The 242,084-nt window shown below is 51.5% G+C and overlaps 1 long non-coding RNA gene across 1 annotated transcript; it reads left to right on the top strand.

Annotated features, from left to right (window-relative positions):
- Window positions 1–11,877: 11,877 nt before the first annotated feature.
- Window positions 11,878–220,880, top strand: LOC140411789 (uncharacterized). Its single transcript, XR_011941004.1, has 3 exons — window positions 11,878–12,004; window positions 53,284–53,431; window positions 220,252–220,880. It is a non-coding gene; the product is annotated as an uncharacterized lncRNA (long non-coding RNA).
- The last annotated feature ends 21,204 nt before the right edge of the window (window positions 220,881–242,084 follow it).

The following is a 242,084-nucleotide window of genomic DNA, read 5'->3' as shown; positions in this document are numbered from 1 at the left end:
TGAACCCCTCGATTAGATTCCAGTCTGTAACTCACTCCCGGGTATCTGTTATTCTATATCTAAACCGCCCCGGACCCCTCGATTAGATTCCAGTGTGTAACTCACTCCCGGGTATCTGTTATTCTCTATATAAACCACCCTGAACCCCTCGATTAGATTCCAGTGTGTAACTCACTCCCGGGTATCTGTTATTCTCTATATAAACCACCCTGAACCCCTCGATTAGATTCCAGTCTGTAACTCACTCCCGGGTATCTGTTATTCTGTATATAAACCACCCTGAACCCCTCGATTAGATTCCAGCCTGTAACTCACTCCCGGGTATCTGTTATTCTCTATATAAACCACCCTGAACCCCTCGATTAGATTCCAGTGTGTAACTCACTCCCGGGTATCTGTTATTCTCTATATAAACCACCCTGAACCCCTCGATTAGATTCCAGACTGTAATTCACTCCCGGGTATCTGTTATTCTATATATAATCCACCCTGAACCGCTCGATTAGATTCCAGTCTGTAACTCACTGCCGGGTATCTGTTATTCTCTATATTAACCCCCCCGAACCCCTCAATTCGATTCCAGTGTGTAACTCACACCCGGGTATCTGTTATTCTCTATATAAACCACCCCAAACCCCTCGATTAGATTCCAGTCTGTAACTCACTCCCGGGTATCTGTTGTTCTATATATAAACCATCCTGAACCCCTCGATTAGATTCCAGTCTGTAACTCACTCCCGGGTATCTGTTATTCTATATATAAACCACCCGAACCCATCCATTAGATTCCAGTCTGTAACTCACTCCCGGGTATCTGTTCTTCTATATATAAACCATCCTGAACACCTCGATTAGATTCCAGTCTGTAACTCACTCCCGGGTAACTGTTATTCTATATATAAACCACCCCGAACCCCTCGATTAGATTCCAGTCTGTAACTCACTCCCGGGTATCTGTTATTCTATATATAAACCACCCCGAACCCCTCGAATAGATTCCAGTCTGTCACTCACTCCCGGGTATCTGTTATTCTATATATAAACCACCCTGAATCCCTCGATTAGATTCCAGTCTGTAACTCACTCCCGGGTATCTGTTATTCTAGATATAAACAACCCCGAACTCCTCGATTAGATTCCAGTCTGTAACTCACTCCCGGGTATCTGTTATTCTGTATATAAACCACCCCGACCCCTCGATTAGATTCCAGTCTGTAACTCACTCCCGGGTATCTGTTATTCTATATATAAACCACCCCGAACCCCTCGATTAGATTCCAGTCTGTAACTCACTCCCGGGAATCTGTTATTCTATATATAAACCACCCCGAACCCCTCGATTAGATTCCAGTCTGTAACTCACTCCCGGGTATCTGTTATTCTATATATAAACCACCCTGAACCCCTCGATTAGATTCCAGTCTGTAACTCACTCCCGGGTATCTGTTGTTCTATATATAAACCACCCCGAACCCCTCGATTAGATTCCAGTCTGTAACTCACTCCCGGGTATCTGTTGTTCTATATATAAACCACCCTGAACCCCTCGATTAGATTCCAGTCTGTAACTCACTCCCTGGTATCTGTTATTCTCTATATAAACCATCCTGAACCCCTCGATTAGATTCCAGTCTGTAACTCACTCCCGGGTATCTGTTATTCTATATATAAACCACCCGAACCCATCCATTTGATTCCAGTCTGTAACTCACTCACGGGTATCTGTTATTCTATATATAAACCACCCTTACCCCTCGATTAGATTCCAGTCTGTAACTCACCCCCGGGTATCTGTTATTCTATATACAAACCACCCCGAACCCCTCGATTAGATTCCAGTCTGTAACTCACTCCCGGGTATCTGTTGTTCTATATATAAACCACCCTGAACCCCTCGATTAGATTCCAGTCTGTAACTCACTCCCGGGTATCTGTTATTCTCTATATAAACCACCCTGAACCCCCTCGATTAGATTCCAGTCTGTAACTCACTCCCGGGTATCTGTTATTCTCTATATAAACCACCCTGAACCCCTCGATTAGATTCCAGTCTGTAACTCACTCCCGGGTATCTGTTATTCTGTATATAAATAACCCTAACCCCTCGATTAGATTCCAGTCTGTAACTCACACCCGGGTATCTGTTATTCTATATATAAACCACCCTGAACCCCTCGATTAGATTCCAGTCTGTAACTCACTCCCTGGTATCTGTTATTCTCTATATAAACCACCCCGAACCCTCGATTAGATTCCAGTGTGTAACTCACTGCCGGGTACCTGTTATTCTATATATAAACCACCCCGAACCCCTCGATTAGATTCCAGTCTGTAACTCACTCCCAGGTATCTGTTATTCTAGATATAAACCACCCCGAACCCCTCGATTAGATTCCAGTCTGTAACTCACTCCCGGGTATCTGTTATTCTATATATAAACCACCCTGAACCCCTCGATTAGATTCCAGTGTGTAACTCACTCCCGGGTATCTGTTATTCTATATATAAACCACCCCGACCCTCGATTAGATTCCAGTCTGTAACTCCCAGGTATCTGTTATTCTATATATAAACCACCCCGAACCCCTCAATTAGATTCCAGTCTGTAACTCACTCCCGGGTATCTGTTATTCTATATATAAACAACCCTGAACCCCTCGATTAGATTCCAGACTGTAACTCACTCCCGGGTATCTGTTATTCTATATATAAACCACCCCGAACCCCTAGATTAGATTCCAGTCTGTAACTCCCGGGTATCTGTTATTCTCTATATAAACCACCCCGAACCCCTCGATTAGATTCCAGTCTGTAACTCCCGGGTATCTGTTATTCTCTATATAAACCACCCTGAACCCCTCGATTAGATTCCAGTCTGTAACTCACTCCCGGGTATCTGTTATTCTATATATAAACCACCCTGAACCCCTCGATTAGATTCCAGTCTGTAACTCACTCCCGGGCATCTGTTATTCTATATATAAACCACCCTGAACCCCTCGATTAGATTCCAGTCTGTAACTCACTCCCGGGTATCTGTTATTCTATATATAAACCACCCTGAACACCTCGATTAGATTCCAGTCTGTAACTCACTCCCGGGTATCTGTTATTCTATATATAAACCACCCCGAACCCCTCGATTAGATTCCAGTCTGTAACTCATTCCCGGGTATCTGTTACTCTGTATATAAGCCACCCTGAACCCCTCGATTAGATTCCAGTCTGTAACTCACTCCCGGGTATCTGTTATTCTATATATAAACCACCTCGAACCCCTCGATTAGATTCCAGTCTGTAACTCACTCCCGGGTATCTGTTATTCTATATATAAACCACCCCGAACCCCTCGATTAGATTCCAGTGTGTAACTCACTCCCGGGTGTCTGTTATTCTGTATATAAACCACCCCGAACCCCTCGATTAGATTCCAGTCTGTAACTCACCCCCGGGTATCTGTTATTCTATATATAAACCACCCTGAACCCCTCGATTAGATTCCAGTCTGTAACTCACTCCCGGGTATCTGTTATTCTATATATAAACCACCCCGACCCCTCGATTAGATTCCAGTCTGTAACTCACTCCCGGGTATCTGTTATTCTATATATAAACCACCCTGACCCCTCGATTAGATTCCAGTCTGTAACTCACTCCCGGGTATCTGTTATTCTATATATAAACCACCCCGAACCTCTCGATTAGATTCCAGTCTGTAACTCACTCCCGGGTATCTGTTATTCTATATATAAACCACCCCGACCCCTCGATTAGATTCCAGTCTGTAACTCACTCCCGGGTATCTGTTAATCTATATATAAACCACCCCGAACCCCTTGATTTGTTTCCAGCCTGTAACTCACTCCCGGGTATCTGTTATTCTATATATAAACCACACAACCCCTCGATTAGATTCCAGGCTGTAACTCACTCCCGGGTATCTGTTATTCTATATATAAACCACCCTGAACGCCTCGATTAGATTCCAGTGTGTAACTCACTCCCGGGTATCTGTTATTCTATATATAAACCACCACGACCCTCGATTAGATTCCAGTCTGTAACTCCCGGGTATCTGTTATTCTATATATAAACCACCCCGAACCCCTCGATTAGATTCCAGTCTGTAACTCACTCCCTGGTATCTGTTATTCTCTATATAAACCACCCCGAACCCCTCGATTAGATTCCAGTCTGTAACTCACTCCCGGGTATCTGTTATTCTGTATATAAACCACCCCGAACCCTCGATTAGATTCCAGTCTGTAACTCCCGGGTATCTGTTATTCTATATATAAACCACCCCGAACCCCTCGATTAGATTCCAGTCTGTAACTCACTCCCGGGTATCTGTTATTCTATATATAAACCACCCCGACCCCTCGATTAGATTCCAGTCTGTAACTCACTCCCGGGTATCTGTTAATCTATATATAAACCACCCCGAACCCCTTGATTTGTTTCCAGCCTGTAACTCACTCCCGGGTATCTGTTATTCTATATATAAACCACACAACCCCTCGATTAGATTCCAGGCTGTAACTCACTCCCGGGTATCTGTTATTCTATATATAAACCACCCTGAACGCCTCGATTAGATTCCAGTGTGTAACTCACTCCCGGGTATCTGTTATTCTATATATAAACCACCACGACCCTCGATTAGATTCCAGTCTGTAACTCACTCCCGGGTATCTGTTATTCTCTATATAAACCACCCCGAACCCCTCGATTAGATTCCAGTCTGTAACTCCCGGGTATCTGTTATTCTCTATATAAACCACCCCGAACCCCTCGATTAGATTCCAGTCTGTAACTCACTCCCGGGTATCTGTTATTCTGTATATAAACCACCCCGAACCCTCGATTAGATTCCAGTCTGTAACTCACTCCCGGGCATCTGTTATTCTATATATAAACCACCCTGAACCCCTCGATTAGATTCCAGTCTGTAACTCACTCCCGGGTATCTGTTATTCTATATATAAACCACCCTGAACCCCTCGATTAGATTCCAGTCTGTAACTCACTCCCGGGTATCTGTTACTCTGTATATAAGCCACCCTGAACCCCTCGATTAGATTCCAGTCTGTAACTGACTCCCGGGTATCTGTTACTCCATATATAAACCACCCCGAACCCCTCGATTAGATTCCAGTCTGTAACTCACTCCCGGGTATCTGTTACTCCATATATAAACCACCCCGAACCCCTCGATTAGATTCCAGTCTGTAACTGACTCCCGGGTATCTGTTATTCTATATGTAAACCACCCCGAACCCTCGATTAGATTCCAGTCTGTAACTCACTCCCGGGTATCTGTTATTCGATATATAAACCATCCTGAACCCCTCGATTAGATTCCAGTCTGTAACTCACTCCCGGGTATCTGTTATTCTATATATAAACCACCCCGAACCCCTCGATTAGATTCCAGTCTGTAACTCCCGGGTATTTGTTATTCTATATATAAACCACCCCGAACCCCTCGATTAGATTCCAGTCTGTAACTCCCGGGTATCTGTTATTCTATATATAAACCTCCCCGAACCCCTCGATTAGATTCCAGTCTGTAACTCCCGGGTATCTGTTATTCTATATATAAACCACCCCGAACCCCTCGATTAGATTCCAGTCTGTAACTCCCGGGTATCTGTTATTCTATATATAAACCACCCCGAACCCTCGATTAGATTCCAGTCTGTAACTCACTCCCGGGTATCTGTTATTCTATTTATAAACCACGCCGAACCCCTCGATTAGATTCCAGTCTGTAACTCACTCCCGGGTATCTGTTATTCTATATATAAACCACCCCGAACCCCTCGATTAGATTCCAGTCTGTAACTCACTCCCGGGTATCTGTTATTCTATATATAAACCACGCCGAACCCCTCGATTAGATTCCAGTCTGTAACTCACTCCCGGGTATCTGTTATTCTATATATAAACCACCCTGAACCCCTTGATTACATTCCAGTCTGTAACTCCCGGGTATCTGTTATTCTATATATAAACCACCCCGAACCCCTCGATTAGATTCCAGTCTGTAACTCACTCCCGGGTATCTGTTATTCTATATACAATCCACCCTGAACCCCTGGATTAGATTCCAGTCTGTAACTCACTCCTGGGCGTCTGTTATTCTATATACAATCCACCCTGAACCCCTGGATTAGATTCCAGTCTGTAACTCCCGGGTATCTGTTATTCTATATATAAACCACCCCGAACCCCTCGATTAGGTTCCAGTCAGTAACTCACTCCCGGGTAACTGTTATTCTATATATAAACCACCCTGAACCCCTCGATTAGATTCCAGCCTGTAACTCACTCCCGGGTATCTGTTATTCTATATATAAACCACCCCGAACCCCTCGATTAGATTCCAGTCTGTTACTCACTCCCGGCTATCTGTTATTCTGTATATAAACCACCCTGAACCCCTCGATTAGATTCCAGTCTGTTATTCACTCCCGGGTATCTGTTATTCTGTATATAAACCACCCTGAACCCCTCGATTAGATTCCAGTCTGTTACTCACTCCCGGGTATCTGTTATTCTGTATATAAACCACCCTGAACCCCTCGATTAGATTCCAGTCTGTAACTCACTCCTGGGCGTCTGTTATTCTATATACAATCCACCCTGAACCCCTCGATTAGATTCCAGTCTGTAACTCACTCCCGGGTATCTGTTATTCTATATATAAACCACCCCGAACCCCTCGATTAGATTCCAGTCTGTTACTCACTCCCGGGTATCTATTATTCTATATATAAACCACCCCGAACCCCTCGGTTAGATTCCAGTCTGTAACTCACTCCCGGGTATCTGTTATTCTATATATAAACCACCCTGAACCCCTCGATTAGATTCCAGTCTGTAACTCACTCCCGGGTATCTGTTATTCTCTATATAAACCACCCCGAACCCCTCGATTAGATTCCAGTCTGTAACTCACTCCCGGGTATCTGTTATTCTATATATAAACCACCCTGAACCCCTCGATTAGATTCCAGTCTGTAACTCACTCCCGGGTATCTGTTATTCTATATATAAACCACCCCGAACCCCTCGATTAGATTCCAGTCTGTAACTCACTCCCGGGTATCTGTTATTCTATATATAAACCACCCGAATCCCTCGAATAGATTCCAGTCTGTAACTCACTCCCGGGTATCTGTTATTCTAGATATAAACCACCCTGAACCCCTCGATTAGATTCCAGACTGTAACTCGTCCCGGGTATCTGTTATTCTATATATAAACCACCCCGAACCCCTCGATTAGATTCCAGTCTGTAACTCACTCCCGGGTATCTGTTATTCTATATATAAACCACCCCGAACCCCTCGATTAGATTCCAGTCTGTTACTCACTCCCGGGTATCTATTATTCTATATATAAACCACCCCGAACCCCTCGGTTAGATTCCAGTCTGTAACTCACTCCCGGGTATCTGTTATTCTATATATAAACCACCCTGAACCCCTCGATTAGATTCCAGTCTGTAACTCACTCCCGGGTATCTGTTATTCTATATATAAACCCCCCCGAACCCCTCGATTAGATTCCAGTCTGTAACTCACTCCCGGGTATCTGTTATTCTATATATAAACCACCCTGAACCCCTCGATTAGATTCCAGTCTGTAACTCACTCCCGGGTATCTGTTATTCCATATATAAACCCCCCCGAACCCCTCGATTAGATTCCAGTCTGTAACTCACTCCCGGGTATCTGTTATTCTATATATAAACCACCCCGAACCCCTCGATTAGATTCCAGTCTGTAACTCACTCCCGTGTATCTGTTATTCTATATATAAACCACCCTGAACCCCTCGATTAGATTCCAGTCTGTAACTCACTCCCGGGTATCTGTTATTCTATATATAAACCCCCCCGAACCCCTCGATTAGATTCCAGTCTGTAACTCACTCCCGGGTATCTGTTATTCTATATATAAACCACCCTGAACCCCTCGATTAGATTCCAGTCTGTAACTCACTCCCGGGTATCTGTTATTCTATATATAAACCCCCCCGAACCCCTCGATTAGATTCCAGTCTGTAACTCACTCCCGGGTATCTGTTATTCTATATATAAACCACCCGAATCCCTCGATTAGATTCCAGTCTGTAACTCACTCCCGGGTATCTGTTACTCTGTATATAAACCACCCCGAACCCCTCGATTAGATTCCAGTCTGTAACTCACTCCCGGGTATCTGTTATTCTATATATAAACCACCCTGAACCCCTCAATTAGATTCCAGACTGTTACTCACTCCCAGGTATCTGTTACTCTGTATATAAACCACCCCGAACCCCTCCATTAGATTCCAGTCTGTAACTCAGTCCCGGGTGTCTGTTAATCTATATATAAACCACCCCGAACCCCTCGATTAGATTCCAGTCTGTAACTCACTCCCAGGTATCTGTTATTCTATATATAAACCATCCCGAACCCCTCTATTAGATTCCAGTCTGTAACTCACTCCCTGGTATCTGTTATTCTATATATAAACCACCCCGAACCCCTCGATTAGATTCCAGTCTGTAACTCACTCCCTGGTATCTGTTATTCTATATATAAACCACCCCGAACCCCTCGATTAGATTCCAGTCTGTAACTCACTCCCAGGTATCTGTTATTCTATATATAAACCACCCCGAACCCCTCTATTAGATTCCAGACTGTAACTCACTCCCTGGTATCTGTTATTCTATATATAAACCACCCCGAACCCCTCGATTAGATTCCAGTCTGTAACTCACTCCCGGGTATCTGTTATTCTATATATAAACCACCCTGAACCCCTCGATTAGATTCCAATCTGTAACTCACTCCCGGGTATCTGTTATTCTATATATAAACCACCCTGAACCCCTCGATTAGATTCCAGTCTGTAACTCACTCCCGGGTATCTGTTATTCTATATATAAACCACCCCGAACCCCTCGATTAGATTCCAGTCTGTAACTCACTCCCGGGTATCTGTTATTCTATATATAAACCACCCGAATCCCTCGAATAGATTCCAGTCTGTAACTCACTCCCGGGTATCTGTTATTCTAGATATAAACCACCCTGAACCCCTCGATTAGATTCCAGACTGTAACTCATCCCGGGTATCTGTTATTCTATATATAAACCACCCCGAACCCCTCGATTAGATTCCAGTCTGTAACTCACTCCCGGGTATCTGTTATTCTATATATAAACCACCCCGAACCCCTCGATTAGATTCCAGTCTGTTACTCACTCCCGGGTATCTATTATTCTATATATAAACCACCCCGAACCCCTCGGTTAGATTCCAGTCTGTAACTCACTCCCGGGTATCTGTTATTCTATATATAAACCACCCTGAACCCCTCGATTAGATTCCAGTCTGTAACTCACTCCCGGGTATCTGTTATTCTATATATAAACCCCCCCGAACCCCTCGATTAGATTCCAGTCTGTAACTCACTCCCGGGTATCTGTTATTCTATATATAAACCACCCTGAACCCCTCGATTAGATTCCAGTCTGTAACTCACTCCCGGGTATCTGTTATTCTATATATAAACCCCCCCGAACCCCTCGATTAGATTCCAGTCTGTAACTCACTCCCGGGTATCTGTTATTCTATATATAAACCACCCCGAACCCCTCGATTAGATTCCAGTCTGTAACTCACTCCCGTGTATCTGTTATTCTATATATAAACCACCCTGAACCCCTCGATTAGATTCCAGTCTGTAACTCACTCCCGGGTATCTGTTATTCTATATATAAACCCCCCCGAACCCCTCGATTAGATTCCAGTCTGTAACTCACTCCCGGGTATCTGTTATTCTATATATAAACCACCCTGAACCCCTCGATTAGATTCCAGTCTGTAACTCACTCCCGGGTATCTGTTATTCTATATATAAACCCCCCCGAACCCCTCGATTAGATTCCAGTCTGTAACTCACTCCCGGGTATCTGTTATTCTATATATAAACCACCCGAATCCCTCGATTAGATTCCAGTCTGTAACTCACTCCCGGGTATCTGTTATTCTATATATAAACCACCCCGAACCCCTCGATTAGATTCCAGTCTGTAACTCACTCCCAGGTATCTGTTATTCTAGATATAAACCACCCTGAACCCCTCGATTAGATTCCAGTCTGTAACTCACTCCCGGGTATCTGTTACTCTGTATATAAACCACCCCGAACCCCTCGATTAGATTCCAGTCTGTAACTCACTCCCGGGTATCTGTTATTCTATATATAAACCACCCTGAACCCCTCAAATAGATTCCAGACTGTTACTCACTCCCAGGTATCTGTTACTCTGTATATAAACCACCCCGAACCCCTCCATTAGATTCCAGTCTGTAACTCAGTCCCGGGTGTCTGTTAATCTATATATAAACCACCCCGAACCCCTCGATTAGATTCCAGTCTGTAACTCACTCCCAGGTATCTGTTATTCTATATATAAACCACCCCGAACCCCTCTATTAGATTCCAGTCTGTAACTCACTCCCTGGTATCTGTTATTCTATATATAAACCACCCCGAACCCCTCGATTAGATTCCAGTCTGTAACTCACTCCCTGGTATCTGTTATTCTATATATAAACCACCCCGAACCCCTCGATTAGATTCCAGTCTGTAACTCACTCCCAGGTATCTGTTATTCTATATATAAACCACCCCGAACCCCTCTATTAGATTCCAGACTGTAACTCACTCCCTGGTATCTGTTATTCTATATATAAACCACCCCGAACCCCTCGATTAGATTCCAGTCTGTAACTCACTCCCGGGTATCTGTTATTCTATATATAAACCACCCTGAACCCCTCGATTAGATTCCAATCTGTAACTCACTCCCGGGTATCTGTTATTCTATATATAAACCCCCTGAACCCCTCGATTAGATTCCAGTCTGTAACTCACTCCCGGGTATCTGTTATTCTCTATATAAACCACCCCGAACCCCTCGATTAGATTCCAGTCTGTAACTCACTCCCAGGTATCTGTTATTCTATATATAAACCACCCCGAACCCCTCTATTAGATTCCAGTCTGTAACTCACTCCCGGGTATCTGTTATTCTCTATATAAACCACCCCGAACCCCTCGATTAGATTCCAGTCTGTAACTCACTCCCAGTATCTTTTATTCTATATATAAACCAGCCCGACCCTCGATTAGATTCCAGTCTGTAACTCACTCCCGGGTATCTGTTATTCTATATATAAACCACCCCGAACCCCTCTATTAGATTCCAGTCTGTAACTCACTCCCTGGTATCTGTTATTCTATATATAAACCACCCCGAACCCCTCTATTAGATTCCAGTCTGTAACTCACTCCCGGGTATCTGTTATTCTATATATAAACCACCCTGAACCCCTCGATTAGATTCCAGTCTGTAACTCACTCCCGGGTATCTGTTATTCTATATATAAACCACCCCGAACCCCTCGATTAGATTCCAGTCTGTAACTCACTCCCGGGTATCTGTTATTCTATATATAAACCACCCCTGAACCCCTCGATTAGATTCCAGTCTATAACTCACTCCCGGGTATCTGTTATTCTATATATAAACCACCCTGAACCCCTCGATTAGATTCCAGTCTGTAACTCCCGGGTATCTGTTATTCCGTATTTAACCCCCCCCCGATCCGCTGGCAGTGTCTGGACTGCCCTTTCATGTGGGTCAGTTATGTTGCAGTTTGGTGAGTGAGAGGTTAAAAGCTGTGAGGCTGGGGGTCATGCCCGCTGTGTTTACCTGTTGTCACTGGGTGAGAGGCTGTGCCCGGGGCACGCAGTGGCAGTTGTCTTCCATTTGATTGGACTCTCCCTGCTGGATGTGCTGATGTCAGAGGAGGGAATGTGGTGTGTCAGCTTTGCGGGGCTTGATGAAGCTTCCAGTGAGCGAGCAGTATCCATCGCACTGTTTCCTATCTCGGGTGCTCCATGAGTGACAAATGTGCGGCCTGAATTGGTAAGGAAGCGCCCCCCCCCCGCTTGAGACGGGCACTTTGCTTTCCGTTTGCGTTTGGAATGGTCCGGGAAGCAGCAGCTTGGTGTTTGGAAATCCCCCACAACTAACTCCTGGTCCAATTCCCCCTCCCCTGAAAGCGGGGCGGTGGGAGAGGGAGGGGAGGGGGCACAGGGGGAGGGCAGTAAAAGGATGAGGGGTGAGCGTTGGAGAGGGGGAGCGGCAAGAGGATTGGGACGCGGAGCGAGGCCTCGGGGGGTAAAGGAGGAACTGAAAGGGAATGGAGAATGTGGAGTGGAGGGGCAAGAGATGGGGGTCGGCAAATGGAGGGCTGGTTAGGGGAGGGGAGAGGGGGGTGAGGGGAGGGGAGAGGGGGGTGAGGGGAGGGGATGGGGGGCTGGTTCTGGGAGGGGAGAGGGGGGTGAGGGGAGGGGATGGAGGGCTGGTTAGGGGAGGGGAGAGGGGGGGTGAGGTGAGGGGAGAGGGGGTGAGGGGATGGAGGGCTGGTTCGGGGAGGGGAGAGGGGGTGAGGTGAGGGGATGGAGGGCTGGTTCGGGGAGGGGAGAGGGGGGGTGAGGGGAGGGGAGAGGGGGGTGAGGGGAGGGGATGGAGGGCTGGTTAGGGGAGGGGAGAGGGGGGGTGAGGTGAGGGGAGAGGGGGTGAGGGGATGGAGGGCTGGTTCGGGGAGGGGAGAGGGGGTGAGGTGAGGGGATGGAGGGCTGGTTCGGGGAGGGGAGAGGGGGGTGAGGGGAGGGGAGAGGGGGGTGAGGGGAGGGGATGGAGGACTGGTGAGGGGAGGGGAGAGGGGCGTGAGGGGATAGGATGGAGGGCTGGTTCGGGGAGGGGAGAGAGGGTGAGGTGAGGGGATGGAGGGCTGGTTCTGGGAGGGGAGAGGGGGTGAGGTGAGGGGATGGAGGGCTGGTTCGGGGAGGGGAGAGGGGGGGTGAGGTGAGGGGATGGAGGGCTGGTTCGGGGAGGGGAGAGGGGATGAGGTGAGGGGAGGGAGGGCTGGTTCGGGGATGGGCGAGGGGGTGAGGTGAGGGGATGGAGGGCTGGTTCGGGGAGGGGAGAGGGGGTGAGGGGAGGGAGGGCTGGTTCGGGGAGGGGAGAGGGGGGTGAGGGGATGGAGGGCTGGTTCGGGGAGGGGAGAGGGGGGTGAGGGGATGGAGGGCTGGTTCGGGGAGGGGAGAGGGGGGGTGAGGGGAGGGGAGAGGGGGGTGAGGGGAGGGGAGAGGGGGGTAAGGGGATGGAGGGCTGGTTCGGGGAGGGGAGAGGGGGGTGAGGGGATGGAGGGCTGGTTCGGGGAGGGGAGAGGGGGGTGAGGGGATGGAGGGCTGGTTCGGGGAGGGGAGAGGGGGGTGAGGGGAGGGGATGGAGGGCTGGTTCGGGGAGGGGAGAGGGGGTTGAGGGGATGGAGGGCTGGTTCGGGGAGGGGAGAGGGGGGTGAGGGGATGGAGGGCTGGTTCGGGGAGGGGAGAGGGGGGTGAGGGGAGGGGATGGAGGGCTGGTTCGGGGAGGGGAGAGGGGGGTGAGGGGATGGAGGGCTGGTTCGGGGAGGGGAGAGGGGGGTGAGGGGAGGGGATGGAGGGCTGGTTCGGGGAGGGGAGAGGGGGGTCAGGGGATGGAGGGCTGGTTCGGGGAGGGGAGATGGGGGTGAGGGGATGGAGGGCTGGTTAGGGGAGGGGAGAGGGGGGTGAGGGGATGGAGGGCTAGTTCGGGGAGAGGAGGGTGAGGGGAGGGGATGGAGGTCTGGTTCGGGGAGGGGAGAGGGGGGTGAGGGGAGGGGTTGGAGGGCTGGTTCGGGGAGGGGAGAGGGGGGTGAGGGGATGGAGGGCTAGTTCGGGGAGAGGAGGGTGAGGGGAGGGGATGGAGGGCTGGTTCGGGGAGGGGAGAGGGGGGTGAGGGGAGGGGTTGGAGGGCTGGTTCGGGGAGGGGAGAGGGGGGTGAGGGGATGGAGGGCTAGTTCGGGGAGAGGAGGGTGAGGGGAGGGGATGGAGGGCTGGTTCGGGGAGGGGAGAGGGGGTGAGGGGATGGAGGGCTGTCTGGGGGAGGGGAGAGGGGGGTGGGGGGATGGAGGGCTGGTTCGGGGAGGGGAGAGGGGGGTGAGGGGATGGAGGGCTGGTTCGGGGAGGGGAGAGGAGGGTGAGGGGATGGAGGGCTGGTTCGGGGAGGGGAGAGGAGGGTGAGGGGATGGAGGGCTGGTTCGGGGAGGGGAGAGGAGGGTGAGGGGATGGAGGGCTGGTTCGGGGGGGGGAGAGGGGGGTGAGGGGATGGAGGGCTGGTTCGGGGAGGGGAGAGGGGGTGAGGGGATGGAGGGCTGGTTCGGGGAGGGGAGAGGGGGGTGAGGGGATGGAGGGCTGGTTCGGGGAGGGGAGAGGGGGGTGAGGGGAGGGGATGGAGGGCTGGTTCGGGGAGGGGAGTGGGGGGTGAGGGGAGGGGAGAGGGGGGTGAGGGGATGGAGGGCTAGTTCGGGGAGGGGAGAGGGGGGTGAGGGGATGGAGGGCTGGTTCGGGGAGGGGAGAGGGGGTGAGGGGATGGAGGGCTGGTTCGGGGAGGGGAGAGGGGGGTGAGGGGATGGAGGGCTGGTTCGGGGAGGGGAGAGGGGGGTGAGGGGAGGGGATGGAGGGCTGGTTCGGGGAGGGGAGTGGGGGGTGAGGGGATGGAGGGCTGGTTCGGGGAGGGGAGAGGAGGGTGAGGGGAGGGGATGGAGGGCTAGTTCGGGGAGGGGAGAGGGGGGTAAGGGGATGGAGGGCTGGTTCGGGGAGGGGAGGGGAGAGGGGGGTGAGGGGATGGAGGGCTGGTTCGGGGAGGGGAGGGGAGAGGGGGGTGAGGGGATGGAGGACTGGTTAGGGGAGGGGAGAGGGGGGTGAGGGGATGGAGGGCTGGTTCGGGGAGGGGAGTGGGGGGTGAGGGGATTGAGGGCTGGTTCGGGGAGGGGAGAGGGGGTGAGGGGATGGAGGGCTAGTTCGGGGAGGGGAGAGGGGTGTAAGGGGATGGAGGGCTGGTTCGGGGAGGGGAGAGGGGGGTGAGGGGATGGAGGGCTGGTTCGGGGAGGGGAGAGGGGGGTGAGGGGATGGAGGGCTGGTTCGGGGAGGGGAGAGGGGGGTGAGGGAATGGAGGGCTGGTTCGGGGAGGGGAGAGGGGGGTGAGGGGATGGAGGGCTGGTTCGGGGAGGGGAGAGGAGGGTGAGGGGATGGAGGGCTGGTTCGGGGAGGGGAGAGGGGGGTGAGGGGATGGAGGGCTGGTTCGGGGAGGGGAGAGGAGGGTGAGGGGATGGAGGGCTGGTTAGGGGAGGGGAGAGGGGGGTGAGGGAGGTGATGGAGGGCTGGGAAATGGAGAGGATGGAGGTTGGGAAGGAGAGGGTTTGAAGAGGAGGGTACAGGGAGAGAATGAGGGGCTGAGGGAGTGGTTGGGGGTTGGGAGGTTAAGGGGAGAGGTTGGGATGGAGGTTTTGGGGTGGGGATAGGAGAGGAGGGGACGGAGGTCTGAGAGGGGATGGAATGGGAAGAGAAGAGAGAGGGAGAGACAGAGAGAGAGGGGGACATATAGAGAGACAGAGAGAGAGAGGGATAGAGAGAGAGAGAGAGAGAGAGAGACAGAGAGAGAGAGACAGAGACAGAGAGAGAGGGACAGAGAGAGGGGGACAGAGAGAGGGACAGAGAGAGAGGGGGACATCGAGAGAGAGAGAGAGACAGAGAGAGAGAGAGTGAGAGAGACAGAGACAGAGAGACAGAGAGAGACACAGAGAGGGAGACAGAGAGAGAGAAGAGAGAGTGTGTGGGACAGAGAGAGAGAGACAGAGATAGAGAGACAGAGAGAGTCAGAGAGTGAGACAGAGAGAGAGCAAGTGAGAGAGAGAGAGAGAGACAGAGACAGAGAGACAGAGAGAGGGGACAATGAAGAGTGGAGGGTGGATTGAGAATGGAGGGGGGATTGAGAATGGAGGGGGATTGAGAATGGAGGGGGGATTGAGAATGGAGGGGGGATTGAGAATGGAGGTGATTGAGAATGGAGGGGGGATTGAGAATGGAGGGGGGATTGAGAATGGAGGGGGATTGATAATGGAGGGGGATTGAGAATGGAGGGGGGGATTGAGAATGGAGGGGGGATTGAGAATGGAGGGGGGATTGAGAATGGAGGGGGGATTGAGAATGGAGGGTGGATTGAGAATGGAGGGGGATTGAGAATGGAGGGTGGATTGAGAATGGAGGGGGGATTGAGAATGGAGGGGGGATTGAGAATGGAGGGGGGATTGAGAATGGAGGGGGGATTGAGAATGGAGGGGGGGATTGAGAATGGAGGGGGGATTGAGAATGGAGGGGGATTGAGAATGGAGGGGGATTGAGAATGGAGGGTGGATTGAGAATGGAGGGTGGATTGAGAATGGAGGGGGGGATTGAGAATGGAGGGGGGGATTGAGAATGGAGGGGGATTGAGAATGGAGGGGGGGATTGAGAATGGAGGGGGGATTGAGAATGGAGGGGGGATTGAGAATGGAGGGGGGATTGAGAATGGAGGGGGGATTGAGAATGGAGGGGGGATTGAGAATGGAGGGGGGGATTGAGAATGGAGGGGGGATTGAGAATGGAGGGGGATTGAGAATGGAGGGGGATTGAGAATGGAGGGTGGATTGAGAATGGAGGGTGGATTGAGAATGGAGGGGGGATTGAGAATGGAGGGGGGGATTGAGAATGGAGGGGGATTGAGAATGGAGGGGGATTGAGAATGGAGGGGGGATTGAGAATGGAGGGGGGATTGAGAATGGAGGGGGGGATTGAGAATTGAGGGGGGATTGAGAATGGAGGGGGGATTGAGAATGGAGGGGGATTGAGAATGGAGGGGGGATTGAGAATGGATGGGGGATTGAGAATGGAGGGGGATTGAGAATGGAGGGGGATTGAGAATGGAGGGGGGATTGAGAATGGAGGGGGATTGAGAATGGAGGGGGGATTGAGAATGGAGGGGGATTGAGAATGGAGGGGGATTGAGAATGGAGGGGGGATTGAGAATGGAGGGGGGATTGAGAATGGAGGGGGATTGAGAATGGAGGGGGATTGAGAATGGAGGGGGGATTGAGAATGGAGGGGGGATTGAGAATGGAGGGGGATTGAGAATGGAGGGGGGATTGAAAATGGAGGGGGATTGAGAATGGAGGGGGATTGAGAATGGAGGGGGATTGAGAATGGAGGGGGGATTGAGAATGGAGGGGGATTGAGAATGGAGGGGGGATTGAGAATGGAGGGGGATTGAGAATGGAGGGGGATTGAGAATGGAGGGGGGATTGAGAATGGAGGGGGGATTGAGAATGGAGGGGGGATTGAGAATGGAGGGGGGATTGAGAATGGAGGGGGGATTGAGAATGGAGGGGGGATTGAGAATGGAGGGGGGATTGAGAATGGAGGGGGGATTGAGAATGGAGGGGGGATTGAGAATGGAGGGGGGGATTGAGAATGGAGGGGGGATTGAGAATGGAGGGGGATTGAGAATGGAGGGGGGATTGAGAATGGAGGGGGGATTGAGAATGGAGGGGATTGAGAATGGAGGGGGGATTGAGAATGGAGGGGGATTGAGAATGGAGGGGGATTGAGAATGGAGGGGGATTGAGAATGGAGGGGGATTGAGAATGGAGGGGGGATTGAGAATGGAGGGGGGATTGAGAATGGAGGGGGGATTGAGAATGGAGGGGATTGAGAATGGAGGGTGGATTGAGAATGGAGGGTGGATTGAGAATGGAGGGGGGATTGAGAATGGAGGGGGGGATTGAGAATGGAGGGGGATTGAGAATGGAGGGGGATTGAGAATGGAGGGGGGATTGAGAATGGAGGGGGGATTGAGAATGGAGGGGGGGATTGAGAATGGAGGGGGGATTGAGAATGGAGGGGGGATTTTTAGTTTGGCCAACGCTTTATTTGCTCTTATTATGTCTTCCACTTTGGGATCATTCACTTTTGTACTCAACTCAAAGACATCAAAACTCACGTCCGGTCTAGTCTGTCTACCTAACCAGTTCAGTTGCTCAATTAAACTTCGCAGTTGCTCTTTTTCTACCTTTGAAACCATCGCGTCTTTTTGTGAAACTCAGCCACGACTAATTGCTATTGGGCTGAAGCTTTCCAAATAAGATTGCTGACGTAAAGTTGCCCCTAACTTAGTCTGTCCAATTTCCAATATATTTAAATGCACCGGAAGCCTGACTTCCAACCCTGAATTCTTTCCTCAAAACAGAGATTACAATAGCTTCAAAATCACTAGTCCCACCCCACAAAAAATCATCGACATGCATCATAAAAATGCCAGAAAGATTTCCTTTATCGTGCCAGTAGAACATTGCAGGATCTGCTTTCAACTGGCAACAGCCTAACTTTAACAAAACTGACCTTACTAGAACAAAGAGAACAAAGAAATGTACAGCACAGGAACAGGCCCTTCGGCCCTCCAAGCCCGTGCCGACCATGCTGCCCGACTAAACTACAATCTTCTACACTTACTGGGTCCGTATCCTTCTATTCCCATCCTATTCATATATTTGTCAAGATGCCCCTTAAATGTCACTATCGTCCCTGCTTCCACCACCTCCTCCGGTAGCGAGTTCCAGGCACCCACTACCCTCTGCGTAAAAAACTTGCCTCGTACATCTACGCTAAACCTTGCCCCTCTCACCTTAAACCTATGCCCCCTAGTAATTGACCCCTCTACCCTGGGGAAAAGCCTCTAACTATCCACTCTGTCTATGCCCCTCATAATTTTGTATACCTCTATCAGGTCTCCCCTCAACCTCCTTCGTTCCAGTGAGAACAAACCGAGTTTATTCAACCGCTCCTCATAGCTAATGCCCTCCATACCAGGCAACATTCTGGTAAATCTCTTCTGCACCCTCTCTAAAGCCTCCACATCCTTCTGGTAGTGTGGCGACCAGAATTGAACACTATACTCCAAGTGTGGCCTAACTAAGGTTCTATACAGCTGCAACATGACTTGCCAATTCTTATATTCAATGCCCCAGCCAATGAAGGCAAGCATGCCGTATGCCTTCTTGACTACCTTCTCCACCTGTGTTGCCCCTTTCAATGACCTGTGGACCTGTACTCCTAGATCTCTTTGACTTTCAATACTCTTGAGGGTTCTACCATTCACTGTATATTCCCTACCTGCATTAGACCTTCCAAAATGCATTACCTCACATTTGTCTGGATTAAACTCCATCTGCCATCTCTCCGCCCAAGTCTCCAGACAATCTAAATCCTGCTGTATCCTCCGACAGTCCTCATCGCTATCCGCAATTCCACCAACCTTTGTGTCGTCTGCAAACTTACTAATCAGACCAGTTACATTTTCCTCCAAATCATTTATATATACTACAAAGAGCAAAGGTCCCAGCACTGATCCCTGTGGAACACCACTGGTCACAGCCCTCCAATTAGAAAAGCATCCCTCCATTGCTACTCTCTGCCTTCTATGGCCTAGCCAGTTCTGTATCCACCTTGCCAGCTCACCCCTGATCCCGTGTGACTTCACCTTTTGTAATAGTCTACCATGAGGGACCTTGTCAAAGGCCTTACTGAAGTCCATATAGACAACATCTACTGCCCTACCTGCATCAATCATCTTAGTGACCTCCTCGAAAAACTCTATCAAGTTAGTGAGACACGACCTCCCCTTCACAAAACCGTGCTGCCTCTCACTAATACGTCCATTTGCTTCCAAATGGGAGTAGATCCTGTCTCGAAGAATTCTCTCCAGTAATTTCCCTACCACTGAAGTAAGGCTCACCGGCCTGTAGTTCCCGGGATTATCCTTGCTACCCTTCTTAAACAGAGGAACAACATTGGCTATTCTCCAGTCCTCCGGGACATCCCCTGAAGACAGCGAGGATCCAAAAATTTCTGTCAAGACCTCAGCAATTTCCTCTCCAGCCTCCTTCAGTATTCTGGGGTAGATCCCATCAGGCCCTGGGGACTTATCTACCTTAATATTTTTTAAGACACCCAACACCTCGTCTTTTTGGATCACAATGTGACCCAGGCTATCTACACCCCCTTCTCCAGACTCAACATCTACCAATTCCTTCTCTTTGGTGAATACTGATGCAAAGTATTCATTTAGTACCTCGCCCATTTCCTCTGGCTCCACACATAGATTCTCTTGCCTATCCTTCAGTGGGCCAACCCTTTCCCTGGCTACCCTCTTGCTTTTTATGTACGTGTAAAAAGCCTTGGGATTTTCCTTAACCCTATTTGCCAATGACTTTTCGTGACCCCTTCTAGCCCTCCTGACTCCTTGCTTAAGTTCCTTCCTACTTTCCTTATATTCCACGCAGGCTTCGTCTGTTCCCAGCCTTTTAGCCCTGACAAATGCCTCCTTTTTCTTTTTGACGAGGCCTACAATATCACTCGTCATCCAAGGTTCCCGAAAATTGCCGTATTTATCTTTCTTCCTCACAGGAACATGCCGGTCCTGTATTCCTTTCAACTGACACTTGAAAGCCTCCCACATGTCAGATGTTGATTTGCCCTCAAACATCCGCCCCCAATCTATGTTCTTCAGTTCCCGCCTAATATTGTTATAATTAGCCTTCCCCCAATTTAGCACATTCATCCTCGGACCACTCTTATCCTTGTCCACCAGTACTTTAAAACTTACTGAATTGTGGTCACTGTTACCGAAATGCTCCCCTACTGAAACATCTACCACCTGGCCGGGCTCATTCCCCAATACCAGGTCCAGTACCGCCCCTTCCCTAGTTGGACTGTCTACATATTGTTTTAAGAAGCCCTCCTGGATGCTCCTTACAAACTCCGCCCCGTCTAAGCCCCTGGCACTAAGTGAGTCCCAGTCAATATTGGGGAAGTTGAAGTCTCCCATCACCACAACCCTGTTGTTTTTACTCTTTTCCAAAATCTGTCTACCTATCTGCTCCTCTATCTCCCGCTGGCTGTTGGGAGGCCTGTAGTATACCCCCAACATTGTGACTGCACCCTTCTTATTCCTGATCTCTACCCATATAGCCTCACTGCCCTCTGAGGTGTCCTCTCGCAGTATAGCTGTGATATTCTCCCGAACAAGTAGCGCAACTCCACCTCCCCTTTTACATCCCCCTCTATCCCGCCTGAAACATCTAAATCCTGGAACGTTTAGCTGCCAATCCTGCCCTTCCCTCAACCAGGTCTCTGTAATGGCAACAACATCATAGTTCCAAGTACTAATCTAAGCTCTAAGTTCATCTGCCTTACCCGTAATGCTCCTTGCATTAAAACATATGCACTTCAGGCCACCAGACCCGCTGTGTTCAGCAACTTCTCCCTGTCTGCTCTGCCTCAGAGCCACACTGTCCCTATTCCCTAGTTCTCCCTCAATGCTCTCACCTTCTGACCTATTGCTCCCGTGCCCACCCCCCTGCCATACTAGTTTAAACCCTCCCTTGTGACACGAGCAAACCTCGCGGCCAGGATATTTATGCCTCTCCGGTTTAGATGCAACCCGTCCTTCTTATACAGGTCACACCTGCCCCGGAAGAGCTCCCAGTGGTCCAGATAATGTAAACCCTCCCTCCTACACCAGCTGTTTAGCCACGTGTTTGTCTGCTCTATCTTCCTATTTCTAGCCTCACTGGCACGTGGCACAGGGAGTAATCCCGAGATTACAACCCTCGAGGTCCTGTCTTTTAACTTTCTGCCTAGCTCCCTGAACTCCTGCTGCAGGACCTCATGCCCCTTCCTGCCTATGTCGTTAGTACCAATATGTACAACGACCTCTGCCTGTTTGCCCTCCCCCTTCAGGATGCCCTCTACCTGTTCGGAGACATCCTGGACCCTGGCACCAGGGAAGCAACATACAATCTTGGAGTCTCTTTCACGTCCACAGAAGCGCCTAGCTGTGCCCCTGACTATAGAGTCCCCTATTACTATTACTCTTCTGCGCTTTGACCCTCCCTTCTGAACATCAGAGCCAGCCGTGGTGCCACTGCTCTGGCTGCTGCTGTTTTCCCCTGATAGGCTATCCCCCCCCGACAGTATCCAAAGGGGTATATCTGTTCGAGAGGGGGACAACCACAGGGGATTCCTGCACTGACTGCCTGCCCTTTCTGGTGGTCACCCATTTCTCTGCCTGCACCTTGGGTGTGACCACATTTACATAACTGCAATCTATGACGCTTTCCACCACCTGCATGCTCCTAAGTGCATCCAATTGCTGCTCCAACCGAACCATGCGGTCTGTGAGGAGCTCCAGTTGGGTGCACTTTCTGCAGATGAAGCCATCCGGGACGCTGGAAGCCTCCCGGACCTGCCACATCTCACAGTCAGAGCACAGCACCCCTCTAACTGACATTGCGTCAATTAATTAAAATTAAAATTTGCCTTTTTTTAAAATATTTTTTTTTTAAATTTCAAAGTTACTGTCAACTATCTGTTTCCTAGCACTAGATTTCTAATAGAAATGCGATAGCTAACTATAATACTCTCCGACCTCTGGCTTAGATATCCCTCTAAATTATAATTAAGTAATTATGTTTAATTAGTTACCAAATACTAGCCACAGCTTTTCTGTGATGTCACTTCAGTTTCCCCCCGACACACACAATTTGAAAAAAGGTATAAAAGTAAAAATAAGTAAAAATCACTTACTTACCTTCTTACCTACTGAAAAATACCAGACTCTAGATGCATCATTTAAACCACATACACATTTGTACAACTTCCAGAGTACCCCTTCTGTGTTAGCTGCTTCTTTAGGAGGACGGAGAAAAATGTCTCTCTGGAGCTGATGCCCCTGCAAAAAGGCAGCTTTTATATCTATAGATTTGCATTCCCATGCCTTTGTGGCTAATAGAGCCAAGAAGATCTTTAAAATAACCTTTCCTGCTGTAGGTGAATCTACCCTTAAATCCTGATCTAAGTTTTCTTCAAATCCCCTTGCCACAAGCCTGGCCTTTGCCTTATAAGTTCCACCCGGAAGAACCTTTTCTGTGCAAATCCATCTGTGGGATAGAGCTCTTTGTCCCCTATCCGGTACTTCCGTGTATACCCCAAATTCACTCCCAACTATGCAATTCTTGCTGTTTAGCTTCTTTGATAACTTTTTCATCTAATTTATTTGAAGCCACCAAAATCTCACGTGCATGTGGGCTTCTACTCCTATTAGCATTTATAGTCTTACTCATGTTCCGAGACCTTGATAAACTACGTCCCCTCGCCCGCCTGGTATCTCGTTCTGTACTGCTACTGCTTGATCTTTCCCCTCTGCTGAGTGATGTCCTTTCAGTAGTTCTCGACCTTTTCCTGCGGACCTGTTCACTATCCGATGTACTATCTGAACTGGCCCTGCGTTTCTGTGCCCTCCATTTTTGAACTTTGTTTTCCCAATCCATTGTCTTGACTCCTTCCCCTGAATGCTGTACATTCAACCAATGTTTATACTTTCCAGTGGCCTTCCCTGTTCTACTAATAAAAGTTGCATCCTTCCATTGACTAGACCCTTCAGGCAAGTATGTCACTTTTGTACCAACTTTTGGCAGTTGCCCTTTCGGAAAAATGGCCTGTTCGAATTCATCAGAAGTGTTGTGTTCCTCCACAGAAACCCTGTCTATATCAGTTAACTGGTCCTCATAGTTCTGTAACACATGCATACCAGATGACTCTGGTTCCTCGTCATGTCTGTCTGCTCTGTCTAAATTTGAAAATTTGTAATCTGTACCCATTATCCTTGATGAATGTACCCTAACAGTTTGATTACCATGTTGCAAAATAATTGTTTTGCCATCTATGCCTATGATCTTCCCTGGGCCTTTCCATTCATTAGAATTGTCTCACTTATAGTATACCATGCCTCCTTGTTGAAAAACGGCATCTGATGGCCGTACGTTATGTCTTAAAGCTCTGCGAATTCTTTCAGAGACTTCTGCTTCCAAAAAAGCTTTTCTACTGCTATGTAATGCATTTAAATGTTCAGCAAAAGCAGAGCTAATTGTAGTCCCCTCCAAGCTGGAGGCCGGTCATCCAAAATGGACGGAATTTTAGGATTTCTACCAAACACTTATTGATAAAGTCTTTAGCCCCCAACCCTCTGCAATGAATTCTTTGCATGTACTGCCCATGCTAAAGCTGAATTTAGTCTGCAATTTGGTCGATCTGCCAACATTTTCCGAAGCATGTCATCGATGACAGCATGATTTCTTTCACAGACACCATTACTAAATGGGCTTTCTGCAGCCGTATTCATAACTCTGATATTCATGTTTTCACACATATCCCTAAACTCATCATTAGCAAATTCTCCCCCATTGTCCGTAAGGAATTTTTCCGGTGGACCCATTCCTGTCCCTATCCATTTTTCCACGATTTGATCCAGAATTACTCTCTTTTCTTTACTTCGTACAATCGTTGATTGACTAAATCTACAAAATGCAAAATAAATATATTATTTGCTTTATCCCAGATCTTAAGGTCCATGGCCACAATGTCGTTAAAATCCCTGGCCAAAGGTAGGGTTACTATCGGCCATGCTGGTGTCCTTCTGTACTTCCTACAAACTTCACAGCGGTCACTAACCTGTTCTATCAGTTTAGTATAGTCGTCATCCCTTACCCCTGCATCCTTTAATACATTTTTCAGCCTCCGAGGAGATGGATGTGCAAATTGCCTCTGCAGTTTTAATACAACAAGCTTTTTAATCAGCTAAAGTCCCATTTTCAACTGCCATTAACACATCCTTAACCACTCTACTTGAAATATTATTTGTCAGTAATGGAATACAATAGTGTCCCGACTGTGTAAATTGTAAGTCCACCGTCTTTCCAAAAACTGTTGCCTTATCCTGTTCCATATCCAGTTTCATGTGAGCTTTCTTCATCGACGGTCTGCTCAGAAGCAAAGGTATCTCGCTTGATACAACATCCGTGCTAATGAAATGATTCACTCCGGCAATATTGCAAGGGATCACCACTCTTTTCAGCGACTTCAGAGTATTATCATCCCCAAACCTGAAACCTGTGGAACTTTCAAATTCCTTAACCTTGTTACGATTTTCAGCATTCAAAGAGTCCAGGTAACATTTTAACCAGTCAATTCCACACACAGTAGATGTGCAGCCACTGTCCAATACAGCACAGCTGAAGGATTCTGCAACCAACACCCTCATTACCGGCGTAAAACTGTTTGTCAATAGGACAATGCCTTCTTTCTGGTCACTATCTTTTTCCTCTTCTGACTCTTCCGTGTCATGTGTCGCTTCAAACACTCTATCATAACGAGTTGGACAGTTGAAAGCATAATGGGATTGAGAGTCACATCGAAAACATCGATTTATCATGCCCCGTGCATTTCTGGGGTTCATCTTCCTATTGTAGGTTCTAACTGGGTTTCTGTTTTCATAATTTCCTTGTCTCGGTCTCCGTCTATAGTCTTGAGCCCTGTTCGTAGCCATACGATTTCACCATCCTGTTACTAGTGTATCTTCCATATTCTGCCTTATTGCAGGCTGACCTATTTGGATCATCAGAGCCATCGGAATCAAATGTTTCCCCAGAAACGTTTGTAAAGCTTTTGTCATCTGTTCGAATAAGATATCCTTATCAGTAAACTGAACTCCTGTCAAAACCAGGAGCCTATCCATGTTGCTCACTCCAGCACAGTCAAGTAATTTAAAGGCCAACACAGACTATGGAAATTCCAGGTTGTGTTTCTGCAGCCTTTTATATAGTCTGCCAAATTCCATTATATAGTCTTCCATGGAGAATTCCTCCATTTTCCGGAACTTATCAAAATCCGACCATGCTTCATACGCACTTAACAAGTCATCTTTCTTGTAAATCTTATCCAAATAATGTAATAAAGTCTCCAGACCTTCTTCTGGGTCTAACTCTTCCAATTCCAGCTCAGAAAGCACTTTGTTTCGGATTTTACTGCCATATGGTAGAGAAAGAGCCAATGCCTTACCTTGTTTTCTCTTTCCCAAAGCAGTTACTTTAGTCCACATAACTACTGCACTTCTCCATTGGTCGTACGATTCCCTTTCAGAGAATAAGGGAGGATAGTCATATCCAGCCATCTGTATCCTCGGTTCAGCCATATATCCCTTTTTTTCTTTTCTCACTCACTCCTTGGTTTGATCTGGAAAGTTGTATCTTTCAACCCTTCACATTTACACAGCAACCATCCTCTGCTGCCAATTGTTAGACGTTTTAGTTGCTGTGATATGGAGAGTCTAAAGTTCTGTCCCTTTTTCACAAACACACATTTATTTCATTCCAACAGCCTCTGCACAAAACTCTGACTATACATCACCTGACAGAGGCCACCGGAAGCCCCTTTACATATCAGTGTCAATTAATGGATACTTAACATAAATGAGACGACTAATTGCAATGTCTCTTAACCCTTAACTCATAACCCTCGTAACAGTACGAGGCAAGTTTTTTTACGCAGAGGGTAGTGGGTGCCTGGAACTCGCTACCGGAGGAGGTAGTGGAGGCAGGGACGATAGTGACATTTAAGGGGCATCTTGACAAATACATGAATAGGATGGGAATAGAAGGATACGGACCCAGGAAGTGTAGAAGATTGTAGTTTCGTCGGGCAGCAGGGTCGGCACGGGCTTGGAGGGCCGAAGGGCCTGTTCCTGTACATTTCTCTGTTCTTTGTAGAGGTGTTGGGTGGTGGAATGATGGGGTAAGGTGTGAGAGAGATCGGGTCTGTGTGACCCAATCCACGACTCCCTCCATATTAAAGCCACTACAACAATCCCAGTTAAGGTTATAACTGGACGGGAAGATCCCAGAATGGAACACTGTGGCCGGGATTCTCCGACCCTCCGCGGCGGAATCCCACCCGGCACTGGGGCGGAGAATAGCCGTTCACAGCAGAAATCTGGCACGACGGGCTTCCGCGAACCCGCCGGTCACGCACGCGCGGTCAACGCGGAACCGGTCGGGGGCCATTGGAAGAGGCCCCCGCGGGGATTCTCCGCGGTCGACCGGCCAGGTTCCCGCCGGCGTGGTTTACATCACCACCCGGCGGGAGCTCGGACCCAGGCCGCGGTGGCGGTCCTGGTGGGGGGGCGGGGGGGAATCTGACTCCGTCGGGGGGCCTCAGCGGTGGCCAGTCCCGCGGTCGGGGGCCACCGATCGGCAGGCCATCGCGATCTGGGGCGGGACCTACCTTCCTCGGCGCGGACCCGCTGTGTGGCTCCGCCATGTCGGCGGCGCACGGGCCAAAGTGAGCCACCGCGCGCTTGCGCGGTCCCGACAGCAAGGCCCCGCCGGCAGCCGGAGCTGCGGGACACACGCCGGGGCTCTCCCAGCCCCCTGGAAAACCGGGAATCACTCCCGACCTTCGAGGAAACAGTCCGGAGTGATTCTCGCCCGTTTTCAGGCGGGCGTAGGGGCTTCGAATCCCCAAAAGGGACTTTTATAACTTTACTCTCTGTTATAAATTTGGAGAAACAGAATCACAGGATCACTAATTAGTTTTAACAACAAGAAAAAAACATTTATTAGACATGAAATGTATTATTATTCAATCTTTACTCCCCCCTTCATCATTATACACAGATTTATAAATTATTGTCATCTCTCACCTTTTTGACCCACTCCCCCCCCCCCCCCCCCCCCCCCAACCTTGAGGAGGCCCCCGGGAAATCTCGCTTCACCACTCCTCCAAATAGAAAAGTCCCCCCCTCGTCCGACCCCTGGCAGTGCCCACCTAGCACCTGGGACCCTGGCACTGCCAGCTGGCACTCTGGAAGTGCCACATCAGCACCCTGGCGGGTAGCACTGTCAGGGTGAAGGCTGGCAGTAACAAGTTTCCCCGGTGCCAGGGAGAGTACCAGGGTGCCACTCTGCCCCGTCCCCGACCACCCAGGGGCGTTCAATGGCCTGGGTAACCCTCCCAGGTGCCATTATGCCTGGTCTATGATTGTATGGACCAGCACTAAACAGCGTCCTGGGCAAGGTCTCCCAGCTACAAGGTCTCCCAGCTACAAGGTCTCCCAGGTACAAGGTCTCCCAGGTACAAGGTCTCCCAGGTACAAGGTCTCCCAGGTACAAGGTCTCCCAGGTACAAGGTCTCCCAGCTACAAGGTCTCCCAGGTACAAGGTCTCCCAGCTACAAGGTCTCCCAGGTACAAGGTCTCCCAGCTACAAGGTCTCCCAGGTACAAGGTCTCCCAGGTACAAGGTCTCCCAGCTACAAGGTCTCCCAGGTACAAGGTCTCCCAGGTACAAGGTCTCCAAGCTACAAGGTCTCCCAGGTACAAGGTCTCCCAGCTACAAGGTCTCCCAGGTACAAGGTCTCCCAGGTACAAGGTCTCCCAGCTACAAGGTCTCCCAGCTACAAGGTCTCCCAGGTACAAGGTCTCCCAGGTACAAGGTCTCCCAGGTACAAGGTCTCCCAGCTACAAGGTCTCCCAGCTACAAGGTCTCCCAGGTACAAGGTCTCCCAGGTACAAGGTCTCCCAGGTACAAGGTCTCCCAGCTACAAGGTCTCCCAGATACAAGGTCTCCCAGGTACAAGTCTCCCAGGTACAAGGTCTCCCAGGTACAAGGTCTCCCAGGTACAAGGTCTCCCAGGTACAAGGTCCCCCAGGTACAAGGTCTCCCAGGTACAAGGTCCCCCAGGTACAAGGTCTCCCAGGTACAAGGTCTCCCAGCTACAAGGTCTCCCAGCTACAAGGTCTCCCAGGTACAAGGTCTCCCAGGTATAAGGTCTCCCAGGTATAAGGTCTCCCAGGTACAAGGTCTCCCAGGTACAAGGTCTCCCAGGTATAAGGTCTCCCAGGTACAAGGTCTCCCAGGTACAAGGTCTCCCAGGTACAAGGTCTCCCAGGTACAAGGTCTCCCAGCTACAAGGTCTCCCAGGTACAAGGTCTCCCAGGTACAAGGTCTCCAAGCTACAAGGTCTCCCAGGTACAAGGTCTCCCAGCTACAAGGTCTCCCAGGTACAAGGTCTCCCAGGTACAAGGTCTCCCAGCTACAAGGTCTCCCAGCTACAAGGTCTCCCAGGTACAAGGTCTCCCAGGTACAAGGTCTCCCAGGTACAAGGTCTCCCAGGTACAAGGTCTCCCAGCTACAAGGTCTCCCAGCTACAAGGTCTCCCAGGTACAAGGTCTCCCAGGTACAAGGTCTCCCAGGTACAAGGTCTCCCAGCTACAAGGTCTCCCAGATACAAGGTCTCCCAGGTACAAGTCTCCCAGGTACAAGGTCTCCCAGGTACAAGGTCTCCCAGGTACAAGGTCTCCCAGGTACAAGGTCTCCCAGGTACAAGGTCCCCCAGGTACAAGGTCTCCCAGGTACAAGGTCCCCCAGGTACAAGGTCTCCCAGGTACAAGGTCTCCCAGCTACAAGGTCTCCCAGCTACAAGGTCTCCCAGGTACAAGGTCTCCCAGGTACAAGGTCTCCCAGGTACAAGGTCTCCCAGGTACAAGGTCTCCCAGCTACAAGGTCTCCCAGGTACAAGGTCTCCCAGCTACAAGGTCTCCCAGGTACAAGGTCTCCCAGCTACAAGGTCTCCCAGGTACAAGGTCTCCCAGGTACAAGGTCTCCCAGCTACAAGGTCTCCCAGGTACAAGGTCTCCCAGGTACAAGGTCTCCAAGCTACAAGGTCTCCCAGGTACAAGGTCTCCCAGCTACAAGGTCTCCCAGGTACAAGGTCTCCCAGGTACAAGGTCTCCCAGCTACAAGGTCTCCCAGCTACAAGGTCTCCCAGGTACAAGGTCTCCCAGGTACAAGGTCTCCCAGGTACAAGGTCTCCCAGCTACAAGGTCTCCCAGCTACAAGGTCTCCCAGGTACAAGGTCTCCCAGGTACAAGGTCTCCCAGGTACAAGGTCTCCCAGCTACAAGGTCTCCCAGATACAAGGTCTCCCAGGTACAAGTCTCCCAGGTACAAGGTCTCCCAGGTACAAGGTCTCCCAGGTACAAGGTCTCCCAGGTACAAGGTCTCCCAGGTACAAGGTCCCCCAGGTACAAGGTCTCCCAGGTACAAGGTCCCCCAGGTACAAGGTCTCCCAGGTACAAGGTCTCCCAGCTACAAGGTCTCCCAGCTACAAGGTCTCCCAGGTACAAGGTCTCCCAGGTATAAGGTCTCCCAGGTACAAGGTCTCCCAGGTACAAGGTCTCCCAGGTATAAGGTCTCCCAGGTACAAGGTCTCCCAGGTACAAGGTCTCCCAGGTACAAGGTCTCCCAGGTACAAGGTCTCCCAGCTACAAGGTCTCCCAGGTACAAGGTCTCCCAGGTACAAGGTCTCCAAGCTACAAGGTCTCCCAGGTACAAGGTCTCCCAGCTACAAGGTCTCCCAGGTACAAGGTCTCCCAGGTACAAGGTCTCCCAGCTACAAGGTCTCCCAGCTACAAGGTCTCCCAGGTACAAGGTCTCCCAGGTACAAGGTCTCCCAGGTACAAGGTCTCCCAGGTACAAGGTCTCCCAGCTACAAGGTCTCCCAGCTACAAGGTCTCCCAGGTACAAGGTCTCCCAGGTACAAGGTCTCCCAGGTACAAGGTCTCCCAGCTACAAGGTCTCCCAGATACAAGGTCTCCCAGGTACAAGTCTCCCAGGTACAAGGTCTCCCAGGTACAAGGTCTCCCAGGTACAAGGTCTCCCAGGTACAAGGTCCCCCAGGTACAAGGTCTCCCAGGTACAAGGTCCCCCAGGTACAAGGTCTCCCAGGTACAAGGTCTCCCAGCTACAAGGTCTCCCAGCTACAAGGTCTCCCAGGTACAAGGTCTCCCAGGTACAAGGTCTCCCAGGTACAAGGTCTCCCAGGTACAAGGTCTCCCAGCTACAAGGTCTCCCAGCTACAAGGTCTCCCAGATATAAGGTCTCCCAGGTACAAGGTCTCCCAGGTACAAGGTCTCCCAGGTACAAGGTCTCCCAGGTATAAGGTCTCCCAGGTACAAGGTCTCCCAGGTACAAGGTCTCCCAGGTACAAGGTCTCCCAGGTACAAGGTCTCCCAGATACAAGGTCTCCCAGGTACAAGGTCTCCCAGATACAAGGTCTCCCAGCTACAAGGTCTCCCAGCTACAAGGTCTCCCAGCTACAAGGTCTCCCAGGTACAAGGTCTCCCAGGTACAAGGTCTCCCAGGTACAAGGTCTCCCAGCTACAAGGTCTCCCAGGTACAAGTCTCCCAGGTACAAGGTCTCCCAGCTACAAGGTCTCCCAGGTACAAGGTCTCCCAGGTACAAGGTCTCCCAGATACAAGGTCTCCCAGCTACAAGGTCTCCCAGCTACAAGGTCTCCCAGCTACAAGGTCTCCCAGGTACAAGGTCTCCCAGGTACAAGGTCTCCCAGGTACAAGGTCTCCCAGGTACAAGGTCTCCCAGGTACAAGGTCTCCCAGCTACAAGGTCTCCCAGCTACAAGGTCTCCCAGCTACAAGGTCTCCCAGGTACAAGGTCTCCCAGGTACAAGGTCTCCCAGGTACAAGGTCTCCCAGCTACAAGGTCTCCCAGCTACAAGGTCTCCCAGGTACAAGTCTCCCAGGTACAAGGTCTCCCAGCTACAAGGTCTCCCAGGTACAAGGTCTCCCAGGTACAAGGTCTCCCAGATACAAGGTCTCCCAGCTACAAGGTCTCCCAGCTACAAGGTCTCCCAGGTACAAGGTCTCCCAGGTACAAGGTCTCCCAGGTACAAGGTCTCCCAGGTACAAGGTCTCCCAGGTACAAGGTCTCCCAGGTACAAGGTCTCCCAGGTATAAGGTCTCCCAGGTACAAGGTCTCCCAGCTACAAGGTCTCCCAGCTACAAGGTCTCCCAGGTACAAGGTCTCCCAGATACAAGGTCTCCCAGCTACAAGGTCTCCCAGCTACAAGGTCTCCCAGGTACAAGGTCTCCCAGCTACAAGGTCTCCCAGGTACAAGGTCTCCCAGGTACAAGGTCTCCCAGGTACAAGGTCTCCCAGGTACAAGGTCTCCCAGCTACAAGGTCTCCCAGGTACAAGTCTCCCAGGTACAAGGTCTCCCAGCTACAAGGTCTCCCAGGTACAAGGTCTCCCAGGTACAAGGTCTCCCAGATACAAGGTCTCCCAGCTACAAGGTCTCCCAGCTACAAGGTCTCCCAGGTACAAGGTCTCCCAGGTACAAGGTCTCCCAGGTACAAGGTCTCCCAGGTACAAGCTCTCCCAGGTACAAGGTCTCCCAGCTACAAGGTCTCCCAGCTACAAGGTCTCCCAGCTACAAGGTCTCCCAGGTACAAGGTCTCCCAGGTACAAGGTCTCCCAGGTACAAGGTCTCCCAGCTACAAGGTCTCCCAGGTACAAGGTCTCCCAGGTACAAGGTCTCCCAGGTACAAGGTCTCCCAGCTACAAGGTCTCCCAGGTACAAGGTCTCCCAGATACAAGGTCTCCCAGCTACAAGGTCTCCCAGCTACAAGGTCTCCCAGGTACAAGGTCTCCCAGGTACAAGGTCTCCCAGCTACAAGGTCTCCCAGGTACAAGGTCTCCCAGGTACAAGGTCTCCCAGGTACAAGGTCTCCCAGCTACAAGGTCTCCCAGGTACAAGGTCTCCCAGCTACAAGGTCTCCCAGGTACAAGGTCTCCCAGGTACAAGGTCTCCCAGGTACAAGGTCTCCCAGGTACAAGGTCTCCCAGGTACAAGGTCTCCCAGGTACAAGGTCTCCCAGGTAGAGCCGTTGAGTCCTGGGCGATGGCGTCCAAGTATTTAAATGGGCCGTTCAGCTAATTTAAATATACAGATCACGCAGGCGGAGCAAGTCATGTGACTGCGATAGGCCCGGTGCCCGGCACGGAGCATGATTTTGGGCTCACGCGCGATTCACCCAATGTGCCCTGCTCCGCGCCAGTCACTGAATCACGCCCAACATCTTAAGCACAACGGTCTCAGTAACGCAAAGTCCTTTAAGCACAGAGATTAGCTGTGGTCAAATGCACACCTCCACAGGGGTTGCGGGGAGGGGGAGGGGCTATGGGGGGGGAGGGGGGGTAGGGGAGGGGGAGGGTAAAGGATGAGGAGGGGAGGCAGGGGTCATGGGGAGGGGTAGGTAGGGGTCATGGGGAGGGAGGTAGGGGTCACGGGGAGGGAGGTAGGGGTTATGGGGAGGGGGAGGGGTTACGGGGAGGGGGATGGGGTTACGGGGAGGATGGTAGGGGTTACGGGGTGGGGGGTAGGGGTTACGGGGAGGGGGGGAAGGGTTATGGGGGGGGAGGGAGGGGAGGGGAGGGTAAAGGATGAGGAGGGGAGGCAGCGGTCACGGGGAGGGGGAGGTAGGGGTCACGGGGAGGGAGGTAGGGGTCACGGGGAGGGAGGTAGGGGTCACGGGGAGGGAGGTAGGGGTTATGGGGAGGGGGAGGGTAAAGGATGTGGAGGGGCTGAGGGGAAGTGAGCAATGCCATTGAGTGATGTCACTCAGTGATGTCACATAAGAACATAATAGGAGCAGGAATTCAGCCCCTTGATCCTAGTCTATCACTCAATAGATCGTGTCTGGTCCTTATCCTATCCCTCAATTCTCTTAGCACTCAAAAGACTGCGTATCCCAGACATAAACATACTCAACGGTGGAGAATCTCAAAGATTCACAACCCTTTGGGTGAAGAAATGTCTCCTCATCGCTGTCCGAAATGGTCGTCCCCCTATCCCGAGACTATGCCCCCCGCCCTCCGGCCCCCCTGTTTTAGATTCCCTGACCAGTGGGAAACAATCTCTCCGCCTCCATCCTGTCAAACCGCTGCAGAATCCCTTGTCTGCTGGATTCCTGGGAATATTGGCCTTGTCGACTCAATCGTTCCTTCTGAACAATCTCCTGATCCCAGAATTCAGCCCAGGGAACGCTAGTTACGCAGAGTTCAAAACGGGGCACATCACTCTCGCTCTGATCCCACCAATGTCCTGTACAGTTGCAGTAAGATTCCCCCCGGGGCAGCACGGTGGCGCAGTGGGTTAGCACTGCTGCCTCACGGCTCCGAGGTCCCAGGTTCGAGCCCAGCTCTGGGTCACTGTCCGTGTGGAGTTTGCACATTCTCCCTGTGTCTGTGTGGGTTTCACCCCCACAACGCAGAGATGTGCAGGGTGGGTGGATTGGCCACATTAAATTGCCCCTTAATTGGAAAAAATGAATTTGGTACTCTAAATTAAAAAAAAAGATATCCTGTCTTTTACACTCCCTCATTTCTAATTGCTTACTCTGCCTGCATGTCAGCTTTTTGTGATTTTTTTATGGGTTCATGGGACACGGACGTCGCTGGCTGTGCCAGTGTTTATTACCCATCCCCAATTGCCCTTGCTGTGGGTCTGGAGTCACGTGTAGGCCAGACCAGGACATTAGTGAACTAGATCGAAAATGGTTTCATGGTCACCGTTAGACTTTTAATTCCAGGGGCGCGATTCCCCCCCCCCCCCCCCCCCCCCCCCCGGCCGGGTCAGAGAATCGCCGGCGGCTGGCGTGAATCTCGCCCCCGCCGTGCCCCGAATTCTCCGCCACCAGAGCTTCGGCGGGGGGCGGGAATCGCGCCGCGCCGGTCGGCGGGCCCCCCCCCCCCCGGCGATTCTCCGAACCCGCGATGGGTGTCCTGGCCGCGCGATCGGGGCCCACCGATCGGCGGGCGGGCCTGTGCCGTGGGGGCACTCTCTTTCTTCCGCCTTCGCCATGGTCTCCACTATGGCGGAGGCGGAAGAGACCCCCTCCCCTGCGCATGCGCGGGGATGCCGTGAGCGGCCGCTGACGCTCCCGCGCGTGCGTCGCCCGGCGAAGACCTTTCGGCGCCGGCTGGCGGGGCGGAAATCACTCCGGGGCGGGCCTAGCCCCTCCAGGTGAGTGCTTGGCCCCTAAAGGTGAGGAGAATTCCGCACCTTTGGGCGGCCCGACGCCGGAGTGATTCCCGTCACTCCATCCCGCCGGGACCCCCGCCCCGCCGGGTAGGGGAGAATCCCGGCCCTGATCTTTATTGAATTCAAATTACACCACCTACCGTGGTGGGATTTGAACCTGAGACCTCAGAGCATTACTCTGGCTTTCTGGTTCAATGAATCATAGAATTTACAGTACAGAAGGAGGCCATTCGGCCCATCGAGTCTGCTCCGGCTCTTGGAAAGAGCACCCTACCCAAGGTCAACACCTCCACCCTATCCCCAGAACCCAGTAACCCTACCCAACACTAAGGGCAATTTTGGTCACTAAGGGCAATTTAGCATGGCCAATCCACCTAACCTGCACATCTTTGGACTGTGGGAGGAAACCGGAGCACCCGGAGGAAACCCACGCAGACACGGGGAGGATGTGCAGACTCCACACAGACAGAGACCCAAGCCGGAATCGAACCTGGGACCCTGGCGCACAGTGCTAACCACTGCGCTACCGTGCCGCCCTATAATAGGGATTCGGAGCGGAAGTCGGCAATTCAGCCCTTCGAACCTGCACCGCCATTCAATCAGATCAGTGGTATTGTCGCTGGACTAGTAATCCAGAGATCCAGGGCAATGGTCTGGGGATCCCGGTTCGAATCCCACCACGGCAGACGGTGAAATGTAATACAACTTTGTAAAATCTGGAATTAAAAGTCTAACGATGACCATTGTCGGAAACCCCACCTGGGTCACTAATGTCCTTTAGGGAAGGAAATCTGCCGTCCTTACCCGGTCTGGCCTACACGTGACTCCAGACCCACAGCAATGCGGTTGACTTGTAACTGCCCCTCTGCAATGGCCGAGCGAACCACTCAGTTCAAGGGCAATTAGTGATGGGCAATGAATTCTGGTCCGGCCCAGCGACCGCATATCCTGCAAACGAATGGACAAAAAAATTACTTCAGCAAATCCTGAATGTCATTCCCTGACATTCCCACGTCATTTTGTATCAATAACAAATTTGGATCCAACTCACTTGGTCTCCCCAGCAAAGGTTTGAAGATAGATTATAAATAACTGAGGCCCCAGCACCGGTTTTCTGAGTACCTGCTGCAGCACGGTAGCATGGTGGATAGCACAATTGTTTCACAGCTCCAGGGTCCCAGGTTCGATTCCCGGCTTGGGTCACTGTCTGTGCGGAGTCTGCACATCCTCCCCGAGTGTGCGTGGGTTTCCTCCGGGTGCTCCGGTTTCCTCCCACAGTCCAAGGGTGTGCGGGTTAGGTGGATTGGCCATGATAAATTGCTTAGTGTCCGAAAGGTTATGTGGGGTTACTGGGTTACGGGGATAGGGGGTGGAGGCGTGGGCCTAAGTGAGGTGCTCTTTCCAGGGGCAGAGTCGATGGACGAATGGCCTCCTTCTGTAAATTCTATGATTCTATGGCCATCACCCCCTCTCCCCAACCATCCCCCATCCAAGATTCTCCAATCCAGCGAATATAACCTTAGTTTGTATTTGATCTCTCCTTGTAACTTAACTCTTGGAGCCCAGGTAAATGCTGGTTAATCTGTCCTGCACTCTCTCCAAGGCCAGGTAAATGCTTCCTGAGATGTGCCCAGGACTGTTCACAGTGCTCGACATGTGCTCGAAGCAGGGCTTTGTCCAACATGACTTCCACCCCCTTGTTTCCAGGTCCTCTTGGTTGAAAGGCCTTTCGCCTTTTTGATTATTTCTGGACGTTTCCACGACACTCAATGTCCTGGATCCTCAGTATCTTTGCACCTTGTGCTGTTCACCACTTAAAAAGTTCGCGGTTCTGTCCTTTTTTTTGCAGTTCTGGCCGGTATCAAGTTCACACTGGCCTGACGTTGAAATCCATTCCCCGTAGTTTGCAGCATTCACTTCTCCATATCTCTGCAATTGAATGTTTCTGATTACGCTGCTGACAGTGTCATCTATCCCTGTGCCGTCTCCAATCTGGATAAGTGCCTATCCATGCGTGTCCGTGTCCGTCAACCGGTCCCAGAGGTTTTTCCACTTGTAGTCCCATTCATTGCTCCAGTAATTTTACTTTGCTGAAGGAAAGAGAGAGAAAACAGGAGCAGGAGGCGGCCCTTCGATCCCGCTCCACCATTCATCATGACCATCGCTGATCGACTCAATAGCCTAGTCCCACTTCCCCCCCGATCCTTTATTGCTCTTCACCTGAAGTGCCATGTCTAACTGCTCCTTAAAAACATTAAACGTTTTGGCCTCAACGAACCAATTCCACAGGCTCACCACTTCTGGGTGAAGGAATTCTGGGTGACGAGCGTGGGACGTCACGGCAGCACAGTGGTTAGCACTGTGGCTTCACAGCGCCAGGGTCCCAGGTTCGATTCCCGACTTGGGTCACTGTCCGTGCGGAGTCTGCACGTCCTCCCCGTGTCTGCGTGGGTTTCCTCCGGGTGCTCCGGTTTCCCCCCACAAGTCCCGAAAGACGTGCTGTTAGGTGATTTGGACATTCTGAATTCTCCCTCTGTGACCCGAACAGGCGCCGGAATGTGGCGACTAGGGGCTTTTCACAGTGTTGATCTAAGCCCACTTGTGACACTAATAAAAATTATTATTATTAAATTTCTCCTCATCTCTGTCCTAAATGGTCTACCCTGTATCCTCAGACTGTGACCCCTGGTTCTGGACACTCCCACCATCGGGAACATCCTTCCTGCATCGACCCTGTCCAGTCCTGTTAGAATTTTATAATCTCAATGAGATCCCCCCTCATTCTTCTGAACTCCAGCGAGAACAATCCCAACCGAGTCAATCTCTCCTCGTATGACAGTCCCGCCATCCCTGGAATCAGTCTGGTAAACCTTCGCTGCTCTCCCTCGAGAGCAAGAACATCCTTCCTCAGAGAAGGAGACCAAAACTGCCCACAATACTCCCGGTGTGGCCTCACCAAGGCCCAGTATAATTGCAGCAACACATCCCTGCTTCTATACTCGAAACCTCTCGCAATGTAGGCCAACGTACCATTAGCCTTCTTTACCGCCTGCTGTACCTGCAGCTTACCTTCAGTGACTGGTGCACAAGGACACCCAGGTCCCGCTGCACACTCCCCTCTCCCAATTTACGGCCATTCAGATAACAATCTGCCTTCTTGTTTTTGCTTCCCAAGTGGATAACCTCACACTTATCCACATTAAACTGCACCTGCCATTCATTCACCCACTCACTCTTGTCCAAATCACACTGAGGGATCATTGCATCCTCCTCACAGCTCACCCTCCCATCCAACAGGGATCTCTGCATCCTCCTCACAGCTCACCCTCCCGCCCAACAGGGATCTCTGCATCATCCTCACAGCTCACCCTCCCATCCAACAGGGATCTCTGCATCCTCCTCACAGCTCACCCTCCATCCAACAGGGATCTCTGCATCATCCTCACAGCTCACCCTCCCACCCAACAGGGATCTCTGCATCCTCCTCACAGCTCACCCTCCCGCCCAACAGGGATCTCTGCATCCTCCTCACAGCTCACCCTCCCACCCAACAGGGATCTCTGCATCCTCCTCACAGCTCACCCTCCCACCCAACAGGGATCTCTGCATCCTCCTCACAGCTCACCCTCCCATCCAACAGGGATCTCTGCATCCTCCTCACAGCTCACCCTCCCATCCAACAGGGATCTCTGCATCCTCCTCACAGCTCACCCTCCCACCCAACAGGGATCTCTGCATCCTCCTCACAGCTCACCCTCCCATCCAACAGGGATCTCTGCATCCTCCTCACAGCTCACCCTCCCACCCAACAGGGATCTCTGCATCCTCCTCACAGCTCACCCTCCCACCCAACAGGGATCTCTGCATCCTCCTCACAGCTCACCCTCCCATCCAACAGGGATCTCTGCATCCTCCTCACAACTCACCCTCCCACCCAACAGGGATCTCTGCATCCTCCTCACAGCTCACCCTCCCACCCAACAGGGATCTCTGCATCCTCCTCACAGCTCACCCTCCCACCCAACAGGGATCTCTGCATCCTCCTCACAGCTCACCCTCCCACCCAACAGGGATCTCTGCATCCTCCTCACAGCTCACCCTCCCATCCAACAGGGATCTCTGCATCCTCCTCACAGCTCACCCTCCCACCCAACAGGGATCTCTGCATCCTCCTCACAGCTCACCCTCCCACCCAACAGGGATCTCTGCATCCTCCTCACAGCTCACCCTCCCATCCAACAGGGATCTCTGCATCCTCCTCACAGCTCACCCTCCATCCAACAGGGATCTCTGCATCCTCCTCACAGCTCACCCTCCCACCCAACAGGGATCTCTGCATCCTCCTCACAGCTCACCCTCCCACCCAACAGGGATCTCTGCATCCTCCTCACAGCTCACCCTCCCATCCAACAGGGATCTCTGCATCCTCCTCACAGCTCACCCTCCCATCCAACAGGGATCTCTGCATCCTCCTCACAGCTCACCCTCCCACCCAACAGGGATCTCTGCATCCTCCTCACAGCTCACCCTCCCATCCAACAGGGATCTCTGCATCCTCCTCACAGCTCACCCTCCCATCCAACAGGGATCTCTGCATCCTCCTCACAGCTCACCCTCCCATCCAACAGGGATCTCTGCATCCTCCTCACAGCTCACCCTCCATCCAACAGGGATCTCTGCATCCTCCTCACAGCTCACCCTCCCACCCAACAGGGATCTCTGCATCCTCCTCACAGCTCACCCTCCCATCCAACAGGGATCTCTGCATCCTCCTCACAGCTCACCCTCCCATCCAACAGGGATCTCTGCATCCTCCTCACAGCTCACCCTCCCACCCAACAGGGATCTCTGCATCCTCCTCACAGCTCACCCTCCCACCCAACAGGGATCTCTGCATCCTCCTCACAGCTCACCCTCCCACCCAACAGGGATCTCTGCATCCTCCTCACAGCTCACCCTCCCACCCAACAGGGATCTCTGCATCCTCCTCACAGCTCACCCTCCCACCCAACAGGGATCTCTGCATCCTCCTCACAGCTCACCCTCCCACCCAACAGGGATCTCTGCATCCTCCTCACAGCTCACCCTCCCACCCAACAGGGATCTCTGCATCATCCTCACAGCTCACCCTCCCATCCAACAGGGATCTCTGCATCCTCCTCACAGCTCACCCTCCCACCCAACAGGGATCTCTGCATCCTCCTCACAGCTCACCCTCCCACCCAACAGGGATCTCTGCATCCTCCTCACAGCTCACCCTCCCATCCAACAGGGATCTCTGCATCCTCCTCACAGCTCACCCTCCCATCCAACAGGGATCTCTGCATCCTCCTCACAGCTCACCCTCCCACCCAACAGGGATCTCTGCATCCTCCTCACAGCTCACCCTCCCACCCAACAGGGATCTCTGCATCCTCCTCACAGCTCACCCTCCCACCCAACAGGGATCTCTGCATCCTCCTCACAGCTCACCCTCCCGCCCAACAGGGATCTCTGCATCCTCCTCACAGCTCACCCTCCCGCCCAACAGGGATCTCTGCATCCTCCTCACAGCTCACCCTCCCATCCAACAGGGATCTCTGCATCCTCCTCACAGCTCACCCTCCCATCCAACAGGGATCTCTGCATCCTCCTCACAGCTCACCCTCCCACCCAACAGGGATCTCTGCATCCTCCTCACAGCTCACCCTCCATCCAACAGGGATCTCTGCATCCTCCTCACAGCTCACCCTCCCATCCAACAGGGATCTCTGCATCCTCCTCACAGCTCACCCTCCCACCCAACAGGGATCTCTGCATCCTCCTCACAGCTCACCCTCCCACCCAACAGGGATCTCTGCATCCTCCTCACAGCTCACCCTCCCACACAACAGGGATCTCTGCATCCTCCTCACAGCTCACCCTCCCATCCAACAGGGATCTCTGCATCCTCCTCACAGCTCACCCTCCCACCCAACAGGGATCTCTGCATCCTCCTCACAGCTCACCCTCCCATCCAACAGGGATCTCTGCATCCTCCTCACAGCTCACCCTCCCATCCAACAGGGATCTCTGCATCCTCCTCACAGCTCACCCTCCCATCCAACAGGGATCTCTGCATCCTCCTCACAGCTCACCCTCCCACCCAACAGGGATCTCTGCATCCTCCTCACAGCTCACCCTCCCATCCAACAGGGATCTCTGCATCCTCCTCACAGCTCACCCTCCCATCCAACAGGGATCTCTGCATCCTCCTCACAGCTCACCCTCCCATCCAACAGGGATCTCTGCATCCTCCTCACAGCTCACCCTCCCATCCAACAGGGATCTCTGCATCCTCCTCACAGCTCACCCTCCCACCCAACAGGGATCTCTGCATCCTCCTCACAGCTCACCCTCCCATCCAACAGGGATCTCTGCATCCTCCTCACAGCTCACCCTCCCACCCAACAGGGATCTCTGCATCCTCCTCACAGCTCACCCTCCCATCCAACAGGGATCTCTGCATCCTCCTCACAGCTCACCCTCCCACCCAACAGGGATCTCTGCATCCTCCTCACAGCTCACCCTCCCACCCAACAGGGATCTCTGCATCCTCCTCACAGCTCACCCTCCCATCCAACAGGGATCTCTGCATCCTCCTCACAGCTCACCCTCCCACCCAACAGGGATCTCTGCATCCTCCTCACAGCTCACCCTCCCATCCAACAGGGATCTCTGCATCCTCCTCACAGCTCACCCTCCCACCCAACAGGGATCTCTGCATCCTCCTCACAGCTCACCCTCCCACCCAACAGGGATCTCTGCATCCTCCTCACAGCTCACCCTCCCATCCAACAGGGATCTCTGCATCCTCCTCACAGCTCACCCTCCCACCCAACAGGGATCTCTGCATCCTCCTCACAGCTCACCCTCCCATCCAACAGGGATCTCTGCATCCTCCTCACAGCTCACCCTCCATCCAACAGGGATCTCTGCATCCTCCTCACAGCTCACCCTCCCACCCAACAGGGATCTCTGCATCCTCCTCACAGCTCACCCTCCCATCCAACAGGGATCTCTGCATCCTCCTCACAGCTCACCCTCCATCCAACAGGGATCTCTGCATCCTCCTCACAGCTCACCCTCCCACCCAACAGGGATCTCTGCATCCTCCTCACAGCTCACCCTCCCATCCAACAGGGATCTCTGCATCCTCCTCACAGCTCACCCTCCCACCCAACAGGGATCTCTGCATCCTCCTCACAGCTCACCCTCCCACCCAACAGGGATCTCTGCATCCTCCTCACAGCTCACCCTCCCATCCAACAGGGATCTCTGCATCATCCTCACAGCTCACCCTCCCACCCAACAGGGATCTCTGCATCCTCCTCACAGCTCACCCTCCCACCCAACAGGGATCTCTGCATCCTCCTCACAGCTCACCCTCCCATCCAACAGGGATCTCTGCATCCTCCTCACAGCTCACCCTCCCACCCAACAGGGATCTCTGCATCCTCCTCACAGCTCACCCTCCCATCCAACAGGGATCTCTGCATCCTCCTCACAGCTCACCCTCCCACCCAACAGGGATCTCTGCATCCTCCTCACAGCTCACCCTCCCATCCAACAGGGGTCTCTGCATCCTCCTCACAGCTCACCCTCCCACCCAACAGGGATCTCTGCATCCTCCTCACAGCTCACCCTCCCACCCAACGTGGTGCCATCTGCAAATTTGGAGATATGACATTTTGTTCCCTCATCTAAATCATTGATATATATTGTGAATAGCTGGGGTCCCAGCACCAATCCCTTTGGTACCCCACTGGACACTGTCTGCCAATTTGAAAAAGACCCATTAATTCCTACTCTTTGTTTCCTGGCTGCCAACCAGTTTTCTATCCACCTCAATACACTGCCCCCAATCCCATGCGCTTTAATTTTACACACGAATCTTTGATGCGGGACTTTGTCAAAAGTCTTCTGAAAGTCCAAATATACCACATCCACTGGCTCCCCCTCGTCTACTCTACTCGTTACATCCTGGAAGAATTCCAGTAGATTTGTCAAGCATGATTTTGTTTCATAAATCCACGCTGACTCTGTCCGATCCTGCCACTGGTTTCTAAGTGTTCTTCTATGAATAAATTTATATAGATTCTAGAATTTTCTCCACTACTGACGTCAGGTTTACTGGGCTACAATTCCCTGCTTTCCCTCGACCTCCCTTTTTAAATAGTGGAGTTACATTAGCCACCCTCCAATCTGCAGGGACTGTCCCAGAGTCTGTAGAATCCTGGAAGATGACCACCAAAGCATTCAGTTTCTAGAGCCACTTCCTTCAGCACTCTGGGATGTAGATTCTCAGGCCCTGGGGATTTATCGGCCTTCAATCCCATCACTTTTCCCAGCACCATTTCTCTACCAACATTGATCTCCTTCAGTTCCTCCCTCTCACTAAACACTGCGTTCCCCAACATGTCTGGCATCTTGTGTCCTCATTTGTGAAGACAGAACTAAAATATGTGTTTAGTTGCTCAGCCATTTCTTTGTCCCCTATTATATATTCTCCTGTTTCTGACTGTAAGGGACCTACATTTGTCTTCACCAATCTTTTTCTCTTCACAAATCTATAGAAACTTAGTGTCAGTCTATATGTTCCTTGTTAGCTTACTCTCATACTCTATTTTCCCCTTCTTAATCAATCCCTTGGTCCTTCTTTGCTGAATTCTAAACAGCTTCCGATCCCCAGACCTGGGGCGGAATTCTCCGGAAACGGCGCGATGTCCGCCGACTGGTGCCCAAAATGGCGCAAATCAGACGGGCATCGCGCCGCCCCAAAGGTGCGGAATGCTCCGCATCTTTGGGGGCCGAGCCCCAACATTGAGGGGCTAGGTCGGCGCCGGATGAATTTCCGCCCCACCAGCTGGCGGAAACGGCCTTTGGTGCCCCGCCAGCTGGTGCGGAAATGACATCTCCGGGCGGCGCATGCGCGGGAGCGTTAGCGGCCGCTGACAGCTTCCCACGCATGCGCAGTGTAGGGAGTCTCTTCCGCCTCCGCCATGGTGGAGACCGTGGCGGAGGCGGAAGGGAAAGTGTGCCCCCACGGCACAGACCCGCCCGCGGATCGGTGGGCCCCGATCGCGGGCCAGGCCAACGTGGGGGCACCCCCCGGGGCCAGATCGCCCCGCACCCCCCCCCCCAGGACCCCGGAGCCCGCCCGCGCCGCCTTGTCCCGCCGGTAAGAGGTGGTTTAATCCACGCCGGCGGGACAGGCATTTTAGCAGCGGGACTTCGGCCCATCCGGGCCGGAGAATCGCGGGGGTTGACCCGCCAACCGGCGCGCCGCGATTCCCGCGCCCGCCGAATATCCGGTGCCGGAGACTTCGGCAACCGGCAGGGGCGGGATTCACGCCAGCCCCCGGCGATTCTCCGACCCGACGGGGGGTCGGAGAATCTCGCCCCTGTTGTTTTTCTTGGCCAATTGCTATGCTACTTCCTTGGTTCAAATACTATCCCTAATTTCCCTTGTAAGCCATGGATTGGCCCTCTTACCTGCTTTGCGTTTGTGCCAGACAGGGATATACAATAGTTGCAGTTCCTCCATGTGTTCCTTGAATGTTTGCCATTGTCTATCCACTGTCATCCCTTTAAGTAACATTCCCCAATCGATCAAAACCCACTCACCCCTCATATCTTCATAGTTTCCTTTGTTAAGATTCAGGACCACAGTCTCGGAATAAACTACTTCATCTTGATGAAAGATTCTATCACGTTATGGTCGCTCATCCCCAAGGGGTCTCGCACAGCCAGATTGGCCATGATTCCCATCTCAATACACAGTACCCGGTCTAGCACTAATAACTAATTAATATTAATTACTTTCAGTTTTTCAGTCTCACTAGATCTTGGTCTCTGCACTATTTCCTGTAGGTGTTTTGTGTGTTACATAGATAATTGTATAAACCCATCTGGTTCACTACTGAATTTTGTAAGACTGGGAGCTCCAGGAGTGATTTCACAACGAAATAGGGATGCGGTATTAAAAAAAAGCGTTATTACCAACAGAGTATTATAATATGTTTAACATCACACCAGAAACTAGAGTACAATTCCCCGTTAAACAGTGCTAATCAATACAGAAATACAGTAACCATTAACTGCTATCTTTATTCAAACAACAAATCCGTCTCAGCTCTCAATCCACTTTCAAACACAGTTAGCACTCAGCAATACCTGCTGTACAGAGATGTCTCCACCTTGAGAAAGACAGAGACCATTTGACACTGAACATAGAACATTACAGCGCAGTACAGGCCCTTCGGCCCTCGATGTTGCGCCGACCTGTGAAACCACTCTAAAGCCCATCTACACTATTCCCTTATCGTCCATATGTCTATCCAATGACCATTTGAATGCCCTTAGTGTTGGCGAGTCCACTACTGTTGCAGGCAGGGCATTCCACACCCTTACTACTCTCTGAGTAAAGAACCTGCCTCTGACATCTGTCTTATATCTATCTCCCCTCAATTTAAAGCCATGTCCCCTCGTGCTAGACATCACCATCCGAGGAAAAAGGCTCTCACTGTCCACCCTATCCAATCCTCTGATCATCTTGTCTGCCTCAATTAATTCACCTCTTAACCTTCTTCTCTCTAACGAAAACAGCCTCAAGTCCCTCAGCCTTTCCTCATAAGATCTTTCCTCCATACCAGGCAACATTCTGGTAAATCTCTCTGCACCCTTTCCAATGCTTCCACATCCTTCCTATAATGCGGCGACCAGAATTGCACGCAATACTCCAAATGCGGCCGCACCAGAGTTTTGTACAGCTGCAACATGACCTCATGGCTCCGAAACTCAATCCCTCCACCAATAAAAGCTAACACACCGTACGGCTTCTTAACAACCCTCTCAACCTGAATGGCAACTTTCAGGGATCTATGTACATGGACACCGAGATCTCTCTGCTCATCCACACTGCCAAGAATCTTGGCAGTACTTGGCAGTACTTAGCCAAGTACTTAGCCCAGTACTCTGTCTTCCTGTTATTCCTTCCAAAATGAATCACCTCACACTTTTCTGCATTAAACTCCATTTGCCACCTCTCAGCCCAGCGCTGCAGCTTATCTATGTCCCTCTGTAACTTGTAACATCCGTCCGCAATGTCCACAACTCCACCAACTTTAGTGTCATCTGCAAATTTACTCACCCATCCTTCTACGCCCTCCTCCAGGTCATTTATAAAAATGACAAACAGCAGTGGCCCCAAAACAGATCCTTGTGGTACACCACTAGTAACTGGACTCCAGTCTGAACACTTCCCATCAACCACCACCCTTTGTCTTCTTCCAGCTAGCCAATTTCTGATCCAAACTGCTAAATCACCCTGAATCCCATGCTTCCGTATTTTCTGCAGTAGCCTACCGTGGGGAACCTTATCAAACGCTTTACTGAAATCCATTTACACCACATCGACTGCTTTACCCTCATCCACCTGTGATCCATCTTTCAAGGAAAGATACCTGACCCTGTCAGAACAATGCAGGACCTCCAGCTGAAGTCTTCGGAAGCTGTCTCCATCTTTAGAACAAAAACTAACCTGCTTCTCTGCAAAATGCCTGGTACTCAAGCTCCTCCCATTAATTACATCATCTTACCTGCCTGAAACACAATGTAACTAATTAACTCCACAGGGACCCCCCTTAATCCAAACAAAACTCCATTCGTCCAAAATTGTACGATTGGATTGGATTGGATTTGTTTATTGTCAGTGAGGTACAGTGAAAAGTATTTTTCTGCGAGCAGCTCAACAGATCATTAACTACATGAGAAGAAAAGGGAATAAAAGAAAATACATAATAGGGCAACACAACATATACAATGTAACTACATAAGCACTGGCATCGGGTGAAGCATACAGGGTGTAGTGTTAATGAGGTCAGTCCATAAGAGGGTCATTTAGGAGTCTGGTGACAGTGGGGAAGAAGCTGTTTTTGAGTCTGTTCGTGCGTGTTCTCAGACTTCTGTATCTCCTGCCCGATGGAAGAAGTTGGAAGAGTGAGTAAGCCGGGTGGGAGGGGGCTTTGATTATGCTGCCCGCTTTCCCCAGGCAGCGGGAGGTGTAGATGGAGTCAATGGATGGAGGCAGGTTTGTGTGATGGACTGGGCGGTGTTCACGGCTCTCTGAAGTTTCTTGTGGTCCTGGGCCGAGCAGTTGCCATACCGGGGCTGTGATGCAGCCAGATAGGATGCTTTCTATGGTGCATCTGTAAAAGTTGGTCAGGGTTAATGTGGACATGCCGAATTTCCTTAGTTTCCTGAGGAAGGATAGGCGCTGTTGTGCTTTCTTGGTGGTAGCATCGACGTGGGTGGACCAGGACAGATTTTTGGTGATGTGCACCCCTAGGAATTTGAAACTGCTAACCATCTCCACCTCGGCCCCGTTGATGCTGACAGGGGTGTGGACAGTACTTTGCTTCCTGAAGTCAATGACCAGCTCTTTAGTTTTGCTGGCATTGAGGGAGAGATTGTTGTCGCTACACCACTCCACTAGGTTCTCTATCTCCCTCCTGTATTCGGACTCATCGTTATTCGAGATCCAGCCCACTATGGTCGTATCGTCAGCAAACTTGTAGATGGAGTTGGAACAAAATTTTGCCACGCAGTCGTGTGTGTACAGGGAGTAGAGTAGGGGGCTAAGTCCGCAGCCTTGCAGGGCCCCGGTATTGAGGACTATTGTGGAGGAGATGTTGTTGTTCATTCTTACTGATTGTGGTCTGTTGGTCAGAAAATCGAGGATCCAGTTGCAGAGTGGGGAGCCAAGTCCTAGGTTTTGGAGCTTTGATATGAGCTTGGCTGGGATTATGGTGTTGAAGGCAGAGCTGTAGTCAATAAATAGGAGTCTGATGTAGGAGTCCTTGGTGTCGAGATGTTCGAGGGATGAGTGTAGGGCCAGAGAAATAGCGTCTACTGTGGACCGGTTCCGACGGTATGCGAATTGCAGTGGATCAAGGCGTTCTGGGAGTATGGAGGTGATGCGCTTCATGATCAACCTCTCGAAACACTTCATTACGACTGAAGTCAGGGCCACTGGTCGGTAGTCATTGAGGCACGTTGCCTGGTTCTTCTTTGATACCGGTATGATGCCTTAATTACACCTCTGCCTCCCAACCTTTCATACCAGGATTATTTAATGCCGCAGCAGTCATACACACTAACCCGGGCTTTTACCCCTTATTGTACCAGATACATAAAATACAGTATATCTTAAATTCCTGCATTCACCATACTCCATGTCACTCTAGACCCACAGCTTAACTCTTAACTCACTCCCGAAATGGCCCAGCAAGCCCAGTCAGTTCAATTAGGGATGACGGCCTTGCCATCACACACACAAACATACCTACCATTTCCAATTCCCCCTTCGGAATATCTCAAAATGACCCACGTTGTGACTCCTTTCAATCATACACATCGAAACTCTCTTTGTCCCTCATTTATCACCTATGAAAAAGAAACCTCTCAATCCACAGGTTTATGAGACTCTTTCACAATATTAGGGGCAGCACGGTAGCATTGTGGATAGCACAATCGCTTCACAGCTCCAGGGTCCCAGGTTCGATTCCCGGCTTGGGTCACTGTCTGTGCGGAGTCTGCACGTCCTCCCCGTGTGTGCGTGGGTTTCCTCCGGGTGCTCCGGTTTACTCCCACAGTCCAAAGATGTGCAGGTTAGGTGGATTGGCCATGATCAATTGCCCTTGGTGTCCAAAATTGCCCTTAGTGTTGGGTGGGGTTACTGGGTTATGGGGATAGGGTGAAGGTGTTGACCTTGGGTAAGGTGCTCTTTCCAAGAGCCGGTGCAGACTCGATGGGCCAAATGGCCTCCTTCTGCACTGTAAATTCTATGATTAGAAATATGTTCTTTCAATCCACTGCTCCCCAGACCCCCTCACATTCCTCCTTCGCCATGAGATGGGCCAGGTTTATAAGAACATAGAACATACAATGCAGAAGGAGGCCATTCGGCCCATCGAGTCTGCACCGACCCACTTAAGTCCTCACTTCCACCCTATCCCCATAACTCAATAACCCCTCCTAACCTTTTTGGTCACTAAGGGCAATTTATCATGGCCAATCCACCTAACCTGCACGTCTTTGGACTGTGGGAGGAAACCGGAGCACCCGGAGGAAACCCACGCACACACGGGGAGAACGTGCAGACTCCGCACAGACAGTGACCCAGCAGGGAATCGAACCTGGGACCCTGGCGCTGTGAAGCCACAGTGCTATCCACTTGTGCTACCGTGCTGCCCTAGAACATAAGAACTAGGAGCAGGAGTAGGCCATCTGACCCTCGAGCCTGCTCCGCCATTTAATGAGATCATGGCTGGTCTTTTGTGGACTCAGCTCCACTTTCCGGCCCGAACACCATAACCCTTAATCCCTTTATTCTTCAAAAACTATCTATCTTTATCTTAAAAACATTTAATGAAGGAGCCTCTACTGCTTCACTGGGCAAGGAATTCCAGAGATTCACAACCCTTTGGGTGAAGAAGTTCCTCCTAAACTCAGTCCTAAATCTACTTCCCCTTATTTTGAGGCTATGCCCCCGAGTTCTGCTTTCACCCACCAGTGGAAACAACCTGCCCGCATCTATCCTATCTATTCCCTTCATAATCTTTTATGTTTCTACAAGGCACCCCCGCATCCTTCTAAATTCCAATGAGTACAGTCCCAGTCTACTCAACCTCTCGTCATAATCTAATCCCCTCAACTCTGGGATTAACCTAGTGAATCTCCTCTGCACACCCTCCAGAGCCAGTACGTCCTTTCTCAGGTAAGGAGAGCAAAACTGTACAAAGAACAAACAAAGAACAAAGAAATGTACAGCACAGGAACAGGCCCTTCGGCCCTCCAAGCCCGCGCCGACCATACTGCCCGACTAAACTACAATCTTCTACACTTCCTGGGTCCGTATCCTTCTATTCCCATCCTATTCATATATTTGTCAAGATGCCCCTTAAATGTCCCTATCGTCCCTGCTTCCACTACCTCCTCCGGTAGCGAGTTCCAGGCACCCACTACCCTCTGCGTAAAAAACTTGCCTCGTACATCTACTCTAAACCTTGCCCCTCTCACCTTAAACCTATGCCCCCTAGTAATTGACCCCTCTACCCTGGGGAAAAGCCTCTGACTTTCCACTCTGTCTATGCCCCTCATAATTTTGTAGACCTCTATCAGGTCGCCCCTCAACCTCCTTCGTTCCAGAGAGAACAAACCGAGTTTATTCAATCGCTCCTCATAGCTTATGCCCTCCATACCAGGCAACATTCTGGTAAAGAATAATACACAATAATACACAATACTCCAGGTGTGGCCTCACTATCACCTTATACAATTGCAGCAGAACCTCCCTAGTCTTAAACTCCATCCCTCTAGCAATGAAGGACAAAACTCCATTCACCTTCTTAATCACCTGTTGCACCTGTAAACCAACTTTTTGCGACTCATGCACTAGCACACCCAGGTCTCTCTGCACAGCAGCATGTTTTAATATTTTAACATTTAAATAATAATCCCTTTTGTTCTTATTCCTACCAAAATGGACAACTTCATATTTGTCAACATTGTATTCCATCTGCCAGACCCTAGCCCATTCACTTAAACGAGCCAAATCCCTCTGCAGACTTCCAGTATCCTCTGCACTTTTTGCTTTACCACTTATCTTAGTGTCATCTGCAAACTTGGACACATTGCACTTGGTCCCTAACTCCAAATCATCAATGTAAATTGTGAACAATTGTGGGCCCAACACTGATCCCTGAGGGACACCACTAACTACTGATTGCCAACCAGAGAAACACCCATTAATCCCCACTCTTTGCTTTCTATTAATTAACCAATCCTCTATCCATGCTATTACTTTACCCTTAATGCCATGCATCTTTATCTTATGCAGCAACCTTTTGTGTGGCACCTTGTCAAAGGCTTTCTGGAAATCCAGATATACCACATCCATTGGCTCCCCGTTATCTACCGCACTGTTAATGTCCTCAAAAAATTCCACTAAATTAGTGAGGCACGACCTGCCCTTTATGAACCCATGCTGCGTCTGTCCAATGGGACAATTTCCATCCAGATGCCTCGCTATTTCTTCCTTGATGATAGATTCCAGCATCTTCCTTACTACTGAAGTTAAGCTCACTGGCCTATAATTACCCACTTTCTGCCTACCTCCTTTTTTAAACAGTGGTGTTACATTTGCTAATTTCCAATCCGTCGGGACCACCCCGTCTAGTGAATTTTGGTAAATTATCACGCGTGCATTAGCAATTTGCCTAGCCATCTCTTTTAGTACTCTGAAATGAAAATTAAAATTGCTTATTGTCACAAGTAGGCTTCAAATGAAGTTACTGTGAAAAGCCCCTAGTCGCCACATTCCGGCGCCTGTTCGGGGAGGCTGTTACGGGAAGCTGTTACTCTGGGTTGCATTCCATCAGGGACAGGGGACTTGTCTACCTTTCGCCCCATTAGCTTGCCCATCACTACCTCCTTAGTGATAGCAATCATCTCAAGGTCCTCACCTGTCATAGCCTCATTTCCATCAGTCACTGGCATGTTATTTGTGTCTTCCACTGTGAAGACCGACCCAAAAAACCTGTTCAGTTCCTCAGCCATTTCCTCATCTCCCATTATTAAATCTCCCTTCTCATTCTCTGAAGGACCAATGTTTACCTTAGCCACTCTTTTTTGTTTTATATATTTGTAGAAATTTTTACTATCTGTTTTTATATTCTGAGCAAGTTTACTCTCTTAATCTTCTTACTCTTCTTTATAGCTTTATTAATAGCCACTAATATTTGCCACTTTGTATGCTTTTTCCTTCAATTTGATACTCTCCCTTATTTCCTTCGATATCCACGGTCGATTTTCCCTCTTTCTACCGTCCTTCCTTTTTGTTGGTATAAACCTTTGCTGAGCACTGTGAAAAATCACTTGGAAGGTTCTCCACTGTTCCTCAACTGTTTCACCATAAAGTCTTTGCTCCCAGTCTACCTTAGTTCTTCTCTCATCCCATTGTAATCTCCTTTGTTTAAGCAAAAAACACTAGTGTTTGATTTTACCTGCTCACCCTCCATCTGTATTTTAAATTCCACCATATTGTGATCGCTCCTTCCGAGAGGATCCCTAACTATGAGACCATTAATCAATCCTGTCTCATTACACAGGACCAGATCTAGGATCGCTTGTTCCCTCGTAGGTTCCATTACATACTGTTCTAGGAAACTATCGCGGATACATTCTATAAACTCCTCCTCAAGGCTGCCTTGACCGACCTGGTTAAACCAATCGACATGTAGATTAAAATCCCCCATGATAACTGCTGTACCATTTCTACAAAGTTATTTCTTTGTTTATTGCCTGCCCCACCGTAATGTTACTATCTGGTGGCCTATAGATTACTCTTATCAGTGACTTTTTCGCCTTACTATTCCTGATTTCCACCCAAATGGATTCAACCTTATCCTCCATAGCACCGATGTCATCCCTTACTATTGCCCGGATGTCATCCTTAAATAACAGAGCTACACCACCTCCCTTACCATCCACTCTGTCCTTCCGAAAAGTTTGATACCCTCGGATATTTAACTCCCAGTCGTGACCATCCTTTAACCATGTTTCAGTAATGGCCACTAAATCATAGTCATTCACGATGATTTGCGCCATCAACTCATTTACCTTATTCCGAATACTACGAGCATTCAGGTAAAGTACACTTATGTTGGCTTATATATCTCTGTTTTGAATCTTAACACCTTGATCAGTAACCTCTCCTCAGTTATTTTTCTTTTCAACTTTTCTCCTAATTTTCCTTGTCGTTGAACCCACATCTTCCTGTAACAACCTGCCACGTCGCTTACCATTAATGTTTTCACTTCCCGTTTTATTCCTTTTAGTATTCCTGGTCCTATTCACTGAGCTCCCCTCAGTCACTGTACCTTGTACTGTCGCCTTTTTTGATTTTTGACTATGGCTCCTCTGCCTCACACTTTCCCCCAATTACTGCTTTTTGTTTCTGTCCCTGTTTTACCTCCCTTCGACTTCCTGCATCGGTTCCCATCCCCCTGCCACATTAGTTTAAACCATCCCCAACAGCACTGGGGAAGATTTTATTGCTCGCGTGAATCTATAGAGTGAGCCTTGACACACATTGTTGAGGAGTTGACCATCGTCCGAAATATTGCGAATAAACTCAGCTACCGGCAATGCTGGCTAAAATGACATCTCCAGTCTTCAGCAGCCTGGTTTCAATTCGGGAGGTGCCCCTGGTAAATCATTGCTGTTATTCAGGTGTGTCCAGTGGGACACTCTGGGCTCCGACTGTGCGTATGAAGAGCTGGACATGACTTGAGCTGTGGAACAGCGCGTGGAGGAGGCAGGGGCTATTCAAGGCAGGTTGGCGATGTGAGGAATGATGCTCGTTGACTCATCACCAATATCACTCCGCCTATCAGTCTAATATCTCTCCTCCATTTCCTATTGGCTGTGCACAGGTTTCCAAGAGGCGCCTTTCTCAGAAGCTGGCTGACCAAGTCCAGGCCGCGCCTCCTTCTCCTATTAGTCGGTTTGAAGACCCCGAAAGTCAACTTGATGAGGAGGAAGAGGATGAAGAGAACAAAAGTTGCCAAAGCCACATAAACGGTTACTATAGTTACTCATAGCACAACACAGAAAAGAAGAAAACCAATGTTTCCACACACACTGACTCTCACTGGGGTACAGTTCCACACACACTGACTCTCACTGGGGTACAGTTCCACACACACTGACTCTCACTGGGGTACAGTTCCACACACGCTGACTCTCACTGGGGTACAGTTCCACACACACTGACTCTCACTGGGGTACAGTTCCACACACACTGACTCTCACTGGGATACAGTTCCACACACACTGACTCTCACTGGGATACAGTTCCACACACACTGACTCTCACTGGGGTACAGTTCCACACACACTGACTCTCACTGGGATACAGTTCCACACACACTGACTCTCACTGGGATACAGTCCCACACACACTGACTCTCACTGGGGTACAGTTCCACACATACTGACTCTCACTGGGATACAGTTCCACACTCACTGACTCTCACTGGGATACAGTTCCACACACACTGACTCTCACTGGGATACAGTTCCACACACACTGACTCTCACTGGGATACAGTTCCACACACACTGACTCTCACTGGGGTACAGTTCCACACTCACTGACTCTCACTGGGCTACAGTTCCCCACACACTGACTCTCACTGGGATACAGTTCCACACACACTGACTCTCACTGGGATACAGTTCCACACACACTGACTCTCACTGGGCTACAGTTCCCCACACACTGACTCTCACTGGGATACAGTTCCACACACACTGACTCTCACTGGGATACAGTTCCACACACACTGACTCTCACTGGGGTACAGTTCCACACACACCGACTCTCACTGGGATACAGTTCCATACACCGACTCTCACTGGGGTACAGTTCCACACACACTGACTCTCACTGGGGTACAGTTCCACACACACTGACTCTCACTGGGGTACAGTTCCACACACACTGACTCTCACTGGGGTACAGTTCCACACACACTGACTCTCACTGGGATACAGTTCCACACACACTGACTCTCACTGGGCTACAGTTCCCCACACACTGACTCTCACTGGGATACAGTTCCACACACACTGACTCTCACTGGGATACAGTTCCACACACACTGACTCTCACTGGGGTACAGTTCCACACACACCGACTCTCACTGGGATACAGTTCCATACACCGACTCTCACTGGGGTACAGTTCCACACACACTGACTCTCACTGGGGTACAGTTCCACACACACTGACTCTCACTGGGGTACAGTTCCACACACACTGACTCTCACTGGGGTACAGTTCCACACACACTGACTCTCACTGGGATACAGTTCCATACACACTGACTCTCACTGGGATACAGTTCCACACACTGACTCTCACTGGGATACAGTTCCACACACACTGACTCTCACTGGGGTACAGTTCCACACACTCTGACTCTCACTGGGATACAGTTCCACACACTGACTCTCACTGGGATACAGTTCCACACACACTGACTCTCACTGGGATACAGTTCCACACACACTGACTCTCACTGGGATACAGTTCCACACACACTGACTCTCACTGGGATACAGTTCCATACACACTGACTCTCACTGGGATACAGTTCCACACACTGACTCTCACTGTGCTACAGTCCCACACACACTGACTCTCACTGGGGTACAGTTCCACACACACTGACTCTCACTGGGATACAGTTCCACACACACTGACTCTCACTGGGATACAGTTCCACACACACTGACTCTCACTGGGATACAGTTCCATACACACTGACTCTCACTGGGATACAGTTCCACACACTGACTCTCACTGGGGTACAGTTCCACACACACTGACTCTCACTGGGATACTGTTCCACACACACTGACTCTCACTGGGATACAGTTCCACACACACTGTCTCTCACTGGGGTGCAGTTCCACACACACTGACTCTCACTGGGATACAGTTCCACACACACTGACTCTCACTGGGATACAGTTCCACACACACTGACTCTCACTGGGGTACAGTTCCACACAAATTGACTCTCACTGGGATACAGTTCCACACACACTGACTCTCACTGGGATACATTTCCACACACACTGACTCTCACTGGGATACAGTTCCACACACACTGACCCTCACTGGGATACAGTTCCACACACACTGACTCTCACTGGGGTACAGTTCCACACACACTGACTCTCACTGGGATACAGTTCCACACACACTGACTCTCACTGGGATACAGTTCCACACACACTGACTCTCACTGTGGTACAGTTCCACACACACTGACTCTCACTGGGGTACAGTTCCACACACACTGACTCTCACTGGGATACAGTTCCACACACACTGACTCTCACTGGGGTACAGTTCCACACACACTGACTCTCACTGGGGTACAGTTCCACACACACTGACTCTCACTGGGGTACAGTTCCACACACACTGACTCTCACTGGGGTACGGGTCCCACACACACTGACTCTCACTGGGATACAGTTCCACACAGACTGACTCTCACTGGGGTACGGGTCCCACACACACTGACTCTCACTGGGGTACAGTTCCACACACACTGACTCTCACTGGGGTACAGTTCCACACACACGGACTCTCACTGGGATACAGTTCCACACACACTGACTCTCACTGGGATACAGTTCCACACACACTGACTCTCACTGGGATACAGTTCCACACACACTGACTCTCACTGGGATACAGTTCCATACACACTGACTCTCACTGGGATACAGTTCCACACACACTGACTCTCACTGGGGTACAGTTCCACACACACTGACTCTCACTGGGATACAGTTCCACACACACTGACTCTCACTGGGGTACAGTTCCACACACACTGACTCTCACTGGGGTACAGTTCCACACACACTGACTCTCACTGGGATACAGTTCCACACACACTGACTCTCACTGGGGTACAGTTCCACACACACTGACTCTCACTGGGGTACAGTTCCACACACACTGACTCTCACTGGGATACAGTTCCACACACACTGACTCTCACTGGGGTACAGTTACACAAACACTGACTCTCACTGGGATACAGTTCCACACACACTGACTCTCACTGGGATACAGTTCCACACACACTGACTCTCACTGGGATACAGTTCCACACACACTGACTCTCACTGGGATACAGTTCCACACACACTGACTCTCATTGGGGTACAGTTCCACACACACTGACTCTCACTGGGGTACAGTTACACAAACACTGACTCTCACTGGGATACAGTTCCACACACACTGACTCTCACTGGGATACAGTTCCACACACACTGACTCTCATTGGGATACAGCTCCACACACACTGACTCTCACTGGGATACAGTTCCACACACACTGACTCTCACTGGGATACAGTTCCACACACACTGACTCTCACTGGGATACAGTTCCACACACACTGACTCTCACTGGGATACAGTTCCACACACACTGACTCTCACTGGGGTACAGTTCCACACACACTGACTCTCATTGGGGTACAGTTCCACACACACTGACTCTCACTGGGATACAGTTCCACACACACTGACTCTCACTGGGATACAGTTCCACACACACTGACTCTCACTGGGGTACAGTTCCACACACACTGACTCTCACTGGGATACAGTTACACACACACTGACTCTCACTGGGATACAGTTCCACACACACTGACTCTCACTGGGATACAGTTCCACACACACTGACTCTCACTGGGGTACAGTTCCACACACACTGACTCTCACTGGGATACAGTTACACACACACTGACTCTCACTGGGATACAGTTCCACACACACTGACTCTCACTGGGGTACAGTTCCACACACACAGACTCTCACTGGGATACAGTTCCCCACACACTGACCCTCACTGGGATACAGTTCCACACACACTGACTCTCACTGGGGTACAGTTCCACACACACTGACTCTCACTGGGATACAGTTCCACACACACTGACTCTCACTGGGGTACAGTTCTACACACACTGACTCTCACTGGGGTACAGTTCCACACACACTGACTCTCACTGGGGTACAGTTCCACACACACTGACTCTCACTGGGGTACAGTTCAACACACACTGACTCTCACTGGGATACAGTTCCACACACACTGACCCTCACTGGGGTACAGTTCCACACACACTGACTCTCACTGGGATACAGTTCCACACACACTGACTCTCACTGGGGCACAGTTCCACACACACTGACTCTCACTGGGATACAGTTCCACACACACTGACTCTCACTGGGATACAGTTCCACACTCACTGACTCTCACTGGGGTACAGTTCCACACACACTGACTCTCACTGGGGTACAGTTCCACACACACTGACTCTCACTGGGGTACAGTTCCACACACACTGACTCTCACTGGGGTACAGTTCCACACTCACTGACTCTCACTGGGGTACAGTTCCACACACACTGACTCTCACTGGGGTACAGTTCCACACACACTGACTCTCACTGGGATACAGTTCCACACACACTGACTCTCACTGGGGTACAGTTCCACACACACTGACTCTCACTGGGGTACAGTTCCACACACACTGACACTCACTGGGGTCCAGTTCCACACACACTGACTCTCACTGGGATACAGTTCCACACACACTGACTCTCACTGAGGTACAGTTCAACACACACTGACTCTCACTGGGATACAGTTCCACACACACTGACTCTCACTGGGATACAGTTCCACACACACTGACACTCACTGGGATACAGTTCCACACACACTGACTCTCACTGGGATACAGTTCCCCACACACTGACTCTCACTGGGATACAGTTCCACACACACTGACTCTCACTGGGGTACAGTTCCACACACACTGACTCTCACTGGGATACAGTTCCACACACACTGACTCTCACTGGGATACAGTTCCCCACACACTGACTCTCACTGGGATACAGTTCCACACACACTGACTCTCACTGGGGTACAGTTCCACACACACTGACTCTCACTGGGATACAGTTCCCCACACACTGACTCTCACTGGGATACAGTTCCACACACACTGACTCTCACTGGGGTACAGTTCCACACACACTGACTCTCACTGGGATACAGTTCCCCACACACTGACTCTCACTGGGATACAGTTCCACACACACTGACTCTCACTGGGGTACAGTTCCACACACACTGACTCTCACTGGGATACAGTTCCACACACACTGACTCTCACTGGGATACAGTTCCACACACACTGACTCTCACTGGGATACAGTTCCACACACACTGACTCTCACTGGGATACAGTTCCACACACACTGACTCTCACTGGGGTACAGTTCCACACACACTGACCCTCACTGGGATACAGTTCAACACACACTGACTCTCACTGGGATACAGTTCCACACACACTGACTCTCACTGGGATACAGTTCCACACACACTGCCTCTCACTGGGATACAGTTCCACACACACTGACTCTCACTGGGATACAGTTCCACACACACTGACTCTCACTGGGGTACAGTTCCACACACACTGACTCTCACTGGGGTACAGTTCCACACACACTGACTCTCACTGGGGTACAGTTCCACACACACTGACTCTCACTGGGATACAGTTCCACACACACTGACTCTCACTGGGATACAGTTCCACACACACTGACTCTCACTGGGATACAGTTCCACACACACTGACTCTCACTGGGATACAGTTCCACACACACTGACTCTCACTGGGATACAGTTCCACACACACTGACTCTCACTGGGATACAGTTCCACACACACTGACTCTCACTGGGGTACAGTTCCACACACACAGACTCTCACTGGGATACAGTTCCCCACACACTGACCCTCACTGGGATACAGTTCCACACACACTGACTCTCACTGGGGTACAGTTCCACACACACTGACTCTCACTGGGATACAGTTCCACACACACTGACTCTCACTGGGGTACAGTTACACACACACTGACTCTCACTGGGATACAGTTCCACACACACTGACTCTCACTGGGATACAGTTCCACACACACTGACTCTCACTGGGGTACAGTTCCACACACACTGACTCTCACTGGGATACAGTTCCACACACTCTGACTCTCACTGGGGTACAGTTCCACACACCCTGGCTCTCACTGGGATACAGTTCCACACACACTGACTCTCACTGGGGTACAGTTACACACACACTGACTCTCACTGGGATACAGTTCCACACACACTGACTCTCACTGGGATACAGTTCCACACACACTGACTCTCACTGGGGTACAGTTCCACACACACTGACTCTCACTGGGATACAGTTCCACACACTCTGACTCTCACTGGGGTACAGTTCCACACACCCTGACTCTCACTGGGATACAGTTCCACACACACTGACTCTCACTGGGGTACAGTTACACACACACTGACTCTCACTGGGATACAGTTCCACACACACTGACTCTCACTGGGATACAGTTCCACACACACTGACTCTCACTGGGGTACAGTTCCACACACACTGACTCTCACTGGGATACAGTTCCACACACACTGACTCTCACTGGGATACAGTTCCACACACACTGACTCTCACTGGGGTACAGTTCCACACACACTGACTCTCACTGGGGTACAGTTCCACACACACTGACTCTCACTGGGGTACAGTTCCACACACACTGACTCTCACTGGGATACAGGCCCACACACACTGACTCTCACTGAGATACAGTTCCACACACACTGACTCTCACTGGGATACAGTTCCACACACACTGACTCTCACTGGGATACAGTTCCACACACACTGACTCTCACTGGGGTACAGTTCCACACACACTGACTCTCACTGGGGTACAGTTCCACACACACTGACTCTCACTGGGATACAGTTCCACACACACTGACTCTCACTGGGATACAGTTCCACACACACTGACTCTCACTGGGGTACAGTTCCACACACACTGACTCTCACTGGTGTACAGTTCCACACACTCTGACTCTCACTGGGGTACAGTTCCACACACCCTGACTCTCACTGGGATACAGTTCCACACACACTGACTCTCACTGGGGTACAGTTACACACACACTGACTCTCACTGGGATACAGTTCCACACACACTGACTCTCACTGGGATACAGTTCCACACACACTGACTCTCACTGGGGTACAGTTCCACACACACTGACTCTCACTGGGATACAGTTCCACACACTCTGACTCTCACTGGGGTACAGTTCCACACACCCTGACTCTCACTGGGATACAGTTCCACACACACTGACTCTCACTGGGGTACAGTTACACACACACTGACTCTCACTGGGATACAGTTCCACACACACTGACTCTCACTGGGATACAGTTCCACACACACTGACTCTCACTGGGATACAGTTCCACACACGCTGACTCTCACTGGGATACAGTTCCACACACACTGACTCTCACTGGGGTACAGTTCCACACACACTGACTCTCACTGGGATACAGTTCCACACACACTGACTCTCACTGGGATACAGTTCCACACACACTGACTCTCACTGGGGTACAGTTCCACACACACTGACTCTCACTGGGGTACAGTTCCACACACACTGACTCTCACTGGGGTACAGTTCCACACACACTGACTCTCACTGGGATACAGGCCCACACACACTGACTCTCACTGAGATACAGTTCCACACACACTGACTCTCACTGGGATACAGTTCCACACACACTGACTCTCACTGGGATACAGTTCCACACACACTGACTCTCACTGGGGTACAGTTCCACACACACTGACTCTCACTGGGGTACAGTTCCACACACACTGACTCTCACTGGGATACAGTTCCACACACACTGACTCTCACTGGGATACAGTTCCACACACACTGACTCTCACTGGGATACAGTTCCACACACACTGACTCTCACTGGGATACAGTTCCACACACACTGACTCTCACTGGGGTACAGTTCCACACACACTGACTCTCACTGGGGTACAGTTCCACACACACTGACTCTCACTGGGATACAGTTCCACACACACTGACTCTCACTGGGATACAGTTACACACACACTGACTCTCACTGGGGTACAGTTCCATACACACTGACTCTCACTGGGGTACAGTTCCACACACACTGACTCTCACTGGAATACAGTTCCACACACACTGACTCTCACTGGGATACAGTTACACACACACTGACTCTCACTGGGGTACAGTTCCATACACACTGACTCTCACTGGGGTACAGTTCCACACACACTGACACTCACTGGGGTACAGTTCCACACACACTGACACTCACTGGGGTACAGTTCCACACACACTGACACTCACTGGGAAACAGTTCCACACACACTGACTCTCACTGGGATACAGTTCCACACACACTGACTCTCACTGGGGTAACGGTTCCACACACACTGACTCTCACTGGGATACAGTTCCACACACACTGACTCTCACTGGGGTACAGTTCCACACACACTGACTCTCACTGGGATACAGTTCCACACACACTGACTCTCACTGGGATACAGTTCCACACACACTGACACTCACTGGGGTACAGTTCCACACACACTGACTCTCACTGGGATACAGTTCCACACACACTGACTCTCACTGGGGTACAGTTCCACACACACTGACTCTCACTCGGGTACAGTTCCACACACACTGACTCTCACTGGGGTACAGTTCCACACACACTGACTCTCACTGGGGTACAGTTCCACACACACTGACTCTCACTGGGGTACAGTTCCACACACACTGACTCTCACTGGGGTACAGTTCCACACACACTGACTCTCACTGGGGTACAGTTCCACACACACTGACTCTCACTGGGGTACAGTTCCACACACACTGACTCTCACTGGGGTACAGTTCCACACACACTGACTCTCACTGGGGTACAGTTCACCACACACTGACTCTCACTGGGGTACAGTTCCACACACACTGATTCTCACTGGGATACAGTTCCACACACACGGACTCTCACTGGGAGACAGTTCCACACACACTGACTCTCACTGGGATACAGTTCCACACACACTGACTCTCACTGGGATACAGTTCCACACACACTGACTCTCACTGGGGTACAGTTCCACACACACTGACTCTCACTGGGATACAGTTCCACACAGACTGACACTCACTGGGTACAGTTCCACACACACTGACTCTCACTGGGATACAGTTCCACACACACTGACTCTCGCTGGGATACAGTTCCAGACACACTGACTCTCACTGGGATACAGTTCCACACACACTGACTCTCGCTGGGATACAGTTCCACACAGACTGACACTCACTGGGATACAGTTCCACACACACTGACTCTCACTGGGATACAGTTCCACACACACTGACTCTCACTAGGGTACAGTTCCACACACACTGACTCTCACTGGGATACAGTTCCACACACACTGACTCTCACTGGGATACAGTTCCACACACACTGACTCTCACTGGGATACAGTTCCACACACACTGACTCTCACTGGGGTACAGTTCCACACACACTGACTCTCACTGGGATACAGTCCCCACACACTGACTCTCACTGGGGTACAGTTCCACACACACTGACTCTCACTGGGATACAGTTCCACACACACTGACCCTCACTGGGGTACAGTTCCACACACACTGACCCTCACTGGGGTACAGTTCCACACACACTGACTCTCACTGGGATGCAGTTCCACACACACTGACTCTCACTGGGGTACAGTTCCACACACACTGACTCTCACTGGGGTACAGTTCCACACACACTGACTCTCACTGGGATACAGTTCCACACACACTGACTCTCACTGGGATACAGTTCCACACACACTGACCCTCACTGGGATACAGTTCCACACACACTGACCCTCACTGGGACACAGTTCCACACACACTGACTCTCACTGGGATACGGGTTCCACACACACTGACTCTCACTGGGATACGGGTTCCACACACACTGACTCTCACTGGGGTACAGTTCCACACACACTGACTCTCACTGGGATACAGTTCCACACACACTGACTCTCACTGGGATACAGTTCCACACACACTGACTCTCACTGGGGTACAGTTCCACACACACTGACTCTCACTGGGATACAGTTCCACACACACTGACTCTCACTGGGGTACAGTTCCACACACACAGACTCTCACTGGGGTACAGTTCCACACACACTGACTCTCACTGGGGTACAGTTCCACACACACTGACTCTCACTGGGATACAGTTCCACACACACTGACTCTCACTGGGGTACAGTTCCACACACACAGACTCTCACTGGGGTACAGTTCCACACACACTGACCCTCACTGGGATACAGTTCCACACACACTGACTCTCACTGGGATACGGGTTCCACATAGACTGACTCTCACTGGGATACAGTTCCACACACACTGACTCTCACTGGGGTACAGTTCCACACACACAGACTCTCACTGGGGTACAGTTCCACACACACTGACTCTCACTGGGGTACAGTTCCACACACACTGACCCTCACTGGGATACAGTTCCACACACACTGACTCTCACTGGGATACAGTTCCACACACTGACTCTCACTGGGAGACAGTTCCACACACACTGACTCTCACTGGGATACAGTTCCACACACACTGACTCTCACTGGGATACAGTTCCACACACACTGACTCTTACTGGGGTACAGTTCCACACACACTGACTCTCACTGGGGTACAGTTCCACACACACAGACTCTCACTGGGGTACAGTTCCACACACACTGACTCTCACTGGGGTACAGTTCCACACACACTGACTCTCACTGGGGTACAGTTCCACACACACGGACTCTCACTGGGGGACAGTTCCACACACACTGACTCTCACTGGGGTACAGTTCCACACACACTGACTCTCACTGGGGTACAGTTCCACACACACTGACTCTCACTGGGGTACAGTTCCACACACACTGACTCTCACTGGGATACAGTTCCACACACACTGACTCTCACTGGGGTACAGTTCCACACACACTGACTCTCACTGGGGTACAGTTCCACACACACTGACTCTCACTGGGATACAGTTCCACACACTGTCTCTCACTGGGATACTGTTCAACACACACTGACTCTCACTGGGATACAGTTCCACACAGACTGACTCTCACTGAGATACAGTTCCACACACACTGATTCTCACTGGGGTACAGTTCCACACACACTGACTCTCACTGGGATACAGTTCCACACAGACTGACTCTCACTGAGATACAGTTCCACACACACTGACTCTCACTGTGCTACAGTCCCACACACACTGACTCTCACTGGGATACAGTTCCACACACACTGACTCTCACTGGGATACAGTTCCACACACACTGACTCTCACTGGGGTACAGTTCCACACACACTGACTCTCACTGGGATACAGTTCCACACAGACTGACTCTCACTGAGATACAGTTCCACACACACTGACTCTCACTGGGGTACAGTTCCACACACACTGACTCTCACTGGGATACAGTTCCACACAGACTGACTCTCACTGAGATACAGTTCCACACACGCTGACTCTCACTGGGATACAGTTCCACACACACTGACTCTCACTGGGATACAGTTCCACACAGACTGACTCTCACTGGGATACAGTTCCACACACGCTGACTCTCACTGGGATACAGTTCCACACACACTGACTCTCACTGAGATACAGTTCCACACACACTGACTCTCACTGGGATACAGTTCCACACACACTGACTCTCACTGGGGTACAGTTCCACACACACTGACTCTCACTGGGATACAGTTCCACACAGACTGACTCTCACTGGGATACAGTTCCACACACACTGACTCTCACTGGGCTACAGTTCCACACACACTGACTCTCACTGGGATACAGTTCCACACACACTGACTCTCACTGGGATACATTTCCACACACACTGACTCTCACTGAGATACAGTTCCACACACACTGACTCTCACTGGGATACAGTTCCACACACACTGACTCTCACTGGGGTACAGTTCCACACACACTGACTCTCACTGGGATACAGTTCCACACAGACTGACTCTCACTGGGATACAGTTCCACACACACTGACTCTCACTGGGCTACAGTTCCACACACACTGACTCTCACTGGGATACAGTTCCACACACACTGACTCTCACTGGGATACAGTTCCACACACACTGACTCTCACTGAGATACAGTTCCACACACACTGACTCTCACTGGGCTACAGTTCCACACACACTGACTCTCACTGGGATACAGTTCCACACACACTGACTCTCACTGGGATACAGTTCCACACACACTGTCTCTCTCTGGGGTACAGTTCCACACACACTGACTCTCACTGAGATACAGTTCCACACACACTGACTCTCACTGGGGTACAGTTCCACACCCACTGACTCTCACTGGGGTACAGTTCCACACACACTGACTCTCACTGGGATACAGTTCCACACACACTGACTCTCACTGGGGTACAGTTCCACACACACTGACTCTCACTGGGATACAGTTCCACACACTGACTCTCACTGGGATACAGTTCCACACAGACTGACTCTCATTGGGGTACAGTTCCACACACACTGACTCTCTGGGGTACAGTTCCACACACACTGACTCTCACTGGGATACAGTTCCACACACACTGACTCTCACTGGGATACAGTTCCACACAGACTGACTCTCACTGGGATACAGTTCCACACAGACTGACTCTCACTGGGATACCGTTCCACACACACTGACTCTCACTGGGGTACAGTTCCACACATACTGACTCTCACTGGGGGACAGTTCCACACACACTGACTCTCACTGGGGTACAGTTCCACACACACTGACTCTCACTCGGATACAGTTCCACACACACTGACTCTCACTGGGATACAGTTCCACAGACTCTGACTCTCACTGGGATACAGTTCCACACAGACCCTGACTCTCACTGGGGTACAGTTCCACACACACTGACTCTCACTGGGATACAGTTCCACACACACTGACTCTCACTGGGGTACAGTTCCACACACACTGACTCTCACTGGGGTACAGTTCCACACACACTGACTCTCACTGGGATACAGTTCCACACACACTGACTCTCACTGGGGGACAGTTCCACACTCACTGACTCTCACTGGGATACAGTTCCACACACACTGACTCTCACTGGGGTACAGTTCCACACACACTGACTCTCACTGGGGTACAGTTCCACACACACTGACTCTCACTGGGATACAGTTCCACACACACTGACTCTCACTGGGGTACAGTTCCACACACACTGACTCTCTCTGGGGTACAGTTCCACACACACTGACTCTCACTGGGGTACAGTTCCACACACACTGACTCTCACTGGGATACAGTTCCACACACACTGACTCTCACTGGGATACAGTTCCACACACACTGACTCTCACTGGGGTACAGTTCCACACATACTGACTCTCACTGGGATACAGTTCCACACACACTGACTCTCACTGGGATACAGTTCCACACACACTGACTCTTACTGGGATACAGTTCCACACACACTGACTCTCACTGGGATACAGTTCCACACACACTGACTCTCACTGGGATACAGTTCCACACACACTGACTCTCACTGGGGTACAGTTCCACACACACTGACTCTCACTGGGGTACAGTTCCACACACACTGACTCTCACTGGGGTACAGTTCCACACACACTGACTCTCACTGGGATACAGGCCCACACACACTGACTCTCACTGAGATACAGTTCCACACACACTGACTCTCACTGGGATACAGTTCCACACACACTGACTCTCACTGGGATACAGTTCCACACACACTGACTCTCACTGGGGTACAGTTCCACACACACTGACTCTCACTGGGGTACAGTTCCACACACACTGACTCTCACTGGGATACAGTTCCACACACACTGACTCTCACTGGGATACAGTTCCACACACACTGACTCTCACTGGGATACAGTTCCACACACACTGACTCTCACTGGGATACAGTTCCACACACACTGACTCTCACTGGGGTACAGTTCCACACACACTGACTCTCACTGGGGTACAGTTCCACACACACTGACTCTCACTGGGATACAGTTCCACACACACTGACTCTCACTGGGATACAGTTACACACACACTGACTCTCACTGGGGTACAGTTCCATACACACTGACTCTCACTTGGGTACAGTTCCACACACACTGACTCTCACTGGAATACAGTTCCACACACACTGACTCTCACTGGGATACAGTTACACACACACTGACTCTCACTGGGGTACAGTTCCATACACACTGACTCTCACTGGGGTACAGTTCCACACACACTGACACTCACTGGGGTACAGTTCCACACACACTGACACTCACTGGGGTACAGTTCCACACACACTGACACTCACTGGGATACAGTTCCACACACACTGACTCTCACTGGGATACAGTTCCACACACACTGACTCTCACTGGGGTAACGGTTCCACACACACTGACTCTCACTGGGATACAGTTCCACACACACTGACTCTCACTGGGGTACAGTTCCACACACACTGACTCTCACTGGGATACAGTTCCACACACACTGACTCTCACTGGGATACAGTTCCACACACACTGACACTCACTGGGGTACAGTTCCACACACACTGACTCTCACTGGGATACAGTTCCACACACACTGACTCTCACTGGGGTACAGTTCCACACACACTGACTCTCACTGGGGTACAGTTCCACACACACTGACTCTCACTGGGGTACAGTTCCACACACACTGACTCTCACTGGGGTACAGTTCCACACACACTGACTCTCACTGGGGTACAGTTCCACACACACTGACTCTCACTGGGGTACAGTTCCACAAACACTGACTCTCACTGGGGTACAGTTCCACACACACTGACTCTCACTGGGGTACAGTTCCACACACACTGACTCTCACTGGGGTACAGTTCCACACACACTGACTCTCACTGGGGTACAGTTCACCACACACTGACTCTCACTGGGGTACAGTTCCACACACACTGATTCTCACTGGGATACAGTTCCACACACACGGACTCTCACTGGGAGACAGTTCCACACACACTGACTCTCACTGGGATACAGTTCCACACACACTGACTCTCACTGGGATACAGTTCCACACACACTGACTCTCACTGGGGTACAGTTCCACACACACTGACTCTCACTGGGATACAGTTCCACACAGACTGACACTCACTGGGTACAGTTCCACACACACTGACTCTCACTGGGATACAGTTCCACACACACTGACTCTCGCTGGGATACAGTTCCAGACACACTGACTCTCACTGGGATACAGTTCCACACACACTGACTCTCGCTGGGATACAGTTCCACACAGACTGACACTCACTGGGATACAGTTCCACACACACTGACTCTCACTGGGATACAGTTCCACACACACTGACTCTCACTGGGGTACAGTTCCACACACACTGACTCTCACTGGGATACAGTTCCACACACACTGACTCTCACTGGGATACAGTTCCACACACACTGACTCTCACTGGGATACAGTTCCACACACACTGACTCTCACTGGGGTACAGTTCCACACACACTGACTCTCACTGGGATACAGTCCCCACACACTGACTCTCACTGGGGTACAGTTCCACACACACTGACTCTCACTGGGATACAGTTCCACACACACTGACCCTCACTGGGGTACAGTTCCACACACACTGACCCTCACTGGGGTACAGTTCCACACACACTGACTCTCACTGGGATGCAGTTCCACACACACTGACTCTCACTGGGGTACAGTTCCACACACACTGACTCTCACTGGGGTACAGTTCCACACACACTGACTCTCACTGGGATACAGTTCCACACACACTGACTCTCACTGGGATACAGTTCCACACACACTGACCCTCACTGGGATACAGTTCCACACACACTGACCCTCACTGGGACACAGTTCCACACACACTGACTCTCACTGGGATACGGGTTCCACACACACTGACTCTCACTGGGATACGGGTTCCACACACACTGACTCTCACTGGGGTACAGTTCCACACACACTGACTCTCACTGGGATACAGTTCCACACACACTGACTCTCACTGGGATACAGTTCCACACACACTTACTCTCACTGGGGTACAGTTCCACACACACTGACTCTCACTGGGATACAGTTCCACACACACTGACTCTCACTGGGGTACAGTTCCACACACACAGACTCTCACTGGGGTACAGTTCCACACACACTGACTCTCACTGGGGTACAGTTCCACACACACTGACTCTCACTGGGATACAGTTCCACACACACTGACTCTCACTGGGGTACAGTTCCACACACACAGACTCTCACTGGGGTACAGTTCCACACACACTGACCCTCACTGGGATACAGTTCCACACACACTGACTCTCACTGGGATACGGGTTCCACATAGACTGACTCTCACTGGGATACAGTTCCACACACACTGACTCTCACTGGGGTACAGTTCCACACACACAGACTCTCACTGGGGTACAGTTCCACACACACTGACTCTCACTGGGGTACAGTTCCACACACACTGACCCTCACTGGGATACAGTTCCACACACACTGACTCTCACTGGGATACAGTTCCACACACTGACTCTCACTGGGAGACAGTTCCACACACACTGACTCTCACTGGGATACAGTTCCACACACACTGACTCTCACTGGGATACAGTTCCACACACACTGACTCTTACTGGGGTACAGTTCCACACACACTGACTCTCACTGGGGTACAGTTCCACACACACAGACTCTCACTGGGGTACAGTTCCACACACACTGACTCTCACTGGGGTACAGTTCCACACACACTGACTCTCACTGGGGTACAGTTCCACACACACGGACTCTCACTGGGGGACAGTTCCACACACACTGACTCTCACTGGGGTACAGTTCCACACACACTGACTCTCACTGGGGTACAGTTCCACACACACTGACTCTCACTGGGGTACAGTTCCACACACACTGACTCTCACTGGGATACAGTTCCACACACACTGACTCTCACTGGGGTACAGTTCCACACACACTGACTCTCACTGGGGTACAGTTCCACACACACTGACTCTCACTGGGATACAGTTCCACACACTGTCTCTCACTGGGATACAGTTCAACACACACTGACTCACTGGGATACAGTTCCACACAGACTGACTCTCACTGAGATACAGTTCCACACACACTGATTCTCACTGGGGTACAGTTCCACACACACTGACTCTCACTGGGATACAGTTCCACACAGACTGACTCTCACTGAGATACAGTTCCACACACACTGACTCTCACTGTGCTACAGTCCCACACACACTGACTCTCACTGGGATACAGTTCCACACACACTGACTCTCACTGGGATACAGTTCCACACACACTGACTCTCACTGGGGTACAGTTCCACACACACTGACTCTCACTGGGATACAGTTCCACACAGACTGACTCTCACTGAGATACAGTTCCACACACACTGACTCTCACTGGGGTACAGTTCCACACACACTGACTCTCACTGGGATACAGTTCCACACAGACTGACTCTCACTGAGATACAGTTCCACACACGCTGACTCTCACTGGGATACAGTTCCACACACACTGACTCTCACTGGGATACAGTTCCACACAGACTGACTCTCACTGGGATACAGTTCCACACACGCTGACTCTCACTGGGATACAGTTCCACACACACTGACTCTCACTGAGATACAGTTCCACACACACTGACTCTCACTGGGATACAGTTCCACACACACTGACTCTCACTGGGGTACAGTTCCACACACACTGACTCTCACTGGGATACAGTTCCACACAGACTGACTCTCACTGGGATACAGTTCCACACACACTGACTCTCACTGGGCTACAGTTCCACACACACTGACTCTCACTGGGATACAGTTCCACACACACTGACTCTCACTGGGATACATTTCCACACACACTGACTCTCACTGAGATACAGTTCCACACACACTGACTCTCACTGGGATACAGTTCCACACACACTGACTCTCACTGGGGTACAGTTCCACACACACTGACTCTCACTGGGATACAGTTCCACACAGACTGACTCTCACTGGGATACAGTTCCACACACACTGACTCTCACTGGGCTACAGTTCCACACACACTGACTCTCACTGGGATACAGTTCCACACACACTGACTCTCACTGGGATACAGTTCCACACACACTGACTCTCACTGAGATACAGTTCCACACACACTGACTCTCACTGGGCTACAGTTCCACACACACTGACTCTCACTGGGATACAGTTCCACACACACTGACTCTCACTGGGATACAGTTCCACACACACTGTCTCTCTCTGGGGTACAGTTCCACACACACTGACTCTCACTGAGATACAGTTCCACACACACTGACTCTCACTGGGGTACAGTTCCACACCCACTGACTCTCACTGGGGTACAGTTCCACACACACTGACTCTCACTGGGATACAGTTCCACACACACTGACTCTCACTGGGGTACAGTTCCACACACACTGACTCTCACTGGGATACAGTTCCACACACTGACTCTCACTGGGATACAGTTCCACACAGACTGACTCTCATTGGGGTACAGTTCCACACACACTGACTCTCTGGGGTACAGTTCCACACACACTGACTCTCACTGGGATACAGTTCCACACACACTGACTCTCACTGGGATACAGTTCCACACAGACTGACTCTCACTGGGATACAGTTCCACACAGACTGACTCTCACTGGGATACCGTTCCACACACACTGACTCTCACTGGGGTACAGTTCCACACATACTGACTCTCACTGGGGGACAGTTCCACACACACTGACTCTCACTGGGGTACAGTTCCACACACACTGACTCTCACTCGGATACAGTTCCACACACACTGACTCTCACTGGGATACAGTTCCACAGACTCTGACTCTCACTGGGATACAGTTCCACACAGACCCTGACTCTCACTGGGGTACAGTTCCACACACACTGACTCTCACTGGGATACAGTTCCACACACACTGACTCTCACTGGGATACAGTTCCACACACACTGACTCTCACTGGGGTACAGTTCCACACACACTGACTCTCACTGGGGTACAGTTCCACACACACTGACTCTCACTGGGATACAGTTCCACACACACTGACTCTCACTGGGGGACAGTTCCACACTCACTGACTCTCACTGGGATACAGTTCCACACACACTGACTCTCACTGGGGTACAGTTCCACACACACTGACTCTCACTGGGGTACAGTTCCACACACACTGACTCTCACTGGGATACAGTTCCACACACACTGACTCTCACTGGGGTACAGTTCCACACACACTGACTCTCTCTGGGGTACAGTTCCACACACACTGACTCTCACTGGGGTACAGTTCCACACACACTGACTCTCACTGGGATACAGTTCCACACACACTGACTCTCACTGGGATACAGTTCCACACACACTGACTCTCACTGGGGTACAGTTCCACACACACTGACTCTCACTGCGATACAGTTCCACACACACTGACTCTCACTGGGATACAGTTCCACACACACTGACTCTTACTGGGATACAGTTCCACACACACTGACTCTCACTGGGATACAGTTCCACACACACTGACTCTCACTGGGATACAGTTCCACACACACTGACTCTCACTGGGGTACAGTTCCACACACACTGACTCTCACTGGGGTACAGTTCCACACACACTGACTCTCACTGGGGTACAGTTCCACACACACTGACTCTCACTGGGATACAGGCCCACACACACTGACTCTCACTGAGATACAGTTCCACACACACTGACTCTCACTGGGATACAGTTCCACACACACTGACTCTCACTGGGATACAGTTCCACACACACTGACTCTCACTGGGGTACAGTTCCACACACACTGACTCTCACTGGGGTACAGTTCCACACACACTGACTCTCACTGGGATACAGTTCCACACACACTGACTCTCACTGGGATACAGTTCCACACACACTGACTCTCACTGGGATACAGTTCCACACACACTGACTCTCACTGGGATACAGTTCCACACACACTGACTTTCACTGGGGTACAGTTCCACACACACTGACTCTCACTGGGGTACAGTTCCACACACACTGACTCTCACTGGGATACAGTTCCACACACACCGACTCTCACTGGGATACAGTTACACACACACTGACTCTCACTGGGGTACAGTTCCATACACACTGACTCTCACTGGGGTACAGTTCCACACACACTGACTCTCACTGGAATACAGTTCCACACACACTGACTCTCACTGGGATACAGTTACACACACACTGACTCTCACTGGGGTACAGTTCCATACACACTGACTCTCACTGGGGTACAGTTCCACACACACTGACACTCACTGGGGTACAGTTCCACACACACTGACACTCACTGGGGTACAGTTCCACACACACTGACACTCACTGGGATACAGTTCCACACACACTGACTCTCACTGGGATACAGTTCCACACACACTGACTCTCACTGGGGTAACGGTTCCACACACACTGACTCTCACTGGGATACAGTTCCACACACACTGACTCTCACTGGGGTACAGTTCCACACACACTGACTCTCACTGGGATACAGTTCCACACACACTGACTCTCACTGGGATACAGTTCCACACACACTGACACTCACTGGGGTACAGTTCCACACACACTGACTCTCACTGGGATACAGTTCCACACACACTGACTCTCACTGGGGTACAGTTCCACACACACTGACTCTCACTGGGGTACAGTTCCACACACACTGACTCTCACTGGGGTACAGTTCCACACACACTGACTCTCACTGGGGTACAGTTCCACACACACTGACTCTCACTGGGGTACAGTTCCACACACACTGACTCTCACTGGGGTACAGTTCCACACACACTGACTCTCACTGGGGTACAGTTCCACACACACTGACTCTCACTGGGGTACAGTTCCACACACACTGACTCTCACTGGGGTACAGTTCCACACACACTGACTCTCACTGGGGTACAGTTCACCACACACTGACTCTCACTGGGGTACAGTTCCACACACACTGATTCTCACTGGGATACAGTTCCACACACACGGACTCTCACTGGGAGACAGTTCCACACACACTGACTCTCACTGGGATACAGTTCCACACACACTGACTCTCACTGGGATACAGTTCCACACACACTGACTCTCACTGGGGTACAGTTCCACACACACTGACTCTCACTGGGATACAGTTCCACACAGACTGACACTCACTGGGTACAGTTCCACACACACTGACTCTCACTGGGATACAGTTCCACACACACTGACTCTCGCTGGGATACAGTTCCAGACACACTGACTCTCACTGGGATACAGTTCCACACACACTGACTCTCGCTGGGATACAGTTCCACACAGACTGACACTCACTGGGATACAGTTCCACACACACTGACTCTCACTGGGATACAGTTCCACACACACTGACTCTCACTGGGGTACAGTTCCACACACACTGACTCTCACTGGGATACAGTTCCACACACACTGACTCTCACTGGGATACAGTTCCACACACACTGACTCTCACTGGGGTACAGTTCCACACACACTGACTCTCACTGGGATACAGTCCCCACACACTGACTCTCACTGGGGTACAGTTCCACACACACTGACTCTCACTGGGATACAGTTCCACACACACTGACCCTCACTGGGGTACAGTTCCACACACACTGACCCTCACTGGGGTACAGTTCCACACACACTGACTCTCACTGGGATGCAGTTCCACACACACTGACTCTCACTGGGGTACAGTTCCACACACACTGACTCTCACTGGGGTACAGTTCCACACACACTGACTCTCACTGGGATACAGTTCCACACACACTGACTCTCACTGGGATACAGTTCCACACACACTTACCCTCACTGGGATACAGTTCCACACACACTGACCCTCACTGGGACACAGTTCCACACACACTGACTCTCACTGGGATACGGGTTCCACACACACTGACTCTCACTGGGATACGGGTTCCACACACACTGACTCTCACTGGGGTACAGTTCCACACACACTGACTCTCACTGGGATACAGTTCCACACACACTGACTCTCACTGGGATACAGTTCCACACACACTGACTCTCACTGGGGTACAGTTCCACACACACTGACTCTCACTGGGATACAGTTCCACACACACTGACTCTCACTGGGGTACAGTTCCACACACACTGACTCTCACTGGGATACAGTTCCACACACACTGACTCTCACTGGGATACAGTTCCACACACACTGACTCTCACTGGGGTACAGTTCCACACACACTGACCCTCACTGGGATACAGTTCCACACACACTGACTCTCACTGGGATACGGGTTCCACATAGACTGACTCTCACTGGGATACAGTTCCACACACACTGACTCTCACTGGGGTACAGTTCCACACACACAGACTCTCACTGGGGTACAGTTCCACACACACTGACTCTCACTGGGGTACAGTTCCACACACACTGACCCTCACTGGGATACAGTTCCACACACACTGACTCTCACTGGGATACAGTTCCACACACTGACTCTCACTGGGAGACAGTTCCACACACACTGACTCTCACTGGGATACAGTTCCACACACACTGACTCTCACTGGGATACAGTTCCACACACACTGACTCTTACTGGGGTACAGTTCCACACACACTGACTCTCACTGGGGTACAGTTCCACACACACAGACTCTCACTGGGGTACAGTTCCACACACACTGACTCTCACTGGGGTACAGTTCCACACACACTGACTCTCACTGGGGTACAGTTCCACACACACGGACTCTCACTGGGGGACAGTTCCACACACACTGACTCTCACTGGGGTACAGTTCCACACACACTGACTCTCACTGGGGTACAGTTCCACACACACTGACTCTCACTGGGGTACAGTTCCACACACACTGACTCTCACTGGGATACAGTTCCACACACACTGACTCTCACTGGGGTACAGTTCCACACACACTGACTCTCACTGGGGTACAGTTCCACACACACTGACTCTCACTGGGATACAGTTCCACACACTGTCTCTCACTGGGATACAGTTCAACACACACTGACTCTCACTGGGATACAGTTCCACACAGACTGACTCTCACTGAGATACAGTTCCACACACACTGATTCTCACTGGGGTACAGTTCCACACACACTGACTCTCACTGGGATACAGTTCCACACAGACTGACTCTCACTGAGATACAGTTCCACACACACTGACTCTCACTGTGCTACAGTCCCACACACACTGACTCTCACTGGGATACAGTTCCACACACACTGACTCTCACTGGGATACAGTTCCACACACACTGACTCTCACTGGGGTACAGTTCCACACACACTGACTCTCACTGGGATACAGTTCCACACAGACTGACTCTCACTGAGATACAGTTCCACACACACTGACTCTCACTGGGGTACAGTTCCACACACACTGACTCTCACTGGGATACAGTTCCACACAGACTGACTCTCACTGAGATACAGTTCCACACACGCTGACTCTCACTGGGATACAGTTCCACACACACTGACTCTCACTGGGATACAGTTCCACACAGACTGACTCTCACTGGGATACAGTTCCACACACGCTGACTCTCACTGGGATACAGTTCCACACACACTGACTCTCACTGAGATACAGTTCCACACACACTGATTCTCACTGGGGTACAGTTCCACACACACTGACTCTCACTGGGATACAGTTCCACACAGACTGACTCTCACTGGGATACAGTTCCACACACGCTGACTCTCACTGGGATACAGTTCCACACACACTGACTCTCACTGAGATACAGTTCCACACACACTGACTCTCACTGGGATACAGTTCCACACACACTGACTCTCACTGGGGTACAGTTCCACACACACTGACTCTCACTGGGATACAGTTCCACACAGACTGACTCTCACTGGGATACAGTTCCACACACACTGACTCTCACTGGGCTACAGTTCCACACACACTGACTCTCACTGGGATACAGTTCCACACACACTGATTCTCACTGGGATACATTTCCACACACACTGACTCTCACTGAGATACAGTTCCACACACACTGACTCTCACTGGGATACAGTTCCACACACACTGACTCTCACTGGGGTACAGTTCCACACACACTGACTCTCACTGGGATACAGTTCCACACAGACTGACTCTCACTGGGATACAGTTCCACACACACTGACTCTCACTGGGCTACAGTTCCACACACACTGACTCTCACTGGGATACAGTTCCACACACACTGACTCTCACTGGGATACAGTTCCACACACACTGACTCTCACTGAGATACAGTTCCACACACACTGACTCTCACTGGGCTACAGTTCCACACACACTGACTCTCACTGGGATACAGTTCCACACACACTGACTCTCACTGGGATACAGTTCCACACACACTGTCTCTCTCTGGGGTACAGTTCCACACACACTGACTCTCACTGAGATACAGTTCCACACACACTGACTCTCACTGGGGTACAGTTCCACACCCACTGACTCTCACTGGGGTACAGTTCCACACACACTGACTCTCACTGGGATACAGTTCCACACACACTGACTCTCACTGGGGTACAGTTCCACACACACTGACTCTCACTGGGATACAGTTCCACACACTGACTCTCACTGGGATACAGTTCCACACAGACTGACTCTCATTGGGGTACAGTTCCACACACACTGACTCTCTGGGGTACAGTTCCACACACACTGACTCTCACTGGGATACAGTTCCACACACACTGACTCTCACTGGGATACAGTTCCACACAGACTGACTCTCACTGGGATACAGTTCCACACAGACTGACTCTCACTGGGATACCGTTCCACACACACTGACTCTCACTGGGGTACAGTTCCACACATACTGACTCTCACTGGGGGACAGTTCCACACACAGTGACTCTCACTGGGGTACAGTTCCACACACACTGACTCTCACTCGGATACAGTTCCACACACACTGACTCTCACTGGGATACAGTTCCACAGACTCTGACTCTCACTGGGATACAGTTCCACACAGACCCTGACTCTCACTGGGGTACAGTTCCACACACACTGACTCTCACTGGGATACAGTTCCACACACACTGACTCTCACTGGGATACAGTTCCACACACACTGACTCTCACTGGGGTACAGTTCCACACACACTGACTCTCACTGGGGTACAGTTCCACACACACTGACTCTCACTGGGATACAGTTCCACACACACTGACTCTCACTGGGGGACAGTTCCACACTCACTGACTCTCACTGGGATACAGTTCCACACACACTGACTCTCACTGGGGTACAGTTCCACACACACTGACTCTCACTGGGGTACAGTTCCACACACACTGACTCTCACTGGGATACAGTTCCACACACACTGACTCTCACTGGGGTACAGTTCCACACACACTGACTCTCTCTGGGGTACAGTTCCACACACACTGACTCTCACTGGGGTACAGTTCCACACACACTGACTCTCACTGGGATACAGTTCCACACACACTGACTCTCACTGGGATACTGTTCCACACACACTGACTCTCACTGGGGTACAGTTCCACACACACTGACTCTCACTGTGATACAGTTCCACACACACTGACTCTCACTGGGGTACAGTTCCACACACACTGACTCTCACTGGGATACAGTTCCACACACACTGACTCTCACTGGGGTACAGTTCCACACACACTGACTCTCACTGGGGTACAGTTCCACACACACTGGCTCTCACTGGGATACAGTTCCACACACACTGACTCTCACTGGGATACAGTTCCACACACTGACTCTCACTGGGATACAGTTACACACACACTGACTCTCACTGGGATACAGTTCCACACACACTGACTCTCACTGGGGCACAGTTCCACACACATTGACTCTCACTGGGATACAGTTCCACACACACTGACTCTCACTGGGGTACAGTTCCACACACACTGACTCTCACTGGGATACAGTTCCACACACACTGACTCTCACTGGGATACAGTTTCACACACACTGACTCTCACTGGGGTACAGTTCCACACACACTGACTCTCACTGGGGTACAGTTCCACACACACTCACTCTCACTGGGATACAGTTCCACACACTGACTCTCACTGGGATACAGTTACACACACACTGACTCTCACTGGGATACAGTTACACACACACTGACTCTCACTGGGGTACAGTTCCACACACTGACTCTCACTGGGGTACAGTTCCACGCACACTGACTCTCACTGGGGTACAGTTCCACGCACACTGACTCTCACTGGGGTACAGTTCCACACACACTGACTCTCACTGGGATACAGTTACACACACACTGACTCTCACTGGGATACAGTTCCACACACACTGACTCTCACTGGGATACAGTTCCACACACTGACTCTCACTGGGATACAGTTACACACACACTGATTCTCACTGGGGTACAGTTCCACACACACTGACTCTCACTGGGATACAGTTCCACACACACTGACTCTCACTGGGATACAGTTCCACACAGACTGACTCTCATTGGGGTACAGTTCCACACACACTGACTCTCTGGGGTACAGTTCCACACACACTGACTCTCACTGGGATACAGTTCCACACACACTGACTCTCACTGGGATACAGTTCCACACAGACTGACTCTCACTGGGATACAGTTCCACACACACTGACTCTCACTGGGATACAGTTCCACAGACTCTGACTCTCACTGGGATACAGTTCCACACACACTGACTCTCACTGGGATACAGTTCCACACAGACCCTGACTCTCACTGGGGTACAGTTCCACACACACTGACTCTCACTGGGATACAGTTCCACACACACTGACTCTCACTGGGGTACAGTTCCACACACACTGACACTCACTGGGATACAGTTCCACACACACTGACTCTCACTGGGGTACAGTTCCACACACACTGACTCTCGCTGGGGTACAGTTCCACACACACTGACTCTCACTCAGGTACAGTTCCCCACACACTGACTCTCACTGGGATACAGTTCCACACACACTGACTCTCACTGGGATACAGTTCCACACACACTGACTCTCACTGGGGTACAGTTCCACACACACTGACTCTCACTGGGGTACAGTTCCACACACACTGACTCTCACTGGGATACAGTTCCACACACACTGACTCTCACTGGGATACAGTTCCACACACACTGGCTCTCACTGGGATACAGTTCCACACACACTGACTCTCACTGGGATACAGTTCCACACACACTGACTCTCACTGGGGTACAGTTCCACACACACTGACTCTCACTGGGGTACAGTTCCACACACACTGACTCTCACTGGGATACAGTTCCACACACACTGACTCTCACTGGGATACAGTTCCACACACTCTGACTCTCACTGGGGTACAGTTCCACACACACTGACTCTCACTGGGATACAGTTCCACACACACTGTCTCTCACTGGGGTACAGTTCCACACACACTGACTCTCACTGGGATACAGTTCCACACACACTGACTTTCACTGGGGTACAGTTCCACACACACTGACTCTCACTGGGGTACAGTTCCACACACACTGACTCTCACTGGGGTACAGTTCCACACACACTGACTCTCACTGGGATACAGTTCCACACACACTGACTCTCACTGGGCTACAGTTCCACACACACTGAATCTCACTGGGATACAGTTCCACACACACTGACTCTCACTGGGGTACAGTTCCACACACACTGTCTCTCACTGGGATACAGTTCCACACACACTGACGCTCACTGGGGTACAGTTCCACACACACTGACTCTCACTGGGGTACAGTTCCACACACACTGACTCTCACTGGGATACAGTTCCACACACACTGACTCTCACTGGGATACAGTTCCACACACACTGACTCTCACTGGGGTACAGTTCCACACACACTGACTCTCACTGGGATACAGTTCCACACACACTGACTCTCACTGGGGTACAGTTCCACACACACTGACTCTCACTGGGATACAGTTCCACACACACTGACTCTCACTGGGGTACAGTTCCACACACACTGACTCTCACTGGGATATAGTTCCACACACATTGACTCTCACTGGGGTACAGTTCCACACACACTGACTCTCACTAGGATACAGTTCCACACACACTGACTCTCACTGGGATACAGTTCCACACACACTGACTCTCACTGGGGTACAGTTCCACACACACTGACTCTCACTGGGATACAGTTCTGCACACACTGTCTCTCACTGGGGTACAGTTCCACACACACTGTCTCTCACTGAGGTACAGTTCACCACACACTGACTCTCACTGGGATACAGTTCCACACACACTGACTCTCACTGGGGGACAGTTCCACACACACTGACTCTCACTGGGATACAGTTCCACACACACTGACTCTCACTGGGATACAGTTCCACACACACTGACTCTCACTGGGGTACAGTTCCACACACACTGACTCTCACTGGGATACAGTTCCACACACACTGACTCTCACTGGGGTACAGTTCCACACACACTGACTCTCACTGGGATACAGTTCCACACACACTGACTCTCACTGGGGTACAGTTCCACACACACTGACTCTCACTGGGGTACAGTTCCACACACACTGACTCTCACTGGGGTACAGTTCACCACACACTGACTCTCACTGGGGTACAGTTCCACACACACTGATTCTCACTGGGATACAGTTCCACACACACGGACTCTCACTGGGAGACAGTTCCACACACACTGACTCTCACTGGGATACAGTTCCACACACACTGACTCTCACTGGGATACAGTTCCACACACACTGACTCTCACTGGGGTACAGTTCCACACACACTGACTCTCACTGGGATACAGTTCCACACAGACTGACACTCACTGGGTACAGTTCCACACACACTGACTCTCACTGGGATACAGTTCCACACACACTGACTCTCGCTGGGATACAGTTCCAGACACACTGACTCTCACTGGGATACAGTTCCACACACACTGACTCTCGCTGGGATACAGTTCCACACAGACTGACACTCACTGGGATACAGTTCCACACACACTGACTCTCACTGGGATACAGTTCCACACACACTGACTCTCACTTGGGTACAGTTCCACACACACTGACTCTCACTGGGATACAGTTCCACACACACTGACTCTCACTGGGATACAGTTCCACACACACTGACTCTCACTGGGATACAGTTCCACACACACTGACTCTCACTGGGGTACAGTTCCACACACACTGACTCTCACTGGGATACAGTCCCCACACACTGACTCTCACTGGGGTACAGTTCCACACACACTGACTCTCACTGGGATACAGTTCCACACACACTGACCCTCACTGGGGTACAGTTCCACACACTGACCCTCACTGGCGTACAGTTCCACACACACTGACTCTCACTGGGATGCAGTTCCACACACACTGACTCTCACTGGGGTACAGTTCCACACACACTGACTCTCACTGGGGTACAGTTCCACACACACTGACTCTCACTGGGATACAGTTCCACACACACTGACTCTCACTGGGATACAGTTCCACACACACTGACCCTCACTGGGATACAGTTCCACACACACTGACCCTCACTGGGACACAGTTCCACACACACTGACTCTCACTGGGATACGGGTTCCACACACACTGACTCTCACTGGGATACGGGTTCCACACACACTGACTCTCACTGGGGTACAGTTCCACACACACTGACTCTCACTGGGATACAGTTCCACACACACTGACTCTCACTGGGATACAGTTCCACACACACTGACTCTCACTGGGGTACAGTTCCACACACACTGACTCTCACTGTGATACAGTTCCACACACACTGACTCTCACTGGGGTACAGTTCCACACACGCAGACACTCACTGGGGTACAGTTCCACACACACTGACTCTCACTGGGGTACAGTTCCACACACACTGACTCTCACTGGGATACAGTTCCACACACACTGACTCTCACTGGGGTACAGTTCCACACACACAGACTCTCACTGGGGTACAGTTCCACACACACTGACCCTCACTGGGATACAGTTCCACACACACTGACTCTCACTGGGATACGGGTTCCACATAGACTGACTCTCACTGGGATACAGTTCCACACACACTGACTCTCACTGGGGTACAGTTCCACACACACAGACTCTCACTGGGGTACAGTTCCACACACACTGACTCTCACTGGGGTACAGTTCCACACACACTGACCCTCACTGGGATACAGTTCCACACACACTGACTCTCACTGGGATACAGTTCCACACACTGACTCTCACTGGGAGACAGTTCCACACACACTGACTCTCACTGGGATACAGTTCCACACACACTGACTCTCACTGGGATACAGTTCCACACGCACTGACTCTTACTGGGGTACAGTTCCACACACACTGACTCTCACTGGGGTACAGTTCCACACACACAGACTCTCACTGGGGTACAGTTCCACACACACTGACTCTCACTGGGGTACAGTTCCACACACACTGACTCTCACTGGGGTACAGTTCCACACACACGGACTCTCACTGGGGGACAGTTCCACACACACTGACACTGGGGTACAGTTCCACACACACTGACTCTCACTGGGGTACAGTTCCACACACACTGACTCTCACTGGGGTACAGTTCCACACACACTGACTCTCACTGGGATACAGTTCCACACACACTGACTCTCACTGGGGTACAGTTCCACACACACTGACTCTCACTGGGGTACAGTTCCACACACACTGACTCTCACTGGGATACAGTTCCACACACTGTCTCTCACTGGGATACAGTTCAACACACACTGACTCTCACTGGGATACAGTTGCACACAGACTGACTCTCACTGAGATACAGTTCCACACACACTGATTCTCACTGGGGTACAGTTCCACACACACTGACTCTCACTGGGATACAGTTCCACACAGACTGACTCTCACTGAGATACAGTTCCACACACACTGACTCTCACTGTGCTACAGTCCCACACACACTGACTCTCACTGGGATACAGTTCCACACACACTGACTCTCACTGGGATACAGTTCCACACACACTGACTCTCACTGGGGTACAGTTCCACACACACTGACTCTCACTGGGATACAGTTCCACACAGACTGACTCTCACTGAGATACAGTTCCACACACACTGACTCTCACTGGGGTACAGTTCCACACACACTGACTCTCACTGGGATACAGTTCCACACAGACTGACTCTCACTGAGATACAGTTCCACACACGCTGACTCTCACTGGGATACAGTTCCACACACACTGACTCTCACTGGGATACAGTTCCACACAGACTGACTCTCACTGGGATACAGTTCCACACACGCTGACTCTCACTGGGATACAGTTCCACACACGCTGACTCTCACTGGGATACAGTTCCACACACACTGACTCTCACTGAGATACAGTTCCACACACACTGACTCTCACTGGGATACAGTTCCACACACACTGACTCTCACTGGGGTACGGTTCCACACACACTGACTCTCACTGGGATACAGTTCCACACAGACTGACTCTCACTGGGATACAGTTCCACACACACTGACTCTCACTGGGCTACAGTTCCACACACACTGACTCTCACTGGGATACAGTTCCACACACACTGACTCTCACTGGGATACATTTCCACACACACTGACTCTCACTGAGATACAGTTCCACACACACTGACTCTCACTGGGATACAGTTCCACACACACTGACTCTCACTGGGGTACAGTTCCACACACACTGACTCTCACTGGGATACAGTTCCACACACACTGACTCTCACTGGGATACAGTTCCACACACACTGACTCTCACTGGGCTACAGTTCCACACACACTGACTCTCACTGGGATACAGTTCCACACACACTGACTCTCACTGGGATACAGTTCCACACACACTGACTCTCACTGAGATACAGTTCCACACACACTGACTCTCACTGGGCTACAGTTCCACACACACTGACTCTCACTGGGATACAGTTCCACACACACTGACTCTCACTGGGATACAGTTCCACACACACTGTCTCTCTCTGGGGTACAGTTCCACACACACTGACTCTCACTGAGATACAGTTCCACACACACTGACTCTCACTGGGGTACAGTTCCACACCCACTGACTCTCACTGGGGTACAGTTCCACACACACTGACTCTCACTGGGATACAGTTCCACACACACTGACTCTCACTGGGGTACAGTTCCACACACACTGACTCTCACTGGGATACAGTTCCACACACTGACTCTCACTGGGATACAGTTCCACACAGACTGACTCTCATTGGGGTACAGTTCCACACACACTGACTCTCTGGGGTACAGTTCCACACACACTGACTCTCACTGGGATACAGTTCCACACACACTGACTCTCACTGGGATACAGTTCCACACAGACTGACTCTCACTGGGATACAGTTCCACACAGACTGACTCTCACTGGGATACCGTTCCACACACACTGACTCTCACTGGGGTACAGTTCCACACATACTGACTCTCACTGGGGGACAGTTCCACACACACGGACTCTCACTGGGGTACAGTTCCACACACACTGACTCTCACTCGGATACAGTTCCACACACACTGACTCTCACTGGGATACAGTTCCACAGACTCTGACTCTCACTGGGATACAGTTCCACACAGACCCTGACTCTCACTGGGGTACAGTTCCACACACACTGACTCTCACTGGGATACAGTTCCACACACACTGACTCTCACTGGGATACAGTTCCACACACACTGACTCTCACTGGGGTACAGTTCCACACACACTGACTCTCACTGGGGTACAGTTCCACACACACTGACTCTCACTGGGATACAGTTCCACACACACTGACTCTCACTGGGGGACAGTTCCACACTCACTGACTCTCACTGGGATACAGTTCCACACACACTGACTCTCACTGGGGTACAGTTCCACACACACTGACTCTCACTGGGGTACAGTTCCACACACACTGACTCTCACTGGGATACAGTTCCACACACACTGACTCTCACTGGGGTACAGTTCCACACACACTGACTCTCTCTGGGGTACAGTTCCACACACACTGACTCTCACTGGGGTACAGTTCCACACACACTGACTCTCACTGGGATACAGTTCCACACACACTGACTCTCACTGGGATACAGTTCCACACACACTGACTCTCACTGGGGTACAGTTCCACACACACTGACTCTCACTGTGATACAGTTCCACACACACTGACTCTCACTGGGGTACAGTTCCACACACACTGACTCTCACTGGGATACAGTTCCACACACACTGACTCTCACTGGGGTACAGTTCCACACACACTGACTCTCACTGGGGTACAGTTCCACACACACTGGCTCTCACTGGGATACAGTTCCACACACACTGACTCTCACTGGGATACAGTTCCACACACTGACTCTCACTGGGATACAGTTACACACACACTGACTCTCACTGGGATACAGTTCCACACACACTGACTCTCACTGGGGCACAGTTCCACACACATTGACTCTCACTGGGATACAGTTCCACACACACTGACTCTCACTGGGGTACAGTTCCACACACACTGACTCTCACTGGGATACAGTTCCACACACACTGACTCTCACTGGGATACAGTTTCACACACACTGACTCTCACTGGGGTACAGTTCCACACACACTGACTCTCACTGGGGTACAGTTCCACACACACTCACTCTCACTGGGATACAGTTCCACACACTGACTCTCACTGGGATACAGTTACACACACACTGACTCTCACTGGGATACAGTTACACACACACTGACTCTCACTGGGGTCCAGTTCCACACACTGACTCTCACTGGGGTACAGTTCCACGCACACTGACTCTCACTGGGGTACAGTTCCACGCACACTGACTCTCACTGGGGTACCGTTCCACACACACTGACTCTCACTGGGATACAGTTACACACACACTGACTCTCACTGGGATACAGTTCCACACACACTGACTCTCACTGGGATACAGTTCCACACACTGACTCTCACTGGGATACAGTTACACACACACTGATTCTCACTGGGGTACAGTTCCACACACACTGACTCTCACTGGGATACAGTTCCACACACACTGACTCTCACTGGGATACAGTTCCACACAGACTGACTCTCATTGGGGTACAGTTCCACACACACTGACTCTCTGGGGTACAGTTCCACACACACTGACTCTCACTGGGATACAGTTCCACACACACTGACTCTCACTGGGATACAGTTCCACACAGACTGACTCTCACTGGGATACAGTTCCACACACACTGACTCTCACTGGGATACAGTTCCACAGACTCTGACTCTCACTGGGATACAGTTCCACACACACTGACTCTCACTGGGATACAGTTCCACACAGACCCTGACTCTCACTGGGGTACAGTTCCACACACACTGACTCTCACTGGGATACAGTTCCACACACACTGACTCTCACTGGGGTACAGTTCCACACACACTGACACTCACTGGGATACAGTTCCACACACACTGACTCTCACTGGGGTACAGTTCCACACACACTGACTCTCGCTGGGGTACAGTTCCACACACACTGACTCTCACTCAGGTACAGTTCCCCACACACTGACTCTCACTGGGATACAGTTCCACACACACTGACTCTCACTGGGATACAGTTCCACACACACTGACTCTCACTGGGGTACAGTTCCACACAGACTGACTCTCACTGGGGTACAGTTCCACACACACTGACTCTCACTGGGATACAGTTCCACACACACTGACTCTCACTGGGATACAGTTCCACACACACTGACTCTCACTGGGATACAGTTCCACACACACTGACTCTCACTGGGATACAGTTCCACACACACTGACTCTCACTGGGGTACAGTTCCACACACACTGACTCTCACTGGGGTACAGTTCCACACACACTGACTCTCACTGGGATACAGTTCCACACACACTGACTCTCACTGGGATACAGTTCCACACACTCTGACTCTCACTGGGGTACAGTTCCACACACACTGACTCTTACTGGGATACAGTTCCACACACACTGTCTCTCACTGGGGTACAGTTCCACACACACTGACTCTCACTGGGATACAGTTCCACACACACTGACTCTCACTGGGGTACAGTTCCACACACACTGACTCTCACTGGGGTACAGTTCCACACACACTGACTCTCACTGGGGTACAGTTCCACACACACTGACTCTCACTGGGATACAGTTCCACACACACTGACTCTCACTGGGCTACAGTTCCACACACACTGAATCTCACTGGGATACAGTTCCACACACACTGACTCTCACTGGGGTACAGTTCCACACACACTGTCTCTCACTGGGATACAGTTCCACACACACTGACGCTCACTGGGGTACAGTTCCACACACACTGACTCTCACTGGGGTACAGTTCCACACACACTGACTCTCACTGGGATACAGTTCCACACACACTGACTCTCACTGGGATACAGTTCCACACACACTGACTCTCACTGGGGTACAGTTCCACACACACTGACTCTCACTGGGATACAGTTCCACACACACTGACTCTCACTGGGGTACAGTTCCACACACACTGACTCTCACTGGGATACAGTTCCACACACACTGACTCTCACTGGGGTACAGTTCCACACACACTGACTCTCACTGGGATATAGTTCCACACACATTGACTCTCACTGGGGTACAGTTCCACACACACTGACTCTCACTAGGATACAGTTCCACACACACTGACTCTCACTGGGATACAGTTCCACACACACTGACTCTCACTGGGGTACAGTTCCACACACACTGACTCTCACTGGGATACAGTTCTGCACACACTGTCTCTCACTGGGGTACAGTTCCACACACACTGTCTCTCACTGAGGTACAGTTCACCACACACTGACTCTCACTGCGATACAGTTCCACACACACTGACTCTCACTGGGGGACAGTTCCACACACACTGACTCTCACTGGGATACAGTTCCACACACACTGACTCTCACTGGGATACAGTTCCACACACACTGACTCTCACTGGGGTACAGTTCCACACACACTGACTCTCACTGGGATACAGTTCCACACACACTGACTCTCACTGGGGTACGGTTCCACACACACTGAATCTCACTGGGGTACAGTTCCACACACACTGACTCTCACTGGGATACAGTTCCACACACACTGACTCTCACTGGGGTACAGTTCCACACACACTGACTCTCACTGGGATACAGTTCCACACACACTGACTCTCACTGGGGTACAGTTCCACACACACTGACTCTCACTGGGGTACAGTTCCACACACACTGACTCTCACTGGGATACAGTTCCACACACACTGACTCTCACTGGGATACAGTTCCCCACACACTGACTCTCACTGGGATACAGTTCCACACACACTGACTCTCACTGGGATACAGTTCCACACACACTGTCTCTCACTGGGATACAGTTCCCCACACACTGACTCTCACTGGGATACAGTTCCACACACACTGACTCTCACTGGGATACAGTTCCACACACACTGTCTCTCACTGGGGTACAGTTCCACACACACTGACTCTCACTGGGGTACAGTTCCACACACACTGACTCTCACTGGGATACAGTTCCACACACACTGACTCTCACTGGGGTACAGTTCCACACACACTGACTCTCACTGGGATACAGTTCCACACACTGACTCTCACTGGGATACAGTTCCACACAGACTGACTCTCATTGGGGTACAGTTCCACACACACTGACTCTCTGGGGTACAGTTCCACACACACTGACTCTCACTGGGATACAGTTCCACACACACTGACTCTCACTGGGATACAGTTCCACACAGACTGACTCTCACTGGGATACAGTTCCACACAGACTGACTCTCACTGGGATACCGTTCCACACACACTGACTCTCAATGGGGTACAGTTCCACACATACTGACTCTCACTGGGGGACAGTTCCACACACACTGACTCTCACTGGGGTACAGTTCCACACACACTGACTCTCACTCGGATACAGTTCCACACACACTGACTCTCACTGGGATACAGTTCCACAGACTCTGACTCTCACTGGGATACAGTTCCACACACACTGACTCTCACTGGGATACAGTTCCACACAGACCCTGACTCTCACTGGGGTACAGTTCCACACACACTGTCTCTCACTGGGATACAGTTCCACACACACTGACTCTCACTGGGGGACAGTTCCACACACACTGACTCTCACTGGGATACAGTTCCACACACACTGACTCTCACTGGGGTACAGTACCACACACACTGACTCTCACTGGGGTACAGTTCCACACACACTGACTCTCACCGGGATACAGTTCCACACACACTGACTCTCACTGTGCTACAGTTCCACACACACTGACTCTCACTGGGGTACAGTACCACACACACTGACTCTCACTGGGGTACAGTTCCACACACACTGACTCTCACTGGGATACAGTTCCACACACTGTCTCTCACTGGGATACAGTTCAACACACACTGACTCTCACTGGGATACAGTTCCACACAGACTGACTCTCACTGAGATACAGTTCCACACACACTGATTCTCACTGGGGTACAGTTCCACACACACTGACTCTCACTGGGATACAGTTCCACACAGACTGACTCTCACTGAGATACAGTTCCACACACACTGACTCTCACTGTGCTACAGTCCCACACACACTGACTCTCACTGGGATACAGTTCCACACACACTGACTCTCACTGGGATACAGTTCCACACACACTGACTCTCACTGGGGTACAGTTCCACACACACTGACTCTCACTGGGATACAGTTCCACACAGACTGACTCTCACTGAGATACAGTTCCACACACACTGACTCTCACTGGGGTACAGTTCCACACACACTGACTCTCACTGGGATACAGTTCCACACAGACTGACTCTCACTGAGATACAGTTCCACACACGCTGACTCTCACTGGGATACAGTTCCACACACACTGACTCTCACTGGGATACAGTTCCACACAGACTGACTCTCACTGGGATACAGTTCCACACACGCTGACTCTCACTGGGATACAGTTCCACACACACTGACTCTCACTGAGATACAGTTCCACACACACTGACTCTCACTGGGATACAGTTCCACACACACTGACTCTCACTGGGGTACAGTTCCACACACACTGACTCTCACTGGGATACAGTTCCACACAGACTGACTCTCACTGGGATACAGTTCAACACACACTGACTCTCACTGGGCTACAGTTCCACACACACTGACTCTCACTGGGATACAGTTCCACACACACTGACTCTCACTGGGATACATTTCCACACACACTGACTCTCACTGAGATACAGTTCCACACACACTGACTCTCACTGGGATACAGTTCCACACACACTGACTCTCACTGGGGTACAATTCCACACACACTGACTCACACTGGGATACAGTTCCACACAGACTGACTCTCACTGGGATACAGTTCCACACACACTGACTCTCACTGGGCTACAGTTCCACACACACTGACTCTCACTGGGATACAGTTCCACACACACTGACTCTCACTGGGATACAGTTCCACACACACTGACTCTCACTGAGATACAGTTCCACACACACTGACTCTCACTGGGCTACCGTTCCACACACACTGACTCTCACTGGGATACAGTTCCACACACACTGACTCTCACTGGGATACAGTTCCACACACACTGTCTCTCACTGGGGTACAGTTCCACACACACTGACTCTCACTGGGATACGGGTTCCACACACACTGACTCTCACTGGGGTACAGTTCCACACACACTGACTCTCACTGGGATACAGTTCCACACACACTGACTCTCACTGGGATACAGTTCCACACACACTGACTCTCACTGGGGTACAGTTCCACACACACTGACTCTCACTGGGATACAGTTCCACACACACTGACTCTCACTGGGGTACAGTTCCACACACACAGACTCTCACTGGGGTACAGTTCCACACACACTGACTCTCACTGGGGTACAGTTCCACACACACTGACTCTCACTGGGATACAGTTCCACACACACTGACTCTCACTGGGGTACAGTTCCACACACACAGACTCTCACTGGGGTACAGTTCCACACACACTGACCCTCACTGGGATACAGTTCCACACACACTGACTCTCACTGGGATACGGGTTCCACATAGACTGACTCTCACTGGGATACAGTTCCACACACACTGACTCTCACTGGGGTACAGTTCCACACACACAGACTCTCACTGGGGTACAGTTCCACACACACTGACTCTCACTGAGGTACAGTTCCACACACACTGACCCTCACTGGGATACAGTTCCACACACACTGACTCTCACTGGGATACAGTTCCACACACTGACTCTCACTGGGAGACAGTTCCACACACACTGACTCTCACTGGGATACAGTTCCACACACACTGACTCTCACTGGGATACAGTTCCACACACACTGACTCTTACTGGGGTACAGTTCCACACACACTGACTCTCACTGGGGTACAGTTCCACACACACAGACTCTCACTGGGGTACAGTTCCACACACACTGACTCTCACTGGGGTACAGTTCCACACACACTGACTCTCACTGGGGTACAGTTCCACACACACGGACTCTCACTGGGGGACAGTTCCACACACACTGACTCTCACTGGGGTACAGTTCCACACACACTGACTCTCACTGGGGTACAGTTCCACACACACTGACTCTCACTGGGGTACAGTTCCACACACACTGACTCTCACTGGGATACAGTTCCACACACACTGACTCTCACTGGGGTACAGTTCCACACACACTGACTCTCACTGGGGTACAGTTCCACACACACTGACTCTCACTGGGATACAGTTCCACACACTGTCTCTCACTGGGATACAGTTCAACACACACTGACTCTCACTGGGATACAGTTCCACACAGACTGACTCTCACTGAGATACAGTTCCACACACACTGATTCTCACTGGGGTACAGTTCCACACACACTGACTCTCACTGGGATACAGTTCCACACAGACTGACTCTCACTGAGATACAGTTCCACACACACTGACTCTCACTGTGCTAAAGTCCCACACACACTGACTCTCACTGGGATACAGTTCCACACACACTGACTCTCACTGGGATACAGTTCCACACACACTGACTCTCACTGGGGTACAGTTCCACACACACTGACTCTCACTGGGATACAGTTCCACACAGACTGACTCTCACTGAGATACAGTTCCACACACACTGACTCTCACTGGGGTACAGTTCCACACACACTGACTCTCACTGGGATACAGTTCCACACAGACTGACTCTCACTGAGATACAGTTCCACACACGCTGACTCTCACTGGGATACATTTCCACACACACTGACTCTCACTGGGATACAGTTCCACACAGACTGACTCTCACTGGGATACAGTTCCACACACGCTGACTCTCACTGGGATACAGTTCCACACACACTGACTCTCACTGAGATACAGTTCCACACACACTGACTCTCACTGGGATACAGTTCCACACACACTGACTCTCACTGGGGTACAGTTCCACACACACTGACTCTCACTGGGATACAGTTCCACACAGACTGACTCTCACTGGGATACAGTTCCACACACACTGACTCTCACTGGGCTACAGTTCCACACACACTGACTCTCACTGGGATACAGTTCCACACACACTGACTCTCACTGGGATACATTTCCACACACACTGACTCTCACTGAGATACAGTTCCACACACACTGACTCTCACTGGGATACAGTTCCACACACACTGACTCTCACTGGGGTACAGTTCCACACACACTGACTCTCACTGGGATACAGTTCCACACACACTGACTCTCACTGGGATACAGTTCCACACACACTGACTCTCACTGGGCTACAGTTCCACACACACTGACTCTCACTGGGATACAGTTCCACACACACTGACTCTCACTGGGATACAGTTCCACACACACTGACTCTCACTGGGATACAGTTCCACACACACTGACTCTCACTGAGATACAGTTCCACACACACTGACTCTCACTGGGCTACAGTTCCACACACACTGACTCTCACTGGGATACAGTTCCACACACACTGACTCTCACTGGGATACAGTTCCACACACACTGTCTCTCTCTGGGGTACAGTTCCACACACACTGACTCTCACTGAGATACAGTTCCACACACACTGACTCTCACTCGGATACAGTTCCACACACACTGACTCTCACTGGGATACAGTTCCACAGACTCTGACTCTCACTGGGATACAGTTCCACACAGACCCTGACTCTCACTGGGGTACAGTTCCACACACACTGACTCTCACTGGGATACAGTTCCACACACACTGACTCTCACTGGGATACAGTTCCACACACACTGACTCTCACTGGGGTACAGTTCCACACACACTGACTCTCACTGGGGTACAGTTCCACACACACTGACTCTCACTGGGATACAGTTCCACACACACTGACTCTCACTGGGGGACAGTTCCACACTCACTGACTCTCACTGGGATACAGTTCCACACACACTGACTCTCACTGGGGTACAGTTCCACACACACTGACTCTCACTGGGGTACAGTTCCACACACACTGACTCTCACTGGGATACAGTTCCACACACACTGACTCTCACTGGGGTACAGTTCCACACACACTGACTCTCACTGGGGTACAGTTCCACACACACTGACTCTCACTGGGGTACAGTTCCACACACACTGACTCTCACTGGGATACAGTTCCACACACACTGACTCTCACTGGGCTACAGTTCCACACACACTGAATCTCACTGGGATACAGTTCCACACACACTGACTCTCACTGGGGTACAGTTCCACACACACTGACTCTCACTGGGTACAGTTCCACACACACTGACTCTCACTGGGATACAGTTCCACACAGACTGACACTCACTGGGTACAGTTCCACACACACTGACTCTCACTGGGATACAGTTCCACACACACTGACTCTCACTGGGATACAGTTCCACACACACTGACTCTCACTGGGGTACAGTTCCACACACACTGACTCTCACTGGGGTACAGTTCCACACACACTGACTCTCACTGGGGTACAGTTCCACACACACTGACTCTCACTGGGATACAGTTCCACACACACTGACTCTCACTGGGGTACAGTTCCACACACACTGACTCTCACTGGGGTACAGTTCCACACACACTGACTCTCACTGGGGTACAGTTCCACACACACTGACTCTCACTGGGGTACAGTTCCACACACACTGACTCTCACTGGGGTACAGTTCCACACACACTGACTCTCACTGGGATACAGTTCCACACAGACTGACACTCACTGGGTACAGTTCCACACACACTGACTCTCACTGGGATACAGTTCCACACACACTGACTCTCACTGGGATACAGTTCCACACAGACTGACACTCACTGGGTACAGTTCCAGACACACTGACTCTCACTGGGGTACAGTTCCACACACACTGACTCTCACTGGGATACAGTTCCACACACACTGACTCTCACTGGGGTACAGTTCCACACACACTGACTCTCACTGGGATACAGTTCCACACAGACTGACACTCACTGGGATACAGTTCCACACACACTGACTCTCACTGGGATACAGTTCCACACACACTGACTCTCACTGGGGTACAGTTCCACACACACTGACTCTCACTGGGATACAGTTCCACACACACTGACTCTCACTGGGATACAGTTCCACACACACTGACTCTCACTGGGATACAGTTCCACACACACTGACTCTCACTGGGGTACAGTTCCACACACACTGACTCTCACTGGGATACAGTTCCACACACACTGACTCTCACTGGGATACAGTTCCACACACACTGACCCTCACTGGGATACAGTTCCACACACACTGACACTCACTGGGACACAGTTCCACACACACTGACTCTCACTGGGATACGGGTTCCACACACACTGACTCTCACTGGGATACGGGTTCCACACACACTGACTCTCACTGGGGTACAGTTCCACACACACTGACTCTCACTGGGATACAGTTCCACACACACTGACTCTCACTGGGATACAGTTCCACACACACTGACTCTCACTGGGGTACAGTTCCACACACACTGACTCTCACTGGGATACAGTTCCACACACACTGACTCTCACTGGGGTACAGTTCCACACACACAGACTCTCACTGGGGTACAGTTCCACACACACTGACTCTCACTGGGGTACAGTTCCACACACACTGACTCTCACTGGGATACAGTTCCACACACACTGACTCTCACTGGGGTACAGTTCCACACACACAGACTCTCACTGGGGTACAGTTCCACACACACTGACCCTCACTGGGATACAGTTCCACACACACTGACTCTCACTGGGATACGGGTTCCACATAGACTGACTCTCACTGGGATACAGTTCCACACACACTGACTCTCACTGGGGTACAGTTCCACACACACAGACTCTCACTGGGGTACAGTTCCACACACACTGACTCTCACTGGGGTACAGTTCCACACACACTGACCCTCACTGGGATACAGTTCCACACACACTGACTCTCACTGGGATACAGTTCCACACACTGACTCTCACTGGGAGACAGTTCCACACACACTGACTCTCACTGGGATACAGTTCCACACACACTGACTCTCACTGGGATACAGTTCCACACACACTGACTCTTACTGGGGTACAGTTCCACACACACTGACTCTCACTGGGGTACAGTTCCACACACACAGACTCTCACTGGGGTACAGTTCCACACACACTGACTCTCACTGGGGTACAGTTCCACACACACTGACTCTCACTGGGGTACAGTTCCACACACACGGACTCTCACTGGGGGACAGTTCCACACACACTGACTCTCACTGGGGTACAGTTCCACACACACTGACTCTCACTGGGGTACAGTTCCACACACACTGACTCTCACTGGGGTACAGTTCCACACACACTGACTCTCACTGGGATACAGTTCCACACACACTGACTCTCACTGGGGTACAGTTCCACACACACTGACTCTCACTGGGGTACAGTTCCACACACACTGACTCTCACTGGGATACAGTTCCACACACTGTCTCTCACTGGGATACAGTTCAACACACACTGACTCTCACTGGGATACAGTTCCACACAGACTGACTCTCACTGAGATACAGTTCCACACACACTGATTCTCACTGGGGTACAGTTCCACACACACTGACTCTCACTGGGATACAGTTCCACACAGACTGACTCTCACTGAGATACAGTTCCACACACACTGACTCTCACTGTGCTAAAGTCCCACACACACTGACTCTCACTGGGATACAGTTCCACACACACTGACTCTCACTGGGATACAGTTCCACACACACTGACTCTCACTGGGGTACAGTTCCACACACACTGACTCTCACTGGGATACAGTTCCACACAGACTGACTCTCACTGAGATACAGTTCCACACACACTGACTCTCACTGGGGTACAGTTCCACACACACTGACTCTCACTGGGATACAGTTCCACACAGACTGACTCTCACTGAGATACAGTTCCACACACGCTGACTCTCACTGGGATACAGTTCCACACACACTGACTCTCACTGGGATACAGTTCCACACAGACTGACTCTCACTGGGATACAGTTCCACACACGCTGACTCTCACTGGGATACAGTTCCACACACACTGACTCTCACTGAGATACAGTTCCACACACACTGACTCTCACTGGGATACAGTTCCACACACACTGACTCTCACTGGGGTACAGTTCCACACACACTGACTCTCACTGGGATACAGTTCCACACAGACTGACTCTCACTGGGATACAGTTCCACACACACTGACTCTCACTGGGCTACAGTTCCACACACACTGACTCTCACTGGGATACAGTTCCACACACACTGACTCTCACTGGGATACATTTCCACACACACTGACTCTCACTGAGATACAGTTCCACACACACTGACTCTCACTGGGATACAGTTCCACACACACTGACTCTCACTGGGGTACAGTTCCACACACACTGACTCTCACTGGGATACAGTTCCACACACACTGACTCTCACTGGGATACAGTTCCACACACACTGACTCTCACTGGGCTACAGTTCCACACACACTGACTCTCACTGTGATACAGTTCCACACACACTGACTCTCACTGGGATACAATTCCACACACACTGACTCTCACTGGGATACAGTTCCACACACACTGACTCTCACTGAGATACAGTTCCACACACACTGACTCTCACTGGGCTACAGTTCCACACACACTGACTCTCACTGGGATACAGTTCCACACACACTGACTCTCACTGGGATACAGTTCCACACACACTGTCTCTCTCTGGGGTACAGTTCCACACACACTGACTCTCACTGAGATACAGTTCCACACACACTGACTCTCACTCGGATACAGTTCCACACACACTGACTCTCACTGGGATACAGTTCCACAGACTCTGACTCTCACTGGGATACAGTTCCACACAGACCCTGACTCTCACTGGGGTACAGTTCCACACACACTGACTCTCACTGGGATACAGTTCCACACACACTGACTCTCACTGGGATACAGTTCCACACACACTGACTCTCACTGGGGTACAGTTCCACACACACTGACTCTCACTGGGGTACAGTTCCACACACACTGACTCTCACTGGGATACAGTTCCACACACACTGACTCTCACTGGGGGACAGTTCCACACTCACTGACTCTCACTGGGATACAGTTCCACACACACTGACTCTCACTGGGGTACAGTTCCACACACACTGACTCTCACTGGGGTACAGTTCCACACACACTGACTCTCACTGGGATACAGTTCCACACACACTGACTCTCACTGGGGTACAGTTCCACACACACTGACTCTCACTGGGGTACAGTTCCACACACACTGACTCTCACTGGGGTACAGTTCCACACACACTGACTCTCACTGGGATACAGTTCCACACACACTGACTCTCACTGGGATACAGTTCCACAAACACTGACTCTCACTGGGGTACAGTTCCACACACACTGACTCTCACTGTGATACAGTTCCACACACACTGACTCTCACTGGGGTACAGTTCCACACACACTGACTCTCACTGGGATACAGTTCCACACACACTGACTCTCACTGGGGTACAGTTCCACACACACTGACTCTCACTGGGGTACAGTTCCACACACACTGGCTCTCACTGGGATACAGTTCCACACACACTGACTCTCACTGGGATACAGTTCCACACACTGACTCTCACTGGGATACAGTTACACACACACTGACTCTCACTGGGATACAGTTCCACACACACTGACTCTCACTGAGGCACAGTTCCACACACATTGACTCTCACTGGGATACAGTTCCACACACCCTGACTCTCACTGGGGTACAGTTCCACACACACTGACTCTCACAGGGATACAGTTCCACACACACTGACTCTCACTGGGATACAGTTTCACACACACTGACTCTCACTGGGGTACATTTCCACACACACTGACTCTCACTGGGGTACAGTTCCACACACACTCACTCTCACTGGGATACAGTTCCACACACTGACTCTCACTGGGATACAGTTACACACACACTGACTCTCACTGGGATACAGTTACACACACACTGACTCTCACTGGGGTACAGTTCCACACACTGACTCTCACTGGGGTACAGTTCCACGCACACTGACTCTCACTGGGGTACAGTTCCACGCACACTGACTCTCACTGGGGTACAGTTCCACACACACTGACTCTCACTGGGATACAGTTACACACACACTGACTCTCACTGGGATACAGTTCCACACACACTGACTCTCACTGGGATACAGTTCCACACACTGACTCTCACTGGGATACAGTTACACACACACTGATTCTCACTGGGGTACAGTTCCACACACACTGACTCTCACTGGGATACAGTTCCACACACACTGACTCTCACTGGGATACAGTTCCACACAGACTGACTCTCATTGGGGTACAGTTCCACACACACTGACTCTCTGGGGTACAGTTCCACACACACTGACTCTCACTGGGATACAGTTCCACACACACTGACTCTCACTGGGATACAGTTCCACACAGACTGACTCTCACTGGGATACAGTTCCACACACACTGACTCTCACTGGGATACAGTTCCACAGACTCTGACTCTCACTGGGATACAGTTCCACACACACTGACTCTCACTGGGATACAGTTCCACACAGTCCCTGACTCTCACTGGGGTACAGTTCCACACACACTGACTCTCACTGGGATACAGTTCCACACACACTGACTCTCACTGGGGTACAGTTCCACACACACTGACACTCACTGGGATACAGTTCCACACACACTGACTCTCACTGGGGTACAGTTCCACACACACTGACTCTCGCTGGGGTACAGTTCCACACACACTGACTCTCACTCAGATACAGTTCCCCACACACTGACTCTCACTGGGATACAGTTCCACACACACTGACTCTCACTGGGATACAGTTCCACACACACTGACTCTCACTGGGGTACAGTTCCACACACACTGACTCTCACTGGGGTACAGTTCCACACACACTGACTCTCACTGGGATACAGTTCCACACACACTGACTCTCACTGGGATACAGTTCCACACACACTGACTCTCACTGGGATACAGTTCCACACACACTGACTCTCACTGGGATACAGTTCCACACACACTGACTCTCACTGGGGTACAGTTCCACACACACTGACTCTCACTGGGGTACAGTTCCACACACACTGACTCTCACTGGGATACAGTTCCACACACACTGACTCTCACTGGGATACAGTTCCACACACTCTGACTCTCACTGGGGTACAGTTCCACACACACTGACTCTCACTGGGATACAGTTCCACACACACTGTCTCTCACTGGGGTACAGTTCCACACACACTGACTCTCACTGGGATACAGTTCCACACACACTGACTCTCACTGGGGTACAGTTCCACACACACTGACTCTCACTGGGGTACAGTTCCACACACACTGACTCTCACTGGGGTACAGTTCCACACACACTGACTCTCACTGGGATACAGTTCCACACACACTGACTCTCACTGGGCTCCAGTTCCACACACACTGAATCTCACTGGGATACAGTTCCACACACACTGACTCTCACTGGGGTACAGTTCCACACACACTGTCTCTCACTGGGATACAGTTCCACACACACTGACGCTCACTGGGGTACAGTTCCACACACACTGACTCTCACTGGGGTACAGTTCCACACACACTGACTCTCACTGGGATACAGTTCGACACACACTGACTCTCACTGGGATACAGTTCCACACACACTGACTCTCACTGGGGTACAGTTCCACACACACTGACTCTCACTGGGATACAGTTCCACACACACTGACTCTCACTGGGGTACAGTTCCACACACACTGACTCTCACTGGGATACAGTTCCACACACACTGACTCTCACTGGGGTACAGTTCCACACACACTGACTCTCACTGGGATATAGTTCCACACACATTGACTCTCACTGGGGTACAGTTCCACACACACTGACTCTCACTAGGATACAGTTCCACACACACTGACTCTCACTGGGATACAGTTCCACACACACTGACTCTCACTGGGGTACAGTTCCACACACACTGACTCTCACTGGGATACAGTTCTGCACACACTGTCTCTCACTGGGGTACAGTTCCACACACACTGTCTCTCACTGAGGTACAGTTCACCACACACTGACTCTCACTGGGATACAGTTCCACACACACTGACTCTCACTGGGGGACAGTTCCACACACACTGACTCTCACTGGGATACAGTTCCACACACACTGACTCTCACTGGGATACAGTTCCACACACACTGACTCTCACTGGGGTACAGTTCCACACACACTGACTCTCACTGGGATACAGTTCCACACACACTGACTCTCACTGGGGTACGGTTCCACACACACTGAATCTCACTGGGGTACAGTTCCACACACACTGACTCTCACTGGGATACAGTTCCACACACACTGACTCTCACTGGGGTACAGTTCCACACACACTGACTCTCACTGGGATACAGTTCCACACACACTGACTCTCACTGGGGTACAGTTCCACACACACTGACTCTCACTGGGGTACAGTTCCACACACACTGACTCTCACTGGGATACAGTTCCACACACACTGACTCTCACTGGGATACAGTTCCCCACACACTGACTCTCACTGGGATACAGTTCCACACACACTGACTCTCACTGGGATACAGTTCCACACACACTGTCTCTCACTGGGATACAGTTCCCCACACACTGACTCTCACTGGGATACAGTTCCACACACACTGACTCTCACTGGGATACAGTTCCACACACACTGTCTCTCACTGGGGTACAGTTCCACACACACTGACTCTCACTGGGGTACAGTTCCACACACACTGACTCTCACTGGGATACAGTTCCACACACACTGACTCTCACTGGGGTACAGTTCCACACACACTGACTCTCACTGGGATACAGTTCCACACACTGACTCTCACTGGGATACAGTTCCACACAGACTGACTCTCATTGGGGTACAGTTCCACACACACTGACTCTCTGGGGTACAGTTCCACACACACTGACTCTCACTGGGATACAGTTCCACACACACTGACTCTCACTCGGATACAGTTCCACACACACTGACTCTCACTGGGATACAGTTCCACACACACTGACTCTCACTGGGATACAGTTCCACACACACTGACTCTCACTGTGCTACAGTTCCACACACACTGACTCTCACTGGGGTACAGTACCACACACACTGACTCTCACTGGGGTACAGTTCCACACACACTGACTCTCACCGGGATACAGTTCCACACACACTGACTCTCACTGTGCTACAGTTCCACACACACTGACTCTCACTGGGGTACAGTACCACACACACTGACTCTCACTGGGGTACAGTTCCACACACACTGACTCTCACTGGGATACAGTTCCACACACTGTCTCTCACTGGGATACAGTTCAACACACACTGACTCTCACTGGGATACAGTTCCACACAGACTGACTCTCACTGGGGTACAGTTCCACACACACTGACTCTCACTCGGATACAGTTCCACACACACTGACTCTCACTGGGATACAGTTCCACACACACTGACTCTCACTGGGATACAGTTCCACACACACTGACTCTCACTGTGCTACAGTTCCACACACACTGACTCTCACTGGGGTACAGTACCACACACACTGACTCTCACTGGGGTACAGTTCCACACACACTGACTCTCACCGGGATACAGTTCCACACACACTGACTCTCACTGTGCTACAGTTCCACACACACTGACTCTCACTGGGGTACAGTACCACACACACTGACTCTCACTGGGGTACAGTTCCACACACACTGACTCTCACTGGGATACAGTTCCACACACTGTCTCTCACTGGGATACAGTTCAACACACACTGACTCTCACTGGGATACAGTTCCACACAGACTGACTCTCACTGAGATACAGTTCCACACACACTGATTCTCACTGGGGTACAGTTCCACACACACTGACTCTCACTGGGATACAGTTCCACACAGACTGACTCTCACTGAGATACAGTTCCACACACACTGACTCTCACTGTGCTACAGTCCCACACACACTGACTCTCACTGGGATACAGTTCCACACACACTGACTCTCACTGGGATACAGTTCCACACACACTGACTCTCACTGGGGTACAGTTCCACACACACTGACTCTCATTGGGATACAGTTCCACACAGACTGACTCTCACTGAGATACAGTTCCACACACACTGACTCTCACTGGGGTACAGTTCCACACACACTGACTCTCACTGGGATACAGTTCCACACAGGCTGACTCTCACTGAGATACAGTTCCACACACGCTGACTCTCACTGGGATACAGTTCCACACACACTGACTCTCACTGGGATACAGTTCCACACAGACTGACTCTCACTGGGATACAGTTCCACACACGCTGACTCTCACTGGGATACAGTTCCACACACACTGACTCTCACTGAGATACAGTTCCACACACACTGACTCTCACTGGGATACAGTTCCACACACACTGACTCTCACTGGGGTACAGTTCCACACACACTGACTCTCACTGGGATACAGTTCCACACAGACTGACTCTCACTGGGATACAGTTCCACACACACTGACTCTCACTGGGCTACAGTTCCACACACACTGACTCTCACTGGGATACAGTTCCACACACACTGACTCTCACTGGGATACATTTCCACACACACTGACTCTCACTGAGATACAGTTCCACACACACTGACTCTCACTGGGATACAGTTCCACACACACTGACTCTCACTGGGGTACAATTCCACACACACTGACTCTCACTGGGATACAGTTCCACACAGACTGACTCTCACTGGGATACAGTTCCACACACACTGACTCTCACTGGGCTACAGTTCCACACACACTGACTCTCACTGGGATACAGTTCCACACACACTGACTCTCACTGGGATACAGTTCCACACACACTGACTCTCACTGAGATACAGTTCCACACACACTGACTCTCACTGGGCTACAGTTCCACACACACTGACTCTCACTGGGATACAGTTCCACACACACTGACTCTCACTGGGATACAGTTCCACACACACTGTCTCTCACTGGGGTACAGTTCCACACACACTGACTCTCACTGAGATACAGTTCCACACACACTGACTCTCACTGGGGTACAGTTCCACACCCACTGACTCTCACTGGGGTACAGTTCCACACACACTGACTCTCACTGGGATACAGTTCCACACACACTGACTCTCACTGGGGTACAGTTCCACACACACTGACTCTCACTGGGATACAGTTCCACACACTGACTCTCACTGGGATACAGTTCCACACAGACTGACTCTCATTGGGGTACAGTTCCACACACACTGACTCTCTGGGGTACAGTTCCACACACACTGACTCTCACTGGGATACAGTTCCACACACTGACTCTCACTGGGATACAGTTCCACACAGACTGACTCTCACTGGGATACAGTTCCACACAGACTGACTCTCACTGGGATACCGTTCCACACACACTGACTCTCACTGGGGTACAGTTCCACACATACTGACTCTCACTGGGGGACAGTTCCACACACACTGACTCTCACTGGGGTACAGTTCCACACACACTGACTCTCACTCGGATACAGTTCCACACACACTGACTCTCACTGGGATACAGTTCCACAGACTCTGACTCTCACTGGGATACAGTTCCACACAGAGCCTGACTCTCACTGGGGTACAGTTCCACACACACTGACTCTCACTGGGATACAGTTCCACACACACTGACTCTCACTGGGATACAGTTCCACACACACTGACTCTCACTGGGGTACAGTTCCACACACACTGACTCTCACTGGGGTACAGTTCCACACACACTGACTCTCACTGGGATACAGTTCCACACACACTGACTCTCACTGGGGGACAGTTCCACACTCACTGACTCTCACTGGGATACAGTTCCACACACACTGACTCTCACTGGGGTACAGTTCCACACACACTGACTCTCACTGGGGTACAGTTCCACACACACTGACTCTCACTGGGATACAGTTCCACACACACTGACTCTCACTGGGGTACAGTTCCACACACACTGACTCTCACTGGGGTACAGTTCCACACACACTGACTCTCACTGGGGTACAGTTCCACACACACTGACTCTCACTGGGATACAGTTCCACACACACTGACTCTCACTGGGATACAGTTCCACACACACTGACTCTCACTGGGGTACAGTTCCACACACACTGACTCTCACTGTGATACAGTTCCACACACACTGACTCTCACTGGGGTACAGTTCCACACACACTGACTCTCACTGGGATACAGTTCCACACACACTGACTCTCACTGGGGTACAGTTCCACACACACTGACTCTCACTGGGGTACAGTTCCACACACACTGGCTCTCACTGGGATACAGTTCCACACACACTGACTCTCACTGGGATACAGTTCCACACACTGACTCTCACTGGGATACAGTTACACACACACTGACTCTCACTGGGATACAGTTCCACACACACTGACTCTCACTGGGGCACAGTTCCACACACATTGACTCTCACTGGGATACAGTTCCCCACACACTGACTCTCACTGGGGTACAGTTCCACACACACTGACTCTCACTGGGATACAGTTCCACACACACTGACTCTCACTGGGATACAGTTTCACACACACTGACTCTCACTGGGGTACAGTTCCACACACACTGACTCTCACTGGGGTACAGTTCCACACACACTCACTCTCACTGGGATACAGTTCCACACACTGACTCTCCCTGGGATACAGTTACACACACACTGACTCTCACTGGGATACAGTTACACACACACTGACTCTCACTGGGGTACAGTTCCACACACTGACTCTCACTGGGGTACAGTTCCACGCACACTGACTCTCACTGGGGTACAGTTCCACGCACACTGACTCTCACTGGGGTACAGTTCCACACACACTGACTCTCACTGGGATACAGTTACACACACACTGACTCTCACTGGGATACAGTTCCACACACACTGACTCTCACTGGGATACAGTTCCACACACTGACTCTCACTGGGATACAGTTACACACACACTGATTCTCACTGGGGTACAGTTCCACACACACTGACTCTCACTGGGATACCGTTCCACACACACTGACTCTCACTGGGATACAGTTCCACACACACTGACTCTCACTGGGATACAGTTCCACACAGACTGACTCTCATTGGGGTACAGTTCCACACACACTGACTCTCTGGGGTACAGTTCCACACACACTGACTCTCACTGGGATACAGTTCCACACACACTGACTCTCACTGGGATACAGTTCCACACAGACTGACTCTCACTGGGATACAGTTCCACACACACTGACTCTCACTGGGATACAGTTCCACAGACTCTGACTCTCACTGGGATACAGTTCCACACACACTGACTCTCACTGGGATACAGTTCCACACAGACCCTGACTCTCACTGGGGTACAGTTCCACACACACTGACTCTCACTGGGATACAGTTCCACACACACTGACTCTCACTGGGGTACAGTTCCACACACACTGACACTCACTGGGATACAGTTCCACACACACTGACTCTCACTGGGGTACAGTTCCACACACACTGACTCTCGCTGGGGTACAGTTCCACACACACTGACTCTCACTCAGGTACAGTTCCCCACACACTGACTCTCACTGGGATACAGTTCCACACACACTGACTCTCACTGGGATACAGTTCCACACACACTGACTCTCACTGGGGTACAGTTCCACACACACTGACTCTCACTGGGGTACAGTTCCACACACACTGACTCTCACTGGGATACAGTTCCACACACACTGACTCTCACTGGGATACAGTTCCACACACACTGACTCTCACTGGGATACAGTTCCACACACACTGACTCTCACTGGGATACAGTTCCACACACACTGACTCTCACTGGGGTACAGTTCCACACACACTGACTCTCACTGGGGTACAGTTCCACACACACTGACTCTCACTGGGATACAGTTCCACACACACTGACTCTCACTGGGATACAGTTCCACACACTCTGACTCTCACTGGGGTACAGTTCCACACACACTGACTCTCACTGGGATACAGTTCCACACACACTGTCTCTCACTGGGGTACAGTTCCACACACACTGACTCTCACTGGGATACAGTTCCACACACACTGACTCTCACTGGGGTACAGTTCCACACACACTGACTCTCACTGGGGTACAGTTCCACACACACTGACACTTACTGGGGTACAGTTCCACACACACTGACTCTCACTGGGATACAGTTCCACACACACTGACTCTCACTGGGCTACAGTTCCACACACACTGAATCTCACTGGGATACAGTTCCACACACACTGACTCTCACTGGGGTACAGTTCCACACACACTGTCTCTCACTGGGATACAGTTCCACACACACTGACGCTCACTGGGGTACAGTTCCACACACACTGACTCTCACTGGGGTACAGTTCCACACACACTGACTCTCACTGGGATACAGTTCCACACACACTGACTCTCACTGGGATACAGTTCCACACACACTGACTCTCACTGGGGTACAGTTCCACACACACTGACTCTCACTGGGATACAGTTCCACACACACTGACTCTCACTGGGGTACAGTTCCACACACACTGACTCTCACTGGGATACAGTTCCACACACACTGACTCTCACTGGGGTACAGTTCCACACACACTGACTCTCACTGGGATATAGTTCCACACACATTGACTCTCACTGGGGTACAGTTCCACACACACTGACTCTCACTAGGATACAGTTCCACACACACTGACTCTCACTGGGATACAGTTCCACACACACTGACTCTCACTGGGGTACAGTTCCACACACACTGACTCTCACTGGGATACAGTTCTGCACACACTGTCTCTCACTGGGGTACAGTTCCACACACACTGTCTCTCACTGAGGTACAGTTCACCACACACTGACTCTCACTGGGATACAGTTCCACACACACTGACTCTCACTGGGGGACAGTTCCACACACACTGACTCTCACTGGGATACAGTTCCACACACACTGACTCTCACTGGGATACAGTTCCACACACACTGCCTCTCACTGGGGTACAGTTCCACACACACTGACTCTCACTGGGATACAGTTCCACACACACTGACTCTCACTGGGGTACGGTTCCACACACACTGAATCTCACTGGGGTACAGTTCCACACACACTGACTCTCACTGGGATACAGTTCCACACACACTGACTCTCACTGGGGTACAGTTCCACACACACTGACTCTCACTGGGATACAGTTCCACGCACACTGACTCTCACTGGGGTACAGTTCCACACACACTGACTCTCACTGGGGTACAGTTCCACACACACTGACTCTCACTGGGATACAGTTCCACACACACTGACTCTCACTGGGATACAGTTCCCCACACACTGACTCTCACTGGGATACAGTTCCACACACACTGACTCTCACTGGGATACAGTTCCACACACACTGTCTCTCACTGGGATACAGTTCCCCACACACTGACTCTCACTGGGATACAGTTCCACACACACTGACTCTCACTGGGATACAGTTCCACACACACTGTCTCTCACTGGGGTACAGTTCCACACACACTGACTCTCACTGAGATACAGTTCCACACACACTGACTCTCACTGGGGTACAGTTCCACACCCACTGACTCTCACTGGGGTACAGTTCCACACACACTGACTCTCACTGGGATACAGTTCCACACACACTGACTCTCACTGGGGTACAGTTCCACACACACTGACTCTCACTGGGATACAGTTCCACATACTGACTCTCACTGGGATACAGTTCCACACAGACTGACTCTCATTGGGGTACAGTTCCACACACACTGACTCTCTGGGGTACAGTTCCACACACACTGACTCTCACTGGGATACAGTTCCACACACACGGACTCTCACTGGGATACAGTTCCACACAGACTGACTCTCACTGGGATACAGTTCCACACAGACTGACTCTCATTGGGGTACAGTTCCACACACACTGACTCTCTGGGGTACAGTTCCACACACACTGACTCTCACTGGGATACAGTTCCACACACACTGACTCTCACTGGGGTACAGTTCCACACACACTGACTCTCGCTGGGGTACAGTTCCACACACACTGACTCTCACTCAGGTACAGTTCCCCACACACTGACTCTCACTGGGATACAGTTCCACACACACTGACTCTCACTGGGATACAGTTCCACACACACTGACTCTCACTGGGGTACAGTTCCACACACACTGACTCTCACTGGGGTACAGTTCCACACACACTGACTCTCACTGGGATACAGTTCCACACACACTGACTCTCACTGGGATACAGTTCCACACACACTGACTCTCACTGGGATACAGTTCCACACACACTGACTCTCACTGGGATACAGTTCCACACACACTGACTCTCACTGGCGTACAGTTCCACACACACTGACTCTCACTGGGGTACAGTTCCACACACACTGACTCTCACTGGGATACAGTTCCACACACACTGACTCTCACTGGGATACAGTTCCACACACTCTGACTCTCACTGGGGTACAGTTCCACACACACTGACTCTCACTGGGATACAGTTCCACACACACTGTCTCTCACTGGGGTACAGTTCCACACACACTGACTCTCACTGGGATACAGTTCCACACACACTGACTCTCACTGGGGTACAGTTCCACACACACTGACTCTCACTGGGGTACAGTTCCACACACATTGACTCTCACTGGGGTACAGTTCCACACACACTGACTCTCACTGGGATACAGTTCCACACACACTGACTCTCACTGGGCTACAGTTCCACACACACTGAATCTCACTGGGATACAGTTCCACACACACTGACTCTCACTGGGGTACAGTTCCACACACACTGTCTCTCACTGGGATACAGTTCCACACACACTGACGCTCACTGGGGTACAGTTCCACACACACTGACTCTCACTGGGGTACAGTTCCACACACACTCACTCTCACTGGGATACAGTTCCACACACACTGACTCTCACTGGGATACAGTTCCACACACACTGACTCTCACTGGGGTACAGTTCCACACACACTGACTCTCACTGGGATACAGTTCCACACACACTGACTCTCACTGGGGTACAGTTCCACACACACTGACTCTCACTGGGATACAGTTCCACACACACTGACTCTCACTGGGGTACAGTTCCACACACACTGACTCTCACTGGGATATAGTTCCACACACATTGACTCTCACTGGGGTACAGTTCCACACACACTGACTCTCACTAGGATACAGTTCCACACACACTGACTCTCACTGGGATACAGTTCCACACACACTGACTCTCACTGGGGTACAGTTCCACACACACTGACTCTCACTGGGATACAGTTCTGCACACACTGTCTCTCACTGGGGTACAGTTCCACACACACTGTCTCTCACTGAGGTACAGTTCACCACACACTGACTCTCACTGGGATACAGTTCCACACACACTGACTCTCACTGGGGGACAGTTCCACACACACTGACTCTCACTGGGATACAGTTCCACACACACTGACTCTCACTGGGATACAGTTCCACACACACTGACTCTCACTGGGGTACAGTTCCACACACACTGACTCTCACTGGGATACAGTTCCACACACACTGACTCTCACTGGGGTACGGTTCCACACACACTGAATCTCACTGGGGTACAGTTCCACACACTCTGACTCTCACTGGGATACAGTTCCACACACACTGACTCTCACTGGGGTACAGTTCCACACACACTGACTCTCACTGGGATACAGTTCCACACACACTGACTCTCACTGGGGTACAGTTCCACACACACTGACTCTCACTGGGGTACAGTTCCACACACACTGACTCTCACTGGGATACAGTTCCACACACACTGACTCTCACTGGGATACAGTTCCCCACACACTGACTCTCACTGGGATACAGTTCCACACACACTGACTCTCACTGGGATACAGTTCCACACACACTGTCTCTCACTGGGATACAGTTCCCCACACACTGACTCTCACTGGGATACAGTTCCACACACACTGACTCTCACTGGGATACAGTTCCACACACACTGTCTCTCACTGGGGTACAGTTCCACACACACTGACTCTCACTGAGATACAGTTCCACACACACTGACTCTCACTGGGGTAAAGTTCCACACCCACTGACTCTCACTGGGTTACAGTTCCACACACACTGACTCTCACTGGGATACAGTTCCACACACACTGACTCTCACTGGGGTACAGTTCCACACACACTGACTCTCACTGGGATACAGTTCCACATACTGACTCTCACTGGGATACAGTTCCACACAGACTGACTCTCATTGGGGTACAGTTCCACACACACTGACTCTCTGGGGTACAGTTCCACACACACTGACTCTCACTGGGATACAGTTCCACACACACTGACTCTCACTGGGATACAGTTCCACACAGACTGACTCTCACTGGGATACAGTTCCACACAGACTGACTCTCACTGGGATACCGTTCCACACACACTGACTCTCAATGGGGTACAGTTCCACACATACTGACTCTCACTGGGGGACAGTTCCACACGCACTGACTCTCACTGGGGTACAGTTCCACACACACTGACTCTCACTCGGATACAGTTCCACACACACTGACTCTCACTGGGATACAGTTCCACAGACTCTGACTCTCACTGGGATACAGTTCCACACACACTGACTCTCACTGGGATACAGTTCCACACAGACCCTGACTCTCACTGGGGTACAGTTCCACACACACTGACTCTCACTGGGATACAGTTCCACACACACTGACTCTCACTGGGATACAGTTCCACACACACTGACGCTCACTGGGGTACAGTTCCACACACACTGACTCTCACTGGGGTACAGTACCACACACACTGACTCTCACTGGGGTACAGTTCCACACACACTGACTCTCACCGGGATACAGTTCCACACACACTGACTCTCACTGGGGTACAGTTCCACACACACTGACTCTCGCTGGGGTACAGTTCCACACACACTGACTCTCACTCAGGTACCGTTCCCCACACACTGACTCTCACTGGGATACAGTTCCACACACAGTGATTCTCACTGGGATACAGTTCCACACACACTGACTCTCACTGGGATACAGTTCCACACACACTGACTCTCACTGGGATACAGTTCCACACAGACTGACTCTCACTGGGATACAGTTCCACACACACTGACTCTCACTGGGATACAGTTCCACACACACTGACTCTCACTGGGGTACAGTTCCACACACACTGACTCTCACTGGGGTACAGTTCCACACACACTGACTCTCACTGGGATACAGTTCCACACACACTGACTCTCACTGGGATACAGTTCCACACATACTGACTCTCATTGGGGTACAGTTCCACACACACTGACTCTCACTGGGATACAGTTCCACACACACTGTCTCTCACTGGGGTACAGTTCCACACACACTGACTCTCACTGGGATACAGTTCCACACACACTGACTCTCACTGGGGTACAGTTCCACACACACTGACTCTCACTGGGGTACAGTTCCACACACACTGACTCTCACTTGGTACAGTTCCACACACACTGACTCTCACTGGGATACAGTTCCACACACACTGACTCTCACTGGGGGACAGTTCCACACTCACTGACTCTCACTGGGATACAGTTCCACACACACTGACTCTCACTGGGGTACAGTTCCACACACACTGACTCTCACTGGGGTACAGTTCCACACACACTGACTCTCACTGGGATACAGTTCCACACACACTGACTCTCACTGGGGTACAGTTCCACACACACTGACTCTCACTGGGGTACAGTTCCACACACACTGACTCTCACTGGGGTACAGTTCCACACACACTGACTCTCACTGGGATACAGTTCCACACACACTGACTCTCACTGGGATACAGTTCCACACACACTGACTCTCACTGAGATACAGTTCCACACACACTGACTCTCACTGGGGTACAGTTCCACACCCACTGACTCTCACTGGGGTACAGTTCCACACACACTGACTCTCACTGGGATACAGTTCCACACACACTGACTCTCACTGGGGTACAGTTCCACACACACTGACTCTCACTGGGATACAGTTCCACATACTGACTCTCACTGGGATACAGTTCCACACAGACTGACTCTCATTGGGGTACAGTTCCACACACACTGACTCTCTGGGGTACAGTTCCACACACACTGACTCTCACTGGGATACAGTTCCACACACACTGACTCTCACTGGGATACAGTTCCACACAGACTGACTCTCACTGGGATACAGTTCCACACAGACTGACTCTCACTGGGATACCGTTCCACACACACTGACTCTCAATGGGGTACAGTTCCACACATACTGACTCTCACTGGGGGACAGTTCCACACACACTGACTCTCACTGGGGTACAGTTCCACACACACTGACTCTCACTCGGATACAGTTCCACACACACTGACTCTCACTGGGATACAGTTCCACAGACTCTGACTCTCACTGGGATACAGTTCCACACACACTGACTCTCACTGGGATACAGTTCCACACAGACCCTGACTCTCACTGGGGTACAGTTCCACACACACTGACTCTCACTGGGATACAGTTCCACACACACTGACTCTCACTGGGATACAGTTCCACACACACTGACTCTCACTGGGATACAGTTCCACACACACTGACTCTCACTGGGATACAGTTCCACACAGACTGACTCTCACTGGGATACAGTTCCACACACACTGACTCTCACTGGGATACAGTTCCACACACACTGACTCTCACTGGGGCACAGTTCCACACACACTGACTCTCACTGGGGTACAGTTCCACACACACTGACTCTCACTGGGATACAGTTCCACACACACTGACTCTCACTGGGATACAGTTCCACACATACTGACTCTCATTGGGGTACAGTTCCACACACACTGACTCTCACTGGGATACAGTTCCACACACACTGTCTCTCACTGGGGTACAGTTCCACACACACTGACTCTCACTGGGATACAGTTCCACACACACTGACTCTCACTGGGGTACAGTTCCACACACACTGACTCTCACTGGGGTACAGTTCCACACACACTGACTCTCACTTGGTACAGTTCCACACACACTGACTCTCACTGGGATACAGTTCCACACACACTGACTCTCACTGGGGGACAGTTCCACACTCACTGACTCTCACTGGGATACAGTTCCACACACACTGACTCTCACTGGGGTACAGTTCCACACACACTGACTCTCACTGGGGTACAGTTCCACACACACTGACTCTCACTGGGATACAGTTCCACACACACTGACTCTCACTGGGGTACAGTTCCACACACACTGACTCTCACTGGGGTACAGTTCCACACACACTGACTCTCACTGGGGTACAGTTCCACACACACTGACTCTCACTGGGATACAGTTCCACACACACTGACTCTCACTGGGATACAGTTCCACACACACTGACTCTCACTGGGGTACAGTTCCACACACACTGACTCTCACTGTGATACAGTTCCACACACACTGACTCTCACTGGGGTACAGTTCCACACACACTGACTCTCACTGGGATACAGTTCCACACACACTGACTCTCACTGGGGTACAGTTCCACACACACTGACTCTCACTGGGGTACAGTTCCACACACACTGGCTCTCACTGGGATACAGTTCCACACACACTGACTCTCACTGGGATACAGTTACACACACACTGACTCTCACTGGGATACAGTTCCACACACACTGACTCTCACTGGGGCACAGTTCCACACACATTGACTCTCACTGGGATACAGTTCCACACACACTGACTCTCACTGGGGTACAGTTCCACACACACTGACTCTCACTGGGATACAGTTCCACACACACTGACTCTCACTGGGATAGTTTCACACACACTGACTCTCACTGGGGTACAGTTCCACGCACACTGACTCTCACTGGGGTACAGTTCCACACACACTGACTCTCACTGGGATACAGTTCCACACACTGACTCTCACTGGGATACAGTTACACACACACTGACTCTCACTGGGGTACAGTTCCACACACTGACTCTCACTGGGGTACAGTTCCACGCACACTGACTCTCACTGGGGTACAGTTCCACACACACTGACTCTCACTGGGATACAGTTACACACACACTGACTCTCACTGGGATACAGTTCCACACACACTGACTCTCACTGGGATACAGTTCCACACACTGACTCTCACTGGGATACAGTTACACACACACTGATTCTCACTGGGGTACAGTTCCACACACACTGACTCTCACTGGGATACCGTTCCACACACACTGACTCTCACTGGGATACAGTTCCACACAGACTGACTCTCATTGGGGTACAGTTCCACACACACTGACTCTCTGGGGTACAGTTCCACACACACTGACTCTCACTGGGATACAGTTCCACACACACAGACTCTCACTGGGATACAGTTCCACACAGACTGACTCTCACTGGTATACAGTTCCACACACACTGACTCTCACTGGGATACAGTTCCACAGACTCTGACTCTCACTGGGATACAGTTCCACACACACTGACTCTCACTGGGATACAGTTCCACACAGACCCTGACTCTCACTGGGGTACAGTTCCACACACACTGACTCTCACTGGGATACAGTTCCACACACACTGACTCTCACTGGGGTACAGTTCCACACACACTGACTCTCACTGGGATACAGTTCCACACACACTGACTCTCACTGGGGTACAGTTCCACACACACTGACTCTCGCTGGGGTACAGTTCCACACACACTGACTCTCACTCAGGTACAGTTCCCCACACACTGACTCTCACTGGGATACAGTTCCACACACACTGACTCTCACTGGGATACAGTTCCACACACACTGACTCTCACTGGGGTACAGTTCCACACACACTGACTCTCACTGGGGTACAGTTCCACACACACTGACTCTCACTGGGATACAGTTCCACACACACTGACTCTCACTGGGATACAGTTCCACACACACTGACTCTCATTGGGGTACAGTTCCACACACACTGACTCTCACTGGGATACAGTTCCACACACACTGACTCTCACTGGGGTACGGTTCCACACACACTGAATCTCACTGTGGTACAGTTCCACACACACTGACTCTCACTGGGATACAGTTCCACACACACTGACTCTCACTGGGGTACAGTTCCACACAAACTGACTCTCACTGGGATACAGTTCCACACACACTGACTCTCACTGGGGTACAGTTCCACACACACTGACTCTCACTGGGATACAGTTCCACACAAACTGACTCTCACTGGGGTACAGTTCCACACACACTGACTCTCACTGGGATACAGTTCCACACACACTGACTCTCACTGGGATACAGTTCCACACACACTGACTCTCACTGGGGTACAGTTCCACACACACTGACTCTCACTGGGATACAGTTCCACACACACTGACTCTCACTGGGGTACAGTTCCACACACACTGACTCTCACTGGGATACAGTTCCACACACACTGACTCTCACTGGGATACAGTTCCCCACACACTGACTCTCACTGGATACAGTTCCACACACACTGACTCTCACTGGGATACAGTTCCACACACACTGACTCTCACTGGGATACAGTTCCACACACACTGACTCTCACTGGGATACAGTTCCACACACACTGACTCTCACTGGGGTACAGTTCCACACACACTGACTCTCACTGGGATACAGTTCCACACACACTGACTCTCACTGGGGTACGGTTCCACACACACTGAATCTCACTGGGGTACAGTTCCACACACACTGACTCTCACTGGGCTACAGTTCCACACACACTGAATCTCACTGTGATACAGTTCCACACACACTGACTCTCACTGGGGTACAGTTCCACACACACTGAATCTCACTGGGATACAGATCCACACACACTGACTCTCATTGGGCTACAGTTCCACACACACTGAATCTCACTGGGATACAGTTCCACACACACTGACTCTCACTGGGGTACAGTTCCACACACACTGTCTCTCACTGGGATACAGTTCCACACACACTGACTCTCACTGGGGTACAGTTAAACACACTGACTCTCACTGGGATACAGTTCCACACACACTGACTCTCACTGGGATACAGTTCCACACACACTGACTCTCACTGGGGTACAGTTCCACACACACTGACTCTCACTGGGGTACAGTTCCACACACACTGACTCTCACTAGGATACAGTTCCACACACACTGACTCTCACTGGGATACAGTTCCACACACACTGACTCTCACTGGGGTACAGTACCACACACACTGACTCTCACTGGGATACAGTTCTGCACACACTGTCTCTCACTGGGGTACAGTTCCACACACACTGTCTCTCACTGAGGTACAGTTCAACACACACTGACTCTCACTGGGGTACGGTTCCACACACACTGACTCTCACTGAGATACAGTTCCACACACACTGACTCTTACTGGGATACAGTTCCACACACACTGACTCTCACTGGGGGACAGTTCCACACACACTGACTCTCACTGGGATACAGTTCCACACACACTGACTCTCACTGGGATACAGTTCCACACACACTGACTCTCACTGGGGTACAGTTCCACACACACTGACTCTCACTGGGATACAGTTCCACACACACTGACTCTCACTGGGGTACGGTTCCACACACACTGAATCTCACTGGGGTACAGTTCCACACACACTGACTCTCACTGGGATACAGTTCCACACACACTGACTCTCACTGGGGTACAGTTCCACACACACTGACTCTCACTGGGATACAGTTCCACACACACTGACTCTCACTGGGGTACAGTTCCACACACACTGACTCTCACTGTGGTACAGTTCCACACACACTGACTCTCACTGGGGTACGGTTCCACACACACTGACTCTCACTGGGATACAGTTCCACACACACTGACTCTCACTGGGATACAGTTCCACACACATTGACTCTCACTGGGATACAGTTCCCCACACACTGACTCTCACTGGGATACAGTTCCACACACACTGACTCTCACTGGGATACAGTTCCACACACACTGGCTCTCACTGCTGTACAGTCCCACACACACTGACTCTCACTGGGATACAGTTCCACACACACTGACTCTCACTGGGATACAGTTCCACACACACTGGCTCTCACTGGGGTACAGTCCCACGCACACTGACTCTCACTGGGATACCGTTCCCCACACACTGACTCTCACTGGGATACAGTTCCACACACACTGTCTCTCACTGGGTTACAGTTCCACACACACTGACTCTCACTGGGGGACAGTTCCACACACACTGACTCTCACTGGGGGACAGTTCCACACACACTGACTCTCACTGGGATACAGTTCCACACACAGTGACTCTCACTGGGATACAGTTCCACACACACTGACTCTCAGTGGGATACAGTTCCACACACACTGACTCTCACTGGGATAAAGTTCCACACACACTGACTCTCACTGGGGTACAGTTCCACGCACACTGACTCTCACTGGGGTACGGCTCCACACACACTGACTCTCACTGGGATACAGTTCCACACACACTGACTCTCACTGGGGTGCAGTTCCACACACACTGACTCTCACTGGGGTACAGTTCCAGACACACTGACTCTCACTGGGATACAGTTCCACACACACTGACTCTCACTGGGGTGCAGTTCCACACACACTGACTCTCACTGGGGTACAGTTCCACACACACTGACTCTCACTGGGATACAGTTCCACACACACTGACTATCACTGGGGTGCAGTTCCACACACACTGACTCTCACTGGGGTACAGTTCCACACACACTGACTCTCACTGGGATACAGTTCCACACACACTGACTCTCACTGGGGTACAGTTCCACACACACTGACTCTCACTGGGATACAGTTCCACACACACTGACTCACACTGGGATACAGTTCCACACACACACTGACTCTCACTGGGGTACAGTTCCACACACACTGACTCTCACTGGGATACAGTTCCACACACACTGACTCTCACTGGGGTACAGTTCCACACACACTGACTCTCACTGGGATACAGTTCCACACACACTGACTCTCACTGGGATACAGTTCCACACACACTGACTCTCACTGGGGTACAGTTCCACACACACTGACTCTCACTGGGATACAGTTCCACACACACTGACTCTCACTGGGATACAGTTCCACACACACTGACTCTCACTGGGATACAGTTCCACACACACTGACTCTCACTGGGGTACAGTTCCACACACACTGACTCTCACTGGGATACAGTTACACACACACTGACTCTCACTGGGGTACAGTTCCACACACTGACTCTCACTGGGGTACAGTTCCACGCACACTGACTCTCACTGGGGTACAGTTCCACACACACTGACTCTCACTGGGATACAGTTACACACACACTGACTCTCACTGGGATACAGTTCCACACACACTGACTCTCACTGGGATACAGTTCCACACACTGACTCTCACTGGGATACAGTTACACACACACTGATTCTCACTGGGGTACAGTTCCACACACACTGACTCTCACTGGGATACCGTTCCACACACACTGACTCTCACTGGGATACAGTTCCACACAGACTGACTCTCATTGGGGTACAGTTCCACACACACTGACTCTCTGGGGTACAGTTCCACACACACTGACTCTCACTGGGATACAGTTCCACACACACAGACTCTCACTGGGATACAGTTCCACACAGACTGACTCTCACTGGGATACAGTTCCACACACACTGACTCTCACTGGGATACAGTTCCACAGACTCTGACTCTCACTGGGATACAGTTCCACACACACTGACTCTCACTGGGATACAGTTCCACACAGACCCTGACTCTCACTGGGGTACAGTTCCACACACACTGACTCTCACTGGGATACAGTTCCACACACACTGACTCTCACTGGGGTACAGTTCCACACACACTGACTCTCACTGGGATACAGTTCCACACACACTGACTCTCACTGGGGTACAGTTCCACACACACTGACTCTCGCTGGGGTACAGTTCCACACACACTGACTCTCACTCAGGTACAGTTCCCCACACACTGACTCTCACTGGGATACAGTTCCACACACACTGACTCTCACTGGGATACAGTTCCACACACACTGACTCTCACTGGGGTACAGTTCCACACACACTGACTCTCACTGGGGTACAGTTCCACACACACTGACTCTCACTGGGATACAGTTCCACACACACTGACTCTCACTGGGATACAGTTCCACACACACTGACTCTCATTGGGGTACAGTTCCACACACATTGACTCTCACTGGGATACAGTTCCCCACACACTGACTCTCACTGGGATACAGTTCCACACACACTGACTCTCACTGGGATACAGTTCCACACACACTGGCTCTCACTGCTGTACAGTCCCACACACACTGACTCTCACTGGGATACAGTTCCACACACACTGACTCTCACTGGGATACAGTTCCACACACACTGGCTCTCACTGGGGTACAGTCCCACGCACACTGACTCTCACTGGGATACCGTTCCCCACACACTGACTCTCACTGGGATACAGTTCCACACACACTGTCTCTCACTGGGTTACAGTTCCACACACACTGACTCTCACTGGGGGACAGTTCCACACACACTGACTCTCACTGGGGGACAGTTCCACACACACTGACTCTCACTGGGATACAGTTCCACACACAGTGACTCTCACTGGGATACAGTTCCACACACACTGACTCTCAGTGGGATACAGTTCCACACACACTGACTCTCACTGGGATAAAGTTCCACACACACTGACTCTCACTGGGGTACAGTTCCACGCACACTGACTCTCACTGGGGTACGGCTCCACACACACTGACTCTCACTGGGATACAGTTCCACACACACTGACTCTCACTGGGGTGCAGTTCCACACACACTGACTCTCACTGGGGTACAGTTCCAGACACACTGACTCTCACTGGGATACAGTTCCACACACACTGACTCTCACTGGGGTGCAGTTCCACACACACTGACTCTCACTGGGGTACAGTTCCACACACACTGACTCTCACTGGGATACAGTTCCACACACACTGACTATCACTGGGGTGCAGTTCCACACACACTGACTCTCACTGGGGTACAGTTCCACACACACTGACTCTCACTGGGATACAGTTCCACACACACTGACTCTCACTGGGGTACAGTTCCACACACACTGACTCTCACTGGGATACAGTTCCACACACACTGACTCACACTGGGATACAGTTCCACACACACACTGACTCTCACTGGGGTACAGTTCCACACACACTGACTCTCACTGGGATACAGTTCCACACACACTGACTCTCACTGGGGTACAGTTCCACACACACTGACTCTCACTGGGATACAGTTCCACACACACTGACTCTCACTGGGATACAGTTCCACACACACTGACTCTCACTGGGGTACAGTTCCACACACACTGACTCTCACTGGGATACAGTTCCACACACACTGACTCTCACTGGGATACAGTTCCACACACACTGACTCTCACTGGGATACAGTTCCACACACACTGACTCTCACTGGGGTACAGTTCCACACACACTGACTCTCACTGGGATACAGTTACACACACACTGACTCTCACTGGGGTACAGTTCCACACACTGACTCTCACTGGGGTACAGTTCCACGCACACTGACTCTCACTGGGGTACAGTTCCACACACACTGACTCTCACTGGGATACAGTTACACACACACTGACTCTCACTGGGATACAGTTCCACACACACTGACTCTCACTGGGATACAGTTCCACACACTGACTCTCACTGGGATACAGTTACACACACACTGATTCTCACTGGGGTACAGTTCCACACACACTGACTCTCACTGGGATACCGTTCCACACACACTGACTCTCACTGGGATACAGTTCCACACAGACTGACTCTCATTGGGGTACAGTTCCACACACACTGACTCTCTGGGGTACAGTTCCACACACACTGACTCTCACTGGGATACAGTTCCACACACACAGACTCTCACTGGGATACAGTTCCACACAGACTGACTCTCACTGGGATACAGTTCCACACACACTGACTCTCACTGGGATACAGTTCCACAGACTCTGACTCTCACTGGGATACAGTTCCACACACACTGACTCTCACTGGGATACAGTTCCACACAGACCCTGACTCTCACTGGGGTACAGTTCCACACACACTGACTCTCACTGGGATACAGTTCCACACACACTGACTCTCACTGGGGTACAGTTCCACACACACTGACTCTCACTGGGATACAGTTCCACACACACTGACTCTCACTGGGGTACAGTTCCACACACACTGACTCTCGCTGGGGTACAGTTCCACACACACTGACTCTCACTCAGGTACAGTTCCCCACACACTGACTCTCACTGGGATACAGTTCCACACACACTGACTCTCACTGGGATACAGTTCCACACACACTGACTCTCACTGGGGTACAGTTCCACACACACTGACTCTCACTGGGGTACAGTTCCACACACACTGACTCTCACTGGGATACAGTTCCACACACACTGACTCTCACTGGGATACAGTTCCACACACACTGACTCTCATTGGGGTACAGTTCCACACACACTGACTCTCACTGGGATACAGTTCCACACACACTGACTCTCACTGGGGTACGGTTCCACACACACTGAATCTCACTGTGGTACAGTTCCACACACACTGACTCTCACTGGGATACAGTTCCACACACACTGACTCTCACTGGGGTACAGTTCCACACAAACTGACTCTCACTGGGATACAGTTCCACACACACTGACTCTCACTGGGGTACAGTTCCACACACACTGACTCTCACTGGGATACAGTTCCACACAAACTGACTCTCACTGGGGTACAGTTCCACACACACTGACTCTCACTGGGATACAGTTCCACACACACTGACTCTCACTGGGATACAGTTCCACACACACTGACTCTCACTGGGGTACAGTTCCACACACACTGACTCTCACTGGGATACAGTTCCACACACACTGACTCTCACTGGGGTACAGTTCCACACACACTGACTCTCACTGGGATACAGTTCCACACACACTGACTCTCACTGGGATACAGTTCCCCACACACTGACTCTCACTGGATACAGTTCCACACACACTGACTCTCACTGGGATACAGTTCCACACACACTGACTCTCACTGGGATACAGTTCCACACACACTGACTCTCACTGGGATACAGTTCCACACACACTGACTCTCACTGGGGTACAGTTCCACACACACTGACTCTCACTGGGATACAGTTCCACACACACTGACTCTCACTGGGGTACGGTTCCACACACACTGAATCTCACTGGGGTACAGTTCCACACACACTGACTCTCACTGGGCTACAGTTCCACACACACTGAATCTCACTGTGATACAGTTCCACACACACTGACTCTCACTGGGGTACAGTTCCACACACACTGAATCTCACTGGGATACAGATCCACACACACTGACTCTCATTGGGCTACAGTTCCACACACACTGAATCTCACTGGGATACAGTTCCACACACACTGACTCTCACTGGGGTACAGTTCCACACACACTGTCTCTCACTGGGATACAGTTCCACACACACTGACTCTCACTGGGGTACAGTTAAACACACTGACTCTCACTGGGATACAGTTCCACACACACTGACTCTCACTGGGATACAGTTCCACACACACTGACTCTCACTGGGGTACAGTTCCACACACACTGACTCTCACTGGGGTACAGTTCCACACACACTGACTCTCACTAGGATACAGTTCCACACACACTGACTCTCACTGGGATACAGTTCCACACACACTGACTCTCACTGGGGTACAGTACCACACACACTGACTCTCACTGGGATACAGTTCTGCACACACTGTCTCTCACTGGGGTACAGTTCCACACACACTGTCTCTCACTGAGGTACAGTTCAACACACACTGACTCTCACTGGGGTACGGTTCCACACACACTGACTCTCACTGAGATACAGTTCCACACACACTGACTCTTACTGGGATACAGTTCCACACACACTGACTCTCACTGGGGGACAGTTCCACACACACTGACTCTCACTGGGATACAGTTCCACACACACTGACTCTCACTGGGATACAGTTCCACACACACTGACTCTCACTGGGGTACAGTTCCACACACACTGACTCTCACTGGGATACAGTTCCACACACACTGACTCTCACTGGGGTACGGTTCCACACACACTGAATCTCACTGGGGTACAGTTCCACACACACTGACTCTCACTGGGATACAGTTCCACACACACTGACTCTCACTGGGGTACAGTTCCACACACACTGACTCTCACTGGGATACAGTTCCACACACACTGACTCTCACTGGGGTACAGTTCCACACACACTGACTCTCACTGTGGTACAGTTCCACACACACTGACTCTCACTGGGGTACGGTTCCACACACACTGACTCTCACTGGGATACAGTTCCACACACACTGACTCTCACTGGGATACAGTTCCACACACATTGACTCTCACTGGGATACAGTTCCCCACACACTGACTCTCACTGGGATACAGTTCCACACACACTGACTCTCACTGGGATACAGTTCCACACACACTGGCTCTCACTGCTGTACAGTCCCACACACACTGACTCTCACTGGGATACAGTTCCACACACACTGACTCTCACTGGGATACAGTTCCACACACACTGGCTCTCACTGGGGTACAGTCCCACGCACACTGACTCTCACTGGGATACCGTTCCCCACACACTGACTCTCACTGGGATACAGTTCCACACACACTGTCTCTCACTGGGTTACAGTTCCACACACACTGACTCTCACTGGGGGACAGTTCCACACACACTGACTCTCACTGGGGGACAGTTCCACACACACTGACTCTCACTGGGATACAGTTCCACACACAGTGACTCTCACTGGGATACAGTTCCACACACACTGACTCTCAGTGGGATACAGTTCCACACACACTGACTCTCACTGGGATAAAGTTCCACACACACTGACTCTCACTGGGGTACAGTTCCACGCACACTGACTCTCACTGGGGTACGGCTCCACACACACTGACTCTCACTGGGATACAGTTCCACACACACTGACTCTCACTGGGGTGCAGTTCCACACACACTGACTCTCACTGGGGTACAGTTCCAGACACACTGACTCTCACTGGGATACAGTTCCACACACACTGACTCTCACTGGGGTGCAGTTCCACACACACTGACTCTCACTGGGGTACAGTTCCACACACACTGACTCTCACTGGGATACAGTTCCACACACACTGACTATCACTGGGGTGCAGTTCCACACACACTGACTCTCACTGGGGTACAGTTCCACACACACTGACTCTCACTGGGATACAGTTCCACACACACTGACTCTCACTGGGGTACAGTTCCACACACACTGACTCTCACTGGGATACAGTTCCACACACACTGACTCACACTGGGATACAGTTCCACACACACACTGACTCTCACTGGGGTACAGTTCCACACACACTGACTCTCACTGGGATACAGTTCCACACACACTGACTCTCACTGGGGTACAGTTCCACACACACTGACTCTCACTGGGATACAGTTCCACACACACTGACTCTCACTGGGATACAGTTCCACACACACTGACTCTCACTGGGTTACAGTTCCACACACACTGACACTCACTGGGATACAGTTCCACACACACTGACTCTCACTGGGGTACAGTTCCACACACACTGACTCTCACTGGGATACAGTTCCACACACACTGACTCTCACTGGGGTACAGTTCCACACACACTGACTCTCACTTGGATACAGTTCCACACACACTGACTCTCACTGGGATACAGTTCCACACACACTGACCCTCACTGGGATACAGTTCCACACACACTGACTCTCACTGGGATACTGTTCCACACACACTGACTCACACTGCGATACAGTTCCACACACACTGACTCTCACTGGGATACAGTTCCACACACACTGACTCTCACTGGGATACAGTTCCACACACACTGACTCTCACTGGGATACAGTTCCACACAGACTGACTCTCACTGGGATACAGTTCCACACACACTGACTCTCACTGGGATACAGTTCCACAGACTCTGACCCTCACTGGGATACAGTTCCACACAGACTGACTCTCACTGGGATACAGTTCCACACAGACCCTGACTCTCACTGGGGTACAGTTCCACACACACTGACTCTCACTGGGATACAGTTCCACACACACTGACTCTCACTGGGATACAGTTCCACACAAACTGACTCTCACTGTGCTACAGTTCCACACACACTGTCTCTCACTGGGGTACAGTTCCACACACACTGACTCTCACTGGGATACAGTTCCACACACACTGACTCTCACTGGGATACAGTTCCACACACACTGACTCTCACTGGGGTACAGTTCCACACACACTGACTCTCGCTGGGGTACAGTTCCACACACACTGACTCTCACTCAGGTACAGTTCCCCACACACTGACTCTCACTGGGATACAGTTCCACACACACTGACTCTCACTGGGATACAGTTCCACACACACTGACTCTCACTGGGATACAGTTCCACACAGACTGACTCTCACTGCGATACAGTTCCACACACACTGACTCTCACTGGGATACAGTTCCACACACACTGACTCTCACTGGGGTACAGTTCCACACACACTGACTCTCACTGGGGTACAGTTCCACACACACTGACTCTCACTGGGATACAGTTCCACACACACTGACTCTCACTGGGATACAGTTCCACACACACTGACTCTCACTGGGGTACAGTTCCACACACACTGACTCTCACTGGGATACAGTTCCACACACACTGTCTCTCACTGGGGTACAGTTCCACACACACTGACTCTCACTGGGATACAGTTCCACACACACTGACTCTCACTGGGGTACAGTTCCACACACACTGACTCTCACTGGGGTACAGTTCCACACACACTGACTCTCACTGGGGTACAGTTCCACACACACTGACTCTCACTGGGATACACTTCCACACATACTGACTCTCACTGGGGGACAGTTCCACACACACTGACTCTCACTGGGATACAGTTCCACACACACTGACTCTCACTGGGGTACAGTTCCACACACACTGACTCTCACTGGGATACAGTTCCACACACACTGACTCTCACTGGGGTACAGTTCCACAGACACTGACTCTCACTGGGATACAGTTCCACACACACTGACTCTCACTGGGGTACAGTTCCACACACACTGACTCTCACTGGGGTACAGTTCCACACACACTGACTCTCACTGGGATACAGTTCCACACACACTGACTCACTGGGGTACAGTTCCACACACACTGACTCTCACTGGGGTACAGTTCCACACACACTGACTCTCACTGGGGTACAGTTCCACACACACTGACTCTCACTGGGATACAGTTCCACACACACTGACTCTCACTGGGGTACAGATCCACACACACTGACTCTCACTGGGATACAGTTCCACACACACTGACTCTCACTGGGGTACAGTTCCACACACACTGACTCTCACTGGGATACAGTTCCACACACACTGACACTCACTGGGGTACAGTTCCACACACACTGACTCTCACTGGGGTACAGTTCCACACACACTGACTCTCACTGGGATACAGTTCCACACACACTGACTCACACTGGGATACAGTTCCACACACACTGACTCTCACTGGGGTACAGTTCCACACACACTGACTCTCACTGGGGTACAGTTCCACACACGGGCTCTCACTGGGGTACAGTTCCACACACACTGACTCTCACTGGGGTACAGTTCCACACACACTGACTCTCACTGGGCTACAGTTCCACACACACTGACTCTCACTGGGGTACAGTTCCACACACACTGACTCTCACTGGGATACAGTTCCACACACACTGACTCTCACTGGGGTACAGTTCCACACACACTGACTCTCACTGGGATACAGTTCCACACACACTGACTCTCACTGGGTTACAGTTCCACACACACTGACTCTCACTGGGATACAGTTCCACACACACTGACTCTCACTGGGGTACAGTTCCACACACACTGACTCTCACTGGGGTACAGTTCCACACACACTGACTCTCACTGGGGTACAGTTCCACACACACTGACTCTCACTGGGATACAGTTCCACACACACTGACTCTCACTGGGATACAGTTCCACACACACTGACCCTCACTGGGATACAGTTCCACACACACTGACTCTCACTGGGATACATTTCCACACACACTGACTCCCACTGGGATACAGTTCCACACACACTGACTCTCACTGGGATACAGTTCCACACACACTGACTCTCACTGGGATACAGTTCCACACAGACTGACTCTCACTGGGATACAGTTCCACACACACTGACTCTCACTGGGATACAGTTCCACAGACTCTGACTCTCACTGGGATACAGTTCCACACACACTGACTCTCACTGGGATACAGTTCCACACAGACCCTGACTCTCACTGGGGTACAGTTCCACACACACTGACTCTCACTGGGATACAGTTCCACACACACTGACTCTCACTAGGATACAGTTCCACACACACTGACTCTCACTGTGCTACAGTTCCACACACACTGACTCTCACTGGGGTACAGTTCCACACACACTGACTCTCACTGGGGTACAGTTCCACACACACTGACTCTCACTGGGATACAGTTCCACACACACTGACTCTCACTGGGGTACAGTTCCACACACACTGACTCTCGCTGGGGTACAGTTCCACACACACTGACTCTCACTCAGGTACAGTTCCCCACACACTGACTCTCACTGGGATACAGTTCCACACACACTGACTCTCACTGGGATACAGTTCCACACACACTGACTCTCACTGGGGTACAGTTCCACACACACTGACTCTCACTGGGGTACAGTTCCACACACACTGACTCTCACTGGGATACGGTTCCACACACACTGACTCTCACTGGGATACAGTTCCACACAGACTGACTCTCACTGGGATACAGTTCCACACACACTGACTCTCACTGGGATACAGTTCCACACACACTGACTCTCACTGGGGTACAGTTCCACACACACTGACTCTCACTGGGGTACAGTTCCACACACACTGAGTCTCACTGGGATACAGTTCCACACACACTGACTCTCACTGGGATACAGTTCCACACACACTGACTCTCACTGGGGTACAGTTCCACACACACTGACTCTCACTGGGATACAGTTCCACACACACTGTCTCTCACTGGGGTACAGTTCCACACACACTGACTCTCACTGGGATACAGTTCCACACACACTGACTCTCACTGGGGTACAGTTCCACACACACTGACTCTCACTGGGGTACAGTTCCACACACACTGACTCTCACTGGGGTACGGTTCCACACACACTGACTCTCACTGGGATACAGTTCCACACACACTGACTCTCACTGGGATACAGTTCCACACACACTGACTCTCACTGGGATACAGTTCCCCACACACTGACTCTCACTGGGATACAGTTCCACACACACTGGCTCTCACTGGGGTACAGTCCCACACACACTGACTCTCACTGGGATACAGTTCCACACACACTGACTCTCACTGGGATACAGTTCCACACACACTGGCTCTCACTGGGGTACAGTCCCACGCACACTGACTCTCACTGGGATACAGTTCCCCACACACTGACTCTCACTGGGATACAGTTCCACACACACTGTCTCTCACTGGGTTACAGTTCCACACACACTGACTCTCACTGGGGGACAGTTCCACACACACTGACTCTCACTGGGATACAGTTCCACACACAGTGACTCTCACTGGGATACAGTTCCACACACACTGACTCTCAGTGGGATACAGTTCCACACACACTGACTCTCACTGGGATAAAGTTCCACACACACTGACTCTCACTGGGATACAGTTCCACACACACTGACTCTCACTGGGGGACAGTTCCACACACACTGACTCTCACTGGGGTACAGTTCCACGCACACTGACTCTCACTGGAGTACGGTTCCACACACACTGACTCTCACTGGGATACAGTTCCACACACACTGACTCTCACTGGGGTGCAGTTCCACACACACTGACTCTCACTGGGGTACAGTTCCACACACACTGACTCTCACTGGGATACAGTTCCACACACACTGACTCTCACTGGGGTGCAGTTCCACACACACTGACTCTCACTGGGGTACAGTTCCACACACACTGACTCTCACTGGGATACAGTTCCACACACACTGACTCTCACTGGGGTACAGTTCCACACACACTGACTCTCACTGGGATACAGTTCCACACACACTGACTCTCACTGGGATACAGTTCCACACACACTGACTCTCACTGGGGTACAGTTCCACACACACTGACTCTCGCTGGGGTACAGTTCCACACACACTGACTCTCACTCAGGTACAGTTCCCCACACACTGACTCTCACTGGGATACAGTTCCACACACACTGACTCTCACTGGGATACAGTTCCACACACACTGACTCTCACTGGGGTACAGTTCCACACACACTGACTCTCACTGGGGTACAGTTCCACACACACTGACTCTCACTGGGATACAGTTCCAAACGCACTGTCTCTCACTGGGATACAGTTCCACACACACTGACTCTCACTGGGGTACAGATCCACACACACTGACTCTCACTGGGATACAGTTCCACACACACTGACTCTCACTGGGGTACAGTTCCACACACACTGACTCTCACTGGGATACAGTTCCACACACACTGACACTCACTGGGGTACAGTTCCACACACACTGACTCTCACTGGGGTACAGTTCCACACACACTGACTCTCACTGGGATACAGTTCCACACACACTGACTCACACTGGGATACAGTTCCACACACACTGACTCTCACTGGGGTACAGTTCCACACACACTGACTCTCACTGGGGTACAGTTCCACACACGGGCTCTCACTGGGGTACAGTTCCACACACACTGACTCTCACTGGGGTACAGTTCCACACACACTGACTCTCACTGGGCTACAGTTCCACACACACTGACTCTCACTGGGGTACAGTTCCACACACACTGACTCTCACTGGGATACAGTTCCACACACACTGACTCTCACTGGGGTACAGTTCCACACACACTGACTCTCACTGGGATACAGTTCCACACACACTGACTCTCACTGGGTTACAGTTCCACACACACTGACTCTCACTGGGATACAGTTCCACACACACTGACTCTCACTGGTGTACAGTTCCACACACACTGACTCTCACTGGGGTACAGTTCCACACACACTGACTCTCACTGGGGTACAGTTCCACACACACTGACTCTCACTGGGATACAGTTCCACACACACTGACTCTCACTGGGATACAGTTCCACACACACTGACCCTCACTGGGATACAGTTCCACACACACTGACTCTCACTGGGATACATTTCCACACACACTGACTCACACTGGGATACAGTTCCACACACACTGACTCTCACTGGGATACAGTTCCACACACACTGACTCTCACTGGGATACAGTTCCACACAGACTGACTCTCACTGGGATACAGTTCCACACACACTGACTCTCACTGGGATACAGTTCCACAGACTCTGACTCTCACTGGGATACAGTTCCACACACACTGACTCTCACTGGGATACAGTTCCACACAGACCCTGACTCTCACTGGGGTACAGTTCCACACACACTGACTCTCACTGGGATACAGTTCCACACACACTGACTCTCACTAGGATACAGTTCCACACACACTGACTCTCACTGTGCTATAGTTCCACACACACTGACTCTCACTGGGGTACAGTTCCACACACACTGACTCTCACTGGGGTACAGTTCCACACACACTGACTCTCACTGGGATACAGTTCCACACACACTGACTCTCACTGGGGTACAGTTCCACACACACTGACTCTCGCTGGGGTACAGTTCCACACACACTGACTCTCACTCAGGTACAGTTCCCCACACACTGACTCTCACTGGGATACAGTTCCACACACACTGACTCTCACTGGGATACAGTTCCACACACACTGACTCTCACTGGGGTACAGTTCCACACACACTGACTCTCACTGGGGTACAGTTCCACACACACTGACTCTCACTGGGATACGGTTCCACACACACTGACTCTCACTGGGATACAGTTCCACACAGACTGACTCTCACTGGGATACAGTTCCACACACACTGACTCTCACTGGGATACAGTTCCACACACACTGACTCTCACTGGGGTACAGTTCCACACACACTGACTCTCACTGGGGTACAGTTCCACACACACTGACTCTCACTGGGATACAGTTCCACACACACTGACTCTCACTGGGATACAGTTCCACACACACTGACTCTCACTGGGGTACAGTTCCACACACACTGACTCTCACTGGGATACAGTTCCACACACACTGTCTCTGACTGGGGTACAGTTCCACACACACTGACTCTCACTGGGATACAGTTCCACACACACTGACTCTCACTGGGGTACAGTTCCACACACACTGACTCTCACTGGGGTACAGTTCCACACACACTGACTCTCACTGGGGTACGGTTCCACACACACTGACTCTCACTGGGATACAGTTCCACACACACTGACTCTCACTGGGATACAGTTCCACACACACTGACTCTCACTGGGATACAGTTCCCCACACACTGACTCTCACTGGGATACAGTTCCACACACACTGGCTCTCACTGGGGTACAGTCCCACACACACTGACTCTCACTGGGATACAGTTCCACACACACTGACTCTCACTGGGATACAGTTCCACACACACTGGCTCTCACTGGGGTATAGTCCCACGCACACTGACTCTCACTGGGATACAGTTCCCCACACACTGACTCTCACTGGGATACAGTTCCACACACACTGTCTCTCACTGGGTTACAGTTCCACACACACTGACTCTCACTGGGGGACAGTTCCACACACACTGACTCTCACTGGGATACAGTTCCACACACAGTGACTCTCACTGGGATACAGTTCCACACACACTGACTCTCAGTGGGATACAGTTCCACACACACTGACTCTCACTGGGATAAAGTTCCACACACACTGACTCTCACTGGGATACAGTTCCACACACACTGACTCTCACTGGGGGACAGTTCCACACACACTGACTCTCACTGGGGTACAGTTCCACGCACACTGACTCTCACTGGAGTACGGTTCCACACACACTGACTCTCACTGGGATACAGTTCCACACACACTGACTCTCACTGGGGTGCAGTTCCACACACACTGACTCTCACTGGGGTACAGTTCCACACACACTGACTCTCACTGGGATACAGTTCCACACACACTGACTCTCACTGGGGTGCAGTTCCACACACACTGACTCTCACTGGGGTACAGTTCCACACACACTGACTCTCACTGGGATACAGTTCCACACACACTGACTCTCACTGGGGTACAGTTCCACACACACTGACTCTCACTGGGATACAGTTCCACACACACTGACTCTCACTGGGATACAGTTCCACACACACTGACTCTCACTGGGGTACAGTTCCACACACACTGACTCTCGCTGGGGTACAGTTCCACACACACTGACTCTCACTCAGGTACAGTTCCCCACACATTGACTCTCACTGGGATACAGTTCCACACACACTGACTCTCACTGGGATACAGTTCCACACACACTGACTCTCACTGGGGTACAGTTCCACACACACTGACTCTCACTGGGGTACAGTTCCACACACACTGACTCTCACTGGGATACGGTTCCACACACACTGACTCTCACTGGGATACAGTTCCACACAGACTGACTCTCACTGGGATACAGTTCCACACACACTGACTCTCACTGGGATACAGTTCCACACACACTGACTCTCACTGGGGTACAGTTCCACACACACTGACTCTCACTGGGGTACAGTTCCACACACACTGACTCTCACTGGGATACAGTTCCACACACACTGACTCTCACTGGGATACAGTTCCACACACACTGACTCTCACTGGGGTACAGTTCCACACACACTGACTCTCACTGGGATACAGTTCCACACACACTGTCTCTCACTGGGGTACAGTTCCACACACACTGACTCTCACTGGGATACAGTTCCACACACACTGACTCTCACTGGGGTACAGTTCCACACACACTGACTCTCACTGGGGTACAGTTCCACACACACTGACTCTCACTGGGGTACGGTTCCACACACACTGACTCTCACTGGGATACAGTTCCACACACACTGACTCTCACTGGGATACAGTTCCACACACACTGACTCTCACTGGGATACAGTTCCCCACACACTGACTCTCACTGGGATACAGTTCCACACACACTGACTCTCACTGGGATACAGTTCCACACACACTGGCTCTCACTGGGGTACAGTCCCACACACACTGACTCTCACTGGGATACAGTTCCACACACACTGACTCTCACTGGGATACAGTTCCACACACACTGGCTCTCACTGGGGTACAGTCCCACGCACACTGACTCTCACTGGGATACAGTTCCCCACACACTGACTCTCACTGGGATACAGTTCCACACACACTGTCTCTCACTGGGTTACAGTTCCACACACACTGACTCTCACTGGGGGACAGTTCCACACACACTGACTCTCACTGGGATACAGTTCCACACACAGTGACTCTCACTGCGATACAGTTCCACACACACTGACTCTCAGTGGGATACAGTTCCACACACACTGACTCTCAAAGAACAAAGACAAAGAACAAAGAAATGTACAGCACAGGATCAGGCCCTTCGGCCCTCCAAGCCCGTGCCGACCATACTGCCCGACTAAACTACAATCTTCTACACTTCCTGGGTCCGTATCCTTCTATTCCCATCCTATTCATATATTTGTCAAGATACCCCTTAAATGTCCCTATCGTCCCTGCCTCCACTACCTCCTCCGGTAGTGAGTTCCAGGCACCCACTACCCTCTGCGTAAAAAACTTGCCTCGTACATCTACTCTAAACCTTGCCCCTCTCACCTTAAACCTATGCCCCCTAGTAATTGACCCCTCTACCCTGGGGAAAAGCCTCTGACTATCCACTCTGTCTATGCCCCTCATAATTTTGTATACCTCTATCAGGTCGCCCCTCAACCTCCTTCGTTCCAGTGAGAACAAACCGAGTTTATTCAATCGCTCCTCATAGCTTATGCCCTCCATACCAGGCAACATTCTGGTAAATCTCTTCTGCACCCTCTCTAAAGCCTCCACATCCTTCTGGTAGTGTGGCGACCAGAATTGAACACTATACTCCAAGTGTGGCCTAACTAAGGTTCTATACAGCTGCAACATGACTTGCCAATTCTTATACTCAATGCCCCGGCCAATGAAGGCAAGCATGCCGTATGCCTTCTTGACTACCTTCTCCACCTGTGTAGCCCCTTTCAGTGATCTGTGGACCTGTACTCCTAGATCTCTTTGACTTTCAATACTCTTGAGGGTTCTACCATTCACTGTATATTCCCTACCTGCATTAGCCCTTCCAAAATGCATTACCTCACATTTGTCCAGGTTAAACTCCATCTGCCATCTCTCCGCCCAAGTCTCCAGACAATCTAAATCCTGCTGTATCCTCAGACAGTCCTCATCGCTATCCGCAATTCCACCAACCTTTGTGTCGTCTGCAAACTTACTAATCAGACCAGTTACATTTTCCTCCAAATCATTTATATATACTACAAAGAGCAAAGGTCCCAGCACTGATCCCTGTGGAACACCACTGGTCACAGCCCTCCAATTAGAAAAGCATCCCTCCATTGCTACCCTCTGCCTTCTATGGCCTAGCCAGTTCTGTATCCACCTTGCCAGTTCACCCCTGATCCCGTGTGACTTCACCTTTTGTACTAGTCTACCATGAGGGACCTTGTCAAAGGCCTTACTGAAGTCCATATAGACAACATCTACTGCCCTACCTGCATCAATCATCTTAGTGACCTCCTCGAAAAACTCTATCAAGTTAGTGAGACACGACCTCCCCTTCACAAAACCGTGCTGCCTCTCACTAATACGTCCATTTGCTTCCAAATGGGAGTAGATCCTGTCTCGAAGAATTCTCTCCAGTAATTTCCCTACCACTGAAGTAAGGCTCACCGGCCTGTAGTTCCCGGGATTATCCCTGCCACCCTTCTTAAACAGAGGAACAACATTGGCTATTCTCCAGTCCTCCGGGACATCCCCTGAAGACAGCGAGGATCCAAAGATTTCTGTCAAGGCCTCAGCAATTTCCTCTCCAGCCTCCTTCAGTATTCTGGGGTAGATCCCATCCGGCCCTGGGGACTTATCTACCTTAATATTTTTTAAGACACCCAACACCTCGTCTTTTTGGATCACAATGTGACCCAGGCTATCTACACCCCCTTCTCCAGACTCAACATCTACCAATTCCTTCTCTTTGGTGAATACTGATGCAAAGTATTCATTTAGTACCTCGCCCATTTCCTCTGGCTCCACACATAGATTCCCTTGCCTATCCTTCAGTGGGCCAACCCTTTCCCTGGCTACCCTCTTACTTTTTATGTAAGTGTAAAAAGCCTTGGGATTTTCCTTAACCCTATTTGCCAATGCCTTTTCATGACCCCTTCTAGCCCTCCTGACTCCTTGCTTAAGTTCCTTCCTACTTTCCTTATATGCCACACAGGCTTCGTCTGTTCCCAGCCTTTTAGCCCTGACAAATGCCTCCTTTTTCTTTTTGACGAGGCCTACAATATCACTCGTCATCCAAGGTTCCCGAAAATTGCCGTATTTATCTTTCTTCCTCACAGGAACATGCCTGTCCTGTATTCCTTTCAACTGACACTTGAAAGCCTCCCACATGTCAGATGTTGATTTGCCCTCAAACATCCGCCCCCAATCTATGTTCTTCAGTTCCCGCCTAATATTGTTATAATTAGCCTTCCCCCAATTTAGCACATTCATCCTCGGACCACTCTTATCCTTGTCCACCAGTACTTTAAAACTTACTGAATTGTGGTCACTGTTACCGAAATGCTCCCCTACTGAAACATCTACCACCTGGCCGGGCTCATTCCCCAATACCAGGTCCAGTACCGCCCCTTCCCTAGTTGGACTGTTTACATATTGTTTTAAGAAGCCCTCCTGGATGCTCCTTACAAACTCTGCCCCGTCTAAGCCCCTGGCACTAAGTGAGTCCCAGTCAATATTGGGGAAGTTGAAGTCTCCCATCACCACAACCCTGTTGTTTTTACTCTTTTCCAAAATCTGTCTACCTATCTGCTCCTCTATCTCCCGCTGGCTGTTGGGAGGCCTGTAGTATACCCCCAACATTGTGACTGCACCCTTCTTATTCCTGATCTCTACCCATATAGCCTCACTGCCCTCTGAGGTGTCCTCTCGCTGTATAGCTGTGATACTCTCCTGAACAAGTAGCGCAACTCCGCCTCCCCTTTTACATCCCCCTCTATCCCGCCTGAAACATCTAAATCCTGGAACGTTTAGCTGCCAATCCTGCCCTTCCCTCAACCAGGTCTCTGTAATGGCAACAACATCATAGTTCCAAGTAGTAATCCAAGCTCTAAGTTCATCTGCCTTACCCGTAATGCTCCTTGCATTAAAACATATGCACTTCAGGCCACCAGACCCGCTGTGTTCAGCAACTTCTCCCCGTCTGCGCTGCCTCAGAGCCACACTGTCCCTATTCCCTAGTTCTCCCTCAATGCTCTCACCTTCTGACCTATTGCTCCCGTGCCCACCCCCCTGCCATACTAGTTTAAACCCTCCCGTGTGACACTAGCAAACCTCGCGGCCAGGATATTTATGCCTCTCCGGTTTAGATGCAACCCGTCCATCTTATACAGGTCACACCTGCCCCGGAAGAGCTCCCAGTGGTCCAGATAACAGAAACCCTCCCTCCTACACCAGCTGTTTAGCCACGTGTTTGTCTGCTCTATCTTCCTATTTCTAGCCTCACTGGCACGTGGCACAGGGAGTAATCCCGAGATTACAACCCTCGAGGTCCTGTCTTTTAACTTTCTGCCTAGCTCCCTGAACTCCTGCTGCAGGACCTCATGCCCCTTCCTGCCTATGTCGTTAGTACCAATATGTACAACGACCTCTGCCTGTTTGCCCTCCCCCTTCAGGATTCCCTCTACCCGTTCGGAGACATCCTGGACCCTGGCACCAGGGAGGCAACATACCATCCTGGAGTCTCTTTCACGTCCACAGAAGCGCCTATCTGTGCCCCTGACTATAGAGTCCCCTATAACTATTACTCTTCTGCGCTTTGACCCTCCCTTCTGAACATCAGAGCCAGCCGTGGTGCCACTGCTCTGGCTGCTGCTGTTTTCCCCTGATAGGCTATCCCCCCCGACAGTATCCAAAGGGGTATATCTGTTCGAGAGGGGGACAACCACAGGGGATTCCTGCACTGACTGCCTGCCCTTTCTGGTGGTCACCCATTTCTCTGCCTGCACCTTGGGTGTGACCACACTTACATAACTGCGATCTATGACGCTTTCCGCCACCTGCATGCTCCTAAGTGCATCCAATTGCTGCTCCAACCGAACCATGCGGTCTGTGAGGAGCTGCAGTTGGGTGCACTTTCTGCAGATGAAGCCATCCGGGACACTGGAAGCCTCCCGGACCTGCCACATCTCACAGTCAGAGCACAGCACCCCTCTAACTGACATTGCGTCAATTAATTAAAATTAAAATTTGTCTTTTTTTTTAATACTTTTTTTAAATTTCAAAGTTACTGTCAACTATCTGTTTCCTAGCACTAGATTTCTAATAGAAATGCGATAGCTAACTGTAATATTCTCCGATCTCTGGCTTAGATATCCTCTAAATTATAATTAAGTTATTATGTTTAATTAGATCCCAAATACTCAAAACAATTTAGGTTAGAATCCCAACCAGCTCTCACTGGGATAAAGTTCCACACACACTGACTCTCACTGGGATACAGTTCCACACACACTGACTCTCACTGGGGGACAGTTCCACACACACTGACTCTCACTGGGGTACAGTTCCACGCACACTGACTCTCACTGGAGTACGGTTCCACACACACTGACTCTCACTGGGATACAGTTCCACACACACTGACTCTCACTGGGGTGCAGTTCCACACACACTGACTCTCACTGGGGTACAGTTCCACACACACTGACTCTCACTGGGATACAGTTCCACACACACTGACTCTCACTGGGGTGCAGTTCCACACACACTGACTCTCACTGGGGTACAGTTCCACACACACTGACTCTCACTGGGATACAGTTCCACACACACTGACTCTCACTGGGGTACAGTTCCACACACACTGACTCTCACTGGGATACAGTTCCACACACACTGACTCACACTGGGATACAGTTCCACACACACACTGACTCTCACTGGGGTACAGTTCCACACACACTGACTCTCACTGGGATACAGTTCCACACACACTGACTCTCACTGGGGTACAGTTCCACACACACTGTCTCTCACTGGGATACAGTTCCACACACACTGACTCTCACTGGGATACAGTTCCACACACACTGACTCTCACTGGGTTACAGTTCCACACACACTGACTCTCACTGGGATACAGTTCCACTAACACTGACTCTCACTGGGGTACAGTTCCACACACACTGACTCTCACTGGGATACAGTTCCACACACACTGACTCACACTGGGATACAGTTCCACACACACTGACTCTCACTGGGATACAGTTCCACACACACTGACTCTCACTGGGATACAGTTCCACACACACTGACTCTCACTGGGATACAGTTCCACACAGACTGACTCTCACTGGGATACAGTTCCACACACACTGACTCTCACTGGGATACAGTTCCACAGACTCTGACTCTCACTGGGATACAGTTCCACACACACTGACTCTCACTGGGATACAGTTCCACACAGACCCTGACTCTCACTGGGGTACAGTTCCACACACAGTGACTCTCACTGGGATACAGGTCCACACACACTGACTCTCACTGGGATACAGTTCCACACACACTGACTCTCACTGTGCTACAGTTCCACACACACTGACTCTCACTGGGGTACAGTTCCACACACACTGACTCTCACTGGGGTACAGTTCCACACACACTGACTCTCACTGGGATACAGTTCCACACACACTGACTCTCACTGGGGTACAGTTCCACACACACTGACTCTCGCTGGGGTACAGTTCCACACACACTGACTCTCACTCAGGTACAGTTCCCCACACACTGACTCTCACTGGGATACAGTTCCACACACACTGACTCTCACTGGGATACAGTTCCACACACACTGACTCTCACTGGGGTACAGTTCCACACACACTGACTCTCACTGGGGTACAGTTCCACACACACTGACTCTCACTGGGATACAGTTCCACACACACTGACTCTCACTGGGATACAGTTCCACACAGACTGACTCTCACTGGGATACAGTTCCACACACACTGACTCTCACTGGGATACAGTTCCACACAGACCCTGACTCTCACTGGGGTACAGTTCCACACACACTGACTCTCACTGGGATACAGTTCCACACACACTGACTCTCACTGGGGTACAGTTCCACACACAATGACTCTCACTGGGGTACAGTTCCACACACACTGACTCTCACTGGGGTACGGTTCCACACACACTGACTCTCACTGGGATACAGTTCCACACACACTGACTCTCACTGGGATACAGTTCCACACACACTGACTTTCACTGGGATACAGTTCCCCACACACTGACTCTCACTGGGATACAGTTCCACACACACTGTCTCTCACTGGGATACAGTTCCACACACACTGGCTCTCACTGGGGTACAGTTCCACACACACTGACTCTCACTGGGGTACAGTTCCACACACACTGACTCTCACTGGGACACAGTTCCACACACACTGACTCTCACTGGGGTACAGTTCCACACACACTGACTCTCACTGGGATACAGTTCCACAAACACTGACTCTCACTGGGATACAGTTCCACACACACTGACCCTCACTGGGATACAGTTCCACACACACTGACTCTCACTGGGATACAGTTCCACACACACTGACTCACACTGGGATACAGTTCCACACACACTGACTCTCACTGGGATACAGTTCCACACACACTGACTCTCACTGGGATACAGTTCCACACACACTGACTCTCACTGGGATACAGTTCCACACAGACTGACTCTCACTGGGATACAGTTCCACACACACTGACTCTGACTGGGATACAGTTCCACAGACTCTGACTCTCACTGGGATACAGTTCCACACACACTGACTCTCACTGGGATACAGTTCCACACAGACCCTGACTCTCACTGGGGTACAGTTCCACACACACTGACTCTCACTGGGATACAGTTCCACACACACTGACTCTCACTGGGATACAGTTCCACACACACTGACTCTCACTGTGCTACAGTTCCACACACACTGACTCTCACTGGGGTACAGTTCCACACACACTGACTCTCACTGGGATACAGTTCCACACACACTGACTCTCACTGGGGTACAGTTCCACACACACTGACTCTCGCTGGGGTACAGTTCCACACACACTGACTCTCACTCAGGTACAGTTCCCCACACACTGACTCTCACTGGGATACAGTTCCACACACACTGACTCTCACTGGGATACAGTTCCACACACACTGACTCTCACTGGGGTACAGTTCCACACACACTGACTCTCACTGGGGTACAGTTCCACACACACTGACTCTCACTGGGATACAGTTCCACACACACTGACTCTCACTGGGGTGCAGTTCCACACACACTGACTCTCACTGGGGTACAGTTCCACACACACTGACTCTCACTGGGATACAGTTCCACACACACTGACTCTCACTGGGGTGCAGTTCCACACACACTGACTCTCACTGGGGTACAGTTCCACACACACTGACTCTCACTGGGATACAGTTCCACACACACTGACTCTCACTGGGGTACAGTTCCACACACACTGACTCTCACTGGGATACAGTTCCACACACACTGACTCACACTGGGATACAGTTCCACACACACACTGACTCTCACTGGGGTACAGTTCCACACACACTGACTCTCACTGGGATACAGTTCCACACACACTGACTCTCACTGGGGTACAGTTCCACACACACTGTCTCTCACTGGGATACAGTTCCACACACACTGACTCTCACTGGGATACAGTTCCACACACACTGACTCTCACTGGGTTACAGTTCCACACACACTGACTCTCACTGGGATACAGTTCCACTAACACTGACTCTCACTGGGGTACAGTTCCACACACACTGACTCTCACTGGGATACAGTTCCACACACACTGACTCACACTGGGATACAGTTCCACACACACTGACTCTCACTGGGATACAGTTCCACACACACTGACTCTCACTGGGATACAGTTCCACACACACTGACTCTCACTGGGATACAGTTCCACACAGACTGACTCTCACTGGGATACAGTTCCACACACACTGACTCTCACTGGGATACAGTTCCACAGACTCTGACTCTCACTGGGATACAGTTCCACACACACTGACTCTCACTGGGATACAGTTCCACACAGACCCTGACTCTCACTGGGGTACAGTTCCACACACAGTGACTCTCACTGGGATACAGGTCCACACACACTGACTCTCACTGGGATACAGTTCCACACACACTGACTCTCACTGTGCTACAGTTCCACACACACTGACTCTCACTGGGGTACAGTTCCACACACACTGACTCTCACTGGGGTACAGTTCCACACACACTGACTCTCACTGGGATACAGTTCCACACACACTGACTCTCACTGGGGTACAGTTCCACACACACTGACTCTCGCTGGGGTACAGTTCCACACACACTGACTCTCACTCAGGTACAGTTCCCCACACACTGACTCTCACTGGGATACAGTTCCACACACACTGACTCTCACTGGGATACAGTTCCACACACACTGACTCTCACTGGGGTACAGTTCCACACACACTGACTCTCACTGGGGTACAGTTCCACACACACTGACTCTCACTGGGATACAGTTCCACACACACTGACTCTCACTGGGATACAGTTCCACACAGACTGACTCTCACTGGGATACAGTTCCACACACACTGACTCTCACTGGGATACAGTTCCACACAGACCCTGACTCTCACTGGGGTACAGTTCCACACACACTGACTCTCACTGGGATACAGTTCCACACACACTGACTCTCACTGGGGTACAGTTCCACACACAATGACTCTCACTGGGGTACAGTTCCACACACACTGACTCTCACTGGGGTACGGTTCCACACACACTGACTCTCACTGGGATACAGTTCCACACACACTGACTCTCACTGGGATACAGTTCCACACACACTGACTTTCACTGGGATACAGTTCCCCACACACTGACTCTCACTGGGATACAGTTCCACACACACTGTCTCTCACTGGGATACAGTTCCACACACACTGGCTCTCACTGGGGTACAGTTCCACACACACTGACTCTCACTGGGGTACAGTTCCACACACACTGACTCTCACTGGGACACAGTTCCACACACACTGACTCTCACTGGGGTACAGTTCCACACACACTGACTCTCACTGGGATACAGTTCCACAAACACTGACTCTCACTGGGATACAGTTCCACACACACTGACCCTCACTGGGATACAGTTCCACACACACTGACTCTCACTGGGATACAGTTCCACACACACTGACTCACACTGGGATACAGTTCCACACACACTGACTCTCACTGGGATACAGTTCCACACACACTGACTCTCACTGGGATACAGTTCCACACACACTGACTCTGACTGGGATACAGTTCCACAGACTCTGACTCTCACTGGGATACAGTTCCACACACACTGACTCTCACTGGGATACAGTTCCACACAGACCCTGACTCTCACTGGGGTACAGTTCCACACACACTGACTCTCACTGGGATACAGTTCCACACACACTGACTCTCACTGGGATACAGTTCCACACACACTGACTCTCACTGTGCTACAGTTCCACACACACTGACTCTCACTGGGGTACAGTTCCACACACACTGACTCTCACTGGGATACAGTTCCACACACACTGACTCTCACTGGGGTACAGTTCCACACACACTGACTCTCGCTGGGGTACAGTTCCACACACACTGACTCTCACTCAGGTACAGTTCCCCACACACTGACTCTCACTGGGATACAGTTCCACACACACTGACTCTCACTGGGATACAGTTCCACACACACTGACTCTCACTGGGGTACAGTTCCACACACACTGACTCTCACTGGGGTACAGTTCCACACACACTGACTCTCACTGGGATACAGTTCCACACACACTGACTCTCACTGGGATACAGTTCCACACAGACTGACTCTCACTGGGATACAGTTCCACACACACTGACTCTCACTGGGATACAGTTCCACACAGACCCTGACTCTCACTGGGGTACAGTTCCACACACACTGACTCTCACTGGGATACAGTTCCACACACACTGACTCTCACTGGGGTACAGTTCCACACACACTGACTCTCACTGGGGTACAGTTCCACACACACTGACTCTCACTGGGGTACGGTTCCACACACACTGACTCTCACTGGGATACAGTTCCACACAGACTGACTCTCACTGGGATACAGTTCCACACACACTGTCTCTCACTGGGATACAGTTCCACACACACTGGCTCTCACTGGGGTACAGTCCCACACACACTGACTCTCACTGGGATACAGTTCCACACACACTGACTCTCACTGGGATACAGTTCCACACACACTGGCTCTCACTGGGGTACAGTCCCACACACACTGACTCTCACTGGGGTACAGTTCCACGCACACTGACTCTCACTGGGATACAGTTCCCCACACACTGACTCTCACTGGGATACAGTTCCACACACACTGTCTCTCACTGGGTTACAGTTCCACACACACTGACTCTCACTGGGGGACAGTTCCACACACACTGACTCTCACTGGGATACAGTTCCACACACACTGACTCTCACTGGGAGACAGTTCCACACACACACTGACTCTCACTGGGATACAGTTCCACACACACTGACTCTCACTGGGGTACAGTTCCACACACACTGACTCTCACTGGGATACAGTTCCACACACACTGACTCACACTGGGATACAGTTCCACACACACACTGACTCTCACTGGGGTACAGTTCCACACACACTGACTCTCACTGGGATACAGTTCCACACACACTGACTCTCACTGGGATACAGTTCCACACACACTGACTCTCACTGGGATACAGTTCCACACACACTGACTCTCACTGGGATACAGTTCCACACACACTGACTCTCACTGGGTTACAGTTCCACACACACTGACTCTCACTGGGATACAGTTCCACACACACTGTCTCTCACTGGGGTACAGTTCCACACACACTGACTCTCACTGGGATACAGTTCCACACACACTGACTCTCACTGGGGTACAGTTCCACACACACTGACTCTCACTGGGATACAGTTCCACACACACTGACTCTCACTGGGATACAGTTCCACACACACTGACCCTCACTGGGATACAGTTCCACTCACACTGACTCTCACTGGGATACAGTTCCACACACACTGACTCACACTGGGATACAGTTTCACACACACTGACTCTCACTGGGATACAGTTCCACACACACTGACTCTCACTGGGATACAGTTCCACACGCACTGACTCTCACTGGGATACAGTTCCACACAGACTGACTCTCACTGGGATACAGTTCCACACACACTGACTCTCACTGGGATACAGTTCCACAGACTCTGACTCTCACTGGGATACAGTTCCACACACACTGACTCTCACTGGGATACAGTTCCACACAGACCCTGACTCTCACTGGGGTACAGTTCCACACACACTGACTCTCACTGGGATACAGTTCCACACACACTGACTCTCACTGGGATACAGTTCCACACACACTGACTCTCACTGTGCTACAGTTCCACACACACTGACTCTCACTGGGGTTCAGTTCCACACACACTGACTCTCACTGGGGTACAGTTCCACACACACTGACTCTCACTGGGATACAGTTCCACACACACTGACTCTCACTGGGGTACAGTTCCACACACACTGACTCTCGCTGGGGTACAGTTCCACACACACTGACTCTCACTCAGGTACAGTTCCCCACACACTGACTCTCACTGGGATACAGTTCCACACACACTGACTCTCACTGGGATACAGTTCCACACACACTGACTCTCACTGGGGTACAGTTCCACACACACTGACTCTCACTGGGGTACAGTTCCACACACACTGACTCTCACTGGGATACAGTTCCACACACACTGACTCTCACTGTGCTACAGTTCCACACACACTGACTCTCACTGGGGTACAGTTCCACACACACTGACTCTCACTGGGGTACAGTTCCACACACACTGACTCTCACTGGGATACAGTTCCACACACACTGACTCTCACTGGGGTACAGTTCCACACACACTGACTCTCGCTGGGGTACAGTTCCACACACACTGACTCTCACTCAGGTACAGTTCCCCACACACTGACTCTCACTGGGATACAGTTCCACACACACTGACTCTCACTGGGATACAGTTCCAAACACACTGACTCTCACTGGGGTACAGTTCCACACACACTGACTCTCACTGGGGTACAGTTCCACACACACTGACTCTCACTGGGGTACGGTTCCACACACACTGACTCTCACTGGGATACAGTTCCACACACACTGACTCTCACTGGGATACAGTTCCACACACACTGACTCTCACTGGGATACAGTTCCCCACACACTGACTCTCACTGGGATACAGTTCCACACACACTGACTCTCACTGGGATACAGTTCCACACACACTGGCTCTCACTGGGGTACAGTCCCACACACACTGACTCTCACTGGGATACAGTTCCACACACACTGACTCTCACTGGGATACAGTTCCACACACACTGGCTCTCACTGGGGTACAGTCCCACGCACACTGACTCTCACTGGGATACAGTTCCCCACACACTGACTCTCACTGGGATACAGTTCCACACACACTGTCTCTCACTGGGTTACAGTTCCACACACACTGACTCTCACTGGGGGACAGTTCCACACACACTGACTCTCACTGGGATACAGTTCCACACACAGTGACTCTCACTGGGATACAGTTCCACACACACTGACTCTCAGTGGGATACAGTTCCACACACACTGACTCTCACTGGGATAAAGTTCCACACACACTGACTCTCACTGGGATACAGTTCCACACACACTGACTCTCACTGGGGGACAGTTCCACACACACTGACTCTCACTGGGGTACAGTTCCACGCACACTGACTCTCACTGGGGTACGGTTCCACACACACTGACTCTCACTGGGATACAGTTCCACACACACTGACTCTCACTGTGGTGCAGTTCCACACACACTGACTCTCACTGGGGTACAGTTCCACACACACTGACTCTCACTGGGATACAGTTCTACACACACTGACTCTCACTGGGGTGCAGTTCCACACACACTGACTCTCACTGGGGTACAGTTCCACACACACTGACTCTCACTGGGATACAGTTCCACACACACTGACTCTCACTGGGGTGCAGTTCCACACACACTGACTCTCACTGGGGTACAGTTCCACACACACTGACTCTCACTGGGATACAGTTCCACACACACTGACTCTCACTGGGGTACAGTTCCACACACACTGACTCTCATTGGGATACAGTTCCACACACACTGACTCACACTGGGATACAGTTCCACACACACAGTGACTCTCACTGGGCTACAGTTCCACACACACTGACTCTCACTGGGATACAGTTCCACACACACTGACTCTCACTGGGGTACAGTTCCACACACACTGACTCTCACTGGGATACAGTTCCACACACACTGACTCTCACTGGGATACAGTTCCACACACAGTGACTCTCACTGGGTTACAGTTCCACACACACTGACTCTCACTGGGATACAGTTCCACACACACTGACTCTCACTGGGGTACAGTTCCACACACACTGACTCTCACTGGGATACAGTTCCACACACACCGACTCTCACTGGGGTACAGTTCCACACACACTGACTCTCACTGGGATACAGTTCCACACACACTGACTCTCACTGGGATACAGTTCCACACACACTGACCCTCACTGGGATACAGTTCCACACACACTGACTCTCACTGGGATACAGTTCCACACACACTGACTCACACTGGGATACAGTTCCACACACACTGACTCTCACTTGGATACAGTTCCGCACACACTGACTCTCACTGGGATACTGTTCCACACACACTGACTCTCACTGGGGTACAGTTCCACACACACTGACTCTCACTGGGGTACAGTTCCACACACACTGACTCTCACTGGGCTACAGTTCCACACACACTGACTCTCACTGGGGTACAGTTCCACACACACTGACTCTCACTGGGGTACAGTTCCACACACACTAACTCTCACTGGGGTACAGTTCCACACACACTGACTCTCACTGGGATACAGTTCCACACACACTGACTCTCACTGGGGTACAGTTCCACACACACTGACTCTCACTGGGGTACAGTTCCACACAGACTGACTCTCACTGGGATACAGTTCCACACACACTGACTCTCACTGGGATACAGTTCCACAGACTCTGACTCTCACTGGGATACAGTTCCACACACACTGACTCTCACTGGGATACAGTTCCACACAGACCCTGACTCTCACTGGGGTACAGTTCCACACACACTGACTCTCACTGGGATACAGTTCCACACACACTGACTCTCACTGGGATACAGTTCCACACACACTGACTCTCACTGTGCTACAGTTCCACACACACTGACTCTCACTGGGGTACAGTTCCACACACACTGACTCTCACTGGGATACAGTTCCACACACACTGACTCACACTGGGATACAGTTCCACACACACTGACTCTCACTGGGATACAGTTCCACACACACTGACTCACACTGGGATACAGTTCCACACACACTGACTCTCACTGGGATACAGTTCCGCACACACTGACTCTCACTGGGATACTGTTCCACACACACTGACTCTCACTGGGGTACAGTTCCACACACACTGACTCTCACTGGGGTACAGTTCCACACACACTGACTCTCACTGGGCTACAGTTCCACACACACTGACTCTCACTGGGGTACAGTTCCACACACACTGACTCTCACTGGGGTACAGTTCCACACACACTGACTCTCACTGGGGTACAGTTCCACACACACTGACTCTCACTGGGATACAGTTCCACACACACTGACTCTCACTGGGGTACAGTTCCACACACACTGACTCTCACTGGGGTACAGTTCCACACAGACTGACTCTCACTGGGATACAGTTCCACACACACTGACTCTCACTGGGATACAGTTCCACAGACTCTGACTCTCACTGGGATACAGTTCCACACACACTGACTCTCACTGGGATACAGTTCCACACAGACCCTGACTCTCACTGGGGTACAGTTCCACACACACTGACTCTCACTGGGATACAGTTCCACACACACTGACTCTCACTGGGATACAGTTCCACACACACTGACTCTCACTGTGCTACAGTTCCACACACACTGACTCTCACTGGGGTACAGTTCCACACACACTGACTCTCACTGGGAGACAGTTCCACACACACTGACTCTCACTGGGATACAGTTCCACACACAGTGACTCTCACTGGGATACAGTTCCACACACACTAACTCTCAGTGGGATACAGTTCCACACACACTGACTCTCACTGGGATAAAGTTCCACACACACTGACTCTCACTGGGATACAGTTCCACACACACTGACTCTCACTGGGGGACAGTTCCACACACACTGACTCTCACTGGGGTACAGTTCCACGCACACTGACTCTCACTGGGGTACGGTTCCACACACACTGACTCTCACTGGGATACAGTTCCACACACACTGACTCTCACTGGGGTGCAGTTCCACACACACTGACTCTCACTGGGGTACAGTTCCACACACACTGACTCTCACTGGGATACAGTTCCACACACACTGACTCTCACTGGGGTGCAGTTCCACACACACTGACTCTCACTGGGGTACAGTTCCACACACACTGACTCTCACTGGGATACAGTTCCACACACACTGACTCTCACTGGGGTGCAGTTCCACACACACTGACTCTCACTGGGGTACAGTTCCACACACACTGACTCTCACTGGGATACAGTTCCACACACACTGACTCTCACTGGGGTACAGTTCCACACACACTGACTCTCACTGGGATACAGTTCCACACACACTGACTCACACTGGGATACAGTTCCACACACACACTGACTCTCACTGGGGTACAGTTCCACACACACTGACTCTCACTGGGATACAGTTCCACACACACTGACTCTCACTGGGGTACAGTTCCACACACACTGACTCTCACTGGGATACAGTTCCACACACACTGACTCTCAATGGGATACAGTTCCACACACACTGACTCTCACTGGGTTACAGTTCCACACACACTGACTCTCACTGGGATACAGTTCCACACACACTGTCTCTCACTGGGGTACAGTTCCACACACACTGACTCTCACTGGGATACAGTTCCACACACACTGACTCTCACTGGGGTACAGTTCCACACACACTGACTCTCACTGGGATACAGTTCCACACACACTGACTCTCACTGGGATACAGTTCCACACACACTGACCCTCTCTGGGATACAGTTCCACTCACACTGACTCTCACTGGGATACAGTTCCACACACACTGACTCACACTGGGATACAGTTCCACACACACTGACTCTCACTGGGATACAGTTCCACACACACTGACTCTCACTGGCATACAGTTCCACACACACTGACTCTCACTGGGATACAGTTCCACACAGACTGACTCTCACTGGGATACAGTTCCACACACACTGACTCTCACTGGGATACAGTTCCACAGACTCTGACTCTCACTGGGATACAGTTCCACACACACTGACTCTGACTGGGATACAGTTCCACACAGACCCTGACTCTCACTGGGGTACAGTTCCACACACACTGACTCTCACTGGGATACAGTTCCACACACACTGACTCTCACTGGGATACAGTTCCACACACACTGACTCTCACTGTGCTACAGTTCCACACACACTGACTCTCACTGGGGTACAGTTCCACACACACTGACTCTCACTGGGGTACAGTTCCACCCACACTGACTCTCACTGGGATACAGTTCCACACACACTGACTCTCACTGGGGTACAGTTCCACACACACTGACTCTCGCTGGGGTACAGTTCCACACACACTGACTCTCACTCAGGTACAGTTCCCCACACACTGACTCTCACTGGGATACAGTTCCACACACACTGACTCTCACTGGGATACAGTTCCACACACACTGACTCTCACTGGGGTACAGTTCCACACACACTGACTCTCACTGGGGTACAGTTCCACACACACTGACTCTCACTGGGATACAGTTCCACACACACTGACTCTCACTGTGCTACAGTTCCACACACACTGACTCTCACTGGGGTACAGTTCCACACACACTGACTCTCAGTGGGGTACAGTTCCACACACACTGACTCTCACTGGGATACAGTTCCACACACACTGACTCTCACTGGGGTACAGTTCCACACACACTGACTCTCGCTGGGGTACAGTTCCACACACACTGACTCTCACTCAGGTACAGTTGCCCACACACTGACTCTCACTGGGATACAGTTCCACACACACTGACTCTCACTGGGATACAGTTCCAAACACACTGACTCTCACTGGGGTACAGTTCCACACACACTGACTCTCACTGGGGTACAGTTCCACACACACTGACTCTCACTGGGGTACGGTTCCACACACACTGACTCTCACTGGGATACAGTTCCACACACACTGACTCTCACTGGGATACAGTTCCACACACACTGACTCTCACTGGGATACAGTTCCCCACACACTGACTCTCACTGGGATACAGTTCCACACACACTGACTCTCACTGGGATACAGTTCCACACACACTGGCTCTCACTGGGGTACAGTCCCACACACACTGACTCTCACTGGGATACAGTTCCACACACACTGACTCTCACTGGGATACAGTTCCACACACACTGGCTCTCACTGTGGTACAGTCCCACGCACACTGACTCTCACTGGGATACAGTTCCCCACACACTGACTCTCACTGGGATACAGTTCCACACACACTGTCTCTCACTGGGTTACAGTTCCACACACACTGACTCTCACTGGGGGACAGTTCCACACACACTGACTCTCACTGGGATACAGTTCCACACACAGTGACTCTCACTGGGATACAGTTCCACACACACTGACTCTCAGAGGGATACAGTTCCACACACACTGACTCTCACTGGGATAAAGTTCCACACACACTGACTCTCACTGGGATACAGTTCTACACACACTGACTCTCACTGGGGGACAGTTCCACACACACTGACTCTCACTGGGGTACAGTTCCACGCACACTGACTCTCACTGGGGTACGGTTCCACACACACTGACTCTCACTGGGATACAGTTCCACACACACTGACTCTCACTGTGGTGCAGTTCCACACACACTGACTCTCACTGGGGTACAGTTCCACACACACTGACTCTCACTGGGATACAGTTCTACACACACTGACTCTCACTGGGGTGCAGTTCCACACACACTGACTCTCACTGGGGTACAGTTCCACACACACTGACTCTCACTGGGGTACAGTTCCACACACACTGACTCTCACTGGGCTACAGTTCCACACACACTGACTCTCACTGGGGTACAGTTCCACACACACTGACTCTCACTGGGGTACAGTTCCACACACACTGACTCTCACTGGGGTACAGTTCCACACACACTGACTCTCACTGGGATACAGTTCCACACACACTGACTCTCACTGGGGTACAGTTCCACACACACTGACTCTCACTGGGGTACAGTTCCACACAGACTGACTCTCACTGGGATACAGTTCCACACACACTGACTCTCACTGGGATACAGTTCCACAGACTCTGACTCTCACTGGGATACAGTTCCACACACACTGACTCTCACTGGGATACAGTTCCACACAGACCCTGACTCTCACTGAGGTACAGTTCCACACACACTGACTCTCACTGGGATACAGTTCCACACACACTGACTCTCACTGGGATACAGTTCCACACACACTGACTCTCACTGTGCTACAGTTCCACACACACTGACTCTCACTGGGGTACAGTTCCACACACACTGACTCTCACTGGGATACAGTTCCACACACACTGACTCACACTGGGATACAGTTCCACACACACTGACTCTCACTGGGATACAGTTCCACACACACTGACTCACACTGGGATACAGTTCCACACACACTGACTCTCACTGGGATACAGTTCCGCACACACTGACTCTCACTGGGATACTGTTCCACACACACTGACTCTCACTGGGGTACAGTTCCACACACACTGACTCTCACTGGGGTACAGTTCCACACACACTGACTCTCACTGGGCTACAGTTCCACACACACTGACTCTCACTGGGGTACAGTTCCACACACACTGACTCTCACTGGGGTACAGTTCCACACACACTGACTCTCACTGGGGTACAGTTCCACACACACTGACTCTCACTGGGATACAGTTCCACACACACTGACTCTCACTGGGGTACAGTTCCACACACACTGACTCTCACTGGGGTACAGTTCCACACAGACTGACTCTCACTGGGATACAGTTCCACACACACTGACTCTCACTGGGATACAGTTCCACAGACTCTGACTCTCACTGGGATACAGTTCCACACACACTGACTCTCACTGGGATACAGTTCCACACAGACCCTGACTCTCACTGGGGTACAGTTCCACACACACTGACTCTCACTGGGATACAGTTCCACACACACTGACTCTCACTGGGATACAGTTCCACACACACTGACTCTCACTGTGCTACAGTTCCACACACACTGACTCTCACTGGGGTACAGTTCCACACACACTGACTCTCACTGGGAGACAGTTCCACACACACTGACTCTCACTGGGATACAGTTCCACACACAGTGACTCTCACTGGGATACAGTTCCACACACACTAACTCTCAGTGGGATACAGTTCCACACACACTGACTCTCACTGGGATAAAGTTCCACACACACTGACTCTCACTGGGATACAGTTCCACACACACTGACTCTCACTGGGGGACAGTTCCACACACACTGACTCTCACTGGGGTACAGTTCCACGCACACTGACTCTCACTGGGGTACGGTTCCACACACACTGACTCTCACTGGGATACAGTTCCACACACACTGACTCTCACTGGGATACAGTTCCACACAGACCCTGACTCTCACTGGGGTACAGTTCCACACACACTGACTCTCACTGGGCTACAGTTCCACACACACTGACTCTCACTGGGGTACAGTTCCACACACACTGACTCTCACTGGGGTACAGTTCCACACACACTGACTCTCACTGGGGTACAGTTCCACACACACTGACTCTCACTGGGATACAGTTCCACACACACTGACTCTCACTGGGGTACAGTTCCACACACACTGACTCTCACTGGGGTACAGTTCCACACAGACTGACTCTCACTGGGATACAGTTCCACACACACTGACTCTCACTGGGATACAGTTCCACAGACTCTGACTCTCACTGGGATACAGTTCCACACACACTGACTCTCACTGGGATACAGTTCCACACAGACCCTGACTCTCACTGGGGTACAGTTCCACACACACTGACTCTCACTGGGATACAGTTCCACACACACTGACTCTCACTGGGATACAGTTCCACACACACTGACTCTCACTGTGCTACAGTTCCACACACACTGACTCTCACTGGGGTACAGTTCCACACACACTGACTCTCACTGGGAGACAGTTCCACACACACTGACTCTCACTGGGATACAGTTCCACACACAGTGACTCTCACTGGGATACAGTTCCACACACACTAACTCTCAGTGGGATACAGTTCCACACACACTGACTCTCACTGGGATAAAGTTCCACACACACTGACTCTCACTGGGATACAGTTCCACACACACTGACTCTCACTGGGGGACAGTTCCACACACACTGACTCTCACTGGGGTACAGTTCCACGCACACTGACTCTCACTGGGGTACGGTTCCACACACACTGACTCTCACTGGGATACAGTTCCACACACACTGACTCTCACTGGGGTGCAGTTCCACACACACTGACTCTCACTGGGGTACAGTTCCACACACACTGACTCTCACTGGGATACAGTTCCACACACACTGACTCTCACTGGGGTGCAGTTCCACACACACTGACTCTCACTGGGGTACAGTTCCACACACACTGACTCTTACTGGGATACAGTTCCACACACACTGACTCTCACTGGGGTGCAGTTCCACACACACTGACTCTCACTGGGGTACAGTTCCACACACACTGACTCTCACTGGGATACAGTTCCACACACACTGACTCTCACTGGGGTACAGTTCCACACACACTGACTCTCACTGGGATACAGTTCCACACACACTGACTCACACTGGGATACAGTTCCACACACACACTGACTCTCACTGGGGTACAGTTCCACACACACTGACTCTCACTGGGATACAGTTCCACAAACACTGACTCTCACTGGGGTACAGTTCCACACACACTGACTCTCACTGGGATACAGTTCCACACACACTGACTCTCACTGGGATACAGTTCCACACACACTGACTCTCACTGGGTTACAGTTCCACACACACTGACTCTCACTGGGATACAGTTCCACACACACTGTCTCTCACTGGGGTACAGTTCCACACACACTGACTCTCACTGGGATACAGTTCCACACACACTGACTCTCACTGGGGTACAGTTTCACACACACTGACTCTCACTGGGATACAGTTCCACACACACTGACTCTCACTGGGATACAGTTCCACACACACTGACCCTCACTGGGATACAGTTCCACTCACACTGACTCTCACTGGGATACAGTTCCACACACACTGACTCACACTGGGATACAGTTCCACACACACTGACTCTCACTGGGATACAGTTCCACACACACTGACTCTCACTGGGATACAGTTCCACACACACTGACTCTCACTGGGATACAGTTCCACACAGACTGACTCTCACTGGGATACAGTTCCACACACACTGACTCTCACTGGGATACAGTTCCACAGACTCTGACTCTCACTGGGATACAGTTCCACACACACTGACTCTGACTGGGATACAGTTCCACACAGACCCTGACTCTCACTGGGGTACAGTTCCACACACACTGACTCTCACTGGGATACAGTTCCACACACACTGACTCTCACTGGGATACAGTTCCACACACACTGACTCTCACTGTGCTACAGTTCCACACACACTGACTCTCACTGGGGTACAGTTCCACACACACTGACTCTCACTGGGGTACAGTTCCACACACACTGACTCTCACTGGGATACAGTTCCACACACACTGACTCTCACTGGGGTACAGTTCCACACACACTGACTCTCGCTGGGGTACAGTTCCACACACACTGACTCTCACTCAGCTACAGTTCCCCACACACTGACTCTCACTGGGATACAGTTCCACACACACTGACTCTCACTGGGATACAGTTCCACACACACTGACTCTCACTGGGGTACAGTTCCACACACACTGACTCTCACTGGGGTACAGTTCCACACACACTGACTCTCACTGGGATACAGTTCCACACACACTGACTCTCACTGTGCTACAGTTCCACACACACTGACTCTCACTGGGGTACAGTTCCACACACACTGACTCTCAGTGGGGTACAGTTCCACACACACTGACTCTCACTGGGATACAGTTCCACACACACTGACTCTCACTGGGGTACAGTTCCACACACACTGACTCTCGCTGGGGTACAGTTCCACACACACTGACTCTCACTCAGGTACAGTTCCCCACACACTGACTCTCACTGGGATACAGTTCCACACACACTGACTCTCACTGGGATACAGTTCCAAACACACTGACTCTCACTGGGGTACAGTTCCACACACACTGACTCTCACTGGGGTACAGTTCCACACACACTGACTCTAACTGGGGTACGGTTCCACACACACTGACTCTCACTGGGATACAGTTCCACACACACTGACTCTCACTGGGATACAGTTCCACACACACTGACTCTCACTGGGATACAGTTCCCCACACACTGACTCTCACTGGGATACAGTTCCACACACACTGACTCTCACTGGGATACAGTTCCACACACACTGGCTCTCACTGGGGTACAGTCCCACACACACTGACTCTCACTGGGATACAGTTCCACACACACTGACTCTCACTGGGATACAGTTCCACACACACTGGCTCTCACTGTGGTACAGTCCCACGCACACTGACTCTCACTGGGATACAGTTGCCCACACACTGACTCTCACTGGGATACAGTTCCACACACACTGTCTCTCACTGGGTTACAGTTCCACACACACTGACTCTCACTGGGGGACAGTTCCACACACACTGACTCTCACTGGGATACAGTTCCACACACAGTGACTCTCACTGGGATACAGTTCCACACACACTGACTCTCAGTGGGATACAGTTCCACACACACTGACTCTCACTGGGATAAAGTTCCACACACACTGACTCTCACTGGGATACAGTTCTACACACACTGACTCTCACTGGGGGACAGTTCCACACACACTGACTCTCACTGGGGTACAGTTCCACGCACACTGACTCTCACTGGGGTACGGTTCCACACACACTGACTCTCACTGGGATACAGTTCCACACACACTGACTCTCACTGTGGTGCAGTTCCACACACACTGACTCTCACTGGGGTACAGTTCCACACACACTGACTCTCACTGGGATACAGTTCTACACACACTGACTCTCACTGGGGTGCAGTTCCACACACACTGACTCTCACTGGGGTACAGTTCCACACACACTGACTCTCACTGGGATACAGTTCCACACACACTGACTCTCACTGGGGTGCAGTTCCACACACACTGACTCTCACTGGGGTACAGTTCCACACACACTGACTCTCACTGGGGTACAGTTCCACACACACTGACTCTCACTGGCGTACAGTTCCACACACACTGACTCTCACTGGGGTACAGTTCCACACACACTGACTCTCACTGGGATACAGTTCCACACACACTGACTCTCACTGGGGTACAGTTCCACACACACTGACTCTCACTGGGGTACAGTTCCACACAGACTGACTCTCACTGGGATACAGTTCCACACACACTGACTCTCACTGGGATACAGTTCCACAGACTCTGACTCTCACTGGGATACAGTTCCACACACACTGACTCTCACTGGGATACAGTTCCACACAGACCCTGACTCTCACTGGGGTACAGTTCCACACACACTGACTCTCACTGGGATACAGTTCCACACACACTGACTCTCACTGGGATACAGTTCCACACACACTGACTCTCACTGTGCTACAGTTCCACACACACTGACTCTCACTGGGGTACAGTTCCACACACACTGACTCACTGGGGGACAGTTCCACACACACTGACTCTCACTGGGATACAGTTCCACACACAGTGACTCTCACTGGGATACAGTTCCACACACACTAACTCTCAGTGGGATACAGTTCCACACACACTGACTCTCACTGGGATAAAGTTCCACACACGCTGACTCTCACTGGGATACAGTTCCACACACACTGACTCTCACTGGGGGACAGTTCCACACACACTGACTCTCACTGGGGTACAGTTCCACGCACACTGACTCTCACTGGGGTACGGTTCCACACACACTGACTCTCACTGGGATACAGTTCCACACACACTGACTCTCACTGGGGTGCAGTTCCACACACACTGACTCTCACTGGGGTACAGTTCCACACACACTGACTCTCACTGGGATACAGTTCCACACACACTGACTCTCACTGGGGTGCAGTTCCACACACACTGACTCTCACTGGGGTACAGTTCCACACACACTGACTCTCACTGGGATACAGTTCCACACACACTGACTCTCACTGGGGTACAGTTCCACACACACTGACTCTCACTGGGATACAGTTCCACACACACTGACTCACACTGGGATACAGTTCCACACACACACTGACTCTCACTGGGGTACAGTTCCACACACACTGACTCTCACTGGGATACAGTTCCACACACACTGACTCTCACTGGGGTACAGTTCCACACACACTGACTCTCACTGGGATACAGTTCCACACACACTGACTCTCACTGGGATACAGTTCCACACACACTGACTCTCACTGGGTTACAGTTCCACACACACTGACTCTCACTGGGATACAGTTCCACACACACTGTCTCTCACTGGGGTACAGTTCCACACACACTGACTCTCACTGGGATACAGTTCCACACACACTGACTCTCACTGGGGTACAGTTCCACACACACTGACTCTCACTGGGATACAGTTCCACACACACTGACTCTCACTGGGATACAGTTCCACACACACTGACCCTCACTGGGATACAGTTCCACTCACACTGACTCTCACTGGGATACAGTTCCACACACACTGACTCACACTGGGATACAGTTCCACACACACTGACTCTCACTGGGATACAGTTCCACACACACTGACTCTCACTGGAATACAGTTCCACACACACTGACTCTCACTGGGATACAGTTCCACACAGACTGACTCTCACTGGGATACAGTTCCACACACACTGACTCTCACTGGGATACAGTTCCACAGACTCTGACTCTCACTGGGATACAGTTCCACACACACTGACTCTCACTGGGATACAGTTCCACACAGACCCTGACTCTCACTGGGGTACAGTTCCACACACACTGACTCTCACTGGGATACAGTTCCACACACACTGACTCTCACTGGGATACAGTTCCACACACACTGACTCTCACTGTGCTACAGTTCCACACACACTGACTCTCACTGGGGTACAGTTCCACACACACTGACTCTCACTGGGGTACAGTTCCACACACACTGACTCTCACTGGGATACAGTTCCACACACACTGACTCTCACTGGGGTACAGTTCCACACACACTGACTCTCGCTGGGGTACAGTTCCACACACACTGACTCTCACTCAGGTACAGTTCCCCACACACTGACTCTCACTGGGATACAGTTCCACACACACTGACTCTCACTGGGATACAGTTCCACACACACTGACTCTCACTGGGGTACAGTTCCACACACACTGACTCTCACTGGGGTACAGTTCCACACACACTGACTCTCACTGGGATACAGTTCCACACACACTGACTCTCACTGTGCTACAGTTCCACACACACTGACTCTCACTGGGGTACAAATCCACACACACTGACTCTCAGTGGGGTACAGTTCCACACACACTGACTCTCACTGGGATACAGTTCCACACACACTGACTCTCACTGGGGTACAGTTCCACACACACTGACTCTCGCTGGGGTACAGTTCCACACACACTGACTCTCACTCAGGTACAGTTCCCCACACACTGACTCTCACTGGGATACAGTTCCACACACACTGACTCTCACTGGGATACAGTTCCAAACACACTGACTCTCACTGGGGTACAGTTCCACACACACTGACTCTCACTGGGGTACAGTTCCACACACACTGACTCTCACTGGGGTACGGTTCCACACACACTGACTCTCACTGGGATACAGTTCCACACACACTGACTCTCACTGGGATACAGTTCCACACACACTGACTCTCACTGGGATACAGTTCCCCACACACTGACTCTCACAGGGATACAGTTCCAGACACACTGACTCTCACTGGGATACAGTTCCACACACACTGGCTCTCACTGGGGTACAGTCCCACACACACTGACTCTCACTGGGATACAGTTCCACACACACTGACTCTCACTGGGATACAGTTCCACACACACTGGCTCTCACTGTGGTACAGTCCCACGCACACTGACTCTCACTGGGATACAGTTCCCCACACACTGACTCTCACTGGGATACAGTTCCACACACACTGTCTCTCACTGGGTTACAGTTCCACACACACTGACTCTCACTGGGGGACAGTTCCACACACACTGACTCTCACTGGGATACAGTTCCACACACAGTGACTCTCACTGGGATACAGTTCCACACACACTGACTCTCAGTGGGATACAGTTCCACACACACTGACTCTCACTGGGATAAAGTTCCACACACACTGACTCTCACTGGGATACAGTTCCACACACACTGACTCTCACTGGGGGACAGTTCCACACACACTGATTCTCACTGGGGTACAGTTCCACGCACACTGACTCTCACTGGGGTACGGTTCCACACACACTGACTCTCACTGGGATACAGTTCCACACACACTGACTCTCACTGTGGTGCAGTTCCACACACACTGACTCTCACTGGGGTACAGTTCCACACACACTGACTCTCACTGGGATACAGTTCTACACACACTGACTCTCACTGGGGTGCAGTTCCACACACACTGACTCTCACTGGGGTACAGTTCCACACACACTGACTCTCACTGGGATACAGTTCCACACACACTGACTCTCACTGGGGTGCAGTTCCACACACACTGACTCTCACTGGGGTACAGTTCCACACACACTGACTCTCACTGGGATACAGTTCCACACACACTGACTCTCACTGGGGTACAGTTCCACACACACTGACTCTCACTGGGATACAGTTCCACACACACTGACTCACACTGGGATACAGTTCCACACACACAGTGACTCTCACTGGGCTACAGTTCCACACACACTGACTCTCACTGGGATACAGTTCCACACACACTGACTCTCACTGGGGTACAGTTCCACACACACTGACTCTCACTGGGATACAGTTCCACACACACTGACTCTCACTGGGATACAGTTCCACACACAGTGACTCTCACTGGGTTACAGTTCCACACACACTGACTCTCACTGGGATACAGTTCCACACACACTGACTCTCACTGGGGTACAGTTCCACACACACTGACTCTCACTGGGATACAGTTCCACACACACCGACTCTCACTGGGGTACAGTTCCACACACACTGACTCTCACTGGGATACAGTTCCACACACACTGACTCTCACTGGGATACAGTTCCACACACACTGACCCTCACTGGGATACAGTTCCACACACACTGACTCTCACTGGGATACAGTTCCACACACACTGACTCACACTGGGATACAGTTCCACACACACTGACTCTCACTGGGGTACAGTTCCGCACACACTGACTCTCACTGGGATACTGTTCCACACACACTGACTCTCACTGGGGTACAGTTCCACACACACTGACTCTCACTGGGGTACAGTTCCACACACACTGACTCTCACTGGGCTACAGTTCCACACACACTGACTCTCACTGGGGTACAGTTCCACACACTCTGACTCTCACTGGGGTACAGTTCCACACACACTGACTCTCACTGGGGTACAGTTCCACACACACTGACTCTCACTGGGATACAGTTCCACCCACACTGACTCTCACTGGGGTACAGTTCCACACACACTGACTCTCACTGGGGTACAGTTCCACACAGACTGACTCTCACTGGGATACAGTTCCACACACACTGACTCTCACTGGGATACAGTTCCACAGACTCTGACTCTCACTGGGATACAGTTCCACACACACTGACTCTCACTGGGATACAGTTCCACACAGACGCTGACTCTCACTGGGGTACAGTTCCACACACACTGACTCTCACTGGGATACAGTTCCACACACACTGACTCTCACTGGGATACAGTTCCACACACACTGACTCTCACTGTGCTACAGTTCCACACACACTGACTCTCACTGGGGTACAGTTCCACACACACTGACTCTCACTGGGGTACAGTTCCACACACACTGACTCTCACTGGGATACAGTTCCACACACACTGACTCTCACTGGGGTACAGTTCCACACACACTGACTCTCGCTGGGGTACAGTTCCACACACACTGACTCTCACTCAGGTACAGTTCCCCACACACTGACTCTCACTGGGATACAGTTCCACACACACTGACTCTCACTGGGATACAGTTCCACACACACTGACTCTCACTGGGGTACAGTTCCACACACACTGACTCTCACTGGGGTACAGTTCCACACACACTGACTCTCACTGGGATACAGTTCCACACACACTGACTCTCACTGTGCTACAGTTCCACACACACTGACTCTCACTGGGGTACAGTTCCACACACACTGACTCTCACTGGGGTACAGTTCCACACACACTGACTCTCACTGGGATACAGTTCCACACACACTGACTCTCACTGGGGTACAGTTCCACACACACTGACTCTCGCTGGGGTACAGTTCCACACACACTGACTCTCACTCAGGTACAGTTCCCCACACACTGACTCTCACTGGGATACAGTTCCACACACACTGACTCTCACTGGGATACAGTTCCACACACACTGACTCTCACTGGGATACAGTTCCCCACACACTGACTCTCACTGGGATACAGTTCCACACACACTGACTCTCACTGGGATACAGTTCCACACACACTGGCTCTCACTGGGGTACAGTCCCACACACACTGACTCTCACTGGGATACAGTTCCACACACACTGACTCTCGCTGGGGTACAGTTCCACACACACTGACTCTCACTCAGGTACAGTTCCCCACACACTGACTCTCACTGGGATACAGTTCCACACACACTGACTCTCACTGGGATACAGTTCCAAACACACTGACTCTCACTGGGGTACAGTTCCACACACACTGACTCTCACTGGGGTACAGTTCCACACACACTGACTCTCACTGGGATACAGTTCCACACACACTGACTCTCACTGTGCTACAGTTCCACACACACTGACTCTCACTGGGGTACAGTTCCACACACACTGACTCTCACTGGGGTACAGTTCCACACACACTGACTCTCACTGGGATACAGTTCCACACACACTGACTCTCACTGGGGTACAGTTCCACACACACTGACTCTCGCTGGGGTACAGTTCCACACACACTGACTCTCACTCAGGTACAGTTCCCCACACACTGACTCTCACTGGGATACAGTTCCACACACACTGACTCTCACTGGGATACAGTTCCAAACACACTGACTCTCACTGGGGTACAGTTCCACACACACTGACTCTCACTGGGGTACAGTTCCACACACACTGACTCTCACTGGGGTACGGTTCCACACACACTGACTCTCACTGGGATACAGTTCCACACACACTGACTCTCACTGGGATACAGTTCCACACACACTGACTCTTACTGGGATACAGTTCCCCACACACTGACTCTCACTGGGATACAGTTCCACACACACTGACTCTCACTGGGATACAGTTCCACACACACTGGGTCTCACTGGGGTACAGTCCCACACACACTGACTCTCACTGGGATACAGTTCCACACACACTGACTCTCACTGGGATACAGTTCCACACACACTGGCTCTCACTGGGGTACAGTCCCACGCACACTGACTCTCACTGGGATACAGTTCCCCACACACTGACTCTCACGGGGATACAGTTCCACACACACTGTCTCTCACTGGGTTACAGTTCCACACACACTGACTCTCACTGGGGGACAGTTCCACACACACTGACTCTCACTGGGATACAGTTCCACACACAGTGACTCTCACTGGGATACAGTTCCACACACACTGACTCTCAGTGGGATACAGTTCCACACACACTGACTCTCACTGGGATAAAGTTCCACACACACTGACTCTCACTGGGATACAGTTCCTCACACACTGACTCTCACTGGGGGACAGTTCCACACACACTGACTCTCACTGGGGTACAGTTCCACGCACACTGACTCTCACTGGGGTACGGTTCCACACACACTGACTCTCACTGGGATACATTTCCACACACACTGACTCTCACTGGGGTACAGTTCCACACACACTGACTCTCACTGGGGTGCAGTTCCACACACACTGACTCTCACTGGGGTACAGTTCCACACACACTGACTCTCACTGGGATACAGTTCCACACACACTGACTCTCACTGGGGTACAATTCCACACACACTGACTCTCACTGGGCTACAGTTCCACACACACTGACTCTCACTGGGATACAGTTCCACACACACTGACTCTCACTGGGGTACAGTTCCACACACACTGACTCTCACTGGGATACAGTTCCACACACACTGACTCTCACTGGGATACAGTTCCACACACACTGACTCTCACTGGCTTACAGTTCCACACACACTGACTCTCACTGGGATACAGTTCCACACACACTGACTCTCACTGGGGTACAGTTCCACACACACTGACTCTCACTGGGATACAGTTCCACACACACCGACTCTCACTGGGGTACAGTTCCACACACACTGACTCTCACTGGGATACAGTTCCACACACACTGACTCTCACTGGGATACAGTTCCACACACACTGACCCTCACTGGGATACAGTTCCACACACACTGACTCTCACTGGGATACAGTTCCACACACACTGACTCACACTGGGATACAGTTCCACACACACTGACTCTCACTGGGATACAGTTCCACACACACTGACTCTCACTGGGATACTGTTCCACACACACTGACTCTCACTGGGGTACAGTTCCACACACACTGACTCTCACTGGGGTACAGTTCCACACACACTGACTCTCACTGGGCTACAGTTCCACACACACTGACTCTCACTGGGGTACAGTTCCACACACACTGACTCTCACTGGGGTACAGTTCCACACACACTGACTCTCACTGGGGTACAGTTCCACACACACTGACTCTCACTGGGATACAGTTCCACACACTGACTCTCACTGGGGTACAGTTCCACACACACTGACTCTCACTGGGGTACAGTTCCACACACACTGACTCTCACTGGGATACAGTTCCACACACACTGACTCTCACGGGGATACAGTTCCACACACACTGACTCTCACTGGCGTACAGTTCCACACACACTGACTCTCACTGGGATACAGTTCCACACACACTCACTCTCACTGGGATACAGTTCCACACACACTGACTCTCACTGGGGTACAGTTCCACACACACTGACTCTCACTGAAATACAGTTCCACACACACTGACTCTCACTGGGGTACAGTTCCACACACACTGACTCTCACTGGGATACAGTTCCACACACACTGACTCTCACTGGGGTACAGTTCCACACACACTGACTCTCACTGGGGTACAGTTCCACACACACTGACTCTCACTGGGGTACAGTTCCACACACACTGACTCTCACTGTGATACAGTTCCACACACACTGACTCTCACTGGGGTACAGTTCCACACACACTGACTCTCACTGGGATACAGTTCCACACACACCGACTCTCACTGGGATACAGTTCCACACACACTGACTCTCACTGGGATACAGTTCCACACACACTGACTCTTACTGGGGTACAGTTCCACACACACTGAACCTCACTGGGATACAGTTCCACACACACTGACTCTCACTGGGGTACAGTTCCACACACACTGACTCTCACTGGGATACAGTTCCACACACACTGACTCTCACTGGGATACAGTTCCACACACACTGACTCTCACTGGGGTACAGTTCCACACACACTGACTCTCACTGGGCTACAGTTCGACCAACACTTACTCTCACTGGGATACAGTTCCACACACACTGACTCTCACTGGGATACAGTTACACACACACTGACTCTCACTGGGATACGGTTCCACACACACTGACTCTCACTGGGATACAGTTCCACACACACTGACTCTCACTGGGGTACGGGTTACACACACACTGACTCACACTGGGATACAGTTCCACACACACTGACTCTCACTGGGGTACGGGTTACACACACACTGACTCACACTGGGATACAGTTCCACACACACTGACTCTCACTGGGATACAGTTCCCCACACACACTTGCTCTCACTGGGATACAGTTCCACACACACTGACTCTCACTGGGATACAGTTCCACACACACTGACTCTCACTGGGATACAGTTCCACACACACTGACTCTCACTGGGATACAGTTACACACACACTGACTCTCACTGGGATACAGTTACACACACACTGAGTCTCACTGGGATACAGTTCCACACACACTGACTCTCACTGGGATACAGTTACACACACACTGACTCTCACTGGGATACAGTTACACACACACTGACTCTCACTGGGGTACAGTTCCACACACACTGACTCTCACTGGGATACAGTTCCACACACACTGACTCTCACTGGGGTACAGTTCCACACACACTGACCCTCACTGGGGTACAGTCCCACACACACTGACTCTCACTGGAGTACAGTTCCACACACACTGACTCTCACTGGGATACAGTTCCCCACACACTGACTCTCACTGGGGTACAGTTCCACACACACTAACTCTCACTGGGCTACAGTTCCACACACATTGACTCTCACTGGGCTACAGTTCCACACACACTGACTCTCACTGGGAACAGTTCCACACACACTGACTCTCACTGTGATGCAGTTCCACACACACTGACTCTCACTGGGATGCAGATCCACACACACTGACTCTCACTGGGATACAGTTCCACACACACTGACTCTCACTGGGGTACAGTTCCACACACACTGACTCTCACTGGGATGCAGATCCACACACACTGACTCTCACTGGGATACAGTTCCACACACACTGACTCTCACTGGGATACAGTTCCACACACACTGACTCTCACTGGGATACAGTTCCACACACACTGACTCTCACTGGGATGCAGATCCACACACACTGACTCTCACTGGGATATAGTTCCACACACACTGACTCTCACTGGGCTACAGTTCCACACACACTGACTCTCACTGGGGTACAGTTCCACACACACTGACTCTCACTGGGGTACAGTTCCACACACACTGACTCTCACTGGGATACAGTTCCACACACACTGACTCTCACTGGGGTACAGTTCCACACACACTGGCTCTCACTGGGGTACAGTTCCACAGACACTGACTCTCACTGGGGTACAGTTCCACACAGGCTGACTCTCACTGGGATACAGTTCCACACACACTGACTCTCACTGGGATACAGTTCCACACACACTGACTCTCACTGGGGTACAGTTCCACACACACTGACTCTCACTGGGGTACAGTTCCACACATGCTGACTCTCACTGGGATACAGTTCCACACACACTGACTCTCACTGGGATACAGTTCCACACACACTGACTCTCACTGGGGTACAGTTCCACACACACTGACTCTCACTGGGATACAGTTCCACACACACTGACTCTCACTGGGGTACAGTTCCACACACACTGACTCTCACTGGGGTACAGTTCCACACATGCTGACTCTCACTGGGATACAGTTCCTCACACACTGACTCTCACTGGGGGACAGTTCCACACACACTGACTCTCACTGGGGTACAGTTCCACACAGGCTGACTCTCACTGGGATACAGTTCCACACACACTGACTCTCACTGGGATACAGTTCCACACACACTGACTCTCACTGGGGTACAGTTCCACACACACTGACTCTCACTGGGGTACAGTTCCACACATGCTGACTCTCACTGGGATACAGTTCCACACACACTGACTCTCACTGGGATACAGTTCCACACACACTGAATCTCACTGGGGTACAGTTCCACACACACTGACTCTCACTGGGATACAGATGCACACACACTGACTCTCACTGGGGTACAGTTCCACACACACTGACTCTCACTGGGGTACAGTTCCACACATGCTGACTCTCACTGGGATACAGTTCCTCACACACTGACTCTCACTGGGGGACAGTTCCACACACACTGACTCTCACTGGGGTACAGTTCCACGCACACTGACTCTCACTGGGGTACGGTTCCACACACACTGACTCTCACTGGGATACAGTTCCACACACACTGACTCTCACTGGGGTACAGTTCCACACACACTGACTCTCACTGGGGTGCAGTTCCACACACACTGACTCTCACTGGGGTACAGTTCCACACACACTGACTCTCACTGGGATACAGTTCCACACACACTGACTCTCACTGGGGTACAGTTCCACACACACTGACTCTCACTGGGCTACAGTTCCACACACACTGACTCTCACTGGGATACAGTTCCACACACACTGACTCTCACTGGGGTACAGTTCCACACACACTGACTCTCACATGATACAGTTCCACACACACTGACTCTCACTGGGATACAGTTCCACACACACTGACTCTCACTGGGTTACAGTTCCACACACACTGACTCTCACTGGGATACAGTTCCACACACACTGACTCTCACTGGGGTACAGTTCCACACACACTGACTCTCACTGGGATACAGTTCCACACACACCGACTCTCACTGGGGTACAGTTCCACACACACTGACTCTCACTGGGATACAGTTCCACACACACTGACTCTCACTGGGATACAGTTCCACACACACTGACCCTCACTGGGATACAGTTCCACACACACTGACTCTCACTGGGATACAGTTCCACACACACTGACTCACACTGGGATACAGTTCCACACACACTGACTCTCACTGGGATACAGTTCCACACACACTGACTCTCACTGGGATACTGTTCCACACACACTGACTCTCACTGGGGTACAGTTCCACACACACTGACTCTCACTGGGGTACAGTTCCACACACACTGACTCTCACTGGGCTACAGTTCCACACACACTGACTCTCACTGGGGTACAGTTCCACACACACTGACTCTCACTGGGGTACAGTTCCACACACACTGACTCTCACTGGGGTACAGTTCCACACACACTGACTCTCACTGGGATACAGTTCCACACACTGACTCTCACTGGGGTACAGTTCCACACACACTGACTCTCACTGGGGTACAGTTCCACACACACTGACTCTCACTGGGATACAGTTCCACACACACTGACTCTCACGGGGATACAGTTCCACACACACTGACTCTCACTGGCGTACAGTTCCACACACACTGACTCTCACTGGGATACAGTTCCACACACACTCACTCTCACTGGAATACAGTTCCACACACACTGACTCTCACTGGGGTACAGTTCCACACACACTGACTCTCACTGAAATACAGTTCCACACACACTGACTCTCACTGGGGTACAGTTCCACACACACTGACTCTCACTGGGATACAGTTCCACACACACTGACTCTCACTGGGGTACAGTTCCACACACACTGACTCTCACTGGGGTACAGTTCCACACACACTGACTCTCACTGGGGTACAGTTCCACACACACTGACTCTCACTGGGATACAGTTCCACACACACTGACTCTCACTGGGGTACAGTTCCACACACACTGACTCTCACTGGGATACAGTTCCACACACACCGACTCTCACTGGGATACAGTTCCACACACACTGACTCTCACTGGGATACAGTTCCACACACACTGACTCTTACTGGGGTACAGTTCCACACACACTGAACCTCACTGGGATACAGTTCCACACACACTGACTCTCACTGGGGTACAGTTCCACACACACTGACTCTCACTGGGATACAGTTCCACACACACTGACTCTCACTGGGATACAGTTCCACACACACTGACTCTCACTGGGGTACAGTTCCACACACACTGACTCTCACTGGGCTACAGTTCGACCAACACTTACTCTCACTGGGATACAGTTCCACACACACTGACTCTCACTGGGATACAGTTACACACACACTGACTCTCACTGGGATACGGTTCCACACACACTGACTCTCACTGGGATACAGTTCCACACACACTGACTCTCACTGGGGTACGGGTTAACCACACACTGACTCACACTGGGATACAGTTCCACACACACTGACTCTCACTGGGGTACGGGTTACACACACACTGACTCACACTGGGATACAGTTCCACACACACTGACTCTCACTGGGATACAGTTCCCCACACACACTTGCTCTCACTGGGATACAGTTCCACACACACTGACTCTCACTGGGATACAGTTCCACACACACTGACTCTCACTGGGATACAGTTCCACACACACTGACTCTCACTGGGATACAGTTACACACACACTGACTCTCACTGGGATACAGTTACACACACACTGAGTCTCACTGGGATACAGTTCCACACACACTGACTCTCACTGGGATACAGTTACACACACACTGACTCTAACTGGGATACAGTTACACACACACTGACTCTCACTGGGGTACAGTTCCACACACACTGACTCTCACTGGGGTACAGATCCACACACACTGACTCTCACTGGGATACAGTTCCACACACACTGACTCTCACTGGGGTACAGTTCCACACACACTGACCCTCACTGGGGTACAGTCCCACACACACTGACTCTCACTGGAGTACAGTTCCACACACACTGACTCTCACTGGGATACAGTTCCCCACACACTGACTCTCACTGGGGTACAGTTCCACACACACTGACTCTCACTGGGCTACAGTTCCACACACATTGACTCTCACTGGGCTACAGTTCCACACACACTGACTCTCACTGGGAACAGTTCCACACACACTGACTCTCACTGTGATGCAGTTCCACACACACTGACTCTCACTGGGATGCAGATCCACACACACTGACTCTCACTGGGATACAGTTCCACACACACTGACTCTCACTGGGGTACAGTTCCACACACACTGACTCTCACTGGGATGCAGATCCACACACACTGACTCTCACTGGGATACAGTTCCACACACACTGACTCTCACTGGGATACAGTTCCACACACACTGACTCTCACTGGGATACAGTTCCACACACACTGACTCTCACTGGGATGCAGATCCACACACACTGACTCTCACTGGGATATAGTTCCACACACACTGACTCTCACTGGGCTACAGTTCCACACACACTGACTCTCACTGGGGTACAGTTCCACACACACTGACTCTCACTGGGGTACAGTTCCACACACACTGACTCTCACTGGGATACAGTTCCACACACACTGACTCTCACTGGGGTACAGTTCCACACACACTGGCTCTCACTGGGGTACAGTTCCACAGACACTGACTCTCACTGGGGTACAGTTCCACACAGGCTGACTCTCACTGGGATACAGTTCCACACACACTGACTCTCACTGGGATACAGTTCCACACACACTGACTCTCACTGGGGTACAGTTCCACACACACTGACTCTCACTGGGGTACAGTTCCACACATGCTGACTCTCACTGGGATACAGTTCCACACACACTGACTCTCACTGGGATACAGTTCCACACACACTGACTCTCACTGGGGTACAGTTCCACACACACTGACTCTCACTGGGATACAGTTCCACACACACTGACTCTCACTGGGGTACAGTTCCACACACACTGACTCTCACTGGGGTACAGTTCCACACATGCTGACTCTCACTGGGATACAGTTCCACACACACTGACTCTCACTGGGATACAGTTCCACACACACTGACTCTCACTGGGTTACAGTTCCACACACACTGACTCTCACTGGGGTACAGTTCCACACACACTGACTCTCACTGGGGTACAGTTCCACACACACTGACTCTCACTGGGGTACAGTTCCACATACACTGACTCTCACTGGGATACAGTTCCACACACACTGACTCTCACTGGGGTACAGTTCCACACACACTGACTCTCACTGGGGTACAGTTCCACACACACTGACTCTCACTGGGATACAGTTCCACACACACTGACTCTCACTGGGATAGTTCCACACACACTGACTCTCACTGGGGGACAGTTCCACACACACTGACTCTCACTGGGATACAGTTCTGCACACACTGACTCTCACTGGGGTACAGTTCCACACACACTGACCCTCACTGGGGTACAGTTCCACACACACTGACTCTCACTGGGGTACAGTTCCACACATACTGAGCCTCACTGGGATACAGTTCCACACACACTGACTCTCACTGTGCTACAGTTCCACACACACTGACTCTCACTGGGGTATAGATCCACACACACTGACTCTCACTGGGGTACAGTTCCACACACACTGACTCTCACTGGGGTACAGTTCCACACACACTGACTCTCACTGGGGTACAGTTCCACACACACTGACTCTCACTGGGATACAGTTCCACACACAATGACTCTCACTGGGGTACATTTCCACACACACTGACTCTCACTGGGATACAGTTCCACACACACTGACTCTCACTGGGGTACAGTTCCACACACACTGACTCTCACTGGGGTACAGTTCCACACACACTGACTCTCACTGGGGTACAGTTCCACACACACTGACTCTCACTGGGATACAGTTCCACACACACTGACTCTCACTGGGATACAGTTCCACACACACTGACACTCACTGGGATACAGTTCCACACACACTGACTCTCAATGGGGTACAGTTCCACACACACTGACTCTCACTGGGATACAGTTCCACACACACTGACTCACACTGGGATACAGTTCCACACACACTGACTCTCACTGGGGTACAGTTCCACACACACTTACTCTCACTGGGATACAGTTCCACACACACTGACTCTCACTGGGATACAGTTCCACACACACTGACTCTCACTGGGATACAGTTTCACACACACAGACTCTCACTGGGATACAGTTCCACACACACTGACACTCACTGGGATACTGTTCCACACACACTGACTCTCTCTGGGTTACAGTTCCACACACACTGACTCTCACTGGGATACAGTTCCACACACACTGACTCTCACTGGGGTACAGTTCCACACACACTGACTCTCACTGGGGTACACTTCCACACACACAGTCTCTCACTGGGATACAGTTCCACACACTCTGACTCTCACTGTGGTACAGTTCCACACACATTGACTCTCACTGGGGTACAGTTCCACACACACTGACTCTCACTGGGGTACAGTTCCACACACACTGACTCTCGCTGGGATACAGTTCCACACACACTGACTCTCACTGGGGTACAGTTCCACACACACTGACTCTCACTGGGGTACAGTTCCACACATGCTGACTCTCACTGGGATACAGTTCCACAGACACTGACTCTCACTGGGGTACAGTTCCACACACACTGACTCTCACTGGGGTACAGTTCCACACACACTGACTCTCACTGGGGTACAGTTCCACACACACTGACTCTCACTGGGATACAGTTCCACACACACTGACTCTCACTGGGATAGTTCCACACACACTGACTCTCACTGGGGGACAGTTCCACACACACTGACTCTCACTGGGATACAGTTCTGCACACACTGACTCTCACTGGGGTACAGTTCCACACACACTGACCCTCACTGGGGTACAGTTCCACACACACTGACTCTCACTGGGGTACAGTTCCACACATACTGAGCCTCACTGGGATACAGTTCCACACACACTGACTCTCACTGTGCTACAGTTCCACACACACTGACTCTCACTGGGGTATAGATCCACACACACTGACTCTCACTGGGGTACAGTTCCACACACACTGACTCTCACTGGGGTACAGTTCCACACACACTGACTCTCACTGGGGTACAGTTCCACACACACTGACTCTCACTGGGATACAGTTCCACACACAATGACTCTCACTGGGGTACAGTTCCACACACACTGACTCTCACTGGGATACAGTTCCACACACACTGACTCTCACTGGGGTACAGTTCCACACACACTGACTCTCACTGGGGTACAGTTCCACACACACTGACTCTCACTGGGGTACAGTTCCACACACACTGACTCTCACTGGGATACAGTTCCACACACACTGACTCTCACTGGGATACAGTTCCACACACACTGACACTCACTGGGATACAGTTCCACACACACTGACTCTCAATGGGGTACAGTTCCACACACACTGACTCTCACTGGGATACAGTTCCACACACACTGACTCACACTGGGATACAGTTCCACACACACTGACTCTCACTGGGGTACAGTTCCACACACACTTACTCTCACTGGGATACAGTTCCACACACACTGACTCTCACTGGGATACAGTTCCACACACACTGACTCTCACTGGGATACAGTTTCACACACACAGACTCTCACTGGGATACAGTTCCACACACACTGACTCTCTCTGGGTTACAGTTCCACACACACTGACTCTCACTGGGATACAGTTCCACACACACTGACTCTCACTGGGGTACAGTTCCACACACACTGACTCTCACTGGGGTACACTTGCACACACACTGTCTCTCACTGGGATACAGTTCCACACACTCTGACTCTCACTGTGGTACACTTCCACACACACTGACTCTCACTGGGGTACAGTTCCACACACACTGACTCTCACTGGGGTACAGTTCCACACACACTGACTCTCGCTGGGATACAGTTCCACACACACTGACTCTCACTGGGGTACAGTTCCACACACACTGACTCTCACTGGGGTACAGTTCCACACATGCTGACTCTCACTGGGATACAGTTCCACAGACACTGACTCTCACTGGGATACAGTTCCACACACACTGACTCTCACTGGGGTACAGTTCCACACACACTTACTCTCACTGGGGTACAGTTCCACACATGCTAACTCTCACTGGGATACAGTTCCACACACACTGACTCTCACTGGGATACAGTTCCACACACACTGACTCTCACTGGGGTACAGTTCCACACACACTGACTCTCACTGGGATACAGTTCCACACACACTGACTCTCACTGGGGTACAGTTCCACACACACTGACTCTCACTGGGATACAGTTCTGCACACACTGACTCTCACTGGGGTACAGTTCCACACACACTGACCCTCACTGGGGTACAGTTCCACACACACTGACTCTCACTGGGGTACAGTTCCACACACACTGAGTCTCACTGGGATACAGTTCCAGACACACTGACTCTCACGGGGCTACAGTTCCACACACACTGACTCTCACTGGGGTACAGTTCCACACACTGACTCTCACTGGGGTACAGTTCCACACACACTGACTCACACTGGGGTACAGTTCCACACACACTGACTCTCACTGGGGTACAGTTCCACACACACTGACTCTCACTGGGATACAGTTCCACACACACTGACTCTCACTGGGGTACAGTTCCACTCACACTGACTTTCACTGGGATACAGTTCCACACACACTGACTCACACTGGGGTACAGTTCCACACACACTGACTCTCACTGGGGTACAGTTCCACACACACTGACTCTCACTGGGGTACAGTTCCACACACACTGACTCTCACTGGGATACAGTTCCACACACACTGACTCTCACTGGGATACAGTTCCACACACACTGACTCTCACTGGGATACAGTTTCACACACACAGACTCTCACTGGGATACAGTTCCACACACACTGACACTCACTGGGATACTGTTCCACACACACTGACTCTCTCTGGGTTACAGTTCCACACACACTGACTCTCACTGGGATACAGTTCCACACACACTGACTCTCACTGGGGTACAGTTCCACACACACTGACTCACACTGGGGTACACTTCCACACACACTGACTCTCACTGGGATACAGTTCCACACACTCTGACTCTCACTGGGGTACAGTTCCACACACACTGACTCTCACTGGGGTACAGTTCCACACACACTGACTCTCACTGGGGTACAGTTCCACACACACTGACTCTCGCTGGGATACAGTTCCACACACACTGACTCTCACTGGTGTACAGTTCCACACACACTGACTCTCACTGGGGTACAGTTCCACACACGCTGACTCTCACTGGGATACAGTTCCACACACGCTGACTCTCACTGGGATACAGTTCCACACACACTGACTCTCACTGGGGTACAGTTCCACACACACTGACTCTCACTGGGGTACAGTTCCACACACACTGACTCTCACTGGACTACAGTTCCACCCACACTGACTCTCACTGGGAGACAGTTCCACACACACTGACTCTCACTGGGGTACATTTCCACAGACACTGACTCTCACTGGGGGACAGTTCCACACACACTGACTCTCACTGGGGTACAGTTCCACACACACTGACTCTCACTGGGATACAGTTCCACACACACTGACTCTCACTTGGGTACAGTTCCACACACACTGACTCTCACTGGGGTACAGTTCCACACACACGGACTCTCACTGGGGTACTGTTCCACACACACTGACTCTCACTGGGATACAGATGCACACACACTGACTCTCACTGGGGTACAGTTCCACACACACTGACTCTCACTGGGGTACAGTTCCACACATGCTGACTCTCACTGGGATACAGTTCCTCACACACTGACTCTCACTGGGGGACAGTTCCACACACACTGACTCTCACTGGGGTACAGTTCCACGCACACTGACTCTCACTGGGATACAGATGCACACACACTGACTCTCACTGGGGTACAGTTCCACACACACTGACTCTCACTGGGGTACAGTTCCACACATGCTGACTCTCACTGGGATACAGTTCCTCACACACTGACTCTCACTGGGGGACAGTTCCACACACACTGACTCTCACTGGGGTACAGTTCCACGCACACTGACTCTCACTGGGGTACGGTTCCACACACACTGACTCTCACTGGGATACAGTTCCACACACACTGACTCTCACTGGGGTACAGTTCCACACACACTGACTCTCACTGGGGTGCAGTTCCACACACACTGACTCTCACTGGGGTACAGTTCCACACACACTGACTCTCACTGGGATACAGTTCCACACACACTGACTCTCACTGGGGTACAGTTCCACACACACTGACTCTCACTGGGCTACAGTTCCACACACACTGACTCTCACTGGGATACAGTTCCACACACACTGACTCTCACTGGGGTACAGTTCCACACACACTGACTCTCACATGATACAGTTCCACACACACTGACTCTCACTGGGATACAGTTCCACACACACTGACTCTCACTGGGTTACAGTTCCACACACACTGACTCTCACTGGGATACAGTTCCACACACACTGACTCTCACTGGGGTACAGTTCCACACACACTGACTCTCACTGGGATACAGTTCCACACACACCGACTCTCACTGGGGTACAGTTCCACACACACTGACTCTCACTGGGATACAGTTCCACACACACTGACTCTCACTGGGATACAGTTCCACACACACTGACCCTCACTGGGATACAGTTCCACACACACTGACTCTCACTGGGATACAGTTCCACACACACTGACTCACACTGGGATACAGTTCCACACACACTGACTCTCACTGGGATACAGTTCCACACACACTGACTCTCACTGGGATACTGTTCCACACACACTGACTCTCACTGGGGTACAGTTCCACACACACTGACTCTCACTGGGGTACAGTTCCACACACACTGACTCTCACTGGGCTACAGTTCCACACACACTGACTCTCACTGGGGTACAGTTCCACACACACTGACTCTCACTGGGGTACAGTTCCACACACACTGACTCTCACTGGGGTACAGTTCCACACACACTGACTCTCACTGGGATACAGTTCCACACACTGACTCTCACTGGGGTACAGTTCCACACACACTGACTCTCACTGGGGTACAGTTCCACACACACTGACTCTCACTGGGATACAGTTCCACACACACTGACTCTCACGGGGATACAGTTCCACACACACTGACTCTCACTGGCGTACAGTTCCACACACACTGACTCTCACTGGGATACAGTTCCACACACACTCACTCTCACTGGAATACAGTTCCACACACACTGACTCTCACTGGGGTACAGTTCCACACACACTGACTCTCACTGAAATACAGTTCCACACACACTGACTCTCACTGGGGTACAGTTCCACACACACTGACTCTCACTGGGATACAGTTCCACACACACTGACTCTCACTGGGGTACAGTTCCACACACACTGACTCTCACTGGGGTACAGTTCCACACACACTGACTCTCACTGGGGTACAGTTCCACACACACTGACTCTCACTGGGATACAGTTCCACACACACTGACTCTCACTGGGGTACAGTTCCACACACACTGACTCTCACTGGGATACAGTTCCACACACACCGACTCTCACTGGGATACAGTTCCACACACACTGACTCTCACTGGGATACAGTTCCACACACACTGACTCTTACTGGGGTACAGTTCCACACACACTGAACCTCACTGGGATACAGTTCCACACACACTGACTCTCACTGGGGTACAGTTCCACACACACTGACTCTCACTGGGATACAGTTCCACACACACTGACTCTCACTGGGATACAGTTCCACACACACTGACTCTCACTGGGGTACAGTTCCACACACACTGACTCTCACTGGGCTACAGTTCGACCAACACTTACTCTCACTGGGATACAGTTCCACACACACTGACTCTCACTGGGATACAGTTACACACACACTGACTCTCACTGGGATACGGTTCCACACACACTGACTCTCACTGGGATACAGTTCCACACACACTGACTCTCACTGGGGTACGGGTTACACACACACTGACTCACACTGGGATACAGTTCCACACACACTGACTCTCACTGGGGTACGGGTTACACACACACTGACTCACACTGGGATACAGTTCCACACACACTGACTCTCACTGGGATACAGTTCCCCACACACACTTGCTCTCACTGGGATACAGTTCCACACACACTGACTCTCACTGGGATACAGTTCCACACACACTGACTCTCACTGGGATACAGTTCCACACACACTGACTCTCACTGGGATACAGTTACACACACACTGACTCTCACTGGGATACAGTTACACACACACTGAGTCTCACTGGGATACAGTTCCACACACACTGACTCTCACTGGGATACAGTTACACACACACTGACTCTAACTGGGATACAGTTACACACACACTGACTCTCACTGGGGTACAGTTCCACACACACTGACTCTCACTGGGGTACAGATCCACACACACTGACTCTCACTGGGATACAGTTCCACACACACTGACTCTCACTGGGGTACAGTTCCACACACACTGACCCTCACTGGGGTACAGTCCCACACACACTGACTCTCACTGGAGTACAGTTCCACACACACTGACTCTCACTGGGATACAGTTCCCCACACACTGACTCTCACTGGGGTACAGTTCCACACACACTGACTCTCACTGGGCTACAGTTCCACACACATTGACTCTCACTGGGCTACAGTTCCACACACACTGACTCTCACTGGGAACAGTTCCACACACACTGACTCTCACTGTGATGCAGTTCCACACACACTGACTCTCACTGGGATGCAGATCCACACACACTGACTCTCACTGGGATACAGTTCCACACACACTGACTCTCACTGGGGTACAGTTCCACACACACTGACTCTCACTGGGATGCAGATCCACACACACTGACTCTCACTGGGATACAGTTCCACACACACTGACTCTCACTGGGATACAGTTCCACACACACTGACTCTCACTGGGATACAGTTCCACACACACTGACTCTCACTGGGATGCAGATCCACACACACTGACTCTCACTGGGATATAGTTCCACACACACTGACTCTCACTGGGCTACAGTTCCACACACACTGACTCTCACTGGGGTACAGTTCCACACACACTGACTCTCACTGGGGTACAGTTCCACACACACTGACTCTCACTGGGATACAGTTCCACACACACTGACTCTCACTGGGGTACAGTTCCACACACACTGGCTCTCACTGGGGTACAGTTCCACAGACACTGACTCTCACTGGGGTACAGTTCCACACAGGCTGACTCTCACTGGGATACAGTTCCACACACACTGACTCTCACTGGGATACAGTTCCACACACACTGACTCTCACTGGGGTACAGTTCCACACACACTGACTCTCACTGGGGTACAGTTCCACACATGCTGACTCTCACTGGGATACAGTTCCACACACACTGACTCTCACTGGGATACAGTTCCACACACACTGACTCTCACTGGGGTACAGTTCCACACACACTGACTCTCACTGGGATACAGTTCCACACACACTGACTCTCACTGGGGTACAGTTCCACACACACTGACTCTCACTGGGGTACAGTTCCACACATGCTGACTCTCACTGGGATACAGTTCCACACACACTGACTCTCACTGGGATACAGTTCCACACACACTGACTCTCACTGGGTTACAGTTCCACACACACTGACTCTCACTGGGGTACAGTTCCACACACACTGACTCTCACTGGGGTACAGTTCCACACACACTGACTCTCACTGGGGTACAGTTCCACATACACTGACTCTCACTGGGATACAGTTCCACACACACTGACTCTCACTGGGGTACAGTTCCACACACACTGACTCTCACTGGGGTACAGTTCCACACACACTGACTCTCACTGGGATACAGTTCCACACACACTGACTCTCACTGGGATAGTTCCACACACACTGACTCTCACTGGGGGACAGTTCCACACACACTGACTCTCACTGGGATACAGTTCTGCACACACTGACTCTCACTGGGGTACAGTTCCACACACACTGACCCTCACTGGGGTACAGTTCCACACACACTGACTCTCACTGGGGTACAGTTCCACACATACTGAGCCTCACTGGGATACAGTTCCACACACACTGACTCTCACTGTGCTACAGTTCCACACACACTGACTCTCACTGGGGTATAGATCCACACACACTGACTCTCACTGGGGTACAGTTCCACACACACTGACTCTCACTGGGGTACAGTTCCACACACACTGACTCTCACTGGGGTACAGTTCCACACACACTGACTCTCACTGGGATACAGTTCCACACACAATGACTCTCACTGGGGTACATTTCCACACACACTGACTCTCACTGGGATACAGTTCCACACACACTGACTCTCACTGGGGTACAGTTCCACACACACTGACTCTCACTGGGGTACAGTTCCACACACACTGACTCTCACTGGGGTACAGTTCCACACACACTGACTCTCACTGGGATACAGTTCCACACACACTGACTCTCACTGGGATACAGTTCCACACACACTGACACTCACTGGGATACAGTTCCACACACACTGACTCTCAATGGGGTACAGTTCCACACACACTGACTCTCACTGGGATACAGTTCCACACACACTGACTCACACTGGGATACAGTTCCACACACACTGACTCTCACTGGGGTACAGTTCCACACACACTTACTCTCACTGGGATACAGTTCCACACACACTGACTCTCACTGGGATACAGTTCCACACACACTGACTCTCACTGGGATACAGTTTCACACACACAGACTCTCACTGGGATACAGTTCCACACACACTGACACTCACTGGGATACTGTTCCACACACACTGACTCTCTCTGGGTTACAGTTCCACACACACTGACTCTCACTGGGATACAGTTCCACACACACTGACTCTCACTGGGGTACAGTTCCACACACACTGACTCTCACTGGGGTACACTTCCACACACACAGTCTCTCACTGGGATACAGTTCCACACACTCTGACTCTCACTGTGGTACAGTTCCACACACATTGACTCTCACTGGGGTACAGTTCCACACACACTGACTCTCACTGGGGTACAGTTCCACACACACTGACTCTCGCTGGGATACAGTTCCACACACACTGACTCTCACTGGGGTACAGTTCCACACACACTGACTCTCACTGGGGTACAGTTCCACACATGCTGACTCTCACTGGGATACAGTTCCACAGACACTGACTCTCACTGGGGTACAGTTCCACACACACTGACTCTCACTGGGGTACAGTTCCACACACACTGACTCTCACTGGGGTACAGTTCCACACACACTGACTCTCACTGGGATACAGTTCCACACACACTGACTCTCACTGGGATAGTTCCACACACACTGACTCTCACTGGGGGACAGTTCCACACACACTGACTCTCACTGGGATACAGTTCTGCACACACTGACTCTCACTGGGGTACAGTTCCACACACACTGACCCTCACTGGGGTACAGTTCCACACACACTGACTCTCACTGGGGTACAGTTCCACACATACTGAGCCTCACTGGGATACAGTTCCACACACACTGACTCTCACTGTGCTACAGTTCCACACACACTGACTCTCACTGGGGTATAGATCCACACACACTGACTCTCACTGGGGTACAGTTCCACACACACTGACTCTCACTGGGGTACAGTTCCACACACACTGACTCTCACTGGGGTACAGTTCCACACACACTGACTCTCACTGGGATACAGTTCCACACACAATGACTCTCACTGGGGTACAGTTCCACACACACTGACTCTCACTGGGATACAGTTCCACACACACTGACTCTCACTGGGGTACAGTTCCACACACACTGACTCTCACTGGGGTACAGTTCCACACACACTGACTCTCACTGGGGTACAGTTCCACACACACTGACTCTCACTGGGATACAGTTCCACACACACTGACTCTCACTGGGATACAGTTCCACACACACTGACACTCACTGGGATACAGTTCCACACACACTGACTCTCAATGGGGTACAGTTCCACACACACTGACTCTCACTGGGATACAGTTCCACACACACTGACTCACACTGGGATACAGTTCCACACACACTGACTCTCACTGGGGTACAGTTCCACACACACTTACTCTCACTGGGATACAGTTCCACACACACTGACTCTCACTGGGATACAGTTCCACACACACTGACTCTCACTGGGATACAGTTTCACACACACAGACTCTCACTGGGATACAGTTCCACACACACTGACTCTCTCTGGGTTACAGTTCCACACACACTGACTCTCACTGGGATACAGTTCCACACACACTGACTCTCACTGGGGTACAGTTCCACACACACTGACTCTCACTGGGGTACACTTGCACACACACTGTCTCTCACTGGGATACAGTTCCACACACTCTGACTCTCACTGTGGTACACTTCCACACACACTGACTCTCACTGGGGTACAGTTCCACACACACTGACTCTCACTGGGGTACAGTTCCACACACACTGACTCTCGCTGGGATACAGTTCCACACACACTGACTCTCACTGGGGTACAGTTCCACACACACTGACTCTCACTGGGGTACAGTTCCACACATGCTGACTCTCACTGGGATACAGTTCCACAGACACTGACTCTCACTGGGATACAGTTCCACACACACTGACTCTCACTGGGGTACAGTTCCACACACACTTACTCTCACTGGGGTACAGTTCCACACATGCTAACTCTCACTGGGATACAGTTCCACACACACTGACTCTCACTGGGATACAGTTCCACACACACTGACTCTCACTGGGGTACAGTTCCACACACACTGACTCTCACTGGGATACAGTTCCACACACACTGACTCTCACTGGGGTACAGTTCCACACACACTGACTCTCACTGGGATACAGTTCTGCACACACTGACTCTCACTGGGGTACAGTTCCACACACACTGACCCTCACTGGGGTACAGTTCCACACACACTGACTCTCACTGGGGTACAGTTCCACACACACTGAGTCTCACTGGGATACAGTTCCAGACACACTGACTCTCACGGGGCTACAGTTCCACACACACTGACTCTCACTGGGGTACAGTTCCACACACTGACTCTCACTGGGGTACAGTTCCACACACACTGACTCACACTGGGGTACAGTTCCACACACACTGACTCTCACTGGGGTACAGTTCCACACACACTGACTCTCACTGGGATACAGTTCCACACACACTGACTCTCACTGGGGTACAGTTCCACTCACACTGACTTTCACTGGGATACAGTTCCACACACACTGACTCACACTGGGGTACAGTTCCACACACACTGACTCTCACTGGGGTACAGTTCCACACACACTGACTCTCACTGGGGTACAGTTCCACACACACTGACTCTCACTGGGATACAGTTCCACACACACTGACTCTCACTGGGATACAGTTCCACACACACTGACTCTCACTGGGATACAGTTTCACACACACAGACTCTCACTGGGATACAGTTCCACACACACTGACACTCACTGGGATACTGTTCCACACACACTGACTCTCTCTGGGTTACAGTTCCACACACACTGACTCTCACTGGGATACAGTTCCACACACACTGACTCTCACTGGGGTACAGTTCCACACACACTGACTCACACTGGGGTACACTTCCACACACACTGACTCTCACTGGGATACAGTTCCACACACTCTGACTCTCACTGGGGTACAGTTCCACACACACTGACTCTCACTGGGGTACAGTTCCACACACACTGACTCTCACTGGGGTACAGTTCCACACACACTGACTCTCGCTGGGATACAGTTCCACACACACTGACTCTCACTGGTGTACAGTTCCACACACACTGACTCTCACTGGGGTACAGTTCCACACACGCTGACTCTCACTGGGATACAGTTCCACACACGCTGACTCTCACTGGGATACAGTTCCACACACACTGACTCTCACTGGGGTACAGTTCCACACACACTGACTCTCACTGGGGTACAGTTCCACACACACTGACTCTCACTGGACTACAGTTCCACCCACACTGACTCTCACTGGGAGACAGTTCCACACACACTGACTCTCACTGGGGTACATTTCCACAGACACTGACTCTCACTGGGGGACAGTTCCACACACACTGACTCTCACTGGGGTACAGTTCCACACACACTGACTCTCACTGGGATACAGTTCCACACACACTGACTCTCACTTGGGTACAGTTCCACACACACTGACTCTCACTGGGGTACAGTTCCACACACACGGACTCTCACTGGGGTACTGTTCCACACACACTGACTCTCACTGGGATACAGTTCCACACATGCTGACTCTCACTGGGATACAGTTCCACACACACTGACTCTCACTGGGATACAGTTCCACACACACTGACTCTCACTGGGGTACAGTTCCACACACACTGACTCTCACTGGGATACAGTTCCACACACACTGACTCTCACTGGGATAGTTCCACACACACTGACTCTCACTGGGGTACAGTTCCACACACACTGACTCTCACTGGGATACAGTTGTGCACACACTGACTCTCACTGGGGTACAGTTCCACACACACTGACCCTCACTGGGGTACAGTTCCACACACACTGACTCTCACTGGGGTACAGATCCACACACACTGAGCCTCACTGGGATACAGTTCCACACACACTGACTCTCACTGGGCTACAGTTCCACACACACTGACTCTCACTGGGGTACAGTTCCACACACACTGACTCTCAGTGGGATAGTTCCACACACACTGACTCTCACTGGGGTACAGTTCCACACACACTGACTCTCACTGGGATACAGTTCTGCACACACTGACTCTCACTGGGATACAGTTCCACACACACTGACTCTCACTGGGATACAGTTCCACACACACTGACTCTCACTGGGATACAGTTCCACACACACTGACTCTCACTGGGGTACAGTTCCACACACACTGACTCTCACTGGGATACAGTTCCACACACACTGACTCACACTGGGATACAGTTCCACACACACTGACTCTCACTGGGGTACAGTTCCACACACACTGACTCTCACTGGGATACAGTTCCACACACACTGGCTCTCACTGGGATACAGTTCCACACACACTGACTCTCACTGGGATACAGTTTCACACACACAGACTCTCACTGGGATACAGTTTCACACACACAGACTCTCACTGGGATACAGTTCCACACACACTGACACTCACTGGGATACTGTTCCACACACACTGACTCTCTCTGGGTTACAGTTCCACACACACTGACTCTCACTGGGATACAGTTCCACACACACTGACTCTCACTGGGGTACAGTTCCACTCACACTGACTCTCACTGGGAACACTACCACACACACTGACTCTCACTGGGATACAGTTCCACACACTCTGACTCTCACTGGGGTACAGTTCCACACACACTGACTCTCACTGGGGTACAGTTCCACACACACTGACTCTCACTGGGGTACAGTTCCACACACACTGACTCTCGCTGGGATACAGTTCCACACACACTGACTCTCACTGGGGTACAGTTCCACACACACTGACTCTCACTGGGGTACAGTTCCATACACGCTGACTCTCACTGGGATACAGTTCCACACACACTGACTCTCACTGGGGTACAGTTCCACACACACTGACTCTCACTGGGGTACAGTTCCACACACACTGACTCTCACTGGGATACAGTTCCACACATGCTGACTCTCACTGGGATACAGTTCCACACACACTGACTCTCACTGGGATACAGTTCCACACACACTGACTCTCACTGGGATACAGTTCCACACACACTGACTCTCACTGGGGTACAGTTCCACACACACTGACTCTCACTGGGATACAGTTCCACACACACTGACTCTCAGTGGGATAGTTCCACACACACTGACTCTCACTGGGGTACAGTTCCACACACACTGACTCTCACTGGGATACAGTTCTGCACACACTGACTCTCACTGGGGTACAGTTCCACACACACTGACCCTCACTGGGGTACAGTTCCACACACACTGACTCTCACTGGGGTACAGTTCCACACACACTGAGCCTCACTGGGATACAGTTCCACACACACTGACTCTCACTGGGCTACAGTTCCACACACACTGACTCTCACTGGGGTACAGTTCCACACACACTGACTCTCACTGGGGTACAGTTCCACACACACTGACACTCACTGGGGTACAGTTCCACACACACTGACTCTCACTGGGGTACAGTTCCACACACACTGACTCTCACTGGGATACAGTTCCACACACACTGACTCTCACTGGGGTACAGTTCCACACACACTGACTCTCACTGGGGTACAGTTCCACACACACTGACTCTCACTGGGATACAGTTCCACACACACTGACTCTCACTGGTATACAGTTCCACACACACTGACTCTCACTGGGATACAGTTCCACACACACTGACTCTCACTGGGGTACAGTTCCACACACACTGACTCTCACTGGGATACAGTTCCACACACACTGACTCACACTGGGATACAGTTCCACACACACTGACTCTCACTGGGGTACAGTTCCACACACACTGACTCTCACTGGGGTACAGTTCCACACACACTGACTCTCACTGGGGTACAGTTCCACACACACTGACTCTCATTGGGATACAGTTCCACACACACTGACTCTCACTGGGATACAGTTCCACACACACTGACTCTCACTGGGATACAGTTCCACACACACTGACTCTCACTGGGGTACAGTTCCACACACACTGACTCTCACTGGGATACAGTTCCACACACACTGACTCACACTGGAATACAGTTCCACACACACTGACTCTCACTGGGGTACAGTTCCACACACACTGACTCTCACTGGGATACAGTTCCACACACACTGGCTCTCACTGGGATACAGTTCCACACACACTGACTCTCACTGGGATACAGTTTCACACACACAGACTCTCACTGGGATACAGTTCCACACACACTGACACTCACTGGGATACTGTTCCACACACACTGACTCTCTCTGGGTTACAGTTCCACACACACTGACTCTCACTGGGATACAGCTCCACACACACTGACTCTCACTGGGGTACAGTTCCACACACACTGACTCTCACTGGGGTACACTTCCACACACACTGACTCTCACTGGGATACAGTTCCACACACTCTGACTCTCACAGGGGTACAGTTCCACACACACTGACTCTCACTGGGGTACAGTTCCACACACACTGACTCTCACTGGGGTACAGTTCCACACACACTGACTCTCGCTGGGATACAGTTCCACACACACTGACTCTCACTGGGGTACAGTTCCACACACACTGACTCTCACTGGGATACAGTTCCACACACGCTGACTCTCACTGGGATACAGTTCCACACACGCTGACTCTCACTGGGGTACAGTTCCACACACACTGACTCTCACTGGGGTACATTTCCACCCACACTGACTCTCACTGGGAGACAGTTCCACACACACTGACTCTCACTGGGGTACATTTCCACAGACACTGACTCTCACTGGGGTACAGTTCCACACACACTGACTCTCACTGGGGTACAGTTCCACACACACTGACTCTCACTGGGATACAGTTCCACACACACTGACTCTCACTTGGGTACAGTTCCACACACACTGACTCTCACTGGGGTACAGTTCCACACACACGGACTCTCACTGGGGTACAGTTCCACACACACTGACTCTCACTGGGATACAGTTCCACACATGCTGACTCTCACTGGGATACAGTTCCACACACACTGACTCTCACTGGGATACAGTTCCACACACACTGACTCTCACTGGGGTACAGTTCCACACACACTGACTCTCACTGGGATACAGTTCCACACACACTGACTCTCACTGGGATAGTTCCACACACACTGACTCTCACTGGGGTACAGTTCCACACACACTGACTCTCACTGGGATACAGTTCTGCACACACTGACTCTCACTGGGGTACAGTTCCACACACACTGACCCTCACTGGGGTACAGTTCCACACACACTGACTCTCAGTGGGGTACAGTTCCACACACACTGAGCCTCACTGGGATACAGTTCCACACACACTGACTCTCACTGGGCTACAGTTCCACACACACTGACTCTCACTGGGGTACAGTTCCACACACACTGACTCTCACTGGGGTACAGTTCCACACACACTGACTCTCACTGGGGTACAGTTCCACACACACTGACTCTCACTGGGGTACAGTTCCACACACACTGACTCTCACTGGGATACAGTTCCACACACACTGACTCTCACTGGGATACAGTTCCACACACACTGACTCACACTGGGATACAGTTCCACACACACTGACTCTCACTGGGGTACAGTTCCACACACACTGACTCTCACTGGGATACAGTTCCACACACACTGACTCTCACTGGGATACAGTTCCACACACACTGACTCTCACTGGGATACAGTTTCACACACACAGACTCTCACTGGGATACAGTTCCACACACACTGACACTCACTGGGATACTGTTCCACACACACTGACTCTCACTGGGGTACAGTTACACACACACTGACTCTCACTGGGATACAGTTCCACATACACTGACTCTCCCTGGGGTACAGTTCCACACACACTGACTCTCACTGAGGTACACTTCCACACACACTGACTCTCACTGGGATACAGTTCCACACACTCTGACTCTCACTGGGGTACAGTTACACACACACTGACTCTCTCTGGGTTACAGTTCCACACACACTGACTCTCACTGGGATACAGTTCCACACACACTGACTCTCCCTGGGGTACAGTTCCACACACACTGACTCTCACTGAGGTACACTTCCACACACACTGACTCTCACTGGGATACAGTTCCACACACTCTGACTCTCACTGGGGTACAGTTCCACACACACTGACTCTCACTGGGGTACAGTTCCACACACACTGACTCTCACTGGGGTACAGTTCCACACACACTGACTCTCGCTGTGATACAGTTCCACACACACTGACTCTCACTGGGGTACAGTTCCAAACACACTGACTCTCACTGGGGTACAGTTCCACACACGCTGACTCTCACTGGGATACAGTTCCACACACGCTGACTCTCACTGGGATACAGTTCCACACACACTGACTCTCACTGGGGTACAGTTCCACACAAACTGACTCTCACTGGGATACAGTTCCACACACACTGACCCTCACTGGGGTACAGTTCCACACACACTGACTCTCACTGGGGTACAGTTCCACACACACTGACTCTCACTGGGGTACAGTTCCACACACACTGACTCTCACTGGGATACAGTTCCACACACACTGACTCTCACTGGGGTACAGTTCCACACACACTGACTCTCACTGGGATACAGTTCCACACACACTGACTCTCACTGGGGTACAGTTCCACACACACTGACTCTCACTGGGGTACAGTTCCACACACACTGACTCTCACTGGGGTACAGTTCCACACACACTGACTCTCACTGGGATACAGTTCCACACACACTGACTCTCACTGGGATACAGTTCCACACACACTGACTCTCACTGGGATACAGTTCCACACACACTGACTCTCACTGGGGTACAGTTCCACACACACTGACTCTCACTGGGATACAGTTCCACACACACTGACTCACACTGGGATACAGTTCCACACACACTGACTCTCACTGGGGTACAGTTCCACACACACTGACTCTCACTGGGATACAGTTCCACACACACTGACTCTCACTGGGATACAGTTCCACACACACTGACTCTCACTGGGATACAGTTTCACACACACAGACTCTCACTGGGATACAGTTCCACACACACTGACACTCACTGGGATACTGTTCCACACACACTGACTCTCTCAGGGTTACAGTTCCACACACATTGACTCTCACTGGGATACAGTTCCACACACACTGACTCTCCCTGGGGTACAGTTCCACACACACTGTCTCTCACTGAGGTACACTTCCACACACACTGACTCTCACTGGGATACAGTTCCACACACTCTGACTCTCACTGGGGTACAGTTCCACACACACTGACTCTCACTGGGGTACAGTTCCACACACACTGACTCTCACTGGGGTACAGTTCCACACACACTGACTCTCGCTGTGATACAGTTCCACACACACTGACTCTCACTGGGGTACAGTTCCACACACACTGACTCTCACTGGGGTACAGTTCCACACACGCTGACTCTCACTGGGATACAGTTCCACACACGCTGACTCTCACTGGGATACAGTTCCACACACACTGACTCTCACTGGGGTACAGTTCCACACACACTGACTCTCACTGGGATACAGTTCCACACACACTGACCCTCACTGGGGTACAGTTCCACACACACTGACTCTCACTGGGCTACAGTTCCACCCACACTGACTCTCACTGGGACACAGTTCCACACACACTGACTCTCACTGGGGTACATTTCCACACACACTGACTCTCACTGGGGTTCAGTTCCACACACACTGACTCTCACTGGGGTACAGTTCCACACACACTGACTCTCACTGGGGTACAGTTCCACACACACTGACTCTCACTGGGGTACAGTTCCACACACACTGACTCTCACTGGGGTACATTTCCACAGACACTGACTCTCACTGGGGTACAGTTCCACACACACTGACTCTCACTGGGGTACAGTTCCACACACACTGACTCTCACTGGAGTACAGTTCCACCCACACTGACTCTCACTGGGAGACAGTTCCACACACACTGACTCTCACTGCGGTACATTTCCACAGACACTGACTCTCACTGGGGTACAGTTCCACACACACTGACTCTCACTGGGGTACAGTTCCACACTCACTGACTCCCACTGGGATACAGTTCCACACACACTGACTCTCACTTGGGTACAGTTCCACACACACTGACTCTCACTGGGGTCCAGTTCCACACACACGGACACTCACTGGGGTACAGTTACACACACACTGACTCTCACTGGGGTACAGTTCCACACACACGGACTCTCACTGGGGTACAGTTCCACACACACTGACTCTCACTGGGCTACAGTTCCACACACACTGACTCTCACTGGGATACAGTTCCACACACACTGACTCTCACTGGGATACAGTTCCACACACACTGACTCTCACTGGGGTACAGTTCCACACACACACTGACTCTCACTGGGGTACAGTTCCACACACACTGACTCTCACTGGGGTACAGTTCCACACACACTGACTCTCACTGGGATACAGTTCCACACACACTGACTCTCACTGGGGTACAGTTCCACACACACTGACACTCACTGGGGTACAGTTCCACACACACTGACTCTCACTGGGGTACAGTTCCACACACACTGACTCTCGCTGTGATACAGTTCCACACACACTGACTCTCACTGGGATACAGTTCCACACACACTGACTCTCACTGGGGTACAGTTCCACACACACTGACTCTCACTGAGGTACACTTCCACACACACTGACTCTCACTGGGATACAGTTCCACACACTCTGACTCTAACTGGGGTACAGTTCCACACACACTGACTCTCTCTGGGTTACAGTTCCACACACACTGACTCTCACTGGGATACAGTTCCACACACACTGACTCTCCCTGGGGTACAGTTCCACACACACTGACTCTCACTGAGGTACACTTCCACACACACTGACTCTCACTGGGATACAGTTCCACACACTCTGACTCTCACTGGGGTACAGTTCCACACACACTGACTCTCACTGGGGTACAGTTCCACACACACTGACTCTCACTGGGGTACAGTTCCACACACACTGACTCTCGCTGTGATACAGTTCCACACACACTGACTCTCACTGGGGTACAGTTCCACACACACTGACTCTCGCTGGGGTACAGTTCCACACACGCTGACTCTCACTGGGATACAGTTCCACACACGCTGACTCTCACTGGGATACAGTTCCACACACACTGACTCTCACTGGGGTACAGTTCCACACACACTGACTCTCACTGGGATACAGTTCCACACACACTGACCCTCACTGGGGTACAGTTCCACACACACTGACTCTCACTGGGGTACAGTTCCACACACACTGACTCTCACTGGGGTACAGTTCCACACACACTGATTTTCACTGGGATACAGTTCCACACACACTGACTCTCACTGGGGTACAGTTCCACACACACTGACTCTCACTGGGATACAGTTCCACACACACTGACTCTCACTGGGGTACAGTTCCACACACACTGACTCTCACTGGGGTACAGTTCCACACACACTGACTCTCACTGGGGTACAGTTCCACACACACTGACTCTCACTGGGATACAGTTCCACACACACTGACTCTCACTGGGATACAGTTCTACACACACTGACTCTCACTGGGATACAGTTCCACACACACTGACTCTCACTGGGGTACAGTTCCACACACACTGACTCTCACTGGGATACAGTTCCACACACACTGACTCACACTGGGATACAGTTCCACACACACTGACTCTCACTGGGGTACAGTTCCACACACACTGACTCTCACTGGGATACAGTTCCACACACACTGACTCTCACTGGGATACAGTTCCACACACACTGACTCTCACTGGGATACAGTTTCACACACACAGACTCTCACTGGGATACAGTTCCACACACACTGACACTCACTGGGATACTGTTCCACACACACTGACTCTCTCTGGGTTACAGTTCCACACACACTGACTCTCACTGGGATACAGTTCCACACACACTGACTCTCCCTGGGGTACAGTTCCACACACACTGTCTCTCACTGAGGTACACTTCCACACACACTGACTCTCACTGGGATACAGTTCCACACACTCTGACTCTCACTGGGGTACAGTTCCACACACACTGACTCTCACTGGGGTACAGTTCCACACACACTGACTCTCACTGGGGTACAGGTCCACACACACTGACTCTCGCTGTGATACAGTTCCACACACACTGACTCTCACTGGGGTACAGTTCCACACACACTGACTCTCACTGGGGTACAGTTCCACACACGCTGACTCTCACTGGGATACAGTTCCACACACGCTGACTCTCACTGGGATACAGTTCCACACACACTGACTCTCACTGGGGTACAGTTCCACACACACTGACTCTCACTGGGATACAGTTCCACACACACTGACCCTCACTGGGGTACAGTTCCACACACACTGACTCTCACTGGGCTACAGTTCCACCCACACTGACTCTCACTGGGACATAGTTCCACACACACTGACTCTCACTGGGGTACATTTCCACAGACACTGACTCTCACTGGGGTACAGTTCCACACACACTGACTCTCACTGGGGTACAGTTCCACACACACTGACTCTCACTGGGGTACATTTCCACAGACACTGACTCTCACTGGGGTACAGTTCCACACACACTGACTCTCACTGGGGTACAGTTCCACACACACTGACTCTCACTGGAGTACAGTTCCACCCACACTGACTCTCACTGGGAGACAGTTCCACACACACTGACTCTCACTGGGGTACATTTCCACAGACACTGACTCTCACTGGGGTACAGTTCCACACACACTGATTCTCACTGGGGTACAGTTCCACACTCACTGACTCTCACTGGGATACAGTTCCACACACACTGACTCTCACTTGGGTACAGTTCCACACACACTGACTCTCACTGGGGTCCAGTTCCACACACACGGACTCTCACTGGGGTACAGTTACACACACACTGACTCTCACTGGGGTACAGTTCCACACACACGGACTCTCACTGGGGTACAGTTCCACACACACTGACTCTCACTGGGCTACAGTTCCACACACACTGACTCTCACTGGGATACAGTTCCACACACACTGACTCTCACTGGGATACAGTTCCACACACACTGACTCTCACTGGGGTACAGTTCCACACACACACTGACTCTCACTGGGGAACAGTTCCACACACACTGACTCTCACTGGGGTACAGTTCCACACACACTGACTCTCACTGGGATACAGTTCCACACACACTGACTCTCACTGGGGTACAGTTCCACACACACTGACTCTCACTGGGGTACAGTTCCACACACACTGACTCTCACTGGGGTACAGTTCCACACACACTGACTCTCGCTGTGATACAGTTCCACACACACTGACTCTCACTGGGGTACAGTTCGACACACACTGACTCTCACTGGGGTACAGTTCCACACACGCTGACTCTGACTGGGATACAGTTCCACACACGCTGACTCTCACTGGGATACAGTTCCACACACACTGACTCTCACTGGGGTACAGTTCCACACACACTGACTCTCACTGGGGTACAGTTCCACACACACTGACTCTCACTGGAGTACAGTTCCACCCACACTGACTCTCACTGGGAGACAGTTCCACACACACTGACTCTCACTGGGGTACATTTCCACAGACACTGACTCTCACTGGGGTACAGTTCCACACACACTGACTCTCACTGGGGTACAGTTCCACACTCACTGACTCTCACTGGGATACAGTTCCACACACACTGACTCTCACTTGGGTATAGTTCCACACACACTGACTCTCACTGGGGTACAGTTCCACACACACGGACTCTCACTGGGGTACAGTTACACACACACTGACTCTCACTGGGGTACAGTTCCACACACACGGACTCTCACTGGGGTACAGTTCCACACACACTGACTCTCACTGGGCTACAGTTCCACACACACTGACTCTCACTGGGATACAGTTCCACACACACTGACTCTCACTGGGGTACAGTTCCACACACACTGACTCTCACTGGGGTACAGTTCCACACACTCACTGACTCTCACTGGGGTACAGTTCCACACACACTGACTCTCACTGGGGTACAGTTCCACACACACTGACTCTCACTGGGATACAGTTCCACACACACTGACTCTCACTGGGGTACAGTTCCACACACACTGACTCTCACTGGGATACAGTTCCACACACACTGACTCTCACTGGGATACAGTTCCACACACACTGACTCTCACTGGGATACAGTTCCACACACACTGACTCTTACTGGGGTACAGTTCCACACACACTGACTCTCACTGGGATACAGTTCCACACACACTGACTCTCACTGGGATACAGTTCCACACACACTGACTCTCACTGGGATACAGTTCCACACACACTGACTATCACTGGGGTACAGTTCCACACACACTGACTCTCACTGGGATACAGTTCCACACACACTGACTCACACTGGGATACAGTTCCACACACACTGACTCTCACTGGGGTACAGTTCCACACACACTGACTCTCACTGGGATACAGTTCCACACACACTGACTCTCACTGGGATACAGTTCCACACACACTGACTCTCACTGGGATACAGTTTCACACACACAGACTCTCACTGGGATACAGTTCCACACACACTGACACTCACTGGGATACTGTTCCACACACACTGACTCTCACTGGGGTACAGTTACACACACACTGACTCTCACTGGGATACAGTTCCACATACACTGACTCTCCCTGGGGTACAGTTCCACACACACTGACTCTCACTGAGGTACACTTCCACACACACTGACTCTCACTGGGATACAGTTCCACACACTCTGACTCTCACTGGGGTACAGTTCCACACACACTGACTCTCTCTGGGTTACAGTTCCACACACACTGACTCTCACTGGGATACAGTTCCACACACACTGACTCTCCCTGGGGTACAGTTCCACACACACTGACTCTCACTGAGGTACACTTCCACACACACTGACTCTCACTGGGATACAGTTCCACACACTCTGACTCTCACTGGGGTACAGTTCCACACACACTGACTCTCACTGGGGTACAGTTCCACACACACTGACTCTCACTGGGGTACAGTTCCACACACACTGACTCTCGCTGTGATACAGTTCCACACACACTGACTCTCACTGGGGTACAGTTCCAAACACACTGACTCTCACTGGGGTACAGTTCCACACACGCTGACTCTCACTGGGATACAGTTCCACACACGCTGACTCTCACTGGGATACAGTTCCACACACACTGACTCTCACTGGGGTACAGTTCCACACACACTGACTCTCACTGGGATACAGTTCCACACACACTGACCCTCACTGGGGTACAGTTCCACACACACTGACTCTCACTGGGGTACAGTTCCACACACACTGACTCTCACTGGGGTACAGTTCCACACACACTGACTCTCACTGGGATACAGTTCCACACACACTGACTCTCACTGGGGTACAGTTCCACACACACTGACTCTCACTGGGATACAGTTCCACACACACTGACTCTCACTGGGGTACAGTTCCACACACACTGACTCTCACTGGGGTACAGTTCCACACACACTGACTCTCACTGGGGTACAGTTCCACACACACTGACTCTCACTGGGATACAGTTCCACACACACTGACTCTCACTGGGATACAGTTCCACACACACTGACTCTCACTGGGATACAGTTCCACACACACTGACTCTCACTGGGGTACAGTTCCACACACACTGACTCTCACTGGGATACAGTTCCACACACACTGACTCACACTGGGATACAGTTCCACACACACTGACTCTCACTGGGGTACAGTTCCACACACACTGACTCTCACTGGGATACAGTTCCACACACACTGACTCTCACTGGGATACAGTTCCACACACACTGACTCTCACTGGGATACAGTTTCACACACACAGACTCTCACTGGGATACAGTTCCACACACACTGACACTCACTGGGATACTGTTCCACACACACTGACTCTCTCTGGGTTACAGTTCCACACACATTGACTCTCACTGGGATACAGTTCCACACACACTGACTCTCCCTGGGGTACAGTTCCACACACACTGTCTCTCACTGAGGTACACTTCCACACACACTGACTCTCACTGGGATACAGTTCCACACACTCTGACTCTCACTGGGGTACAGTTCCACACACACTGACTCTCACTGGGGTACAGTTCCACACACACTGACTCTCACTGGGGTACAGTTCCACACACACTGACTCTCGCTGTGATACAGTTCCACACACACTGACTCTCACTGGGGTACAGTTCCACACACACTGACTCTCACTGGGGTACAGTTCCACACACGCTGACTCTCACTGGGATACAGTTCCACACACGCTGACTCTCACTGGGATACAGTTCCACACACACTGACTCTCACTGGGGTACAGTTCCACACACACTGACTCTCACTGGGATACAGTTCCACACACACTGACCCTCACTGGGGTACAGTTCCACACACACTGACTCTCACTGGGCTACAGTTCCACCCACACTGACTCTCACTGGGACACAGTTCCACACACACTGACTCTCACTGGGGTACATTTCCACAGACACTGACTCTCACTGGGGTACAGTTCCACACACACTGACTCTCACTGGGGTACAGTTCCACACACACTGACTCTCACTGGGGTACAGTTCCACACACACTGACTCTCACTGGGGTACAGTTCCACACACACTGACTCTCACTGGGGTACATTTCCACAGACACTGACTCTCACTGGGGTACAGTTCCACACACACTGACTCTCACTGGGGTACAGTTCCACACACACTGACTCTCACTGGTGTACAGTTCCACCCACACTGACTCTCACTGGGAGACAGTTCCACACACACTGACTCTCACTGCGGTACATTTCCACAGACACTGACTCTCACTGGGGTACAGTTCCACACACACTGACTCTCACTGGGATACAGTTCCACACACACTGACTCTCACTTGGGTACAGTTCCACACACACTGACTCTCACTGGGGTCCAGTTCCACACACACGGACACTCACTGGGGTACAGTTACACACACACTGACTCTCACTGGGGTACAGTTCCACACACACGGACTCTCACTGGGGTACAGTTCCACACACACTGACTCTCACTGGGCTACAGTTCCACACACACTGACTCTCACTGGGATACAGTTCCACACACACTGACTCTCACTGGGATACAGTTCCACACACACTGACTCTCACTGGGGTACAGTTCCACACACACACTGACTCTCACTGGGGTACAGTTCCACACACACTGACTCTCACTGGGGTACAGTTCCACACACACTGACTCTCACTGGGATACAGTTCCACACACACTGACTCTCACTGGGGTACAGTTCCACACACACTGACTCTCACTGGGGTACAGTTCCACACACACTGACTCTCACTGGGGTACAGTTCCACACACACTGACTCTCGCTGTGATACAGTTCCACACACACTGACTCTCACTGGGATACAGTTCCACACACACTGACTCTCACTGGGGTACAGTTCCACACACACTGACTCTCACTGAGGTACACTTCCACACACACTGACTCTCACTGGGATACAGTTCCACACACTCTGACTCTCACTGGGGTACAGTTCCACACACACTGACTCTCTCTGGGTTACAGTTCCACACACACTGACTCTCACTGGGATACAGTTCCACACACACTGACTCTCCCTGGGGTACAGTTCCACACACACTGACTCTCACTGAGGTACACTTCCACACACACTGACTCTCACTGGGATACAGTTCCACACACTCTGACTCTCACTGGGGTACAGTTCCACACACACTGACTCTCACTGGGGTACAGTTCCACACACACTGACTCTCACTGGGGTACAGTTCCACACACACTGACTCTCGCTGTGATACAGTTCCACACACACTGACTCTCACTGGGGTACAGTTCCACACACACTGACTCTCACTGGGGTACAGTTCCACACACGCTGACTCTCACTGGGATACAGTTCCACACACGCTGACTCTCACTGGGATACAGTTCCACACACACTGACTCTCACTGGGGTACAGTTCCACACACACTGACTCTCACTGGGATACAGTTCCACACACACTGACCCTCACTGGGGTACAGTTCCACACACACTGACTCTCACTGGGGTACAGTTCCACACACACTGACTCTCACTGGGGTACAGTTCCACACACACTGATTCTCACTGGGATACAGTTCCACACACACTGACTCTCACTGGGGTACAGTTCCACACACACTGACTCTCACTGGGATACAGTTCCACACACACTGACTCTCACTGGGGTACAGTTCCACACACACTGACTCTCACTGGGGTACAGTTCCACACACACTGACTCTCACTGGGGTACAGTTCCACACACACTGACTCTCACTGGGATACAGTTCCACACACACTGACTCTCACTGGGATACAGTTCCACACACACTGACTCTCACTGGGATACAGTTCCACACACACTGACTCTCACTGGGGTACAGTTCCACACACACTGACTCTCACTGGGATACAGTTCCACACACACTGACTCACACTGGGATACAGTTCCACACACACTGACTCTCACTGGGGTACAGTTCCACACACACTGACTCTCACTGGGATACAGTTCCACACACACTGACTCTCACTGGGGTACAGTTCCACACACACTGACTCTCACTGGGGTACAGTTCCACACACGCTGACTCTCACTGGGATACAGTTCCACACACGCTGACTCTCACTGGGATACAGTTCCACACACACTGACTCTCACTGGGGTACAGTTCCACACACACTGACTCTCACTGGGATACAGTTCCACACACACTGACCCTCACTGGGGTACAGTTCCACACACACTGACTCTCACTGGGCTACAGTTCCACCCACACTGACTCTCACTGGGACACAGTTCCACACACACTGACTCTCACTGGGGTACATTTCCACAGACACTGACTCTCACTGGGGTACAGTTCCACACACACTGACTCTCACTGGGGTACAGTTCCACACACACTGACTCTCACTGGGGTACAGTTCCACACACACTGACTCTCACTGGGGTACAGTTCCACACACACTGACTCTCACTGGGGTACATTTCCACAGACACTGACTCTCACTGGGATACAGTTCCACACACACTGACTCTCACTGGGATACAGTTCCACACACACTGACTCTCACTGGGATACAGTTCCACACACACTGACTCTCACTGGGGTACAGTTCCACACACACTGACTCTCACTGGGGTACAGTTCCACACACACTGACTCTCACTGGTGTACAGTTCCACCCACACTGACTCTCACTGGGAGACAGTTCCACACACACTGACTCTCACTGCGGTACATTTCCACAGACACTGACTCTCACTGGGGTACAGTTCCACACACACTGACTCTCACTGGGATACAGTTCCACACACACTGACTCTCACTTGGGTACAGTTCCACACACACTGACTCTCACTGGGGTCCAGTTCCACACACACGGACACTCACTGGGGTACAGTTACACACACACTGACTCTCACTGGGGTACAGTTCCACACACACGGACTCTCACTGGGGTACAGTTCCACACACACTGACTCTCACTGGGCTACAGTTCCACACACACTGACTCTCACTGGGATACAGTTCCACACACACTGACTCTCACTGGGATACAGTTCCACACACACTGACTCTCACTGGGGTACAGTTCCACACACACACTGACTCTCACTGGGGTACAGTTCCACACACACTGACTCTCACTGGGGTACAGTTCCACACACACTGACTCTCACTGGGATACAGTTCCACACACACTGACTCTCACTGGGGTACAGTTCCACACACACTGACTCTCACTGGGGTACAGTTCCACACACACTGACTCTCACTGGGGTACAGTTCCACACACACTGACTCTCGCTGTGATACAGTTCCACACACACTGACTCTCACTGGGATACAGTTCCACACACACTGACTCTCACTGGGGTACAGTTCCACACACACTGACTCTCACTGAGGTACACTTCCACACACACTGACTCTCACTGGGATACAGTTCCACACACTCTGACTCTCACTGGGGTACAGTTCCACACACACTGACTCTCTCTGGGTTACAGTTCCACACACACTGACTCTCACTGGGATACAGTTCCACACACACTGACTCTCCCTGGGGTACAGTTCCACACACACTGACTCTCACTGAGGTACACTTCCACACACACTGACTCTCACTGGGATACAGTTCCACACACTCTGACTCTCACTGGGGTACAGTTCCACACACACTGACTCTCACTGGGGTACAGTTCCACACACACTGACTCTCACTGGGGTACAGTTCCACACACACTGACTCTCGCTGTGATACAGTTCCACACACACTGACTCTCACTGGGGTACAGTTCCACACACACTGACTCTCACTGGGGTACAGTTCCACACACGCTGACTCTCACTGGGATACAGTTCCACACACGCTGACTCTCACTGGGATACAGTTCCACACACACTGACTCTCACTGGGGTACAGTTCCACACACACTGACTCTCACTGGGATACAGTTCCACACACACTGACCCTCACTGGGGTACAGTTCCACACACACTGACTCTCACTGGGGTACAGTTCCACACACACTGACTCTCACTGGGGTACAGTTCCACACACACTGATTCTCACTGGGATACAGTTCCACACACACTGACTCTCACTGGGGTACAGTTCCACACACACTGACTCTCACTGGGATACAGTTCCACACACACTGACTCTCACTGGGGTACAGTTCCACACACACTGACTCTCACTGGGGTACAGTTCCACACACACTGACTCTCACTGGGGTACAGTTCCACACACACTGACTCTCACTGGGATACAGTTCCACACACACTGACTCTCACTGGGATACAGTTCCACACACACTGACTCTCACTGGGATACAGTTCCACACACACTGACTCTCACTGGGGTACAGTTCCACACACACTGACTCTCACTGGGATACAGTTCCACACACACTGACTCACACTGGGATACAGTTCCACACACACTGACTCTCACTGGGGTACAGTTCCACACACACTGACTCTCACTGGGATACAGTTCCACACACACTGACTCTCACTGGGATACAGTTCCACACACACTGACTCTCACTGGGATACAGTTTCACACACACAGACTCTCACTGGGATACAGTTCCACACACACTGACACTCACTGGGATACTGTTCCACACACACTGACTCTCTCTGGGTTACAGTTCCACACACACTGACTCTCACTGGGATACAGTTCCACACACACTGACTCTCCCTGGGGTACAGTTCCACACACACTGTCTCTCACTGAGGTACACTTCCACACACACTGACTCTCACTGGGATACAGTTCCACACACTCTGACTCTCACTGGGGTACAGTTCCACACACACTGACTCTCACTGGGGTACAGTTCCACACACACTGACTCTCACTGGGGTACAGGTCCACACACACTGACTCTCGCTGTGATACAGTTCCACACACACTGACTCTCACTGGGGTACAGTTCCACACACACTGACTCTCACTGGGGTACAGTTCCACACACGCTGACTCTCACTGGGATACAGTTCCACACACGCTGACTCTCACTGGGATACAGTTCCACACACACTGACTCTCACTGGGGTACAGTTCCACACACACTGACTCTCACTGGGATACAGTTCCACACTCACTGACCCTCACTGGGGTACAGTTCCACACACACTGACTCTCACTGGGCTACAGTTCCACCCACACTGACTCTCACTGGGACACAGTTCCACACACACTGACTCTCACTGGGGTACATTTCCACAGACACTGACTCTCACTGGGGTACAGTTCCACACACACTGACTCTCACTGGGGTACAGTTCCACACACACTGACTCTCACTGGGGTACACTTCCACACACACTGACTCTCACTGGGGTACAGTTCCACACACACTGACTCTCACTGGGGTACATTTCCACAGACACTGACTCTCACTGGGGTACAGTTCCACACACACTGACTCTCACTGGGGTACAGTTCCACACACACTGACTCTCACTGGAGTACAGTTCCACCCACACTGACTCTCACTGGGAGACAGTTCCACACACACTGACTCTCACTGGGGTACATTTCCACAGACACTGACTCTCACTGGGGTACAGTTCCACACACACTGACTCTCACTGGGGTACAGTTCCACACTCACTGACTCTCACTGGGATACAGTTCCACACACACTGACTCTCACTTGGGTACAGTTCCACACACACTGACTCTCACTGGGGTCCAGTTCCACACACACGGACTCTCACTGGGGTACAGTTACACACACACTGACTCTCACTGGGGTACAGTTCCACACACACGGACTCTCACTGGGGTACAGTTCCACACACACTGACTCTCACTGGGCTACAGTTCCACACACACTGACTCTCACTGGGATACAGTTCCACACACACTGACTCTCACTGGGATACAGTTCCACACACACTGACTCTCACTGGGGTACAGTTCCACACACACACTGACTCTCACTGGGGTACAGTTCCACACACACTGACTCTCACTGGGGTACAGTTCCACACACACTGACTCTCACTGGGATACAGTTCCACACACACTGACTCTCACTGGGGTACAGTTCCACAAACGCTGACTCTCACTGGGGTACAGTTCCACACACACTGACTCTCACTGGGGTACAGTTCCACACACACTGACTCTCGCTGTGATACAGTTCCACACACACTGACTCTCACTGGGGTACAGTTCGACACACACTGACTCTCACTGGGGTACAGTTCCACACACGCTGACTCTGACTGGGATACAGTTCCACACACGCTGACTCTCACTGGGACACAGTTCCACACACACAGACTCTCACTGGGGTACAGTTCCACACACACTGACTCTCACTGGGGTACAGTTCCACACACACTGACTCTCACTGGGGTACAGTTCCACCCACACTGACTCTCACTGGGAGACAGTTCCACACACACTGACTCTCACTGGGGTACATTTCCACAGACACTGACTCTCACTGGGGTACAGTTCCACACACACTGACTCTCACTGGGGTACAGTTCCACACTCACTGACTCTCACTGGGATACAGTTCCACACACACTGACTCTCACTTGGGTATAGTTCCACACACACTGACTCTCACTGGGGTACAGTTCCACACACACGGACTCTCACTGGGGTACAGTTACACACACACTGACTCTCACTGGGGTACAGTTCCACACACACGGGCTCTCACTGGGGTACAGTTCCACACACACTGACTCTCACTGGGCTACAGTTCCACACACACTGACTCTCACTGGGATACAGTTCCACACACACTGACTCTCACTGGGGTACAGTTCCACACACACTGACTCTCACTGGGGTACAGTTCCACACACTCACTGACTCTCACTGGGGTACAGTTCCACACACACTGACTCTCACTGGGGTACAGTTCCACACACACTGACTCTCACTGGGATACAGTTCCACACACACTGACTCTCACTGGGGTACAGTTCCACACACACTGACTCTCACTGGGATACAGTTCCACACACACTGACTCTCACTGGGATACAGTTCCACACACACTGACTCTCACTGGGATACAGTTCCACACACACTGACTCTTACTGGGGTACAGTTCCACACACACTGACTCTCACTGGGATACAGTTCCACACACACTGACTCTCACTGGGGTACAGTTCCACACACACTGACTCTCACTGGGTTACAGTTCCACACACACTGACTCTCACTGGGATACAGTTCCACACACACTGACTCTCACTGGGGTACAGTTCCACACACACTGACTCTCACTGGGCTACAGTTCGACACACACTGACTCTCACTGGGATACAGTTCCACACACACTGACTCTCACTGGGATACAGTTACACACACACTGACTCTCACTGGGATACAGTTACACACACACTGACTCTCACCGGGATACAGTTCCACACACACTGACTCTCACTGGGGTACGGGTTACACACACACTGACTCACACTGGGATACAGTTCCACACACACTGACTCTCACTGGGGTACGGGTTACACACACACTGACTCACACTGGGATACAGTTCCACACACACTGACTCTCAGTGGGATACAGTTCCCCACACACACTTGCTCTCACTGGGATACAGTTCCACACACACTGACTCTCACTGGGATACAGTTCCACACACACTGACTCTCACTGGGATACAGTTCCACACACACTGACTCTCACTGGGATACAGTTACACACACACTGACTCTCACTGGGATACAGTTACACACACACTGACTCTCACTGGGATACAGTTCCACGCACACTGACTCTCACTGGGATACAGTTCCACACACACTGACTCTCACTGGGGTACAGTTCCACACACACTGACTCTCACTGGGGTACAGTTCCACACACACTGACTCTCACTGGGGACAGTTACCCACACACTGACTCTCACTGGGATACAGTTACACACACACTGACTCTCACTGGGGTATAGTTCCACACACACTGACTCTCACTGGGGTACAGTTCCACACACACTGACTCTCACTGGGAGACAGTTCCACACACACTGACTCTCACTGGGGTACAGTTCCACACACACTGACTCTCACTGGGATACAGTTACACACGCAGTGACTCTCACTGGGATACAGTTCCACACACACTGACTCTCACTGGGGTACAGTTCCACACACACTGACTCTCACTGGGATACAGTTCCACACACACTGACTCTCACTGGGGTACAGTTCCACACACACTGACTTTCACTGGGAGACAGTTCCACACACACTGATTCTCACTGGGATACAGTTCCACACACACTGACTCTCACTGGGATACTGTTCCACACACACTGACTCTCACTGGGATACAGTTCCACACACTGACTCTCACTGGGATACAGTTACACACACACTGACTCTCACTGGGATACAGTTCCACACACACTGACTCTCACTGGGGTACGGGTTACACACACACTGACCCTCACTGGGATACAGTTCCACACACACTGACTCTCACTGGGGTACAGTTCCACACACACTGACTCTCACTGAGATACAGTTCCACACACACTGACTCTCACTGGGGTACTGTTCCACACACACTGGCTCTCACTGGGATACAGTTCCACACACACTGACTCTCACTGAGATACAGTTCCACACACACTGACTCTCGCTGGGGTACAGTTCCACACACACTGACTCTCACTGAGATACAGTTCCACACACACTGACTCTCACTGGGGTACAGTTCCACACACACTGACTCTCACTGGGGTACAGTTCCACACACACTGACTCTCACTGGGGTACAGTTCCACACACACTGACTCTCACTGGGATACAGTTCCACACACACTGACTCTCACTGGGATACAGTTCCACACACACTGACACTCACTGGGGTACAGTTCCACACACACTGACTCTCACTGGGGTACAGTTCCACCCACACTGACTCTCACTGGGACACAGTTCCACACACACTGACTCTCACTGGGGTACATTTCCACAGACACTGACTCTCACTGGGGTACAGTTCCACACACACTGACTCTCACTGGGGTACAGTTCCACACACACTGACTCTCACTGGGGTACACTTCCACACACACTGACTCTCACTGGGGTACAGTTCCACACACACTGACTCTCACTGGGGTACATTTCCACAGACACTGACTCTCACTGGGGTACAGTTCCACACACACTGACTCTCACTGGGGTACAGTTCCACACACACTGACTCTCACTGGAGTACAGTTCCACCCACACTGACTCTCACTGGGAGACAGTTCCACACACACTGACTCTCACTGGGGTACATTTCCACAGACACTGACTCTCACTGGGGTACAGTTCCACACACACTGACTCTCACTGGGGTACAGTTCCACACTCACTGACTCTCACTGGGATACAGTTCCACACACACTGACTCTCACTTGGGTACAGTTCCACACACACTGACTCTCACTGGGGTCCAGTTCCACACACACGGACTCTCACTGGGGTACAGTTACACACACACTGACTCTCACTGGGGTACAGTTCCACACACACGGACTCTCACTGGGGTACAGTTCCACACACACTGACTCTCACTGGGCTACAGTTCCACACACACTGACTCTCACTGGGATACAGTTCCACACACACTGACTCTCACTGGGATACAGTTCCACACACACTGACTCTCACTGGGGTACAGTTCCACACACACACTGACTCTCACTGGGGTACAGTTCCACACACACTGACTCTCACTGGGGTACAGTTCCACACACACTGACTCTCACTGGGATACAGTTCCACACACACTGACTCTCACTGGGGTACAGTTCCACAAACGCTGACTCTCACTGGGGTACAGTTCCACACACACTGACTCTCACTGGGGTACAGTTCCACACACACTGACTCTCGCTGTGATACAGTTCCACACACACTGACTCTCACTGGGGTACAGTTCGACACACACTGACTCTCACTGGGGTACAGTTCCACACACGCTGACTCTGACTGGGATACAGTTCCACACACGCTGACTCTCACTGGGACACAGTTCCACACACACAGACTCTCACTGGGGTACAGTTCCACACACACTGACTCTCACTGGGGTACAGTTCCACACACACTGACTCTCACTGGAGTACAGTTCCACCCACACTGACTCTCACTGGGAGACAGTTCCACACACACTGACTCTCACTGGGGTACATTTCCACAGACACTGACTCTCACTGGGGTACAGTTCCACACACACTGACTCTCACTGGGGTACAGTTCCACACTCACTGACTCTCACTGGGATACAGTTCCACACACACTGACTCTCACTTGGGTATAGTTCCACACACACTGACTCTCACTGGGGTACAGTTCCACACACACGGACTCTCACTGGGGTACAGTTACACACACACTGACTCTCACTGGGGTACAGTTCCACACACACGGACTCTCACTGGGGTACAGTTCCACACACACTGACTCTCACTGGGCTACAGTTCCACACACACTGACTCTCACTGGGGTACAGTTCCACACACACTGACTCTCACTGGGGTACAGTTCCACACACTCACTGACTCTCACTGGGGTACAGTTCCACACACACTGACTCTCACTGGGGTACAGTTCCACACACACTGACTCTCACTGGGATACAGTTCCACACACACTGACTCTCACTGGGGTACAGTTCCACACACACTGACTCTCACTGGGATACAGTTCCACACACACTGACTCTCACTGGGATACAGTTCCACACACACTGACTCTCACTGGGATACAGTTCCACACACACTGACTCTTACTGGGGTACAGTTCCACACACACTGACTCTCACTGGGATACAGTTCCACACACACTGACTCTCACTGGGGTACAGTTCCACACACACTGACTCTCACTGGGTTACAGTTCCACACACACTGACTCTCACTGGGATACAGTTCCACACACACTGACTCTCACTGGGGTACAGTTCCACACACACTGACTCTCACTGGGCTACAGTTCGACACACACTGACTCTCACTGGGATACAGTTCCACACACACTGACTCTCACTGGGATACAGTTACACACACACTGACTCTCACTGGGATACAGTTACACACACACTGACTCTCACCGGGATACAGTTCCACACACACTGACTCTCACTGGGGTACGGGTTACACACACACTGACTCACACTGGGATACAGTTCCACACACACTGACTCTCACTGGGGTACGGGTTACACACACACTGACTCACACTGGGATACAGTTCCACACACACTGACTCTCAGTGGGATACAGTTCCCCACACACACTTGCTCTCACTGGGATACAGTTCCACACACACTGACTCTCACTGGGATACAGTTCCACACACACTGACTCTCACTGGGATACAGTTCCACACACACTGACTCTCACTGGGATACAGTTACACACACACTGACTCTCACTGGGATACAGTTACACACACACTGACTCTCACTGGGATACAGTTCCACGCACACTGACTCTCACTGGGATACAGTTCCACACACACTGACTCTCACTGGGGTACAGTTCCACACACACTGACTCTCACTGGGGTACAGTTCCACACACACTGACTCTCACTGGGGACAGTTACCCACACACTGACTCTCACTGGGATACAGTTACACACACACTGACTCTCACTGGGGTATAGTTCCACACACACTGACTCTCACTGGGGTACAGTTCCACACACACTGACTCTCACTGGGAGACAGTTCCACACACACTGACTCTCACTGGGGTACAGTTCCACACACACTGACTCTCACTGGGATACAGTTACACACGCAGTGACTCTCACTGGGATACAGTTCCACACACACTGACTCTCACTGGGGTACAGTTCCACACACACTGACTCTCACTGGGATACAGTTCCACACACACTGACTCTCACTGGGGTACAGTTCCACACACACTGACTTTCACTGGGAGACAGTTCCACACACACTGATTCTCACTGGGATACAGTTCCACACACACTGACTCTCACTGGGATACTGTTCCACACACACTGACTCTCACTGGGATACAGTTCCACACACTGACTCTCACTGGGATACAGTTACACACACACTGACTCTCACTGGGATACAGTTCCACACACACTGACTCTCACTGGGGTACGGGTTACACACACACTGACCCTCACTGGGATACAGTTCCACACACACTGACTCTCACTGGGGTACAGTTCCACACACACTGACTCTCACTGAGATACAGTTCCACACACACTGACTCTCACTGGGGTACTGTTCCACACACACTGGCTCTCACTGGGATACAGTTCCACACACACTGACTCTCACTGAGATACAGTTCCACACACACTGACTCTCGCTGGGGTACAGTTCCACACACACTGACTCTCACTGAGATACAGTTCCACACACACTGACTCTCACTGGGGTACAGTTCCACACACACTGACTCTCACTGGGGTACAGTTCCACACACACTGACTCTCACTGGGGTACAGTTCCACACACACTGACTCTCACTGGGATACAGTTCCACACACACTGACTCTCACTGGGATACAGTTCCACACACACTGACACTCACTGGGGTACAGTTCCACACACACTGACTCTCACTGGGGTACAGTTCCACACACACTGACTCTCACTGGGATACAGTTCCACACACACTGACTCTCACTGGGATACAGTTCCACACACACTGACACTCACTGGGGTACAGTTCCACACACACTGACTCTCACTGGGGTACAGTTCCACACACACTGACTCTCACTGGGATATAGTTCCACACACACTGACTCTCACTGGGGTACGGGTTACACACACACTGACTCACACTGGGATACAGTTCCACACATACTGAGTCTCACTGGGGTACAGTTCCACACATACTGACTCTCACTGGGATACAGTTACACACACACTGACCCTCACTGGGATACAGTTCCACACACACTGACTCTCACTGGGGTACAGTTCCACACACACTGACTCTCACTGAGATACAGTTCCACACACACTGACTCTCACTGGGGTACTGTTCCACACACACTGACTCTCACTGGGATACAGTTCCACACACACTGACTCTCACTGAGATACAGTTCCACACACACTGACTCTCGCTGGGGTACAGTTCCACACACACTGACTCTCGCTGGGGTACAGTTCCACACACACTGACTCTCACTGAGATACAGTTCCACACACACTGACTCTCACTGGGGTACAGTTCCACACACACTGACTCTCACTGGGGTACAGTTCCACACACACTGACTCTCACTGGGGTACAGTTCCACACACACTGACTCTCACTGGGATACAGTTCCACACACACTGACTCTCACTGGGATACAGTTCCACACACACTGACACTCACTGGGGTACAGTTCCACACACACTGACTCTCACTGGGGTACAGTTCCACACACACTGACTCTCACTGGGGTACAGTTCCACACACACTGACTCTCACTGGGGTACAGTTCCACACACACTGACTCTCACTGGGGTACAGTTCCACACACACTGACTCTCACTGGGGTACAGTTCCACACACACTGACTCTCACTGGGGTACATTTCCACAGACACTGACTCTCACTGGGGTACAGTTCCACACACACTGACTCTCACTGGGGTACAGTTCCACACACACTGACTCTCACTGGAGTACAGTTCCACCCACACTGACTCTCACTGGGAGACAGTTCCACACACACTGACTCTCACTGGGGTACATTTCCACAGACACTGACTCTCACTGGGGTACAGTTCCACACACACTGACTCTCACTGGGGTACAGTTCCACACTCACTGACTCTCACTGGGATACAGTTCCACACACACTGACTCTCACTTGGGTACAGTTCCACACACACTGACTCTCACTGGGGTCCAGTTCCACACACACGGACTCTCACTGGGGTACAGTTACACACACACTGACTCTCACTGGGGTACAGTTCCACACACACGGACTCTCACTGGGGTACAGTTCCACACACACTGACTCTCACTGGGCTACAGTTCCACACACACTGACTCTCACTGGGATACAGTTCCACACACACTGACTCTCACTGGGATACAGTTCCACACACACTGACTCTCACTGGGGTACAGTTCCACACACACACTGACTCTCACTGGGGTACAGTTCCACACACACTGACTCTCACTGGGGTACAGTTCCACACACACTGACTCTCACTGGGATACAGTTCCACACACACTGACTCTCACTGGGGTACAGTTCCACACACACTGACTCTCACTGGGGTACAGTTCCACACACACTGACTCTCACTGGGGTACAGTTCCACACACACTGACTCTCGCTGTGATACAGTTCCACACACACTGACTCTCACTGGGGTACAGTTCGACACACACTGACTCTCACTGGGGTACAGTTCCACACACGCTGACTCTGACTGGGATACAGTTCCACACACGCTGACTCTCACTGGGATACAGTTCCACACACACTGACTCTCACTGGGGTACAGTTCCACACACACTGACTCTCACTGGGGTACAGTTCCACACACACTGACTCTCACTGGAGTACAGTTCCACCCACACTGACTCTCACTGGGAGACAGTTCCACACACACTGACTCTCACTGGGGTACATTTCCACAGACACTGACTCTCACTGGGGTACAGTTCCACACACACTGACTCTCACTGGGGTTCAGTTCCACACTCACTGACTCTCACTGGGATACAGTTCCACACACACTGACTCTCACTTGGGTATAGTTCCACACACACTGACTCTCACTGGGGTACAGTTCCACACACACGGACTCTCACTGGGGTACAGTTACACACACACTGACTCTCACTGGGGTACAGTTCCACACACACGGACTCTCACTGGGGTACAGTTCCACACACACTGACTCTCACTGGGCTACAGTTCCACACACACTGACTCTCACTGGGATACAGTTCCACACACACTGACTCTCACTGGGGTACAGTTCCACACACACTGACTCTCACTGGGGTACAGTTCCACACACTCACTGACTCTCACTGGGTACAGTTCCACACACACTGACTCTCACTGGGGTACAGTTCCACACACACTGACTCTCACTGGGATACAGTTCCACACACACTGACTCTCACTGGGGTACAGTTCCACACACACTGACTCTCACTGGGATACAGTTCCACACACACTGACTCTCACTGGGATACAGTTCCACACACACTGACTCTCACTGGGATACAGTTCCACACACACTGACTCTTACTGGGGTACAGTTCCACACACACTGACTCTCACTGGGATACAGTTCCACACACACTGACTCTCACTGGGGTACAGTTCCACACACACTGACTCTCACTGGGTTACAGTTCCACACACACTGACTCTCACTGGGATACAGTTCCACACACACTGACTCTCACTGGGGTACAGTTCCACACACACTGACTCTCACTGGGCTACAGTTCGACACACACTGACTCTCACTGGGATACAGTTCCACACACACTGACTCTCACTGGGATACAGTTACACACACACTGACTCTCACTGGGATACAGTTACACACACACTGACTCTCACCGGGATACAGTTCCACACACACTGACTCTCACTGGGGTACGGGTTACACACACACTGACTCACACTGGGATACAGTTCCACACACACTGACTCTCACTGGGGTACGGGTTACACACACACTGACTCACACTGGGATACAGTTCCACACACACTGACTCTCAGTGGGATACAGTTCCCCACACACACTTGCTCTCACTGGGATACAGTTCCACACACACTGACTCTCACTGGGATACAGTTCCACACACACTGACTCTCACTGGGATACAGTTCCACACACACTGACTCTCACTGGGATACAGTTACACACATACTGACTCTCACTGGGATACAGTTACACACACACTGACTCTCACTGGGATACAGTTCCACGCACACTGACTCTCACTGGGATACAGTTCCACACACACTGACTCTCACTGGGGTACAGTTCCACACACACTGACTCTCACTGGGGTACAGTTCCACACACACTGACTCTCACTGGGGACAGTTACCCACACACTGACTCTCACTGGGATACAGTTACACACACACTGACTCTCACTGGGGTATAGTTCCACACACACTGACTCTCACTGGGATACAGTTACACACACACTGACTCTCACTGGGAGACAGTTCCACACACACTGACTCTCACTGGGGTACAGTTCCACACACACTGACTCTCACTGGGATACAGTTACACACACAGTGACTCTCACTGGGATACAGTTCCACACACACTGACTCTCACTGGGGTACAGTTCCACACACACTGACTCTCACTGGGATACAGTTCCACACACACTGACTCTCACTGGGGTACAGTTCCACACACACTGACTTTCACTGGGAGACAGTTCCACACACACTGATTCTCACTGGGATACAGTTCCACACACACTGACTCTCACTGGGATACTGTTCCACACACACTGACTCTCACTGGGATACAGTTCCACACACTGACTCTCACTGGGATACAGTTACACACACACTGACTCTCACTGGGATACAGTTCCACACACACTGACTCTCACTGGGGTACGGGTTACACACACACTGACCCTCACTGGGATACAGTTCCACACACACTGACTCTCACTGGGGTACAGTTCCACACACACTGACTCTCACTGAGATACAGTTCCACACACACTGACTCTCACTGGGGTACTGTTCCACACACACTGACTCTCACTGGGATACAGTTCCACACACACTGACTCTCACTGAGATACAGTTCCACACACACTGACTCTCGCTGGGGTACAGTTCCACACACACTGACTCTCACTGAGATACAGTTCCACACACACTGACTCTCACTGGGGTACAGTTCCACACACACTGACTCTCACTGGGGTACAGTTCCACACACACTGACTCTCACTGGGGTACAGTTCCACACACACTGACTCTCACTGGGATACAGTTCCACACACACTGACTCTCACTGGGATACAGTTCCACACACACTGACACTCACTGGGGTACAGTTCCACACACACTGACTCTCACTGGGGTACAGTTCCACACACACTGACTCTCACTGGGATACAGTTCCACACACACTGACTCTCACTGGGATACAGTTCCACACACACTGACACTCACTGGGGTACAGTTCCACACACACTGACTCTCACTGGGGTACAGTTCCACACACACTGACTCTCACTGGGATATAGTTCCACACACACTGACTCTCACTGGGGTACGGGTTACACACACACTGACTCACACTGGGATACAGTTCCACACATACTGAGTCTCACTGGGGTACAGTTCCACACATACTGACTCTCACTGGGATACAGTTACACACACACTGACCCTCACTGGGATACAGTTCCACACACACTGACTCTCACTGGGGTACAGTTCCACACACACTGACTCTCACTGAGATACAGTTCCACACACACTGACTCTCACTGGGGTACTGTTCCACACACACTGACTCTCACTGGGATACAGTTCCACACACACTGACTCTCACTGAGATACAGTTCCACACACACTGACTCTCGCTGGGGTACAGTTCCACACACACTGACTCTCACTGAGATACAGTTCCACACACACTGACTCTCACTGGGGTACAGTTCCACACACACTGACTCTCACTGGGGTACAGTTCCACACACACTGACTCTCACTGGGGTACAGTTCCACACACACTGACTCTCACTGGGATACAGTTCCACACACACTGACTCTCACTGGGATACAGTTCCACACACACTGACACTCACTGGGGTACAGTTCCACACACACTGACTCTCACTGGGGTACAGTTCCACACACACTGACTCTCACTGGGGTACGGGTTACACACACACTGACTCTCACTGGGGTACAGTTCCACACACACTGACTCTCACTGGGATATAGTTCCACACACACTGACTCTCAGTGGGATACAGTTCCACACACACTGACTCTCACTGGGGTACAGTTCCACACACACTGACTCTCACTGGGGTACAGTTCCACACACACTGACTCTCACTCCCCCCCCCCCCCCCCCCCCCCCACCGTGACTGATCTTGTTTTCCTTCCTTGCCAGGATCATCCTCAGTGAGAGACTGGGCACGCAGTAACAAATTGGAGGTGTCTGTCTGACCCTGGGAGAAGTTATCAGCTTTCATATTGCACATGGCCGGGGTGATGTCTCCGGTTTGTTCCGTGCCCCGATGGGGCTGGATTACGAGCGGTTCTATTGAGTTATGGTCTGGTGTCTCAGGCTGTGCTGGGTCTTGCCCTCTCTCCGCGCCTTCGCCTCGCCGTGTTCACCCTGGCGACATGTATGTGTGTGTTTGTGGATCCCGTCAGTGAGCGGGTGTCTCTCTCTGTTCCGTCACCTCCCAGCTCCGCAGACTCACAGGGGGACGTGCTGGTCTGACTTTGCACCGTCTGAAGCTGAGCCACACGTGTTTGCACACGCACAATCGTGAATTTTCACACTCGTGTGCACATTTCCATGTTCACATTTATAGGTCTGCACGCACTCACAGGCACCTTGGTGAGCGTGCAAATTGACAGTTACGTTTGGAAGCATCTGCAAACAGACACATTTACACACAAGTTCATATCCGTGTGTAAGTGTGAGTTTCCACGCTCGTGTACGAGTCACAATTCTCCGATTCAAAGTGGGGGGGGGGATGTTTGATCCCTTTTGCACGTGTAGATTGAGGAGCTCGGGGTGTCAGCCTCCTCTCTGAACTCATGGCTGGCGGGGGTGGGGGCCTTGGGGAGGGGTGTGCGCGCAACGCAGGAACATGGGAGAGAGAGGGAAGAACAGACTGCAAAAGAGGATCCTGTCCCTGAGAGGAGAGAGCGTAAACCTGCTGGTGACCTTGATGCTCACGACTGCCAAAAATAAAATGATTGAATCCAAACCTGACGGTCTCCTTGTGTTTCTCCCAGCGTTCCACCTCAGACACGTTCCTGAGGAAACCGGATAAACACTGACGAGTTCAAAGCACTGGAACGAAGCAACCATCATGCTGTGCACTGATCTGACATGAGAACCAGGAGCAGGAGTCGGCCATCTGGCCCCTCGAGCCTGCTCCGACATTCAATGAGATCATGGCTGATCTTTTGTGGACTCAGCTCCACTTTCCGGCCCGAACACCATAACCCTTAATCCCTTTATTCTTCAAAAAACTATCTATCTTTATCTTAAAAACATTTAATGAAGGAGCCTCAACTGCTTCACTGGGCAAGGAATTCCAGAGATTCACAACCCTTTGGGTGAAGAAGTTCCTCCTAAACTCAGTCCTAAATCTACTTCCCCTTATTTTGAGGCTATGCCCCCTAGTTCTGCTTTCACCCGCCAGTGAAAACAACCTGCCCACATCTATCCTGTCTATTCCCTTCATAATTTTATATGTTTCTATAAGATCCCCCCTCATCCTTCTAAATTCCAACGAGTACAGTCCCAGTCTACTCAACCTCTCCTCGTAATCCAACCCCTTCAGCTCTGGGATTAACCTAGTGAATCTCCTCTGCACACCCTCCAGTGCCAGTACGTCCTTTCTCAAGTAAGGAGACCAAAACTGAACACAATACTCCAGGTGTGGCCTCACCAACACCCTATACAATTGCAGCATAACCTCCCTAGTCTTAAACTCCATCCCTCTAGCAATGAAGGACAAAACTACAGTAAAGGATTTGCTGGGAAATCGTGCTCATAATAACATTGGATTCCATGGGCGGAATTCTCCGCAATCGGCGCGATGTCCGCCGACCGGCGCCAAAAACGGCGCGAATCAGTCGGGCATCGCGCCGCCCCAAAGGTGCGGAAGTCTCCGCATCTTGAGGGGCCGAGCCCTAACCTTGAGGGGCGAGGCCCGCGCCGGACTGATTTCTGCCCCGCCAGCTGGCGGGAAATGACTTTGCCGGGCGGCGCATGCGCGGGAGCGTCAACGGCCACTCACGGCATCTCTGAGCATGCGCAGTGGAGGGGGTCTCTTCCTCCTCCGCCGTGGTGGAGACCATGGCGAAGGTGGAAGGAAAAGAGTGCCCCCACGGCACAGGGCCGCCCGCGGATCGGTGGGCCCCGATCGCGGGCCAGGCCACCGTGGGGGCACCCCCCGGGGCCAGATCGCTCCGCGCCCCCCCCCAGGACCCCGGAGCCCGCCCGCACCGCCTTGTCCCGCCGGTAAGAGAGGTGGTTTAATCCACGCCGGCGGGACAGGCATTCCAGCAGCGGGACTTCGGCCCATCCCGGCCCGAGAATCGCCGGGGGGGGGGGGCCGCCAACCGGCGCGGCGCGATTCCCGCCCCCGCCGAATATCCGGTGCCGGAGAATTCGGCAACCGGCGGGGGCGGGATTCATGCCAGCCCCCGGCAATTCTCCGACCCGGCGGGGGGGTCGGAGAATCCCGCCCCATATTCATGACAGGATTTTCCGATCTAACCACTTGGTGGATTGTCCGGTTCCGAGGGAGCAAAATCCCACGGACAGCGGTGGCACAGCAAGATCCCACTGCCAATGGCGGGCTGTCTTCACCATGGTGCCATGGGATGGGCTACTGAAACTCCTGCCCAAAGTGACAAACTCCAGTCACAAAGAACAATACAGCACAAGAACAGGCCCTTCGGCCCTCCAAGCCTGCACCGGTCACGATACATAGAACATACTGTGCAGAAGGAGGCCATTCGGCCCATCGAGTCTGCACCGACCCACTTAAACCCTCACTTCCACCCTATCCCCATAACCCAATAACCCCCCCCTAACATTTTCGGACACTGAGGGCAATTGATCATGGCCAATCCACCTAACCTGCACATCTTTGGACTGTGGGAGGAAACCGGAGCACCCGGAGGAAACCCACGCAGACACGGGGAGAACGTGCAGACTCCGCACAGACAGTGACCCAGCGGGGAATCGAACCTGGGAACCTGGCGCAGTGAAGCAACAGTGCTAACCACTATGCTACCGTGCCGCCCTAATGATAATGATACTAACCTTTGCCAAAACCCTCAGCGCTTCCTTGTGCCGTATCCCTCTATACCCATCCTATCCATGTGTTTGTCAAGATGCCTTTTGAACACCGTTAATGTGTCTGAAGAACCTTAAACCTTTACAGAAGTTTGCGTATAGCTGGCTGAGGTTGAAAGGTTTGTGTGGTGATATAAATCACTGTAAGTACACAAAGGGTTAATGTACATACACTACACCTAGCTAGAAACTAGAGGGAGCACCAGAGACATGACACACAGACAGTCAACCAATAGGTCAGTAAGATAGGACACGACCAATGGGCATTCACGATACACACAGAGGTGACACCACCACAGGAGGGCAGTACAAGATATGTCCATATAAAAGGACACATCACACATGATCTTCCTCTTTCCAATGGAGACTCTCAGTGAGTACAGACACAGGGTTAATTACACATCACTCCCACCACGTGGATTGTAGCAGACTGGTTCGTCAGTCTGAGTAGCTGTAGCAGGATTAACAGTAGCGTTGAATCCAAGTAGGAGAATTGTTAACAGTTTAATAAACGTGTTGAAGCTATCTCCAAGTCTGAACCTTCCTTTGTCAGAGTACACATCAAGGAAGCAGCTTATGCTACGACAAGAGCTTAACAAAACAGTTTGGAGGTCAATAAACATTGGGAAATGTTCAAACAACTCAAAATTCAACAAAAATACATTCCACTAACAGTCAAAATTCAGCAAGGAACACTCACCCGAGGCTCAGTAAAGAGATTAAAGATGAAAAGAGGATGCTTATATTGTGCACAGAATAGTCGTAAGTCTGAGGGCTGCAGTGTTCAGAAACCAGCAAAGGGCCAGTAAAAAAGGTGATTAAAAGGTCAAAACAATCATAGAATTTACAGTGCAGAAGGAGGCCATTCGGCCCATCGAGTCTGCACCGGCCCTTGGAAAGAGCACCCCACATAAGATCATACCTCCAACCTATCCCCGTAACCCTACCTAACCTTTTTTTGGGGCACGAAGGGGTAATTTATCCTGGCCAATCCACCTAACCTGCGCCTCTTTAGACCATGGGAGGGAACCGGAGCACCCGGAGGAAACCCACGCAGACACGGGGAGGACGTGCAGACTCCACACAGAAAGTGACCCAAGCCGGAATCGAACCTGGGACCTTGGAGCTGTGAAGCAACAGTGCTAACCACTGTGCTACCGTGCTGCCCATATAGGAGTATAGGAATAGAGATGTTTTACTGCAATTGTATCGGGCATTGGTGAGGCCACACCTGGAGTATTGTGCCCAGTTTTGGTGTCCTGATCTGAGGAAGGATGTTCTTGCTATGTAGGGAGAGCAGCGAAGGTTAACCAGGCTGATTCCTGGGATGGCGGGACTGTCATATGAGGAGAGACTAAGTCGGTTAGGATTATATTCATTGGAGTTTAGAGAATGAGGGGGTCTCATCGAAACTTACACAATTCTACTAGGATTAGAAGGGTGCCAGGGTAGCACAGCGGTTAGCACTGTTGCTTCACAGCTCCAGGGTCCCAGGTTCGATTCCCGGCTTGGGTCACTGTCTGTGCGGAGTCTGCACGTTCTCCCCGTGTGTGCGTGGGTTTCCTCCGGGTGCCCCGGTTTCCTCCCACAGTCCAAAGATGTGCAGGTTAGGTGGATTGGCCATGCTAAATTGCCCTTTGTGTCCAAAATTACCCTTAGTGTTGGGTGGGGTTACTGGGTTATGGCGATAGGGTGAAGGAATGGGCTGAGGTAGGATGCCCTGGGCTCGATGGGCCGAATGGCCTCCTTTTGCACTGTAAATTCTTTGATTAGACAGGGTAGATTCAGAAAGAACGTTCCCGATGGTGGGGGAGTCCAGAACTAGGGGTCATAGTTTGAGGATAAGGACTGAGGTGAGGAGAAATTTCTTCACCCAGAGAGCGGTGAATCTGTGGAATTCACTCCCTCAGAAAGTAGTTGAGGCCAAAACGTTGTGGAATTTGAAGAAGGAATTAGATTTGCTCTCGGGGCGAAAGGGATCAAGGGAGATGGGGGAAGGCGGGATCAGGGTATTGAACTTGGTGATCAGCCATGATCATAGTGAATGGGGGAGCAGGCTCGAAGGGCCGAATGGCCTTGTCCTGCTCCTATTTTCCATGTTTCGATGTATTAGTCTATTGGATTCTCTTCCTCAGAGAGCAGTGAGGTTGCGTCAGAAATCTGAGCTCGATTTTTAATGAACAACGGAATGGAGGTTATTGGGGCAGGCAGGATAATGGAGTTAAGAGTAAGGTCACAGTCAGATCAGATGTGATCTTGTTGAATGGTGGACCAGGCTCGAGCAGACTTCTAATTAAACCGCTTTTTTGTTTGCATCATCAAATGCCTTTTGGAAATCTAAATATTCTATACCTTTACCCTCCTTGTTACATCCTCAAAAAGCTCAAGTGAACTTATCGAACGCAATTTCCCTTTTGTAAATGAGACTATTTCAAGCGGTTATTGGATAGGCACATGGAGCACACCACAATGACAGGGGGTGGGATAGCTTGATCTTGGTTTCGGACAATGCTCGGCACAACATCGAGGGCCGAAGGGCCTGTTCTGTGCTGTAATGTTCCATGTTCTATTTCTCATCATATAATGCTTTTTGAAGTGTATATTTAAGACTTCCTTAATAGTAATTTTGTACATTTTCCCAATGAACCTTTGGGCAATTTTGGACACTAAGGGCAATTTATCACGGCCAATCCACCTAACCCGCACATCTTTGGACTGTGGGAGGAAACCGGAGCACCCGGAGGAAACCAACGCACACACGGGGAGAAAGTGCAGACTCCGCACAGACAGTGACCCAAGCCGGGAATCGAACCCGGGACCCTGGAGCTGTGAAGCAATTGTGCTAACCACTGTGCTACCCTGCTGCCCTATCCACTATCTCCGTAGCTATCGCTTTTAGGACCCTTGTATTTGTCATATTTTCGATTTCTCCACTATTTTATTGCCTCTGATACTAATTATTTTAATTTCCACACTCTCATTAGCCCCTCAGTTACTCTCCATTTCTGATAGTTAGCTTAGGTCCTCCATTGTGAAGGCAGACACAAATATTTGTTGAACATCTCTGCTGTTTTCTGACGCCCCATAATAATTTCTCTGCCTCTAAGGTGCTAATGTTCACTTTAGCTACTCCCTTCCTTTTTATATACTGGCAGAAACTCTTACAATCTGGTTTATTTACTGGTTTTTTAAAATTTAAAGTGCCCAATTCTTTTTTTTTCTCCAATTAAGGGGTAATTTAGCGTGGCCAATCCACCTACCCTGCACTTATTTTTGGGTTGTGGGGATAAGACCCGTGCAGACATGGGGAGAATGCACAAACTTCACATGGCAGTGACCTGGGGCAGGGATCGAACCCTGGTCCTCAGCGCCGTGAGGCAGCAGTGCTAACCACTGTGCCATATATGTTCAGACTGGAGTCCAGTTACTAGTGGTGTACCACAAGGATCTGTTCTGGGGCCACTGCTGTTTGTCATTTTTATAAATGACCTGGAGGAGGGCGTAGAAGGATGGGTGAGTAAATTTGCAGATTACACTATAGTCGGTGGAGTTGTGGACAGTGCGGACGGATGTTACAAGTTACAGAGAGACATAGATAAGCTGCAGAGCTGGGCTGAGAGGTGGCAAATGGAGTTTAATGCAGAAAAGTGTGAGGTGATTCATTTTGGAAGGAATAACAGGAAGACAGAGTACTGGGCTAATGGTAAGATTCTTGGCAGTGTGGATGAGCAGAGAGATCTCGGTGTCCATGTACATAGATCCCTGAAAGTTGCCACCCAGGTTGAGAGGGTTGTTAAGAAGGCGTACGGTGTGTCAGCTTTTATTGGTAGAGGGATTGAGTTTCGGAGCCATGAGGTCATGTTGCAGCTGTACAAAACTCTGGTGCGGCCGCATTTGGAGCATTGCGTGCAATTCTGGTCGCCACATTATAGGAAGGATGTGGAAGCATTGGAAAGGGTGCTCAGGAGATTTACCAGAATGTTGCCTGGTATGGAGGGAAGATCTTATGAGGAAAGGCTGAGGGACTTGAGGCTGTTTTCATTAAAGAGAAGAAGGTTAAGAGGTGACTTAATTGAGGCATACAAGATGATCAGAGGATTGGATAGGGTGGACAGTGAGAACCTTTTTCCTCGGATGGTGATGTCTAGCACGAGGGGACATAGCTTTAAATTGAGGGGAGATAGATATAGGACAGATGTCAGAGGTAGGTTCTTTACTCAGAGAGTAGTAAGGGCGTGGAATGCCCTGCCTGCAACAGTAGTGGACTCGCCTACACTAAGGACATTTAAATGGTCATTGGATAGACATATGGACGATAAGGCAATAGTGTAGATGGGCTTTAGAGTGGTTTCACAGGTCGGCGCAACATCGAGGGCCGAAGGGCCTGTACTGTGCTGTTATGTTCTATGTTCTATACTCGATCAAATGCTGCCTTGATATCAAGGGCAGCTGAAGATGGTCGGGCCGAGGACACTACCCTGAGGAACCCCTGCAGTGATGTCCTGGAGCTGAGATGATTGACCACCAACCACCACAACCATCTTCCTTTGTGCCGGGTATGACCCCAACCAGCGGAGAGTTTTCCCCCTGATTCCCATTGGCTCCAGTTTAGCTCGGGCTCCGTGATGCCACACTCGGTCAAACGCTGCCTTGATGTCGAGGGGAGTCACTCTCACCTCACCTCTGGCATTCAGCTCTCTTGTCCATGTTTGAACCAAGGTTGTAATGAGGTCAGGAGCTGAGTGACCCTGGGCGGAACCCAAACCGAGCGTCCGTGAGCAGGTTATTGCTGAGTACGTGCCGCTGGATAGCTCTGTTGATGACTCCTCCCGTCACTGTGCTGATGATGGAGAGGAGACTGATCGGGCGGTAATTGGCTGGGTTGGATTTGTCCTGTTTCTTGTGTACAGGACACACCTGGGCAATTTTCCACATTGCCGGGTAGATGCCAGTGTTGTAGCTGTACTGGAACAGCGTGGCTAGGGCTGCGGCAAGTTCTGGAGCACAAGTCTTCAGTACTATTGCCGGGATATTGTCAGGGCCCCACAGCCTTTGCCGTATCCAGAGCCTTCAGCCGTTTCTTGGTATCGAGCGGAGTGAATCGTATTGGCTGAAGACTGATATCCTCCTCACAGCTCGCCCTCTCACCCAACTTTGTATAATTTGCAAATTTGGAGATAGTTCCCTCGTCCAAATCCTGAATCTATAATGTGAACAGTTGGGGTCTGAGCACAGATCCCTGCGATACCCCACTAGTCACTGCCTGACAATCAGAAAAAGACCCATTTGTTCCAACTTTCTGTCTGCGAACCAGCTTTCTCTCCAACTCAACACACCACCTGCAATCATTTACATATAATAACATAACTTTACATATTAATCTGCTATATGAGACCTTGTCGAAAGCCTTCTGAAAGTCTAAATAAACCACATTCACCGGTTCTCCATGGCCAACTCTATCAGTTACATCTTCAAAGAATTCTGGTAGATTTGTCAAGCATGATTTCCCTTTGGTAAATCCATGCTGACTGTCTGATTACACCACTGCGGACGACACGACCATAGTGGGCTGGATCTCGAATAACGAAGAGTCCGAATACAGGAGGGAGATAGAGAACCTAGTGGAGTGGTGCAGCGACAACAATCTCTCCCTCAATGTCAGCAAAACTATCATATCAATGCTCTAAAACCTCAGACTTGGCTCCTCACTCTGCAACTGGATCCGTGGCTTCCTGGCCCATGGATGCACCATCAATTACGACGAGACGAGAGTAGAGAGTAATCGAGGCTTTATTACGCAGAGATGTGTAACCTCCTGCAGCTGCTACTGAAATGGCTGCAGCTCGGTGAGCACACACATTTATACTCCGCCTACTGGGCGGAGCCAGCAGGCAGGGATCTACCCCCGTACCTGTAGTACAGGGGCCTTACCGTAATACCCCTCGTATGCGGTATATACAATACAACAGTGGTGACTACCACATTCACCCCCTGTTAAAAAAGAGTCCAGCGGGGGTGGTGGAAAACTATTTACATTCAGGTGTTAACATTTTAAGGAAAAGTTTACAAATTTAGACGATCGGGCGCCTTAATCCGTTGTTGCGAGTTCTGGTGGCGATTTCGGCGTCAGTTCAGTCGCCGGTGACTCCGGGAGCGTGTCGACCTCATCTTCATCCCCGGGTGGGACCAAGGGGAGGACGGATTGTCCTGGAGCGGGGGCTGCGGTGGGGTGCGCCGGGGGAGGGGAGGGTGGCGCCGGGGCAGGGGGGGCGTTGTGTGTGGGGACCCAGCTGGTGCCAGGTCCCTGAGGGAAACTGTGTCTTGGAGCCCATCGGGGTACGCTACGTAGGCGTACTGCGGGTTCACGTGGAAAAATTAAATGAAAATGAAAATCGCTTATTGTCACAAGTCGGCTTCAATGAAGTTGCTGTGAAAAGCCCCTAGTCGCCACATTCCGGCGCCTGTTCGGGGAGGCCGGTACGGGAATTGAACCGTGCTGCTGGCCTGCCTGGGTCAGCTTTCAAAGCAAGCGATTTAGCCCTGTGCTAAACAGCCCCTGGGTAGCTGTATCCTCTCAACCAACGGGTCCGCCTTGTGTAGCCGCACGAGCTTACGGAGGAGGACGGGTCCTGGAGCTGCCAGCCAGGTTGGGAGCGTAACCCCGGAGGTGGACTTCCTGGGGAAGGCAAAGAGACGTTCATGGGGGGTTTCGTTCGTCGCAGTGCACAGGAGCGACCGAATGGAGTGGAGTGCGTCGGGGAGGACCTCCTGCCAGCGGGAGGCCGGGAGATTTCTGGACCGTAGGGCCGGCTGGACGGACCTCCAGACCGTCCCATTCTCCCGCTCCACCTGCCCGTTTCCCCGGGGGTTGTAGCTGTGATGCACATTAAGTTGCACAAAGACTAAAGTTGGGGACAACTGTGGCTTTATTGCAGTCAGATGTGTGGCCTCCTGCTGCAGCTGGCGAAATGGCAGGGCACTGGAGGTCATGCATATTTATACAGTTCTCCGTGGGCGGAGCCAGCCGGCAGGATCTACCGGCGAACCTGTAGGGCAGGTCCTACCTCACATCTCCTGTTACAGTGGTTCACCACAAGCTGGTCGTCCTGCTCGAGGCAATGCCCCTGTGGAGCAGGTACTGGCGCAGCTCATCGCTCATAAATGAGGATCCCCGGTCGCTGCGGATGTAGGCGGGGAAACCGAACAGAGCGAAGATGGTGTTGAGGGCTTTGATGACGGTGGCAGACGTCATATCGGGGCATGGGACGGCGAAGGGGAATCGGGAATACTCGTCGACCACATTAAGAATGTACGTGATGCGGTTGGTGGAGGAGAGGGGCCCTTTGAAGTCCACGAGGCCATTAGACATGACTTGGGAGGGGTAGGTTGGAGAAGTAGGCTGCAAGTGTTGGGCACACTGGATAAGTGGAGCTTGTTCAAGGAACAGCTACTGCGTGTTCTTGATAAGTATGTACCGGTCAGGCAGGGAGGAAGGCGTCGAACGAGGGAACCGTGGTTCACCAAAGAAGTGGAATCTCTTGTTAAGAGGAAGAAGGAGGCCTATGTGAAGATGAGGTGTGAAGTTTCGGTTGGGGCGATGGATAGTTACAAGGTAGCGAGGAAGGATCTAAAGAGAGAGCTAAGACGAGCAAGGAGGGGACATGAGAAGTATTTGGCAGGTAGGATCAAGGAAAACCCAAAAGCTTTCTATAGGTGTGTCAGGAATAAGCGAATGACTAGGGAAAGAGTAGGACCAGTCAAGGACAGGGATGGGAAGTTGTGTGTGGAGTCTGAAGAGATAGGCGGGATACTAAATGAATATTTTTCGTCAGTATTCACTCAGGAAAAAGATAACGTTGTGGAGGAGAATGCTGAGCTCCAGGTAAATAGATTAGATGGCATTGAGGTACGTAGGGAAGAGGTGTTGGCAATTCTGGACAGGCTGAAAATAGATAAGTCCCCGGGGCCTGATGGGATTTATCCTAGGATTCTCTGGGAAGCCAGGGAAGAGATTGCTGGGCCTTTGGCTTTGATTTTTATGTCATCATTGGCTACAGGAATAGTGCCAGAGGACTGGAGGATAGCAAATGTGGTCCCTTTGTTCAAGAAGGGGAGTAGAGACAATCCCGGCAACTATAGACCGGTGAGCCTCACGTCTGTTGTGGGTAAAGTCTTGGAGGGGATTATAAGAGACAAGATTTATAATCATCTAGATAGGAATAATATGATCAGGGATAGTCAGCATGGCTTTGTGAAGGGTAGGTCATGCCTCACAAACCTTATCGAGTTCTTTGAGAAGGTGACTGAAGAGGTAGACGAGGGTAGAGCAGTTGATGTGGTGTATATGGATTTCAGTAAAGCGTTTGATAAGGTTCCCCACGGTAGGCTATTGCAGAAAATACGGAGGCTGGGGATTGAGGGTGATTTAGGATGTGGATCAGAAATTGGCTAGCTGAAAGAAGACAGAGTATGGTGGTTGATGGGAAATGTTCAGAATGGAGTTCAGTTACAAGTGGCGTACCACAAGGATCTGTTCTGGGGCCGTTGCTGTTTGTCATTTTTATCAATGACCTAGAGGAGGGCGCAGAAGGGTGGGTGAGTAAATTTGCAGAGGACACTGAAGTCGGTGGTGTTGTCGACAGTGCGGAAGGATGTAGCAGGTTACAGAGGGACATAGATAAGCTGCAGAGCTGGGCTGAGAGGTGGCAAATGGAGTTTAATGTAGAGAAGTGTGAGGTGATTCACTTTGGAAGGAATAACAGGAATGCGGAATATTTGGCTAATGGTAAAGTTCTTGGAAGTGTGGATGAGCAGAGGGATCTAGGTGTCCATGTACATAGATCCCTGAAAGTTGCCACCCAGGTTGATAGGGTTGTGAAGAAGGCCTATGGAGTGTTGGCCTTTATTGGTAGAGGGATTGAGTTCCGGAGTCGGGAGGTCATGTTGCAGCTGTACAGAACTCTGGTACGGCCGCATTTGGAGTATTGCGTACAGTTCTGGTCACCGCATTATAGGAAGGACGTGGAGGCTTTGGAGCGGGTGCAGAGGAGATTTACCAGGATGTTGCCTGGTATGGAGGGAAAATCTTATGAGGAAAGGCTGATGGACTTGAGGTTGTTTTCGTTGGAGAGAAAAAGGCTAAGAGGAGACTTAATAGAGGCATACAAAATGATCAGGGGGTTAGATAGGGTGGACAGTGAGAGCCTTCTCCCGCGGATGGAAATGGCTGGCACGAGGGGACATAGCTTTAAACTGAGGGGTAATAGATATAGGACAGAGGTCAGAGGTAGGTTCTTTACGCAAAGAGTAGTGAGGCCGTGGAATGCCCTACCTGCTACAGTAGTGAACTCGCCAACATTGAGGGCATTTAAAAGTTTATTGGATAAACATATGGATGATAATGGTATAGTGTAGGTTAGATGGCATTTGTTTCGGTGCAACATCGTGGGCCGAAGGGCCTGTACTGCGCTGTATCGTTCTATGTTCTATGAGGCGTTCAAAGGGGCGGGAGGCCTTCGCCAGGCATGCACGGTCTGGCCGGTAGAAGTGTGGTTTACACTCCGCGCAGACCTGGCAGTCTCTGGTGACAGCCCTGACTTCCTCGATGGAGACGGGCAGATTGCGGGCCTTGATGAAATGATAAATGCGGGTGACCCTGGGTGACAGAGACCGTCGTGGAGGGTCTGGAGTCAGTCCACTTGTGCGCTGGCACATGTACCTCGGGACAGGGCACCGGGGGCTCGTTGAGCTTACCGGGTCGATACAAAATCTCGTAATTGTAGGTGGAGAGCTCGATCCTCCACCTCAAGATTTTATCATTTTTAATCTTACCCCGCTGTGTGTTGTTGAACATGAAGGCAACCGACCGTTGGTCAGTGAGGAGAGTGAATCTCGTGCCGGCCAGGTAATGCCTCCAATGCCGCACAGCTTCAACGATAGCCTGGGCCTCCTTTTCGAGGAGTGCCGAATTTTGGAGGCATGGAGGGTGCGGGAAAAGAATGCCCCGGGCCTGCCTGCCTGGTTGAGGGTGGCGGCCAGAGCGACGTCTGATGCATCGCTCTCGACTTGGAAGGGGAACGTCTCGTCGACCGCGTGCATCGCGGCCTTGGCGATGTCGGCCTTGATACGGTTGAAGGCCTGGTGAATCTCAGCCGTCAGGGGGAAAACGGTGGAGTGAATGAGTGGGCGGGCCTTGTCCGCATAGTTAGGGACCCACTGGGCGCAGTACGAGAAGAAGCCCAGGCATCGTTTGAGGGCCTTGGGGCAGTGGGGGAGGAGGAGTTCCATGAGGGGGCGCATGCAATCGGGGTCAGGCTCTAGCACTCCGTTCTGAACCGCATAGCCGAGGATGGCTAATCGGTTTGTGCTGAACACACACTTCTCCTTGTTGTAAGTTAGGTTGAGGAGTTTGGCGGTGTGGAGAAATTTGGAAAGGTTAGCGTCGTGGTCCTGCTGGTCGTGGCCGCAGATGGTGACATTATCCAGGTACGGGAAAGTGGCCCGCAGCCCGTACCGGTCAACCATTCGGTCCATCTCCCGTTGGAAGACCGAGACCCCTTGGTGACGCTGAAGGGAACCCTAAGGAAATGGTAAAGGTGGCCGTCCGCTTCAAACGCGGTGCCTTGCGAATCGGGAGCTGGTGGTCGGCATATTTCAGGTCCACTGTCGAGAAGACCCGGTACTGTGCAATCTGATTGACCATATCAGATATGCGTGGGAGGGGGTACGCGTCGAGCTGCATGGACCGATTGATGGTCTGGCTGTAATCAATGACCATCCTGCTTTTCTCCCCAGTTTTCACATCTCCACTTGGGCTCTCCAGGGGCTGTTGCTGGCCTCGATGATACCTTCCCGAAGCAGCCGCTGGACCTCTGACCTGATGAAGGTCCGGTCCTGGGCGCTGTACCGTCTGCTCCTGGTGGCGACGGGTTTGCAATCCGGGGTGAGGTTTGCAAACAGAGAAGGCGGGTCGACCTTAAGGGTCGCGAGGCCGCGCACAGTAAGGGGTGGTAGGGGCCCGCCAAATTTCAGGGTTAGGCTCTGGAGGTTGCACTGGAAGTCCAGGCCGAGTAGCAAGGCAGCGCAGAGGTCGGGGAGGGCGTAGAGCCGGAAGCCGTTGAACTCTACGCCCTGGATGGTGAGGGCGGCGGTGCAGTAACCCCGGATCGCCACGCAGTGCGATCCGGAGGCCAGGGAGATTCTCTGGTGAATGGGGTGTACCGTGAGGGAGCAGCGCCTTACCGTATCGGGGTGGATGAACCTCTCAGTGCTCCCGGATTCCAGAAGGCAGGATATCTTGCGCCCGTCGACCTTCACGGTCGTCGACGCGGTCGCGAGGTTGTGCGGTCGGGACTGGTCGATCATGATGGAGGCGAGACACGGCTGGTCGGCGGCGGTTGCAGGCGATGAGCGGCCTGATGAGGTGGCCGATGAACAGGGGGCCTGAGGCAGGCAAGATGGCGGCGCCCACGGGCCGCACGTGTCCTGAGGCGGGGAAGATGGCAGCACCCACGGGCCGCACGCGGGGGGTGCAGGGACATTAGCGGCGATCGAGCGGGCCTGGCACACTGCAGTGAAATGTCCTTTCTTCCCACAGGCCTTGCAGAGCGCGCCCCGCGCCGGGCAGCGCTGCCGGGGGTTGATTTGTCTGTCCACAGAAATAGCACTTGGGTCCCCCAGGGCTGGTTGGCTGCCGCGCGGCGCAGGCGTGGGGTTGGCTGGGGGCGGTCGCTGATGGGGTCCTCGGTGGGGTGGCCGCTGGCGGGGTCCACGATGCCCAGGGGGGGTGGGCCGTGCGGTCAGGGGCTTACGCCTGTACGTTGCGTGAGGCGACCGTGAGGGAGAGCGCTAGTTTCTTGGTCGCCGTGAGGTCGAGGGTAGCCCCTTCTAAGAGGCGCTGGCGGATGTAGGCCGACCCTATGCCCGTAACAAACGCGTCTCTAAGTAGCAGGTCAGAATGTTCAGCGGCCGAAACGGCCTGGCAATCGCAGACTCTCACCAGGGCGAGCAGGGCGCGCCAGAAATCTTCCACAGGCTCACCGGGGAGTTGATGCCGCGTGGACAGGAGGTGTCTGGCGTAGATTTTGTTGGTCTGCTGAGCGTAGTTCTCCTTCAGTAGAGCCATGGCCTCAGCGTAGGTCGGCGCGTCCTGGATGAGGAGAAAGACATCGGAGCTCAGCCGCGTGTAAAGGACCTGGAGCTTCTGTGCCTCTGAGGGTGGGTCTGTCGCAGACCCGATGTAGGTTTCAAAGCAAGCGAGCCGATCTGCGAAGGCCGACATGCCGTTGTCTGCTCGAGGGTGCAGCTGCAGGCGATCAGGCTTGATGCGGAGATCCATCGCTGTAAACTCTCTGTGTAATAAATTGATGCACCATCAATTACCACGAGACGAGAGTAGAATGTAATCGAGGCTTTATTATGCAGAGATGTGTAACCTCCTGCAGCTGCTACCGAAACGGCTGCAGCTCGGTGAGCACACACATTTATACTCCGCCTACTGGGCGGAGCCAGCAGGCAGGGATCTACCCCCGTACCTGTAGTACAGGGGCCTTACCGTAATACCCTCGTATGCGGTATATACAATACAACAGTGGTGACGACCACACCCATAGACCACAATCAGTAAGAATAAACAACAACACTTCCTCCACGATAGTCCTCAATACCGGGGCCCCGCAAGGCTGCGTACTTAGCCCCCTACTCTACTCCCTGTACACACACGACTGCGTGGGAACATTTGGTTCCAACTCCATCTACAGGTTTGCTGACGATACGACCATAGAGGGCCGGATCTCGAATATTACACAGAATTTACAGTGCAGAAGGAGGCCATTCGGCCCATCGAGTCTGCACCGGCTGTCGGGAAGAGCACCCTACCCAAGTCCACACCTCCACCCTAACCCCATAACCCAGTAACCCCACCCAACACTAAGGGCAATTTTGGACACTAAGGGCAATTTATCCTGGCCAATCCACCTAACCTGCACATCTTTGGACTGTGGGAGGAAATCGGAGCACCCGGAGGAAACCCACGCACACACGGGGAGAATGTGCAGACTCCGCACAGACAGCGACCCAAGCCGGAATCGAACCTGGGACCCTGGAGCTGTGAAGCAATGTGCTAACCACCGTGCTACCGTGCTGCCCTAATAACGATGAGTCTGAATACAGGAGGGAGATAGAGAACCTAGTGGAGTGGTGTAGCGACAACAATCTCTCCCTCAATGCCAGCAAAACTAAAGAGCTGGTCATTGACTTCAAGAAGCAAAGTACTGTCCACACCCCTGTCAGCATCAACGGGGCCGAGGTGGAGATGGTTAGCAGTTTCAAATTCCTAGGGGTGCACATCTCCAAAAATCTGTCCTGGTCCACCCACGTCGACGCTACCACCAAGAAAGCACAACAGCGCCTATCCTTCCTCAGGAACTAAGGAAATTCGGCATGTCCACATTGACTCTTACCAATTTTTACAGATGCACCATAGAAAGCAGGTGATATTCCAATTACTCCTCCCACCCAATAGGTCGCTGCAGGAGGAGGTTCCAGTTACTCATCCCGGACACTGGGGGGAGCTGCAGGCAGAAGTTGCAGTTACACCTCCCGGACTCTTGGGGGCGGTGCAGGAGGAGATTCTAGTTACTCCTCCCGGACTCTGGGGGTCGCTGCAGGAGGCGATTCCAGTTACTCCTCCAGGGCACTGAGGGGCGCTGCAGGAGGAGATTCCACTTACTCCTCCCGGACACTGGGGGGCGCTGCAGGCAGAAGTTCCAGTTATTCCTCCCGGGGGTCACAGCAAGAGATTCCAGTTGCTCCTCCTGGGCTCTGGGGGCGCTGCAGGAAGAGATTCCAGTTACTCCTCCGGCACGGGGGGGGTCGCTGCAGGAGGAGATTCCAGTTCCTCCTCCCGGACACTGGGGGGCGCTGCAGGCAGAAGTTCCAGTTATTCCTCCCGGGGGTCACAGCAGGAGATTCCAGTTGCTCCTCCTGGGCTCTGGGGGCGCTGCAGGAGGAGATTCCAGTTACTCTTCCCGGGCAGTGGGGACAGTACGAAGTCTTACAACACCAGGTTAAAGTCCAACAGGTTTGTTTCGATGTCACTAGCTTTCGGAGCGCTGCTCCTTCCTCAGGTGAATGAAGAGGTCTGTTCCAGAAACACATATATAGACAAATTCAAAGATGCCAGACAATGCTTGGAATGCGAGCATTAGCAGGTGATTAAATCTTTACAGATCCAGAGATGTGGTAACCCCAGGTTAAAGAGGTGTGAATTGTCTCAAGCCAGGACAGTTGGTAGGATTTCGCAGGCCAGATGGTGGGGGATGAATGTAATGCAACATGAATCCCAGGTCCCGGTTGAGGCCGCACTCGTGTGTGCGGAACTTGGCTATACGTTTCTGCTCGGCGATTCTGCGTTGTCGCGCGTCCTGATGGTCGACTTGGAGAACGCTTACCCGGAGATCAGAGGCTGAATGCCCTTGACTGCTGAAGTGTTCCCCGACTGGAAGGGAACATTCCTGCCTGGTGATTGTTGCGCGATGTCCGTTCATTCGTTGTCGCAGCGTCTGCAATATCTCGCCAATGTACCACGCTTCGGGACATCCTTTCCTGCAGCGTATGAGGTAGACAACGTTGGCCGAGTCGCACGAGTATGTACCGCGTACCTGGTGGGTGGTGTTCTCACGTGTAATAGTGGTATCCATGTCCATTAGGGCAGCACGGTAGCACAGTGGTTAGCGCAATTGCTTCACAGCTCCAGGGTCCCAGGTTCGATTCCCGGCTTGGGTCACTGTCTGTGCGGAGTCTGCACATCCTCCCTGTCTGTGCGGAGTCTGCACATCCTCCCCGTGTTTGCGTGGGTTTCCTCCGGGTGCTCCGGTTTCCTCCCACAGTCCAAAGATGTGCGGGTTAGGTGGATTGGCCATGCTAAATTGCCCTTAGTGTCCAAAAATTGCCCTTAGTGTTGGGTGGGGTTACTGGGTTATGGGGATAGGGTGGTGTGGGCTTGGGTAGGGTGCTCTTTCCAAGAGCCGGTGCAGACTCGATGGGCCGAATGGCCTCCTTCTGCACTGTAAATTCTATGAAATCTATGTCGATGATCTGGCACGTCTTGCAGAGATTGTCATGACAGGGTTGTGTGGTGTCGTGGTCACTGTTCTGAAGACTGGGTAGTTTGCTGCAAACAATGGTTCATTTGAGGTTGCGCGGTTGTTTGAAGGCAAGGAGTGGGGGTGTGGGGATGACCTTGGCAAGATGTTCATCGTAATGTTCATTCCGTACTGGAATCTCCTCCTGCAGCGGGCACTGGGGGGCGCTGCAGGAGGAGATTCCAGTTACTCCTCCCGGACACTGGGGGTCGCTGCCCGAGGATATTCCAGTTACTCCTCCTGCACACGGGGCGCGCTGCAGGAGGAGATTCCAGTTACTCCTCCAGGGCACGGGGGGTAGCTGCAGGCGGAGATTCCAGTTACTCCTCCCGGACACTGGGGGGGGCTGCAGGAGGAGATTCCAGTTACTCCTCCCGAACACAGGGGGGGCGCTGCAGGAGGATATTCCAGTTACTCCTCCCGCACACGGGGGGCGCTGCAGGAGGAGATTCCAGTTACTCCCCCCGGACACAGGGGGCGCTGCAGGAGGAGATTCCAGTTACTCCTCCCGCACACTGGGGGCGCTGCAGGAGGAGATTCCAGTTACTCCCCCCGGACACTGGGGGCGCTGCAGGAGGAGATTCCAGTTACTCCTCCCGCACACTGGGGGCGCTGCAGGAGGAGTTTCCAGTTACTCCTCCCGGACACTGGGAGGGGCTGCAGGAGGAGTTTCCAGTTACTCCTCCCGGACACTGGGAGGGGCTGCAGGAGGAGATTCCAGTTACTCCTCCGACACTGGGGGGCGCTGCAGGAAGAGATTCCAGTTACTACTACCGAACACTGGGGGGCGCTGCAGGAGGATATTCCAGTTACTCCTCCCGCACACGGGGGGCGCTGCAGGAGGAGATTCCAGTTACTCCTCCCAGACACTGGGGGCGCTGCAGGAGGAGATTCCAGTTACTCCTCCCGCACACTGGGGGCGCTGCAGGAGGAGTTTCCAGTTACTCCTCCCGGACACTGGGGGCGCTGCAGGAGGAGTTTCCAGTTACTCCTCCCGGACAGTGGGGGCGCTGCAGGAGGAGATTCCAGTTACTCCTCCCGGGCACTGGGGGGCGCTGCAGGAGGAGTTTCCAGTTACTCCTCCCGGACACTGGGGGCGCTACAGGAGGAGTTTCCAGTTACTCCCCCCGGACACTGGGGGCGCTGCAGGAGAAGTTTCCAGTTACGCCTCCCGGACACTGGGGGCGTTGCAGGAGGAGATTCCACTTACTCCTCCCGGACACTGGGGGCGCTGCAGGAGCAGTTTCCAGTTACTCCCCCCCGGACACTGGGGGCGCTGCAGGAGGAGTTTCCAGTTACTCCTCCCGGACACTGGGGGCGTTGCAGGAGGAGATTCCAGTTACTCCTCCCGGGCACTGGGGGGCGCTGCAGGAGGAGTTTCCAGTTACTCCTCCCGGACACTGGGGGGCGCTACAGGAGGATATTCCAGTTACTCCTCCCGGGCACTGGGGGCGCTGCAGGAGGAGTTTCCAGTTACTCCTCCGGGCACTGGGGGCGCTGCAGGAGGAGTTTCCAGTTACTCCCCCCGAACACTGGGGATGCTGCAGGAGGAGTTTCCAGTTACTTCTCCCGGACACTGGGGGCGTTGCAGGAGGAGATTCCAGTTACTCCTCCCGGGCACTGGGGGGCGCTGCAGGAGGAGTTTCCAGTTACTCCCCCCGGACACTGGGGGGCGCTACAGGAGGATATTCCAGTTACTCCTCCCGGGCACTGGGGGCGCTGCAGGAGGAGTTTCCAGTTACTCCTCCAGGGCACTGGGGGCGCTGCAGGAGGAGTTTCCAGGTACTCCTCCCGGACACTGGGGGCGCTGCAGGAGGAGATTCCAGTTACTCCTCCCGGACACTGGGGGCGCTGCAGGAGGAGATTCCAGTTACTCCTCCCGGACACTGGGGGCGCTGCAGGAGGAGATTCCAGTTACTCCTCCCGGACACTGGGGGCGCTGCAGGAGGAGTTTCCAGTTACTCCTCCCCGACACTGGGGGCGCTGCAGGAGGAGTTTCCAGTTACTCCTCCCGGACACTGGAGGCGCTGCAGGAGGAGTTTCCAGTTACTCCTCCCCGACACTGGGGGCGCTGCAGGAGGAGTTTCCAGTTACTCCTCCCGGACACTGGCGGCGCTGCAGGAGGAGTTTCCAGTTACTCCTCCCCGACACTTGGGGCGTTGCAGGAGGAGTTTCCAGTTACTCCTCCCGGACACTGGGGGCGCTGCAGGATGAGATTCCAGTTACTCCTCCCCGACACTGGGGGCGCTGCAGGAGTAGTTTCCAGTTACCCCTCCCCGACACTGGGGGCGCTGCAGGAGGAGTTTCCAGTTACTCCTCCCGGACACAGGGGGGCGCTGCAGGAGGAGATTCCAGTTACTCCTCCCGGACACTGGGGGCGCTGCAGGAGGAGATTCCAGTTACTCCTCCCGGACACTGGGGGCGCTGCAGGAGGAGATTCCAGTTACTCCTCCGGGACACTGGGGGCGCTGCAGGAGGAGTTTCCAGTTACGCCTCCCGGATACTGGGGGCGCTGCAGGAGGAGATTCCAGTTACTCCTCCCGGACACTGGGGGCGCTGCAGGAGGAGATTCCAGTTACTCCTCCCGGGCACTGGGGGCCCTGCAGGAGGAGTTTCCAGTTACTCCTCCCCGACACTGGGGGCGCTGCAGGAAGAGTTTCCAGTTACTCCTCCCGGAGACTGGTGGCGCTGCAGGAGGAGTTTCCAGTTACTCCTCCCGGGCACTGGGGGCGCTGCAGGAGGAGTTTCCAGTTACTCCTCCCGGACACTGGGGGCGCTGCAGGAGGAGATTCCAGTTACTCCTACCGAACACTGGGGGGCGCTACAGGAGGAGATTCCAGTTACTCCTCCCGGACACTGGGGGCGCTGCAGGAGGAGATTCCAGTTACTCCTCCCGGACACTGGGGGCTCTGCAGGAGGAGTCTCCAGTTACTCCTCCCGCACACTGGGGGCGCTGCAGGAGGAGATTCAAGTTACTCCTCCCGGACACTGGGGGCGCTGCAGGAGGAGATTCCAGTTACTCCTCCCGGACACTGGGGGCGCTGCAGGAGGAGATTCCAGTTACTCCCCCCGGACACTGGGGGGGCTGCAGGAGGAGATTCCAGTTACTCCTCCTGGACACTGGGGGTGCTGCAGGAGGAGATTCAAGCTACTCCTCCCGGACACTGGGGGGCGCTGCAGGAGGAGTTTCCAGTTACTCCTCCCGGACACTGGGGGCGCTGCAGGAGGAGATTCCAGTTACTCCTCCGGACACTGGGGGCGCTGCAGGAGGAGTTTCCAGTTACTCCTCCCCGACACTGGGGGCGCTGCAGGAGGAGTTTCCATTTACTCCTCCCGGACACTGGGGGCGCTGCAGGAGGAGTTTCCAGTTACTCCTCCAGGGCACTGGGGGGCGCTGCAGGAGGAGTTTCCAGTTACTCCTCCCGGACACTGGGGGCGCTGCAGGAGGAGTTTCCAGTTACTCCTCCCGGACACTGGGGGCTTTGCAGGAGGAGTTTCCAGTTACTCCTCCCGGGCACTGGGGGCGCTGCAGGAGGAGTTTCCAGTTACTCCTCCAGGGCACTGGGGGCGCTGCAGGAGGAGTTTCCAGTTACTCCTCCCGGACACTGGGGGCGCTGCAGGAGGAGTTTCCAGTTACTCCTCCCGGACACTGGGGGCGTTGCAGGAGGAGTTTCCAGTTACTCCTCCCGGGCACTGGGGGCGCTGCAGGAGGAGTTTCCAGTTACTCCTCCCGGACACTGGGGGCGCTGC

This window comes from Scyliorhinus torazame, chromosome 4, assembly GCF_047496885.1.
Source record: "Scyliorhinus torazame isolate Kashiwa2021f chromosome 4, sScyTor2.1, whole genome shotgun sequence".
Classification (NCBI taxonomy): Eukaryota; Metazoa; Chordata; class Chondrichthyes; order Carcharhiniformes; family Scyliorhinidae; genus Scyliorhinus; species Scyliorhinus torazame.
Note: the sequence above shows the minus strand (reverse complement) of the source record. Positions and strands in the feature narration are given on the sequence as shown.